Genomic DNA, 258,329 nt, shown 5'->3' with positions numbered 1-258,329 from the left:
GAAAAACTGCCAACGGTAAATGATGTCAACATGTACAAATATGTTAATAGCCAACTTGAGGTTTCTTTAGGCTACCAGCTACAGACCGTTCGCGCCCCCTTGTGGACATCTAAAACATTTTCTTTCAAGGTGCTCGCATACCTAAGTGAGTACTTGTAAGACCTTTTTTGTTTTTTAAGCAGACTTTCTAGGGTATTTACTTATTTATTTTGAAAGGAGAGACGCAGAAATAGACATTTAGAGTTTTCCCAACTCATGAGTCCACTCCCCAAGAGCTAAAGCCATGAACCCCAAATCAGACCTCCAATTTGAATGGTAGGGACCAAGTTCTGAAGCCATCCGCTGCTGCCTCGCAGTGTGCCCATCATCAGGACACTGAGAGTCACAGGGTGCCAGTCCTCAGCCCCACACACTTACACAGGAAGCTGGAACCCCAAGCAGTTTCTTAATCACTGTAGCGGACACCAGCTCTCTGAACATAGTACGGAAAACCAAATTCAACTAACATGCTTAGATTTAAACACAGGTTACAAATAGGCACCAGAGGACATGTGCATATATACAGAAATATACACAAATATTTATTACAATTTAGGTATGTGAGTAGAGCTCAAAAAATCATGCAAATTCTTATGCAAGCTCATACAATTTATGGGAGCCTCGAGCACATCTTTAAAGATACTCCCTTCTCTTCTGTCAGCAGCGCAATCACGGTCAAGAACTGGCACTCCATCCTGACTGTGTGTCAGAATTACCAGAGGTGTTCACCACAGCACCAGAGCACAATTAGCTCACGATTGTGAGTACAGGTCTGAGGACCTGTGGTTGTAAAGCTGACTTGAATACAGCCAGCACTTCCAACTTCTGCTCAACAAAGATGTGTGTGACGATTCTGCAGCTGGAAGAGAAAATACATGATGGAGATAAATGCCCGCAGGTGTGACAATAGTGAGACGTGTCAACTTGTTATTCTGTACTCTTTCTCCCCATGAGACTGCACACTAGCTGACAGATTCACTAGGGTCGCTTATAGAAACATGTTATACCAAATGAGACGTGGACCACGAGAAAATCCGTGTTTACTGTGCACAAGGTTCACCATCCTATCTTAAGAACTCTGTTGGCATTTGGACATTGGGCAGTGGCTTGTGGCTTGCGGCAATTGGAAGCCATCAACATTTGCGCCCTGGATGTTGAAAGGTGTTCTGCGAACGCTTGGGCAGTGGGTGTAGGCCAAGCTTTCTTAACGAACAGGCTAGTTTTACTGCCAGCAGGCACCGAGGAACACTGAGCAGTTCATATTAATAAGACCGAATGTAATTGAATGTCAGCAGATACGGTGATTTATAAAGTACTTCGGACCCTGTGTAGAATGAAAACCCTTGGTGCTGAGTCCTGATGTTTGATGAGACTTGATGGTGCCTTTAGTGCTGATGGTCCATCTGACTGTGAACCTTCCATCATTTTTACAGTGCCCTGCTCCACCCTGCTTCTTTCCGGGCCTTGGGTTTTCATCTTAAATTAAAGGAGGAAAAAAATGAACAATTTAAATTTCAGCTTTTTTCCTCTTCCCAGCTCACTTTCACCTAATAAATATTTTAGCAAATAACTCAAAGATGCCAAAATGAGTATAAATCCCCCGACGGCAGTCACCCGAGGAGGCAAATGCTCGCCCCCGTGCCGCGGACTTTGCACCAAATGTTCTTCAGAGTTCAAAATTGGGAACTGCCTTCCAGGCCAGCAGCATACTGCTTCCATGACAAAAGTTTGCTTTGACAGGTGGATTTGAATTTTTTGTGTGTGTGCAGCATTAAAAGGCATTTGGAACCAAGACTGATGAACATGTGCGGTAAGCTGCATCATGAGCAACATAAGACAGCACGTGTGGGGGCCCCACTCTGCTGGCCAGGATGGACCACAGTGACCGGCACGCATTTCACCGCTGCGGAGACATGTGCAAAATTCCACACAACTCCTCGCCTCTGGGCAGGTGCACACGCTCTGCTGGCACAGGCTTCTTTGGTGATTGCAAATCTTAACTGGGCTTTTATTAAATGTTTGTTGAATTGAATAATCATAATTCAAATGTCTCATAGATGTGTACATAAACAAATACTAATATGTGTGTGTGCCTTTCACAACTTAAAACTGCCCATGTAACTAGCTCCTAGCTCAACAAGCACAACATTACCTGGCCATTCATTTTTTCAAAATCAATTTCAACGCTTTCTGTGCACACCTTCTTAAAAATAATGTTGTAAAAGAAAGCACACATCTGAAAGCAAAACCTGGGAGAGAAGGCAAGGCAATTTAAAAAGCCAGCTCAGCATTCCTTGGAGTCCAGTGGAAACTGAGACAATTCAGCACCGTCACAGGACACTTCGCATGGAGCTTATCCCTGTGTGCACTTCACAAATACCCTGAGAACTAAAGATTTTACAAGAAAAAAAAAAAACAGATTGCAAGTTAAAAAAAAAAAAGAATGTCAATGTTTCTAACAGACTGCCATCATTTTAAATGTTAAAACACAAGCCTCTGGGGAATTCCCTAAGTAACCTTGATGTCTGGATGTATGGCGTGTTCATGGTGATGCCAGGAAACCGTCTCCCCAAGCTTTCACCCCAAGCAGCAGCGTGCACTCTGCTCCCCCGGGGGACAGTGGGACAGGTCTCTGCTTGTCTGTCTAGGCTGCGGTCCCGGAATCATTTACATAAGATCACACTCAGGAGCAACTTCAAATTGGGTTCAGACATCACCACATAAAACTTTATCCTACTCTTTCTTTCAAATACTTTCCCTATCTTGGACGTGCCATTCACCTTTCCCTTGGTGGTGAAAAAAAAAAAAAAACAAATAAAAAATGTCCCATTACCACAGATTACCAGCTTGCCTCCCGCCAATCACAGAAGTTCCGTCTCAGACCCCACCTTCCCTTCCTGGGGCTGTTCTACTCAGGCTTGCAGCCTGCTGGAAGCACAGGGTTCTCACAACTTAGACTCTAGCGCCATCTAACGTCAGGTCTGTGTAACAAAACGAGACAGTTTAATACCAATCTCCTGAGTCCGAGAAGCTCAATAATTGAGCAATTTAAAAATTGCCCCTCCCCCCCAAAAAATTGGGCCCAGCACGGTGGCCTAGCGGCTAAAGTCCTCGCCTTGAACGTGCCAAGATCCCATATGCACGCTGGCGGCCCTGCTTCCCATCCAGCTCCTTGCTTGTGGCCTGAGAAAGCAGTTGAGGACAGCCCAGAGCCTTGGGACTCAGCACCTGCGTGAGAGACCAGGAAGAGCTCCTGACTCCTGGTTTCGGATTGGCTCAGCTTCAGCCCTTGCAGCTACTTGAGGATGGAATCAGTAGACGGAAGATTTTCCTCTCTGTCTCTCCTCCTCTCTCTCTCTCTATATATATATATCTGACTTTGCAATAAAAATAAAATAAATCATAAAAAAATCCTGCAGGAATAATACAGCCAGGGACATAGAATTATACACTTAATCACTGAGGATTATTATTTGATGAATTTTGTGTAACTTTGGAAAATTTCTTGCCTTTTTGTTTTGGTAAGAAATTAGTTCATTTTATATCACCTCGGCAAGATTGAATTGGAACAATTCCAAAGCTGGAAAGAGGGCTCAATGCTAACTTTCAAGGTTATAAGGCAAAATCTAGAACCTATAAATGCCTTTATAACTATGCATTATACTAATAATGCTGGACTCAGGGCTATACTTTCACATAATGAAGAGATTATCTTGTATAAACTTTTAATTGAATACTTCCTAATGAAGGTAAATGAAAGCATAACAAAGCTTAACCTGCTGCAAAAATGAATATTTTATAGTGCCAACTTTGACGAATAAAAAGAAAGAAAAGAAAGACGCCAGGGGGTGCTGTGGCACAGGGAACTTGGCCACCACCTCCCACCCAGGCTCACTTCCTGCGTCCTGGCTCCTCAGCTTCAGATCCAGCCTCCCACAGAGACACCTGTGGAAGGGGCAGGTGAAGGTTCAAGCATGCAGATTACTATGCATACCTGCCATGGAGGTGGGGGCTCACAGGGCTGCTGGGCTGCTGGCTTTGGCTGGGCATTCGGCAGGTATTTGTATAACTATAACTAATTACACAGTAGCTCTCTCTCTCTCTTGCTCTCTCCTTTCCTGTCTTTCAAATAAAATAAACATACAGAGAAACATTATCATTAAGATGGATACATGAGCTTATGTATTATTCAGTAATTTGCTTAGTGTGTAAAAATGTTCTGATCAGAAAACCTTGATATTGTTAATAATCCATAATGAATTCCCCTGTAATGAACTCAGAGATTAAAAATAATAATCAGAAAAAGTCTACCAATTTTCAGTCATGCCAAGATAATTTTTTTTATCTTACATACATTTTTACATGATATACCTGGGAATTGCTTCGGTTTATTTATCCAGGATTCTCTTTCTTGTTATCCATTCTCTTTGGCATTTTGAAGCGAACATGTCAAAAAACAATGAAATGGATCTATTTGCATTTCTGGCTCATCAGACCACAGCACAGAGAACCCTGTCCTCAGAACTGAAATCCTAGGATCTAATTTTGGCCCTAGCACTAATTAGCTTATGATCTTGAACAGGTCAACTAAATTCTGACTTCTGGTATCCAATTCTGGGACAAATCCTTGATGCTAGTCAGGAAAATTTTAGGAATCCCATGAGAAAGCTCAAAATCAAGTCTCACTCTGACCTTACACCTCACTTTTAAAAACTAGGTTCTTGGCTTAACTCTTGAGACAGACACCTGGGCCACTGCTGCTCATCTCTCCCTTGCCTCAACGGCCACTGCTCGAGGACTGAGAGGCAAGATTTTAACCCCCCAAGTATTTCTCAACATCTGAGACTCTCCTATGACCACTGACATGCACGGCTACCTTCTCCTCTTGGCCTCCGAGGCCAGGCTAGGCTGCCTGGATTTCTGGTTCATGCTTCTTGCACAAACTTTCTTGATTCTGTGATCGGTCCTTTCGGGAAGGCACCGCCTGCTGCAGGCTCTGTGTGTTTCTCACGGGACTCCCCTTCGTTTTGCAGGTTTTCCAGGTGCCACTGAGGCCCAGGCTGTGAGAACAGGGAAGGTGTTGAAATCACACTGACCTGCCGGGACAGGGGCTAGGCCCAGTTGGCGGTCTGAGGGTGATAAACTGAAGGCAGCGTTTGCAACAGAGCAAGCAGCTAGAGCGGAAAAAGAAGAGTGAGGGAACAGCAAGTGTCACATCATTTCAGTAGCATGCTTTAATCAAACAACATCGTCAGCAAGGATAACAGATTAAGAGAACAAACGCAGCCTAAGCAACTATGAACACCCATGTTGAAATCGCTACGCAAAGGTCATCTTGCAAAGGTCATTGAACAGGTGCTTCTCGGTAAAGGGGCAGTATTCATCACCAACGCCCCTTCTAAGCAGCTCGCGTTTAAGCCACTCGGGAACACTGTGGAAGGAAGGACTGCAAGCAATCTACACCGATTTTTTAGGATTTACTTGTAATTATACAACCCAGAGACTAATGATTCACCTGCTCAAATTATTTCTTTCTAGATGTCTACTGTAAGCTGTGTCTGTATATTGTATGATCAAAAGCCAAGATGCAACATGCGTTAGATAACAATGGAGACTTGACACAATCTTAGCACTGCTTCACATGCCGTACTTCTCAGTTCAGCAAAAAACATGTTTGTAGCTCCCCGTTGGTTACTTCTTACAGATGACTGTTTAAATCTGTGCCTTATTTTTCTACAATTGCTTCATGTTTTCAACGATAAGATCCTAATAGTTATGAACTTCTCCGTACATAAAGTTAAAATTGTAAAATCCTAGTATAAATAGGAATTTGTTAGTAAATTATTCTGGTGCTGCCTTTGTCAGGGTGACTGAGGAACAATGATCATATTCATTTTATTCTTGTCCCTCTGCCTAAAAGGTGAGCCTGACAAATGGCTTTGTCTGAGCAACATAATTTTTTTTTAAATGAGTACAATTTAAACACATTTAGGTAGAGTGTGCTAACCCTACTTCTCAAATCCCATACCAGCTTAGCAATTCCAGGGGTTACGTCTATGCCTGGCCCCTGTAGCATCTGACAATTTGCTACCCCTGTCCTAAGGAATCAGGAAAATTTCCACTACCAATTGCAGAAAGATTTTAAGCAAATAAGGTAGGTAAGGAAATGTTAGTCTTTTCCAACAGTGTTAGGAAGGCCAATAGCCAACGTTAGCTAAATCTAACGAGAAGGATCGTCTTTTTATTCAGATGGATTCTTTTTAACTATGGCTGGATGGAGCTTCATTGACACAGTGGTTTTAAACTAAAGGTAATGCTGGGAGCAGGTGTGTGGTACAAGATTGAGCTGCTGCTCTGAGCACTCACACTCTGAGATGAGTGCCTGAGATGGAATCACTTATAATCCAGCTTCCTGCTAAGGTGCCTGGGAAGCAGTAGAGGATGGCCCTACTACCTGGGTTCCTGTCACTGATGTGGGAGACCAGATGGAGTTCCCAGCTCCCAGCTTCAGCTCAACCCGGCTCCAGGTTCGATATGCATTTGGGAAGAGAAATGGCAGATGGAAGACCTTCTTCTATCTCTTACTTCCTGTCATTTCTTTCTTTCTTTCTTTCTTCCTTTCTTTCTTTCTTTCTTTCTTTCTTTCTTTCTTTCTTTCTTTCTTTCTTTCTTTCTCTCTTTCTTTCTTTCTTTCTTTCTTTCTTTCTTTTTTTTCTTGAAATTTATTTTAATTGGAAAGGCAGATATACAGAGAAGAAGAGAGACAGAGAGGAAGATGTTCCGTCCGATTGGTTCACTCCCCAAGTGGCCCCAACAGCTGGAACTGAGTCAATCCAAAGTCAGGAGCCAGGAGCTTCTTCCAGGTTTCCCACGTAGGTGCAGGCTGGCAAGGCTTTGGACTGTCCTCGACTGCTTTCTCAGGCCACAAGCAGGGAGTTGGATGGGAAGCTGGGCTGCCGGGATTAGAACCAAGACCATATGGGGTTCTGGCGCATTCAAGGTGAAGACTTCAGCTACTACACTATCGCACAGGGCCCTACTCTCTATCATTTCATCTTCCAAATCAATAAATCTTTTAATAAAATATTCTTATTAATGTTATTTAAAATAGGTGAAGTTACTCTCAAATATTGGGCATTATGTTAAATACATGAAAGTTAAGTACTTTTGAAAATTCAATAAATACTTGCTGTTAATTACTGTATCAATAACCTAATAGAATAGCAACAAATTCAAATGGAAAATGAAGATGATTTCTATTCACACTTGGGTTAATGGGCATGTAATATAACACGTGTGTAGGATTTTATCTATCTGTTTTAGAGATGGATATATAGATACTCCTTTCTTAATATTTATTTTTACTTGGAAGTCAGAGTTACAGAGAGAGAGGAAATGGAGAGAGAGAATGAGAGAGAGAGAGAAAGAGAGAGAAATATAGAGAAAGAGAGAGATCTTCTACCTGTTGGTTCACTCCCCAAATATTCTGGCAATAGCCAGAATAGCAACAATCTGAAGCTGGGAGTGAGGAGTTTCTTGGCAGGTCTGCCACGTGGGTGCAGGCGGCATCATCCGCTGCTTTTCCAGGCCATCAGCAGGAAGCTGGATGGGAAGAAGTGGTGCAGCTGGGACTAGTTACCAACACCCAGAGGGCATGCGCTATTGCAGATGAAGGATTAACCTGAGAGGCCACCATGCCAGCCCCAAGAGAGCTCTCTTTTATGTGACAACTGATTGTCATCTAAGAAAGATTTTTTTCTGAGATAATTACAAATTTATGACAATGTCTTCCTTATAAAAATAACAGTAGAGTAGAAATTTCCAAAGCAATACGGCTACTGCTAGACAGTGCTCTCTCAATACAGAATGAGTTTAACAATGAACACTCATTTTGCAGTATTTTAAAAAATTAAATTATGACACTAAATCCTAGCCAAAACATAGTTTTTTAATTATTCCATTTCAAATATCCAAATATCTTTGAATCCAAAGTCCTACCACTAACATGGATTCTTTCAAAAATCAATCTTCAAACATTTCTGTTTCTGAACATGTAGTGTAAGAAATTCACCTTGTTTCGTTTCTGTACTTTTATGAGGATGTGTGTGCTTAAGCTACTTCTTTCCTTTACCAACCAAATAATGTATTCTAGAAACAAACCACTTTTTCTTAAAAAAAAATTTGTTGTTGTTGTTGTTGTTTTGGCTTATTTCTTTAGGATGACAGAGATGTCCCATCACTCATTAGCTGCCCAAATACCTACCACCCTCATAGCCAGCCCACACTGATGCTGGGCGCTGGGTAACCACCTTCTACAGGGCTGAAATCAGTCTCATGGCCATCACCAGTCGCCTCTAGGGGTGGACAGCAGAAAGAATGCTAGTATCCAGCCCAGAGCCAGGACCTAACAGCAGGTGCTCGGATGACGTGGGAGCAGGCCTCCTAACACTCACCCCTCCTGGGAAATTCATTATTGACGGGACAAAAATGGCTAACATCTTTTTCTCGCTCCCTAGTATGCTGAAATGATTTCCATTTTTATAATGTGAGTTATTTCAGGTTGTTCTCGCATCAATAGGAAAATCTTATTTTGAGAAAACTAGATACTTCCAGTTTAAAATGGATGTATCTCAGGAGAAGGGCCGGTCAGCGGCTCTTTGTGGCTCCTGGGCATTGAATGTGAATGAGTCTGATCTGGGGAGGTTTCACACAGTGACATTCACTCTTCACTGTCAGAACAGCTTTGGCAAGAACCCAGGCTCCAGTGCGAAGGGTGTTGCACGTTGATCTGTTCAGATCCTAGGTTGAGTAACAAAACTTCTTTTGTTCTAAGAATAACTAACAGATGAGTAATGAAGTCGCTTACCCAGAACCAAATTCCATTGTCAATAAGAGGAGATTGGGATCGTGCAGTTTCATCTAACAACTATGTTGGAATTCAGTTTCTCCAGAAGTCAGAAGGCAACCGTGCTTTCAACCAGACTGCTTTTTTTTTTTTTTCCTAAGAACACACCAGTAATTCATGAAGTATTTGCATCAATTAACTTTTTGTTTTTTTGTTTTTTGTTTTTTTTTTTTTTTTTTTAAGAAGGAGCCCTTGAGCTTGCTCTGTTTTGTAAACCCAGCCCCCTGGAACAGATTATTTGTCAACACTGGAAGTTTGTTATTGTTGTTGGTATGGAGGAGGAACTTTGGAAGCTGTGAGGGCTTCTCTGTTTTTCTTTCTCTCCAAATAGCTTTTTAAAAATTGTTTTTATTATTTTCCATGGCACAGTTTTGTGGGTGTGGGGATGTCTCCACTTATTCACTTCCATCTCCATTCCTTCCACCACCACCTCCACACACCCCATTATTACAGCTGTAAAGTTCTTCAGCTACAGTTACAAGTTCCACATCCTGCTACCCACATGCACCATGGCATCGTAAATAGAGACAAAGGCAGAAATTCTAACATCATATTACTGAGGTTTGCGTAACTTGAAGTGCTCATTTGGCAAGAGAGTCACAGTAGAAATGAGAAGGGACTTCTTTAAGAAAACTTGATCAATCACAAACTCCCTGTAATAAATACTCAGATATGCAAATAGCTTGTATCGCATGAACAGAAGCAGGATACATGCTCTGTCAAAATGCAGGAATGAATCCTCAATGAGAGATAAATCTGAGTGGAGGCTTGCTGCTCTTGGGGCACTACGTTTATCTGTTTTCCTAATTTATGTTGCATCTTCGCTCATTAGGAGAATGACTACCACTTAGGTACCAGGACATTGATTTTAATTTCTGTGTAATGCCCTTGGTTGGTTCTTCCCCGTCCACAGAGCTGGTGCTTTCTCTCAGATACAGGAACAAGATTTTAAGTAAATATATAAAACGTGTCACTCTTAGAGGCAGCTGCACCACCACCCTTGGGAAAGCTGGTAACAGACACAAACATTACAGTGAACTAACATAAAATGACTTCATCCTAGCCAGATCTTTTTGCAATTTTATTCATATTTTGTATCATATCCCCTGTTATTTTATTTTTCTTTCTAGCAACCATTGTTTCTAACAGTCTTTGATTCTCACATGATTCTGTTAATTTTTGATGCCACAGATTCACAAGGTCTTCTTCGGTGCAAATGCCGGTAAGCATGATAGCACACCGTCTTCTCTTCAGACCACACAGAATCATCTGCCAGGCTTGGTCTGTGATGTATAAATGGGCTTGAAGCTTAGCCAGTCTTGTATTTGACGTGTGTCCTTTTCGGCTCATTTCTGCATAGCTCATATTCTAATATTATTGTTTCTCAATTTGAGACCTTTTCCCATAACCCAGAGACAGTCAAGGAATTATTTTTAGCTACTAGTGATGAAAGTACCCTAATGTCCTCTGTACACAGCACGCAGTCATCAGCAAGCATTCAAAAGATGGCATTTTAGCACCAATGAGAAAATCATCTGATCTGAAATCTATAGTTTCCCAAGACCATTGCAATAGAATAGTCACTAATAAAATTTATGTTCAAAGTCACAAGTGGTAGATCAATGCATGGGTAAGCACATACGTCTTTCCTTTTCCCTTATAACCACGGCACTGCTAGCCTAATAGTTTTTCACTTTTAGCCCTCAGGTAATGGCTATGGCTAAAGACAGGATATTAGGTCATCTGATTATCTGATTTCTTGTTAGATGTTCTATGTGTTTATTGTTTCAGACTTTTCACTATGATGACAGAAAATCTAAACCTGGAAGAGGCTATCCTACAAAGTTTCTGTAACATTCATTAATTTACCTAAGACCGAGAAAGGATACAGTCTATGTGGTCTCTCCTACGTTCATTGAAACTCAGAACAATTAATTAAAGCCCTGTATGTGTGTGTGGTTTATGGTTAATTATTTGAAGTGAAACACATGTATTGCTAATCTCGCATGCTGTGCTTAAGACAGAAATGAAAACATCCATCAGACTAGATCACTTCATCATCAATGGGACTCAGAAATCTACAGCTGCTGGGCTCATTTTAATGATACCAGCATGTGTTACATCAGGGCTTTAAGCTGGGCACTGTTTCATCCATTTAGAAAGAATACTAATATGAGCATATACTAATCAGCATGCGAAGGAAATAATACACTTAATGATTTATGAGAAATAGTAGATTAGGTAAAGAATCAACAGCATTTGTGTATTTACGGATGTACTTCCACTTTGTGCAAAAACAGAGCTGGGAATATCAACTGAACTTGTATTTCAATTAATAAAGGAAACACATAATTCCCTCTGGTCATTACCTATTCATCTGAAGAAAGAGCAAGGAATGGTTCTTCTGTCTCCCCTAGGTAAAAAAAAAAGAAAAGAAAAGAAAATATAATTGACAACCCACAAAAATGACACTTGCTACATTTTCCTCAAGTTAACATTCCTCTTTCCAATAAGAATACAAGTTTTGTAAGCACCTTATTATTAACAACAACAACAAGAAAGACTCATTCTACCACTGTTTTGGTTAGTAGTAATCGTCCCTAGCATTATATGCTTGGAGTTCGGATCATTCACTAGAACTGGGAAACAGTAGAAACAGAGAGTTGTCTCAGAATAATGAATGAGTTGACACAAAGTAATTTATTAGAAGCCAAAGTTAGCATTTCTGGAAATTCATTCCTTTGTGGTTCAATGAGCCAAGAGGGAGGTGAATGGAACAGAATGGGAATAAGTATAGATTGGACAATGGGCAGATATGGGCTCTCTTGTAGATGCATAGTTCAAAATGCTGCAAGAGAAATGGATCCTTCTATATCTCTCCTCTGACATGGTTCAACACATAAATTCACTTAGTGACAAATGGAGAATTTGCATGACTTGAGGCTAAAATGTATCCATATTTTAATACCTTGAATCAGAAAAAATATCTTCTTAACTGTAATAACCTTAGCAACTGCTACACAAAAGTCAATTTTAGTCGTAGTTAACATTGATTTTTCCTGCTTTGTTTTATATTTAAGAATGTATGTGATTCGTATTCATCTTTCTAGAACTTAAAGTTGACCATAAATCTAAGGTAACTATCAGTGCAGACTTCAAAAGTCTATAGGTTGGCTTGGTATAACTGAATGCAGAGAGAAGCATGCATAGATCAGTGGGAACAGAATATAGATCCTACACTCATATTTATATTGCAAAGATACAAAGAAATAATGTGAAAATGATACGTGTCCATCTAACAGAATTCCAGGATCTATACACTTTAGCTACAATTATTATACCAAATAGCAGTATTAATGATAAATAAACTGAAAAGGATGCTTATAAAGAAAGTCAGAATGTCCTATCAAAACTAAAATAATACTGTTAATTCCATTTTTGACACACAGACATTATTGTACTCAATTTTAAAATTAAAATTTTAATATATTGTAGACTCTAGAATCTGTAAGTTGCAGTACACGCACATATATAGAATTAAAGCAGGTAAAACTATTTGCTACAAATGAAATATTCTAGAACATTCTACAAGATATTCAATAAACCTTAATTATGGCCATATCTTCTTACTATACACCCATATCATTTGTGTCAAGATTTTTTTCCATTCAATTCTAGAGATTTGGGGTTTATTCTGACAGTTGCTAACCATTTGTGACTCAGTCTCCATGACTTTTCTGGTGAAATATTGCCCCTGAGGTATCCATGGAAACACAACAATGTAATTTCTTAACAGAAGAGGAACAAAAAAGAAACCTTGCTAACAAATAACCTAAGCACTCCAAATAATAAAGTTGTTATTTTTTAATTACAATTGCCAAAAGTAAAATTAACCAAATGGTAACATCAATCAACCAATAAATTGAAAAAAAGAAAAATGCATTTTGTGGCCTGTTTATAAACAGCAGATGACAATGGCAAAATTATTTTTTATTACTTTTTCTTAATCATTAGTTTTTCAAGGTTTATAATTTATAATACCATAATTTACAAATAGGACAATTCAATAAACAAGCAAAGCCAATAGCTGGCTAGAAGTACCTTCTTGCCACAATTCTCCATTCTTTTAGTAGGTCCATGGTAGTGGGATTTGATTTGTTTCTATCATTAGTTTTTTTTAACTACTTGAAAAGCACCTGTTAACCACAAGCTTTTTCAACATCAAGTGTTACATACAATGTGAACTTTGAAGTATTAATAGAAAATTAATTATTTCTAGTTGCTCTAAGGGTGACGGCTGCGGGATCCCATTTGTTTATGTGACTTTTGTGTTCTTCCTGAAATCCCTACTATAAATAGTGCTTCTACCTAAACTTTATGTGAAAGAAAAATCAATGCTCCCATCCAACGACAACATCCTTTCAATTCATGCCAGATAGGAATTTGAGTGCTGCTAAATTCATTACCAGCTAAGGACAAGTCTAGATAAGGAAATATTGATGTAAATCACTTACCACTAACTAATGGAAAACATTACTTAAAACAGGATAATAATATTTTACTGATAATACACGAACTCAGCGTGTAATTATGTCATTATGTTCAGCACCCTATATCTTCTACAGATTACTAAATATACCTTCTTTATCTAGTGATCAGTGACCTGTTGAAGAAGATAACACGCTTTTTCCAGAAGAGAGGTAGAAAAGCCAATTAGTGTAGATTCTGTATCAGATCACCTTTGATTTGATGCTTGATATTAATTGTTTTTAACTGTGTGAATGTTATGTTATTTAGTGTGTCTAAACCACAAATGGCTCCTGGCAAGACCTCATACCATTAACAATGAGATTAGCAGAGGAAAATTAAAAAACACTCATGGGGATTGTTTGTACTGTTTTTGGTTGGGTATGTTTTTGCTCTGTGGGATAGAAGACAGTTTAAAACAGCACTGCATGAAAAAAGCAGCAACTGACCGCAGGTTGCAGCCGGCTTGCTTCAGCGAAGCCGAGGTTTCTACAGCTCCATCTCAGCAAAGGGAAGGCTTCTAACGGTCCCCTGCTGACTTCAAATGTGTTCACAGCCTGCACGCAGCAGCCACAGTGGAAACTTACCGGTGTGATAATAATCACTCAGAGGGAGGTTGTGGGGCAGACCCTCTTCCTCCAACCAGAAATCCCCTGAGTAGAGTAGCTTGATCCCCTGGGGAGACACAGAGATGCAAAGACATGAAACAGGTGCACCCTTCCCTGACATTCAGAAACACTGAGTCTGAACAGTCTGCACCTTGGGGCTCTCCGAGTCCAAAAATTAGCACAAGTTCAGTATTGTCTCATTTTAAGCAACTAATTTAGAAGTGCCTGCAAACATTTGCTCAGATCATTTTTAATGTGTAAAAAAAGGGGGGGGAGGGTTGTTAAAAAATTAAACTGTTGAGGAAGAATCAGAAAGGATGACTATTTGCATGTCTGTCTGTGTTAATGTGTCCCAAAGATACGGACTAAGGGACAATATATTCATAATTACAGCCTCTGGAATGTGAGGCTCCGAATAGACTGGAAACCATTCTTGTGATTTATGGTTTTTTTTTTTATTTCTGCATTCCTTGCACTTGTCACATAATAATTGTATAATCATTTTCTTAATTTTTTTTTTTAAGTTTGGAGAGAATCTTCTCTGGTGCTCTCTGTTTTCTATTACAGCTGCCTTAACTTTTTGCAAAAGGCGTGGTATGAATTCATACATGTCACCAAAGGCTCGTTAACCAACAATAACATGCAGATTATTAGGTTTAAGGTGGTTTTTACTTAGACTGAACACTGGCATTCTTTTTGCTAAATTGCAAGCTGCTGTGTCCATTCATAACCACATTTTATGCAGCAATAACACTCTGAGGTAGATGTTGCACTTGTCACAGTGTAACATTTATATGAAGATATTATGATAACATTATAGTTAAGGAACACAATAATAAAAAGAAAACCTGAAAAGTAAACAGAAAAAAAAATTCCATGTAATAAATTATCTGGTAAAACTGAACTGAGATGGTGTGGAAAGCTGCCAAACCATTCTTCAACAGGACCCCAAATCCTAGTATTGAACATTCACTCAGCAGCTGAGAAATTCAGCAAGGAATAAGTCTAAGACAGGAGAACACAAAAGTAGCTCTATGCTTGCCTATAGATCAGCTTGGGGATGGGCCCATGTGAATTTGGATTTATAACTCATTCTTTCACTCATCCTTCTTCTCCACTCCATCCAAACAAAATTGTGTATCAAAGTTTCTGGGAAATCTGCTTGTTGGTTCCACAGCTGCCTTTCCATTGCCAGGGAGATCACTCTTACCTTCAGATTTTGTCTGAAAAGGCAAACTGCTTAATCAGGGACACAGTGTAGAATCAATCACCCAAGGAGCTTTCCAAACTGTGGCTACCAGGGTATGATGCTACACTGAAACCATAACATGCAGAGATGCATGAACACAACTGTAACATCTGGAGGTGACTATGAAATATCTATTGAACAATCCAGAAGAATGAAAAGAAAGTAAGGGAATCTACTGACAAAATCATTTAAAACTTATATCCTGTTTATCCAATTCCAGAATGGAGAGTTTACTTGCATTCCACAAACTTTATGAAGCAATCAATTTAATCTTTCCTCTTACACAGCGTTACTCTAGTTTGCGTCTGCCTTCGTGTTAGGTCAAGTTTGCATCTGCCTTAGTGTTAGGTCAAGTTTGCGTCTGCCTTAGTGTTAGGTCAACAGCGTGAAGAAAAGTGGGTGCTTGCTAAACATTTTCTGTCAGTGTGGCAATAATTTTTAATTTTCTAAAAGTTGATGGTTAGGAAGGAGGATTGATTAACAATGCTAAGGAATAGTTAAAAAGGAGGAAAAATTCTGTGGTTCATTTGCACACAAGGGTCAGTATAGATAATAGAAGTTTGCTATATATATGCATGTAAATACAGATACACATATATGTATATGTATATATAAGTATATAAAGCTGGAATTTAAAGGATTTTGAATATTTTCCCCATAATGAGATGATGTATGCTTGAGGAGACAGATACATTTGCTTTCACTGAAACATTATTCGATGGATAGTGTGTGTAAACATCAAATGGAACCCCCCAAAATGTACAATTTGTATAAATATGTTAAAAATAAGCTTCTCAATGAGCAAAAACTTAAATACCAGTAACTTTTAAAAAGAATTTAAAATTCCTCAAAAGCGTGAATTTCAATTAAATGAAAACTGTTTCCTTTTTCCTAAGATTTGTAAATAAAATTCTATTTTGCCTTTTTGCCTGCTTCTAAAGTGTTTTTAATCAAAACAATTGTGGAGCCTCACTTACTTATTCAAATCAGTTTCCTCAGGAGAACTCAAGTGTATAGACGCCCAATTACTATCCCCAATTCCTCTAAGTGCAAAGGGAAGGAGTTAATTCCATCTATACGTGGTGCAAGGAATTGAGGCTTACACATATTAATAAGCTAACAGGAGTCTGTAGCAGGGCCAGGAATAGAATCCAGGTTACATATTTTTAGACTAGTGCCTCTTTGATTTTCACACACAATCTGATACTTACCCATATGCTTTAAAAGGACACAGTTTTCAGCAAGGAGAGTGGCAGGAAAGAGAGAATTTGAAGACTCCCAGGACTGAACACAAGGCCGCAGAGCATCGGCGTAAGCGGCTGGTACCTTCCCTTTAACCTCATCAAGCTTCCCCTCAAATCTTTCTCTTCTCCCTCAAGCTCCACACTTCATACTCTGAGGAAACCTAACCTTCGAGGACATAACCCCAATGATATTAACAATCACCATTTATACTACACACCACACTCAGTACATGACTACAAATCAAATTATTTTATGTAATGATCACAATAACCCCAAAGGATAGGGTTTAGTTCTGTTCTACAAACAAGGAAGTGGAAGCTCCATGGTTTACCAAATGAATAGCTGTGTTCCTTGGACATATAACAGAGTTGTTGTAAAGAAAATATAATAGTTCTGGAGTTTTTTTGTTTGTTTGAGTTTAAATTTACTTCAAGTTCCTTCAGGTTATCAGCAAAATAATGAAACAGACAACTGAATGATAACTTTTAGTTTCTCTGCTTATACACATGTTAGAGAAGAGTGTGTTAAAGGATTTATTAAAAGGTAATATACTATACAACTAAGCAATCTGGAATTAAACTTTTAGGTTTAAATACTAACTCTGTAATTCACATACTTTTTAAGTTTGAATAAATAACTAGACTATTAGGTTATCATTTCCTTTTCCTCAAAAATGATGTCAACTATGGGTCCTTGGTCTTGTGACAAAGTCCCTCACTTTTGCCACAATAGAATTTCTGGCATCAAGGCCTGGCTCCACTTCCGATTCCAGCTTTCTGCTAACGCTGGCCCCAGGAGGCAGCAGGGAATGACTCAAGTAACTGCCAGCCGTATGGGAGACATGGATTGAGTTTTCAGCTTTGGTCTGGCCCACACCATCTGTTGGAAGCATTTACGGTATAAGGCAGCAGCTGAGGGAATCTCTCTCTGATTGTGTTACATATTACATATATGCACATACATATTTCTAAAACAGTATATAAACAGAAAAGGTTACATGGTGAACATACTTCACATTTCATTTAGGCCTGATTTGGCTGGAGTTATTAAAATGCATAAAATAAATAATGTTTATTGGCATTTATTAATATTCAGAATCTAGTCACAATTTGATTTTCAAAACAGTGTGTAAAGATGCCATCATTAGAGATAGTAAATAGATACACAAAGAAGTTAATAATGTGACTGCTTCATGAAAAATAGGTGGTGTGACCACAAGATCTTGCAACTCCAACCATACAGTGCACATTTTTAAGTGCTTTATTATGGTACTTCCCACTGTGCCATGTATTTGCTTATTTTATTCTCATCACTGGTTCAAAGATGACATCAATAAATGTGCTTCATTATCTCCTGTTCTCAACGTTTTAAAGTCTTGAGTTCTCCTAGAATGGGGCAGGCACTGTCTAGCTGGAGACATGGAAGAGGATAAAGGAAGACCTGGTTTCTTCTTGCCTGCAGGACCTTTGCTTTGGGATTTTCACCGCAGTGCGCCACCTCTGAGCACACCACCTGCTGCTCTATGCCCCTTACATCAAATCGGCATATTACCAATGTCCTTAAGTCTTAGAAATTGAAAAACAGTGGCCATAAAGTCTGATACTGCTCATTAAATTAAATGTAAAATGAAAATCTTACATAAATAAAATTTAATGCTAACTCTTCTTATCATGAAAGGTAATATATTAAAAATAGTGTAATTTAATTCGATGAAAGCATTTCAACATTGGAGGTTGTGTACCAGTATCCTGATGATTTCATGGTTTAGATTCTTCATGAATGAGTTTTGTTTTGTTTTTGTATCTTGGAGTTAATCCTAGAGTTCTAGTCACTCGCATTTTGTGGCAGAACAAGGTTTGCTTCAAGGAGTCCTGTTTCATGTGCAGTTAGTTGATCACAGAGTCAAGCTGTGTGTGTATTAAATGTGCTTTTCTAAAGCACACACATATGTGCTCGTACATGCACAGATAGAAAGAAAATTAAGGAAACTTATTTTCAGTATATTCTCTTTGTGACTAGTTTCTCTGCTTAGACACATGCCTATTTTTTTCTCTCCAGCCTAGATACGTGTCAACTCTGTAACAGCCAAGGGGGGCCTGTCACAACTAAAGTACTCTCCTCCATTTAATCCATAGCACAGCACACGCGTACACACACACGCTCATACAGATGTGAGTGTATGTATGCATCTGTTGTATGATTATGTAAATGCATATGTATGTATGTGTTTAAAATACCAATATACATGTGACTACCCATATGTATGTACATATATATGCCAACATATGTATATTGTGTGTATAGGCATTTTCAACAGATACATACATACCTATGTACACACACAGTAAGGCATTTTCAACATGTACGGACATTTGAGCACATACACTCAATGAATAATAAGAACAGTTTGTAATTAAGCTTTACATGTATTTTATATATATATTTGTTGTAATTATACCTTTCAAGTTCTTCATTCTTGGGGCCGACACCACAGTTCAACTGGCTATTCCCTTTCCTCCAAGGAGCGTCATCCCACAGGGGCACCAGTTCATGTCCCGGCTGCTCCACTTCTCATCCAGCTCCCTGCTTACGAACTGGGACAGCAATGGAGGTTGGCAGAGGCCTTGGTCCCTGAACCCATGTGAAAAACCCAGAAGCTTCTGGCTTCTGGTTTGGACCTGCTCAGTTCTGACTGTTGCAGCCATTTGGGAAGTGAATCAGTGGATGAAAGATTTTTCCTCTTTCTCTCCTCTCTGTAAAATGCATCTTTCCAATAAAAATAAACAAATATAAAAATATAAATACAAATATAAAATACAATATATAAATACAAATATATAAATATATATAAATACAAGTTATATATAAATATCTAAATACAAATATAAAAACGTAATTGATTCTTGTCATCTGTTAGTGATGCAGTGAGAATGAAGTGAGCCTTTTAGAATAGGCCTGGATCAGGTGACAGCTGCCTCGATAAACATGAGGTTGAGTCTCTCCCATCTACGTCAGTCCTGAACGCTCCCTGAGCAGTTTTTTATACTGAGCATCAGACCTGATCTTTTTGTTTTTAAAGATTTATTTATTTTTATTGGAAAGGCAGATATACAGAGAGGAGGAGAGACAGAGAGGAAGATCTTCAGTCCGATGACTCACACCCCAAGTGACCGCAACGGCCAGTGCTACGCCGATCTGAAGCCAGGAGCCAGGAGCTCTTCCAGGTCTTCCAAGCGGGTGCAGGGTCCCAAGGCTTTGGGCCATCCTCAACTGCTTTCCCAGGCCACAAACAGGGAGCTAGATGGGAAGCAGGGTCGCTGGGATTAGAACCGGCACCCATATGAGATTCTGGCGCATGCAAGGCGAGGACTTTAACTACTATGGTATTGTGCTGGGCCCTCAGACTTGATCATACTCTTTCTGTATTGCAGCCAGAGCTCATATCCGTCTGTTTAAGATTTGAGGAAACGGCACAGCGCGGTGGCTTTGTGGCTAAAGTTCTCGCATTGAATGCACTAGAATCCTGTATGGGAGCCAGTTCTAATCCTAGTGACCCTGCTTCCCATCCAGCTCCCTGCATGTGGCCTGGGAAAGCAGTCAAGGACGAGGACGACCCAAAGCCTTGGAACCCTACACCTGTATGGAACACCCAGAAGAGCTCCTGGCTCCTGGCTTCTGATTGGTACAGCTCTAGCCGTTGTGGTCACTTGGGGAGTGAATAATCAGACAGAAGAACTTCCTCCTTGTCTCTCCTCCTCTATATATATCTGACTTTGGGATAAAAATAAAATAAATCTTTATTAAAAAAAAAAAAAGATTGGAGGAAACAGATAGCTTCTTGAAGGCAATCAGACTACGACATGCAGCCGTGATTGCGGCAGGCTCACCAAGGGCAAAGGGCTGGTGCTCTGCATGATGTCTGCCTTATAAAAGACTGGTTCCACCTGCTTCCATATGCCCAATGGTGTGTGTAGAAGTCCTGATCCTCAGAATAAACTGTTTCTCACTGTCCTCTGGATGGCCAGTGTTTAACTGGATTCCACTGCAGAGCCAGATTTACTCACACTTGAATCATCCTTCTGTTCCCTCACCTGTCCCAACAAAGGGGTCTGAACAGCCTAATTTCTTCATACTCTGGCTTTATCTTTATACCTTACAAAACCTTGTCAAGGCCACCCCAGCTCATCCCAGCAAATTTCCACAACTTTGACTCCCATGTACAAGGAGTTTAGGATTTTGACCCCTTTTCTGCTAATAGTAACTGAATTTGTCATCTTGTTCTACCCGCAGTCTTCAAACTTGGCTCATTAGTGGTTTTTTTCAAAGAATGTGCATCACATGTATTAATGCTGCTTCCCTTAGAGCTTCTTTACACATTAAAAAAATTTTTTTTGTTAACCTTAACATTTTTCATGTATCACAGTTCATTTAAAATATCGTACTTTTGACATTATCCTGACAGTCAGATTGGCCGAAATATTTAAGTCTGTGGCCTTCCTTCTTATGTCTCACCAATTTAAAATCTGATCTTGCTAGCAGTGTTCTGGAAATTACATTGGTTTCTCTCAGTACTTTGTTCTGTGTTCTTTTCATCCAGCCAGTGTGCACCTGCACAGGTTGATGGGTCCAATTTCTTTAATAACTTTTACCTTTTGCTAAATCAAAATTTCAGTAAAACAAAAACTTACCAAATACTCTACTTTTAAGAAATGATATTTTTTTCTATTCAATGTGTACTGGAAGCATGGCCTTATCCTTCTCCCCACATAGATACAATCTGTCCAGTCTCTTCGGTCAAGCGATCTCTATAATATTCTCCTACAGTGATAATTATTAGAGTTAATATTTGTTGAACACCTTAAGTTTTTACTGGGAAATTTCTGCTGAATCTTAGTTAAAACTCACAACAACCCTAAGAGGGAGGTACCATCATCTTTCACAATCTACAAACAGTGAATTTGAAGTGAACCGTAGAGGGTCCCAAGATGTAAGTGACAGGGTCAGGATAGGAGCCCAGGAAATCCCACTTTAAACTTCATCCCGGTCACTGCTAGGATATAGTGCATTTTGTTTCTAATCTCCTTTTAGCTTAACACAAATACTTTCCATAATTGTAAAGATTTTCATATTCTTAGCACACAGCTCTACTTCACATTTCTTCATGATGAGTTCACTTTAACGCACCACCAGGTTTTCTCGCAATGTTCCTTTAGTGCATTCCCTCCTTCCTCGCCTCTCTGATTTATTTCCTTGTATCAGAAGTCTAGTTTCACTTCACTTACTTATCGTGATTCTCAACTACTCTGGCCCCCAAGGTAATACAAAGTAAATAGATGATCTGACCAGCTTAACCTAAGCAACATCTCTCAAAAGTATATATGATTTGGGCAAATACAGGAGCACTTTTCTATAATCACATTACTTTCCTTAAATAATTTGTTAAATGAAACCATGAAAAGAAGGATAATTTATAAGGTTAAAGAAATTTTGAAGTCCAAGTATAATCTAACTCCTGTCTTAACTTTGAAAAAGAATTATGCATGAATATGTTAAGTAGCCTGCCTGTAATTACAACAGCTAATTCTTTAAATTATTTTCTTTAGTAATGCTTTTTAAAAATAGGCAATAGTGAAATGATAGTTTTAAATGTATTATATCAGCTTCATCATTACCCAGCACCTTTTGTTCCAACTTAATATATAGTAAATTTAAAATATGTTCTTATGTCACTTTTCATCTTGATATTTTAAGCAATAGATTTTTTTTAAAGATTTATTTATTTTATTTGAGGGGTGGATTGATGGATGGAGAGGAGTGACAGAGAAAGATCTTTCACCAGTGGGTTCATTCCCCAACAGTGGCATTGCCAGGAGCTGAACCATTCCAAAGCTAGAAGCCAGGAGTTTCTTCCAGGTCTCCCAAGTGGGTGCAGGGTCCTAAGGCTTTGATCTATTCTACACTACTTTCCCAGGCCACAAAAAAGGAGCTGGATGGGAAGTGGAGCAGCCTGGACATGAACCGGTGCCAATATGGGGGTCCCAGCACTTGCAGGAGAAGGATTAGCCAATTAAGCCATCGCACCATGCCCAAAGGCTATAGATATTTCAGAGTGATTAAAAAACACTACGCATTTTCACATAAATACTTCTACTTAAACTAGGCAATATTTGTTTTGAAAAATATGTGTGTTAGCACTGTATACCAAAACACTGTAGCTGTCTAATGAAGTTACTAGAAATATAACGCAAAAGCAGCAGGAAAAAAATAAAAAGGGTACATAGTTTCTAAAGCTAGTCTCAACAATAGGAAAACATCTCCTCTCTGGAAAAGCATACAGCCACTTTTATTCTGCATGAATGTTAGTTTTACATATCCCCCGGGCCACCAGAAATATAACTGATCTTTACTCTCATTCTGCCTAATGGGTCAAAGTAAATATTCAGGAAGTCCAAGAAAATGAAAAAACTGGGCAAAACTCAGAAGTTTAAAATATGTAAGGGGATGTAACTACAATTAAATTCATATCCTTTCATATTAAAAATAAAATTTCAAAGGCAATGTGGAAGTAGAATTTCATTGTCTATTATATGCTCCATGAGAACAGACCTTTGCATTCAGTTTGCGGGAGGCTGTGGCAATATCACAGAAAGGTAATGAACAACACAAAGCAATCAATTTCTTTTCAGTTTTCCCAACCCTGTGATCAGTTCATTTTCAGCGTGACTCCATCCCTTTACTAAGTGTTTCCTCCTTGTAAGTCCTTCGTAGGTGGCACTCACCTGTCCCTTGAGGGGTTTATAGTAGGGAACAGACTGGCAGCAAACCAAAGTTACTTCTTTCCTTAAACTTTTATTAATACAAATAGGACAGATTTCATATACTTCGTAAGTAAATTCTAAGCAGATAATGAAATTTTTCTCCCTCTATCCTTATATTCCTCTCTCCTTATGATTGTAAACCTGAACAGGCAAATGTTCCTGAAAGGACATTGTTCACTTTTTCATATAAAAAGTGAAGACAATTAATGCTCTTGTAAGTACACCAAACCTGGTTTAACAGAACTCCTTGGCAAAGTGGGGACGGGGAGAGCGGTTTATAAGAAGCAGAAGTTCTAAGTTCTAAAAAAGTTCTAAGCAGAAAGTTCATAAGTGTTTGTGTTCATGGCCCTAATTTATAACTCCAATGCTGCTAAGCAGAGGAAGGTCACTTTAACCAATCTGGTCTACGGTTATCACCTAAGAAACTGAGACGATGTCAAGAGTTGCAGTCTTTGTTTAGCATTTATTTTACTTTTGGTTATATATGTATTTATTTATCTCAAATGGATGTAAGACAAGTTCCAAAAGCAAGAGCAAACGTTAGATTAAAAATTAAGTAGAGAAATCAAAAGCAGACAATGAGTGCACACTGAAGTCAAAGGAACAGGGGTAAACCATTTGCATGACACATTACTATGGCACTTCCAAAAGTTTGTAGGGGAAAAAAAATGAAATTAAAGGATAAGTTTCCTTGGTGCAAAAGTTGAAAACCATGTATGGCTTTTTCATAATACACATTTTCCACAAACTTTCTGAAAACTCACAGGAGTAGGTGTAAGCTTTGCTGCAGCCAAAGGCTCTCATCTTCATGCGAACTCCAGTCCTTGCTGTCACAGAGCTGCCTTTGATGGGGGCAAAGAGTAGAGAAAGCAGAAAACTCCTACATGCCTCAAGGGCACAGGACAAGTAAGAAACTCTGTAATTATTTCATAGTTTTACCTGCAATGCTACGTACCTGAAGAAGCAAATTTCTAAAACTTGAAGTGGACCGGTATTGTTTGGCATTGGCTGCCTATCTAATCATCACTAATTTTTAAAATAAAAATGTTGTAATTCCAGAAACGAATAGATCTTTTCCCTCATGCTTCCATAGAACACAGCCATTTAAAATATTTACATTTCTTATACTACCATCATTTTTTTTAAAGCCATGGCGAATCTTCATGTGTAACTAAAGCTTATAAATATTTTCTTCAAATTGTTAGCTCCTCTCCAATTTGTCTTTGCTTCTTCAGCTTCCAATTATGAAAGCAGTTTTCAATGCCTTACCGTTGCATTTCCTTCGAATCTAAAACGGGCCTTACTAATGAGAGAGCAAGAAGCTACTTTCACAGCAACTGTTATTGGAGCTTTTACACAGACACCATTTCTAGAGAAATTATGTTTGTTACAATAGTAGAAAGAAATTTAGACTAAAATTATCTTTTGCCTCTGGTAGGAGAAACAAAGCTACTTCAAAGATCTTAAGGATATTTTTTAAGAGCTCTCCCTTGGTCAATTAAGTTGAATTATTTTGCTACCAAGCTCATGTCATTTTAAAGCAAGATTCAGAGCCTAGAAGTGGTACAAGCCTCTTCTAGCAACAGGACTTAAATGATCATGGTTTTCAAAAGAAAAAAAAAAAGAGTTATTTTGCCAGACACTTGTAATTTCCTTTCTTACATATAAAATCATTTTATTCCTCTAACAAAACCTGCTGAGTTAATATGGAAGACATTTCCACTACAGGTGCTAAAAAATCAGTCACCCTTACACTTCATAGAAAGAAAATCAAATTCTATTTTAGTGAAGTTTTCATAACAGCCTTTTGGTAATAATGTTGAAGAATCATGATATATTTAAGAGATATTAATTCTAGTAATAGTCATTTATCTTTGATGTCAGAGAGATACAAAGGCTTGGAATATGGAAGATTTATGATGACATATTATACACTCACTTGGTAGATGTGATTTTTTTTTATTCTTCCTCTGAAACTACAGATAATGAAGCTCTATCAACTTCCTTTTATTAAGGCTAAAAATATATCCTATAATAGGATCATAAACATTTAATGAAACTCACAGCTGTATTGAATTTTAAATTTAGGTGCGGATAGGCAAGTAGTCATAGAAAAGTAAATCAGCATAACTCATACATTATGAGTTTACAACCTAGCTTGTTTTAATTTAACATATTGCTAGGTCTGACCTCTTTCATGAAGTTTGGGCATAAATTATCGACTATGTAAATGACTCTGAATGTCCCAAATGAGTTGATTTTCTTCCCAAGCACATCTGAGACATGTCAGTGGAGGAAGTTTAAATTCAAGAGGGTAGAACAGAATGACTGATCTTCCCTTCATGCAGTGTTTCTTGGAAGAAGATTAAAATCCTTATTCTCTCTAAGTTGGACTCTATAGACACAGCGTTGAAACTGGGGATTCATGTGTACATGATTAGTGGAAAGTTTTCCCAGAAACACTAATACAAAAGTGGGGTGATAGTTCTGCTAAGATAAGGCAGCTAGGCAGGGTATCTTTTAAGCAAAGTCTCATGGAGCGCACTTTTGGTGCTAAAGAGATGTCTCCCGACAGCACAGGTCATATCTCGGAATTATGCTGATCAAATCAAGACAGCTGAAATATTTGAACCACATTTCTGTCAGTCATTGATAAAGAACTACACCTGGGGATATGTAAGCCCCCAAGTACTACCAACAAAGAACAAAGTAGGTTCTAGCAGCTGGAGGTCAACTCTCCAACAAAAAGAGACAGCTCTGGCAATTAAAGCATGAAAACACACAGGAAGCTGGGATGCCTGGGGATGTAGAGCACTCTGGAGCAGGTGTATCATGGCCACTAGCTTGACTGGTGTGCCTCTTTGCCTGATTCATCTTCGTAGAATTACATAACATCTGGCTTTTGTATCTGTCTGCTTTCACCGAGCAGGATACTATTTTTGGTTTGTTTCATCCAACAAGCAGCAAGGTTAATACTGCACTTATTTGTATTGTTGAATAGCTTGCTTAACTTGTTTATCTTCTGTGTAGTTGTTCTAAATAATATTGAGATGAAATATTGAAGCTTTAATGACTATTTTTGTCTAACTCAGTGAATTTCAGAGCTCAGATGGTTGTAATTTATGATACCTTCCAGAAGAACTGATTCTTGAATCCTTATTAAGTGATGTTCTTTGTCCTTTAACGTTTATTTTGTGGATATTTCTACAGCCACCTATGCTCCTTTATGGTTAGACTTCACTTGATTCATCTTTTTTCCATCTTTAACTTTTGAATCAATCTCAATTGTATCACCTATAGGCAGCATATGAATTGATTTAGTTTTTAACCCAATCTTTTTATCTTCAATGGAGTTTTAAATATATTTGCACTTACTGTCACTGTTAACTTGGCTGGATTTTCATCTGTATTTAGCTTATTATTTTCTCTATTTTTTCCTTCTTATACTTCTAGTTTTATTGCCTTATTTTAGATTAAGTGGATATTTGCTAGTGTAACAACTTAATTCTTTAACACTATGTTTGATTTTGTGTGTATTTGTATGTTTACATCATTGTCATAAGATTTAAGAAATAACATGGCTCCTCAATAAGCTCACAGATAGAGCTTCAGAAAATCGACAACATCTGTAAAATCATTTTTTTTTCAAAGTAAAGGTGATTTTCAAACTTTCTTGTTATTATAATGTGATCTCATGTTTAGCCTGCTACAGTTGGTCCTCTGGCCTCTAGAAATTCATGCATATTCCAAATACAAAATGCATATCCTCCAAACAACCCAAAGAACAAAAACCTTATCTAAACACCACTAGCCCAAAAGTATCATATAAATCAATTTGGGAAAGTTTCTCTACATGGCCCATGTTAGGACGAAATTCTTTTTTAATGTGTAAATACAATTCTGTGTGCATTATTTACAAAATACAAAAGTGGGCAAGCAGAGGGTAACATTTATTGTCATTTCCATCTAAAAGCAAAGACAATGCAGAAATGGAAGAAAGGAAGGAGTCATTAATTTCAATGAAGCAAGGGCCCATCATTCCCGAGTCACAGATTGAATTGTCCTGTTATATGCAGTCCAGATAAAGGCACAACTTTCCTGACCACCAGGGTTAACTGTGAGCCACAGTTATTCTTGGCAGCTTCCTTCCCTTTTCTCAATGTTAATCCTCTATCCTGCAGTTTGGCCCGTTTCAGAACTACCAGGCTGCTCAGACATGCTGACGGCCAAAGCCACCACTCTGCATAGGAACACCACTAGGAGTGGAATTCTCCACTCTAAGTCAGAGCAATTGAAGGACAAGTTACACAACGCTTCTTTTTTATGGCATGCCCTACACACTGAGATGGAGCCTTTATATAAGAGATGGGATATGAGGTCTGATTTTCCATGAATGACATTTTCACTCTACAACTGAGTCTGAGAGCAAGAGCTGGCTAACCTTTGTCTTTTGGCTTGATCTGTTGACACAGACCCTCCCCCCACTGAGTGAGCTGCACAGATGATCACTCCACAGTTGGAGCCTCGTGGGGGTCTATCAGGTGAGCCTCAGAGAGCTTCTGTCATACAAATGAGGGCTGGATGGGTAGGAGATATTTAATTTCTCTTGGACATGCCTGTTTCTACAAGATGGAGTGCCGAGGATAAAATCCTGTGGTTGCCTACTCCTCATGGAAAGATATTGCATCCCCATCAGAACGTTAGAGCTTGGTCTCACACACTGCAAGAGTTTCCACATCCCAAGACAGACACGGAGGTAAGGCCAGGTGCAAGTACTATACATACCTCTCTTGTTCTTACTGAGATTTAACACGTTCTCTTGCATGAATACTTTTTCCCTTGTTATGTGCTCTTAGGACATTTTTCAGAGAAATAAGCAAGTGCTTTTTTTTTTTTTTTGGTTATCATTTTCACCAGTTCCATTACTTTTCCCCTAGGGCTAGGGGCCTCCATCATTGTAGGAGTCCTGCTCTCTGACCTTCCGAAGCCTCACTGTCATCATCTGCAATACAGAGACTACTGCTGTGCTAGCTGTATTGGGATTAACTATATCAGTGCTGAAGGGAAGCAGGATATGCCACTCCAAATACACCAGTTTGCATAACAATTATTCTGTGAAGAACACGGCTGAGATATATATATATATCTCACCACTATAAAACCCTCTGGCCTTCCTCTATCTTCCTAAAAGTAGAAACATGCAATTCCCTTCTCATACCCAAAGGCAAAAGCTAATATGGCATTACCATAGATAAAAAAAAGAGAACCGAGAAGACTATATAAGCAATACATTACAAAATAATTTTCTCTTTCATTCATTTCCAACATGTATTTCCCTTCTCATAAATTACTGACCCTAGAATCCCAAAGTCCTGATCCTTGGATTGTCACTTCTCTATAATGCATTATTCTTTTTAAGATGGTATATAAGTGGGCCTGGTGTGGTAGCCTAGTAGTTAAAGTCCTCGCCTTGCATGCCAAGGATCACATATGGGTGCTGGTTTGTATCCCAGCTGCTTCGCTTCCCATCCAGCTCCCTGCTTGTGGCATGGAAGGGCAGTAGAGGATGGCCCAAAGCCTTGGGACACTGCACCCACATGGGAGCCCAGAAGAGGCTCTTGGCTTCAGATTGGCTCAGCTCTGGCCATTGTGGCTACTTGGAGAGTGAGCCAGTGGATGGAAGATCCTTTTCTCTGTTTCTCCTAAACTCTGTAAATCTGAATTTCCAATAAAAATTTTTTAAAATCTTAAAAAAAATAGATGATGTATAAGTTCCTTAGGGCAGGCTTAGTCACTCCTCCGGGATTTCATGTCTTTTCTATTAAGGAATTCATGCACATAAAAATTAAAATATTGGCATTGACTAAAATGTATATACTTTTCTCATGTTAATCTGTGTTTTGTAAATTTAATGCATCAGCTTCAGCTGCTAAGTGTAAGACAGGAGTAAAAAGTCTTCTTTCTCTACCAAAATTGTAAACACTCATAAAATTGTAATTTATTTATAACTAAAAACATCATGCAATTTATTTCTTTCATTTTATTTGTTGTCCACAAATTAGACACAGTTTGATTTTCTTAGAGTAAGTGTTGGGAATCTTATCCTCAAGCTATCGAATATTTTTTGCATGTGTATATGTTTGAGCTCTAAGTTAATTCTGTAATAAACTCTTAATGAAATTTTGTATAATCTACTGAACAAAATTGCTTCATATCTGATCTTGTTCTTCCAAGTTTACAAAATGATAGGAAATGAAACTACCTGTAAGGGAAAAGTAGCTTTCTCAAATGTAAAAGCTCTCTTCTTCATGTGGCATATAAATAGTGCTGAAATACATTCCCATTAGGAAACAGAAGTTGGTTGAGTTTATACATCAATTTTTCTGACATAACTACAAGGAGAGAGTTCCATCTTGCTTCTTGGAATGCTGAAACTCTATTTGACCTTAGAGACAAAAAAAAAAAAAAATCTAACTGGAAAACAATCAGTTATTTCAATAAAAGATTAGCAGTATAGTTTGTGGTGACTCACTTAGTGGTTGAACTTGCCCAAACTGGTTCTGGCTGTTCATTTTTTAGCATTAAGCAGCCAAATTCACAGTAATCTGATCTTATTTTCTAGTAGAAACTCTGCATGTTAAGCTTTTATTTCTATATATAGCTGGCTAGCATTCTACTTATCATCTCTCTCTGTCTCTATTTATCTATCTATCTATGGATTTATATTCATCCATCCAACATTACTCCCAAGAATCAAATCTGTGTGTTTTTAAGTCAAATTGCCTGACAGGAGTTAGAAACAGCGTATTAGAAGATTGTAAAACAAGTCTTGTAGAGAGAGCTTCAAGTTAAGGTAATTTTCATGGTTACCTGAAAATCTTTACTCATCTCACTGTTCATAATGCCACAATACCATTATTTTGATGAAATATAATTTATCTAAATCAAAAATATTTTCAAATAGCCATTAAGGAACTGTACTAAGTTATACTGAACTTTGAACAACTTATTTTATTGTATTCTTTCCAATTACACATTTTTATGAGATGTCTGTGGTCAGTGATGGAAGGGATTGAGAATACAAGTAGTGTGAAAATAATACTCTCTCAATGCAGGTAAAACGCCCCTATGGAAAATTAGATAGACCCCAAAAAAGAGTAGTAGTAGCTTTACAAAGAAGGAAAAGGAAGAGAAAAATGAGGAAGAGAAGAAAGGATTCAGACAAAAGAGGGGCAAGGAGGGAGAATACTAGAGGAAGGAAGGAAGGACAGAAGGAAAGATGGAAGGAAAGACAAAACATGGAAGAAAGGGGAAGGGAAAGAGGAAAATATGTTTCCCTAAAACCTTCCGTAACAGGTTTCATAAGCCACAAATTTCCAATGGAAGGCATTTGCTGCAATGCAATTATAAATGTCATAATTCGCAAGAACCATCCTCCTTCACACATACATTGTTCAGAGTTTAGATAGGCCTGGAGGTTTTCTTTGCTTTCCATTTAATAGATTTATTCAATTTTTATTTTATATGAAATTTGTATGCTATCAATTTCTTATGATGTATATAGATTTCTTCTGAAACTAAAGGGTGAATTTTTTAAAATAACCGTATGCATTTAAAAGAACTTTTAAAATTCTTCTTGCACTTTAATAAGAAAATGCCAGGAATCTTTACACGCGAGTAATGTTACTATTTTGCATATGTTTATATACACATAAAATATATGTAAACATGTAAAAAAAATCTCTGAAAATAAACCTGTCAAACTGTAATGGTTGGCTGCCTCAGGAGCAAGGAAAGCAGTACTTTTTGAATAAGTATAAGAAAGAAAACACTTTTTGTGGACTGGGACTTGGCGAACCGGCCAGGTCAGATTGTAACACCTTCTGGTGTTCCGGAGGACCAGGGTAGATGTGGGGCGGACTAAGCTGGGTTTCAATCCCAACTGAGCCATGTATGTGCTCTATGTGGGTATGGACGAGCCGTGGCTGGGCTGAAACATCCAGCAGCAAGAACCAGAACGGGTTGAAGGCCAGTGGAAAAAAACAAAACAAAACAAAAAACGTTGCTCCTGCTAGGACAGGAGATGAGCTGAGTAGTGCTGGCCCACAGACCCACTGGTACGCGTGAAACCTGGTACCAGGAGGGGTTCTGAGGGAGGAGTCTGAGCAACTGTGACAGGACACGGATCCTTCAAATAAGCGCAAGAAGCACGGAAGGGAACAGCCCGGAAAAAGTGCACCACTGGCATACATTTGGCATGGGTTGAGGATGGACCAGGCTGAGTCAGTTCACGTTGTCCACTGGCAAATCCGAAAGCCAGAACCGAGTGTGGGTCCAGCCATGTTCGGTCGCGACAAAAGCAGGATACAACACAGAATACCAAGGTGAGGCTGCCTGTGATGAGACCGCAGCACCCAATCAACACACATGAGAATCAGGAACGGGGAGCAGAGCCGACAGGGGATTCAGGGGTGATTCCCTTCCTGGATAGCTAGTTCCACTGGAGAGCATGAGTTGGGACCAGACTAGGCAGGGCTGCAGCACCTGTGTGCCTCATATGGACCAGATCAGGGAAGAGCCAGGGCAGGCAGACTATTCCTACTAGTGTCAACAAAACGGGAGGGGGTGAGAGCTGTCAGGGCTTAGCCGTAGCAAAAGCTGGCACTAGGGGCCATTACTGTCAAGAGACCTGGAGAGAGCACAACCGAGAGTGCGAGTGACCTGGGAGGGAAATAGTGGGCTCCCCGCTCCTGGGTCGGTCAACACTCCCATGGGAGGGCACAATAACAACTAGGACAGGGGCTGGGTTGGCTAGACAGAGAGGTACTCAACAACATCCTGTGAGGGCTGGACAGTTGAGATGGTTGGATGGAACTAAGCTCCAATACCCTTTGACACTTACAAGAGTCCAATGGGACATGGAGCAGACTGAACTAGGCTGCTACACATGCTGGCAAATCAGGGCAGGGGCGGGCCAGGTCGGGTTATTGGAGATCGCTCCCACTAGGCTGCAGCTCCCAGTGGTTGGTGTGATGGTGGAGTACGTGACAAGCAGAACCAGGACGGACTACAACACCCATTCATTCCAGTGGAAGTCAAGGCTCAAGACGGAACCAACCCAGCAATTGCAACCACCAGCTGAACAAGGACCAGAGAAGGTCTCCCCAACAAGCTGTTGAATTTATCCGGACAATAAGATGCTTGGTATATGCTTGCAATGAAGGAATCTCAACTGAACTTGAACTGTGGTTACACAACAAGGTGGAGGAATCCACCATGGGGGGAGGGTTAGAAGAAGGGTGGGGGGAATCCCAGTACCTATAAAACTGTGTCACATAATACAATGTAATTAATAATAATAAAAAAGGAAACCACTTTTTACTGGATATCCTGTGTACATTTTGAATTTTGTATAATTTTCAACATATAATATTTTTAAAGGAAGTGATAATTTTAAAATTGAGTGAACACTTCTCCAAAATAATTCAATGATACAGACCATTTTAAACTCAACCACCTTTCCTTTTATATCTTATTAGTCAAATGTTTCAGTTAACCATTTCTCCTTAGCTGACTACCAAGAAAATCCCAGGTATGTTTGACAGTAACTATCATTTAGCTCACATGTTTAAAGCTCAACTGGCTACAACTACCAAGCAAGACTAGATTGAATACTGGATCCAAACTGTGCAATGAGTCCCTCTGCTCCTTCTGTCTCACTTCTTCCCTGACCCAGTAGCTACCCAAAACTGACTCTTCTTGCAAAATACAGAAGAGCAAAAGAAAAATGCTGCACTTATATACACTTCAGCCCTTTCTTTTTCTCATTATATCTATCTGCATTCCCTTGGCCAATACAAATTACATGTCCAGGTCCAATATCAGTAAGTTAGAGAAGTGTGCTTCCACAAATGTAAAGGGTGAAGAATGAGTGAACAGTTAGTGCATAATAACAAAGCTCAGCAGATCATTGTTTTAAAATGTTCTTCAATTTACTCTCTTTGTAATATTCAGTATTCAATTTTATTTGCTACATGTCCACCTTCACTTTGGCCAATATTGCTCCCTGCATTCTCTTTTACCTAGTAAACTGGCTTTTTCCTTTTAGTAAACTCATTCTGTTAGTGCATGATTGTTTCCACAAGAGTCACTGAGTAGTAAACACAGTCATTTAGACATTTGTCTTACACGAGAAGTTGGCTGGCTATACAGCAAGAATGGATGGGACTCAGATATAACAACTGAGTGTTTATTGGTATTAAAATATAACTTGAGTTTATAGCACACCGAGTCTTTTGTACAAAGAAGTAAGGAATGGATGGGCTCTACAGATGAAAAGAGCACATCTGGTGTCCTCTAATAAATCAGAGAACCCAGAGACCTCAAATCTCCCTGAATCTCTCATCACTTCTTCCATATCTAAGAAGCTCATTGTATCTTAGCCGAAGACTCCGTAATAACTTAATCAAGGCCTTTTTTTTAGAACACTTACCCTAAAGTAGGCTTTACTGTCTCTGAATCTGGACCTGGAGTCAAATCCAATAATACTCCACCAAAAAAAAAAAATTACAAATCTGATTACACTTGTGGAATTAGATAATTTTCTGAAAAAATAACAAACATAAATTTTATGTGGACAACTTAGACCGAATATAATATTGAACAAGGCAAAGGTTATCAATATAACACACTTGTCATAAATTCTAAATTACATATACAGGCTTATTACCTGAAACCTGACTAAAACTCAGACTCCATCATACAATATGATTGTGAAAGTAAGATTCAAGAAATTCCTTTGCACAATGAGGAGAAAATAATTTAATAGTTTAGGAAGACAGAAATGCCAAACACACTCAAGACACATCTTGTATTCCTGCCTTTCACAGTGTCTCACAAGAGGATCCGTAATACTCCCACCAGTTAACACATTGAGGCAAGACAGGAGGCTGCTGGGATCCTTAAATTCCTCTCGAAAAATCTAACATTTTAGGCATAAAAAAAGGATGAGAATGCAATAACTTACATACACTTCCTGACTTAAAAAGTTTGGTGGGATTTTACAGTGCCACAATCAGTTAGGTATAATCACCTAACAGGCAGCAGATATAGATTAGCATGCCAAAACCAAGTGGTTGTATTTTATATTCTACTTTAAGACACCTATTTTAAAAAAAATAATAATGTCCCTGCAGTGGCTGCAACACAACCACACACACACACACACACACATCATTCTAGGCCCTCTCACGGATGTGCAAAATGCATGGAAGGATACATGAAGACAATCTGATGACTTACAATAAGATTTTAATCAGGATGTTTCTGGTAACTAAGACCTGAAATTCAGGAAAATGTCATTTAACTAGCCTTACTAAATAGTGTATCAAATATCTGAACATTTATTAATAAATACAGTGGTGATAATGGAGTAAAATGCACAGGCTAGACATCCATTTTGGAGACAGGAGACAGTTGAATCACTAACCCATGCCTTCCAAATGGACATTGCAGAAAACATAAAGGGAGTCAAGTATAGTGCTTTTACATAATCTTCACCCCTTTCCGTAGAAAACGATCCAAAGGGAATATACTTTCTTTCAAACAGATAACTATATCTAAGGAAAAACACTCACAAAGTGTTAAGTGGGTTTTGACACCCACATGGGAGACCTGAAATAAGTTGCTGGCTCCAGATCGGTTGAACTCGTCATTGTAGAAACTTAGGGAGTGAACCAGCAGACGGAAGATCTTTCTGTTATCACCTCTTCTCTCTAAATCTACCTTTCCAATAAAAATAAAAGATTTTTTTTAAAAAATATGTTAAATGCCTTGAAGAAGTAAAGGGTAATCTCACATCCAGTTGAGCCATAGATTTGCTTTTCACCCAGAGACAAGAAAAACAAATACGGAAAATTCAAGTGAGACAGACACAGGGAGACAAAGTACCAGCCAACTCTTCCACTATTTATCCTGTGACATGGCTCTGTGTTTTGAAAATAGAAGGCAGGCATGCTTGAACTCTTTTATCAGTGAAGAAGAAAACATACCCATTGATAGGAACCTGAGCAGAGAGTACCCTGGGGAATAACCATACAAGTTACAAGACTGGGAAAATACCTCACCAAGATCTGTGCAGCAAGTTCTAAAAGAATATAACCTTCTCCAATTAATACTAATAATAAAATGAAGGGTTTAAAAAATTTTTTTAAAGATTTATTTGTTTATTTGAAGGAATGAGAGAGGCAGGGTTCTTCCATCTGCTGGTTCACTCTTCAGATGATGCCAACATCCAGGGCTGAGCCCATCAGAAGCCAGGAGCTTCTTCCAGGTCTCCTACATGGGTACAGGAGACTAAGCACTTGGGCCAAGCTCCACTACTTCCCAGGCCATTAGCAGAGCATCAGCTAGGGAGTGAAGTTGTTGGGAACTGAACTGCTGCCCATATAGGATACTGGCATTGCAGGCAGTGGCTATACTTGCTACACAATGCCACCAATCCCAGGTGGAAAAGTTTGACTATTGGTTGAAAGTGGTGATTTAAGGAAAATAAAGTTTCTTTTCAAATTTTCTACTTGTTGAATTAAAAAAGCTGAGGTGGTAGGTTAGGAATGCCTAGAATGTTAAAAAAAATTTCCTTAGTCAAGAAAGAAATAATTTCATAAGATTTGGAAAATTATGACTTTCAGGCCATGTGTAGAGGAGAAGAGGACTTGTATGAAAGAACTTGAGAAAACAGATTGATTAGATCTTAGACATCAGTAACAGGGGGTTCTGGGATTTCCAAATGTAAACACCCAGAAAGTACCTGGAAATACATTCAGGAAGGCAAAAAGGAATGGAGGAAGGCAGGTACAGTATTGCTTCAGTCTGTACACAAAAGGGAATGAACCCTCCGTGGTTAGGGTGCTCATCAATGACACTGAGACAGCACTCCAAATGAAAGCACAGACTCCTTTGTCCTTTATGATACAAAGGAAAATTAAAATGTTTGAACATCACATTAAAGTAATGAGAGCATGATCAAAACAGGGTGGCCTGAGCTTTTTTTTTTTTTTTTTCACTATTCTTACTATTGCATTCACGAAACAGTAAACTTCTACACTGGATGATAGGTATTTTAAATTTCTTCTACTTTCTATGAAAAGGACATGCCTTTCTTTGTAGGAAAGCCAAACTTTGTTGAAAGGTCCTGTCACTTAATAATTCCAGCTTTGCTATTTAAACAGCCTGGATTTGTCCTTAATGACCAGACAACTGTCTGTCACTGTAAAATTAGGCAAGTCAAACTTTTAACTTTGGCAAAGTGAAAGTTAACTTTCTGAAAAGCACACTTCACAAGTGTGAGGGAACAAAATGTAAAAGGGACTAATCTCCTACACATATAATCTTTCTCCACCAAACATAAATGCTGTATTTATTTTTTAATCTAAATTTGTGTCCTAGCACCTAAACTTCATTCATAAAAACTAAACAAGATTGGGCTGTTCATTTCAAGCAAGACGAATGTGTATATCTGGATGTTCATGGTGCTTAATAAAGCATATCCTAATATGAATAAAGAAAAAAAAAACACCTTTAGTCTGAAAGCAAGGGTGTTTCCCCCCCTATGGCACTTTATGACATTTGGCAGCTCATTATCACACTTCACAGAGTCTTGTGTCAGCATGTCAGATTTCTCTAAATTTTGACAGAATTAAAGTAGTGCCATTTGATATAATTGATATTGTACAGTTAATCAGGCAGTGGCTCCATCACAGAGTAACATTCTCAAAAGGCTTAATTACTGAACTGTGAAGATTTACTGCCATCTGGAAGATCCTTTCCAAAGTTCTGTTCCTGAATTTTATGTAGGGTTCACAAAAATAACTTGGTCCATTTAGAAATCATGCCCTCGATTTGGAAATTAAAATTGTTATTTTTGGAATCTCATTTGGCCTAGAGATCATAGAAGACTTATGAAAAATAAGGGAGCAATGGCAAACGAGAAAAGGGGAAATAAAAGTGGAAGTTCTGGAAATTGTTTTTCTTTATATAATATTTGAAAGTACAGGCTCTGAAGCCAGATGGCTGGGTTTCAAAACCTCAGTTCTGCTACTTACTAATCTTCTGACCTTGAGCAAAACTCTTTGAGCCTTGGTTGCTTCATCTGTAAAAACTAAGGCACTATTAACACTGACATTCTACTGGTAGAATGGAAATTAAATGTGTTAACAACTGGAAAGTGTTAAGAAATGTACCCTTCCCCAAACATGGTACTGCTACTATTATTACCAAGCTTTTAAACTTATTTTGTCCCCAGGATTATCATCATGCTAAAAAGCAAACGTTTCATCTGTAAAGCTACTTCTGGGAAACTGAGCTTTCTGTGTCTAGGATGAAGATAAATATTAAGTAGCACCCTCTGCTCAAGAATCCACTGGCTGACACTCTTTTTGACTTAAAGATTGGATTGAATTTCCTCTATGTTTCTAGAAGTCTGTGATTTTATACACTCTCTACAATCAATTACAATGACAATGTAACTGATAGGAAATTTCTAAAATGAATGGTTTGACCCAGAAGAAGCATTAATTCATCATTTGTTATACTCGTAATGAAATATCTGGGAGAAGAAGCAAAAAGGAGCAAAGGAGTGAATAGAGCAAATAGGAAGAGAAAAAGAATTAGTATGTGAATATGAGTTACGTATTGGTCAGAAGTTAGAGATAATTCCTTGAAACAAAGTAAGATCATCTAGAGTTTGAGTAGCATCTTAGGAAAATATAGCAATGTACATATGGAGAGAAGGAAAACGAAGCACTTAAAATTCGGTTAAGCTCCAAAATGAGAAAAAGTGTTCATTTGGACCAAAGAGAATTGATTTCATAAAAGTCTTACATATTGCCAACATAGCCCAGATTTTCCAATCTAATATTTCATTGTGAATATTTTAATGATTACCTTGTCCTATATTATATTTTTAATTGCATATTCATAATGTTTCATTGGAAACCATATCCCCAGTTTATTTGACAAACCCTAAAAGTGATTAAAATTTATATTGTTGTCACCAATCTGATGACATAATTTGATGGTCTCATACCTATAATATTGGACATCTCTTACGCATTCTTTCACATGTTCTTCTGTGTGTTCGCTTCAGATGTTTCTGTCACAACTAATATTGCACAGACTCTGACCAGCTTCACAGAGATGCAAACAGATAGCAGGTTGACTCAGGCACCTATCATGGGGCTCTCACCTCCCATCCCAGGAATTTTCCATTGACGAAGGCAGTGAATGTCAGGGAACAACTTGTTGCATACAACTCATGAGGCAAATTCTGACGAGCGGACATGAACACTAGTGCACACTGGCTTGTCACCATTCTCTTGTTGGGTGGGAAGATTTCACAAACACTCTTTTTCAAATGACCCACAGGATTGGCAATAAGCCACCTAGAGGGACTTTACTCCTTCTTTGCCTTTCGTTTCTCTTCTACTTTTCCAAATAAAGCACATACATAACAGGTTTTGACTTGGGCTATATCTTCTAGGAGAAATTGATTATAAAAGATGGCATGAGGGTGATCTGTACAAACAGACCTTCAGAGTAGGATTTGGGGGCTAAAATACTTAATGATCAGACAATAATAAGTCATCTTCCAGCCCCTACTGGTGGAAAGAATTGTTATTATGCAAATAGTACCACAGTTAGTAAGGTTTTGTCTTTTGATTAATAGAGATGAAGTATACGAAAAAGGTTAAAGGCCCAGCACAGTGCAATAGCGTAGTGACTAAATCCTCACTTTGCAATCACCAGGATCCCTTATGGGCACCGGTTCATGTCCCAGCTGCTCCTTTTCCATTCAGCTCTCTGTTTTTGTGGCCTAGGAATGAGCAAAGCCTTGGGACCCAGCACCCATGTGGGGGACTCTGAAGAAGCTCATGGCTCCTTGTTTCAGACTGGATAAGCTCTGACCATTGTGGCTACTTGGGGAGTGAACCAGAGAACAGAAAATATTTCTCTCTCTCCCCTGTAAATGTAAATCTTTCCAATAAAGATAAATTGTAAAAAAATAAAAGATACAATGCAAATACAGTCATAATTATAGTTAGAAGAATTTTTTTACGGCCTAGCTTCTGTTACAGTGTTGAAAACTTTTCAAAAAAAAAAAAAATGAAGTCTAGCAAAACTAATTGCCAAGGCCAGCACACTGTACACTGTGAAGCCCAGACAGCCATTATGGCAGCTTTGATGAAGAATCTCATCTGCTTTCACCACCACACAGAGCAGGATAAAAATCAGTTTCTGGTTGCTATTTTAAGGATGACAGGGCTTAAATAAGATTACAAAGCATCACCTGGGCATGATCCAGCTCCCTGCTTATGGCTTGGGAAAGCAGCAGGGGATGGCCTAAGTCCTTGCAAGCCTGCACTCACATGGGAGACCAGGAAAAGGTTCCTGGCTCTTGGTTTCAGATCAGCTCCGGCTATTGGGGCCATTTGGAGAGTAAACTAGCAAGTGGAAGACCTTCAGTCTTTATTTCTCCTTTGCTTTTTCAAATTAAAAAGAAATACTTTTATTTTAAAGGCAGATTTATAGAGTCTGGTGTGAAATGAAGACTAGTGTGTCTTACCCATGGAAATCAACCTGTCTTCTTAAACTATATTAGCACAAGAATGTAGCAACTACAAATGGCAGTATAGCATCATCCCTTTATTTGAAAGTTTGATTAGAACGGAGCCCTTCCTCCTGGAGGTCAAGTTCTTGCCAAGTGTGAGGGAAATGCTGGACTGTTGGTGAAAGCAGATAATGACAAATACTAATTTCAGTTCAGGAAAGATCAACTGTGAAGATCCAAGGGGTTCATTTTGAGAGTATGTGTCTGAGCTTCACTTAGTTTCTTAATATTAAGCCTTTGAAGAAACTGTGGTTGTCCTCCACCCTGAAGGAATGTGACATATCTGATAGAGACCTTTCCTCCTTCGGGGAAGAAGAGACAGCAACTTGTTCTCACAAACATGACATAGAACGGAAGATGCATATCATAGAGGACACAAGCTGATCTAAAGGTTGCAAGTGATGGACTCTGACAGATGCCTGTGTATTACATCACATCCTTTTAACTTCAGATTTCAGGTACTTTCAGAACAATAAACATCTTTAGATAAGTACAAATTGATAAGATGCTCCTCAAGCAGAGACCAGAGGTTAAGGGATGGAAAAGAGCTATCCTTATGTAACCTTTGAATGTGACAGAGTTAACTCTGTGAATCATGACATTTTGCCCCATCAGAGATGTGAGCAAGTATAAAAACATACACATTTGTCTCTCTGACAACAAGCTGAAGATACACTTCATGTGACTTTCCAAATGGTCCTGTAGTACCCAGACTTCCTGCCACCACAGTGGTTTTAGCTGGCTCCTCACTCGGCTTCACTCTGCTCACCATTTCTCTATGACAACCACAAAGGAGCTACCCATAAAATCTTGTTTCAACTGCTGAAGGGTTCAGACTAAGGCTCTACAGTTATTCACAAATTTGCTTCCTTAGGATAAACTTCTAGATCTGAAATTGCTGAATCAAAGAACACTTTTTAAGTCTTAGATTCATGTTGCCAAAATCGTTTTCCCAAAGAGTATGCACTTTCATGAGTTCACTTTAGTAAAGATTATCTAAAATGGCCTTTTCCCTACAAGCTTTCTTGTGTTTGGCATCATTTTTAACTATAATTCAATATGTATGTAACAATTGTTACCCAGCAGCCTGGAACTCTATCCCAATCTCCCACATGGAAGGCAGGGACAGAAGCAGTTAGGCTATCAGCCATTGCTTCCCAGGTTGCATTCATAGGAAACAGTATTGGAAGCAGAGTAGCTGGAACTCCAAAACCATGTTCCAAATAACAGAATAAATTTGGAATTCATTCAGTAACAATATACTTATTGGAGATCCAAATATATATATATAAATATGCACTTAATCATTGCAATATCCGTTTTATGTGATGTCAACATATCTTTATTCACTATGAATGAGCTCATCCTCTTAGAAGTTGAATGCATTCTTCCATGTTTTCCTTACTCTTTTATTTTACTTGTAATGCTTTTAGACACACAAATGTTTATTACTGTGGTTCCAGAGATCTTACTCCTTTATTCTGCCTTCTTCCATGTCAGAATCACATCGCTCTTCCATGTCAGAATCACATCGCTATTAAGACAGTGTTATGCTTTTTAAGTATAATCTTACCTTCCCATATTTTGTCCATTTAAAAAATACTCTTGGCTATTCTTAAACAATTTGTCTTTCCAAAATCCCAATGGTAAATGGCATTTGAACAAATGATGACAGAGCATCAGATCTGGGTATTCCCTTCTCTTTTTCACTTTGAATTATAGACATTGTGGAATACAGCAATATAATCCCAACTTAAATAATTTTTAATGTACTGAATAAACCCAAATGGTCTCTTCATATTTATTCCCACATGTTTTTTCCTAATTTTGACCTTAAACATCTTGCATGTGGTATATTATTACAGCCTCTATAAAAGACTCATCACCTAAATTTTCCCACATTCTCCAATACATTCAAATGAAGTTTACTTGAAATAAAATCTGATGACTTTTCCCGAGTCTCTACATCCTTCAGTGTGAAAGAAGTTTATTTAGCATAGCATATACGGCCTTTACAATCTACCCTTTGGTCATTTCCCCTATTTCATCCATTGCTACTTACCAGACCCTTTCCCATTCCAGGGCCACGTGGACATTGATAGTCTTTTAGATGTTCCTAGGATGTTCTGCAAAAAAAAAAAATTGTCTCATCTTTTTATCACTTGTTTTTGATATTCAGCTCAGCTCTTCCATAAGGTGTTGTTCTTGATCAAAATTTGAATGTGCTATCTTTCCTATGTATTCTCCATATCCTATTATCCATACAGTGCTCACACCCCATGGTCATTGCCGCTTCAAACTCTTCAAAGTTAAGGATGACTTTCAATTATTGTTGTTCTCTCAGAGTGTGGTATAATGTTTGGTATCCAAAAGTCAGTTAATTACATGGTAATAGAAGAAATTAATAACAGTTTTTATATCTTAGAAATGAGGCTAATATTTAAATTAAATAAGTTTATACAATGGCAAAATTATATAAATATATGAGAAAGTTAGAACATTATACATTGGTATGCAAATAATAAGGAGGGGGGAGCCAAAGAGCTAAAGTTATATTCCCAAATGAATGAGTAAAAACGCTGCTGTTTCACTGATTACCCAAGAACATGGAACTATTTATAGATTGAGATTTGTTTAATCCACACATTCTCAGGAATAATTTTAAGTTTTCAAAAAACTTTCTTTGGGATTTTTGTTTTCATCAGCACTTAAAAGTGTGTCTATGCTACATACACTTCATCATTTTTATCTAACCTTTTTGTTGCAAAATTCTCAAGTTTGGAAATTCTCCTTTGTCAAAAGATAATCATTTACAATCTTTTATACAAAACTGCTGTATCAATTATTTCAAAAAGAGAAACAATGACTCTTCTAGAGCCTAAAAACAAGGGATGTTCATTTTCATTTGGGAATCGATTTAAAGGGTGAGGATTTAGAATAAGACGTTCTTCTAAACATGTTACGTATATTAAATGAGCACAGTATAAGTGGAAAAGACTTATTATGGCTAAGGTTACTGACATTTTAACCACAGTGCAGTGCAAAAAAAAAAAGAGAGAGAAAGAGAGCACACAAGAGGAACAGCATGCAGTGGAAAACATTTTTAGGCTACCCATGCAAAAAGCAGTTTTGAAACCGTGATCTCCTAAAACTTTAAGAAAAAATAAGTATGAATTTTGACATCAACAAATGAACAAAACTGATCTATAAAGGCCATTCAATTTTGCCGAAAGATTTCAGATATTTTTCTTTAAAAATATGTTTTGTTTGTTTTGATAGAATATAAATTTGACTGGGTAGCTCTTCACTAGTTAAAGCAACATAGTCGTGACAGATATATTGTGGCAATATATGCTAAAGCATTTATATGTAAAACTGAAGAAACTAGAGGAGTGATTTGAATTCTGTGTTCATTTAGCTCATATTGAATTTACCAACTAAACATACATCCAAAATATGCAGAAACTTTTCATAAAAACTCATCATTTCCAATTTCTCTAAGATGATATTCCAAAAAATGTACATTTTTTCTCATACTAAATTTTATTTTTAGACAGCTCTAATTACTCGTAACAATTTTCTTTACTCTCTAATAGCTGAAAATCTTGACTGGCATTGCTTTGATTTTTCATTTGCTAAGTTTACATCTATAAAAAAAATACATCTGAAAGAATAATTTGTTTTTTTAAAGTCATAAAGACATGTAAATAATGCACTATTTTGCTCAAGGTATCATGCATTATGAGTGTTCCTCCTAAAACAAAGGAAGATGGAGTTAAGAGGAAGACTGATGTCCCTTAGGCTCTCAAATATTAAACTTCCTTGAAATAACCAAATTTTTTTTTTCTCAAAGATTTACTTTTTTAGACAGAATCACAGGAGGTGGAAAGTGGTGAGCAGAGCTGGGCTATGGAGACCGTGGTGGAAGTCTAACATAAGAACCCAGACCCAGAACTCGCTGAAGGTAGTGGCTCAAGTGACTGCAAACAAAGAGCTGTGAACCAACCGCAATAAGTAAAATCGAACTATAGACTGTGGATAACACAGCTTAGAAACCTGCTCCAAGGAGAGGAATCTGCTAACCAATGATCAAGAGCAAAAGAAGAGACAGAGGTACAATGAATATTACTGAAGACTCTTGCAAAGGAGCAAAACCCTATGCCAACTTCAGAGTTAACTAAGGAAGACATCAAGAAAATTGGGGAATACAGAATTCAAAATACTTGTTTTAAAGCTTCTTATCAACAACGACAAACAGGTAATATAGGAGTTTGAGGAATTTAAGAACAGGTCAAACAGGAAATGAATCAAAATAAAGCTGACATATCAAAAATGAAGGGTACAGTGGAGCAACTTACAAGTATAGTGGAGAGTCTCCAAAATAGAATGAAGGAAGCAGAAAAAAAAATTCAGAATTGGAAGATATTTCCTGTCACCAGTGCGAAACAAACAAAAAGCTAGAAGCAAAGCTGGGCCAAACTAAAAAAAAGTATTCAAGAACTGAAAGACATTATTAAAAGGCCAAATACAAGAGTTATGGGAGTCCCAGAAGGAACAGAAAAAATAACTGGGTTTAAAAATGTATTTAATGAAATATTAAAGGAAATTTTCCCTAATCTAGAGAAAGAATTGAGAAACAATATCCAGGAGGGGCCAAAACTCCCAACAGGGTTGACAAAAGCAATCTTCACCAAGACACATGATAATCAAGCTCTCTTCAATTGAACAAAAAGAACAGATCCTTAAATGTGCATGTGCAAAAAAATCAATTGACATATAAACGAATGCCAATTAAATTCACAGGAGACCTCTCACAGGAAACTCTACAGGCCAGAAGAGAATGGAGCGATACAATCCAGATTCTAAAAACAAAAAAATTGTTGGCCTAGGATAATGTACCCAGCAAAGCCTTCCTTTGTCTTTGAAAATGAAATAAAATTCTTCTACAGTAAAGAAAAGTTAAAAGAATATGCCTCTTCCAAACCTGCCCTACAAATGATACTTAAAGATGTTCTCTTGACAGAGAAGAGGAATAGCACCCACCAAAACCAAAGGCAAATGTGAAGAACATCCCAGTAAAAGAACAACAGAAGACTAAATCAATGAACAAACCATTACTAAAAAGACAGGACCAAATTACCACCCATTCATACTATCCCTAAATGTAAATGGCTTAAACTCATCAAGTAAGCGTCAGCAGATGGATTAAAAAAACCAAAACCCATCTATTTGTTGCCTACAGGAGACACATGTCACTAGCAAAGATCAGACTAAACTATTTCTCATTTTTTTTAAGTTTCATCTCTTCAAAACTCATTAAATTCTTCACTGACTCATAGATCATACAGTTGCATCATTTTCTTCAAGAAGGTTCTTGATTTTCTTTTTCATTTCTTCAGTGACACATTAACCATTCAGAAGCATGTTATTTAACTTCATGGTGTTATTAATTTTTTCTTCCTGTTGTTGATTTTGTTTTGTGACTTTTAAGGGGATGTACAGTAACTGTGTAATGGAGACTATCCAGATGTGAGGATACAATGCAGCATGCATCTCTACTTCCAGATCAAAGATGAACTCCCAATGAAACTGTTAACTATATCTTGACAATAGAATCCTGGACTCTGTCATTGTCCATGCCCACAATGATGCCCACATATCACTGTCTATGAAGAACTGTAGTAATAATATAAGGAAACTCAGTGCAGAAGGGGGTGTTTGGGCAGGGAGTAAGGGAAATCCCAGGGCCTATGGAAATGTGTTATAAAATGATAATAATAATTTAAAAAGAAGTAAAACAAACAAACAAAAATGTTGCCAGCCATATCTGTATGTACTGGCTACATGCCGTACCCAAAATGGCGCCGGCCAGAAAAGCCACATCTTGGTGTTTGGTGCAGAGTCACGTAGCATTCACTAGCGCCTGCGCAGTGACTGCGGACGCAGCTCGTAAACACTGGGACTGGATCGAGATCCAACGCCCAAGACCCAGCCGTAAATCAGGACGCCGACCTAATCAATACGCGAAGGCGGGGCCATACAGCCATAAAGTAGAAATGCCTGCCGGATCCGCGGACCCTCCTCTTCATGTTGGTGTGCACACTATATTTTACCACCAGGACGGATTCACGTCGCGTCTTTTTGCTGGCGGTAAGCAGCACTGTCGCGACAACAGTGCGGAATCCGGGACTAGAGGGCCTCCTGATAAAACGGGACGAAGTCAGAACTGCGGCCCAAAAACAGTAAGGAGCTCTGAAGAGAACTTCGGGTGACTAGGAGCATAAATTGAGGTATAATAGCCCCGCTTCTGTTATAGATCTTGGGCGCACAATCTCTCTGGTGAAATTTTTGCAGAAGGTTTATGCCCCCCATAATGAGCGTTCAGAGAGAGTGACGAAGCCCTTTCAGTCTGCCCAGGATAGTTCACTCAGACACAGAGCGGGAAGGAAACCGTTTAAGCAAAAAATAAAGTGAAACTTAAGCATTATCTTTCCTCATCAAGTTCGGAGACATCCGACGCTGAGGAAGGGTATAAGTGGGATAGGCGCTTAGAACGATACCTGCAGGAAATAGACAAGATTAGAAAAGGAGGAAGAGAGATAATGCGGTGCTCTACTGCGCCGCCACTCTGCGCGGGCCCATGCCTCAGGACTCTGGCCCATTTCATCAATGGCTCCTCCTCCAGCTGACGCCATCACTGCCCCGCCTCCCATGATTATGGTGCCGCTCTTCCTTCAATCGATCAGCTGCGCCCGGTGAACGTCAAGATATGGTTCCCCGTCTTAGAAGAAGAAAAGGGAAAGAGTTCACAGACAGGTTAGATCAGCTTATGCGAAATTGGCCATGTCTGTAAAGCAATTGGTCTTCACGCCAATTAACATTGGCCCAGTTAAACGTATTGGGAATGAATAAAACTCCCTCTGATTGGCAATTTGGTGAAGGCTGGTCGCCCTAATAGCGGATCAATATCTTGCCTATGGCAAGAGCTTTTGGCTGAGACCACCCGGCAAAACCAACAGCGCGGGGGCGTCGGTGATGCTTGACCTGGACTTATAATATGCTTTCCGGACCAGGCCAATACTCAGATTGAGCAAAATAGGTAGCCATGCTCAGTGTAATACCCAACTCTGCCTGGCTGTATAGTAAGCTTGGAAGGCGCCCTTTCACTTAAAGAGGCAAGAAAACTGGCATCACACAGGTTAAGCAAGCCGATGAGCCCTTTGGTGATTTTGTGGCATCGTGATACAGAACTGCGCGTTAAAATTGTGACTGTCATCCCTTATAACCACAAGTCAGCGGATAATCGTACTGCTCATCGCTCTATTAAGGAATTGTTGCCAAAAAGCAAAAAGCCCCTGGGAATCAACTTGCCTCGCCAGTCAGAGCCCTCAGCCACTCTACCCTGGCTCTCTTCACATCAATTTTTTACAGAGCTGGATGAGGAAAGGCCTCAGTCTGCAGATCTCACTCACTCAAGGACGTGCAAGAGCAATCTTGACCAAGTGGAAGGATGGTCTGAGTCCAAATGGAAGGGCCCAGACCCAGTTATTATGCAGGCTCTAGGGCCTTTTGTGTGTTTCACAGGACCGCCCCAGTTCCGGTTTGGTTCCAGCTCTCCATGTGACTCGTTCCTGTCCTTCATCCGCCTGCTGACGTTTCTGCAACTGCTGGAGCCTTGCAAACGAGATCTGACATGGGAGTTCATGCAACCCCCAATCCAGAAAACTCCTCCTACAATCCCACAACAATAGTGCCCCGCCCATGCAAACCAACGGCTGATTGGTGCAACTAATGGTCAGTAGGCACTTGTGAGGAAGTGATTGCTGAGCCACGATGAGGAAGTTTTGAGTGTTTTTTCCATACCCTTACCGGTCGCTAGCCCACTCACCGATGTTTTCCTTGATTTTCTTCTTTGATGTGCCTTGTCTCCTGATGATATAGAAGAAATATTATTAATTTATTATTCTCCCCTACAGACACAGCTGTTGTTTTCCAAGCGTCTCCTGAGAATTTTAAGTGTCAAGGTTTATGTTTACCTAAGTTTTCCATTTCAAAAATGTTTTCAATGCTGCAATCTTTCTTGCCCAGCTTTCTTCCTATCTTTTAAGAAATTGGACGAGAGAATTTGATGATTTTACATCGAGTTGGAAATGGCCCATTGTCCAATTAATTCTACACGGTGAAACCTGTTGATGCTGAAACCCTGTCCACTTGGATTTGGAACATCACTCCCATAATAAGGAATGGGTGGAGGGCTGGCGTGAACTGCTCTATGTGCACGGCTGGTGCCTTATGCCTTTTTTGCTGTGTCGCCGTCTGAGCACACCGCGCGCAGCGAGATTGTGTGACAATACATCAAGCCCTACTAGCCATGCAGTAGGGAGACTCCCCCATGGTTAGGGAGAGCATGCTTCATCAGGCTTAGTAAGAGCATGGAACATCATGTCTCCTGCACCTCAGTCATTATCATTGCACGATTCGAGCATGATGCATAATGCAACCTACTACCCTTGACCTCGCAGGACTTATCCATTGCAACGCGAGAGGGTAGTCAATCTTATAATAACTTTCGAGACATAGCTCTTTACAACCACCGCGGTTGTAGCCCAGAGGGTAAGATAGACCCAGACAATTATCGGTCAAGAGACACGGGACTAACGTCAAGCCACGCAGCCTCCTATGACGGATCGGCGCCTTGAGTCTTACATCCAAGACAGGCCCATACCAGCGTGATTTTTCTATTGTATAAGAAAGAGGGAATGTTGCCAGCCAAATCTGTATGTAAACTGGCTCATGCCGTACCCAAAATGGCGCCGGCCAGAAAAGCCCACAACTTAGGAGTTTGGTGCAGAGATCACTAGCATCACGTAGCTCCTGTGCAGTGAGCTGCGGCGCGGCAGGCACTAAACACAGGATCTGACGAATCCATCGCCCAGACCCTCGTAATCATGACGACCCAGACCTATCAACGGCGGAGGCGTGCCAGACTGCACAAAAGTAGAAAGCCTGCCGGGATCCGCGCGTCCCTCCTCTTCATGTTGGTGTGCACAATAAATTTTACCGCAGGAGGCTTCACTCGCGTCTTATTGCTGGGCAGTAAGACACGTGGGCGCGACACAAAAACCTAAGGAAGATTTACTTGTTTTCAATAAAAGGAAGATTTACAGAGAAAAAGGCAGATAGAGACACACACACAGAGAATCTTTCATGCATTGGCTCAGTCCTTAATGTCCACAAAATCTGCAGCCAAGCTGATCCAGAACCAGGAGCCAGCTGCCAGGTGCCAGCTCAGATCTCCCACGTGGATGTAGGAACCCAAGAACTTGGGCCAACCTCCATTGCTTTCTCAGGTCTTGAGCAGGGATCTGAGTTGGAAGCAGAGCAGCTGGAACTCAAACTCACATGGGATGCTGACACCGCAGATGGAGGATCATTGTTTAGACAAACCAAAATGCCAGCCTCATTGCTACCCATTCTCACCTTTAAATATTTTTTTTTGTCTGACTTTCAGGAGGCCTTTTCACAAAGGCCTCTATCTTCATTTGTGCTTCCTTCTCAGCCTTTTCTTGCTGCATCCTTGCTGCCAATTCACTTGATCAAGAGACTTAGAGCAAGCTTGGAGATGTGGCTACACATCTGAATACAGTTCTGTTGTAAAAGGAAATAGAGAAGATGGGCTAGTGGGGAGTATGTTCTGTAATCAGAACCCTATAATCTCTCTTTTCTCCTTGATACCCTTTTGAAATCCTAAATGTAGAAGCCATACATATTGGTGCTTAATGGACTTTTGATAAACAAAAATAAATTTTCTCATCATTTGGCTCTAGGCTTGTTAAAAGTAGCTCAGTATGCTGTTTCATTCGCATTTGAAATGCCAGCAGGGAATTTTTAGTATCATGGATATGTTGTGGGATCAACACAACAGACTGAATACTGAGTCTGTAAAAAAGTGAACTTTGCATATTTAAAAATTTCCTTTTCACGTGTTAAGAAGGAAAAAAAAGAAGAAATAAAAAATAAATTGACAAAACTCACATTAGTTATAACAGAATGACAACAAGGAGCTTCAAATAACATGTGTATGACCCAGTATATGCATATCTGATCTTTTAAAATATGTCCATTAAAAATATTATGATTAAGTGATCATTTCTTAAAATGAAACAGATCAAAAATAATTACCTTATATAGTTAGTACTTAGAATTTTCTTGGATCTTCACAGCCATATTATCATTTTGAAACTCTAACGTGTGTCTGTGTTAGGTTCTGATCCTGACTTTAAGAAATACACTTAAGGGACAAATTCGTGGTGGGTAGTAAGGGACCTTTTCCCCAGAGTCCAGCTGTGTTTCTCAAACTGCTCTATCACATGTGAAGGGGCCCTTCTCAGTTCCAACACTCTATCTTCAAGCAGCATAAAATTTGCAGGAAAGTTCTAAGTTTGTAGTTCCGGTTTTAAACCCACAGACACGATAAGATGTTTTCCTCTTTAGGAGTTTCCTTGTCAAGCTAGAGTATTTTATGTATTCATTTTCTGCTTTTTTCTAAAAATATGCTTTTCTATACATGGAATATGCTTTCCATTTCTGAAAATGATATACTTTTTTACTTTCTTAATGAACAAAATATTGTATACTCAGAAAGTACAGACTCTATATAATAATTTTCATCATATGTACTTCCGTTTACATTTCACACTCAAATGCTACTGAATGCAACCAAATTTTTTTTTTACTAAGCATTACAGCAAGATTCTTTGTCCATATCCAGTAGGTTGATTTGCTATATTCTAAATTTCTAAATTACTAAATACTCCACCATGTAACTGATATCTAAATTGACTCATCTAATCCCATTTTTATTAACATCAAATGTTTCCTATTTTCATTATCTGAAACAATCCTAACACTTCACATTTTTGCTTATCTGTTGCAGTACTGCTGTAGGAAAAATCTAAGATATGGAGACAAATTAACATTAAATTTCCCTGAATAGTACGGATATCCATGTACTCTTCTGCCTACAGAGTGAAAGTATACTTGTACTATACTTGCATCCCCGATTTCCCCTATAAGGCTGGGACTGTTCCATTTTACAGATCAATAAGTGAGGAATATTATTTTTATTTTGCATGAATTCCTCCTATATATGGTGAAATCAATAACTTTTCTATCTTTGGAGTCACACTTGGGAATTGCTTTCACGGGCTAAATTGTATCTCCCCCCGCCCCCCACCAAATTTTGTGTTGAACTCCTAACCCAATACACCTTATCTGGATATGGGACATTCAAATAAGTGATAATTAAAGCTAAATAATGTCATTAGGGTGGGACGCTGATTACCATGACTGATGTCCCACATGCACAAGGGGAAAGGAGGGGAAGACGCAGTGAGCAGGAGAGAACTCCAGGAAGTGTGCACTTGGACCTTGGAGTTGCACTCTCCAGAACACAGAAAATTAATTTCCATTCTTAAGCCACATTTATTTTGTTACAGCAGCTCTCACAAATTAAACTTTGGAAGATTATAACACTATTCATCTACATTTTTCTCATTACTTAATAATCTTAGTTTTTTTTTCCATGTAGGGAATTGATTTTAAATTTTGAAATGTAAGTTAGTGGGAGTCAGGCTTCTAACACTGTATGTTTGTTTACCCTAATTATTTGTTCCAAAACATTGGGGAGGAGTTTGGACTCTATTTAGCACAACAATTTTAAGTGTCACTTTTAGCACTTGCTAGATTCCCGGAGTTACCACAGTTGAGTTTGTTCTTTCACTTTCATCTCCTCCATTGTCCTGCCTGTATATTGCTACGCTGCAATCATATAGTAACATACAATTTCAGTTGTTGCATGTTAGCATTATGTATTTGATTGGTGCATTTCTACTCATGGCTCTTATTTTCAGGATTTCTCTAGACATTCCTATTTATCTACTCACCCAAGTAAATGAGGATTATGCTATCATTTCCCAAATTGGAATTTCTACGTTTTTTGTATAAATTAATTTCTAGAAAATAGGCATGATTCGGATATTTTTTCCTCCCATAGAAGCCAATGGATGTATTCCCATTCATTCTGATGTTTTCATGGTCTTCATTTGGTTGCTTCGTTGGTGATTTCTCTTGCTAGAGTTTCTGTATATTTCCTGCTAAATTTGCTTTCATTATCTTTTGTATTAGTCCTACACTTTGCAGGGAAAGATATGATACCCTGCTGTATTGGGCTGAGTATGAAATTTACCCTTTTTTCCTAAGACTAATTTTAAAAACATCATTTTTGAAGATCTTCCATGGGCCTCCTCCTTTTTTTTTTTTTTTTTTTTTTTTTGAGAATTCTGTGGCTTAAAATACAGAACCAGAAATCTTGACATGAGAGGCTTCTTGCTTCGCTACATCCACCTTGTCACTGCTACTCAATGGCTGCAGACGTGACCTGAGAAAGCTTTGGTCGCTTAGCAACAAATGGGACTAGCTCCTCCCCTCCCCATTCTTCTAGAAATAAAGGCTTAAGCCTTAGGGCTCTGAAGGGAAACATCAGTTTGAACTCACAGTAAATGGCCTTTCTTCCTTAAGCTGCCTTTGCTTATTTCCAAAAGCCTGTGCTGCATTCCAAGCTTTGGTCACAGGATGGATTTATAAGGGGTGTCTCATCATGCATGAGAGAAGGATTGCACTAAAATGTGCCTCTGAGGGGCCAGTGTACCAATATCCCCACTCCCCATTCCTCCAGGATAGATTTATTCCAGGTCGGAATCCTAACCTTACCGAGAGAAATACTGCATGGCAAGGCATGGCAAGAGCCTCCTTTAGCAAGAGCCTCGGTGAGCAGGACTCAGGGTAGAGTTTGCCTGCGGCGGGAATATGCAATTCACTTGCCTCTCCCTGTTTGTTTCCAGCAGACAATCCATGACAGCTAAACTTCTATTCAGCTCCTTTATAATGTCCCCAATATGAATCTGATCCTTTTCACGCCATTCTCTGCTAGGACACACAACGCAAGACACTAGGCAGACCGTGGTTTGTTTACCCTTGGCCAGGAATCTGTCCTTGACCAGTCAGCTGTACCAACAAGAATGGCTCTGACCCCTCCAGCTAGTTCCTGTTACAAGGTGTGAACATGGGTGGGCACCAGCAAGTATTAGCTTTTTTTAGCATAATGTTCTTTGCTTTTAACTTCTGCCTCATTTCTTTTCAGTTGTCTTCTTTTCACATCATCTGCACTACTGTTTTTAACCAAATTTATGAATTTTCTGTTAAAATTTAACTTCCTAATTTAAACTAAGGGCATTAAGTTATTTAACAAAGCATTCAGTGTTTATAGGAAACCCAGTGTGTGCTAGCTAATATCATAATGCCTCTTTACAGGACTATCATTTTATCTCGTGGTCATATAAATGACTTATTAGCCCCATTTTATAGATGAGGAAACTGAGATACATACAGGTTCAGAGGTTCTGCAGTGGCACACAGCTAGTAATTGGTGAATCAGGATTAGAAGCCAGTTTACTGCCTGTAGAGCCAAATATTTCATTTCCTATTGTAGAGTCAGTTTTTGATTCACTACCCTGCCTTCTCAGTTTTCATGACTATTATTTCTTTTCCTACTTGCTCCATATTCTCGTCTCTTGTTCCCCTGAAGTCCCTTTTTCCTTATTTTTCTCTCCTCCACATTAGACTTTCCCAGTTCAAACGATAGGGCCTCATCCTTCATCTGAGAGAACCTGGTAACTATCTGAAGGCTTGATCCAGAGGAACACTGTGAGGCGGGGCTGGGTACTCACTTTACATTCCAGGGAGGCCAGCCAGTCTTGGAATGCTGCTGAGCACCAGTGGGAAACCAGCTCCACGGCTCCATCTTTTCTCAGAGTCTGCCTGCCCCCCTCGCCTTTGTCCCTTCAGTATGAGCAGTAGAAGACATTTCCTGCACTTCGATTGGAGCATTGCGCTCTCCAAAAAATGGCATCTGCCTTTTATTTGCTTCTCATACGACCATATTTGGAAGAATGTCTGGGTCAGTTTCATTCCCAGATTCAGCATCAATGCATATCTACTCAACCTGTGTTTGCTCTCCTTTGATACCTCTGAGGCTAGGCTGCTGATATCATCCTGGAATTATCATTTAAAAAAAAAATCAGCTTCCTTTATGGAATCTTTGAATTGTTCCATCTATATGAGGAAAATTATTTGGCTATCCAATATTGCCACGGAAACTTAACATAAGGATTTTAGAGATGAACAGCCAGGAAAGTTTGATTGCTTCTGTACACAGACTCCACTTAACTAAGATACCAAAGAAGTGCATTTATAGGAAAAATAACAATAAAGATAATAGTAAATGGCAATGTTAATATTTTATACAATACAATCATTACAAATCTGTATTATGTAAGTGAATACTTATCTACCGGGAATATAAATGTCATTGTAAATGCTACATATTTATCAAAAACCCCATTGAGATCAGGAAAAACATTAAAAGAACATTATGCGGCTATGTGGCACAAAGTTCACCAGTTTCTCGTTTGCAGTTTGTATTCTGGGATGCACGAGTGATTTAGCTACTGGATGTCTGACAAAATTTTACCGACTCCAGTAAAAGTCAATGGGAGTTTTGCATGCGCCAGATCATGTTCTTTAAGTTATTTAAACCCTAAGCATGAATTTGGACTAATAGATAGAACAAAGATTGATTAAGTTCAAGCACTTTATAATTAATGTGCCGGCCAATATGAATTGCAGAAAGTAATCCCAAGCATAATGTCTATGAAGAACAAGATAATTTAAAAATTAACTCTAACAGTGCTGATTGCAACCTACACCTTACTGACAAGAGTAAAGAGTAGTTTGACCATTTTGTGTCTTTCTTTAAAAAGTGTTTTCAAGTACTCAAGTGAGAAATACTCTGTCATCATGGGGAATTATCTGCCACTTCATTTCTGGAGATCTGCTAAGAAAAGTAGAAACATATATATGCATTTCAGTAATGCTTCACAAATAACTAAAAGAAAACGATTCTTAAGTGTTCGTCTGCCTCAGAAATACAGTAGTAAAAACTTCTAAACATGATGTCTACTAAACTTTATAAACCATAGAATCCTTTCTCATCACTGGAGTCCTAGAAGGAGGATGCAACATGGTCAGAATCATTTCTGGTTTCACACATGTCAGTTATGAAAAGCGTAGGAATTGTGCTTTTATTGACAGCTGCTTGCCACAGATCTGGGAATTTGGGTATTATTTTCACAAATGAGGCAGCTAATGCAGCTTTGTGTTAATTCTTACAAAATAGCACCATACGTCCCAAGGAACACCCCAGGTCTTGATGATACCAAATGCCACAGAGGAAACTCTGTATCTGTGCTCTGGTTGGGGCGGAGAGGGGGCGGGGAATAAAATCACAAGAAATGAAAAGGAGGGGAGGTACAGCAGAGAGAACAGAGAAAAGGATCAGATTTTTAGAAGAGGAAATTATGACAGTCATGTGGCTATAAAGTAACAATTCATGTTTTAATGGGAAATATTTTTCACCGCTTTTTAGTTATACAGCTTCCAGAGAAGAAAAAAAAAATCACTTAAAATTACTGCATGTGGTAGAAAGCTAACCTTATGCCCTGAATGAGAGGGCAGTTAATTCACTGTTCAGCATCTCTTTGTAACCCAGTGATCCAACTACTGACAAATCTGGCCTGTGGCTATTAGGTGTATAATTTTTCAATACTGAATCATTTTAATAATTAATTATTTTTGTGACTATTATAATTGGAATTATTGCTTTACTTTAAGAAGATAAGGTGGAACTAGTTTTCTTCACATTTTGAGAAGGATTTCTAAAAATAACTCTTTTGACCTCTTTTACCTCTGAGGACTAAGTCAAAATGAAATATAGATATTCATTATATAGCATTCTTGCCTTCTCCAAGAAGACATCTAAAACATAGATGTTATTATCCAAAGGAATCTGGTAGTTTCCCTTTAAAAATACAACTAATGATCTACCCATACGCTAGCAACTACATTTGGGATGTCAGCCTCATAGTTCAACAAGAAGTTAAAAAATTTCAGCTGATGAAAAAAAAAAATCTTTACATGCACTGAGAAACATGTTGAAAAAAATTGCAGTTTTTCCAGCTCACCCTTCACTGCCTCATGTGATTCTGAATTTGTGCCTATGGAAGCTGAGACTGTGGTCAACGGTACCAGGAGTGTGATATCTGTAATAGATCACGGAATGTAAGACTGCATGGTAAGTATCCAAAAGGAAAAGGCTTCTTGATAATAAACTCCAGGGTCAAAAGGATGAGGTTATCTAACACGGATAGGTGAATAGTCCCGATTTAAGAAAGATGCACGTACAGAGGACTATGGCAAATGGGAGAGAGCAATGTTTACCACTGGTTGTGCTCTGATAAACAGAGAAACAGACGGGCTTTGCTTCTGTTGATTCACTGTGTCAAATAGCTGCAACATGTGGGGCTGGGTCCAGTACAAGCCAGGACCCAAGGATTCAATCTTGGTCTCCCACATGGATGACGACCCAAGTCCTTAACCCTGTACTTGCAACCTCCCAGGGTGCACATTAGCAGGAAGCTGGAACAGGGAGTGGAGATGAGATGCAAACTCAAGCATGCTGGTAAGGGATTTCTGCCTCACACTATTTTTAGAGAAACATTACTCAAATATTTCTTGGTATTTATTAAATCTATTAGTATTTATTAGATTCTTGATAGGCATTTATTCTTAAGTATCTTTATTCAGTCCTACAGTCATAAAACTATCATATGTAAATAGGAAATATTGTTGCCCAGTTCAAACCAGTCACCTAAACTTACTGTCATTTCCATTTTTTAAATTTTGACACTTCCAGTTAAGATCTCTGCCAGACATTTGAAAAATACCAAATCCTTAATTCAGATTTCTGAATTCCAGTCCAGCTCTTTCTCATCCCTTCCAATCCCAATGAGTGGCTACATCATTAGCAGTTTCTCAAGTCAAAATCTTGACATCATTTTGGGGTCAGTGTAGAGGCACAGTGGGAAAATCCTCTGCCTGCAGCACTGGTATCCCGTATGGTCACTGGTTCATTGACCGGCTACTCCACTTCTAATCCAGCTCCTTGCTTATGGCCTGGGAAAGTAGTGGAGAATGGCTCAAGCCCTTGAGCACCTGCACCTGCATCTGCATCCCCTGGCTCTCTCTGTTTATCTCTTCCTGCTGCTCAAATTAAACATTTTTCAAAAATTAAACGTAGGCAGGTAGTCCCAAAATCTACATTTTTGTCACTAAAAGATTGAATTCTTGCATGATCCTGGGTCATGAAAGGCCTTAAGAATCACAGCAGAGAGCTCTAATTTTATTCTCTGGGCAAGAAGTTACTGAAAAGCTTTCAAAGGAGGAGCAGTGTAGTCAGATTTGCACTCAAGAAATATCACTTTGAAAACATTCTGAAGAATGTTCTGGGAAGCAAACCACTTCAGAAGATTTGTGATCATCTAAGTATACAATGTTGGTGGCCTGGCATAAGCTCCTGGCAATAGAGATGGAGAGAAAAGAACCAATCTGAAAGTTATTTATAAAATGGATTCATGGGGAACTAATGACAAATTAACTATGCACAGTTAGTGGAATGAAGAATTAAGGATAATTCAGAGGTGTTTTCTGCAATAGACACTAACAGGTTTGGGGCAATGATTAGCTCACTAGTCACGCTAAGTCTTGATGTCAACAGGCCAGCTGTGTGCGGGGGATCCTAGGTAATCAGCAGTATTCAATACAGAGGCTGGTTTTGTGGTGTAGCAAGTAAAGCTGCTGACAATAAGCCAGCACCTCAGATGGTCATGAATTTGAGCCCTGGCAGCTCCACTTCTGATCTAGTTTCCTCCTAATGGCCTGAGAAAAGGAGAAGGAAACAGCCCAACTGCTTGGGCTTCTGCCACTCATGTGGGAAACCTGAAAGAAGTCCATGGCTCCCCCCTGGCCCAACCCAGGTCAATGTGGCCATCTGGGGAATGAACCAGTGGATGGAAAAATCTCTCTATTTCTCCCTCTCCATGACTTTCAAATCAATCAATCTTTTGTTTTAAAAATATGAAATATTCAATACAGAGATCCAGCTTACATTTTGGAGAAACCCAATAGGTAGCACACAATTGCAGCTATTGATCAATTGATTATCCCAGGAATTCATGAAGATTGAGAATTGAATAGAACACAGGATAGAATCATGAAGAGACAATTAGGAGAATGGCAAAGGACCAAAAGCTTACAAAGAGAATAAGAAGGACTGGTTATTGGGTATAATCAGCATTTGCTTTTATTTGTCCAGAAAAAAGTAAAGCAGTTTGATACACGTAAACATTCTTGTACAATTTGTATATGTCAGTTAAAAATTTTAAAAGAAGCTGTATTCACCTGTAGAGTCTGAATCAAATTACAACATCCTTCAAAATAGCTAAAGTACAAACCCATCAAAACACAGTAGACACACCAGCTGAAAAGACATAATGGGTTGATCAATAAAGTATCATGCTTGGTATTAAATATGGTATATAATAAATAAACAGTAACAGATAGCAAGGTGCTGGGAAATGTCAAGTAGAAGAATGATGACAGAAGAAATAAAAAAAAAAGTAAATGAAATGTACAAGGCTAACAGCCTATGCACTCACGCCCACACAAGTCTCCTCCCTACACTCATGATAACTTGTAAAATCAGGCAGCCCTTTGAAATCTCTGGAGATGGCTCTTTCTCATTCTGTGGATGCAGGCTCCTTTGCTTAGCTAATGTTTATATGATTTTCATTGTACTTTTATTGTACATAGCCAATCATTTTGGGCTAACTTTTGTAATACAGAAGTAGTAATTCTAGTAGCAAAATTTGCTAATTTTCAGAGTATTATTGCAGGAACTTTTAGGCTGCTGTTTTAACCATTGTGAATGCCAAGCTTTTCGATATAATTTTATACGATAGCATCCTTGGGATAAATGTTGTAAGCACTTTTGGAAATGCATCTTGCATTGCTGCAATTCACATTTATTGGGCAATTAGTATATACTCAGGAATCTGCTGCTACGAGTGTGGATTTAAACTGTAAAACAACACCAGAAAGTGGATTCTATTATTATTGCTATTTTTTCCAATGAAGAAGCTGAGCCCTAGCAAGTTTGGTCCTTGGCAGAGGTAGGAAATTTTATGATCGGACTTTTAGTATCCATTATCAATTTCCTTTCAGTTATTTTATCTTTTAAGATTTACTTAATTTAATTAGAAGACAAATTTTGTCTACAATATTTTATCATGTTCGCCAGTCACTTACCAATATTTTTTTGCTTAGAGTTAAACCTCATACAGAGAGTCCTCTCCATCATGTTGTACAATGCAGTATTAATTCTTTTTTACATTTTCAGTAGAAGTAAATTCTATTGTGTTGCTTTTTGTACTGAACAACTAACCATACAGTAACTGAACTCAATAATGCAGCACTTACATATAGATTTTAATACAGAATAAATATAAAATCATGATGAATATTTAATCTCTCACCAATAATGGGCTTATTTCCATTTCCTGGTGAGAAAGCCTCCAGTGAGCGGGTCAGCTGACAGCATTGAGGACTGGGAAGGAAACCCAGCGAGGTCAAGCCCCTCCAACGCAGTTCCTCAATGCTCAGACTCCTTGAACAGAGATCATTTCAAGTGTGCACAGAAAGCTTTTTAAGGTCATCATCCTACGTTTTTTCCTTTGCTGCCTTAAACTGGTGGTTTTCTGTAATTCCCATTTGGCTAGTAGGAATTTCTGAATGTAATTTTTATTCTTAGAGAATATTACTTATCCAGTTATAATTTTAATACATCTTGTGGGTTTTTTTCGCATTTTACTTCTAAAATACACTTAGATATCTTTTGTGTCTAAAATATAAGCAAAATACAGTATATATTTATATCTTAATGTTGTCCATAAGTGAATTTTTTAAAAGTCACATACAGCTAATGATTGTGAGTAAAATGCAATATATAAGAAGTTAAATTACAACTGGGAGGTGATTTAGCTGTATTGCAATGTCAATGGTTGATTCTGATAATAATGAGTAAATTCCCGTAATTCTAGTAAATAATCATTGAGTGTGGGGTTGGTAAATTAATGACACCTCATAATCTCAGTTCTATTATTAGCAGAGAGCTAAATATGTGTTAGTGGTGCTAGAGACAGGTGTGCACATTCATGGAAATACTTACTGAGATGAACCTGTTATGGGTACTGCTTAAGGAAATGTATATCAAAAGGGTATGACTTTTTAAAACTAATATGGTCGGGCCCGGCACGGTGGCACAAGTGGTTAAGTCCTCACCTTGCACGCCCGGGATCCCATATGGGCGCCGGTTCTATCCCGGCAGCCCCGCTTCCCTTCCAGCTCCCTGCCTGTGGCCTGGGAAAGCAGTTGAGGACGGCCCAAAGCTTTGGGACCCTGCACCCGCGTGGGAGACCCAGAAGAGGTTCCTGGCTTTGGATCGGCACAGCATCGGCCATTGCGCTCACTTGGGGAGTGAATCATCGGAGGGAAGATCTTCCTCTCGGTCTCTCCTCTCTGTATATCCGCCTTTCCAATAAAAAAATAATAAAAATAAATCTTTAAAAAAAATAAAACTAATATGGTCCTTTGTTAGCTAATGTTAGCTAACAATGGGTTTCTGCATATGGTTTGACTCAGAAAGTGTTCTGGTTTTGCAAGTTCTGTTTTATTTAAAAATTTTTTCAAGCATAGGAAGAGTGAGAAGGGATACTTATTTTATTTGTTCTGTCATCGTTCCTGTACTTAACATTGCTCAGTTAAATATGGAAAGAACTGGAGGCATGTGGATATGGTGTTGGGACTATTGTTTCTTTACTGTGGTGACAGATACAGGAATGAACAGAGGTGATAAAAACTTTGAAGAACTTCACACACACACACACACACACACACACACACACACACACACGTGCACATCCGGTAACAAATAAAAATAGAATTGAGGGCCCAACAGCCTAAAGGCTAAAGTGCTCACCTTGCAAGAACCAGGATCTCATATAGGTGCCAATTTTAGTCCCAACAGCCCCACTCCCCAACCAGCTCCCTGCCTGGGAAATCAGTTGAGGATGGCTCAAAGCTATATGACCCTGCTCCCATGTGGGAGATCCAGAAGAGACTCCGTTCTTCTGGCTTTGGATCAGCACAGCTCTGGTTGTTGTAGCCGCTTGTATAGTGATTCATCCTCTGTATATCTAACTTTTCAATAGTAATAAATCTTTAAAAAATAGAATTGATAAGTCTGAATACTATTGCTGCATTGTATCCAGGATCAAGATCCTGGTTGTGACACTGCAGTATGATTTTCAAAATGTTATCCCTTGGAGGAGGTGAATACACATGAAAGGAATTGTTCCATATTGTATCTTACAGTGGCTTGTGAGTACACAATTATTAAATAGAAATTTCGATAACAAGTAATTCTTTAAATTTAAATTAAGTTTATTACATAAAAGTTTTCACCTAGGAAATTCATTTTAAGATATGCATGTATCTTATATTAAAAGTTTTGTATTTATGCAATTATTTATCTTCAATAATTTTCTAACACACTTTCTGAAAGGTCTCTGATCATTTTATCACCTCTATGTAAGTTTGTCATATGCACATTTTTTTGAAAAAGAAACCAGCTGGGTTTTATATACAGCAAATCAATTGTAACATTTTAAAAATTATAAAGCATTAAATCTGTTTTATTGCATCTAAATGTATAAAAGCTTAATTTTTATGCAAAAACCTATAGTTGCTCCCTTGCATGCATGTTAATAACAATAATATCAGAAAAATAGTGTAGAAAAAAAGGCATATAGTTCTTAATAAAGATTCACTATATCATTTATTCATCTAAGTGCTATGATATTACTGACTTATTGGCATTTTAGTAATCTTATGAGATTAATATAATCTATTATATATACCTAAGAAAACTGAGATCAAGAGACATAATTCTGCCAATATTAAACAAATATGATATATAAACTTAATATTATAAAACATATTTGCAGAATATCAAGATCAAACATAGTCAGGGTCAAGGCTTGAATTAAAAGTAAGGCACATTTCTTTGGCCCTTACTTAGTCCTAATGTACTAAAACCTACTGTGAAGCTCTTCTTTATGTACTATAAAGTTGTCTTAGTCATTAAAAAAAAGTCAAGATATAATCAGCTTTGGCTAGAATTACGTAATGAGAATTCCTAACACTTGATTGCCTGTTTTCAAATTCTTTAGAACCTTAGATAAATCATCATGGTATCTTGCGAACTTCTGTGGTCCTTTGGGAAGAAATGACAAAATAGAAATGACTGTTAGAGCATTGCCTATGGCCAAGAAAGGAAACAAGCAAATCAAGCAACATATCACCAGCAATTTTACATTTAGTTTATTCAATGGTTTTCCAATCATTAATGTGCAGTAAGTACGGCATGGTGCTAATGAGCTCAAATGCACAAGTTCACAAATTAGATTTATTCATCCTACAAATATTGGTGAAGTATTTCTCTGTTGAAATTTACATTCTGAAGCTGGGAGAAACATGGAAATATGTAAATTGCAGTCCTTGCCCTCAAGGAGCTCAAAGTCAGTGAGCAAACACAAGAAATGCAGGCCAACCAATGCAGTGGGAGAGAGCATGTGGCAAGATTGCCATAAACGGTAAAAGCATTAGTAGGTGAGCATCATGTGTGATTCAGAAGGTGTTTGTCAGTTATCATACTTTGTTGACAGAAAAGATATTTTATTGACTTAGAAACTCCCAAATGTCCCTGGTACTTGAGGTTGCAGTTGAGGCTTGATCCAGGAACTCTGTGATAGTCACCATGGAAACATTTTCTTTCTTTTGTGGCACATTTAGTCCAACGCTGATCAGCCATGCAATTACACAGAGGGTGAGCATGAGAGAACAAGTCAGAGAGAGAACGGTTAATTCGTTCAGTGTTCTTACAGCAAGTCACAACTAGAGCTTTGTGCATCCGTCTAACTGGATCACTGAAAGTTGGGTGCTGACCTACAGCTGGTCCTTCTGACCAGGGAAATTTCTTGTTTTTAAGTGGGCATAGGATGTTTCATATGATCTATCCTTGAAAAAAATCTCTATCACAAAGGTCTCCCTGTGGCTGTTAGACATTAGACATGGTGTTGAGTCAATAGCAAGGAGAATCAACTATGCTTGCTATAGTCAGCTCCAAGCATCTGATGAAAAACTTTCTTGAAAGAGGTGGTACTTGAGGTAATCACTGAAGAACAGGAAATAAGTAGATAAGTAATTAATTAATTACTCACTTGAAGATCTCAGTTAAGAGCATTATTGCATTCAATTTGCTGAAGTGAAGAAATGAAATACCAGTCCTTCAAGTTTGTCATCCAGTTTCCAACAGAGAAGGAAGCTCCAACAGGCAGGGTCATTTGACGTCCTACAGGCATCACCTGCTTCTCTTCAGTTCTGCGAGTTACTCCTAAAGGTAGAATTTCCAGCCTGAAACCTGATCCCTTCCACGGGTGGCTGTGTCCTGTTCCAGACACTGTGGCTGTAGGCCCATTGCCTTTCCTGACAACCTCCACCTGGAAATGTCTTTCACAATTTTCAGAGGTCACTGCATCCACTCCCACCTCTCATCATCTCCTTCAGTTGCCTCAGCTCAGATATAAAATCCCCAACAGAACTTCCCAGATTTGATGCTATCCTATTTCATGTCCTGCAGTGAGGGACTCTATTTTTTTTCTACTATGTCCAATAACACTGATAGTTCACCTATCTGAACTCCCCTTTGTACAGCTGCTTATTTATGATTCTTGCAAAATTCCTTATTTACAATCTTGCAAAATGAATCCTGAAATCCAGCATACATTCATGAAAAGTATGGATTTCTTCAGAAAAAAAAATAGCACAGTATGTATACAGTTTCTTTCAGAGACTGTGTCTTTGCTTGCCCTCCTCATATCTGCTTAATAGGAGAAGAAAGGAAAAATGACTCACTCTTGATCTCCAGCTCCTTAGCCCTCCATCAGTATTCCGTTTCCTTCATTTGATGTTTATATACCTATTCTTATCACTTTTTAGCCTTTTTGTATTTTCTTCTTTCTGCTTGCATGTCCCCTCCTTTCAAGAAGTGTTGGCCACATTTTCAGAATTTCTGAACCAGCTTCATATTTTTCCTGGAGTTTAAAGTTGAGAAGCTATCATCAATAATTTCAACTCTATTGATTATTCTCATGTGCTAGAATGAATTTTAAATTCTTTTGTTTTCTTCAACCCCCCTAGGTCATATATTTCTGCATCTTGGCTCTCCTCCAACTTGACCAGGGTTCAGACTCATTAGTATTTTGGTGTCATTCCTTTCCCTCTTTGATCATAAATTTCCCTATCACTCTCACACAGTAGCAACTACTCCTTCCATCCAGAACTTCAATCCTTTGAATGTTTTCACTTCCAACAGTGCAATTGCTGTAACCTAATTCTGAATCCCTCACTATCCAACAGTGCTGAACTGTTTAAGGAACCAGGTTTCCACATTTTCAGCCTCTGTCTCTCTTTTTTTGTTTGTTTTTTAAGATTTACTTTTATTGGAAAAGCAGATTTTACAGAAACAGAGAGATCTTCTGTCCACTGGTTTACTCTCCAAGTGGCCACAATAGCCAGAGCTGAGCAGATTGAGGCCAAGAGCCAGGAGCCTTTTCTGGGTTTTCCGTATGGGTGCAGGGTCCCAAGGCTTTGGGCCATCCTCTGGTGCTTTCCTAGGCCACAAGTAAGGAGCTGGATGGGAAGTGGAGCAACCAGGACATGAACTGGTGCCCATATGAGATTCCAGCACATGGAATGCGAGGATTTAGCCACTGAACCATAGCACTGAGCCACACCCAGGATTTATAACACGTAATTTATTATATATAATATAGTAAGGTCTGCAAAATTCATGCAAATAGAATTAAAGGATAATGTATAGTTTTTATAAACTGCTTGAAGGTTCTTCATAGAGTCACGTTTTTATGCTTAAGAATACCAAATCCTTGAAGGAAAGCAGATAATACCTATGTCTCTGTATCCTCCACACAGTGCTAAGTACTCAGAAGATGTAGTACAGAGCTTTCAAATGAAGCAAATGAAGAACAATTTGTTTCTCATGGCATAGACACAACTCGGATCTCCTATTTTGTTTAAATGGCATTGCTGACTAAAAAAACGGGACAATGCTTAAAATAGCAAGAATACAATTTACTCTTATTTTACTTTTTAAAAGAGTAACATAGTGCTTGAGCTCATAGACTGTGGAATCAACCAAACCTGGGTGGAATCCAGTCACATTAAAAATGAAGAGCAAGTTTCCTAACTTTTCTCTGTCAGTGCCCCATTATCATTAAAATGAAGATTGAACAGCTAAACACTTTGCTAAACACATTGCAAGGGTTCAAGAAATATTAAACACTGATGCAGGTGTTCTGGCAGTTGAAATACCCACATCCCATTTCAAAGGGCCTGGGACAGGGTCTCACCTCCTTCTGTGATCCAACTTCCACTAACGCATTTTGGAGGCATAGGGTACTGACTCAAGCACTTGAACACCTGCCATCCACGTGGAACAAGACTGGCTTCCTGATTCTTGGCTTTTGCCTAGCCTAACTATGCTCCTGTAGGAAGGGAAGTGAGACAGCTACTGAGCATTTCTCTCTCAATCGGTGTAGTGTTCAAATAAATGAAATGACTAAATATACATTTTAAGGTAAATAAGAAATATTCAATAGTATCTAATATATATGATATATAGAGAGTACTCATTTCTGTATGGGATACTAGAAGATTAGGTAACTACTCAAAAACTGAAAAACACTCTTCACAGAGAACAGTGAAGCCATTATTGAATAAAATATCAGCGTACTTGTTTTGCAACAGGGAGTTTGTAAAAAACCTGAGCTTTCATAGGTCAAACAATAAGCATTTTACTGTGCCATGATTCTTTTTGAACCAAAATTACTCCTCACTCAAAATTTCTCTCGGCCATCTTACGTATTTCTTCTGGTGATGATGGTTCACTGCTCTGCCCTTTCTATATTCAATTTTCACTGCCAGTGCTCATTCTGGAGAGCATATCATTTGGATAAATTCCCTTTAGAAATTGTTTTTACATTTTTAAATGCAGGGGGTATTAATTTTTGCTGGCTCTTTGGAATAGGTATATATTTTGCCTGCAGAACCCTCAGGTTTGTTTAAAAAAAAAAAAAACAAACAAAAAAACCAGGATGCTTGTGTTAGTTGTCTTTTGTGTGATGCCTAAGCACAATGTTGTGAATGAGTGTATTTGTGTGGCTATTTCTGAAATAGAGTCACATTTGAATTAGAAGGCTGAGAAGATACTTTCAAAACTTCCTGGGAAACCTTAACTGAACAGAGTCAGGGGAAGGAAACATTTTCTCTCTCTTGGGTTGAGATATCAATCTGTCCTTGCCCTACAAGAGCAGAGCTCTTGCTCCTTGAGTCCCTACCTGGGACTTAACACCACTGCCACACCAGGTCTCAGACCTTCTGACTCAGATCAGATTACAGCAGTGGAAAGTTTCCGACTTCTGCAGCTGTGGATGGCAGATGCGAAAATTTCTCTGTCTCTATAATCAGGGGAGCTAATCTCCAGAATCAATCAGCCATCGATCAATCAGTTTGTCTTTCATATACACACATACAAACACACACACACCACTAGTTCTGTTTCTAGAGAGCCCTGCTAGGCCATGAATTTTTTCCTCCTGAGTTTTCTCTCTTCTGTCTGTGACCTCATTGTCTCAACAAAGTGACCTCTTTTATGCAGGCACTGTATGCAGAAACACTAAGTTCCTTCAGAGTCATCTGACCAACAAGTATTTATTAAGCATCAACTATGTGTCTAGCACAGTTTCAAAACATAGAATTAGGACCTCTATCATCCAGGGACTTAAACATTCAAAAGACACAGGATTTGCGTGGAAATGATTCAGCTATATTCTTTATTTTGTGTTCATTAATTCTCTGCTTAGGTTACTGGGTAACAAGCATCTAATCTACTATAAACTCAAGATGTATCTTCTTTCTTTTCCTAGGTTTGACATGCTACTTCAGTGGACTCCAGGTTCACTCACATTAAACAGCAGTAGAAACTGTCAATCATTTAAGTATGTTAATGGCAAGCTGTATCTTAAATGAATGCTTATCAGCTCCTAAAACACTTACCCAGAGATCAGCTTTAAATTCTCCTATATTTTCTTACGAAGACCAGAGGTCATGCCTCTGAATTCTTATCCTAATTAAGCTGGAGGTTTTTATTAACAAATTCTTTGGATATGGCAGTGCTATCTCCTTGCACAAATCTTGGAATTACTGCCTTGAAGTGTTGGAATAACATTAACGCATATGAGTTTCAAAAACACAAAGCAGACTAATCCAACCAGCCAAACCAAAATTGCTTTAAATAGCTTTGGAACTGAGTTTGAATTACAGTCAAATTTTTTATACAATCTACAACTTTTTCCTATAAATCTAAATCTACCCTAAAATGAAAGGGTAAGAGAGGTTTCTGTGGCATGTATTTGACCTAGTAATTTAGATCAATCTGTGATGCTTGCATCTCAAATATCTGGGTTCAAGTTCCAACTCTATTCCTTACTCCAGCTTCCTTAAATGTGCACCCTAAGAGGCAACAGGTTATGACACAAGTAGTTGGCTCACTGCCATCCATCCGAGAGAGCAAGATCTACTTTCAGGCTCCTGATATTGCCCTGGTCTAATACTAGCTTGTAGAAAGTTGAGGAGTAAACCAGTAAATGATAAATTATCTCTAACTTTCAAGTAATAAAAACTGACAGACACCAGTTAAGATATCTTTTCGTACATGGTACTGCTTGCCTTTGTTTTCAGGCTCTGGCTTCTGACACAGGCTCCCTGCTAATATACACCCTTGGAGGCAACAGTTGATGGCTCAAGTATTTGGTATTCTACCAGGAGTGAGTTCTTGGCCCCTAGCTTCAGTTCAAACTATGATGCTGGCTATTGTGGGTATTCATTCTCTGCGTCTTTGTCTCTCCCTTCTAAGTAAATACTAAGTAAGCAAATGTTTCACAAAATAGTTTCTGATAAAGGATATAAGTATACACCTATTGTATTTGCCTTTCACTTTAGTCTTTTTCTATTGCTTTAGATTTATTTCTTACCATAAAGCTATTGGGTGGGAACATAGAATTTTTTTCATTAGGTGGGCATTTGACATAGCAGTTAAAGGCACTGATTACAGAGTGCCTGCACCCTGTATGGGAGAGCCTGATTCTAAGTCTAACCTTTTCTTCCGATTCCAGCTTCCCAGCAATGCAATATACTCTGGGAGAAGGCAGGTGATGGCTCGTTGGCCATGTCCCTGCCATTCCTGTGGGATCTGGGTTGAGTTCCCAGGTAATACTTTTAGACTGATCTGGCACTGGATGTCCTAGGCAGTTGAGTAGTGAATCAGAAAGATGGGAGCCCTCTCACTTTGTCTTTGTCTTCTCTCTCTCTCTGCCTCTCAAACAAATAAAAACAAATTTTTTTACTAAAGAACTATACTACGATGATAATATGGGCAAAAATGATGGGAGGACAAAAAGAGGATGGAGGAAAGGGAGGGGAGGGAGGAACCCCTACACTTACAAAACTGTATCATGGAAAATAACAATAACAATTTAAATTGAAGTCACTACAATAATTAAATAAGCTCTTATTCATTGTGTAAATTGAATAAAAAGATGCGTCTCACTTTCCTTTTCAAAATTTCTTGCTTGATTTGCTGAGAGTCAATAAAAAAAAAGACATTGTAACCCTCATACCGTGTAATCAAAAGAGTTAAGTGCATTGACATGATGTGTTGTCCTTCATGTATCACCATAATGCTGACATACTGTCAATAGCACTCAGCTTCGAGCTGAGTAGTGATGACAGGTTGATGCTGAGTTATTCACAAAGAACTAGAGAACATATTCAGTGGGACTTGGGCCTTAAACTAGGCAGAAAGTTGGACAAGGGTTAAACTTGCTTGTATTGTATCTGAATAGCAGTCAAAACAATGTCAAAGGTTAATTTTACTGAAGATAAGAAATGCTTACTGCTTTTGGTCAGAAAGATTACTGGGAACTGAGCTAGAACTAAATTTACCATTAGTGGTTCAACAGTATATTTTGCTCAATAGTTTCAAAAGTGTTATATGCATATCCTAAGAGATTTGAAGAAAAATCTCCCAGGGTTAAAAGTATGGAAACCACTAGAATTTACACTGTTGGCTATTATTCCCTAACTAATACAGTACAATAACATTTTTCATTGATATTTTAGGCATTATAGGTATTCCAGAAAAGTTTAAAAACTATAGTGGGGAGTCTGTTACTTATATGCAAATACTACATCATTTTATATAAGAAATTTGATTGAACATCTGTGGATTTTTGGAATCTGCAGCATTCATGAAAATAGTCCATTGAGGATATTTGAGGGATGGTTGAATTGTACTTTCAGCTATAAGAAAATACATTAGGTTTTACTTGTATCAACTATATAAGTTGACCCTGATCCTCTTACTAGACATGCTTGAATATTGTTTGGTAGAGAGAATTGATTTCACATATCTTGTTTCCACCATCGGAATGGCAGATTTAAAGAGAGAATGAAAGATGGGGAAGATCTTCCATCTGCTGGTACCAAATATCCCCAGCGACCAGAGCTGAGATGAGCTAACCTAAAGTCAGGAGCTAGGAGCTTCTTCCCAGTCTCCCACATGGCATAGGGGCCCAAGGCCTTGAGCCATCCTCCACTGCTTTCCCAGGCTAGAAGCAGGGACTGTACTTGAAGTGGATCAGCCGGGATATGAACTGGTGCCCATATGAGATCCTGGTGCTTGGAGGTAGAGCATTAGCTAATTGATTCATCACACTGCTCCCTACCCCCAAAACAAACTTTATAAGGCATAATCTTGGAGCATTTATTCTTCAGTTCAATACCATCAGTTTTATGCCTTGGGAAGGCCAGGCCTCAACTAACAATGCCAGAATGTTGGGATTCCATAGAAGGCCTGTCTGACTCTCTTGTTAAACTGAATTCTTGTGGCTGGTGCTGTGGCATAGCGGGCTAAGCTTGCTTCCACCTGCAGCATCAGCATCCCATACGGGCCCTGCATTAGTGTTCTGGCTGCTCCACTTCTGAACCAGCTCCCTGCTTATGGCCTGGGAAAGAAGCAGAGGATGGTGCTTTGGTCCATACATTTACACAGGAGACTTGGAAGAAGCTCCTAGCTCCTGGCTTCAGCTCCAGCCACTGCAACTATCTGGGGAGTGAACCAGCTGAACCCATTCTCTCTCTCTCTGCCTCTCCATCTCTGGTCTTTCAAATAAGAATAAAATAAATCCTAAAAAATTTAAAAACTAAATTCTTTACACATTTCTTTAAGAAAAAAACATGATGTTTTTAATGTACAATGTTTCATTTGTCATTTTATCCAGTACTCATCATCACACAGGACACAGTGAGAGTTTCTGAGCGAAATGTATTTCCGTAACTGGAGAGCTGGACAATGATACCCAACTCCATTTGTCCACTTTCACTGTCTTACAGTTCACTCAGATGTGATTGAGTGGTTATCAGATATCTTTCAAGGGCCCCTCTACATGTGCTCTTCATCCTGTTTCTCTTCTAGCCCTTACACTAGCAACCACCCTTGACTACCAGCTTGTGCTTGGGGACATTTTCTACAATAATCAGTGATGACACTGGCTAATAAACACATACAAAAATATAATAATCCCCTCATGTGATAGGTAACATTTTAATAATGAATGAAACAGAAATCTCTTTTTTGAAAAGTCTTACACTATAGAAGATATATTTTGAAAAAGGATATCTGAAATTTCTACTGTGGTTTTCTTTTTTTTTTTTTTTGGTGTCTGAGACGATTTCAGTGGATCTGCTACCTTTAGAAATGCTTTTTGTATACTCGTAACTTAGAATATTTTAAAACAGAACTTTCTGACATGCTTAAAAATATTCCATGAATTTGAAGGGCATTTGTTAAAATAGTAATCCCTCTGATTACTTTGCAAAAACTACTAATTGACAGAAGGGAGGATGGGAATTTTAATTTACAAGTAAGATTTCAACAAAATATGTGCATATATTGGTAAACAGCATTCAATGCTGAGTGTCCTGATCTTTTTTTATTCCTGCCAAATATGTATTCACTCCATCTGGTTCTATCTCCGAATGTGAAGGGTCTTCAAGTGTGACAATCATTAAATCCAAACTTTGCAATAAAAAAATATTAAACAAACTTTTAAGTTGCTTTAAAATAGTTTAAATCGAGATTTGTAAAAATGTCAGTGTTGGCAATACACAATAAAATAAAAATAACGAGTCAGCCTAGTACTCTTAATCACTGAATCAATCATATGCCATTCACAACTCACAGTAATATGTTTGCTAAGCAGGAATAAACTTAGTATCTAAAGACACATAGATTTTTGTATTTAGTTAAATTACAACAGTTACCCCATTTTGATAAATGCAGAAGTTATATTTCAATGTTTGCTACTATTGTAATAAAACTCAGAAATAAAAGTGGCAATGAGGGAGTGACTTGTCAGCAGTAATTAAAGATACTATATAGTAGGCTGCGTGTCTGCCATGTGTTATACTTCAGTGATTACAGCACAGTTGTCAGTTGTTGGGGAGAAGACCACATGGTCACGTATTCACTGTATCTGACTCTGTGACCTTGTGTTGGTCTCATAGCAAGACAGAGTTGCACTCAGGTGAATTTGGGCTGATTGCTAAGCAGAGGATGGATAAAAAGAGTTTAGTGAACAAGGGTCTTTCATAGTTGAAAAGTTGATTGATTTTGGATCCAGAACAAAAAGTGGCCTGAATGACAAAGAACAGGCAAGATTTCTCAAATAACTCAGCCCTTTCACAAACATCAGTAAGGGGGCTGCTTTTCCAACACAGCATATTGTTTCAGATGGCCACAGGATATCTGCCAGGAAGTTGAAGAAAGAACATGAAGAGTAGGAAACAAAGAGCAGGCAGATGTCTTAACTACGCCTAGTAAAAATCTTGACAGGCAGAGCTCTTTGGAAGCAAATAGATCAGAGGGTCAGAAAATGACCAGGGCACTTTCAAAGAAATTATAACGCAAAATAAAGTAAGATAAAATTACACTAGCATGAGAAAATGCCTAACTGACAGTCACTGGGAAAGAGGAGAGTCATGAAACGGCACAACCCCTAAGACGTTGCTTAACAACCACCTTGGATATTGTCATGAGGAATAATGGCTAAGGAAGAAACTCAACACAGGCAGGAAGCTCCTTGGACAGTCACAGTGCCTATACAGAAAGATGTCATAATTTCTAAGAGTCCTTGACTGCTATGGTGTCCTATTCTTCCCAAATCCTACTTTAAACTTGCGTTGTAATTACACCGAACAAATGACATTAGATCACTGGACGAAGTGTCAGCCATGTATCTAATTTGTAGGGTCCAAAACAGAAGGAAAAAGGTGGATTCCTTGTTCCAAAAAAGCAGAGAAATTGTGCCATTAGAGGTAGTAAAATGTCAAGCTGGTTCCTATTTTTCACATGTGTTTTGACTTGTCATCATGCACTGTATTTGCAATTTAATGCCATTCAGAATAAAGATTTAATTGTACTGTTTGTCTTAGTATTGTGCAATACTAGTTTTGAATGCACATATGAAATATAATTATAAAAATGATACAGTTCATATCTTGTGGTATATAGATGCATATATATTTTGTTCTGAGAACATGAAAATGTTGCTCACAGCTAATTCAACTGTTTTCCTTTTGCTTCTCCATGTGTGCACATTCTAGCACTAGTCTAACTTTAGCTTACTGGCGAGTAAGAAAGCAATAGAAAGAGAAGAAATTATGCTGGCTCTATTATTCCCTTCCTTTCTGTGACTTAATTTAACTGCCAGTAATGGTCTAATTCAGAGAAAGCACAAGAAAAAAACATAATGAAGTTATTTGGTATTTTGTGTTTCTCAGAACACAATTGTCCTTATTTTGTGCATTCAAAGTATATTTTGCTTCTGGAAAAAAAAGTAGTTTCTCAGTATTATCAATGACTTCTTACTCAGTGGTATACAAGACATGGTTAACGTTACATTTAATGTGTCATAGGTCTATCAGAATTCTGCACTAAAGGAAGTCACAGATTCCCCATGTGCCTGGGGAAGCAAGCACAGAGGACCCACGTATTACATATCTGCACTCGAATCACTTTGCAATACCCCCTCAGACATCACTTTGAAAATATGTTCAAAAATAAAATTAGCAATGGCAAGACAGTGATAATGGAGCATGAAACTGACTGTAGTGGACCATCTGAATGAGAAATCCTGTGCAACTGTACAACTCGCAAGCCAATGATTGGACTTGAGACAGCCACAGCCTGGATGTGAAGCTAGATGGGTGATTAAATGGGGCATCGCTTGGTCTCACTTGGTTTGAGTATGGGTAACTTCTTTATATGTGGGATAGAGAGAAAGAGAAAAACTATTCACTTAACAAAACTCCGGGAAGATGGTCAGACTAGATTCCCCTAGCCTCCTTTATAAGTCATGTAACTTTATCCCATGGTATTTGACAAAACAGATGCACAGGGACTCCATGTCTGCCCACAGAAACTTGTCTCATGATTTATTGCATCGCTTGTTGACTAGGTATGTGTAGATGCACCAGAAGAGAATTAAAATCCCCCAAAGAGAAGACTGAGCAACACTTTAGAATGGTCCTGAAAATACCTAAATGTTCTGAACCATGTATTAAGCCTTGCACGGTTTTGTAAGCCATTTGACATTTGGTTAACACCTCCCCCACCTCTTCATAAAAAGATCACCTGTAGTTTCTTTCTCATTCCTGGCTTATGTTCAGGTTCACATTTCTGAGTATTTATTTCCAGAATAAATGACACTGGCTGCTAATGCCCTCTAAGGACATGTGTCCTATTGCAGCAACTAAGAATCCAAGTACAGGGCCCTCACTGCGCTGTGGCACAGTAGGCCTCCACCTACAGTGCCAGCATCCCGTGTGGATGCTGAGTCCTGACTGCTCCACTTGAGTTCTGGCTCCCTGCTTATGGCATGGAAAGTAGCTGAGAGCTGCCCAAGTTCTTGAGCACTGGACTGATGTGAGAGACTGATGTGGAAGAAGTCAGGGTCCTGGCTTTGGATCAGCTCAACTTCGGCCATTATGGACCTCTCTCTCCCTTTGTCTTTCCTTCTCTGTGACTGTGTCTTTCAAATAATAAAGTGTAACTTATCAAAATGAAATGAAACCACTTAAGTAAAACAATAAGATTTAACAAAATATTGTGGCGATGCTGAAAAAAATTATTAGATATTCATGTAAAAAAAAGAATTTGGGAAGTCAGAGACTGTGCCTGTTTTACCTTCTTTCACACATGATCCCTAGCACAGTGCAAGTACTCAATAAATACTTCTGTGGGTTGCTTGGCTATTGCAGCCAAAATTAATAATTTTGACAAATATTGATGCAGTTGAACACGCCACAAAGCCCATCCCTAGTTCCCATCCTCTTTAGCAGCCTTGGCTCACTCTCAATGATAATGTTCAGAGGTCCCTCACAGTGACATTTTATTACAGTACCAACAGTACTCAAGTGGATGAGTGATTGTGGTGTCTGTTCATAAACTCATTTCAAGTAAAAGGCCTCAAAATCCTTCTAGCTGTTATTCAAATCCACATCATTATTTATTGTAGAACATAAAACACCAAGGTCTCACAAATTTCCCCCTTACTGAACTGCCATCATCTGAACCATGTGACAAGGCACTGAGGTCCAATAAAGCTAGCCACCTCAGAATTTGTTTCCTCAAGTTTTCTACTTTTTCCCCTCTGCTCCATGGTTAACAGAATTGACTGACATTCACGTGGACCTCAAGGGAATCAGAGGCAATAGGTTTGGTGTTTTCAAAGGAGCGGGTCATAGGTAGTGTGTGCAGATCATTCAGATGTCTTTATGAATCTGTTTTGAAATAAACATTTTGTTGCTGCTAACATTTCCTAACTTTTTACATTTTCCAAAAAAGTAAGCCAGGGGTTGCCATGGAGATGATTATGATGTCACAGAGGATGATGATTTCTTACAATCTATTAGCAGCAAGAGCAGATGTGCTTGCAAGAAACAAAGATCTTGTTTCCATACAAATGTTCTCAAACTGAAACACAAAGAAAAAAAGAAAAAAATACCCAGAGCACATAATGCAAAGAAAAAGAATTGCTTCTAAATAGAATGTTTTACAAAGTTTTCCATAAAGCCTCAGCTGCTCCTCGAAGCAAAACCAGCTTGAACATGGGGAACAGACACAAAATTACAGTATTCATAAAATTAGTATTCAACCTGCAGAACCTCTCCTTTCAAAGGCTTCATGCATACTTTATGCATGCACAATTATAGAAGCAGGTAATGAGAGAAATTCTGATTTTCCTTCTCTTGTTATTATTGTACTTGGCTAGATAAGTCCTGATAAAATTTTTCTGTTAAAAATGAATCTAAGCAATAATTAATTCTATTGAAAATGTATTTGGGCTCTTTTTATAAGATATGTATTGATGATTTCTCTAAAATACATGTTACTCTATCCATGGAGATAGCTAGTGATATATCAACTTTCAGTAAAGAATCAAGTTCAGTGATATTAGCTTACAAGATCATTTTTGCAGTTTTACTATTTTACATTACAATTAACATCTCTTCAATTACTAGAAAGTTTTCAAAGGATATTTAAAGTTTATGGCCATGACCTCTGAAATATACAGATATTATAAACTATAAATCAAATAAATTAGCTGTGTCAAAATACATTACAATGTTTTCATTACAACTACTTTGAATTTAATCCTATATACATTGAACATTGATACTTTCCTAAATCTTCAATTCTTAAGTACATCTCATAGCAATCTCAAATATCTCTCAGAACCAATCAGAGTTTAATAAAAATTAATCAATTATAATAAAGTTATCACTTCCTGCAATTTAAAAAACCCTTCATCCAACCTGCAACATGAATTTGCCAATAAAAGTGTAATGTTCTCATATGTCATATAATTAAATGTGATATATGAACTGACTGAATGGAGATAAGTAAATTATTTTGTCAATTCTTAATATCTCTAAAGAAACCTTTGATAGACTAATCTTACATGAAAGCAAAGATTAAGATTAAAACACATTTGATCAGAATTTTCACTACTATGAAGTACAGATACATTTAATGTTACTTTCAATTTAATATTCAACTTACATTTTTTAGGAAATGAAAAACATTGCAAGAATTAATAAGAAGGAAAATTAGTAAAAATTATCAAAGCATAAAAAGTAAAATTCCACTATGTCTTCTGTCTTGAGTCAAAAGAACTTGAGAATAAGTTAACAGGTGTTTCTGAAAGCTAGACTTTAATCCTAGTTTTAATTCTGTGCTCAAACTGAAGTCATATACTATTTTAAGATATAAGCTCATTTTTTTAAAAAGCACATCATATGAATATGGTATGCTAAATGGGCACTGATGTTAGAAGTTTTTGTCAAGATCTGTGACTGTCATAGTGTCACTTCTGATTAAGAGAGCTAAATCTACTTAACAGATGGAAATTTTACAAAGATTTAGGAGAAATCCAAGGGATATTTGTTCAAAAACTGTAGAAGACAACAATGAGTGGCTCAAGTCAACCAAATGCACAGTTTAAACAAAAAAAGCACAGGTATTTAAACATATAAAAGCAGAGAGGAAACTGTTACAAGCGTTTTTCTGAATGAAGTCAAATATGAATTAAACAGGATTGCAGTATCATCTAAGGGTGTGTTTAAGAAGTTTTCCATCTCTAGAATGATGCTTATCAACAAATACAGTACAAAACATGTATAAACAATGTTCTATACTATGAAGAACATCGTTTAAAAATGATGGTTTAGTCTTTCTAAAATGTATTCTTTTTTTATTAATTATGTTGCATTATGTGACACAGTATTCTAATATAGTAGATAGTTGCATCAAAATATACATTCTACTGTGGGATAACTGATAATTTATTGACATGGATAGTAGATGATTCATAAGTTAACTGAAATGGAATTACAAAGTAGGCATTTACAATGAATGGTACAAGGTTTCAAGGGCAGAAACAAATGTGCTACAGTGATTTAACAGAACTGAAGCTTCATTAAACGTTGTGATAGGTTGTTGTCTTTTCGTGTACAAAGTCTATAAACTGAGGTTTTTATGTTTTTGAACTGATTTACGGGAAAATGATTAAGCCATCATTTTCCATTTTAAAGACCCTCAACAAAAACATTTAAACCAAAAGTAGACAGCTTTGGGGACAATAGTTTAGTTGGCAAGTGGTCTAAACTTTGCTCTCTCAACATGGTCACAGTTTTATTGCACTCTTGTTATGTGAGGTTTTTCTAGGCATTAATACAACTGCTTCACTTATAGTTGGCTAAGGAAAATCCTGAATCTGACATATACTGTCTGGAGAATTTGTAAGAACAAGCTTGAGAAACAGGTATTTTCATCCAGGTGCAGGAGAATTTTTGTTGTTTGTTTTTCTTTATAACTGACACCAGATATTGGAGGAAAGGTTTAAAACTTTGGAAAAAAGATCAACAGAAAAATAAGTTTTAATGAAATAGTTACACTTATCATTACAACAATTAGCTCTATCAATCACCCTAATTTAAGAAATCTTTTAAAACTCCTTTCACATTATTTGCTTAAGAAAAGAAATGTGGATATAATCCTGACCACACATCAGGTGTGGTCCTCAAGCTTAGTTTGATCAGTTACAACGGTTAACTGATTAATATCTGTTTTTACAAGATATTATGAAGTAAATGTCATCTGCTTTCAACTGTTATGGAAACTGAGAGGTTAAAAACTTGTCTAACAAACAGATAACTAATAGATAACACAGTAAGTAGAGCCAGGATTTGACCCTAAGCCCCCAGATTTACGAATGAATGTATGTATGTATGGTGCTCTGTGTGCTAAAGTGAGATTCCTCCTTTGTCTGCTTTTACTTATTTCACAAATAAGTCTTGTAATCAATTGTGGCTTCTTCATAACCAAGGAGTTTTTCTTATTTTTTTCCCTTTGCTTCTTGGTTTATTTTGATATATTTGTTTCATCTTATTGTTGAATGTACTAGTAGCTGAAATTCTTTGAGGAAGTTTTCATAGATAAATAAATCAACTTCAAAACAGTAGCCTCAAATCAGTGATCTTAAAAAAGAAAATTCAAGTTCTAAATGTGAAAAAACAAAGTTGTAAAAGAGCCCCTTCAAATCCCTCACTTCATTTCCCCTATTAACTCCCATCTCATATCTTGGTCACAATCAATGAACCACACCTAACTCCTACTTTCTTTTTGGCCAAACACAACTCAGTCTTGAAAAGAACTCCTTCATGTTTTCTAATTTTCAAATTAAATTACTATAAGTCATTTAATATACAGCATTATTTTGAACTGAAATTTCACTTGAAATTGATACTCTCAACTTTTTTTTTCTTTTTTCATGGTATGGTTGCATAGGCACAAGAATCTAACAATAGCAGTAATAATAAAAACTGAAACATATTTGATTAAATTTGGCCTTTTCAAAAGCCATTCCTTTCTTTGATAATGTCAGAACCATTAACCCTTAGATCTACTTCCTCGAGTGAAAATCAGGATGAAGTTGATCTCTTGATCCTACCATCCTAGAATAGTATTGCCATGTGTTTCTACCTCTCACTGAAGGCAGAGTTAAGGATAGAGAATGAAACACCATGGGGATGACTACTCTAGAAGTCTGGCACTACTAGCTGACTAATGTTGAGACATCATTGAAAGTGTCTGGTTTGGATGTTGGACAGTTAAACTACATTTGCATTCTATAATTCTACTTCTCCACATCGCTAGCATTATTCCTAGTGTCACACAGGAGGAAACCAGACAAACCCCATGATGCCATCCAGTCAAAGTAAAATAGCTGGTTAGTGGCTGAGTCAAATTAAAGTTCTTCTGATTTCTAGAATTGGGTTTATGAAGAAATCAACCATGATCAATCTATCCTATCCTTTTCTCACTCACCCTTGAGCTTACTGCCTATCTGAAAGTGATATTTCTTTTCCATTTTATTGTACTTTCACTACACACTTACATATACATGCAAATAAATAGTATTTAGTATTATTTTCTGTTTTAATAATTAACAATTAACCTGAGAATTTCTGTACATTTGATTTCACAAAAATTGGAGAGATCCATGTATTAGGTTACATGTATTATATGTGTGTGTATTGATACATATTGTAGCATATAGCTGATATGTAGAAACAACAAAGTAAGATAACTAAATTGTTCATCCATTATCTTGGCTATACACACAATTTCTTTGATTACACAATCCACATGGATAAAATACATTTTACAGGGTTACCTATCAATAGCTGTGTCTCTGAAATTAAAATTTTCTTTTAATTAATTTTTATTATTTTAATATACTTCATATGTTTGTTTCATTTTTAGATGCTGTTTATAACTCATAAAATACACAGCCTTATAGTGAATTTTAATTAGGCATTTTAGAAACACCATTCTAAGGGAATACTGACTAAACTACAAAACCTTGGCATTCTTGACTAGGTGAATTCAGGTTACAACTTTTTCAGGCAATGCGAAATGTAATAAATAGGACTGTATTCAACATGTGAATTTCTTGAGTACAGAAACAGTTTTGGTTTTAGGCAATGGGGCTTGTTTCTTAAGGTACAATTCTGAAAAATTGAGTATACAGCTTTAAATAAATGATTCTTATTTTGAATTGATTCTATAAGCTTATCACTTAAAGGATTTCTGTGGACAGTACTCTTTTTAAGTCTTTTTAAGCCTTAGAAAAAAAAATTACCCATTTTAACTCACATTTGTTTGTCAGGGAAAACTGAAAAATGTCCACAAACCTAAGAATTGGCTTAACATACATTTTCATATATCACAGCAATAACGTTTGTGCCTCTTTTTTACAGCGTATTAGCTGCAGACTTAAATACAAATGACTTCATTGATTTAAAGATCAATAGAGCATGTTGTTTCAAGAGGCATTTCTGTGTTTAGTGGGAGAGAATCCTTTTTTTTTCCTTTTTCCATTTTTTTTTTAAATTGTGTTCCATGATCTTCAATTCCAAATGATTACATATTGTACTGGTCTTGAGTTGACATTTTAACTTGCAGCCATGACTAGCTGCATTAGATTATTTTGGTTTTTAGCAAGGGTGGTAATTTTTACTTGCATTTTGGCATTGTCATCTGACTTAAGTACTTAATTAGATTATTTTTTCATTATGTCTTAGTGTACAGTATTTGGCAAAAATGAGTTACTTCCATGGATATACCAAAGTCTTTATATAAATTGGAGAGCTTAGACTACCTTTTTTTTTTACCCTGATCGTGAAGGAAGTAATTGAGTTGACTTGATAGAGAAAAAACTAGAATCTGCTCAAGTTCAGGATAAAGAACACTCAAAACATAAACAGAAGGGAAAGCAAATGTATGGGTGCCATCATCCCATATAGGAGACATTGTAAGGCAATGACCTAAAGGGAATTGTATTCTGCTAAGGTTTATAACCATCTCTTATTGGAATATTTCACTTTGTGGTACAATAACTGCTTTAATCACTGCCCATATTGTAAAGAAATAAACAATAATAGGTATATTCAACCTCTAAAGGTGTGGCTGTCCTCTGCTGAATGAGAAAACTGACATATAGATTGGAATGGAAGATGAGGGCATTTCAGCTAAAGGCAACTCCACCCCACTGTACCCTCCATTGTAACACTAACTAGCACCTCCTCTCATCTACTCAGTGTCTTACTTCTCTGTCCTTCCAAATCCTTGTTGCTATGTCCTCGGGGATAATTCTCTCAAATAAAATAAATAAATAAATAAATAGACATAACCACTCCATCTCCTCCTACTTAAAAACAAACAAAACAAAAAACATTTTGCTAAATGAAAGACTTCTGTAAGGACATGACTTTCTTCCAAGCTGAACTGCACATATAATATGACATAGAAACCAGGACATTTTAAAGACTAAAAGGGGGCACTATTAATAATTATGTCAGGATCACAGGTATAAATTAGGACTGTTCTTGGCAGACTAGCCTACAGGAGGTCATCCTACCTACCGTCCTCATAAATGCAGACTATTCATTTTCCTATGATTCGCCTTGCTCAGGGTTAGAATAAGGGGTCAGTCTCTTCTATACAATTTAAAGATACTTCAGAGTATTTACCCATTTCCTCTAATACTCATTTTTTTTTTCCTGCTACCTCCTCAACCTCCCAGGGACCCTTTCTTCATAAACATCATCATCTACTTTGATATTCCCATTTTTGCCTTAAGAAATATATTACCTAATTACCCTATCCGTTTACGGGTAATTCACATAGTACTAGACATGAATCCTTAAATTCCAGCTCTAGATCTTGGCACTTTGTTCTGCATTACAAATACTGAATTCTGCTCATAATCTCTCTCTCTTTCCCTCTGTCTCTCCCTCCACCCTCCCTCACTCACACACATAAGTATACCTCTTAACACAAATTTTTCAATCTCATTAGGATCTAAAATCTATAATCCTTCTACTTGTTCATGCCTGCCAATACTACTACTATCCTTTATGTAGCTTACTCAGTGGTCCAATGCTCATATATATCTGTATACATATTTTTTTTTTTTAACTAAACTTAACTTCTTTGATTACATGCCTTCTACTCCCAATTTGGCACAGTTTTCACACTGGATTAATTCTGTGAATCATTCTTTTTCAAGATCTAGCTTGGCTGTAGACTCAGCTGTAGTTACAGCATTTTGTGGTCACTATTCTCAACTGGGCCTTTCACTCTGTTCGTCAGTGTTTCTATATCTCTCATATTTTTCTTAGCAACTACTTCAAAGTATTTATCCATTCTTAAACCTTTTTCCATTCATGCATAGTAAGCAGCACTGATGCTTGTTTCAAACTTTTCCACAACATTGAATTAAGTCTAAAAACATTTACCTGTATTTGTACCCAGCCTCCAACAGGGCTCTTAAGGACAAAGGGTGTATCTTCAGCTATCTAAAGCCAACATGTCACTTGTACAATGCAAATGTTTTGTTTCTGGTCCCTTTAGGGACGTCACCAACACTCTATCTTTAATCTTCTAGAACTAGCCATTTTACAACAGCATTGAAAGATGTTGCAATCTTTAAAAACAAAGCAAAACAAAAACCAAAACAAAACAAAAAGAGAATTTCGCTCCATGCCACAGCTCTTGAATCTTCTCGTTTCTATTTTTTGTTTTACAGCTAACCTTTCTATTGTCTATATCCCCAGTTTGTACTTATACCCTCACTTCTTATTCTCTCCACAACTCTATCTGCCTTCTGCTGTCAAAATTTTGGGTAGCACTTTATTACCGTTAAATCTCTCCTTTCTCATTTCCTGGTCTTTTCCCTTAGAACCCAAAGGGGATCCTTTTGGCAGCCTAACTCAACAATACAGATGTAGCTCATGAATTTGTGCAAACTAAGGATGGCTTGGTGGATGTTGCATGATCCACTGGATTTCCAAAGCAGGCAAAAGAATGATACGTTTTTCTTGGGGGTCAGGAGAAAAATCTGGCCAGATGACAAAGGACATTGCCAAACAATATTACCTTAGTGAGTTCCATCAAGCAAAGTCTGGCCATTGCCCTTGAAGGTTATAGAACAACTATTATACTGTTCCTAGAAATCACAACTATAAATTCATAAACTTATAGGACATGGATATTCAAAAACCCAGAAACATTATATATTTATATAGAAAAATACTGTAAATTTTATTCTCTCTGCATAGGAAAAGCACATGGAAAGCGAAAATACCAGAGTTACTAATTTTGAGTTTAGAATGATCAAAGAATCTTATGTATGATGGATTACATAATGGCATCAGGCTTTACAACTGAAGTACACCTCCACATGAGGAATGACCTCTGCACACAATATTTCCAAAGACTCGTGAGGGTGTATCTCTTTATCATCCATATTGTTTTGCAAAGATACATGGTTTCCACTTTAAATATTTATCACTTTGATATCAAGGATTCATTCTCCAACAGAAAAAATGTGGAAATTCAACTATTTTTAAAGAAAATGTTATGAACATATTTGATATTACATTGACTTATGTGTTGGCTACCTCTCAGCTTGGGGGGACTCTTCTTGATTAGGATGATGAATCCCAAATAATCTGTGGCCAAATTCTCTGAAAGCCACTGATGAGGTGTCTTCATAAACAATGTTTTTACCAAACTACAGCATTACTTCTTTTTTGTTGTTGTTCCAATTTTTTTAAAAGGAAAGGAAGAAGCCTGATATCTGAGAGCAGCTCTGCTGTGTCCACACCTGTGCACACTGGGATACAAAAATCTAGTCAAAATAGAGCTAGGTTTATTTACGCCAATATTTCTATTTTCATTGGCTTCACCTAGCAGACTCTATAAACTTATTCTAAACTTAGAACTGTCCTTCACTAAAACAAAAACAAAAACAAAAACAAAAAACATGTTTTCGGAGGAATGTACAACATCACTTAACAAGGTCATAGTCATAACTGACAATGTGCGCCACAGTAAGCTTGTCATTCTTTGCTCACTTTGATAGGTCTACAAAAGGGGCAGCATCTTCTGTATGTTTCTGAGATCAGTGAATAAGAAGTTATCCCATTTGAAACAACAAGAAAACACCAATACGGTAAATTAAAATTTATAGTCATATTCCAATCTGTATCTCTTTGTCACCATGAAATGATACTCAATTCTTCACAGGAGAGTTATCTTTTCATTCACTCTTAGTGGTTGACTAAATATTATAAAGGTCATGTTTATCACATGGGTTAACTATTGGGAGAGAGGGATGTCTCTGCTGATATTAACTTAAGAACAACTTAGGTAATAGGTTTTGGGATTTAATACTACACAGTTACCCAAAAGTCTGCATTTGATTACAGCAATAAACCTCTGATACTGGGTGATTAGCAGACAGGTTGGCAAGATGGCTTATAAATACGGGCTTCTAGAACTTAAAATATGTGTTTTACACTGTCCACCTCTGTTACTCTGGGACCTAGTACAAGTTAATAAAGTCTTCAAACCTCAACTTCTTCATGTGGATACTATAACTCCTATTAAAATGAGTCATGGGTGATAAATGAAATAAGGTACATAATATGCCTGCCATGGTGTCTGGCACAAACTAAACGTCTGTAAGGATGACAATATGGGCTTTTCTGGTCCTGGTGACACTTCCTTAAATTACAAAATTCAAACAAATGTTATAGGTTCTGCATGTACATTCGTTTCTAAATAATGTTTCACTTAAAACAGAGTCTTCTAATACAACAGCTTATAGAATATAATTTAAAGGACTTCTAGTTGATGTTCCATTAAGCCAGACTTTCCCAGGTGTCTAGTACCTCACTGTGACGTCAAATTTCAAGTAGCGTTTTAAAGTTTGAACGTATCTACCAGGGGAAAAGATATCTTATACATCATATCTTGAGACAGTTCAGAATGCCACACTAACTTCTATAATAAGGTAACCTTTTTCTAAACCACAGACATGAGAATTGGAGGAGGTGACATTTGACTGCTACCTGTAAATGACCTTTCTTTGATTCAATTCCCTTTTCCATAGCATATAGACCCTTTTTCAGAGTTTCCAAACGAGAAATGGCTACTCAGACATATTCTTGTCTGGGCTCTTAATTATCATTGTCTGAGGATTAAAAGGGGGCTGGAGCAATCTCTGTATTCTTTTCTCCTTCTGTTGGTAATACTTTCATTCCTCTGTTTCTTCAGCCTGTGAAGGATTATTTAAGCAAATGATTATACTTTGCAATGCTGTGAAAGAATTTTGGTTTACAAAGAATTGAAGCTTGTCACAAACACTGGGCATGTACTTCCATGAGCTTTTCACAGGATTAAAAAGACAGGATCATACTGCTGCTGGCACTGGTTTAATTACCAAATGTTTTCCTTGAGATGCAACCTGCCACCACTCTGCTTAAGAGTATGGATCCATCTAACAGAATCCAATCTTCAGTAATATGGATCTTTAAGCTTGTCTGCTTGTTTTTGCCTTCCAAGAAGCCAAATGATCACTTTTGGTTACCCTTTATCCCCAGAAAATAAGTTTGTTATTAGCCTCTTCCATTTCACTACTAAAGAATACTCTAGTTTGTAGAGTATTTTTTTTAATCCAGTACTAAGTCTATTCTCAATAATGTCCTCTGCTTTTTTGCTATCCTCTATCCATAAGTATTTCTTTGCAAAATTGAATTACACCCTCTTATTTTTGGGAATCCTAGTAAGTTCACTGTATTTTTTGTGTGTATTAAAATTTTAGGATTTCGTAGAATGTTCTTTTAGACTTGGTTCATGAGCATTACTACTTTGCCTAGCTTATACTTCATTTCTTTATTCATCAGACTCCTTTTTCAAAATGCATTTTAATATCATCCATGATGGATTTTAATGACATCTTGACAAGAAACGTGTTTTCTTTGGTTCAGAAACTTTTCTGGTCCTTTTTCTCTGGATCTAAATTTAACACTCTCAATTTATAATTCTTATTTGGGATAGGGATAGCTTATCTCCTGCTCTACATCAAAATGTGCTCTCTAAAGGAAATCTGATATTGTTCTATCAAAGTATAAATTCAAATCATGTTGCCTTCATATACACATGGGTATCTGTGTAAGGGACTTATCTCTAATTGCAAAGTGACACTCTCAGGAGTTGTTAAAAAGAAACTATTGTTCAAGGTGGATGGAATAAGAAGACCCTTTGCGTGTAGGCCTCCAATGCCAGCTGGCCAGAACCCAGACTATCAATGTATTTGGAGAGGGAATGCTAGGAGCTATTAATATGCTCTGGTTATGAACTTCATCTGGTATCTTACAAAGTTTTCTTTGAAACTATGGTTCCATTTCTGGCTTCCTTATTTCTTCATAGTGCCAGTCTAGGTTGACAGGTGAAAGTGAGACCATTGTTCCATTTTTGTTTAAAAACAGAACACTACTTCAAAGAAAAGAACAATACCCGACACAAACAAAAGATCAATTTTAAAACATTGCGCCTATGTGTGTGACTATGTTAACCTTTTCAGGCATTCAAGCTATTTGTGGGCACCTACTTTGGGTAAAGACATTCCATATCTGGACTTATTTAATTAAAAAATATAGTTTCCAAACATTTTTTCTCTGATTTTAGGAAAGAGTTGAAATTTTACAAATTGTCCTTACTACTCTGTACTAAAAGCAAAATCAAACTTTAAAACATGAAGTTAATTCCTTGAACAAATAAAAATGAGATTTTATCAGAATTCCTTGAGAGGGTACTTAGGGCTTTTATATCTAAAACAAATCAAACAAGTTGTCCAAAGAAAACAAAACCAATACTCGAACTTTCAGCTCTACTGCCTTGTAACGTTCTTTCATTACGGCACTTGGTAACTCCAAAGTTAAACTTGTTGTGTTTCATGATGATGCACTCTGGTGCATGGACTATCAATAATATGAAACAGTTTGTAAATGAAACACTATCATAAACTGGTTTTTATTCACATTTAAAATTTGCACACAATTTTAACCACTTTCATTGTTTTCAACTGTTCAGCTTCCACAAGCTAGGTTTGTTTGTAATGTCTTCAGTATTCAGTCATTTATTCAAGGACTGTCTTTATGAGTGCAAATTTATCCCAAGCACTATACCGGTTCTGAGCAAACAACGATTAATAACACAGATACAATCCCTGTCCCTAAGATAGTACACTACTTGGAAACAGATTTTACTTTAAAACTCAGTAAGTAAGCAAAGCACTGAACAACTTTATCAAAAAAGAAAAATGCAAGGCAGTGTGATACGAGTTGGTGCTAGAAGGTATTGCCCACAGGACAGGAGAGAAAGCCTGAGTGACACGTAGGTGGGTATTTGAAAAATTGAGAGCGTGGAGAATATTTTCTTCTCATGGTGCCACTCCTACACAAAGTAAATGATTAATTTTCCAATGGGCCCCAGTGCTAAAGGATACAGTACTTCACTTCCCTGGTGGTCTATTTTCACGTATGTAATATATACTCTAAAAAAAAAAATCTATACAGTGTAGTTACGGCAAAGGACAGAAATAGTGTCTCCCCTAACCACTATCAAAATATTATCAAGAAATTCTGAACAAATTAAATTATTACAGTTTATGGAAGGGTTCCTTCCCACATGTATATTTCATTTTGAGTCTTACTGCCAGGATTGTAATACTTAAGAGACATGAAATAGTACCTTTCATCTCAGCATGAAACCCAATCTTGACTTCCCTGTTTGAGTTGGATATGCCAAAAAGAAAGGGCCAAAGGAAGTGAAAAAGAGGGAGCTGTTGACTAAGATGGCCTGGTTCTCACAGGTGGCCATGAAGATCTCAGTTCTTCAACTGAATCCATGCTCCCTGTCCTCACCTCGCAGAGGAGGCAGGGGGACAGTGTGAATTATCTGAGGGTGCAGCCACTAGAGGGAGGAAGTGTCCCTCTAGCGTCTAGTGAGCCAATGGAAGGGTAGCCTCAAAGGGAGCTAAATTAAGCTCAAATCAACCAGGGGCAAAGGCCTGTTATCAACTGTGTGCCCAGGGCAGCTTTGGGGAATTTAAGGCTGAATCCTTAGGACTTCACAAGGGATCCTCTTTCACCGAAGAATTAAGTTGGTTAAGTGACCAAGATAGTTCATCTCTCTTCTTTCATCTTTTTTCTAAGGACCTCCACAACTTTGCAGATAAGCACTTAGCCTTAGTTTTAGGAGGGATTTGCAGCAACTTAGAGCATTTGCATATTATGAATACCGTTCCCACTTGCAGTTATTTGGAGGGGGGGGCAGATAAGCAGAAAGCTGCCTCAACCATCTCCCCAAAAAACTGACCTTAGGAGAACTAGTTGGCATTTCGGTCATTGAGAGCTGGGATTAAAATATCTGATTGACCAACATACCACTCACAGGAACCACCGTTTTTCTTCAAATCATCAGAAAGTTGTTCCAAGTAGGAGCTCCAATGATTGAGCTTCGATGAAAATAGGTTAATCTTGTTTGTTGTGTGGTATGAACCATCACAGTCTGTAATTAAGAAGAGGAATCTACTGGTGAATTTATCCAATACATTACATTGTACAAAATATACATGTAAACGTCATTCATTATGCAAGTGATATGGCATTATTTAGTACGTATCACTGTGAATGAATTCATTTCTCAAATCAAAAATGAAAATGTGCAAAATTTCCCAGCTGTAGGGAGTGGCGCTTAAGATACAATTTATGATTTTATTTTCAATGCTTCATTTGTCTTTCCTCAGAAGGAAAAAAGAAAGAAAAAAAAAAACCCTCAGCAACTATTTCTGGGATTCTTGAAAGGAGTAGGAGGAGTATGCTGCCTGTTTCCACTCTTTAGCATTGATTTTCCTCACAATCTGTGATATGGTTTCTCAGAAATGCTGTTTGGCAATCCTGATAATTTCATGTGTTTTCAAACTTAAGCCACCCAGACTACACAGTTCAGTATTTTCAGCTCCTTTCATTTTCCTGTTCTCTTTAATTATAGAAGTCTCTATTCCCTCTTTTTTTTTTTTTTGCAAATGTGGTCAAGAAAGATACTAAACGCTACTATTTGTAGAAAGAATATGCGTTTGTTTTTCTCACGACCGTGTAAAGTTCTTCCCCAGGAAAGAAGCTGTGAGTGAGATGCTGGCTGGCAGGCAGCACTGGAAAGGGACACGACTTTCTGGACCCTCATCCTTCCCGCTCACTGGGGTGGACGTGGCGTGTGCCTGGCTGGGGGCAGGAGAGGAGGGGTGAAGCAAGTAAACACTCTAATTTTAAACTTGCACTGTAAAGCACTTTCAAAATAGTACTAGTGGAGCTTCATGTCAGACCCGAGTCTCCCTCTCTGCCCATCGCCGAGGGCCGTCGTGCTGGGCTGCGTGTGTCCTGCCCGGCCTAGCGGGTGCCGTTTTCTGAGAGGCAACGGCGGAGTTGCAGGCGAAGCCCCGGTGGGTGGGTGGGTCCGCGCGCTCTGCCACAACACTCGGGCCAGGACGCCGAGCCGCGAGCTCCGCGCCGGGCGTCGGGATCGCCGCCCCGCTGCCTGCGCGCAGCCTCACCACAAACCCCAGTTTGAAAGAAAACTTCAACGCGGCCGAAATGAACCTCCCCTCACCGTTGCAATCCTTCCTCCCCGGGCGGCAGCAAACGTGAGATTTATTAGGACAGCGGTGGGTGGTGGTGGAGGTGGAGGTGGTGGTGGTTGGGGCGGGGGGGAGCGGAGGACCGAGGGGCGTGGGTGTAAGGGGGGAGCCCCTCGCGGCACCCCGACCCTCGGGAGCGGCTGAGGGAGGCCGGGGCCGGCGGGCAGCGGGGCGACGAGGCCGGGCAGCGCGGGTGGGCGCGAGGGAGGGCGCGCGTCTCGGGGCCGCCGGGGCAGCACTTGTCCTGTAATCGATTGCCGAGCGCGCCGAGCGGCGGAGCGCGCCGAGCCGCGCGCGCGCACACGCACACTCAGGCCCACGCACGGGCGCCGGCGCGCCGCTCTGCCTGGTCCGCACGCGCGCGCGCCCCCCGCCCCGCGCCGCCGCCGCCGCCGCCGCCGCCGCCAGCCCGCCCTCCGCCCGCGGGGCGTCTGCGCGAGCTCGGCCGGCGGGGGAGATGTGCTCGGGCTCCGCCGGATCGGTTTCTCGGGGTTTGACCAGCTGTCCCGGGCTAACCCTGCTCCTCGCTGAAGATGGAGGAAGTAAAAACAGGATTACCCTTAGCTACAGAGCCACTGCCTTAGTTTCCACCACCCACTGCAGTGCACAAACACACGTTAGGCACAGGAAAGAAAGAAAGAGAGGACACACTAACAGTAAACACAAACAAAAGGGTGATGGGATTGTTTTACTGCATGCACTGCTGAGGTAAATCTCCGCTTGGCTTTTGCGTGGTGAAGATCAGCTCTTGTTTTATTTGTCTTCGGATTCATAGACGATATCTAAATATGTGTATGGTTTGCAGAAGGGGGGGGAGTGTTTTCAAAGTTAAGTGTGATTTTGTAGCATCGCGTTTTGCACTGTGCTGTGATCAAATGACTTGTTGCTGTTAACCAGTAATAATAGAGGTGCTTTTTTTTTTTTCTCTGGGAGGGGATGGGTTGTGGTTATGATTAGGGTAATGATTTTTATAAAGGACGCTCAGGGAATCGGGTCGAAGACGATGTCCTGTGCCTTAATTTATTGCCCCCTCCTTGGAGTCTGTGTCTGGGATGTTAATGGATTAATCAGTTCTCATCTCTAGCTCTCGTGGATTTGGACTTGTTTTGCTTTGTTTTAACTTGAATTCCGAGAAGAGAGATTGGATAGGCTAGAATAAATTGCAGCTGTCCAGATAGAAGGTTAAAAATCCAGATCCTGTTGGAATTAAGGGGGGGTGGTGGTGAAAAACTGGTATGACACATACAAAAAAGCAAGCAGTTAAATCACTTTGACAGGCTCCAGTATGGGTGAAAGAGAACTAAGATGATTATTAGCCCCCCCCCCTTTTTTTTTTTGCCAAAGGCCAAAAGCAGTCCTGTGAAGTTGGCCTAGGTTCCTTGCCGGTTCTGCCTGGCTGTCCCTCCTCTCTTAGCACCCCCTCCCTCTTCCTTTCAGTTTTCTTGTCTTAGCTTTTGGTCGATTCTTAAGGAACCGGTGGATCAAGTTTTTTCTCTTCTTGTTAATCGTGTTGCTGTAGCAGTGACTGACCTCTCTCTCTTTCTCTCTCTCTCTCTCTCTTTTTTTTTAAATTCCCCTTTCCTGAAAGTACGTGTGCCATTCCTGAGTGACTTTTCCTACTAGACCATCCCAAAGGGACGAGGGGGAGGGGTAGAAGGAGGAGGAGGAGGAGAAGGAGGAGGAGAGGGGGCTGTTCCTTCTCTCTCATTTCTTAGTTTTGTTTATCTGCCGTGCTGCTTGCTGGTTTGGGGCTTGGAATGACCCACCTGTAAAGGTTTTTCCTTCCTTCCTCCTCGCCTTGAACTCTGCAGGGGGCTTGGCTTGGAGAGTGCACGGGAGGGAGAAAAGGGTGAAACAAAAAACTTCTTTCTTTCTCTCGGTTCATCTTCAGCCGGACATTGTCACCTCCTCTCTGAGGGGTTAGAAGAAGCTGAGATCTCCCGACAGAGGCTGGAAATGGTGATGAATCTTTTTTAATCAAAGGACAATTTCTTTTGTATGTACATTTCGTTTCTCTTTCTCCTTTCTCTCTCTTTCCTTGTCTGAGGGTTAATAACCATTTCATTGATGGGACAGACTTCTTTTGCTTCTCCTGGACGTTTCTTTCTTTTTAATATGTGTGTGTTAAATGTGTACATTTTTAAAGAGATAAACTCATTTGTAAAATATCCGAAGAAACTGCTCCCCTTTTAACTTTACGAATCCCTTTTTTTAAAAGCCTTATGTAATCATAATTTGAAAGAATTTGATAACAGTACAGCAGGTTGAAATCTAAGTGCTGTGTAGTGGCTGAGTTGGGAATTTGATCTGATGATTCCATAAAGAAAGAAAAGTTTTTTTGGGGGGGAGGTGGGGGGTAGGGAGGGTGGTGGTGAAGAAGGGGAGGGGAGGGAGAAGGGAAGTGGTTTTGGAGACAAGAAGTGAAGCTGCCTGTTTTCCAGTAAGTAATGGAGAAATTCCAGGAGCCAGGGCTAAATATACTTGGCGATCAATACAGAAATGGCTCATTGTGAATAATTTAGCTGCTGGTGCAGCGAGAGTTTTGAAACTAAAGGCAAAAAGGACCAGGGCCAATGGGAAAAAGGAAAAAAAAAAAAAAGTGAAAATCTCCTCAGCACTTGTCAATTCCTAAACTTTTTGGTTCAAAGAAGAGTTAAGATGATTGATTTTCTCATTATGTGAATCAAAGCTAGGGGGTGTCATCTCACAGAGCTGACGTTTGTTTCTGAGAATTAAGTTCTGTTTTGTGTCACTGGTGCCTGAAAATATTCCCCAAACTTTTAAAAAAGTGATTCCCTTCTGCACAGACAGAAGTTTATGAAATTTTCAAATTCTAAATGCATTGAGTAGGCTCGGCATTTGTCTCCAGCCATGGTCTGGCAGGAAATTAAGGCTACATTGAACAGGTGCTTCACACAGAACTTGGAGTAGGCTAAAATGTCAATACAGGTCAGGGAGTAGTTGGCCAACTGCTGCAGAAATCTTAGAGACACCGTTGGGCACTAAGTTTTTTTGTTTTGTTTTGTTTTCTTATGTTTGTTTGTCCTCCCCTCCCCATTAGAACATGATGAACCAACTTGCAACAATTGTGAATAGAGCTATCTGTATACTGGGGAAGTCCTCAAACTGCAGTGTGATTGTGGGAAGTAGTAAATGGTAAAATACTTAAATCCCAGTCGAAATGGACAACTTGAAGCGCAGCCCTCTCACCTCTGTTTTCCTTTCAACCCAGTCAATTTTGACTAAGAGAGTCCTTTCTTGTTACAGCCCATCTCGCAGCACAGGTATCTGTCCTGTCCTATCTCCAGCAGGAATCAGATCATTTGCAGGAAGAGTTCAGTGACTTGCGAACAAGCACATTCCGTGCACTGTAGAGTGTTTCTTGGGCACAGGCTGTCGGTTGCAGCAGCAACATGGACTAGCTGGAGCTTCAAATAAGTTGGGGATTTAAAGGCAGGTTCTGAAAGGAATCATCGCTCTGAGAGTGTCGTCTCTTACTTTGCAGCACTGCACTTTGACTATGGAAACAGAGGCTATCGATGGCTATATAACATGTGAGTGTTTATTTTCCTCTTTGGTTGTTGGTAGTAAAGATAACTTCATATTACCTGTTTATGAATGGAGGAGTTGCAAGATGTTGAGAATTTTGCACTTTTGCTTCTATCTGTTCATGATTTCACCTTTAAATACATTTCAGAAAGTAAAGGAACAGGAAAAATAAAAAGGAAATCGAGAAATATACTTACTAGGGACAGTGTTTAAGCCAGTGGTAGCTTAGCGTATTAATACTTTCCTACTTAGTTTCTTTTTCATCTGTTGCAAATTTAGAATAAGCCAAATTACATATATATGTCTATATACACATATATATGTCAGTATGACATGTGCTAAATAAACATTACTTAGTAGGCCAGTTTTTCAAAATTCAATGTAAACAAAATTAGCTTCCCTAAACTTAGATTTTTATTATCCAGCTCTGTTCTCAAACTGATAACCAGTGTTTTGATAAATGCTCATTCAAAATATTATATGATTAGTAATTAAATTAGGTGTTTAAAAAATTTTTTTATCCTAACTGTAAGAGACTTTAGAACTCACCTACATCATTTCTCTTTATTTTACACGTAAGAGTAATGTGATAATAAAGTTTTGTTAGTTTTTTTATGGCAGACTGATTATGGTTATCATTTCATTCATTTATTGTATGTTTCTAGATGATATTTCCTTATAGTTTTTTTTTCTAAAAGGAGAAATATTGCTTAAAAGCACAGGTATTAAGCTTGACACTGTAGATATGGCAAAATTAGAAACTCGACTTATGGGACAATGAATAGAGACCAATTATTTTGTTTTTTGGAAACAGGTGACAATGAGCTTTCACCTGAAAGGGAGCACTCCGATATGGCAATTGACCTCACCTCAAGCACACCCAATGGACAACATGCCTCACCGAGTCACATGACAAGCAGTAAGTCTTCATTTTATGATTTTTTTTTTTCTGTTTCTCTGCGGCGGAGTTGAATTTGTTAGGTTTGTGTTCTTTCACATTGTGGTACAGCCACTGCTATAGATTTTGCTAAGGAAAGAGCAACAATACAGATTTATTCCTGCTTGTTCTAGTATCAAAACATGAGCCTGCTTACTAGTCTCAACTATCCCAGGGTAGCATTTGGGAGCTGGTGCTTACCTGTACCAGGTAAGAATTGCTAGGGTTTGCTGGTTATCGTTTTGTCTTGCCAGGTTTATGACTGGGTTTGTTATGGTTGTTGGCAAAAAGTGTGAATAGCTGTCGCTTCCAAAGAACTCTTCCTAGTAAAAAATTAATTTTATATTGCCTTGGTATTGAGCTAAACCATCAGTTGTAGTGTCGTAGCATTACTTACCTTTGAAAAAAGAAAAAAGTGAAAGTTTGTCTTCCAAAGCATTGGAAATGAAATGTAATTGATTTATGAAGCTCATTTACATCTATTTCTCTCACAAAATTGAAAGCATTGTGTTTGCGGTTGTCCAGCGAATAAAGTGAGGAAATTTGGAAGGATGTTTTAAGCTTGCAGTAATGGAAAGTTTGCCTACTTCTTTTGATAAAGTCTTTCAATGATGGAGCATACAGTGTTTGGTACAAAAAGCAGCTTACATGCTGTCATTGACATAAGACAAAATGCTTGTTTTAAAGTGTATTATTATTTTCTCTTAATAACAGGGTTTTAGTTCATTTATGAAATGGAAGTGCTCTGTTACTCTACTCAGTAGTAAATGGAAACCTTATTTCACTTTGTACTTTGAGTGTGTTTTTATATTCTCATATAGAAATGACATCTGATTTATGTGTAACAAATTTAATTTACAAGTTTTGTGTTTGAGAAATATGGGAAGGACACTTTCCCCTTTAAATTCTTTTGAGTATTTAATTACTAAAGAAAATGAAATAACTACTTAATGATGAGCATATCCATAAGCTAATTCTTATTATCTGAAGAGAAAAATTTCCCTTTCCTCATTCCTCTTACAGTCTAGAAAATTTATATTATAAAGCTACAAGTTTTGTCATTAGCAGACCACTGGACATAAGCAATGATATGTAGATTACTATTGAATGTGTCTTGTAATTCATTAACTTTAAGTAATTTTATCTACTGACTTGAAATTAAGATTGAACTACCTTGATTCATTTATTTAGAAGTCTTGTTGTTTTTTGCTAATGAGACACAGTTCCTAGGAAAATTTCATTCTTCAAGTAGTACTTGCAATTCTTTTATCCTTTAGGAGGGAGAAATGAATGAAGGCAGTGATTTTACACTGAATGATAGTGCTAATCTCTTAGATAACTTTAGATGTTTTTCTAAAGGCAAAGATAGATCTATATGCAATTTCTGTTAGTGAATTATCTAGCTGTTAGCTTTAGAAACATTGAGGATGTGTGGTAAGAGGGTAGCTGTTAGCATAGACCTCGCTGTCATCCTTTACCCAACAGAAGATCAGCAGGAAAATGCTATTTAGTTCATTAATTGCCTCCTTTATTTTTGAGCTGCTTTTTTTTTAAACATCTTTTTTCCAAGTACTTGTTTCAAATAAACAGTTCAGTCATTTTTTTTTTTAAACTGAACAATGCAAGATACAAGCACGGTTAATTTGAACAAACAAGAATTGTGTTTTTGAAGTCCAGACTTTTCTCACCCAACAACAGTAAACTTCTGTTTGTTAAAGAGATTTGTTTAGTTTTGTTTTGTTTAACTTACTGGCCTGTGGCAATTCCATGTTAGTACAGCTTTTGGCTAAGCAGCATATGTTTTCAGATTCCTTTCCAAAGAGTTGCAGGTTAAATATTTTGGCTCTGACTTCAGAGTTGTCCGTTGCATCCTTTATGTAGCCTCTATTTACAGTATCTAGGTTACCCACTTAGGTGTTAGATGGAGAAGATACCCATTTTTCCTCTCTGTGAGATCTAGGAGAATATCAGCATTTTAGATTGCCAAAGCAAAGAGAGCTAGAGAGGGATTCTTGTCTGTTAATTAGAGCAGAGACCCAGAATCAGTCATTCAGGTGTTCCTCCTGTTACTTGCAATAATTTTTATGTGCGACCTGTCAAATCACCTGTGTTTGAGATCACTGGTCTTCTCTGTTCCTTTGTATGCACTGCTAACTTTGTAAAGGAAAACAATCCATTTATTTCATGCTTTGAAAACGTTATCTTCAAACGCACCTCTTGGAGGACTGGTGCTTCTAAAAGCAGGTAGCAAAAGCGGGGCGAAAGTACGAAAGGCCAGAGTAAATGTGAAAACATTTATAACCAGACCCTCCAGAAGCAGTAAGGAGAGAACAGGAGAATGTATGTAAGGAGGAAAGTTATTTTTAAGCAGTTTGGAAAAGAAATAAACTTTTAGCTTTTATGAGTATCATCAAGTTACCAATAAGGTATGATAGCCCACTTATTTGGCTTTAGGAAAGTGGGCAGTATTATTGCTTTAAGGTTCTAGTCATTTGCTTAGGTTATTTGGTGACAGTGCTGAGATGCAGGGTATCTGTACAACTTGCTGCCAGCTATTGTATAAAAAACGGTGACAGCAGCTATCATGATGTGACAATTGCTAGAAGAGAGAACAGGCGACTTGGGAGAGAACTCAAAAATGTTATAATGCCTGACAGTCTTAGTTTGTAAAATTCAGTATAGAAAATCACCTTAACAAGAAGAAAGAGATATTACTGATCCTGAACATTGCATAAAGACTCCTTCCTATGTTTTATAATGAATCTTCATTGAGAATGTTAGACTTGTTCTTCTGGAAAAGGAATCTCTTTGATAAGAAGATGGGCATGGTTGCCTGAGATCATTAGTGTACATATTGAGTCTGCTGACAATCTTCGGTGTCAGGGATGACAGTATATGCCTTGATGGCTACTGGAAATACACACTGTTAAGTGACTTTAAAAATAGAATCTGGAAGTTAAGAATCTGAGACAGACGACTCAGACAGAACAATGTGAAAATAATCCATATTGTATTTAGGCTCATCAGTTGAAATTTACTTGTGAGATTCCTTCTGTTTCTGTGTTGCTTTGTTTCCAATGCTTGCACAGTTGTTTCAGTGTCAGTTTCAAATAACCCCGCACCTGCAGCTGACTCTACTGAAAAATTTTGAAGGTTCCTAAACTTGTGGTTAATTTTGTGTTTCTTATCATCTCCTTTATAATGCCAGTAAGTAAGTTTTCTGTGCTGGTAGTTACTTAAATGGTATAAAAATATTCACACATCCCACCACAAAATTTGCTTCTATTACTTTAAAACTTTTAAGTGGAGCAACTGTGCAGTCAGTACTATTTATCAGTCAGTTTGATAGCCAGGTGACTTGTATGGAATTGGAGGAAGGAGTAAGTCTAGTTTTACAAGGCTATGACCAATAATCAGGTCAGGGAATCTAGTTTATTGTCTTCGGAAAGCTCCATTTATTATTATTATTTTTTTCTTAGCAAACTTTTAGTTGTAGAATCTGGTGTGACAAATTTATGTTTTTTTTTTTCCCTGGTTCCTACGTGGGAATTGAGACTTAAGGGAATCTGTTTACTTATCTGCAGAGCTGGTAATGACATTAGCAAGATAGAGGCATAAAAATTTGAGAGTGCATTTGTGGATTGTCAGATAACCCGTGTCTCTGTAGTATCATCTCAGGGTGTCTGCCATTTCTACGACTGACCCATGTTTTACAAACAAAAGCAGTATTACAGATATAAAAGAGTGCTATTATGAGGGTGGAGTGATATCAGATCATCTTGTCAAGCAGGTGCTCTAAAATGCTTTTTCAAATATAGCTTATACTATGGGTCTCACCAGAATTCTGAGTTGTCTTCTATGGCTTAGTTTGGCTGTCACCCTTGGTTGGAGTTCCAGAGGACACGCCCTAATATAACACCAGATGGCCTTAATGCAAAATCCTGTTCCCTTTTGAATCATGATAGCTGTGTTTGAGTACATACTGAAGTACTTTATATTTTGTTCTTACTTGTTAGAAACAACATTTTTTAAAATGTCTGATTTGATTTCCTTACAGCTATCAGAGGTGCTGCCCTGAGTCTGTAGCAAAGCAAAAACAAGAAAACTAAAGGGACTATATACTTACACATGATCAGCAACCGGAGAGCTGCCTTCTCTTCTTTGCACCTCTCCTTCATTCCCACTGCCCCAAGTGTTTAGACCATGTAGAAGGGAGAACTAAGTTTTATCACTGAAAGCAAAATCATAACATAAATCCTTTAGTACCTTTATTTTTGCCTAAACCTGTGTTTCCTGCTTTTCTTTCTTTTTTTTTAATGTAACATGATCGATTGATTGGATGCTATTGGAGCCTTCCGTTTAGCCACAGTGAATTCAGATCCCTAGAGCCCATGCTCTTTCCTCACTTTTCATGTGTTGATATATTTTGAATATTGATATATTTTGCTTGTCAGATGCAAGATCAATAGCAGATACAGATTCCCAAAATGAGTTGGAGTGTGTTGTTCTTCTTTCCTTCTTTCCTTTTATATTTGTTTATATAAAATAAAGATATTGATCTGGTTGTATTTTCCTTTCATGAAGTAATTGAGACTCAGGATATCTGTTTTAGATGAGGTTTTTTTCAGGAACTGTTTTCCATGTTGTGCGTGTTGGAAGAGCGTGTTTTGTTGAGTGTACGTAGGATTTTCAGCACCTAGGCTCTGTTATTACCCCAGTTTCCTTATTCTGTAGAATGCAGTTAAGCAGTAGCCACCCGGGTGCAGAGTTGTTTGAATTTAAATGAGGAAATGTATGTCAAACGTTAGCACAACTTCTGGCACATATTGAGACCCAATAAGTAATCACTGGTGATATTACTCAGAGCCATCAAGTTACTTTTTCATGGACCCGTGACTCATAAGAAAAAGGCTGTTTTTCGAATTGAGATCTGTTTTTGGTTTTTCCTGTTTATTACATTGATCTATGGGACACAGCCAGGGATTTCTGATAATTTAAGGTGAAAAGTATAAGAAAATATGTTCTATTATTTAAAGTATGAAGTTGTTTTTTGTTTGTTTGAGAAAAGCATTGCTTACCATTGGTGTTACAAAAATACTGACCCTTAAGAATGGAAAAAGAAAATATTTTTTCTAATAACGTAACTTACTGGTGTTGAGAATCAGTTTTGTCTTTGAAAGTCCCGCCTAAAATTGAATCTCCTGGTGCTGGCATTGTGTTAAGGTTTGAGATGGCATCGCTTATCACAGTACCAGTTCAATGGTCGGCTGCCCTATTGCCCATCCAGTTTCCTACTGTTGTATCTGGGGAAGTAGTGGAGAGTGGCCCAGGTACCTGGGTCCCTGCTATCATGATAGAGGACTAGACGAAGTTCCTGGCTCCTGGCTATAGCTTAACCGAGACTTGGCTGTTGAACAGCCATTTGGAGAGTCAAATAGCAAGTAGAAGATCTCTTTCTCTGTGTCTCTCCTTCTCAATGTCACTCTTTCAAATAAGTAAATAAATCTTTTTTTAAGAATGAGAAAATGCAATCTCCTTGGATGGCTTGGATAAATTCTCTGAAGACACCTAATAAAGATGTAGACCTGATTCTTGCTAATTGTGCATGTGCAAGTAACAGTTTAGGTGTTTTAAACTCGATGTAGCTTGAAATATAATTACTTATATTCATTTGACCCTTAGCTGTCTCATTCTACTTGATTACTTCAACAAATATTTGTGGTCTGCTTGCTATGTGCCAGGTGTTGTAAAGTGGATCTGAAGGTGAATACTATAGCATCCTTCTGCTCCAATAGTGTGAGAATAGACATTGAAACATTGTATTGTAGTGAGTTCAGTGCCTTGATTATTGTGGGGGATTTCCTGAAGGGAAAGACTGCCTTACCTGGGGCTTATTAAATGAATAGGATTTAGGGGAAAGGTAGAAGAAAAAAAAATTTTTTTAAGTTAATGATATACCCACAATGAGAGGTGAGAAACGATGTGCAATATTCTTGGAAATACAAGCCGATTTGTGTTTCTAGGGTGTGAAGTTGAAGTCTAGGAATCTGATGCTGGAGATGACTCCTGGCAGTTAATCAGGCAAGATGGGAAATCTGGATGAGACGAAAGTTGGCTTTCATTTTGAAGGAGCCAAGGGTTTAATCAAAGCAGGTGAATTCAAGCCTTTTTAAATTTAGTTTTTATTTGTTTACTTGAGAAGCAAAAAGGCACAGAGAGCTTCCGTTTGCCAATTCACTCCCTAAATGTCCTCAAAAGCACTTCAGGGTCATATGCGTGGCAGGAAGCTCATCACTAGAGCCATCACCACTGCTGGCCAGGGTCTACACTAACAGGAAACTGGAGTCAGAGCTGGAACCAAGTGTTGAGTGTATGTACTCCATTGGAGGATGCCGGCATCTGCACCCAGCATCCTAACAACTACTAAATGTATACCCCATGCTTTATGTCTTGATTTACTAATCGTAATGTGGGAAAGGACGTTTGTGGATTGCAACAGTCTATAAGGATGGTGCATGCTTGGGTACTATTTAACATCTTAAAGTGGCAGAGCTTGGATGTTGGAGTTATGCAGGATGTTCCCCAAATTAATGGGCTGATGTTATGGACTCCAGTAACAAAGATAGGAAATACTTGGACAGATTTCCAGGAAAAGAGTTTAGTATCATTTTGGATTCAAGATGTAAAGCTCCCAGTGGCGTAGAATTTGGAAGAAAATAGCAATCGGGTATAGGTTCATGTGGATACATTAGATTGAAGTGTGCATTTTCCTAAGGGGTGATAGCTAAATGTAGTCAGTAATTTGGATTATTTTGCTCCTATATTGATCAATGGTCTCATATTTCTTTAAAAACCCAACCTTAATTTTTAGCATTTGATCAGTGGTGTTACATCCCTTGTTGCTCCATTAGATCAAAAGTCTGTACAGAAGAAGTATGTGGGCGCAAGATTAATATTGTTTTTTTCATTGGCAGTCTCAGGAGTTTATTAATTAGTGTGATTGACTCAATAGTATTTAAACACATTTTATTCCTCTCTAAAATTCAGTGGTATATTTATTGCTAACAGTGGGGATTTTTACCACACTAATAGTCAAATAAATTAACACTGTAATCTGGAGCCTTTCTGAAAACTTTGAGATCTTGAGACATGGCTTATATAATTTTGGTATTTACTTAAATGCCAAATGATTTGGTATATACTTCAATAAATAAGTGTATTTATACATGTATTTGTGTGTAAATATATATATGCGCGCACACACACACACACACACATATATATATATATCCTGTGGGTAAAATTATATAGAGGAGAAAGTGTGCTAGAGAAAACATCTTAATTAATGTTCTTACTGTTTTGAAGCATTTATTATAAAATTCCATCTTAAAAATATGAACTCTGATTACCCAAGACACCATGGAATTTCAAATGAATGTTAATGATGAAAATACTTCTTCTGAGATTTCCTGTGTGTGGAGATTCAGGATTCAGGAATCTCCCTAGAGAGATATCTTTCATCCTTTAATCACTGATTCAATGAACATTTACTTTGATACACTGTGGGTTTTGGGGTTCCAAAATATGTTTGGGTGTTTTGATGAGAAGGATATTAACTGTGGTGATCCAAATGAATTGACTTTTTATTTGACATGACAATGCAGCCTATCCCAAGTAAACAGGAATGATGTGCTCACCATAATTGATATCTACTTTAAATGAATTTATTGCTTTTTACATTTTGCCTCTCAAGTTTGTCAAAAGTGTGTAAGTTGCAAAGATACATAGTGAGACCAAGACGGGATGGCAAACAGATACTCATTTTTCATCAGAAAAAATACAGAATTTGGTCCTCATCCTTGCGAGTATTGGATCCCTGTCCCATTGGTGACTCCTATTTACATGAGCTTACAAAATTGATATTTAAAGGCAAAGTGCTGATATATGTCTATACCTTGATTAAAAATTGAGTAAACACACACACACACACACAAAGTTAAGAAAAGAAAGAACAGAGAAAACTCCAGCCAGCATTAGATATGGATCACTCTAGTTGGCTTGATTAGAGCTCTTTGTTCTTGTGTACTGACCTATGTGGGTAATCAGCGAACGCCATTTAGTGGGCAAGGAATCTGAAAAAAAGGAGTGAGTTATATAACCCAAATGTTTAATAGCATCACTCTAAGAGAGCCTAATACATTCAATATCATATTAGAGATAGATAGCATTGCCATTCCTGGGCTGAACTTTTTTTGTGCAAGTCCTTCTCTTGAGTGGACATGGATTTAGATTCCTTAGATCCAGGAACAACTAAAATACTTGTAGGGATTCCTTATCGCTTTCTTCCCTCTGCTTATTTACCTTTTTTTTTTTTTTAAGATTTTGAAAGTCATTTTTTTTATACAGAGAGGCAGTGTCTGACAGAGAATTACAGAGATCTTCTATTTGCTGCTTCACTCTCCAAATGGCTGCAAAGACTGGTTGAACCAGGTTAAAGTCAGGAATCAGTAACACTGTCTGGGTCTTCTACACGGGTGGCAGGGGCTTAAACTCTTTGCCCATCTTCCACTGGGGGATTTGCATGGAGCTGGATAGGTAGTGGAGCAGCGGGGACACAAACGGCACCCATATGGGATTCCAATGTCAGGGATTGTGACTTTATCTCCTGTGCCGCCAATGCTCGCTCATTGCAACCAGTTCTTCCTGACTTGAGAGCCATTCATTTTCTTTAGTGTGATGTATACTTCGGCATTAGTTTTGCTAAGTGTTGATTTTATAGTTTGATTCTATCAACATAATTTTGCAATGGCTATAAATGATACCTTGACTACTAAAATCATAAATTCAAACTTAAGTTCACAGAAATGTTGACGTGTTCTAAGATCGTAAGTTTAAGATGCCTGAAAATGTATTTTAGATAGAGATGGAAAATAGTGTTGCTGCCTGAGAAGAAAGGTAGCAGGAAATCTAGAGGAGCTTATAGTTACCAGGTCAGAGGTAAAAATACCACATGAGCTTGATGAAATCAGTGTAGTCATCTGACAATAGTAAATGAGATTTCATAGCAAAATTATATTATCTCAGGAAAGATAACTTAATTGCTGGATATTAATAACAATATTTATCCAACCCATATTAGCCTATTTGGGGGCATAAATTGATAGGAAAGAGTTAATCAGAGATTTCCCAAATGTGAATCTTTGAAGATAATAGGCGTATCTTATTTGTATTTTCATCCCCAGCATGCAACATGCATTGTAGGAACCTGGTACACTTTAGTTGAGTGAATGAACTACTTACGATAAGTATGTTATGTATGACTACTTAAATAATATGCTCTGTTCTATTTAAAGCAATTTGGAAACTTACTTTTTTAGTTACAAAAACAATCCCTATAGCCCTACTTGTGCTTTTCTGCGTATGGATGTATGTTCATTTTTATAATGTCTTTTATAACATCTTACTCTTGAAAAAAAAAATTGTAATTCAGTCTCAAAAATATGATCTCTAAGTTTCTAAGCAGTTCTTTAAATTTTATGTTCAGTGGAAGCCATCACCATCATCTTTGCTACAATTACTATTACTACGAATTTCATTATTTGGCACCATTTAGAAGTAACAAATTGTATCCCATGTACTTGTCATTTTAGAGCTGGTTCTATTTAAAAATGTTTTAGTAGATTGCACAAGATGGAACACTTCAATTTGCTTTTCCCATGCATTCTAGGTATTTTGAGGAGCATATAATTAATCAGTGCAGAGTCACATCCTAATAAATGAACATTCTGCATGTCTACACCTTTGACATTTTTGTCATTGCTCCCTTATTAACATCAAAGCCGTGATTCTCTTTACACTTGACTGTATCACTTCTTCCTTACCAAGCCATCGACAGACAGGGCTTGGTCATATTTTGAAGTGTTGGGGTTTTAAATGAAGCATTGCTTTGTTTTATTTAAATTAACAAAGAAAATTTCTAGTTGAGTTAAAGCGATAATTTTTCTTTTGAAACTGCATAAAACATTCTGTTTAAAACATTTTCTTTTAATGGTCTTTTTTCATAAATATCTTTTAAATGTTTTTAAAGTACTTACTTATTTTTATTTGAGAGGCATTTTAGAGAGAGAGGAGGAATGAGGAGAGAAGGGCTTCCGTTCATTCGTTCACACACTAAGTGGCTGGCTGCAACAGCCAGAGCTAAGCTAATCTGAAGCTGGGATCCTGTAGCTTCTTCTAGGTCTTCCACACAGGTGCAGGGTCCAAAGGATTTTGGCCATCCCCTACTGCTTTCCCAAGCTAGAAGCAGAGAGCTGGATCAGAAGTGGAGCAGCTGGGGCATGAACTGGTGCGTATATGGCATGCACAGGACTGAAGGTCAGCCTACCGCACTACTTCCAATTCCCTATAAATATCCTTTTCTGTTCCTATATTTAAAAGCATGCATATTGTAAGAAGTTACATTTATATGTGGAAATAATTTTTTATAAAACGTGCTTTTCAGATTTTTAAATCAGATGTCTATCTTAATTATCCATATAGTGAGATTTAGATTGGTTAATTTTCAATATGTTTGTTACCTTCTAGACTAGAAGTATTATTTCTGTATTTTTTAGGACTGAAGGTTTATATTTGATTCTTGATTGTAAACATTTAATATATTTTTATTATAAATGGTTGCTCAGATCATTTGTATGTTATCTAAAACTTATAATTTTGTCATTTAAGAGTTTTTGGATACTGCAAATAAGTATATAGTACCAAATCATTTTTTTGGTGCTGCTTTAAAATTACAAGCACAGGTTCTTTGGATATCAAGTAAATTTTGTTAGATTTTTGTATTTCCTCCAAGTATTTGAAACAAGTAATGTTGGTTTTGACATACAGAGAACTAGAAAAGGAAACGATATATTTTCTGTGAGTTTTCTTTTTCTCTCTCCTTCCTTCCTTCCTTCCTTTCAGATTTATTTGTTTATTTGAAAGTGGAACTTAAAGGTAGAGACAGAAAGGGAAGAAGGGAGAGAGATCTTCCATCCACTAGTTCACTCCTCTGGTGGTTAAAATGGCCAGGGATGAGTCAGACCAAAGCTTCGTCCACATCTCTCACTGGGGTGTGGGGATCTCAGCCCTTGGATCATCCAACACTGCTTTCCTAGGCCTTTTGACAGAGAGCTAGATTGCAAGTGTAGCAACTGGACTTTGAATGATGCGCATGTGGGAGTCCAGAGTCTTTTGTTTTTAAACTTTCAAAGTATGAATCGGATAGTGTAATCTATGCAAACTATGACAAATTAATGGCCTGATGAGGGTTTTTGAAATCCGGAGTTTAGAAATAAAGATAATAAAAAGGAAATTACCTCTTCCTCTAGTAACATTTAAAATGAATGAGGTTTACATAAATTACCACAGTAAAGCTATTTGATGTATTTGAGTAGTTTTATTTGTCCCTATAGTTTGCAGTTTGAGTACAATAGGCAATAACTTTTTTTTGATAGAAAATTGGAGATGCTGCAGTTAACCTGACAATTGATTTCATATACCTGTATGTACAAGTGAATGCTGCTTTTATTTTTAAGTGTATGTGTACATTTATTTATGTGTTTTGTGAGTACGAAGAGTAAGGATAAGAAAGAAACATCCAACTGTTGGTATTAGTTTGAGATAGATGAAAGCAAGCAAGACTTTTACTCCTAAATTGCTCTACATTTTTTGGATTTTTTCCAAACACTGAATTCATAATTAAGAAGAAATGAATTCAGTTGGCCATTTTCTCAAAGATGTATGGATCTGTTTTATGTGAGAGATGATAATATTATCTCTGATCTGATAGGTTTTTACCTTGAAATATCAGTGATGTTGTATGCTTCTGAAAATGCATCATTGCAATTGATAATAAATATGAAGTCAAGAGGTATTTTTCATAGATGAAAACTCTCTTCAGACTTACTGAATATTAATTTAGATTTAGTCAGAAGATAATGTATTTATTTAATGCCTGAATACGGTACAATTTCCAGGTAACACTGTATCCTCTGAATTGTTTTATGAGAGACAGTCATTCCTAGCCCAAGATTTGGTAAGTAATGTACGTGTTAATGCACAGTTGACTTTTGGCAGTGGTGAGGAGACTTTGTAGCGTGGGATGTGGAAATCTGAGTTGAATGAGTTAAAACTTCTACTTAGTTTTCTGTTCAATCCTACGTGTACCAAGCAGGTTTATTGTTCATCAAATTTAAAAGTTGATTAAAACTGACTTGTTAAACTTTATGTTGAAATTTTGTTTTAGGAGAAACCATTTCTGGTAAGAAAATTGTTTTATGCTATTAATGGAGTAAACCTGTGACAGAGACTTTAGGTATGTGAGAAGAAAGAGTGTGACGTATGGTGCCAGCATTCTGGCTGCTCTGCCTTTGATCCAGCACCTTGATAAAGGCCTGGGGAAAGCGGCAGATGGTGGCCCAGGCGTTGGGCCCTTAGAATCTACAAAAGATAGCTATAAGAATGATCTGGCTTTTGATTTCAGCTTGGCTCCAGCTGGCCGTAGCCCTCATCTGGAGAGTGACCTGGAAGGTGAAAAACCTTGGTCTCTCCATCTCTCTGAATGGCTGTTGACTTCCAAATCAATCAATGAAACTAACTTAAAAAAAGAGATCAGAGGGGTGGTGAAGTATGGGGAATATAAAAGAGGACTAGCTCAAGGAGAAAGGAATACAAAGAGAAACCAGTATTTACAAGTCAGTGCTTGGTAACGAACAGTGGTTTTTGGTAGAAGGTAGATGAAGAAACAGTGAGATTCCATAGGAAAAAAGCATACTTTATCAGATATGTGAGAACCAAGGGGTGGAAATTGAACTAGATTGCCTAGCATACCTGGGTCCTAAGGTTTTGAAAATAAAGGATTAACTGATTAAAGCAGAATTAAGGACTGGCACTGTGTACATTTTAAGCAGCTCCCTGTCATGCAGCTATCGTACAGGTGCTGATTTCTGATTTAGCTCCCTGCTAATATGCCTGGGAAAACACAGGAAAATGGCCTAAGGCCCAGGGTTCCTGAACATATATGGGAGACCCAGAGGAAACTTCTAGTTCCTAGCTTGAGCCTGGCCCAAACTCAGCCCATGACAATCATTTGAGGAGTGAACCAGAAGATGTAGATCTCTCTGTGTCTCTAACTTTACCTTCCAAATCTTTCAAAAAAAATAAAAATAGAAATAAAATGGAATAACAGTAGTCCCTAGAATAGGTGGTTGTTATAAACTATACTGTTTCCAGTGGCCATCTGGGCCTCATCTAGCGCTTTTATCTTTTATACAAGCGATTGTGTAGTTGAGATATCCTCACCAGTTATCTTTCTAAATTGCCAATGATGACAACAACTTTGGTTTTGTCCATCAGCAGCAACTTTCTTTTTCATTCCGTTTTAGTGGATAATAGGCTTGCAGAGGTAAGGAGACTCTAAACATGCTAAAAGGAGGAAGAACTGTGTGTGTGTGTGTGTGTGTGTGTGTGTGTGTGTGTGTGTGTTTTCGTCTTAGTCTTGGGAAGTAACAATGAAGAAGGAACTTCTATTGAGCAGAAGATATAGGGTTTTGCTTCCAGTTTTGTTGTTGTTGTTATTGTTCTCTTAATTTGTGATTTTTCCATCTAACTCTTGAAATTTCTAAGGTTCTGTGTTTGAGTGTTTCATAACAGTTTCTTGAGATCATATTCCGACAGAGCTTTAAAATCCCCTTGTTGAGTTGTTTTTGTTGAAACATTTTCTGAAGTTAAACTGGTGACAAAGCTTCAGTAAAATTTTATCAGATACAAATATTATTGAAGGAAAGGTTTTCTAAATCTATACATTGTAAAAAGATCATGGTCTCAATTGGACTTGTATAGAACAATTTTTAAGCCATTTCAGAGTAGTGAAGAACATTTTTTAAAAGATTTATTTTATTTTTATTGCAAAGTCAAATATACAGAGAGGAGGAGACACAGAGAGGAAGATATCTGATAATTCATTCCCCAAGCAGCCACAATGGTAGGAGCTAAGCTGATCCAAAGCCAAGAACCAGGAGCTTCCTCTAGGTCTCCCATGCGGGTACAGGGTCCCAAGGCTTTGGGCCGTCCTATACTGCTGTCCCAGGCCACAATCAGGGAGCTGGATGAAAAGTGGGGCTGTTGGGATTAGAATCAATGCCCATATGAGATCCGGCATGTTCAAAGTAAGGACTGTAGCCACTAGACCACCGAACTGGGCCCATGAAGAACATCTTAGACAGTTTATAGTATCCAGAATGCTTCTGTATCTAACATCAAATGTACTGAGATGGGAGCCTTATGTCTATTTAAGTAGTCTCAGAATCTGTTGTATCTGGTGGTACTTTGCTAGCATTTTATGTGCTTTTGAAAATCCTTAATTGATTTTTTAAAAAGAATTATTTACTTTTAATGGAAAGGCAGATTTACAGAGAGGATAGACAAAAAGATTTTTCCTGCACTGATTCACTCTCCAACTGACCGCCACAAGCAGAGCTGAGACAATCTGAAGCCAAGAGGTGTTAGCCTCTTTCTGGTCTCTTACGTTGATGCAGCATCTCAGGCTTTGGGCCTCCACTGCTTCCCTAGGCCACAAACAGGGGTGCAGCTGGGACAGAAATCAGTGCCCATTAGGGATTACAGCTCTTTTAAGCAGAGGACTAGCCAATTGAGCCATCATGCTAGCTCCAGATATTTTAAAAATTCGATTACTGAATGCATTTTCTTTCTCTCCATTGTGTTGTGTCAATAGTGAGTTCTGATACTTTTCAAATCTGTAGGTCCTAGGTTACTACATCAACTTTGGAATCTCAATTGTATTGCTAAAACAGGGCCATACGTATCTGTCTTGTCAAAAGGGTCATGAGCTTTAGAGACCATAGCTATAGAGCTTCCAGAATGGTGACTTACCAGTTAGGCAGAAAGGAGAGTTAGGCAGAATAAAAACTCTTCTTTTGTTGGTAGACACAAAGATATGACAAGGAAAGCTGGTTAATATCTAAGAAACATATACCAATACGTATATTTTATCAGTCTTCTAGGAAGAACTTTCAGTTCGCTTCTGGTCATCATCAATAGCACGTGGTCGGAAGCATTGCCTGAAAACCAGAAGCTGCCTACAACCCTCACTGAGTAGTTTTGCTTTTTGTGTGTCTCAGGACTCTTAGGTAGATAACTCAAATACCCTTGTTTGAAAAGAAATGTGTGTGTATCTATAAGATAGTTATCAATTCTGTTGTATTCAAATCAATTACTGAAGAAATGAAAGTAAAATTACCCAATTAAACCAAATCACAAATAAACCTGCTCTGTTTGTGAAGGAATATAATTGCAATGGTAATTGTGCAGTAGTAATGCATTTCCTTCGAGGATGACATCTCAGATGTGCTTTGGTTGGTGACCTGCCTTGGCAGTATGGCATATGTACCTTCCTGCCTGGCTCTGCCTAGAGAACTTTTTTTTTAAGATTTATTCTTATTACTTTTTTTTAATTGGAAAGGCGGATATACAGAGAGGAAGATCTTCCGTCTGATGATTCGCTCCCCAAATGAGCGCAACGGCCGGTGCTATGCTGGTCCGAAGCCAGGAGCCTCTTCTGGGTCTCCCACGTGGGTGCAGGGTCCCAAAGCTTTGGGCCGTCCTCAACTGCTTTCCCGGGCCACAGGCAGGGAGCTGGAAGGGAAGCTGGGCTGCCGGGATAGAACCGGCGCCCATATGGGATCCCGGGCATGCAAGGTAAGGACCTTAACCACTTGCGCCACCGTGCTGGGCCCTAGAGAACTTTTTAATGCATGGATTTGTTAGTGTTGGTGTGTGGATTTCCAGGATGGCTCTGAAATTTCACAAATTTCCATACTAATGGTGCTGTGTATCATCTCTTTGTTGCATATCTGGAATTCATAAAATTTTATATCAGACATCCATAGTATTTTCCCACCCCATTCTCACCATGTAAAAACTTAAGGAAAAAATTGAATGGCTTCATAAAAACATTTCAAGGCAGAGTGCATATACACAGATACTTTTGTGTCTAAAGTTAACCTTCCCAGGGGGTCACAGTTCCTACTGCCATAGTCACAGTGTCATCAATCTCTAAAGCCAAATGATTCTTTCTATTTGGAAGTAATCTCTCTAATCTTGGAAGCCTTTATCATTTGCTGTCTTTTACAAATTCTGGACTATCAGGATATGGTTTATCTTCATGATTGGAATCTCCTTGAGGGCAGGGAAAAATGACCTTATAATCTCTGCATCCTGAGCGTGATGGACAGAACAGAATTTTTGTAGCAGAGTAGGAAGGGATTTAGGCTTTGGCTGCACTTTATGTTAGTCTTCATTTCTTTATCTGTATAATCAGAAAAGTTAGTGTATGTCTTTTGATTCACTGTCATGATTACTAAAAACAATCTCAGTAAACCTTTTGTCACAGTGCATAACTGTTTTCTTTAAAACAGTTTATTTCATTTCATTTTATTTAAAAGGCACACACACACACGCGCGCGCGCACACACACACACACACACACACACACACATACAGAAGAAGAAAGAGAGAAAGAGAAATCTGTGATTTCTCTCCCCCAAATACTAACAGAGCCAAGGCTGGGCTGGTTAAAGTCAGGAACTAGAAACTCAAGCCTGGTCTCTTACATAGGTGGTAGGGACCGCCGTACATTAAGCTTGATTGCAACTGGAAGAGCCGACTGAAACAAGTACTCCTGAGGATGGCACTGTACATGATAGCGAGAGCTGCTTATATTCAGGATGTAATTAGAAATGGAGCTATCAGTTTCTGGATGTGGGACATTAAGTAAGGAACAGTTGTACTAGATATAGACTTGAACGCCACCAAATCATCAGAGGTACCTAAAGGAAAAATGCTGAGGAAGAAGGAAGATGATCTTTGTAGATGAAAACATTGGGTTACTAAGAAAGGAAGGTGAGCATGAGATGTTGTCCATTCATGGATTAATTGGCAGCAACTGATTCAAACATCGCGAGTGCAGCTGCTCCTCTATTTCTGTCTCTAAAGTAGGGACTATCAAAAGCTTGTATTGGCTTTCTGGTGTCAACTTCTGGGTCATTTCCTTTCCCTTACTGTCAATGATCAGAAGAAAATAAAAACATACGGCAGGAATAGACATCCCAAAACTCATCACATCACCAAGGTTAGCATCACCCATAGACAATTAAGTGATGACTTAAGAAATAATTAAAATATACTAGTGTCTCCTTTACATAAAAGGTAGCTAGCTCAATAACCCTTACACACAGTGTCTTACTTAATGATGTTGCCTATACATAACAAGTTAAAATCACACAGGATGCATTAGAGACAGGTATGTTGTATGTATTGAGAATAGCAGAGATTGAACTGCTCAAATATTATTACCTGGTAGTATTATTTTTTTGGAAAAAATAATTTAGCCTTATTTATTTGTAAGGCAGAGAAAGAGAATGAGAGTAAGAGAAAGAGAGAGAGGGATGGGGATGGGGGAGAGAGAAAGCAAGCACCCATTTGAGAATTAATCCCTCAAATGCCCACAGCACTTAGTTCTGGTCCAGGCTGAAGCCAAATGGAGCCATGAACTCCATTTGCGTTTTCCAAACGGGTTGTCAGAAATGCCATATTTGCATTGGTATCTGCTACCCCCCAGACCCATTACCAGGGACCTAGATTGGAAATTGCAGTGGGACTGAACACCAGAAACTGTGATATGAAATGTAGTCCTAAGTGGCGTCCCAGCCTGCTGTTCTGCAATGCCCACTTAAGCCAATTTTAAAAGGAATGTTCTGGGTCTAGCATAGCTGGTAAAGCTGATGACTATACCAAGATAAATCATGTGAATGACATTTTGTGTCCCACCTGTCGCACTTCCGATCCAGCTCCCACTATGGCCAAGGAAAGCAACAGAAAATGGCCCAGGCATTTGGGTCCCTCCTGCCTACATGGAAGACCCAAATGAAATTCATGACTTAAATCTGGCCTAGCAGTGGCCATTGCAGCCATTTGGGGAATGAACCAGAAGACAAAACATTTCTCTCTGCCCTCTTCTCACTCTTTCAAAATCTGCTTTAATTAGATAAATATGTATTTCTAAAAATAAATGTTTCAGCACTCGTTCAAAGAGTATAAGATGGGAAGGCTTTGAAAAGTTCATGGAAAAATTGAAGTGAAGTACAAGTTTATTTTGCTACAAAAATAATTGAAATTCTTACATAGTTCTCTTGTATTATTCATTTTCCACAGTATTCTTTTTAAAAAAGTTGTTTGCACTTATGGGAAAGGCCTGGTTAGAGAGAGAGGGAGAGACAGGAAAAGACAGACAGAGATCTTCCATCTGTTCATTTACTCCTGAAGTGTTTTTTGTGGCCAGATCCAGACCAGGGCGAAGACAGGAGCCTGAGTCCCCATCCAGATGTCCCATGTAGGTGGAAGAGGCCCAATCCCTCAGACCTGTTGCGTGTATTTCTGGGCATATTAGTAGGGAACTGGATCAGAAGTGGTGTAGCTAGAGCTTCTGACATTGCTGGCAGGTGGTTAATTCACTATACCACAATGTGGGACCCTTCCCTGTACTCCTGAAGGAGATTTGTAAGTTGGACTGAAAATTTCTCATGCTAGCAATTTCCCATAGCTTCAAATAATGCAACTTTTTGCAAGTGTCACATACCAAAGAATTTCAAGGACGTATCAGGAATTTTGTTACATAAGATATACACATACCAAGGGGAAAGGTTGAAGTTCATGAGGCACTTTTCATTATTTGCTAGTAGGAAGTCAAAGGTAAGAAGTAGAAAAGTTGAACATTAGTTACATATGTTACTTGAATTATGATCTGGCTAATGAATATTTCTGATCTCTGTGATCCTAGATTTCTCAAATTATAAACCAGGCATTTGGCAGAAACATTTTTAAAAAGCATATATGAAATAACTATTGTTTATAGCTAACTGGTTTTTCAGTAATTAAATGAAAACATCATTTAGAAACTATTTATCATGTTTGGCTCCCCCTGAAATCCATTAGAAAGTATTGTTTATGCCAGATTATAAGACCAGGCCTAAGTTTTCTCAGAGCAGTTGTGGTAATTACGATATTTATCTATGATATGTCATTATTATTACAGTACCTAGGGTCAGATACACAAGCTTCACGAAAGATTTTGCTCCGGATCGCATCATTTATTGCCATATCTTTTAAATGAATCCGAGGGTTGTCTTAGCAGTTTATTAGATAAGAAATTGTTAGCTGGTTTTTGTAAGTATTTATTTGTAATTATTCATTTAGCTGCCAACATAAGGCAGTATATACAATAGCTCCCAGAATACCAATTCTTCTCATTGTTTATGTTGCAGCAGATCATCTTCTTAGGAAATAATCTTTTTATTGTTTCTCTACCCCTGGTTGTGCTTTCTAAAAAATGTTAACAGCAAAATTGTATGTTATTTGGAAAGTCAGGAATTGTAATTTGCTTGACATAAGTTTCTATAAACCATGCTCATGATATTTAACGGCAAATAAGTAGGGCAAGAATATACTGAGTCCTAACTGAACTGAAAGTACAATGTTGTATCCATATAACTTTCATGGCAGTCTAATGATAGCAAGTCATACATGTTTCTGTGTTGAAAAGACTCTTCAGCATAAAGCGATCATATTTTGTGTTTAATCTTTTTTCTATATTTTATATATTGTATGACTTACAAAAGGAAAATACTTTCAACTGTTTACAAGTTTTGCTTTAAATCACAATTAAATGTAGTTTTGCCTAATTGGTTGTACTTCAAAAATCTCTCCATATGCGTCCTTTAAAAAACATTTATTTGTTTGAAAGACGGAAGACAGAGAGAGAGAGCGAGAAGGAGAGCAGGAGAGAGATCCTTCATGTTGTAGTTCAGTACCCAGAAGCTTGTAACAGCCACTGCTGGACTAGGCTGAAGCCAGGAGTTAAGAAAACTGTCTGGGTCTACCATGCGGGTGGCAAGCTCTCAAGCCCTTGGGCCGTCGGCTGCTAACTCCCAAATACGTTAACAGGGAGTTGAATGGCTCCGACTGTATCTCAGTCACTCTGATAATGAATATGGCCATCCCAAGTAGTAGCTTAGCATGCTATCATCTTCCTTCTTCCTCAGCATTTTTCCTTTAGATACCTCTGATTTGGCGGCGTTCAAGCCTATATCTGGTACAACTGTTCCTTACTTAAAGTCCCACATCCAGAAACTGATGGCTCCATTTCTAATTACATCCTGAATATAAGCAGTGTTTACTATGTCTAATCCTGTAACTCTAATGTACCATTGGGTTTTTAGTACTTGAAGCATAGACTCCAGTTTGTAACCAGCCTTCATTCTTACTCCTCTCTGCATAACCTGCACTGCACACAGAGCTAGACTTCCTAAAATTGAAATGAGATTAGAATGCGCAATTGCTTTCAATACAAACATTTTTTTCCTGTGATTAGACTAAAATTAAAATTCCTTTTAAAGTCTGTAAGATACTTAGGCTGTGATTTCTGCCTCCATCTCCTCCTTTCTCTTACCTGACTAGCAAGTTCTTTACTTCCGAGGGACTTTGCGATTGCGTTGTACCTTTGGGAAAACCACCTTTTATAGCTTTGTGTGAAAACCACCTTTTCTTATTTTAGGTCACCTGTTGCCTCCATGAGGAGGCTTTACAAAGTTTGTGCAAATGAAGGAACAGCAGACCAAGATCCAGAAGATCGCGATTTTTAATCATGTTCTGTTACTCTTTCCCCCGTGGGACCCTGGGCCTCAGTATATGTACTGTTAAAATAGGGATTTTGGAGAAAGTACTATGATATGAAAGATTTTGCTACACAAAGACACACAGAGAAGTCAGTTTACAAAAATCAAAGGACAGGGAGTCCATCCTGGACGTCCTGGCCCTATTCCCTCCCTTTTTTGTTCTTTGATATTACCATGTATTTTAAAATAATACTTAGTAATATATTATATTATCTGATTATTAACATTGGCTTTCATAACACACTTGAAAAATATTCATCTTTTTAAAATATATAGATGTGTTTGTTTTATTTGAAAGGCAGAATTATAGAGAGGGTGAGACAGAGAGAGAGAGAGAGAGAGCGGCAGACAGGTCTTCTAGCCAGTCATTCCCTAAATGGCTGCAATGACTATGGTTGGACCAGGCCAAAGCCTGGAGCCAGGAACTTCATCCTAATCTCCAGGGCCTTGGGTACTTGTGCCATCTCCTGCTGCTTTACCAGGGAGCTGGATCAGGAGTGGAGCAGCTGGGACTCTAATTGGCACTCAGAATGCCAGCACTGCAGGTGGCTGGTTACTTTGTCACATTGCTGGCCTGGAAGAATATTTATCTTATTCACTGACAGAGCTCCAGGAAATGGGATAGGGCCAGAATCTCTAGGATAGACTCCCTGTACTTTGGTTTCTGTGAATTGACTTTTCTTAGTGTCTGTGTAGCAAATCCTTCAGTATTATAGTACCCTTTTCCGAAATCTGTATTTTAAAAGTGTGTACATTGAGGCCCAAGGTCACATGGGGAGAAAGAGCAAAGAAACGTCATTAAAAATCGCGATCTTCTGTATCTTGGTCTGCTCTTCCTTCCTTGCACAACATGCATGTTCCTTTTCTTTATTTGTTTACTCCATTTATAACAAATTTGGTTACCTGTGTGCTTAGGATCAGTAACAGACTCTATGGATGTAGCTGTTCTGTTTGGGGGTAAGGTCTTGTAGAAGTTGTTCAGAGAACTGACTTTCAAGTTAGAATTGAGGAGTGTTCAAGTCTTTTTGGTCAGAAACCGCTGATATTTCACTAGTTTTCCAATTCATTAGGTTTTATAAATTCAGTTCCCTCAGGGAATAATAATAATGGGTATAATAATAACAGTCATAAGATTTTAAGAAATATAACAACTAGCATGAAACATAGCTCATTTCCTGGCACAAATTTCTGTTATTTATAGACCACAAAACACTTACTTAAAAATATTTATTTATTTTTATTGGAAAGGCAGATTTAAAGATAGAGCAAGAAAAAAAGACAAAGATCTTTCTTTCACTAGTTCACACCCCTAGTGGCTACACCTGCTGGAACTGAGCCCATCTGAAGCCAGGAACCAGGAGCTTCCTTCCTATGTCCCTCATGGATACAGGGTCCCAAGGGTTTGAGCCATGTTTCACTGCTTTCTCATGCCACTAGCTGGGAACTGGATGGGAAGTACAGCATCCTGGACACGAACTGGTGTCTATATGGGATGCTGGGAGGCCAATACTTTCAAGTGAAGGATTAACAAGTTGGGTCATTGTGCCTGCCTCAGTATTTATATTTTGAAATACTTATTTGTTGGATTACCAAGGTTTGAAAGTAATATCAACTCAGTCTTAACAAATTATGTTCTAGGGAACATTTCTTTTTCTTACTTGGTTTAAGACTTAGATTATTGTTTTCCATTAAACTATGAAAAAGCAAGTCTGCCATAATCAAATATTGGTGCTTTACAAATCAATTGTGTTATTTCACACATCTGTTTTATTTTATAGTGGCAAGCTTTTTTTTTAGTCTTTCTATTTTATTTTATATTATGCTTACTATTGCTTTAATTATGTTTGATTATCATGGTAATTTAATAGTCTCCTAATACAAATGAAGAGCTTTATAAAATAATCAAATCTCATTTCTTTAGCTCCTAGGATGTTTTGGAAATATGTATTTTTTTGAATTAGTTAATTGGGTGGAAAAATTACATGAATTGCCTGTTATAATTCTTTAGGAAAGAAAATTGGTGTATTAACTAAAAGAATTAATGATAGATTAAAACCCAACAAGAAAATGAAAATAGATATATTATTGATTCCAAATCATCATTATTTACATTGGATTAACTGTCTTCCCTTTATGATGTTTTGTGCATAATACAGATCAAATAAAGTGTTCAGAATGGGATTAACTATCTGGAAGGAAGTGGAATTTTCTAAATTCTACAGCTGAAAAGGATGAGATTTAAACACTTAATTGATTGATCCTGTTTCCCATCATTATCCAATGATTAAGGATTGCTAGATGAAACTGGCATAACGGGATTTTCTTTTGGAAAAAAGTATCTTAATTATAATGGTGTTCCACTGGATATTTAGTAAAAATGATATTTACTGAGAATACCAGTAAAAGAGAAAGAGAACTAACTCTGTCGCTTGGTCATTGCAAAGCTTGTGGGACAGATTTGAAATTTTGAAGTTAGCATGAAAAGGTAGAACAGCATGACTTCAGCTAATGTACCATTTGTCTTTGACCCCTTCTCCGCCATCTGCCAGTGATGAAAGGTCTTTGATAGGTGTAACTGCCTTACACCCATTTTATTTACAGTTTTCATAGCTAATGAATAATAAGAGCAAGTCCACCAGGACCTGATTGTTTACCTCTCTAACAGCAATTTAGACATGGTGCATGCTGTGGCTGTTACAAACATGTCCTGTAATAGCATTTGATGTAAGTAGCTGCTCACCATTCTGTATTGTGGTTTGAGCTGGAGAAACAGAAAATTGGTCATTTCCCGGCAGATAGTAGTAAGTTTTCAATTCAGTCAGAATGCTATATGTACTGTGATAGGTTTATAATTATTACCCAAAGATTGATGGGTTTTTGGTGAGTGTAAATTTGTGCAGCAGTAATCCATTAAGAAATCAATAATCATTCCATTTTGATGTGGTTCTTATTCACTGTTACAAATGTATAGCAAGAGCTAAAACCAGTGTGTGTGTGTGTGTGTGTGTGTGTGTGTGTGTCTGTGTGTGTGTGTCTGTGTGTGTTTGGGGATTGTAATGGGCAGTATTGAAAATTACTACATTTTTTTTCTTCAATCAGATTCCTTTTTTCTTTGGCTGGATTGTCTTGTCTCATGTAGCATATTTACTGAGTTTGCATATTGTCCTAACATTTTAGAATTTCTACATAGATTTTTTTTTAATGTCTCTGTCTCTTTTTCTCCACTTTTTACTTAGTTGTTTAATATTGATAAATATTTATAGGTTTTAAATTACCTCTGTCTTTCTTAAATATGGATGTGACGTATTACCAAATCTACATGATTGGTAAAGTTGTGGCTTCTTACTTTTGTAGCACAATTTTAATGTAGCTAGAACCTCATGAAAATAAATCTAACATTTATTAGCAACTTTGCAAGCTGTGTGCTTGATGCCATTGGCAGAAGCCAAAGGTTATGACATCATCAAGCCGATTCCTAGCAGAGTTTGTAATTTAGAAGCAAAGGTAGAAATCAGCATCAACGACATAAGAATGACAGAAAAAGGGAGAAACTGCTGAAGGAACTGTCAGCTCTGAAACTATCCGTTACGCAAATTGAACTGGAACCTTTGTGTTGAGGCCTGATAGTGTTGGGGATGCTGGGCCCTGGGTGGTAGACTTTTTCCCTCAGGGGAAGTGGCAGAAATTCCACGGAATCTGATGCTGAAGAGCAGTCTAGTTTGTTAAATCCAATTTAGGAACATAGTATAAAGTCTAAACAGTGCAGAAAGATACAAAATGAATGGGAAAATCCTAAAGAATTGCATCCTCAGTTTCCTCATTTACCACTGGCCTCATTATCCTGTCATAATAATATTTTAGCCCATGCTTACATGTTTGTTCTTTCCTATTCTTAATATGAGGATACTTCAAAAAGTTTGTATAAAAGTGGACTTAAAATACAAGTTTACTTTTTCAAATGAAATACAAATTTTTATAATATGTACTTTCCTTGAATAGGTTTAAGACCCCCTCAATATGCATTTTTTTTTGCACCAAAGTAAACATAGTTTAATTATGGTTTCCAGTACGTATATTGATGTATGGCTTAATATTTTATTTATGAGGCTTCTTGTCCTCACTCTAAACTTGGTTTTGAAATTTCCGGTATAGACTAAGTATATATAAAGATTTTTTTTTAAAGGTTTGCCTATTTATTTGACAAGCAAATACATATTGACAAATAAACAAATGTGACAGAAAGGGAGAGAGTGAGAGCAAGAGAGAGTGAAACCAAATCAACTAGTTGGGGTTGGATGGACCAGGCAAGAGTAGAAACTCTATCAAGCTCTTTTGCATGGATGTCAGATGGATGTCAGGAACTTAAGTACTTAAGCCTTGTTTTTTTGTTTTTTTTTTTTTTTTACTACTTATACAAGCATACTAGGCATACTGTTGGGACACTGAATCAGGAGTGAAGGAGCTGGGACATCTGCTGGCACTCCAGTTATGGGTGTGTTCGTCCCAAGTGGTGGCTTGATCTAGTGTGCCACACCTGCTCTGCGTGGTGATTTATTTGCAGAATAAATTTACTAGTTATAAACTACTCCTTGACTGATGAACATTTAGTTTGTTTCTAGATTTTGACTGTTTCGTAAGTAAAGGTTAGGGTGAATGTCCTTGTTTATCCATTTGCTGTAACGTACATTCTCAGACTGAATTAGCTGTAGATTTCCTATGTCAAGAAGTCTATGCAGTGACCATTTAGATAGATAAAAGTTGGTCAGATTGTCTTTTGAAAAAGTTAGCAGTTTATACTGCAGCCAATAGTATGTGTCCCTGCTTTGTCACCTTGAAAACAGTGTATTTTCTTTAATCAATTTTAGTGGATCTGATGAAGTGTTGTAGGGAAATAGTTTCTATGTATACTTCATGTTTTATTAATTATAGATGTTTATCAGTTCATATGTTTGTTGGGTAGAAAGCTGATGTTTCAATTTCTGATCATGAAGGACATTTCTGCTTATTGTCTAGGAGAAATTATAATTGAAAATATATTAAACTAGAGGAAGGAAAATGTTTTATTTGATTCAAGTTTGTGAATCAAATGCATTAAAGGATTATAGAAAGGTGAAGCTCATTCAAAGTAAATACTTACAAATGTTACACACATTGGAATGGAAAGATAGCTTTTCTTCCTCTAACTACTTTTACTGTGTTGATTGCTTTTGATAAGAAGGCCTTCCAAGTTAGTATTTCACGAAATTTCAAAGGTTACGAAATACTACATTATTATACTAATAAGCTGGGCATCCACATGACACATTTATTTTATTTTAAATAGGAGAGGCTAAGAGGCAGAGACCATTCACTCCTATTTAGTTGAATTTGTAGATATCCGTAATAGCAGGGCCAGGGGCAGGGCCAGTGCCAACAGAGAGAGCTGGGAACACAGGTGACAGAAACCCAATGACTTGAGCCATCACCGCTGCCTCGGAGAGTCTGCATTGTTAGGAACCCAGAGTCAGGAGCTGCAGACAGGAATTAAACCCGGCATGTGACCTGTATTTACATGAGCAATTCTGTATCCAACTGTGTTGTATAATTTTGCAGCTTCAAGTCTGCCCCAAGAGCTAGGTTGCTAGCAAAGTGTTAGAGAATATGCTAAAGGTCAATAAGGACCTAAATGAGTTCTTTGACCTAAAGAGAATCTCGAGGGAGATTGAATCAGATAGCTCCTTCTTTCTGTCCCTTCCCCAGCATGGCAGTCTAAGGATGTAGCTATGAATTTCCCTGGCTTTGTGATGTGAAATCACTTTTGGAATGTTGGACTTTCAAGTTCTCCTCAATTCCTAGAACTCTGTGAATGTGTCCTTGGATGTGACCACGTGCCCGTTACATTCATTTCACTGAACATAATACTTGAAGCAAACACTTTTTTTTTTTAAAAGATTCGTTTACCTTTATTGGAAAGTCAGATATACAGAGAGGAGGAGAGATAGAGAGGAAGATCATCCATCCGATGATTCACTCCCCAAACGGCCGCAACGGCTGGAGCTGAGCCAGTCCGAAGCCAGGAGCCAGGAACTTCTTCCAGGTCTCCCACGCGGGTGCAGGGTCCCAAGGCTTTGGGTCGTCCTCGACTGCTTTCCCAGGCCACAAGCAGGGAGCTGGATGGGAAGCGGGGCTGCTGGGATTCAAACCAGCGCCCACATGGGATCCTGGCGCGTTCAAGGAGAGGACTTTAACCACTAGGCTATCGCACCAGGTCCAAAGCAAACACTTTGTTACACATGACCCCAAAGGTCTTTTTAAACGATTTCCTAAAGAAGTAGAAATAGCTTTGACAGTGTGCATGACAGGGAGTCTGTGGGATTTTTGCCTGATGGCACCCAGGGCTGGAGAATGGAAGCTCATGGTTGTTGCTACTCAGCTCTGATTCATACCAAGTTCTCAACCGACCATCTGCAATGTCACTGCATTTTCTGTAAAACACAGGCTACATAACTAATGGGAGTTGTAGGCACTTTGTTCCTTATTAGCAAATTTTACCTTCATCCTTTTGTGTAAAACACTGTCATCATTTCTTCTGAGAAATAACTGCACAGTGTGAAGCTTGGCATATATGTTTTGTCTTCCTCCACTTTTGCCCTGACAGTGGCAAATAAACTATGATGATTCATTTTTTAAAAATTTGCATCTTATTAAAGGTTACTGCTAAGTATTTTACTTTTAAAAACAGTTTTCAAGTTTGTATATTTGGCATTTATATTAAATTCTATGTAAAATAATATTGTCCGAAGATTTCATGCTATAAAGTCAGAAATCTATTGATTGTGTTGCCATTTGAAATGTAACACAAGATTTTAGCTTTGTGCCTAGAAGCTTGAGGTTAGTTTCTAAAACTTGATGCTTTGAGACTGAGATGTGAATCTCAAAGGTGGTCTCCTATCAGGACAAGTGGGACCATCTTTCAGGGTTTTGTTTAGTTTACGATGTAAGCATTTACTCCAGTTTTCAGCTAGTAGTTCTCCTGAAAGATTCCTATGCGTGATGTGAAAGGTAACGTGGAATCTGCTGATAGTTTTGGGTGTACGCATTTGTTCCTCTGAGAATATTACAGTATCTGATTGGCTTATGACTTCATATTTCTCTACTTCCTGAGTGGCAGTTTTATTGTGCTTTTATTGGATTCACTATTGTAATTGGATATGGAATTGTGCCGGGAAGCATATATTTCAATATGTGCACCCTAGAAGTCTAAATTGTTAGGATTGTGACTCATATATTTAACAGGGAAATTAGCTAGCTCTGTCTTTGTATGAACATTTGGGGAGGAGCTGACCCTCACTGCAGATAGCACCAGGATTTCAGGTCACCTGTGGCAAGCCTAGCTGTGTAGAGGGTAAGAATCTCTTGAATAGCCAGGCTGGAGTTTGCCACACTTGTCTTTGACTCTGTTTGGAGAATTATCTAATTAGAAGATTGGCTGGCTGAGAAATGACTGGATGTAAGTTTAAAAGATTTGTTAACCCATTTACTGATGTCACTACAGATTTGGTAAGGGTGCTTTAACAAGGTCATATAGTACCCTCCAGGCCTCCCGTTATGACAAGGGGTGTTATGAAATTCTTGGGAAAGAATAATCATTACAACCAAGTTATTTAAAAAATAATTATGTCATAAAGCTTTGTTTTCAAACATGCTTGATCATAGAACTCATCTGGGATGCTTGAAAAAATAAAGAGGCCCAGAGCTCACTGCAGGTGCACTGATTCATAATCTTCAAGGGAGGAACCCAGGACTCTGTGATTCTGATGATCTGGCAAGTTTAGGGAACACTTTCAGAGAAAATACGTGCAGGGCATTGGAAACAACCTTACTCGGGAAGAAGTCTAGAAAATGAGAGAGGAAGACCTAGGAGGTTATAGTATGTTGCCATCAGGCACACTTGTTCTGTTTTTTAGTGGATGATACAATGACTTTAGCCATCATATGCTGGGTCGCAGAATGCCTTAACAGGAAGCTGGGTTAGATGCAGCCCTGTGGAGCTTCAGCTGGGACTTGGCCGCTGCTTCCAGCGGCACTCTGAAAGTAGATGCTGGTGTCCCAAGCGTTGCTTTTTGGTTTTGTTCTGTTTTGTTTTGTTTGCCTTGACACTTAAGTCTTTCTATTTGGGATCTTTTGTAACATTTTGTAAAGTATTTTCACTTCGTCTTAGGCTATTGAGTGTTTTCTCTTCACCTTTCTTTCAGTTGTATTCCTTCAGCTTGTTTATGTAATTTAGACACATGTTCCTGTTTTAGCCAGGGAGTTTGTGCATCTGTTGGCACTTCAGAAATAATCAGTTTCGATTTCAACAGCTGATTAGTGCTCTGTTCTAACCAAACTGAGAAAGAACTCTAAAGAGTGGTGACATTTTATTATACTTAGTTTTCTGTGCTAAAATGTAATGATTGCTATTTCGATCCAATTTTGTGGTTATGAAAGTTCTTAGCTATAATTAGTTTTTCTTTATTGTGGCCTTAGAGAGACTGTCAACATATTTATTGACCAGTATTCCAAAAATAATATTTCACAAGTAATCACAAGCATTTCCTTTGGCTTTCATTTACAACAACCAGAATATTGCTTGAATTCCAGCAATATTCTAAGTGATTTGCCAAACAGTGTCCTGCACACTGGGTTCTACATTGTGTTACTACTGAATGTCAGAATTATAGCTAATGGTTTCGGCATGGCACCCAAGTACTGATTCGCCTACGATAGGAAGCTAGATCCCCGTGACCTGCAGCCAAAAGGGAAGCAGAGCTGCACATTTTAAATGCCCTGTGCAAACAACTACCTGCTTGACCTTAGAGTTACCCCACAGAAATAGGTTAGCAAAAGCATCAGAGAATTTTATAAAAATGAGCAAAAGAGCAAATAGAAACTGAATCAGAAAGTGTAAATCTGATTTCTAAAAATATTATAAAATCTATATGATAATTATTAAGCATCCTAATAAGTTAGCAAGTTATCAACTGGAAAAAAATGCCTAAAAATGAGAATAATGTATTCTTCCTTTGGAGGGAATGAAATTTATATATATATATATATATATATATATATATATAATGATATATATAACATTTTAACAGTGAAATTTGAATTCAGTGTTTTAATTTGACACAGACGTAAGAGTCTTCATGTAATTAAAATAGAGGATATGATGATTCTTTAGGGAGAGGGAAAGTCATCTGTTTTTTTAGGTAGACTCATAGAGTTAAACATTTCCTTTCTGCAATTTAAAAAAATATTTATTTATTTTACATGGGCATCAGAGTTACAGAGAGAGAGAGAGGGACAGATATTTTTCATCTGTGGATTCACGCCCCAAATGGTCACCATGGACAGAGTTGAGCCTATATGAAGCTGAAAGCCAGGAACTTCTTCCAGATTTGCTATGTGGGTGCCAGAGCCCAAGGCCACAGAACATCCTAGACTGCCTTCACAGGCCATTAGCAGGGAGCTGGGTTGAAAGAGGAGCAGCTGCGATTTGAATTGGTGCCTCATATGTGATGCCAGTGCCTTAAGCAAAGGATTAGCTTACTGTGCCACTGCTTGCTGTAATGCAAATCTGTTTGCTATGGTCTTTCTGAAAACATTGAAAACTCCCCTTTCATAAGGAATACATATAATAAGCTCCTTGGTATTTTATGCCATACCTTCTATTAAACAACACAGTCTGTCTTTTTATCTTATCAACAGAAATTTCCTTTCACATACACTGTTTCAGCTATAAATACTTGCCATGTCTTTGATGTTACATGTTCTCTTATATTGCCCCATCTTTGCATAAGCCCATCCTTTTCCTTGAATTTCTGCCCTTCTCTAACTCAACCAGGAAAAAATCCCAACCCTCCTTAAAGAACAAACATTACTTCTTTGAAGCTTTAATTATTCCTCATATTCCTATTGCACTGAGTATGTGCGCATTTTATTCTGCTGATTATCACGTTGCATTATAATTTTATGTCCCTGGCTTTTGTATTAGACTTTGAGATCCTTCAGGGTAGAGACTGTTTTATTTTTCCTTGTACCTGGAACAGAGTTGGAGTGTTACTTCGCAGTGTTTTATGAGCAAGTGGCAGAGGGAGACAAAATGGACTTAACACAATGCGTGGGTATGGGAACTGCTCTTGAAGGCAGCTATAGCATGATAGCACCATCCATTGGGAGGTGGGCTATTTGGAGGGGAGAACCAGGCTCATAATAACATGTAGCTTACCTTCAACACAAATTTCTTCCTCTACAAATGGATACCATCTCCTCTAATGTCAAGCAAGTGAGACTGTACCTTCCTTTGCCATATACGTTGCTGTAAATCCATATGGTACTAATGCATTAATTAGTTAATTTTTCTGCAGGATTATCGTGACGGCCACTTTGACCTGATTTTGCCTGCCCCTATGTGAACAGGACACAGTAGGCATCCTTGTACCGTGGCGACCTCTGGACCCTATCTGTAATAGAAAGTGTTGTACTTGCATGCAGGTTCATTCGGGCCTTGCTTCGTGCTTGCTTGTATAATTTGGAGCTGAGCAAGATGGGTATGTCTATACTGTGCCTCATAGTAGAGTTGAGTATTAGTAAGCAAAATTCTCGTGGACTTCCTTATATGTGTCATCTGTAACACAATAAAAACAGTGGTACACCCTTTTCTCTTTGTCCTTCTCATATTTCTTCCCTCCTGCACTTTCATCTCTCCTGTTTGTGCTGGCTCATGGCTTTAGACTTCTAATGAAACTTCCTCTGGCTAAACTTAGGGAAGTTTGTCTCAGCTCAGTCATTTGCCCCTTGTCAAGCTGACCTATTTCATTAAGCAAAAATGAGGTTGTGGTGTGAAGAATACTTAGAAAGCAGGAAGGGGCACACCACCAATGTCCTAGCAAAGGTTATGTAGCTGGTGCTGGCTTTAGAGAACTGTGTAAATAGTAAAATCGTTCTCTTTTAGCGCTCCTCCTTACAAACCCACTTCCCGTGTGTTACTTCGTTGGTATTTTACTGTCCCTTCCTTTAAGCGTGGCAAGATTCTTATATTGTCATCACCGTCTTCCTTCATCCAATGAAATGAAGCCTGTGTGTGGGCATGGAGAGCCTTCTTGTCAGCTTTCTATCTTTCAAGTAAACAAATTCAAGCTGAGGTTACAGAGAATGACATGAAGTAATAGATTACTATTGTTTTATCATAAATACTTTAATAGAGGTTTCTCTAGAAACTTGGTCTCAAGTCATAAATGGTAAATCCTAGTTATGGGAGTTTCAGGTCCCAGATCATACTGGAGGGTATTGGGCTATGGTTATTGTTCCTTTGTTCTCTAAAGAATTAAGGTTGGAGTAATTGTCTTTCCGGCCCACAGGTGTTAGCAGACTTGATACTTTTTTTTGCTCATGAGTACAGAATATCAGCTTTAATGACTAGGCTTGTAATGAAAGTATTAGAGAATTTTAGGGTCTTTGATGTTTTGTCAAATAATGTTTTAGGGAAAAAAAAAATCTCAGGTGCATTTTAAAGGCAGATGAGAACAATGGGTTAATTTTGTAACTGCCTTTTATAGTTCAATGGACTTGGTGTTTTTACTTCTGATTTGTTTGAATAGACAACTTTTAGTTATAGTTTCATAAATAAAGAACTTTTTTCCCCAAGTTCTATGTAAAGATGTCTTAGTATATTGCATAAATGCATGCTTGGTGACCACATCCCAGCTCGTCTGGATAAGCAGTGCTTGGTTGTAAGTTGTGTTGAAAGGTGTGCTCATTTAATAATTTCCACAGTTGAAACTTTGCCATGGAAAAGAATTTCAGCTATTTTGATAAGGACTCCACACAAACCACAGCCTCTAAATATTATTGATGAGAATGCCACAGGTATATAAAAATACATTTTCCAAAAATTTAGAAAATCTTTGATATGACACACTTATCCTAGGAAGGAAAGAGAAATTGGAAGAAGTAGAAAAGCCGTGAATGAACAGATTCTCTTTAAGCTCATTTGTGAGGCAGTTTCTGTTTTGTTCTGTTTTGTTTTGTTTTAAGATTTACCTGTTTGAAAGGTAGAGTTACAGCGAGAATGAGAGAGACCATTGAACTCACACACACACACACACACACACACACACACACACACACACACACACAGTGAGTGAGAGAGAGAGATTTGATGATTTACTCTGCAAATGACTGTAATGACCAGGACTGGGCCAGACAGAAGCCAGGAGCCAGGAGCCAAGAGTTTCATGCAGATCTCCCTTGGGTGCAAGGGCCCAAGTGTTTAGGCCATCTTCCACTGCTTTTGCAGGCACATTTGCAGGGGAACGGATCAGTGGAGTAATCTGGACACAAAGTGGTGTTCATATAGGATACTTGTGCTATAGACTATGATTTTACCCACTATGCTGCAACATTCCTTCAAGCTGTGTCCCAGTTACGGTGTTGGGTCTGTATTACAGAGCTGTGCTGTGGTTTCAATGGGTCTCCCTAAAATTACTGTGTTGGAAGTTAATTTCCACATTCATATTATAATGGAGTTTGCTCGTGGGAATTTTGAGGAGAAAATTGGTGTTTGATGAGGTCATGATAATGCCACTCCCATGATAGTATTAGTGACTTTATAAAGAGAGAGAGACCTGGGTGTGCATTCATTCAGACTCCCGACGTTATGCCATGCACATGAGATGGTACAGCCAGAAGATCCTCACTACAGGCCAATATCTTAATAATAACCCTCCTACCCTGTAGGAATGCGAAAAATAAGCCTCTTTTCCTTATAAGCCACTGAAACTTGAGTATTTTTGTTGCAGTATCATAATACAGATTGTGTATTTTCAACAAAATAATAATGCTTCTTTTTTTCTGTGAAAATTTTTAAAGTGAAGTTACGGAAGTTTCGATTTTTCATTAGAAACAGTAGTGGTTCTCTTTCTTCTTCTTTTTTTTTTTCTATCATCCAAAAGTGAAAAATAATAAATAAATAAAGAATGCTTGTGAGGCTGGGGAGAAAAGGATATTCTAATGCACTGTTTGAATGCAAACTAGTACCACCACTGTAGAAGGCAGAATGAAGATTTCTCTGAATGCTGGAAATTAGCTCAAAGGAAATAAAATTAACATATGAAAAAGTTGTTATCTGTATTCCTTCGAAAAAAGCAACTCAGTTCACAGTAGTTGAGGTATGAAATCAACCCAGATGATGAGTGGATAAAGTAAAAATATATATGATGGAATATTTCTCTGCCATAATGAAGAATAAAATCCTGTCTTTTGCAACAAAGCGGATGTAACTAGAGACCATTATGCTTAGTAAAGTAAACCAAAAGCAAAAAACAAATAGCATGTCTTCTCTAATTTGTAGTAGCTAATATTTATAGTACAAAAAATGTTGATGTAAATGAGTGAAGCTGACATGTGTGATTTGATTGTTGATCGCCCTTGTCTGTAATCCTGCAGATCACTGGTCTCCTTGTTGAACTCTTGGTATAGTGAACCATTCAGCCTGTGATTATAACGTAAATTGGAAGTGTATTATCACAACACTTAAAAGAATAAAAGGAAGAAGGAAAGAGGAAGGAGATAAAGTGTCATCTTGTTCTTATTGTAGCATGAAATATATAAAATCTGTTCTATTTATAGTATTAATAAAATCTTTATAAAAGCCGATAAAAAATTATGGTTAGATTCCCAGCAAAACCAACAAAAATGCTTCATTGATGTGACATTTGTCTGATGTCAGGAAGGGTATATTGACATTATTATGCAAACTAACACCATTCATGAGGAAATGCATTACAAGGCGAAATGATACCTGAAGGAATACATCTTTTTCATTCATAGTGAAGAATGAGAAATCAGAGCTGTAGTAATTAGAGTTCCAGTGGTAGTGGTGATAAGTGCATTTACAGGAACTGCCATGATAGATGTAGTGGTTCAGCGGCAGAATTGGAAGGGAATAAAAAGAGAGTAATTATTAGAGGCCCTGGCCTTAGCAGGGCAGCAGTCTGGAATGGTGTGCATTGAATGGTCCTTGATGTGCCTATCATTTTACTTAGAGTGGTAGCTCTGTGCTTCATTTTCTTCAGGCCTAAACAATGTGAGGGCCTTTCCTGAATTTATCAGGAGGATTACATGAGATTAAGTATTTCAAGCCATTAGTGGAGTATAGGCATACAGTAATGTCACATAGTGAATATTCCAGTAAATATGAAATATTGTTGTTAAGTAACTGTATTGAATGAAGATATCTCTTGAGGCTTGCTACATTTTGCGGGGGGTGGGGGAGTGTGGAGGCAGGAGTGTTGATTGACAGTAACTCATTTACATGTTGGTTTATTTAATCAAATCAGGAGCTTTTCCTAAAATTAATTTTTCCTGCTACAGCACAACACTGCAATGCTTTAGCTTCTAATGTTTATTTCTTCTCTACTTCACATACCTTCAGTTCTGGAAATTTTCTGTGTATTTTTACCTTACATGCTAAAAGGTGAAGCTTATCATATATACAATTGCCTGAAAAAATTTATTATATGGGTACATTTTCCTGGGTTGTAATTATTGGTTGTGAAAATTATGATTTGGTAAGTTATGTTTTCATTTGTGCTTTATCACATACATTTTAATACAATAAATGCCATTTAATTTAGAGGAAAAGAAAATCTACATAAGCAAAAAGGACACTGTAGAACATCCATAATCTGTTTAAGCTAATTACTGGGCAAATCATAGTTGCAGGCATTGTTATGTATCGCTTTGTACCAGATACTCATGTAAATGCTCTGCATATAATTCACTAGAAGTACCTCACTTATGTTTTTTTGGTCAATATAAAATAAAATGGGTGGGATTCGAGAATGGAAATTGTTTAGGATGTGATTGATGTCACCTGTATCTAAACATGTTCTCGTCATTATCACATACGTTGCAGCTTTTAACAGCTGCAGACAACTTCGTTCTGTGGTTATCCACTCACTGTGTATGTAGCTTTTGTATTCTTGTGACTATGGGAGAGCTGAACATTTATGCTGATGATAATGTCATTCTGATTTTGTTTTTCTGCAAATTGTGCTATTAAATACAAAACTATTGAAATAATAGCTATCATTCCTTTATTTTAAAGGAAATTTTCTGTGTACAAAGTAAATTTCTGACATTTTATAAAATAAGATCGGGGTATTTATTGCATTGTACATATATTTTGATTTTCATGGTTTACATCGCATTTTTGTTGTCTTTGGTTTTGATGGGAGCAGTTCAGTCTTAGGAATGTTCCGTCTTGTTAAGTGGGACGTATTTGTTGAGATCCACAAGGCTTGAGTCATGCAGTGCTTCCACCTATCCCTTTCACTTATTTTTGAAGCAGAAGATCAGAGTGATGGATCAGTTTCAGGGTGTGAACACCGGTCTCTGATTATAATTCTGGAGATAGGTGGATCTGAACTTGATGGGCATGCTGCCTGGTTAATCAGGCAAGTTTCCATTATCTTGAGAACCGGTACAATTAGTCTGCTATCATTTTGAGAAACCTAAATATGAAAGGAGACATTTTCTCTGGGTTGTAGGGAAATAAAAACGAATATTCCATGTGAGGAATTTTTTTTTCTATTGTGTCAGACCTATAGATTTTAATCTAATAGTATAGCATATTTATTTGGTGGGGGGGCAGTTTTATATTCTCTTTGATCATTATTTATTTTCCTACTCAAATTGGGATGATTTCATATTTAAGTCATTCAAACACGTAAATTTATTTTCTTTGGCCTGTATCCAGCATTGGCTAAAATTGTAAAGTTAGTGAGACTTGAGGAATTAATGAATGATATTATGGTATGCCCTATGTACCAACACGGTTTGTAATTTCTTAGAGCATATTATTTTCTATATTTATTATCCGTTGTTTTCATGGCAACACTATTCTAGTATTAGCTAATTTAGCTGTGATTTTACCATCTTTGAACTGCTTCTGTACAACTTGTAATTATTATGCTTTAAGAAAGTTTTTTTAAAAAATATTTTAGTTATTTTAAAGACAGTATGCATGAGAGAGAGAGATAAGAGAGAGAGAGAGAGAGAGAGAAGTCTAACTGCTGTTTCACTTCCCAGATGGTTACAAAAGCTAGAGCAGAACTAGGCCAAAGCTTGCAACCAAGAACTTCATCCCAATCTCTACATGGGTACAAAGACTCAAGGCTTTGGGCCATTCACTGATGTTTCAGGCACATTGACAGGGAGCTGGCTCAGAAGTGGAGCAACTGGGATTAGAACCTTTGCAACCACCTGTTTAACCTGTTATGCCACAATGCCAACCAGTATAAAGAGAACTTTATAAAAACATTTTTTTTTAAGATTTATTTTTATTATTTTTTTTTTATTGGAAAAGCGGATATACAGAGAGGAGAGACAGAGAGGAAGATCTTCCGTCCCATGATTCACTCCCCAAGTGAGCGCAACGGGTCGATACTATGCCGATCCGAAGCCAGGAGCCTCTTCCGGGTCTCCCACGTGGGTGCAGGTTCCCAAAGCTTTGGGCTGTCCTCGACTGCTTTCCCAGGCCACAGGCAGGGAGCTGGAAGGGAAGCGGGGCTTCTGGGATTAGAACCGGCGCCCATATGGGATCCCGGGCGTGCAAGGCGAGGACCTTTAACCACTTGCGCCACCGCGCCGGGCCCTATAAAAACATTTGCTTATTTAAATGCATACACTAAAGGGAGAGGGAGAGAGACAGAAAAAGAGACAAAGAAAGCGAGAGTTCCCATCTGCTGGTTCACTCCCTTAAGTCAATGTCCAGTGGCCAGAACTGGACCAAGCTAAAGCTAGGCAATAAGAACTCAGAAAATCTTAATCTTCTGTGTGGATGGCAGGGACTCAAGTACTTTGGATATCGCCTGATGACTACCAGGGTGTGAGTAACAGGAAGCTGCAGTTGGGAAGGAGTTGAATACAAGTGCTCTGATACGGAAAAAGAATGTTTTTAATGATATCTTTAAACTGTTGGGCCATGTGCATGCCTCCTTTTTGTTTCTTTTTTTTAAAAGATTTATTTATTTTTATTGCAAAGTCAGATACATACAGAGAGGAGGAGAAACAGAAACAAAGATCTTCTTTCTGCAGCTTCACTCCCCAAGCAGTCGCAATGGTCACAGCTGAGCTGATTTGAAGCCAAGAGCCAGGAGCCTCTTCCGGGTCTCCCATGCAGGCGCAGGGTCCCAAGGCTTTGGGCCGTCTTCATCTGCTTTCCGTGGACACAAGAGGGAGCTGGATGGGAAGTGGGGTTGCCGGAATTAGAACTGGCGCCCATATGGGATCCCAGTGCATTCAAGGTGAGGATTTCAGCTGCTAGGCCACCAAGCCAGGTCCCTCAGTTTTGTTTCTTAAACAGCTTATGCTTTGATATGCTCTTTTGGGGTACTATCCAATAGTAAATAAGTGAATGTAAGATGAGTAAAAAATAACTGGTTCCTATGTTGTATTTCACTCAAAATACCTTTTGAGATTTATTTTATTTAAGATTTGTTTTCCATTTTATTTGAAAAGCAAATAGACATATGGCTTACTCCCTACATATTTACAGCATTGGAGTGCATCCAGGCCCAAACGTGGAGCTGAGAACTCAATATGGGTCTCCCGCATGGGTTGTAGGGGCCCAAGTCCTTTAGCCATCATCTGCTATTTTCCAGGATGCACATTAGTGGGGACCTGTATTAGAACTAGAGGAACAAGGATAGGAAATAGGCTATGTGACTTGAGATACTGGCATCCCAAGTAGCATCCTAAGCACTGTACTCTTAAGGTAAAATTGTCTATCACAGTGCTTGTCAGACAAAACCAAACCATACGAACCCTTTACTCCTACAGTGCATGAGAAAGAAAACATTTTTAAGAAACTATTCTTATTATCTGCAGATATGAACACAGAAAATATATAGAACACTTCCAGTCAACTCTTGCTTTAACCTAAAATTTGCAGTAGGGTATGGTTGATACAGAAAGTTCAGAACATTTAAGGGCCGAGATCAAGGCTCAAGCAGATGGGCAGGAACTAGGCAGACTAACTATTCTGGGTATATTTGGGGAGAGGGTTGGTACTGTGGGAATATAGGTGTTAAGTCTGCTTGCTAGTATTTGCATTCTGTGATAAATGAAAAATACCTTTATCTTTATTCTGTCAAGCTGTGTACTTTCCCCCTCTTCCTAACTGTACTGTCAGTCAAGTTCAGAAATAAGGTAAAAGAAAACAGGCCTCTGCTTCTACTCCATCCCCACCATAATTAGGGAACAGTTTGCCAAATATAAATAGGTACAATCAAAAAACAAGAGAGAAGAAACAACAAAACCTCTTATTTCCAAAGTAAATTCACTTTCAATCATGACTCTTTACATTTTGGAGAAACCAAGTTAACATTTTTTTTGAGTTTGTGTTTTAAAGATTTAGTTGCTTTTATTGGAAAAGAAGGTTTATAGAGAAAAGGAGAAATAGAAAGATTTTTCATACACTGGTTCACTCTCCAAATGGCCGCAGTGCGTGGAGCTGAGCCAGTCTGAAGAGCTTCTTCCCGGTCTCCCGTGCTGGGCTGCAGGGTACCAAGGCTTTGGGCGGTTCTCCATTGGTTATCTCTGTAGTCAGAAAGAGAGGATAAAAATGAGTAAATATTCACTATGCTTAGGAAATAGGAGTGATGGTAACTTTATCTGTGTAACGAAATGCATTTGTATCAATCTAGAGGCCAAAGTGATTTATGGGAAAGCACCATAGAGGCATGATCATTAGTATCAAAAACAAAACAAATTTTGTTCATTGTATTTACTGCTTTTTTTCTTAATATTGAGATGAACAAATTGCCGATGTACTTTGGTAGATAATAGGAGTACAAATATTTGAATGACTGGGTTAAAACTGTCATTATTTACAATTGATAGGTTTTATACCTGTAAACTCCATAGAATCTGTTGAAAATGATACAATTTAATAACAGTAAAACAGTTCAATAATAAAGAGGTTGAAAATTAGTATTTATATTTCATTCATGTTGTGTAAAGTTTGTAGTAAGAAATCTGCAGAAACAGTAAAGTGGGAAGACATAGTGTGTTTTTTTTTTTTTAAGATTTGATTTTTATTGGAAAATTAGATGTACAGAGAGGAGGAAAGACGGAAAGGAAGATCATCTTTCTGCTGATTCACTCCCCAAGTGGCCACAGCAACCAAAGCTAAGCCAATCCGAAGCCAGGAGCCAGGAGCTTCTTCCAGGTCTCCCACGCGGGTGCAGGGTCCCAAGGCTTTGGGCCATCCTCGACTGCTTTCCCAGGCCACAAGCAAGGAGCTGAATGGGAAGCGGAGCCTTCCCATTGGAATGTGCACCCATATGAGACCCTGGCACATGCAAGGTGAAGACTTTAGCCACTAGGCTACCATGCCAGGCCCATAATGTATTCTTTGATGGACAGAATCTCTGTCAGCCATATCTCATACATACTGAATTTCAGAATTAATTGTGAGTTGGAGCAAATATATGTATGTGAAAAATGAGGGCCCTAAATTAAGTGAAAGAAAATATGAATGTTTTATTATGGTTTTAACATGGAAAGGCCTTTAAAAAAATTCAGGGCCCAACATGGTAGCCTGGTAGATACATCTTCGCTTTACATTTACTGGGATCCCATATGGGTGTTGGGTAGTGTTCCAGCTGCTCCACTTCCCATGCAGCTCTCTGCTTGTGGCCTGGGACAGCAATATAGGACAGCCCAAAGCTTGGGGACTCTGCAGCCACATGGGAGACTGTGAAGAAGCTCCTGGTTTTGGATCAGCTCACCTCTGGTTGTTGCAGCTACTTGGGGAGTGAAGCAGCTGGAGGAAGATATTTTTCTCTATCTCTCCTCCTCTCTGTAAAACTCTTTTCAATAGAAATGAATACATCTTAATAAAATAAAATAAATTCAGTATCCCAAAGTCAATTTTAAAAGATTTATGCACTTGAAATGATAAAAGTTGACCATTTCTACATGTCTAAAAATTGTGAGTTCAAAATATACATGAGAAATTGGAAGTAAAAATTGCAACTCATTATGAGTAAAGAGCTGATTTTGCTGGCATCTATGTGTAACCAATCCAGATTAATCATCTGATAGAAATTTTGTCTAATTACCCTAAAACTCACAGTTAATTGAAAATACCATTGGTTCTGACACATGCAGAGTTTCTCAACTTTGCCTATAGAAGTGAAATATAAAATTGCACTAAAGCAGCAGCTTTGATTCAGTATATTAACACAAAGCCAACAGTTAACTGTATACTTTTGAGTTAAGAATGCAAACAAATAGGGACTTCCATGCACTGTTGATGGTGGTGTTACCTAATATACTGTAAGCAAGCATGTTTGTTTTGACCTGCTATCCCCTGTTTTCAGAAAAGAATGAAGGAGTATGTTTGTAAAATAGTGAATGCGCACATTAATTCATTGAAGAATACCATCATAATATAGGAAACATTTTATAAACTATCTCCATTAGTAAGTGACTCTTAATAAAGTGCATCAAAAAATGTAGTATTATGCAAGTGTAGAAAAAATGAGTTATGTATATGAAGAGATTCCCAAAGTAAGTCGAAAGAAAACATTTGTGGATAATTACATTGAGAGTTTGGAATATGCAAGTAAATAGTGAAACGATTGCTGTTTTGGAAGAGGGGAAGAGTTTAGGAGACAGCCGCAGTGGAAGTAACGCTGCACTAAGCAATTTTGTAAACACTCTGATTTCTTGAAATCTGTGTGTATACGCCACCCCTGGACAAATAGCAACAAAAGGACAACAAATTCCAAATGTAAAAACTGAGCCACATTAATTGTTAGATGTAGGTAATATAACATTTTTGTGAAATCAGAATGAAAGTGTCAGCCCCTTGGTTCTTTGCCACTGATACCATAAGATACCAATTTAATTCATTATTTGCTTCCCCCAAACACACAAAAATTAAATCCTAGTTTTCTTACACACAAATGATTTATTGGTCATTTTTGTCTCTTTGAAACAGAACATCAACAAATTGTTCATGATGTAACGTAAAGGTAATAGTGCAACATAATGGCAATTAGCTTAGTTAGTTTTAAATAAAAATTAATTTTTATTAAGTTGATTTTTATTAACTTCTAAAAAATGTAACTAAATATTACTTAGCTGATCGTCTCTGATATGGGATTCAGTAACCACATCTAAGATTTGGCATGGTTTATTTACTAGCTACGTAAATCATTTAACATTTCAGAAACTTGCTTTCTTAAACTGTAAAAAAAAAAAATTCATGACTACTTACCTTGCACAACTGTGGTTAAGAATAGAGTGAATTTCTTTAAAATTTTTAGCACAGTTCCTTCGGCATAATAGATAACTGAATATAAACATTTACTATTGCAGCAGCTGTGTTAATCATGATATGTAGACATTCAATATGGGCCTTAGCAATATAGACAGTATACCACTGCCTACAAAGTCAAAGCGCAGTGATGGTAAAATTTTCAATTATAGTTTTGGCAGTTATTGATTGCTAACACCTTGTTAGGTTCATCTGTTAAGATGAATTAAAATAATTTTCCCAAAGTAGTTTTTTTTGAAATAAAGAATTAACTGTTACCTTGAAATATTATAAATAATACTCCATTATGTGAAAAATAGCATATCCAAATGATATAACAAGAATTAGCTGTTACAAACCATATGATATAAAAATAATCATGGCACACAAACTCTCAAAATATGTAAATTAAAAATTAAAAATTAAAAATATTGTGCAGTTAATACAGTAGCTCCTCAAAGGTGTAAAGGTGTAAATAAAATGCCTGTTTAGTTATGTATAGGTCTGTATTTTATAGAAAAAATATGGGAAGAATGCACACCACATGTTGATGGTGATTATGTTTTTAAATATAAAGATTCTTTACAATTTTCATTTTGTGTGTCTATGTTGTATTCTAGATCTCTCCTTTTTTACAATGAACATGTATTTTATATTGTGAATTTTGGAGGTTCCATTCCAGATAAATAAAATCTAAATATGTGTAAACAAAAGCAGTTTCAATCTATTTTAACTTTGTGAGTGGAATCTTATTCCAGAAGAGCAGAGTCTGGCACCGGGACGCACTCTTGGAACCTTTTCCTATTGAGGAGGGGTTTATTTTGGTAAAGTAACACTACCACTGAAGGCTGATGGCTACTGCAGTGGAATCAGATCTCAGGTCATATCAGTTCAGTAGCTCAGCATACAGCTCAGCTCTGTGAATTTGTGGGCCACACAGAGAAGGGTATTTTGTAGAGGATGGTCCTTGTGTGTCTTTTTATGCACATTAATCTTATGCCTTTAGGGCAATACTAATGGCAAAAGTAATATTTAAGCTAATGCCAGTAATGAAGTTTATGCTGTGCAAATGTAGATTTTTTTTAATTTTTAAATTTCTTCTATACTTTTCTCTAAGAGTTTATTTGAAAGGCAAGGTGCTATGGGGGCAGGAGGAGGAAGGTGGGCGGGAGAGGGAGAGAGAAAAAAAGAGAGGAGAGAGATCTTCTATCCTGTGATTCACTCCCCGAAGGCCACATCAGTCAGACTGGTTCCGGTCTGAAGCCAGGAGCCAGGAACTCCATTCTGATCTACCATATATGTGACAGCAGCCCAAATATTGGGGCCATATCCCAATCTCTTTTCAGACACGTTACCATGAGCCTGGATCACAAGTGGTGCAGTCAGGACTAGGTAGATACTGGTGTTACTAACAGTGGCTCACTATGATGGCTTAATGGGCTCCAGCATAATACTCGCCCTCTGCCTTAGCTGTGTTAAATAGTACTCACTTGCTTTCCTTTGAACAATTTCACATCTTCAGTAGTCATCTTATTCCATTTCATGGCATTTGGCTTTATTCCAGTTGACATCAGATGTTTCGGATACTATGGAGAATTTCACTAAACACTGAAAAAATAATGTCTTATGCTTTGCTGTATAATAATTCATTCTTTCCATTGCTGACAATACAGTATCCTGTTGCTGCTGTTTATGCAGGGTTTTTTTTTTTTTGTCTAATTTAACAGCATGCCTTGCTCCTTCTTTTTTTTTAATTTTTACTTTGGGATGCATCAAAACTCCCTTTGTGTTACAGAAATGAAGAGTGAAAACCCTCAGAAAGTTAATGAATCATCCAAGGTTACTCACCATACATGATTGTAGATAAATGTGATTAAAAGTTAAGTCTCCTGATACCAAAAAAAAAAAAAATTGACATATTGCATATAGAAGTTTTCAAAAAGTTCACGGAAAAGGCATATAATTTAAAAAAAAAACTGCTTGAATTTTAATTTTTCCCACCAGTATACACTCAACGTTTATTTTTATCTTCCATGAATGATTTGGAATCTGTAGCTAAACATCATGACTTCCAATTCAGTGTGCGTTAAGTGCTACCACATTCCCTAAAATATTACCACGAAGAGTCTAGGATATCTGAGTGCAAAAGTGTGAATATGTGTTTGTTTTTCCTTCTAGGCATATCTGTGATTATATGCATATGTATCACATATATATTCATATATGCATGAATTTAAAATAAGGGAGAATGAAATGTTACTAAAAACTATATATGAAACCAGGTATACTGTGTCGTAGTAAGGACTAAACTGAACTCCAGTTTGTATTCCTTGCCTTTGATGTCATTCAGATTTTTACTGCATGTTTACTGACGTGCTCTTTCTATAGTGACAAAAACACATCTAGAGACAATTCTACGATTAGGATTTTGAGAGTCTAATGGTCAGTGGGAAGATGCATCCATGTACAATACCTTAAATGAGCCATACATTTGTTTGGAAGTTGAAAGGCACTTGCTTTATAACTATACCCCATGGATCCATGAGACCTTATGGTTATTAGGTCTTACTTAATACAAAGATTACAAATCTTGCTCAAGTATGATGTTAGTTGTTACTAGCCTCAATATTTCTCATGGGTAAATGATTAGAAAGCATACTCTGAAGACCATTGTGGTTTCTTTTATTAACAGTCCAAGCACAAGGCTGTCTTTCAATGTCTGTGGGAAGCAAAGTGAGGCAGGCCTACTTTGTCCCTAATGGAACATATGTCCCTGTCAACATATGGATATGCTCTCCTCACTCCAGCCTCCTATAGGTGATGTAGGTAACTTCTAAATTGATGATTTTTCCTCTTGGTAACTCATCAGCAACATGATGTATCTGTTCTTTAAGATACGATGGACTGCTTAATAAAACAGTGAGATATTGTAGATACGTTTACATTAAAAACTAATGGTCTTTTAGTTTGAAATCTGTGAGATACTTCTTAGTACCTTCTTCCAAGTATATTTATTCATATTAATAAAACCCTATGTGTATGCATTGCTCCATATATTCACCATAGTACTATGAACAAGAGATACTAAAGTGAAGTTTGAGATACTTCACTTTTCCATGTGACAGTGTGTTTTTACATATTTTTATTTTATCTATCAGAAATGGAAACTATGAAAATAGATGTGTTTTCTGAAAAAGTAGTTAGGCTATCTTTTCATTCAGGATAAGTAATGATCTACCTTAACAGAGCAATGGTTTATTCCTCTGTATAAATATTTTTTAGCTGCTGAAACAATAATTTTTTTAAATTGCATGATTTGTTTTTAAAATATTTAAATATTCATTGTTTAATTTATTATTTTCAATTGTTACACTGTTGCCTTTAATATTAACATAGTATCCAAATATGAAGTTACCTATTTAAATATATTTTGTATAAATTTATCTTTTTTTTAAAGATTTATTTTATTTTTATTGGAAAGGCAGATATATAGAGAGGAGAGACAGAAAGAAAGATCTTCCGTCCGATGATTCACTCCCCAAATGAGCGCAACGGCTAGAGCTGAGCCAATCCGAATTCAGGAGCCTCTTCTGGGTCTCCCATGCGGGTGCAGGGTCCTAAAGCTTTGGGCCGTCCTTGACTGCTTTCCCAGGCCACAGGCAGGGAGCTGGATGGGAAACGGGGCTGCTGGGATTTGAACCGGCGGCCACATGGGATCCCGGGCGTGCAAGGTGAGGACCTTAACCACTGCGCCACCGTGCCGGGCCCCTAAATTTATATCTTAAAAGCAAGACTAGTCACTTAATTCTCATCATTGTATTTCTGATTACAAGAGCATATGGATAGGAAACAAGTTTTTTTAAAAAATATATTTACTTGAAAGGAAAAGAGACAGCAAGTTCTGTATATAGGTCTGCCTCTGAAATGCCTACAGTAGATGAGCTTTGGCAGGGGTGGAGTCAAGCGAGGACCTCCGTTCAAGTCTCAAGTGGGAGTGACAGGAACACAGCATCTTGGCCGATCCCTGCTGCCTCTGCGGATCTGCATTGACAGGAAACTGGAGCCTGGAGGCAGCCCCAGGAGTGAAACACAGGAGAACCTAACCACTAGGCTGAAAAAAAAGTCTTTAAATGGATTGTTCATTAGTCTTTTGCCCTAGAAACATTGTTATCTGAAATAGGCAGAAATGAAGATAGTGTAAAAGGAATGTTTTGGAACTTCTTAAATCTTAGTGCATACATCCCAAAGTAGACTTTTCAGGAAAAAAAAAAAAAGTTAAAGCATAGCATTATCTCAAGAGAGATGGTAGATTTTGGGAAAGCTACCAACCCATCAATAATTTTAAATGAAAAAAAATTTTTTCTTTAAGATTCTGTATTGTTGCACAATTCTGGTTTTTCAGTGTTTAACAGGCAGTAAATAGGATGTTCATGTATGTCTCCTAATATTGGCTGTGGTTTTATAATATGTACACACACACACACACAACTCTTTACATTTCCTGGAAGAGTCATTTAATTCAAGGTAGTTGGGAATATTGGAACCTAGCAGAAGTGATATAGGGTGTTATGCATAGACAAAGGTAAGAAGTAAGTAGCTCAGGAATGAGAGTATCATTCCTTCATCGTGGTTTTTTTTTTTTTTTTTTTTGTGGCAAGGGTTGGGTGTTTTTCCTTTCCTCTAATAGTATTTCTCCCTCCCCTCCTCCAAAACCTCCAGTGTATTTTCACTAATGATGATGTCAGGTTATGTTCTTTTGGGAGCAGTTGGAAAGGAAAACAGTGAGGAGGAAGATTGGATCTTCAGGGAATGATCGGGAGGGAAGGCAGACAAGGGAATTGGTTTCTACGAGTAGCTCAAAGGAGAGAACAGTGCAGTAGGAGAGGCTCAGTTCAAGACAAGGTGAGGAATTAGGCATTTTAAGGGAGTCACCTGAATTGAAAGAAACAGTCCAGTCAATGGGGGAAGTCCTTAGGATAAGCCTTAAAGGAAGCCAGTGAGGAAAAGCAATGAGCTCCCTAGAGAAATTGTGAGTCAGGAGAAGGGGCTGTATCTTGGCTGCTTTTTTGTTACCTTCACTTGGTCCCCTATTCAGTGGTAGGTTGTGGATTGGTATAGTTACAAATAGGCTGTGTAAATCTCTCTCTCTCTCTCTCTTTTTCTCCCTCTCCCTCTCTGTGATTCTGATTTCCTCTAATTTTTGCAGTCTTATCTGAGTATGGGAATGGCTAAAGGCTTTATTACTATCTGTGTGTTGCATGCTATGTGGATCTTTTAGGGTGTGACCTTATCAAGCTTGGCATCTAAATGCAAAGGAAAATGCAGGGCAAGCTTGTTCTAGTTGGGGTGCCTGTCACCAGACCAATGCAGTGTGGAACAATGGATGCATTACCTAAATTCACTGGGTGCAAGAAGAGTCCCTGCTTTCATGCATGCCCTTATCAGTGTTTAGCGTGCAGTACTGTGAGTACTCTTTAGACAGAGAACACCTCCTTCCCAATCTCTTGCTTTCTCTATCCTTTATACGTGTTTTTCTTTGGTGGTGGTGGGAATAGGGTGGGGGTGAGTCTTCCATTTAAATAGTTATGAAATGTGGAAAAACAAGATTACAAGGTCAGGGTGAAAGTAGTACAAGATTGGAAGAATGAAACTCTTTTTTTTCTTCACTCAGAGTAAAATGATACTTTTGGATCAAGGCCAAGGAAACATAGACGCGCTAGGATGGTGCAGACAAAACTAGCAACAAGTTTGTTAAGGAACCGGCTGGAAACTGTCTTCTCTCTACCCTGTGGCTTACTGTTGTATTTGAATTTTAACTCTTTGTGGTTTTTTTGTGTTTGTTTTGTTTTGTTTTGTCCATTGGCAGCAGTGGTAGAAAGATTACACTAAAAGTTAAAACCAGAGCGAAACCATCAAGACAGGTTAACAGGTTCTTTTTTAACTGTACCACTAATATTCTGGGATGGTTTACAATACCTCCAGGCGTCGAATAATAGTTAACACTTTACCCCCTTCCGCTTTATCTACATTTAAAATTCAATCCGAAGTATGTGAGCATTAAAATAAAGGAACACAATTTTATCCCCAAAATAATTACCTTTATATACTAAAAATGTCCTGGATATGCTGGTCATGTAATATAAGTAGCATGCTTCTTAGTATGTTATAAAATATAAATGATTTTAGAAAATTCAAAATAATTTAAGAATTATTCTGTTTGATTAAAAGAGAGAGACAGAGATTCTCCCATGTGTTGGTTCATGCCTCAAATGATTTCCAGAGCCAGGGCTATGCAAGGCTGAACTGATGATCCCAACATTGCATCCTGGTCTTCCCTATGGGAGCAGAGACAGAACGATTTGCACTATTACCTGCTTCCTCCCAAGGCACACGTCAGCAGGAAGCAGGAATTGGAACAGCATGGCTCTGACACGGGATGCCCGTTGCCCCAGGCCGTGTCTTAACCACTACTCCAAAAGCCCACCCCTTGAAATGTTTTTAACTTTATTGTAAATGCAATCACTGAATTTGTCATTAAGAATCTAATGTTTTTATTTCTGTAGCAATTGTTCTAAATTGTAACTTTTAACCTCTCTAGCACAGATTAAATTAATCCATTCTTAGCTTTTAACAAATATTTGCTGTTTTTTGAAAGGCAGAGTTACAGAGAGAGAATATATTCCATCAACTGGTTCACTCCACAAATGGCTGGCTGCAAAGGCTGGCTGGAGCTGTTTCAGTTTAAAGCCAAGAGCAGGAGCTTGTTCCACATCTCTCACAGGGGTGCAGGGGTGCAATACTTGAGCCATGCTCTTGCTGTTTTCTCAGGGACATTAGCAGGAAGCTGGATGGGAAGTGGAGCATCCAAGCACTAGGGAGGGAGTAGGGGCATGGGGATCTTTACCCACTGTGCCACAGCAGCCGCAGCTTGCTTTTTAATTTGATCTTCAAGTGTTATACTTATTTCCCTTCATTATCCAAAGTTTATTTCAGTAAAAAATATTTACTGAAGGTGAAGTACATGGTTTTAGTAATAAGACATTTTCTTTCAGGGAACGGAAGTAGTCATGGAGAGGTTAATGATATTTTCCTTTTCTTAAGAAAGATGTTAATTTGTCTCTGAAACTAGCAATTACTCTTTTAGTCTGTGGAAATTGATTAAATGTTTTTATTAGCTTTTTGTAGTTATTTGGTAAACTTTGAAGATGGTCGGCCTTTGAGTTCAGACTGAAGTGTCAAGTGGTTTTCACATGTGCTTATGGATTATCATTTGCATAGTTTATATTTGCTTGCCCGAAGGAACAACTATCTGCTGACTCTGTGTTAATATGTCAGAGCCTCAGGTGACTTACCATTTGTTATGATATTGCTGCTAGCTTAGTTATGTGTTGGAATCCCCTATATAACAGCTGGGACTTGTTGGAGCTCAGTTTCCTTTGTGGCTATTCAGACTCCCAATTGTAATGGAGCCTGAAGTTCCTTATTGGTCCCGTGCTTATTTTTGTTATATTTCTGTTACTGCTTGCCTTAACGATGTTCTAGAGTAAAAAAAAATATGTATATGTATATGTATATATATATATATATATATATATATGAGTTTGGAAAGAATAAATGCTTAAGAAGATTGATTCTCTTGTCCTAATTTGAACATTAATACTCTCAAGCATTCTGTTCTGCTTGCTGTTGTCGAAAAGCAGAGTATTGCCTCAAAAGCACTCCATTTTTTACTCCTTTCCCTGATACGATTGATAATGACAGAAACAGTGGAATATTTATTAGTTAAAGCAACATTGTGTTTTTCTATATATTCAATACAGTGGAGACCCCTTTCCTTTAATCTAGTTTGTCTTTTGGCCTGTGTATAGACTCTTGTGTAACCGTATTCCTTTTACTTTTTGCTAGTTGAATATTATGATTAGAGGTAAATTAAGCCTGGGAATGTAGAGTGGATTAAAATTAAGTCTTAGCATTAGCTGATGAAGAGGCAGGGGCAGGGAGGAAAAGAAGGAAGGAAGAGGAAGGCAGAGGAGTGGGAGCAGTGTGGTTGTCCTCTTGGAGCTGTGCCTGTGGGATGCATCAAATCTGTTCTCTTAGATTTAGAAAGAATTTTGAAACTAAAGTTCGTGTTCAAGTGTGATGTGCATTTTTACTGATTCCTTTTTGTCAAAACTTAACTTTTTGTTAATTTCTAGTGATGAGTTAGCAAAAACCTTTAAAAATCACATCTTTTGGAAGGTAATATACTTTGGGAACTAATAAAGAGATGCAAATACAACCTCCCAACTTGTCTTGGTGAATTGTGAAATGCTCCAATTTATTTTTGTTTGTGTTGCTTTTAATGGTTAGATACTGCACCGTAGCATGCATTTTTAATCAGCATTGAAAATCCAATCTCAAATTTTGTCTTTTCTTCCTTACTCTTTGTGCCACATACCTTATTACCTTTGTTCCAGCTGGATAAAAGTTGGGCAAACAGATACCTTGACAACTGCCAACAGTACCACGCCTTGGCTTTCCTGGGAACAGATAGTAGTCAATATTTCTGGATTTAAATATTCTCCCTTCTAAAAAGTGTCACTTAGAAATTCTAATTAAGAAACAGTATGACTGAAAGAATGGAAATCATTACTTTAAAACTATTGTATGTCTCTCTTTCTTGATTAACTGTAAAAAAGTGAAGTTACAACAACAACAAACCCAAGTAGCAGATTCAGGTCTGTGGCCTGCCGGTTGCTTCCTGTTGGCTTGCGTGTGACACTGTGCTCAGTGCCAAGTTTGAATGCTAGTAACCTGTCATGGATCAGTAGTCTGAAATAGCAGGTTTATTTGTTAAGGGAGGAATGGCATTATTTCCTATCCTTTACACAGGGCTAAAGTGAGAATAAAGTGGTAAGAAAGATTATGTCTTTGCATTTTAGGTGTGAATGTACTATCATTTGCGATAGCGATTTGATTGCCACAGCTACTATCATTAGCATCTTGAACCAAACATGGAACAAGCTGTACTGTACTTCATGTATGGTGGAATACAGACACTGATTAAAAATACTCCAAAAGCTTTTAGTTAACTCATTTGATACCTGGGGGGGGGGGGTGGATATTAGATGCTGGTGATTGTCTTTTAAAATTAATTTTTCTGATATTTTACTATTTCATGCTAATATAATGTTAATACAGACAGAACTGACTCAGTGTAGTTCATAGAAACAATTCTAAGAATATAATGATATTCCCTTTCCTTCTTCCCATCTTTTCTTCCTTTCCTCACCCTCCATCCCTCTATTCCTTTCCTCCTTCCCTGCCTCTGTCCTTCTCTCTCTCCCTTCCTGCCTTCCTTCCTGTTTTTTTTTTAGATAAAATAATTTTATTTAACATTGCAGCCAAGCGCTTAATGCGCCACCAAATAAATAGCGATGATTGTTTTTTAAAAAAAAACAAATTTAATGTGGGGTCTAATATGGTATTTTCTTTATTTTTGTGAATTTGCTGTTGAATTTCAGAGTCATCTTCATAGCAGGTAGTATCAGCTTCCTGAAAGGCCTCAACGTGTGACCATTTATGTAGTGTAATTCGGTTTCCTACGGCAATCTCTAGGTAGATTGGAGTGACGATATCTACTCCATTTTAATTCTACTATCTTTTCTGGGCTACTTTTGGTCAACGTATTTTCAGTTTGGCATCTGAAAGTAGGAGTTTTCTTTCAGGTTAGAGAATCAATCATGGTGGCTTACAGGTTGCTTATTACCATCTTTTCTAGATCCCAAGGTCCTAGAGTGTTCTAAAGTAACCATGATATTTACATGGTTTCTAAATTTTAAGAAAAGGCTTAAAAAGAATGAAGCAATTCATAGATTAGCTAAACTTCATCACTACTGATACAAATTTATTTTTCATTCATCTTTCTTGGTTTCTTTGTATTATTTTTCACTTGGGGTTAGGAGATATCAGGGATTTTGTTTCATCAATAAAGTGGTTTTTGTATGCATTTTCATATATATGTGGGTATACATTTGAGATAGTTCCAAAAGTCCATGGAAAATGGAATTGAAGAATAAACTTTGTGCTGAAATTTTGAAATCCCTATTACTTGTTAGGAGTCTTCCAAAAGCTCGTATAAAATGTATCATGAAAAAACCCTGCATGAATATATGTCAGCCCTAATATGATTTAACTGTGAAGGAAGGATTTGTGTTATTAATTTGTGTTAATGTGAAAATTGTTGAGATTGTGTTAAAAATCACTAATCAGAAAGCAAAGACTAAAAACCATTCAATTTAATATATTAATATTTTCATGTATTACCGACTTGGATGGCTTTCCACTATCTCTAATACACCTGTTCATTTGCCTCATCCCTTGCCTCATCCCTTTCCTGCAGCCTGGAGCAGCAACAGGTTCTGTTTAACTTGCCATGTGTTCCTTTGTAGTCAGATTAATGTGAAGAGTTTTATGTAATAATTCTAACGTAAACCTGTGAGGTTACTCCCTGTGCATTTTGTAGCATAGTTAGTGCCTGTTCTCCAGTGCGACGGTGTCTGCGCTGCTCTGTATTGTCAGCTTGGTGCTAAGTTAAAATAGAGGTGCCTTGTAAAAGCTTTTTAAGAGAGCTCATTAAAGTTTTAACTAAGAGGCAAGTGTAATGTTGATTATTTTACTTTATTTATTGAAATCTAGTTTGAATTGAGATTCTTCTTCTAAGTGAGACATTATCAGGAAGGATTTTTAGTGTGTTTTTTATATAAAACAGTTGGTATGCAGTACTTTTAATTTCAAGCATTTAGAACAGTATCTCTTAATCTGTGGTAAGTAGACTGGAATAGGTATTAACAGCTGCCGTTGGGAGAATATAGAAATTGAGTAGCTGTTTAAAGCTTTTATAAACATTTGCTTGAACACTAGAAACTGAAAGATTGTGTTTTGTATTTGCCAACTTTTTGTTGTTTTATGCAGAAGTATTTATCTGTGATGAATTAGAAATAAAATTAAAATGTTCCCCATAGATCATTTGAGGAGCACTGCATTAGAAGCATCAGCAATATGCATAGTTAGCTTTAATAGTATCCACTAAAATGTAAACAAATCCAAATTGAACTGTGGTAATGTAACAAGGTGGAGAAATCCACTATGGGGAGAGGGTTTGGGGAGGGGTGGGGGGAATCCCAGTGCCTATAACACTGTGTCACATAATGCAATTAATAAAAAAAAATCCAAATCCTATTTACAAGGCATAATCTATTGTATAACTGTAATTTTTTAAAGAAAACTGAAGTGCAAATGAAAACTGAATTTTACTGAGTCTAAAGCAGTAGAACTTTTATGCATATGCCTAATAATAAACACCATTTATGGAGTGCTTACAGAATGTTGCAGGGCTTTTACAAATTTATTTTATTTAATTCTATGAAGCATGATTGAGTAGTCTCCATAGTATTACCCTCATTTGAAAGATGTGTAACTAAAGGCCAGAAGGGTTCCAGAAAGCAAGCTGATGGCCACTCAGCTAGCTAGCAAGCTTGACATTATCGCATGCTTTAATCATGATATGATTATGCCCTCTGGTACTTAGCATTATTTTCATTTTAAAGAGGAAGTAATTACATGTATTAAACCAGAAAATGTTGCTTTTTCCCCCGAAGTTAAAAATTTCCTTGTTTTAATTGTAAGAAAAATATTGGCTTTGCATTTAAAGTTTATTGCTGTAATTTAACTATCCTACATATGTTCTGGTACTATATTTTTTTAAACTAATTGAATTATTTTAGAAAGAGGGCACTTCTAAGTTATTTTACACAGCTTGGTCAAATTCCATTATGATTAGTTATTTTTAATTGATTGCATAATTGGTAGTGTTGAATCCTAGTGGACATTTTTAGATTTACCTCAAACATTCCAGGTAATCATTTAATTTCCTCAGAAGCTAAGATGGAGTTTCTGTATCAGAGTACAAACAGTATCATAGTCCCTTTTCATTTGAGAAAAAAAGTTTTGTTCTTGCTGTTTATAAAGAAATGCCTACCTTGATTGGAAAGATAAGAAAATGAGAGTGAAAAACATCTAGTTCCATTTCTCAGAGGAAGGCCTTTTAGCCAGACTTAGCAGCATGTAAATGTAGATGCATAAGTATGATGAAGCATACCTTCTGCTTTACAGTGTTTTATGTTTCTAGTTCATATCCTTGTAGTTAAATAGCCATCCCTGGCCTTTATCTAATTGCTACACAGCAGTCATCCTAACTAATGCTGTGTGCTTACTGTGCATCCATCTCTAAGTAGCTTCTCTGCATTTGTTATCTGCTTGTTCTCATTACAATCTGAAGGATGGTGACCATCATCCTCCCATGTTTTTAGATGAAACACAGGTTCAACCAGATTAATACCCGCAGTTACTTAGTTACTAAGTGACAGAATCAAAATATAAACCCATGCAGTGTGCATTAGAGGCGAAACTCTCAACTACAGTTCTGTGTAAAACACCCAATACAAGTCTTTTCTGTACTTTTCGCCGGTCTTATGATGCGTATAGGATAGTGATATCTGGCTTATTATCATTACCAATATACTTTGCTTATATGTGTCAATGTTTTAGTCTTGTTACTACCTCATGATAAATTCAGCATAGCACAAAGACTTGATTAAAGCATATTGAAAATTTTGGTGTGACAAAATTGCCCTCCAGAAGGATGTTTTTATTAGCAAGTGTGTTTCTCCTTGAGATTGTAAAATGATACCAAATAGGTGACTTTATGTAAATCCTGTTCATGACTGACCCGTTTAATACTTGACAACCATCTTGTGACAGAGTTCCCATTTTCTAGATGGGAAAACTTAGGGGTTCAGAGATGGGAAAATCTGTCCTAGCAAGATGGTTAGGCATGAACTAAACATATCACTTAATTCTGTAATTGTGTACTTTTTTGTACGTGTCTTTAGTTTAGGAGGTTGTAGGTGTTGTCAATTTTGTATAGTAGGACAGAAGATACTTATTTGTTTCTAACACGTGTCCTAGATTTTTAACACTTTGCTTTTTAGAAGTGGAAGGAGCTGTGTTATCACACTTGTAGAAATCACAATACACTGCACAGCTGTACCCTTTGAGGCATAGAGGTGTGAGGGTAGGGGCCAGGAACTCTGCCTTTCTAGATGGGATAGGTTTTGGTGTCTGTGTCGATTTTAACCTATTTCTTATTTTTACAAAATGTTGATATTTATTTGAGTGGTGATCAGAGAGAATATACATGCAAGCAAGTGTCTTCTCATATGCATGTTCCTCCCACCCCAAGTACCCCCAGTGACTTTGGAACACAGTCCGTATCTCCCAGGAGTGTGGGTGGCAGTAACGCAATTACCTGAGCCATCACTGCTGTGCGCTAGAGTGTGCATTGACCAGAAACCAGCCAGGGATCCAACCCCACATTCCCTTATATGAGATATAGGCGTTTTTACTTCCAGTAAATGACCACCTTTAATGTTTTTGTGTTTCATGCTGTGTAACATCAACACCTAATTGGGGATGAAGGGAAAAAAACTCAGATAATGTGGAGTATTGATAAAAAAAAATTTTAGGAATGAAGCATTCAGATTATAGTTGATTTAATGTCTGGTTGATACTGTTTTGAATCCCCTTTCCCAACAAGTAAATTATATGTAATTTTTGAATGAATCTGCTCTTCCTTGGATGTGGGTAATTAACACTCAGGAAGAAAGAGGATATGTATGTTTGCATCTGTTAGTAATAGGTAAACTATTTTTATTCCTCCTGTAAACTCTTCAGTTATCTTTGAGAATGAGATGAAGAAAGGGAAAAAGAAGGAAAGGAGATAGGAAAAGAAGCAGAGAAGAGGGAGAGAAAGAAAGAAAGAGGGGCTGCAGACTGACTTTCCTCATGTGGGGGCCTCTACTGAGTAATCCTTCAGGTTACTGAAACAAAGTAAGTGTAAGGAAACTCATTTGGTTTAGCTGTTTTTCTTTTGCAAAATTCTGTAATAACCAGCTAATGTTTAGTTGGATTTAATCTTTATTTATCGTTTATCTTCATTTTGCTAATGTGGTTGCTGATCACTGCTGTCTGTCAGCTTGATAAACTTGGCATCGTGTTCGATTACTGAGGATAAAATTATCAAGAGCAAGACCAGAAAGGGTAACTGACTCCCCAGTTCTCTGCTGCCCTTGAAGGCATTGGATAATGGAGAAACAAGTGCCTGCATGTGTTGGATTTTGTTAGTTGGATCCAGCTCCAGCAAAGCGACGACCCAGGTCACGTCAGCACCTTGGAAGGCTGGGAAGCTGGAACTAGAGCAGCTAAGCCAATCCCCAGACAAACAGGTTTTAACCAGGACAGAGCAAGAGTGCTTTGCTTTGGAAACCCTTTGCCCATCACCTAAGGCAGGAATTCTGTTCACCTTTGTTTCCTGCTGTCCATTTTTGTGTAATAGGTCTGTTGTGAAGATTCATTTCTCTTTACATATGGCAAAATGAAATTCCTAAACTTTATGTTGTAAATTGAAGTTTTGTTTTCCCCCCAGAATAGAAAACATTGGACCTGTTAGTTCTCAAATCAAGGGAGCAAATAGGAAAGCCCTTCAGAGTAGTGATAAGGGTGACTGTCTGGTGGCTATCAGAGCTTTTTGTGAAGTTGAATCCAATTGTATGTAGTAGGTGTCTCAACAATGTGTCTAAATGTTCCCTGGTTATGTAATATCAGATATTGGGATTTATTTCCTTTGGTGCTAAATTGAAATTTCTTTTAATTTGTTAAAGAGAACAACTTGGGTTAAGATCTCAACTTCTTCAGCTGTTGTCTTTTGTAAATTTTTCCAGTCACTCTGCTTTTTAATGTATAGATCAGTGCTTTTTTTAACCATGACTTCACAAGAAAGTTATCTAGGGGATGTTTAGGAAATGATGATTGTTCAATTTCACTGCATAGCAGCTTAACAAAATATTTGAGGATGGGTTCACAAATATATAATCAGTTTTAATAACATCAAATTTCAGGACATCATGGTTTAGAACCACAAATATAGAATGATATATAGCTACCTAACTTCTGTGATGTGATTTTTTGAAGCTTATTAGTGCGTATTAATTCTTTTGAGCTGTCTTAGAAAACACTTCTGTATTTCATATACTTCTTTTTTTAATATTGCATTGGAAATGAATCAGTATTTCTAATATCCCAAAGCTCGTTGATATGATCCTTTTTGGAAGATTATATTAGGCCACCAGTGAAGAATAAAGGTAGCATATTATACACATTACACAGTATACCTTTTTTTGTTTAATAGTATACCTTTTTATTTTGCTTATTGGGTTGTTAGAAATGAATTTTTACTTTGTTGCATAAAACTATTCAATAATAAGGTATTTTGAAATATTGCACAGTGTTCCTCCCTTATCCAAGGGAGTGAATCCCAAAACTCTTCAGTGGATGCGTGAAAGTGCAAGCAATACTGAGCCCCATGCATCCTAGATTTTTTTTCTTGTATGTACAGACCTACGTTGAAGTTTAATTTGTGAAGTAGGCACAGGGAGTTATTAACACCAATAATGTAACAAAACAGTATAATAAGATTATATAAATTTTTTTCTTGCTCTGTCTCCAAAGAGCTTATTGCATTTCTACTATTTTTCTTAAGGAAAGTGTGTTATAGTTTTTCTTTGACATATATAAATTGCCAACATCGCTACCATTTCACTTGAGGATATTATTAAATAAAATAAGGGAACTTGGACATAAGCATTGTGATTCCATGGTATTTGCTTCAATAGCTGAGACTGCTACTAAGTGACTAGTGGGCGGGTGGCATATACCATATGGACATGCTGGAAAGGGATCATTTCTGTCCTCAGTGAGACTGGCTGGGACACTGTGAGACTCACCACGCTACTCAGAAACACATGCAACTTTAAACTTCTAATTGTTTACTTCTGGAGACTACATAGAGTATTGTGGTGTTTTTGGTGTGGGGATTGCTGATCTCTGTTTGCATTATAAATGTGATTACTCCAAATACTACACATGTTTTGGTCCATTGTAGTTATCTTAAAATTTAAAATTATTTTCCACTTGTATTAACTGCACAATAAACTATTTACTAAGCAGAATACCTTTGATTTTAGTGCATATTTAGTGTGCTGGCTCATCCTGTAAGTATAAAGACAATAACGATTTGGTCTTTTAAAGACCAGTTGTAAGTCACTGTTTGTCAAATGTAGTTTTTTAATCCCCAAAGTTAGTAGCTTTCACAATAAACTCCCTTGTATAATACTTTAAAAATAAAAAAAAGAAAAAACAAATAAGAAAAAAGAAGTATTTATTCCTATTGGAATCAAGGAAACACATTTTTTAAAATGATTATTTTATTAGAAAGGCAGATTTACTTATAATAGAAGGAGAGACAGAAAGATCTTCCATCCGCTGCTTCACTGCCCAGAGAGCCACAGTGTTCAGAGCTAAGCCAATGTGATGCAGGTAGCCAGGGGCTACTTCTAGATCTCCTATGAGGATGCAGGGACCCAAGGCTTTGGGCTATCCTCCAGTGTTTCCCTCGGCCACAAACAAGGAGTTGGATGGGAACTGGAGTCGCTATGGGATCCTGGTGTCTGAGCCACTGAGCCATAGCAGTGGACCTAGGAAACACATATTAAGACTATAAAATACCATGTTTATCATCCTATGATATTACAAAATTAAAACTGTAAATGGGATTTTACATTAATTGGTTTTATTGACAATACTCCCTTTGTTGTATTGAATGCTCTTCCATAGTGTTTGGTGAAATATAAATTGATATCTCATTTTAGAAGCAAATTTTATATATCAATACTTTTATATAATACGTATATAATTTTTAACCTAGTGATACTTCTTTCAAGATCCTCTTTTTAAGGAACTAATCAGCAATGTATATGAAGGTTTAATTCTGTTTTCTCTTTTTCAAACTGGTCCTTGTCTCATCTAACCTTTCTTTGTCTGAGTGTGCTATTTAGTCAGACTTATGATACAATTAAATTGATTACTAAAATATTAAAATACTTTTTTACTGGTTTGTGAAAAATCTCTTTCTGCACAAGTGCATTGAGTGCCCAACTCAGCCCATCCCAACAACTTCATGTGTACCCTATTGCCTAATATGTTATCAACTGCTAACCTGCCTGTCTCCTTTATTTCAGCCCTCCATTTTCTCACAGAACTTTCCTCATAGGCCAATGGGGCTCTCATCTCCCTTAGGAAATATAGTCCCCTATTGGCAGTGCTCACACTCAGCAAGTGCCAAATACCCATCTGGGCAGCTACAGAAACTAAGAAACCCTTGCCAGCTGTCTCCTGCTATTGCTTGTGAGACATCCAACCCCTGTAGTGTGCCAATTTATGTAACTGCTAAATATGTAGAATAGCTCTCTTGTCTTTACTTCAAGCATCATAATTGTTATGGTAAACCAGCAGCATCACCTCCTAATTATTGGCCCTTTCATTTCTCCCCTGTAATATATTTCTAGGGTGGAAATGATCCGTTTACCATATCTGCTTAACCTGATATTGTATTCCTCTCATATGATTTATCCTCTGTCACAAGATGTTATACTTTATCTTTTTATACTTTGCTCTTTTTTAAAATAACAACTCTGAGGTAATGTGCTGTTTCGAGCCAAATATTTCCTTTAAATTCTATCTCAGTTCTGTTTCAGGTAATCTCTCCTTGACACTTTTGCTAACATCCCAGATTATGACCTGTTTTCTTAGAATATGTAAAGCTTGTGTCCTACAAAGTGTCTTCCAGGACTGAGTGCATAAGAGTCACGCAAGGACTCTTCTTGACTTAGCAATCATTTCTTCAAAATATTTGATACAATATGAAGGCTTCTTTGAAGGCTGTGAAGGTTATGATTCTTTTGTTTGACTCTTCTAATTATTTAATTATCTCATGAAATAATTCTTGAGAGTTTTTCTGCGTCAGGTACCAAGCTACCTGTAAAACAACGAGCAAACAGATTTTATTGTGTCCACGTAGAGCTTGCAGATTGATGTGGGAGGCAACATTAAATATGTAAGTGCACATAAGTATTTGTAATAATTTGTGATAGATATTATACAAAAGAGGAACACCATGGCATTGAGTTTATTGCATATTTAAAGGAAGTGAAATCTAAGATGAAGAGTGAGGAAGGAAATACCAACTCAGCAGCAGAATATGAGACTACCATCTATATGCAGAGGCCCAAGGTAGGAAGACATTGAAGTGAAAGAACACAGACGAACTTGGTAGGAGAGGGAGTTGAAAGGTGGATGGGATGTGTCTGGAGAAGTAGGTAGAAGATCTGTAAGATACATATTCTTGTAGTTCTTGGGAATTTTAGTTTTATCCTAAAGCAATGCATATGGAAAGATTTTTGAAGACTGATGTGGTTGAATTTTATTTATGAATTTTTTCTTGGGGGGTGGTTAAAGGGCAGGTTTTAATATCTGGAAAGACTGATTCTCAGTTTTACTTCATAAGCTTTTAAATAAATGTGGAACAGACACATTTTTTTGTCTTCAAGCAGAAAGTTTTCTGATTTCATGAGTAGAAGTGCTTCTGCCTAAGAATGCAGTTGTATCCGGGTTCCTGGGGAAGAGATCTTTTTATATAAGATGTGCTTGTTAGGCCTTCTGAGAGAGAAAGAATTATTGCCTTGGCCTAATAGAAGACAGGGATGAAGAAGTCAGACCAGAAACTGGCACTTAAGAGTTTTTGAGCCCTTGGGGCTGATGCTAGAAAGTTGTGTAGATGTTACCATCAGTTTGGTTCTATCATGGAGAAGACCAGTTAATTATGGTAGTGTAAACTACAGAGGTGGAGCACCAATGTCTAAATTGGGATCCAGAGGAAATAAGATCAACAAATTACTGTGGATTGGACAGAGGATGTTACTATCACATAGGGGACAAATAGAGTGAAGGGATAAAAGTTCAGCAGCCTTGGAAATAGCCATACTGCTCTGGTTGACCACCCTCTTGCATTGTAGGATGAAGGTTGCATTTTGGAACAATTGAGAGCTCTACTCAGCTGTATTTGATTTATAAAGGACCACAATTTGACATTGAAATCATAGAGAAAGGTTCCAATAATTTCAGTTGATGAAAGATAGCTGATGCTGTGTTTTTAGAAAATCAAGTAAAGAAGCAAGAGAAGAAGTGGGGAAGCTAATGGAAATGACAAGACAAAGAATAGCTGGGAAGTTTGTTAACACTAGAGTGAAGAAAGAGAGAAATGAAGTTGTCTTTTATTAAGGCCTCAACTTTTTTATGCACATGCTACTTTGATTCTCTCTTTTCCATATATCAAATCTTGGGTGCTCATATCTACCTTCCCTTGTTCTTTTCCTGCTGGTAAATATCTCTTCCAAGTGCTTCAGTGATTCCTCAGAGGTGATTTCTGGAATCCTAATACAGCTGTTCAGAAAGTTGGGTGTCACCCACATGTTTGATAAATCTGTCTTGCCTGTTTCCCCTAGTCTTGTTAGTATGTGGAGTACAAAAAACTGCGATGCATTTGAACAAATGAACACTTTCAGATTTGCTTATTATTTACAGTCCTTGTCTTTAATCTTGAGAAACAGTGGTTTTTCTACCTACTGGCTGTTGAATTCCTTAAGTAGTGGAACATTGAGCTTATGATTATAAAATAAACTGAAAGTATGTCATGTAAAAATTAAAAGAAAAACTAAGAAAGGAAGCAGGCAAAGTAGGGTGGGCAGTTTCATTATGTTCTTAAATCAATATAAATGCAATTTATTCATCATGTAAATAAAACATTGTTTGCCATATAATTTTTTAAAAAATTTTAGTTATAGTTGTTCAACTGTTGTGACTGTGTCTTTCATATTCTTTCTTGTGTATTTCTCCACTCTAACCTCAAGAACATTTGATAGATTTCTTCAGATATGTAAACAAATTAGGATGAGTAAAATGTGCCTTTTTAAATCTATGAGTAAAATAATTCCATCAAAAATAGCAGTATTAGTGAATTCATATTGGCCCACATCTTTTTGTAATTATGATACAAACACATGCCTACAAGTTTCAATGGATCCTTTGTAAGCTTTACAGGATTTACATGCTTTGCCTTTTAATTATAAAATGAGCCTATCTCTAGTATTTTATACCTTTCCTCTTTGAAACATCACATCTCAGAAGACTCATAGCATACTTGATTGCACATTTCTGCATTTCCTTTGAGGTTGTTGAAATTTATTCAATCTGATCCTGTATTAACTTTCTGGGGCTCTTGTGACAAAGCACCACAAATTAAGTGGCATAAATCACAAAAAAATCACTGTCTCACAGTACTGGAGCCTAAAAATCCTACATTCAGTTGTCAGTAGTGTTGGTTTCTTCTGAGTGCTGTGAGGTAGCATCTGTTGTGGGTCTTTCCCCTAACTCTCATCCATTGCTAGCAGTCTGACTTTTTGTACCTTGTGGATCCATGATTCTGATCTCTGCTTTTATGTTCCCTTTGCCTTATGTGTGTATGTGTTCAATTTTCTTGTGTTTAAAGATATCAGTCATAGATTAAGTCTCCAAGCATACTCTAGAATGACCTCATCTTACATTAATTACATCTGTGATATTTTTGAAAACTTTAATTTTTAAAAATGACTGATTTCTTGGTGAAAATGAAGTGGAATAGTAAACCATTTCATTTTAAATGCTCTTCTGTCCTTCTGTGATGAGAATATCATCTATAGCTAATGACAATTAAAGACCATATTTGCTTAGTCTCCATGGAAAACCTAGAAGAAAAAAAAAATGAATTTCACCTCTAGACAGACTTTACCTGCTTTGATGTCCACATTAAGTCATATGTATGATGGTGAACAGATTGTGGTAGCGCTGGTTCCCTGAGTGCCATCCTCACTGATTCATGGAAATTAGTCTTCCTGTTTGTGTTCCTGGTTAGCTCTGGGAATCCACCATCACCTCACGTATGTCCAGGAATCTCTCTCCTAGTGCCGCTACTGCACATGGCCTGAGTACCTTCTTGCTTCTGGTGTCTATTGCTGCATCTTAGGAAGTCTTTTAAAGAGAACCACTAATATCACTATCCAGAGAAAGTCAAGGCTGCCATGTGTGATTTCTGATTTGTTTTTTTCTCTTTCTTCCTCTTTTAAGGAACTGCTACCCAACTCTGTCATATCCTGTCATCTAAACCTTAAAGAAATACTAATGCCATGAATGTCAGAAAGTACCTCTTGAACAATTTATCACCACAATCTCTTTCCAGAATTTAGTTTCTTATGAAATGCTGTTCCATTATTTTTTGGCCCCCATTCCTGTACTATAAGCACTTCATCTAAGGCAAGGAGTACAACTGAGAATGGATTCTAGCTAGGCTGTGCTTTATTCTCTGTGGTTATCTGTTACTAATATTGTCCTTATCTTTACAGAATAAGGTTTGCATGCACATAAATGGTTACATACAGAATTGATGCTACAGAATGGCGATTAATTATGAGGTATCAGAACTCTGAACTCAGAGTGTTCTGTTAGTTAAAATCACTAGATTTACTCAATTTGAATCAGTCTTGGGGATTGTAAAATGTTCATTGTTTACTATGTCTGAGAAGCATCAAGGCCACATTTGTGGTTATAGCAATGTGAGTGGAAGTAGGGGAGGGTAATATATATTCCAGAATGGTCCTCCGTGTACATTGGAGAGTGGCCTGAGGAAGCCAGTGTGCGGATGATCTGTGTAATCCACCTAGATGAGGAACAGGGGAGTATTGAGTTTTGTTTGAGTGTATTTTATGAGAACAGCCTATGAGACATGTGGAAAGATTAAAAGTGGCATGTGACAGCCTAAAGAAGTGTAATGACTGACTGCACTTTGGGGGAGGGGAAGAGTGGAGGCCAGAAGCAACTCAACTGCGTAATTTTGCCATTTAATTGATACAGGGAAGGGAATACGCTTGGGAATAGAAGTGAAGAAGTGTTTTTTGAATAGTTGAAATTTGAGATTCATTTCTAGAGGTCTTACAGATGAATGAGTCTTAATTATTTTTTCAAATATTTACAAAAGGAAGAATGCCTTGGCTGGGTAGTATCCTGGAAACTGCTTACAATGCAGTGGAGAACCAAAGCTGCCAGATATGTTAAAGACTTGGTGTCTTCATCTCTATCATTTTAAGTGAGGGTATATTGTTAATTTTACTGGGTTGTTTTGATTATTAAATTATATAACATTTAAGCTACTATATAATAGATAATGTTTATTGTTAGATAATGATTATTGTGTTAGATAATGTTATGAAGCTCTTACTGGAGTGTATTAATTAGCATCCAGGAAATGTAATTAGCACCCAGTAAATATCTTCAATTACTGTTACTATTTTTTGTAAGAGAAATAATACTTTTAAAATATTATTTATTTTACTTGAAAGAGTTATGGATAAAGAGCTATATAGATAGAGAAATCTTCCATCTTTTAGCACACTCCCCAAATGACTGCAATAGCCAGAGCAGCACCTGTCCAAAGCTGGGAGCCAGCAGCTATTCTGGAGATCCCACACAGGTACAAGGGTCCAAGGACTTGGCCATTTTCCATTTCTTTTCCATGCCATAACCAGGGAACTGTACCAGAAAGCAGAGCATCTGGGACATGAACCAGTGCCCATATGGGATGCTGCACCTCAGGTGAAATACCAGTCCCTAGAAATATCAATTTTAAAACTTTTTTTTAGATAGGACATAAATTAATAGATAATAAAGGATAATTATTATATATGTGTGTACATATACATAATATATGATTTTATTATTTCAGTGAGTAATATTTTGTATCTTATAAAAGAACTACAAATACTAATGAATTAGATGCTTATAAGCACATGTGGTCGACTTTTTGAATTGTAAAAGAAATGATTAGTAATATGGTTATTTTTTGCTATCACATAAGCTCTGATGTATCTTATGCAAATCAGAGCTCCCACAGAAATACTGACTCAAGCTACAATGCTGTACATTGTTTAGACCACAATTTTTTCCTATTCTTTGCTTGGGTTATATGTTATACACATATCTTTGATTTGTTCATGTTTTCCATCGATTTGGCCTTCCTTACCCCTTGTTTAGTATTATCTATACCATATACCCTATATTGGTATTACGGATTTTTTTTTCTGAGAACAGAATATTATGTGGCTGCTCTCCCTATTATACTAACAGATTCTTAAAGAGTTAAGACTATCATTTCATAAGACCACAATCTCTTCTTTGGCAATATTGTTGGACCTGGAGGAAAGCCAGATGTAGGCAGTATGAAGTTAGATTCCATTCCATCAGCATAATACTTAATAGTAGTTGATTGACATAGATGTGAAAGGTGTCTTTTTTTTTTTTCTTCCTCCACTCCCATTCCACACTAACCTCTCTAGGGAATATGCCATTCCTTTCCCCATTCCTAAAATTCTTTGCTTGAGCACAGCCAAGGGCCTCTGGACTGGTGCCTGATTGTATAGCCACAGTGTTAGGGGTGCTCTCTGAAAGGGTTAGTCCCCATAGTTACTGCTGAGGAAGCTTAGCAGTCTCCAGACAATTCTAGGGATGTAGAAGAAGGGTGAACCTTCCCTTCTAGTGTTTATACGTGAAAAATAATTGTACTCCTGTCACTCACGTGACTTATATCACATTATCAAATCATTTCTGCTTCCCTTCAGTCACAATGTGACTTTCTTGTCAACGGAAATTTAGAGTTAATTTTCTGTTTTTCATGAGCCATATAGCATTTTGCATTTTAAAATTATACTTTGGGTAATTTTAGTATTGGTAAAGTAATAGCATTTATGGCCTTGTTCTAGCCTCTTTCTTTCCCCCTCTTTGGATGCAGGTATTTGTAGGATATGAACTATTCAAACAGTATCAACATTCCAAAGATTCTTTCCTTGGATTCTTCATGCTTACATTTGAAGTTATATTTAAGTACTCAGAAGTATTGCTGTTGTCGAATTTAAGATCCACTAGTGTTTACATGAAAATCCAAAAGTATTTTTTAAAATCAAGCGGTGTTGTACACTCATCAGCTTTGTGTCCTGTAATTGCTGAAATACACACTTAGTGTGGTCCACAGTTTTTGGGTTAGCAATTAGTCTTCACACTGTGTTTCACCACTGCAGAGCCACTTGCTAACTTTTAATCACCACCTTCTCAAGTTTAAGAACTTGGCCAGAGTGATCCTGGAAAGTCTCAACATTTTCCAGTGAGTGAAGTGCATCTCTCCTGGAGATCTTAACACCTATCGTTAACAAGAGTGCAGCCACCTCAAGGATAATGGAGAATGAAGAGTGGTTCTTCCACGATACAACAAAACCTAAAGAGGTTATATACCTGGATCAGATCATTCTTAAATAGAGTGCACTCTAGTGTCTGGCTGGCTGACCCTGCATGATGGTGCTTCCTCCATTCTGCACGATGTGTTGTAGGTTTCAGGTGTTTTTCTCAGGTCAGTTTTCCTGTCATTAATGCTGCAACACCTTTGCTGAGTAGATATCACTCTCTCATTCTTTTATTTCACCCCAGTGAAACCAGCACTGCTCTCATGAGCTGATGAATAAAGTCCAACAATCCTGCTTTTGTAAATAAAACTTTTTAAAAAATAGTGGCTGGAATAATCTCCACTTCAGTGTAATTATATTGGTACATGTTAATATTTGATATTAATGTGTATACACACACCCTCCCCCACACACACACGCAACCATTGTACAATGGTGTTAACTTGCCAGAATGACAAATCTGATTGTCAACAAGAGCATGTATCTAAAATCTTTTCTTTAAAAGCATTGTTAATCTGCAAAATATTTTAGTTACTTTTTAGCACCTTTTACAAAAAGAGCTCGCTTTTTAATTTTAACAGTGTACTTCATATTTTCTCGTAACATCATCTGCTTCTATAAGGACCAGATCCTTTTCATACATATATTATTATTATTTCCAAAATGTTTGTGTAGACCTTGTAGTTTTACAAGATCCTGTTTATGTTTGCTATTCTGAGCTGTCATAAAATAAATATAAACACTTTCTAACACTGTAAGAATTCAGTTAGCGTTGCTTTGAGCCCAACTGTGTTTTAGGACAGTCTTTTGTAGGAAAGTTGGGCAATTTAACTGATGTTTATCGAATACCACTCTATTTAATATACTTTCTACCATATTTCTTAAAGTATTTCTGGAATGTAGCTCTTATTATCTCAATTTTTAGGACCAGAGAAACATTCTAGAAGAGGGGTGGGACTGGGCCCTGTGATACATAGCTGGTAAGTGGCAGCTTTAGGATTTGAAATCAAGATGATTGGATTGCACTGAGGGAGCACGCTTAATTACAGCATAGGGAAGCTGGAATAATTGGTGTCTGTTGGTTAGTGGTGGTTGAATAATTTGGCAACTGTGGAGTATATAAACCAACTCTCTTACTCCAAAATGTGTGTTCTTTCCATTCAATCTTATACGGGTTATTTAAACTCTACACTTTGTAAAAGCCAACTGTTTTGTATATATATATTTTTTAAATCATGTATCACCTGTTCTGCATTTGCTTTAAGAATATTATGGAGACTGGAGCTGAGTTGAATCTACCACTGACATACTCACAGACTATTGTGGCAAATACCCCGATGTCAGTGTACATTTAGTCCGTGTTGCAGCTTACTGACTCCTGGGATAACCATTGGCTAGCTCTGTATTCTGTAAGTCTCCCTAATTATCTTTTGTGCTTTTTTATGCTCTTTTTGTGCTTATTTATCAGTTTCATTAATTTATGCTAAAAGGAAAACTGAATCTTACACTAAAAAACACTGTTTTCTAAGATTTACTTTTTCCTTCTATTTTAATTAATGTTGCTGTTTGGACATTCATGTTCCTCCAAAAACCTTCAGTGAATATGTGAAAGCTTAGTAAACATAATAAATTATTTGAAGCACTTTCTAAATAAAAGTTTCTTCTTCTTTATTTTTTAGCAGCTTTTTCCATTTGCATTTACCCGTATCTTTTGTTGCCATATATTAATTTTTTAAATCATATATTTTCCATTCCAATCATTTTCAAACCTCTTTCTGAATTGTAGTCCTACCATTTGCTATTTGTTGCTCGAAGTCATAGTTAGTTGATCTACTCTTTTCCTTTCGCTTTCAGTGTAAAAATACTGACTATATAGAGAATTAGATATTTAACAAGCATTTATTTAAAAAATTAGCATTTATTTGCCTAGGATGTAGCATCAGTGGCTATTGGTTCACAGTCCATACTTTCAAGCCAGTGTTCCTCACACATTATTTTAAAGCAAATTGCCAACATCTTTGGATGCTTATAAATTACTGAGTGAACGAAAGACTCTTCCATTCCTGTTATCTCGTAAGAACTTAGCATAACAAGGTAACTTTACCTGCCTTCTTCTGGTTAGTTCTTCTAAACTAAAATATTTAGTTTCATTTTTTTTTTATTACAGTTACTTCAGGGTACAGAAGAAGCTCAAGTCTCTGTGATTATTTTTTCTTTTTTATTTTTATTTCTTTGCCCTATTGAATTGTTTAGTTATAAGTAATAGGAAATGACTTTGAGTTATACTATATCCACATCTCTTTTCCTGCATGATTTTAAAGTATTAATCATGTTCTGTCCTTAAGATTTTTTACCAGTTTGTCAGATTAGGGAATTGGCTTTTTAAAAAGCTTTTGGCTGACTTCCAAATAAGACAAGAAATGATGGGTGAAGTTTGATTGGGACAGGGTAAAGGGAAGTTTTGTCCATTCAAGTTATGCCTTAAATTGAGCTGGATTGTCAGGACAGGGAGCAGAAAAATTTGGCAGCATTAATAAAGCCTTTTGGATGCTTTATATAATCTGGATATTTATCCTTTGTCACATGGATAGTTTGCAAATATTTTATACCTCCTGTTTTTTTCTGTCTCTTCACTCTGTTGATTGTTTCCTTCGCTGTGCAACAGAATCTTAGCTTTATATTAATTCCATTTGCCTGTATTATTATGATTTTTCTGTAATCTTTGCTAGTGTCTTAATGTGTTTCTTCTCTTTTAAAAACTATAGTTTCAGAGGTTTAGGTCTTACACTTGAATCATTGGACTGTTTTGTTTTGTTTTGAATGTAAGTGTGAACTGTAAGGGCCTAGTTTCAATCTTTTTGAATGTGGATATCCAGTTTTCCCAGCACCAGTTATTGAACAGACTGTCTCTTCTGTAGCATATATGTTACTTCCTTTGTGAAAGATAAGTTTCCTATAGATATGTAGATTTATTTCTGGGATTTCTATTCTGTTCCATTGGTGCTAGTGTCTATTTTTATTCCTGTACCATGCTGTTTTGGTTACAATAGCTCTATAGCATGCCTTAGAATCTGATATTGTTATGCTTCCAGCTTTTTTTTTATTCAAGATTGTTTTGACTATTCCTCTCTTTTGTATTTCCATATGAATTTTAGCCCCTTTTTTTCTAGTTCTGTGGGAACTATCCTTGATACTTTGATGTAGGTTGCAAAATCTATAAGTTACATTGGATAATATGAGCTTCTGACAATAATAAAGCTCAACAAAGCATGAACCAATCCAATTAATAAATGAATAAAGCCTATGAATAAATATTTCTTAGAAGAGAGAATCCAAGTGAGCAACAAATACATTAAGTGTATTCATTAACTCTAGCCATTTAGGAAAATGCAAATCAAAGCAACAAGTGAGCTATCACTTTGTTCCAATTAAAATGACAAAAAACAATAGAAATACAAAAAATAATAAATGCTGGTGAGGATGTGGGGTCAAAGGGACCCTCACATACTGTTCATAGACACAGAAATTATTATGACCATTGTGGAGAACGTAAGTTCCTAACAAGTAAAAAATAAATCTGTATGATCCAACTGTCCCACTTCTGAATATATAAATGAAGAAAATTAATTCAGCATATGAAAGAGGTGGATGTGCTTCCTAGCTCTCTGTAGCACTTCGCAAGAGTCAAGGTGTGCGTCTACCTACGGTAGGGTGTTGCTCTGCCACAGAAAGGAGTGATTTAATTGCAAGTGAAGTAAGCCAGACACAGAAAGCCAAATACCTCATGTTCTATCGCATATGTGGAAATTACAATTTATGTGACAGGTTCTAGTGTTTTACAGAGAGTGCAATGGAGTGACTGACTCATGATGAAGTATAATATTCTGTGTAGATAAAAATGGAGGAGTTGATAGGCTCAAAACACAAAGATATATGAATAAATGTTTCTCAGTTTTTTTAAAAAAATATGCAAGTATTACATGTTAATCTCAAATGTAATAAATTATAAATGCTTTAAAGGGACTTGTACTTTGTGAAGAATTGAAGTATTAGGGAAAAAAAGCAGAAAGAATAAAGCAAAGAAAAAAAAGAGATGATAAAGGATGTATACTTTATATTTTCACCTGAACTAACACATTTTATCCAGTTGTGACAGGACAGTAACACTCTATTATCTTAAGTGTAGGCAAGGAGTTTTGAATGGAGGTCTGCAATTTAGAGACGGTTTCTGATAGATCCTTGGTCCTTTCATTACTAACTTCCCTTAAAAAGTCAAGTTCAATGAAGCAACAAATATAGTACTCTATTTTCCTTTTCTGTGAGGTTTTACTTTCTGTGGTTTCAGATATCTATTGTCAACTGCATTCTAAAATAAGGAATGAAAAATTCCAAAAATAAATAATTCTCAAGTTTTACATTGCACACTCTTCTGAATACTGTGCTAAATTCTGACGCTGTCCAACTTGTCTCACACAGGATGTGAATCATCTCTTTGTTAAGTGTTATCTACATGAGTATTAAATGTAATGGAAGGTTTGAGAAAGTGCAAATATGAACATTTATTAATGAGTAGTGGGATCAGAAAGCTCTAAAGCTGGAAATGGAGTATCGAATCCAACCTCCTTTGTACAGATATAACAGAGTAAGTTTCCAAAGAGTTGTATTTTGGTAAAACCACACATTAATTGCATGCATCTTTTTTTATTATTAAAGCTTTAATTATTTTTGCTAAAAAGACAGGTGTCCAAAAAGAAGGAGAAGTAGAGAGAAAGATCTTCCATCTGTTGATTCATATCCCAAGTGGCCTCAAGGCCAGAGCTGAGATATTCTGAAGCCAGGAGCCAGGAGCTTCTTCTGGATCTTCGATGTGGGTGCAGGGTTCCAAGGCTTTGGTCCATCCCTTACTGCTTTCCAAGGCCACAGGCAGGGAGCTGGATGGGAAATGGAGCTTCTGGGACACAAACTGGTGCCCCTATGGGATCTGAGCAAATGCAAGGCAAAGAATTAAGGCACTAAAGCATTGTACCAGGCTCTGTTATATGCAACTTGATATTGTAAGTTAATATACTTAGATTTATTAATTGTGAATTTTACCATTTGGATATAGAAGTGGGATATCAGAAAATTTTCCTAAGCAATTGGAAATATTCATTCCATTAAGTTGAGTATAAGGAAATGACAGTACATCCCTTAGTCTCATTTATATGTCAAATAGAATAATCATAATTATGAATGTATTTTGAGTTTATATAATAGTTTATATACATTATCATTTAATTTAAAGAAAAGATAAAAAGGAAATAGTAAAGATAGGTGCAGTGTCAGTATAGCAAAATTGCAGACTGGCATACTTATTTTGGTATCAAGATTGTGTGCTTAATGTTCATTATTTTCTCAAAGTAGTTTATATGTTGCTAATTTTTAGTTAGGAATTTTTAAATTATTATTTTATAAAAACAGATCAAATAATAGTCACAGTACTCCAGTACTATTATTTTCTATTAAATGGAATATATATATTAACATTTCCATGCAAATGACAACCTATATGATAATCCATGTGACAAGTTCATTGTGGAAAAGTTGTAGATTTTGCAATGGGAATTTATGAGTCTGAATTATTTTCCTTTGTGTTTTTAAAAATCTATCTTTCATTTAAATTATTACTTGTGCAAACTTTGAAAAATAATTTATATAAATATTAACTGTTTATATGTTTATGTTTATAGCTATATATATCTTTATATTTATATAGCCATTCATGTGTATTTTAAAATATGTGTAGCAGGGGACAGTAGTTTGGCATAGAAATCAATATGAGACATGAAATGCCTCTCTTCACTTGAGAGTGCCTAGGTTTGATCCTGGCTGCACTTGCAGTTCCAGCTTCTTGCTTATGCCCATCAGGGAAGCAGCAAGTGATATCTCAAGTACTTGGAACCCTGCCACTAACTTGCAAAACCCAGAGTGAGTTCCAAGCTTCAGCCTGACCCAGTTCCACATATTGGAGGCACTTGAAGACTGACCTATCAGGATTTTGTGTCAACATTTCCAATAAAGTGAATGAATAGGAAATACATATACCAATCTCTGTCATGCCATATCCATGCTAGTCTTTGCTATGTTCCATTAGCCTAAATCTGATCATGTCTGCAGACCCTGCAGCTGACTGTTTTCATTACCAGTGTGTAGTTGTAGGCTTGTGGAGCCTTTGAGAATATTCTTGAATTCAAACAAACCTAAGAGAGGGGTATTTTTTAATGAGCATATCCAAATTAGTTGCCATTTTTGACAATTTCCTATTATTTATTTATATTTATTAGAGACAAAAACAGAAAACGGGATCATCCATTTAGTGGTTCACCTGGCCAAATATCCACACTTGAAAGAAAGGGGCCAGGTTGAAGCTGGAAGTGAGGAACTCAGTGCAAATCTCCTATGTGGATAGCAGAGATCCAACTATTTTATGCGTTGTCATTGCCTCCCATGCTCTACGTAATCAGAAAGCTGGAACTGGGAACATAGCTGGAACTCAGTTCTAGGGATCCTGAAAATGTGATGCGAGCATTTCAAGCAGCTTGTTAACCCCTAGATCAATTACCTACCCTTGCTAATTTTAAATATTTCTTCTGATATTGTACTTTCAAGTATTCCTTTTTTTCCCTTTTTAAAAATTAACATTTTATTTGCTTTTTTCTTGAACATTCTTTTTATTGTATAAATTATATTTTTGATAATTTTTACATGTTTGATTAGGGTGAGAAGGATCAAGGGCTAGAGGAAAGTGGGTGAGACCATTGTTTTCACATTCTCTTTTTTCCTTCCTGTATCTGGGAGGAGGAGAGAGATAAGGGGAGAAACCTTCCAACCATCCCAGGGTCCTGATGTGGGGTGTGCTCTGAGGGTCCTTCTAAAGTGGTTTTGATAGTTTAAAAGTTCTGTATTGCTTCAGATCTTGCCACTCCAATCACAATGAAATCTCTCCAGACTCCACTGGCTGACATAGTCTACCTTAGAATCTCCATTTGCCCAGATATTGACTACCAACTCTTGGCTGGGGTAGTTGATCTATTTGTTCTGTCCTCCATCATCTGTTACAGAATCAGGTGTCCTCTTCAGGCTCCAGTGTACTGGCCATACCACCTTGAACGCGCCCCATCTCATCTTTCACGTATTTCAACCAATGGTTTACTAATGAACATAAACACATTCAACAGGCATCAAGACATTGTTTCAGTAATACGTGGAATGGCTTTTAGAAACCATTCCCAGTGGGATTTATGATTTTATTTTTAATGATAACAAGAATGGGACATATGTTAAAATACAGCTAAGGTTGTACTATACCAGTGGAAAAGAAATTAAAAAAATAAGTGCACAAAATAAATCAGTGTAGACTTTAACACTGCTGTTTGGATAAGATATCTAACTGATGTTAATAACAAAATATCAGCTTAGCAAATAGTTATGTAGCAATTCATTTGTATGCCAGTTAGATTTCTTTTCTAGAAAAGTACTCAGATAGTACAAATCTAAAATCACTGAAAAGTAACTTTAAGGGAGTAAATTATTTCAATGATTAGGATCTGTGCCAACATCTTTGAATAAATTAGACTTAATTTAATAAGGCTTTATATAAGATATTAATAAATTTCTGCATCCCTGTATTCAGATTCCAAAAGGCTTGATGAGTCAAATTTTTGTAAAATGCTTTGGGGAGGAAGGTGGTGTGTCAAAATGAAGTAGTTTCAGAAAATGTTTATTTTGTTATTCTTGCAAAAGTTGACAAATACTGGGCTAGTGAACAGAATCCATACTCTGAAAATATTTCAATCACAGCTTCAGTGCAGTAACTAATGCTGTGTGCATCAAACAAGTACCCTACAAGGTGCTTTAAAAGATTCTTGGGAGGCGTGATAGCCTAGCAGCCAAACCTTACTCATGCCAGGATCCCATATGGGCACTGGTTCTTGTCCTATAGCCCCACTTCTCATCCAGCTCCCTGCATGTGGCCTGGGAAGACAGTCAAGGACGGCCCAAAGCCTTGGGACTCTGCACCCACGTGGGAGACCGGGAAGAAGCTCCTGGCTCCTGGCTTTGGGATGGCTGAACTCTGGCCATTGGGTCCACTTAGGGAGTGAATCAGCAGACAGATCTTCCTCTCAGTCTCTCCTCTGTTTGTATCTGCCTTTATAATAAAAATAAATAAATCTTTTTTAAAAAGATTCTTGGAAAAGTTACCTAAAAGGTGTAAGTTTGGGGGAAACAAAGGTTTTGAAATCTCTGCCTTATTTTTTCATATAAACATTTTCCATATATCTTTTACAGAACCCTCATGTGAACATAGTTGGTTGATTGGAATTAAAAGTTTTGTTATATGTTTTTAAATTCTAATATTCAATCTGAATTTTGAGCTTTGACATAACTATTTGTCCATAAGCTACACACCTGTCAGAGTCATTTTTCTTTCTTTGACTTAGCTTTGTAGTGTGTTACTAGTGAAGGGCAAACATTATGAACAAATATTAGTGTTGTGTTCATGGTTTTAACTAGATATGGATGTGTCTGTTCAACGACCTTTTTTCATACATCTTCCTGTTTTCCTCTGCTATTTATTAATCTGATATTTAGATTAATGCTCTTGACATTTTCAACAGTATAAGGAAGAATACTGTAACTTTTGTAAGTTTGAGAAGACATGAAAATACATTTAAGGCAGCTGAAAGCCTTATCTAGTGCATCACCAATGCCAGCCCCTGGCTATACATCTGGTTCTGTGGAAGTTAATGTCTTTTCTGTCGCTGATTTGTATCTTTTGTATTTCACAAAAGCTTATTTTTTAAAGATTTATGTATTCTTATTGGAAAGGCAGATTTATGGAGAGAAGGGGAGACAGAGAGAAAGATCTTCTGTCTGCTGGTTCACTGCTGAAGTGACCTCAATGGCCAGAGCTGTGCCGATCCAAAGCCATGCGCTTCTTGTGGGTCTCCTACGTGGGCATAGATTTCCAAGGCTTTGAGCCAACCTATACTGCTTTTCCCAGGCCACAAGCAGGGAGCTGGATGGCGAATAAAGTAGCCTGGGACATGAACCGGTGCCCTTATGGGATCCCAGCATGGGTAAGGCAATGATTTAGCCACTGAGCCATCGTGATTATCCCCTCACAAAAACAATTTAAAAAGATTAAAAAAGTATGTTGCTTTTCTGCTGCTTTTCTTCAAGTATAAGAGGTCCACTGCCTGTCAAGCATTTGAATAGTTCTCTCACATACTGATTATGAATAGATAATACCAACTATGCCATTTGTATAATTCCCTGAAAGTGTTTTCTGATTTATTTTTGTTACACTTTACGTCATAAATGCAGTTAATTTCCATTTAGTCATTAAGAAAATGAAATACTAATATTTAGCATCCATTTTTACTCACCAATTCCATCATGAAACAGCAGTAAAACCTGGGAATCTTATTCTTGTAATATGTCAATTTCTGGTACCACTCCAACTACATTAATTGTTCTCATTGACTTTTATGTGTGATGTTTCCATTTTCCTCATCTTCCAAATAATAATGCGTTTAGGTGTAGGATATATTACAGTTTAAGTGGCTTTTTCAGGCTTTTAATTATTTACATATATGTCTTTAAACTTTTTGCCTTCTTCTACCTAGGACAATACTGTGCTTATACTGCATAAGTGTTAAATGAATAAAAATTGAAAATATTGATTAGACACATTTCAAAGTACAAAATAAATTTATGTAAAAGAAAATGTATAAAACAGAGCATAAATTGAACTTGCCAGTGATGGGCTTTAAGTGCTGTAGATTTCATGTGCATGTGTCACTTTAATTGAATTTTCATATTGTTTTCTGAGCTGTACTTAATTTTTATTGAGTTTCCATTCTTCATGGTTCTCAGAAAAAGCTTAAAATAAAAACACTGTAAAGTAGACCTATTGTACCTATTCTGGTATGTCCAAAAGGTGGCTTAATAATGGGAAAACACAGATAAATAAATTCCACACTTTATTTCATCAAGCATATTTTCAGGAGAGTTGAAATCCATGAACACTAATAGAGGCTTATAGTTAAACTCAAGATAATGTAGACAGTTCTTGCCTTTTCTGTTTTCGAGTACTTGCTTGTATGACATACACCTCTACAGGTCCAGTTCAATGCCCAGTGAATAATGATCACAGTAAAATTTGTGCTAGTAATTTGGGGAAATTACCAGTGAAAAGAGAAAAAAAAAGGAATCTGAGGACTAAAATTTCCTTACCAATTAATGATAGATATTTCTGAGTTTTCCCTTTCGTATTTTTCATCATTAGCTAACTTGATTGGGTAAATAAAGAGGTTTTTAAATCTTCCCCTTTGATGAAGCATGAGAATTTATTGTTTCAAATTGGAAATGACAAGTGAATTTCATTAAGACTGATGATAATGGTATCACAATAAAAGCTTGCAAGTGTTATCAGCTTGTAAAATATTTTTTTTTGTTAAAAGATGTATTTTTATTGGGAAGGCAGATTTATAGAGAGGAAAAGATACAGAGGAAGAAAGAACTTATGTCCACTAGTTCACTCTCCAAGTTACTGTAAGAGAGCTGAGCAGATCTAAAGCCAGGAGCCAGGAGCTTCTTCCAGGTCTCCCATGCTGGTGCAGGGTCCCAAGGCTTTGGGCCATCCTCTACTCTTTCCCAGACCACAAGCACGGAGCTGGATAAGAAGCAAAGCAGCTGGAGACAAACCAGTGCCCATATGGGATCCTGGTGCGTGCAAGGTGAGGACTTAGCCATTGAACCATAGCGCCAGACCCAGAATGTAAAAATTTTAAATCAGCTATTATTTTGCACCAGTGTTCTATTGGTTATCAAATTGAACTTGTATCTCATGCTGATGAATGAAATGCATTGAAGGGTTTTCATTTAAAGTTTTCATTCCATCTTTATGCATAAACTTTCATTTAGTTTTTAAAAGACTTTAGGTAATTTTCTTATATTTGGAGACAATCTAACAACTATTTGTAAGAACTTCAGTTGATGCTGCCATGTGTTTTCTCAGGTAAATATTCAGCTTTGTTGTTCACATAATTTAAAACTTTTACCAGAAAGCAGTCAAAATGGAATTATTTCTGATGTAGGATGGGATTTCAAGTCCTCATTTTGGAATAAGTGAATTGCTTTTATCCTTTCTTGTTGTTAGTTCTGTCCCTTTCTACTCCCCCTTCCACACCAGGAGACTCACAGGATTGTGGTTTCCCTTGTGTCTGACAAAGCAGGACCATGTCTGGCTTCATTATCAGTTGTATCTTTAGTACAGCCATCTTCTGTTACAAAAGCCCTGCCCTTTAAATATTTGGGGAATCACTGAACATTCATACAATGCCACCTTGAAACCTGGCATAAAAGTCCTTTTTAGACCCTCTATTCTGGTACTTTTCTCTGAATTCTTTTCACTTTTGTATTTGTTGTGTTGCAGTTCATTCATCTGCATGTTAGTTACTAGAGGAGCATGTTTCTTTTGTTCAGTAATATTCTGGTATGCTGTTAAGAAATGTTTGTGTAAAAACTAGTACAATATGAATGGCATCATCAAGGAATCCTACACTTGTTATACCTGGATTCATAGAAGCCCCCTATTCCCTATGTATGATTTGGCCCACGTAATGAATACTGTGGCCACAATGGCCCTAAATTTGTCCTCTTAGAACCTTAAATCTTTACTAGCAATGCTGTTTTGAGAGATTTGAACACCATTTTCAAATCCTTCTGTCTTTTCTCTGCCTCCTGTCCAACTGTGCATTTTATCTCAGGCTTGAAGCTTCGCTGGCAACCTGTTCCCTCTGTATCAGGGAAGAACCTGTGATACTGAGATTGTCTCTGACCCACCCAGGCTATAGGTCAAGCTCTGTATCTTGTTCATCCTCAGTGTTCCAATTTAGGGTTCCAATTGTATGCTTTATATATGTGTTGAATGAAAGAATAAACATACTTATTTTTGTGATTTACCAAAAAGGGTTAATACGACTGGGGCATTGTGAAAGCCAGCAAATTCCCTCATCCCAGACTATGGCCAAGTACCTGCTCTGCCCCCATGTACAGCATGCGTAGATTAGATGAGGGCAATAATAAGAACTTTAGTATATGAAGAAAAAAACTTTTTTGTCTGTAAAAGTTGTTTTTCAGAACCTGTACCTGAATCAGTTTTCCTGTGTATGATTAAAAATACAAGGTTTTATTGATTTTTTTCTTAATAATGTACCGCTCTTTCTTTTTTTCTTGAACAATGCTAACGTGTAAATCCTGTGCTTTCTCTATCATTTGAAAAACTTTATCAAGATTTTATTATATCCCTATTGTAAAGCCTCGCAAAGCTATAATTTTGGTGTCAGAAACTGCAAACCTGCTGCATTTTAAGGAAGTAAGTTCACATTTTGGAGAGTTATTTTTTATTATCTGAGTATAAAAGGTGAAACAGATACTTGAAGATACATTATTCCTGAAATACAAGAAAACAGCAGCATTTACTCAGTGTAATTACTATTAGACAAGTGTAAGACTAGTTTGCCACTAGGTAAATTAGCCTTGCAATATGTTAAAACTGCTTAGAAATAGCACGATGGGGAAAAAAATAAAAATAATCCAGATGGTAGTGTGAGACGAAGGAAAGGGGGGAAAAAGTGCATACTCCTGCCAGCACATATTATTCAGCTTTTGTGGTTTGTTTAGATTTCATCTTGTCCCAGAAGGTGTTGCTATAGTATGAAGGTGTTAGGCAGTGTAGTAATGGGGCATGAGATAAAATGGAAGGCTTATAAAATGTCTTATCTTTTGAGCTATTCTGAAGAAACCTCAACTTGAATTTCTGAGTGGTCAGCTTGACATTTTAAAGCAGTGAGAAGTTGTGTCATTATTTCTAGACTACCACAGCAGTTAGAGGGAAAAGATGTAAAGTTCATTGCAGTAATTGCTGACAGCTTCCATGGAATGAAAGGTACTTTTAGTAAGCATGTGATGCAGTGAGAAAAGGCAACCTACCAGGAACATGAAAGTGAACAGTAAGATGAGAGTGACAAAAATGTGAATTTGGCCATTCTTGTCGCCCTGAAATAATTATATTCATTTTGAAGGTAGAAAAGAAGTAAAATGACTTTTCGAGATTGTTCTTCTGTTTGTGGTGTCCAAAGAAAGACTCTTGGCTTCTGAAACTAACACTGAATACTGTCAGTAACTGAAAATACAAAGCTTCGTGGCCAGGTTGTCACAGTGCACGAGAGAGCTGGTGTCACTGGCTTGGCACAGACCATTGCAGGTGCTCAGGCAGTGATCCCTACTGTAACACCATTCCCCTCCCTGGAAACCTGCAATTTGCCTGAGTCCCAGAAGAGGAGGAAACTCGCAAACAGCCGCAAGCCGTGTATAATAGTAGGGTTCACGTCCTGGCAGCAACAAAATAGAGGAAAAGAAGAAATTCAAATGAACAACATTTGACTCATAACATTTCACTTGAGATTTCTATACTTTTTATGGAGGTTGCATCATACATTTCCTTCGTAAAGATTCAAGTATGTCCTGTTTTGTCTTTTTTTGACATTTGGATGCAAGCCAATACTGAGCTGAAGCAAACACAGGGGAATGGCACCGAAATCGTATTGCACTAACTTCTGCTTTAATAACTATCACTGATTAGTTAATAAAGGATACCCCAGACTCCTATCACCTACATCTCCAAGTATACAGCATACTTATATACAAATGCTCACTCACATTAAAATATGTTCTTATCCAGTACCTTCAGAAACATTAAATCATTGAATTAGAAATGCTCTTAATAAACCAAAGACTGTGACTTAAAAGTTAGATTTTTACACAGTCCAAGGTGTCAACTTTATGTCAATTATTTATGAAACCAAGTAAACAATAGCAATTACCAATTACACAAAATGTTATTTATGAAAATATTTAATCACAACCTAGTGTAACTCAGAATAATAAATATCACAACCAAGAGGAATCTAAAGAGCCTTGGCCTCTGGCAAGTGAGCATTTAATAAACTCACCTTCACGAACACGTGGCGATCCCTTCACTTCACTGGAAGAGAAGCTGGCATCTGTAAGAAAGTAACAAGTACAATTATAGCTGTAATGTTGATGGGCCCAGCGTGATGGCTTAATGGCTAAATCCTCACCTTGTAAGCAGCAGGATCCCAGCTGCTCCACTTCCTGTCTCACTCCCAGCTTTGTGGCCTGGGAAAGCAGTAGAGGATGACGTAAAAGCCTTGGGACCCTACACCCATGTGGGAGACCCAGAAGTTGTTCCTGGCTCCTGACTTTGAATCAGCTCAGCTCTGGCCATTGCAGCTGCTTGGCGAGCGAACCAGCAGAGGGAAGATGTTTCTCTTTGTCTCTCCTTCTCCTTGTAAATCCGCTTTCCAATAAAAACAAATAAATCTTTAAAAAAAAAATACCATAATGTACATAAGATCCTTTTTACTACATCACAAGCTAATACAAGAAACAATAAAACCAAGTTAATACGAATTTTAGTCTAGATGCCACCCTATAAAACATACCAAGTATTTTCAATGAGTGCTCTGGCATGGATTGTATCTTACCTTATTTTTAAAGCCATAAAATAACTATTTTGGACGTGTCAGTCTGTACTTTTTATGGTGCATAGAACTGTCATGATTTTACTGTTTCATGTTCCTTTTTAAGACTTATTTGAAAAGCAAAGGAAGAGTGGGAGGAAGGTTGAAGATAGGGAGAGGAGAGAGTGAGATAGAGAGAGATGCAGAAAGGGAGGGAGGGTGGGAAGAAGAGAGAATATCCGAAATTTCCAAAGTGTCCATAGCTGGACCAGGCCAAAGCCAGGAGGCAGGACGCCCATCTGGATTCAGGATTCAAGTGTTTGTGTGCATGACAAGAACCCAGCCATTTACCAATAGTCTGCTACCTCCCAAGCATATTAACAGGAAGCTGTATCAGAAGCATGAAATAGCTACAACCTGAACTAGGCATTCCAGCATGGCATGTGGGTTTGCCAAGTGGCAACTTAGCTAGCTGTGCCACAACAGCTGTTCCTGTGTGCTATAATACTGACTTTTGCAGATCTGGTTAAAGGGTGCCTTAGAAATGGAAAAAATAACTCATTGAACAATTTGAACTTTACAGATAGAAGGCTAACATGCTTAAGGTAACTAGAATTCAGAAGAATATGTTATCTTTTTAATTAATAAGCTTTTGAGACTTTTTCTTGATTATGCTTTACATTTAGCACTCAGAGTTTATAGCAGTTATATCTTCAGAGGGGAGAATGTTTCTGACTCAAGGTATTTGTCATCATAACATTTTATACTGCCTAGAAGCCCACATATTAAAGAAAACTATACATGTTCATAATTTCAATGCAGACATTTCACCCATGTGAAGGACCACATCTATCGCTTTAATGGCTGCATTGCTGTGCCTGGTGCAGAGCAGTTTTGAATGAATAATTTCCGAGGCATTTCCTCCCTCATACTTCAGATGTAGAAATACAAGTCTGCTGGTAAGTTCACAGCACTTGTCTTTTCAAATTGCCACCGGTCAAGTATTATGTCTCTTATTTTGTGTCACTCTATTGTAATCCTTCCTTGGTTTTAAAGTACATTCAGTTTACACGTCATCCCTTGAACATATGCATTCCAGAAAAGTGATGTCACCAAAAGCCAACATGTACCCATACCTTTATTTTCTCCTTATGGTTGGTCTCTGTTTTTCTTCCCCTGTTACACAAACCATATCCAAACTGCCACAATGGATCTTTTTATGCCTGTGAAAGACAGAGCGACTGAGAGAGGGGAGAGAAACACGAAGAGATCTTTCTGTAGGGCTCAGCCACACTGAAGCAGCAGCCAGGAACTCCATCTGGGTCTCCCACCTGAATGGTAGGAACCCAAGTGGGTGGGACATCATCTGCTGCCTCTCAGGAGGCTGGATCGGAAATGCAGAGAACTCAAACCAGGAGCTCCAATATGGTGTTCTAGAATCCCAAGCGGCAGCTTAACCTATTGTTCCACAACACCTATCCCTGTAATACCGTTTAAAGAACTAAATGATTACTTAAAGTACTGTACTATTAGATGAAGCCTTTTCTATCTCCCTTGTATTTCTCTGTAGTACGCAGACCCTTCAAGGTATATTCACATATAGTTTTTATTGTGCATCTGTGAAATGCTTTCATATAATCTAATAAACAAAATAAGTTCTGATATTGAGATACATGATCAGTAAACTTATGCAAAATGCATTTAAAAGAAACAATTATTTGGTGGACTTTTTAAAATTTCATGCATAGATTTTGATAACATGCATAAACCACTATTTCAAGATTCTGTGTATTTAGTACTCAGAACAATCCTAGGAGGCAGGCATCATCATTATCTTGATTTTATGGATGAGAAAATTGAGGCTAGATTTCCTAAGGTCATGTGGCTAATGAATGAAAGAACTTGGCCTTAAACTGAAGGGCACTGGATCAAGAGCCCAAGCTTCTTGCCTCCTAACCCTGGGGCTATCTGACTTGCTCTAACTGATGACATCCTTTCCCAGTCTTGTGAAGGACATTATCCCTATTTTATACAGAGGGAACGGTGAGCATTTTCATATTCACTTACGGAAATAATTTGAACACAGGCATTTTACTCCATTGTTCTTATTTTTTATGTAATATGTTACTTGATAATTATTGTTTATATTTTATATTTTAATGTAGACATTATGTCGCTACAGAAAGTGCCCATTCTTTTTAGGGGTAGGCAGCTGGAATTAAGTTCTCTTTTTGTATTGCTACCTCTACATTGTGGGAAAAAAAACAATAAGCTGGCTCTGGTGTGTTAAAAATTTACGTGGTGGTGTTCTAAGTAATTTCCCTTAGTCACCACAAGTTTTCTCTTTCTCACTGCTGGATACATTTCATCAGATACATAAATATAAATGAATTTAAGTGACCAACCCTGAATTGCAGAGCCAGTTGTGGACTTTATTAGAGTCAGAGAGTGAAGAGTTGATGGAGAAACACAAGGAAGGAGCTTTTGTTGCCTTGATCTCTGTCTGTATGACCCAAGGATATTTGAACCCAGGGGATGGAGAGCTGTGATGTCCTCTGTCACAGCACTTCAGAGACTCAGAGACTCAGTAAAGCTGCCCAAGTGAGTCGCAGGGCTTTGGTTCCTCCTCTGTTGCTATTGCCCTGTAACAGACACCCCGCTCCGTTCCTTATCTCGTTCTCTTTAGCGAGCCGGCAGCACTGCCTTCTGACCTGGTTTAAGCGTCCTTAGTGACCTCTGGCAGCCCTGTGCCATGGGTCCCCTATGAGAGTGTGCTCGCTTGGCTTTCTTCTATAGTAACGATTTACTTATACAAGTTGGGCTAAGGATTTTGTGTTCCCTTTATTAAAGAGATACTTTCACAATGTAATTTGCTTCATAAACCTCCCACAGTTCTATTAAACAGGTGGTTGCCAAACACCGGTTCAACGTAGATTGCTCTTATATGAGATAAAATATGTACTCAAAACATTTGGCAACATAAATTAGGGCTTTGTCCAAAACAAACTCTGGTGATTTTCTCTCTCCCAAAACTGGCTAACTACCATACCTGTATTACACATGGAGTTAGAAATATATATATCAGATGGTCATAATTGATTATTTCATAGATTTACATCAAATTTTTCTTTGCGTATAACTAATAATTGTTTTATCTTTAAGTGAAATAAGTGAGTTCTATGTTGCAAAGCTTCAGTTCAGATTCTGAATGACTATGTGACTAGGACACACAGATTCACCCATTTTGAGCCTCAGTTTCCTCCTCTGTAACATGGGAAAATTGGCATAATTAAGTCAGTTGTCCTATAATGCACCTGAGAATTTTCCCAGCATATAGTATTCCTTAAGTTAACACTGTGTGATTATTTTTGCTTTCTGTTAGCCTGTTGAAGTATTTCCTTTGTAGTAGAGCATCTCAGTAACTTAGAAAGAGAAATACGATGTGGAAATTGATGTCAGCAGTTCAACAAATGTACTCTGAGTGAGGACAGGATGGTTTTACAACTATGAGTAAAAACATGATCCTTTCAAAGACCTAGTACCAGAAACAGCATGGAAACAAGGCAGGTAGACAGGGAGGCATAATGAAACCTCTGTAATGTAACATGAGAAACATTCATAGAAAAAAAAGTGGGGCATAAATGAGAATTGAATGATATATGCTAATTTTGATAAAAATAGAATAATTACAAAAAATAATAACAGGAGATTGGGGGGACAGCAAATGGAGATATATAGGGTGTATTCCAGGCAGTGCACAGATGTGTTTGCCTGGAGAATGCCTGAAAAGAGGACATGTGATTCAGGGTTACAATGAGACTTTGCTGTGAATATCCCAGAATTCCACAACACCACCTTTGTGTTTAGTTTCTAGGCAGTCGGCTGTCATTGAATTCCATTTCTTGGCCTTTTGGCTAAGATCAAGGTGTAGAAAACCAATATGAGCTGTGCCTTAGGAAACTGATGTAACATCTACACAGTATAAATTGGGGAATTAGGGTGTGGCAAAAGGCTGAAGAAAAGAGATCAGTTAAAAAGCTGTTGAAATTGTTCCAGGTGAGAGGACATGGGGATCTTAAAGTAGTTGTATTGCCCAAGAAGGTGTAGCAAAAACAGTTGGATATGCAAGACATGGCAGATGCTAAGTCTTTTGAACTTGGCAAATGAAATCATACATTTAAAGGATGGATAAAGGGATAGACTGTTGTTTGCCTATGGCATTTCTATTTAAACTAGGCTTATTTTGTCCACATCACACACTTCACATGAACTATTGTGTGCCAAAAAAGTAGAAGCTTCATCCTTAGTCTACAATGGTGCCACTGTCCTGGGTAATAAAGGTGTGTGTTTTGATGATGGGCATTTTCTGTTAGGTTTCCTGTATTTCTAAGTTCATCAAGGAGTTGGGCAAATTGCTCTACATTGTTTTAATTTTCTTTTTTGCAAGACAATAGCGAGGATACTTGGTACCCTTTGTTGTTAAAATAGTTTTAAGTGTAAAAGAAGTTCCACCTTTGTTGCTCATAGATAGAATTTATTTTACATTAATCATTTACACAGCAGTATGAAAACTGGTCATAAAATAAAAGATATTCTTCATAAACAGTTGTTTAAATTTGATAATATTGACTTATTTTTCTAACTGTTGTCTTTACATACCACTGGTAAATCATACTAGCATAAGGAAACTAGTGAAGAAAAGTGAATAATTCACAGATTCTTAACAACTAAATCAACAGACTCAGGGATCTTAAAACCAAAGCAGATGCTGAAAAGATGAGGTTATACTTTTGAGTGAGACATGCATTCAGTTTCAATACAGAGTATTAACTAGCTACTGTGATTTATGAAAACACACAGTATGCTTAAGTTACAGGGCCATTCTGATCTTGAAATCCTTTTTTCTTCTTTAATAGAAGGTCATAACTTTAGAGCACTTTATATTAACTTAAAGATCTATTTGCCCACAATGGATTTTTGTTCTAAGTGTAGTACTCATGTTAGTTATTTGTTTAATCGGGGCCCCAGAATCACATCATGCATACATGAGCAGATTAAGAGGCTAATTTTGAGGTGATACCAAGTCCATATTTACTAATGTTATATTCTTAAGAATCTTGCTTAAAAACTGTAGTTCATTGTTGACCCATGGCTCTACCCTAAGTCGGTCATTGAATAGTAAATGAAACAGCCAGTTTTATAAATCACAATTTTATACATGATTGTTATAATTATTATTGAAATGACCCCAAATCCTTAGTCTCCAAGAAATCATCATACCCAACTATCTATTTTCAGCATCATCAAGTGTTGTTTCTCCAGATGTTAGATTCAAGTAATTGGCTAAGCTAGAGCACACAGATTTCCCAAGGACCTCCACCAGTTAAGTGATGTGGGGTGGGGGGTGGAAATCCTGATTTCTCACTACCAAGTTCAGAGTAATCTTACTACATAGTTGTTGGAAGAACGGTATGGTAGAAATCAAGACTGTTCATGTAGAATTGCTCTTCTGCTCCTCTGTATTATTCTAACTATCCTAGACAGAAAAGGGAGGCAAAAAAATGAGACAATGTGAAATGTGATGATATATAGACTCACAATGCTACCAGCAAATGACTCAGCTGCAGTTCTGTGATACAAGTGTCTGAACTTACCTAACCATTTATAAAACAAATACTTTAACGATATCATGAGGAAGCTGATATGGAAGACATATCAATTTATTTATCCACAATTTAAAAGAACACAATGCTTTGTTAAGGCTGTAGAAATGGTTGAATAGAACCTGAAAATAGATTTTGATATAATTGCTGTGTTACACGGTTGGTGAATTTTTAGCAAATGATTTGGCTTTGTAGTTTTGAATGTAGTTTGCATTCTGACACACATTTTAAACAGTTACTGGTCTATTAGCACAGATTTAATCACATTTGATGTTTTCCATTTGAAAAGTTTAAATGAAAGGGTTATGCCAGTGCAGAAACAACTTCACTAGACTATTAGAGAGATATATTGGTGCAGTTAGTGCAAGTAACACCATTTCAAGTATCTCTTTGGCATGGACTGGGAGAAATTGATATTTGTAAGATATAAAATCCCTTAAGTGTTCCGTTGAATTTTGACACAACTGAAAACAAGTTTATGATAAACTATATACACAGCACATATGAAAGATATTTTTCTCAATTTGGCAAGAATATTATCTTCGCTGTTGTTCAGCATTATGAATCAAATATTTCTTTAGAATAGTGTTCACTTCCTGTAAAAATTAAAATTTTAACATCTACTTGGAAACTAGACAAGTAAATCAAAAGTTTATAAAGAAAAATATAGAAATCTCTATTCTCTAAAAGGGTAGTATTACATTCCTTTAAATAGAGGAAAAATGTAATAATCCCTCCTTTTTCTGGCTGGAAAACTTGATTTATAACTTTTAAAATAGATAATTTTTTATTATTTGAACAAACTCATTGCCAGGCATTGTTAATTTTTATACTGTCTTTAGAGTGGTGACAAGGTAAAATGATAGCCTAATGTAGTCAAGTAACTTTCCAGTTTCTAAGGGAAATCCTTTTTAACTTTACAACCATTTAGCTCAATATATTGTACAACTGAATTGTATATGTTATTAAAATTATTTTCATTGCTTCTCAGCCTTTTGGCTAACATCAAGTGTAGTAAAATTATTTTCCATACCCTAAATCATGAACTCTTTCATTGCCTATTTCTTGATTATGTGTAACCATGCTAGCACAGGGATCTTGTTTAGTTGTTATTTATTTATTTTATTTTTTAGTCTCAAAGTATACCTTAACAGTGTACTTAATATGCTGATTTGATAACTTACAAAAGTATTCAGTGTTGTCTTTGTTTCTTGTTGACTGATGTGGGTAAATTCTTTGGGTGTGGAATCTATGACTACATGTAACAACATTTTACATTTTAGTTCCTACTCATCCTTATTTGTTAGTAACGTTTGGATTGTTTGAAGTTCAGCAGTGTTGACAAAGAAAATTTCCATTGGACATATGTTCATTTTTCTCAACATCTTCACAGAGTAAAATACTTTCACCCGATTTTGTTTTAGAAAACAGCAATTCATTCATTTATTTATTTATACTGAATGAAGGCGAGAATAGACTAACTAGACATTTGCTATCATGTTCTGAAAAGTGATGACTATGAAATCATTAAGTATAGAACTCCAAGTTTATTTACTAAACACACTTTTAAAGTTGGAAATTGTTTGGCCTAAAAGTCACTTTTGGAAAGAGCAACTGGTGCTATCATTTATAAATGGAGTTAACTAAACTGTTTTTTACAGCATTTGCAGATTGCAGTTTTAAACACTCATTAGTAGTATTTACCACATCACAAAGGAGGAGATGACACTTGTATTTATAAGCACCTTAACATAATAAATTGTTTCCCTGAAATACATTCTACATAAACTTAATCACTGAACATTTTTTCTTCTATTATCCTTTCTTTGTGTTGACAAACTCCAGACTACTAAAAATTGATACAACAGAAATACCTCTACAACAAAAGTATTAAACAGCCTTACTGTAAATTACTGACAATGCATAAAAGTCCATTTTTCTTGGTTATTATGCCTTAAAATTTGACTTCACCTTTGCTGTAAATATAAACCATGTCATCTCCTTTTATATTAAGAAAATAGAGGATACCTCTATTAGCTTCTTTATTCTATTTGGCGAACTTATTTGGCTGTGTTTACAGTAATTATTAGTGATTTCAACACTGAATGAGAAAAAAAAACTTGATGACTTATATTTTGTATACTCTTTTCATTGCTAATTTATTCTTAAGAGTACTGTTTTTATTAAACTATTATTTATTGCCACTATTTAAATTCCCAAGGTTTTGTCTGTGTGTGTGTGTGTGTGTGTAATTTCATATCAGAGATACAAGTGGAAGCAGTTGTTGGTATTGAGATTTCAGTAGTAAACTTAAAAATTGAATGAAATAATTTATGAGAATGTCTTCTTATTACCAAATTATAAAAAAGTTATATGTAATGAAGATTAAAGCTCCAATTTCAGAGTTTCAAAAATTACAATACTAGAAATGTTATTCATTAGTTATTGGTGGGAATAGTTCATTCACCTCTTACAGCTACACTTAGTCATAATACAACTTTTCTATTTTAAAGATTTTTAAAATTTTACTTTAAACTTATTGATTACAGAGATAGACATCTTCCTTTCACTGGTTTACTCCCCAAACAACCACAATGGTCAGAGCTGGGCCAGTCCAAAGCTAAAGGCCATTAAGTTCTGACAGGTCTCACACATGGGTGCAAGGGTCCAAGGCCTGTCCATCCCCCCATTGCTTCCCTAGGCCAACAGCAGAGAATTGAATCCAAAGTGGAGCAGCCAGGATAAGAACTCTTGCCCATACTGGATACCATCTCCCCAGCAGAGTATTAACCTGATACACCAATATTCCAGCCCCCATTGTACAACTTTTAATACATGAATAATAATTTAGAATACACCAAAGTTTACCCAACATGTACATTTCATCATTCGGTGCTCTCAATTAATTAAAAACATTGTAAGTAGTGAAAATAGATCATAAAACAGTTCGAGTAAATTTTTCCATTTTGTAGTTGAGAATCAAAGACATGTTGAATTGTATTTAAGCTGAAAATTTCTAACAAATTTTCATGAAATTATGCCACCATAAATATGCATGTTAATAATATGCAGGGGGCTGGCCACTGGCTTAATTTACTAGTTGTCCACCTGCAAGTTTTGGCATCTGATATAGGCACTGGTTCATGTTCTGAAAGTTTCGTTTTCCATTCTGTTCTTGATTATGGCCTGGGAAAGCAGTAGAGGACGGGCCAAAAGCCTTGGGACCCTGAACCATCTCTGAGTCCTGGAGGAGGCTTTGGTCTCCTGGCTTTCGATTGGCTCAACTCTGGCTGTTGCAGCCTCTTGTGGAGTGAACCAGTGGGTGGAACATCTTTCTGTCTCCTTTCTGTAAATCTGCCTTACCAATAAAAATAAATACATCTTTAAAAAGTTAATTAAAATGTGTGTTTGTTAAAATGTCTGATGCAACTTCAAAAGCTTTATCAAACTGTAACTTATTGCAAAAGTGGAATGAATGCATAGTGTTTATAATGCATACGTTCCATTATCTTTTGAAGACATTTTTATCACACCTCATTCATTTACTATTTGAGAATAGCAATAGAGTACCTACACTCACACATTCTAAATGTTTTTCATGGAATATATGCTTGTGAGGGAAAAGATTTATTATTCTTTATTTCACTTCCAGCAAAAATATACTTTCGTATATTAATTTCAGATATATTTTATAGATAGAAAGTCCTAATGTATTTCTAATAGCTAATGATTTTAAGTGGTGTTTTTAATTCATATGAAATATTGTTTTGCTGTTCATATTCTAGTATTCTTACTATAGAAAAATTGAAATATAATAGTATAACATTAAATCTTATTCCTCAGTTCTTTGATGATTTGAACTTTAAGAAGCCTATAGTTTCAGATTCAAATAATATATAATAGTTAGGGCATAAAATACATTCAACTTTCACTAAAACGTTAAAATGCATATTAGAAACTATAGCAAAATACCATTTTTATCAGATTGGCAGATCTCTGTGGGTGTTATAACTTGATTAAAGCAAAAAGTTTTTTACACAAATTAGCAGAATATCATAGTGAATAGTGATTGGTCATTTCCTATATATCTCACATTTCTTAAGTATGCTTGGGATATAAAGATGGTTAAAGCATTGTTTTCATTCTTTAAAAAAGTACACTAATAGTTATATATAAATAGGATAAAACTCACAGTCTCTATTGTGTTCCTCAAAATAATGTTTGTACTATAATTATCCTCAAATTTTAAAAATAAAAATAGTACTGTATGTTTGAAGAAAAATGAATGATAAGCTCATCACCTGTGTTTTTTCACTGCTCAGAAGAACCCTTCGAAGTAGGAACCTACTTTATAGAAAATAGGAAGAGCTTAACATTTCTTAAGATTTTTTAAGAATTAGGGATCCTCAGTCTGAACAAACTATATTACAAATTTTCTTCAGTCATCCTAATTCTTCTCAAGCTTGCACATAAGCTTCAGATGTTAATTACTTCAATGTACGTTTGCTGATCTCCTGCTGCGCTTCTAGATAATAGGGATGCTCCAGAGAGAGGAGCAGGGGAGAATCACGACATTGCCTGTCGTGATTAAGCAGCAGTGACAAATTACAGAAAATGTGGTTTCTCTAGGAAAACAAACAAAATGACAAGAGCTTACTTTGTTTTTATGAGAATATTTCCTCTAATCAAGTAGTGCCAAATACTTCGTTTTGTTCAGTAACTTTGATGTTTCTTAAATCTCTACATCCCTGTATAAAAAAATCTAATATTGATTTTTTAAGAGGTTTATTATTTATTTATTCAAAAGGCAGAGTAGTAGAGAGATAGAGATGGAGAGAAATAAACATCTTCTATCCCTCAGTACACCCCCAAATGCCTGCAACAGCTAGGGCTGGGATGGGCAGATACCAGGAACTCCATCCGGGTCTCTTGTGTGGTTGGCAGGGACCCAAGTTCTTGGGCTGCTGTCTGTCGAAAAAGTTGATATTCATTTAAAGCTTGCTTACACTTTGTGAGAAGACTGTCAGCAGTCCAGAATGAACACTGTGCTAAAAAGATTCCAACTTTTCTGTGAATGATCCAAAAACAGCAAACAGAAGGCGTTAAATTTCTTAAGAGTCTCAAGTGTGTACATGTGTGTTATGCCATTCCTGTCATTAGCTTTTTTTTTCTTTGGGGGGGTATGAGAATAGACGTAAAATCTTGGTTTGCAGATGTGTAAGTTCCATAGAGAACTTTTGTATGGCTATATTGGGGTTCAGGAGACGACAAAGCCCAAGTATATTAAAAGTAGGTGAAATTGTGCACTTTGCCTTATGTTTATACAGCTCTTAACCAAGTATAATGTGTTTACTCTGATTTTAGGACATTTGTCTTAGCAGTAAGCCTTTCATATGTCAAAGACATTTGCTGGATTAACATCCTGAGTTGTTTCTCTTGTCCTGTTCAGAAGCAGGTTCATACAAGTACTCTGATGTGAAGCAGAGAATATGAAGTCTATGTAATGATTGTTAAATTAAAAAGAGGCATAGCTCAGTTGATTAAACAGTATATTTAAAGGGTACTTAATGTCTCAGTCTTAATAGCCTTGGTTACCAAAGCCAATCTCAGAACTATTTAAAGAATTCTTTTACTATTTAAATGGCATAACTGAGTTAAAGAAATATACATAGGAATAAAGGTCCATGCTGTTTACCTACACCTGGCCTGAGTCATTTTCACTTTTATAGCCAATCTTTACTAAAAGATACTGCAGTGGGAACTAGCACAGCACTTGTTGATTGACTATATTCTACTGTATCATTTTCACCCATGTCTTAGAATGTCAGTGAGTGGAAAAGTGCAGGGGAGAGCACATAACATGTACTCAAAATGTCTTCTTTCTCAATTGCAGCAAACTCAGTAAAGCTAGAAATGCAGAGCGATGAAGAATGTGACAGGAAACCCCTGAGCCGCGAAGATGAGATCAGGGGCCATGATGAGGGTAGCAGCCTAGAAGAACCCCTAATTGAGAACAGCGAGGTGGCTGACAACAGGAAAGTCCAGGAGCTTCAAGGCGAGGGAGGAATCCGGCTTCCGAATGGTAAACTGAAATGTGACGTCTGTGGCATGGTTTGCATTGGGCCCAATGTGCTTATGGTACATAAAAGGAGTCACACTGGTAAGCAGCTGAAAGAATAACCTGATGACTGCCTGTGACATCTGATGTTGATATTACCTGACATCTATTCTCTTTCCTTTTTATTCAGGGGTGGCAGTAGTGAAACTACCTTTTTTAGAATGCTAATATTGGATTGCTGAAATGCAGAAAGTAACCTGAGTCTTGACTTCCAACCTTCAAATCTAAATACCCTATCAGAAAAAGAAGTTTAGGATTCAGTTTCCACACTTCTTAACATAGCAATAACATGACAAGGGTTCAAAAGGTATAGGAGAATTTCATTATGTAACTTATCTTTTTATATGCCCATACATAGTTTTCCATACCCATGGGCAGGTAATATAAGTTTGCTAGCTATGAGCTTATACTGCAGAATGGCACTCATGCATTTGTATAGGAGCGAATCATTTTCATTTTATTAAGTTAACTTGTTGAAATACAATTTCCAATCAATCTTTGCTTACCACAGGATCACTGTAATAATGGACAGATAGCTTTCCCTACTTCAGGCAAATGACTGCCTTCCTGTAGTCTTTGGTTATAACTCCTGCCAGGAAATATGTCAGATCAGATATGACAAAGGATGTTAGATGTGCAGGTGGAAGTATGTAATCATTGAATAAAGAAAAACCCTCAGCTCAATACATACTTTGGATATAAGATAGATGGAAAATCCTTCATGAAAACCCACCGAATGAGGAGATGGATGTCTCCATAACCTCAGCTGCTATAACCTCAGCTGCTATTATTATTATTATTATTATTATTATTATTATTATTATTATTAAAGCAACAGAAATGAGATTATGGTAACACGTGAGGACCAATGATTTAGAGTTGGTGGTCCCTTTCTCTCTAATACAAAGTAATGTTGTACAGCAAAATTATCAATAACTGATACAGTTCTAAAACATGCTACTTTTGGAAAAGAGATGATTCACAATAAAGAAATTTTGCTTAGGCGCTTGTAACAAGAATTTGTTATGAATTCTCACCGTAAAGACAATAACTTAGGTTACTGTGGGACATCATGCATTAAAATCAGTATTATCACAAATCAGAATATCAGCTTTAGAACTTACACACTTTTTCCAACCGTGTAGTCAGATTTTTGCTTTTATATCTTGTTCAAAATTTCCTTTTTAAACAGCAGTATGTTTTAAAAGACTTATGTAAGCAGTGCTAATTATTTTTCTCTATAGTTTTTTTTAAAGGTCCTAGAGTAAGCTGAAAAAATCAAGATTGTGCGCTTTCAATAAGAACAAAAACAGGGGCTTGGAGGAAAGACTATAAAGCCAATCTTTCGTTGCTGTTGTGGAGTAATCCTAAGTGTGGTTTGCAAGATGAGTTTCATAGCATTCTATAGAAAGTGATACTGCTAAGGAAGGTGAAACTCATACAAATATGTAATTCCTCTTAGTAAAATACAAGCCAAAAAAATCACTCTAATAACTGCAGTTATTAGAGCACTATACTAAACAATTTTGGAAATATTTTAATAAATATTTTGTGAGGTTAATTTTGTGAAAATTTGAAGATCCAGATTGCCCATTTCTTCGAATTTTCGTTAATCACTGCATCCTGGCGTCTATGGTGAAATTTATGAAGATTGTTAGTGCTTAAATACAGTTAATACTTCAATATCTATTCTGCTCTGCAATTGATACTACTGAGGTAAAGTTGAGTTATTTTAATCCTGAAATGATCTTACAAACATGGAAAATGTTTATAGTTAGTTATATAGATTTTCAAATGGCCTAGGAATATGAGACTAAACAGCTACTCTTTTAAAAATATTTATTGAAGTATTGTGAAAATTATTACTCTTCAAATCTGAAAGTTTCTTTTCATGGAGAATCTTGGCATATCGATCATGCATTTTAGATTCTGAAATTTTGGGTATGATACCTTTAAGTATCTATTTAAATATTATTTTATTAACCCAGCTTATATTCGGAGTGAATCCTGACATTTTCGTGCTGTTTGAGAATAGAGGGGTCTAATTTTGTAGCTTCAAAGTTGATTGAGAAAAATAAATCAGAACCTGGCTGCTAACCAATTTTGTTTTTCTTCGTAATACCGTGAACTATTGCCTGCATTCTGAACTTTCCACTCCTATCAATTATTTATAGCTAATATGAAAGAAACTATGTTCAATCTCTTCATCAAGGTTTTAGGAAATATTTTCACATAAATTTAGCTTATAAACTATCTAATACAAAATTGATGGTGAAGAAACATATACAACCAGCCAATTTATAAGCACATGGGATGTCAGATCTAATTTTCCTCTTCTTTCATACTTTACTGTAGTGCCAATCTTGTGTCTGATCAATGGCTTATTGTTACTTCTTTGGCATTGCTACTTTTAAGTAGTCAGGTAATATTGTCATCGGATACACCAGGCATTCTTCACTGGGAATATAAGAACAACAAACTATATAGGGATAATAAATAAATTCATGTGTGAGCATAAGTGGATGGGAATACTTTAAGTAGGAGATTCCCATAATTTTTCACCTCTCTGGGGTTGCATACTCTCACACATCTTTGTAATTAAGCTTCCATCACCCTATCTTGTAGATTACACTTTGGGAAGCCATTCTTTTGCTCCCAGGCCTCTCTCAAGCAAGTGCTTAAGATTTTGTATATTTATGGGAGGCTGTCCCATTCAACACAGGAACACCTTTTGTGTGATATTAGCTAAAAGCAAATACACTTATATATATTTGCATTTCTGTTGAATATTTACACATAGGTCTAGAACTATTGTTAATGAATTTATATAAAATATTGAAATTCCATTTATTGCATAACAAAATTTATATATGAATTTATTCATGAGATACTAAAACAGACCAATAGATTGGTAGAATGACCTTTTTGAAAAAAGTAGTGCAGGTAAAGACTGGACATGGATATCATGGCCATATCTTCATTGTTCTCCTGGATCTAGTGTTTTTAGTACAGACTCTTCTGCCCACCATTGGAAGCCATAGCTAGCTATCACATGCGCAACAACCTGGTTTTACACAATTAGGTCACTTTGTGCTATCATTGATGCACTTGGTATACTTGTGGAATATGTTTTAAATTTGTTTGTTTTACATATGAAGTGCACAATCATTTTTTTTTAGTCCCCTGACTCTAAAAGGGCCTGTTGATCCAAAGAAATAGCTCAAATAATTAAGATGTGTGGTTACAGTTCCTTAAACATTGAATATTTTTTGCATATGTAACTTTTGCAAAAAGAAAAATGCAGCTAATTGGATCTTTTACTTAATCATTAGATAATTTTATACCTATTAATAATGTGTAGGCAAGGAAATGGGTGACAACAACATTGAATAAAACACTTATTGATGTTTTATAGAAATAGTCTATTAAAAATTTAGCTAATTCATTTAGTTTTATTTATTACTAAACAGTGATGATTCCTATAGTGGGGTTATTCCTAAAATATCACTTTATATGCTAAAAATAAGAATTTCTGAATTACTACCTAATTTCATCTTTGTCTTCTATTACTGTTACTGAAAATGTCAGTAAAAGTAGAACTAACTAAAGTAAGTGGATTACTAAAATGAGGATGATGATGATGATAATGGAAATTATTAGGATTATTAAGGCAGATGATATGGTAATGATTATGGTGATGAAGAAGTTTTAAGTATATTTCAAAAAATGAGTAAAGCTATAGAATTAGTGAGTATCGGCTCTAAAAAGCATAGATGAAGGCAGTCATAATTCAGATTGATATTTTTCAAAAAATGAGTTGTGATCACACCTTTTATATTGAAAAAAAAAAAAAAGGTCCATGGCTACTGATCTTTATCATGCCTTGTTCTTTACATCCTATGGCTGAGGAAACTCCAAAGCCCCCACCCTGCAGCTTGTATGCTTAGCAACATTACTTCCCATTATATCAAGGCCATCTTTCTTCTGTTTTAACATGTATTCATTGGAAAGGGAGAGAGAGAGTTATTGTCGCTATACTAACATTCGCTCAAATGCCTACAGTAGCCAGGGGTGAGCCACGCAAAGTCAGGGGCCAAGGTCTCCTTGCCAAGGTCTCCGTTATGGAACACACATGGCCAGTTGCTTAGACTGTCTTCCCCCTCTCCTGTTCGGAGAAATCTTTTTTAAAAAGCTGTAAACTGAAATTTGTAAACTACTGTTCCGTTAGAGTAAAAAGAATTAAAATATATTGTATATCTGTATATAAAAATAAAAGATCTGACAGACTTTACAGCCTATTTTCTAAGAGAGCTTATGAAAGATTTTAGGTTAACCAGATGAATTATTAGACAAACTACAATTTAAAAAAATTGCAACATGCTCTTTTTTAACATAATACATGAAAATGGGACCTTCCATAAACTTTGCTCCTAGGAATTTTGTATTTGTTAAGAAAAAAAAACCTTGTTTCCCACCACATATGTAGATTACTTTTAAGATATTGTTACCTGTAAAATTTTGGTTTTCTTTAGGTTGTAAAAGAAATTAAAAAAAAAAACTATATGATAATTTGCAGTGACTGCTACCAAAAAAGTAGCCAGTTTATCTTTTTTTTGCCTCTTTTATCAAATAAAGAAGTAATGAGTTACATCAAAGAACCAAAAAGTGATTCACTAGTATTATGAATGCTTCAATTAAAGATATTGAAATATGAAAATTCAAAATAATTTCCAGAAAACTATTAACATTATAGTCATTATCTAATCTGAAATACAGAAATGATTTAGTTCAGCTAAAAGTGATTTTTTAGTTTTCTTTTTATTCTAAATTTTAAGATTTTTGATGATATACTTTTGTTATTTGCAAAACTTGTAATATGTCTGTTTTGTAGATAAGCAAGCTCAATATACTATTCATTATTTAATAACACTAGCTGTTTGAGCTATTTGCCCATTTTACCATTTTATTATGCACATATTTTATGTTTGATGACATTGACGATGGCTGGTTAATGGCAACAGATTAAGTTGATGTTTTAGTTTTGATAGCAATATTCATAATAGGAAAAGAAAGAGAAAATATTTCTACCAAACAAATGATTTCACAAAATAAATGAATATACAGGAAATGCCTACATAATAATAACATCCTTCAGATTTTTCAAAATATCAGAACACTTGGCCAAAGCTGTCGTTGTCAATGGAGAGGAGAGTTTTATTGTTTTATAAGCCAGGTCATTCACTGAGCCTCTCTGGCCCCTTGCCTTTATCGTCTAAATGAAGTTGACTTTATCAACTAAACGACCCTTCTGACAGAATTTCTGTGAATCTTAACAAGATAACATAAAGAATTCTGGAAGGCATACTGACCAGATATGCAAGCCTCACTCCAGAGTCCTCTATCCCTTGATTGTATTTGGATACTTTGATACATAAGCTTTGATTTCTTAATTTGAAAATTGATATTAAAAATAATGAACCATTAATGACATTGTGAAACTGAAATATTACATGAAAATCAACTAGGTACACACTTTAAATAATGGAGCCTGGTTATTCAAACAATAGCGAATAATATCTTTATTCTGAGTCAACAATGGAAATCTTATCAAATTTATATGAAGAGGGAAAACAGCTACTTAAAGCTTGGCTTTGGTATTATGATCAATTATAGGAAGAGCAGTGCTTAGCAGACTATGCTAGAGGTCAACATTTTTAGTATAGAGATCTGGCTGTGGTTTACAACAGATGGTGAATTGGACCCTTGCGCATAACATACTTGATCTTTTCTACTTCTTGTTCTCTCGACAGGTGAACGCCCCTTCCACTGTAACCAGTGTGGAGCTTCTTTTACTCAGAAGGGTAACCTTCTGAGACACATAAAGTTACACTCTGGGGAGAAGCCGTTCAAATGTCCTTTCTGTAGTTATGCCTGTAGAAGAAGGGACGCCCTCACAGGACACCTCAGGACCCACTCTGGTGAGTGTCACCAACTCATTGAAGAAAAAGATAGCCTAGGGAAATTCAAGTGCTGTAAAACAGTCTCAAGCAACTTACAGTTTTGGTTTGTAGCTAGGAACCACTTAAGCAATAATTTATGTGTATTCATTAAGCAGCTGATAGATTGTTCAGTATACGTATGACGTTTTTGGCTTAATCTTGGTCAAAAGGAACACTGTCAACTGCAGTGTGACTTGTTGAAGTATAATGGAATAAGAAAACAGGCGTTACATAAATTTTTGTGTTGTTTGAAGTTTTGTAGTTATTATGATAGTAATTACTGTTAATCCAGGATAATTGAGATATGGTAAAATGTCAGTTACATTTTCAAATTACTATATAAGTGATGAAAGCTGTGGTATATTTTGACTGATATGCTCACACCAAAATTTGTATGGGAAATCAAATATTGTTACTCTTAATTTGAAATTATAGTTTTCATTAAAATGGATTGCTATATTATATACCAACTTAACTCTTCTTGTTGCTTTAGCTTTCAAACTATAGTCATTGCGCACAACCTGAAATTTTTCTCTGCTTTATAAATCATTAAACAGTAGAGAACAGGTTTAATATATTTTTTTTTGGTACCAGGATATAATGCATAAAAGAAACAGAAAGATCAGAAATCTGAATGAATCTCATTTAACTTTTAGCATGCATTGATATAGCCAAGAAGTTAAAGGTGGAAAATTAATATAGCATGCTTTCAGGCCAGTTGTATGTGCTCCTTCTATCCATAATGATATATTAAATTTTAATTTTAATTTTAATATGAAGATATGATGGAAATGACATTTTCATCTACATTGACAAATTATGTTACAAAGTGCTAAGGATTGTGAGGTAATGCCTGTATTATCTTTCTTTACATTTGCCCGTTATGCTTAAGTCTGATCTTAATTTTTTTAACATGAATGTGAATTACGTAAAACTATTTCAAGCATTAACTCTTAAACGTGGGCAGTACAGAAATGAAATTAATGCAAACATTAAAACAAAATCGCTTAAGTATATATTTTACTTTCTTCCCTGACATAAAGCAATTCACTTATTCCTGTGACATATTTTGTTTTAAAAGTATGCTCCAAATATTGTATCTTAAAGTGGTATCTTTTTCTTATGTAAATGTATTACTTATTAAAAGATTTTTTTTTTAGGACAAGATACCTCTTTCCTTGAGCTTGCCATGTGTTGCAACTTTTTTCTTTTTGTTTTTCTTCCTTCCTTCCTTCCTTTCTTCCTTCCTTCCTTCCTTTCCTTCTTTCCTTCTTTCTTTCCTTCTTTCTTTCATGTTTCTCCCATAGTTGACAAGAATGCAGGCCCACGCAACAAAGTGGGGAAGGTCGAGGAATAGGGGAAAGTAGGTGGGACAGATGCTCCCAGTTTTCCTTTTCTTCCCTTTTCTTTTGGGGGGAGAGATGTGGAGGGGGCTGCCCCCTGCTGCCAAACTACACCAGTACCTGGGGATGGGGCTGTCCAGTTGATGTCATAAACTCCAATGTGGAGAAGAGTGTTATGAGGCTATTGCTAGATAGTTCTCAGGCCGTGTTGGTTTCATTGCTCCAAGGTTGAAAAAAATCTTACCAAGGTCCATTGGCTGAGAGTCCACCTTAGTGCTCCACTCATGTACCTGGGCATTCCATCCACTGCACAGGCATCAGCACTGGAGGAGGCCCAGTTTTGAAACATGCATTCCAAGGGCAGACCACAAATTCTGATTGCCCCTATGGCTGGAGTTTTGAGACCAGTGATCCAGCTGGGAATTCTTCCAAGAAACCTCACCTGGGGTGACCCCAGACCTGACTCTTACATGTGCCAGCCAGTACAGGGTCTGGTTTAGTCCATCACTCATATCAGCCCACAAACACACTAGTATTTATAGTTGCATGCTCAGTTCCATCCCAGTCCCACGTCCCATGCAAACCGACAAGTGTTGTAGCTCAGTCCTGCCTAGCATGCCACAGATCTGGCCCTTGCACACACAAGCAAGAACTGCAGCCTAGATGGGGTGACCCTCAATATCCACCACCAAACTCAACTCCAGCCCCAGTTCCTACTCATGCCAGTATGACTGTTCTGGTCATTGCCACATCCCTCGGCTCTTGTATACACCCATGGGTGTTGGAACTTGACTCAGCTCACAGTTCCCCTTTCCTATCCCATGAATCAGTCCAGTGTATGCTAATGAGTGCTATACTTTGTCCAGCCTCAGCCACCCCCAGCCCTGGCTCCCATGCATGCCAGTAAGAGTTGCAACCCAGTAAAGGAGTGTCTCTATTAGGTCCACTCCCAGCCCCATTCTTGAGCTTGCCAGAGGGTGCTGCAGTCCAGTCTGAAATGACTTGTACCCAGCTTCAGCACTTGCCAGCAAATACAACAGCAAAGCCCAGCTGGCCCACACTTATTTTGACTCTTGCGTATGCATTGGCCTAGTGTAGCCTGGCCTTCCTCCAAATCCAGCTCAAATGCAGGCCAAAGATTGGTCTGCCCCTAGTCCTAGCTGTCATGTTCACCAATGGGAGCAGTGGCCTAGCAGGGGAGTCCCTGAAGTTCCCCTACCAAGCTTTGCTCCAACCCCAGGACTTGGTTGTGCCATTGGATGCTGTGGCCCAGTCTGGCATGACCTGTCTCATCTCAGCATTCACTGGCAGGTGCTGCAGCCTAGCTCTGCCTGGTCTGCCCCCAGTCACAGCTCATGCTGGGGAAGGGGTTGCTTTAGCCTAGCCCAGCCCGACCAGCCTTCAGGCTTGGCCTTAATGTGAACTGGTGGGTATTGTGTCCCAACCTGACCTGGGCTGCACCCCAGCCATGACTATCACACCTGCCAGTGGATGTTGCAGACTAGCCAGCCCACAGACCTGACTCACATGTATACTGACAGTTACTGTAGCCCAGCCTGAACTAGATTGCCCCCAGGTTCGATTCTTGTGCTCTCCAGCCAGGGCTGTGTCTTAACAACTCCCCAAGCTCCCCTATCAGAGTTGCTTCCAGTTGCAGATCTCACTATACTGATGGACATTTGGTTTGGCTCACCCTGACTTGACCCACCTCTATCTCAACCTTCACCAGTGTGCACTGCAGCCTTGCCAGTCCAGCCCACACCTATTCCAGCTCTAACTAGTGGGTACTACAACCCAACCCTACTTGGCCCATGCCCAGACTCATTTCTCATGTGCATCAGCAGGTTCTGACACCTAGCCCAGCCCTCTCCACAACCACTCTGACTCTCACAAGTACCAGCAGGTACTAGAGCTTAGCCTAGTCTGACACATCCCCAGACCCAGCACATGCATATGCCGAGGGATGTTGTAAGCCATGTTTAGCCAGGTCTACTCCCATTCTTGGCCCTTGCACTCATCAGTGGGAACTGCAGTACAGCAGGGGCATCCCCTTGGCTCCCCTGCCATACACACTCCAAACCACAGATATTGGAAATGCCAGGTGGTGCTCCAACACAGCATTGTATGACCTAACGCCCATTTTGGCCCTTGTGAATGTTGCAGCCTGGCACAGCCTGGCTGGCCCCCAGTTCCAACTCTTCCAACCTGCGCAGCCTGCCCCCATCCCCAGCACTCATGCAAACCAGTGGGGTGAAGTAGCCTAGCCCAGCAAGACCCATACCCCATTCTACATGTGCCAATGTGCTAGAGTTTGGCCAGCATTGCCTGGTCTGGCCTACACCCAGCCATGACTCTAGAGATCACCAGCAGGAGCTACAGATCCCAAAGTTCCTCCACCATGCCCACTCCCAGACCTAGATCTCATAATGTCAGAGGGTGCTAGGTCCCTACCTGGGAGAGTCTGCCTCCCTGTCTTGGCCTTTGTGTATGCTGGTGGATGTTGTGGTCTGGTCTGCCCCACACCCAATTCATGGGTGTGCCTGCCGGCACTGCAGCTTGGACCAGCCTCGCCTTATCCCAATCCCAGTACCCATAGGTGTCCGTGAGTTCCATGGTCGTGCCTAGCTTGGCCCATCATCACCCCCAGCTCACCAGCAAACCAGTGCTTAATGCAGTGAGCCCCCAAATTTCCCACAGAATCTGTCCTCAGACTCGGTTCTCTCGCATCCTTGAAAGTGCCATGGCCTAACATAACATGGCCTATGCCCTGCCCTGACACGCCTTGGTGGGTATTGTGGTCCAGCCCTGCAGCAGGCCCTCAGTCCTAGCTTTCATGTGCACTGGTGGGCTTTGGTTAATACCAACCATCCCAGCTCAGGTCTCCCCTGTGGGCAGGTGCATTGGTCTGACCCAGAAAGGTACTCTGCTTTTCCTCCTCCAAACCACCCTGTCTCAGTTCCCTTTGTATATTTGTAAGCACAATAGCCTGGTCTGTGGAAGTCCCGCAGAAGTCATTCTTCACCTGTAACTCCCTCAGGAGTCCTCCTTCCCAAATATCCCCATACCCTCTTCCATGAGCAGTTTGAAAACCCCCATTCCTACTAATGCACGGGTCCCCAAACCTCATCCTCCAGCCATATATCATGCCAGGCTGGAGCCTTGCCTGCTTGCCCAACATGCATGCTCACGGAAGGGTCCCCAGACCCCATATGCCATTGTGCCAGTATCTGTCCCAACTCCCTCGCCTCCACATTTCTTTTTAAAATCTATCTTAAAAAAAAATACATAACAATGTTGGTATACTAGTTAACACATACTTGGCATTAACCAGCCCCAGAATGTCTACTTTTTTTTCCAGTAGTATAACACTTGCCTAGATACAAGGCAACTTAGGCATTTGCTTAGAGCTGGGGGTATTGTAGTTTTTAAAACTATTATTGAGTTTTCTAAGGTTTATTTAATGCATAGATTTTAATGAATAGATATCTGTTCTATACAGTCAATAGCTTTAAATATCTATATTTCATTCTTTACAAAATTGTGTTGGTTTTAGCATCATGGCTTAGTGTATTTTTTATCTTTGTAAAGGTATGGCCTATCAGCTTTTGTGCTGATTTTGCAACTTAATATACCAGGTAATAATTTTTACTGATATGCATACATACAATAATCTGTCTAATCTCATCATCGAAGGGTGATGATATTGACTTAGTCATACTTCCTGCTTGAATGTAAAACATCAATCACCACCAGTGCCTTCATGATAGACACTAAAAGAAGCTTCAATCCCATCTTTTGCAAATTGTTCAGAAAGCTCAAAATTAATAATTTCACCAAGTCTTTTAGAAACGATTTATTTATTTTATTTGAGAGTCTGTTACAAGTGGTGGCAAAAGCCACAGTTAGGCCAGTCTGAAGCTTTTTCAGATCTTCCATGTGGTGCAAGAACCTCTCTGAGTCATCGTCCACTGCCAGGTCATTAACAGGGAGCTGGATCAGAAGCAGAGCAGCTGGAGCATGAAACCCCACCCATATGGAGGATTAGCTTGCTATGCCACCACACCAGCACTTGCCACTCAATCTCATCTTTCCCCCACAAGTCCTTGGAGCACCTGGGATTGACAAGGTTTTTTGATTTGATAGGTACCCCAAATCCTATATTCCACAAATTGAGTCTTTTGTGGCCTTGAGTTTCCTAGATTATTGCATTTTTCCATACAAAATTTGCTGGACACATTTTTTGTGCTTTTTTTTTTTAAAGAAATTCCTCAGATAACCCCTGACTTCCATAGTTTCCCATGTCCCCTATGAAACAAACCCAAATCATCTTTATAATTGGGGGAAAAGTTGTTAGCCAGTAACTCACTTCTCTGCTAGTTCAGAGGTTTGAGATGCCCAAACATGAGATGTTCTCAGCTTTCATTGCAACAGTATTAGGAATATGAGCTTTAGTGGAAGTATTCCCTTAGGAACTGAGAGCTGTGAAACCAACAATCCCAATGTTTCTGCACAAAGAAATAAAAACTTCAAATGATTGTTTTATCTTTTAGAGTAGCCATATAAGCTCTGTGTTCTCAGGCTTGTTTGGTGACATCGCAGCTGTCATATCCTGTAGAGCACACCTAAGCATCTCCCAACATTCTAACATACATGAGCCATGCCAATCGAAGGCTATTTGGTCACAGCATATAGCCAGCTGTTATTAGTAAATAGGTCACAAGTTACATTCAGTGGGATCTTTTCTTTGCTGTTAAAGTGAGTTTTCTAGTGGAAAGCAATGAGGCAAGGAATGCCATGGTAACTGGCAAGACCGTCTAATAAATCCATGTGTGAAGGAGCTTGTGAAAATATTGACATGGAAGGAAAGGCAAATCCAAACTCAGAATACCTATAGTTGCCTCTCAGGAGGAGTTTGTTTCCTCTGTGTTGGGAGAGTTTATGTATAATCCACTTGCCTCCTGTTGGCTGATCTAACTGGGAAATGTTTTTGAATTGAGGTCTTGACATGATACAGCTGTGAACTCAACAGTGGTTGTAGTCAAATCAGTTATACATAGAGAAAGAAAAAAAATCCCTGTAGATTAATTCCATCCCTGGGGCAGAGAAACCAGGTTAATGACTGGTATATGTAAGATAGCTTGTCATGTGCCTTTTCCTCAGTGGAATCCTCCAGAGGGAATTCACATAAGATGCTACTTCATCACATTTTATATGAACTCTGAGAAGTACATCCACATAACTTTCCCATTGGGCTTCTTTCACCAATCTTATAGTTTTGGTTTTCAAAGACCTTGAGCATGTGCAATTATTCCTTCCATTCCAACCACACAGTTTGATATACGAGCTAAAATTCTAGCTGCGGGGGCATATGTGTTTCCCACTGTGTCTCAGGGAAATCTGTAAACAATGACAGTGGCATGAAGTGATATGTAAACCACTTACAATCTAGTTCTACGCTGTGTCCATTCATTGGTCATTGAAGACACACAATGGATGCGATGCAGTAGGAGAGGTAGAAAAGGCACTTGAGCTGCTTGTTCAGAGAGTATACTTGGGCTTCCCAGACCTGCCTTGTTAGTCCCAGTTCCACTTGACAGTGAAATAATATTTCACCTCTTATTTTACCATGTATTGAATCAGATGACATCTTGTTTTTAATGCCACAGTCATTTGGAGTCACCCAGCACAGCACTCAGCCTTAACCAGAGTAAAGTTAGAAGCTCAGTTTCAAGAAGGAAATAGCTATTGGTAGAATATCATAAGCCCTTTAAAAAAAATCTGTTGATTTATTTGACAGGCAGAGTTACAGAGAAAGTCAGTGTGGGTGGGGAAGGAGGAAGAGAAAGAGAGATCAATATTCCACTCTCTGGTTCACTCCCCGAAGAGGCTGCAACGCCAGGGCTGGGCCAGGCCAAACCAGGAGCCTCAAACCTTTCCAAATCTTCCACGTAGGCTGCAGGGGCTCTCCTAGTTGGGATATATCATGCTGCTTTCTCAGACACTTTAGCAGGAAGCTGGATCAGACGTGGAACAGCCAGGACTTGAACAAGTGCTTATCTGAGGTGCCAGCATTACAGGTGGCAGTTCAGTGTGCTACCCCTCATTGCCAACCCCAGAACACCATGTGTATTTACTACAAAACCATTCACTCAGCGGTCTCCATTGGAAGGCATAGCGTGTCTGTTTCTATGCTTTCCAGAAATCACAGGATCTGCTTGGGTGTTAGAGCAAGACTTACAGGCAAGCTTCCGTGTGAAATGTTGCAGATCCTTCTCTTGCCTCAAGCACCTCTCAAAACCATCAGTCTGGTGGACTCACCTAGTACTTGCACAAGAGCAACATAACCAGATATGGCCCATGTTGCTTCCAGAATCCAAACAGGCCACCACATTTTCTTTTTTGTAACGATGGAAGGTAGAAGGTGAGGCAATATATCACTTACTACAGTTCTGTTCACCATGCTTGGAATACTCGGCTCATAGAATTTCAGCAATGCTGAAAGCCCCTAAACTAAACTTTGATGGAATTTATCTACTATCCTGTAAGCATGTATATTTCTGAGATGTCCTGGTTGTTTATACTTCCTGCTTGCCAAATCCAACCAATGTAATGTCGTGAATATAATGTTCCAACTTGATGTTTTGGGAGATGTCAAGATGAACAAGATTTTTCTTTTTCTTTTATATATATATATATAAAAATAGGAGCAGTTTTTGCCTTAAGGTTGGATAGTGAAAGTATGATGTCGCTGCAATTTAAAGATAAATTGCTTCAGATTATCTATATTGGTAGGAATTTTTTCATATAGAAAATAGTCAGTAGTTCCATAGCAAGTGTCAGGCTCTATGTTAATATGTTCCAATAAACATTTTACAACTAGTAATGCATCTACAGTTGGCATCAGAAGTCTTTATGCAACTATTGAACTATCTGGATTGTGCATTAGCGGAAAGTTTAAATGGGCAGACTGTATGAGTCACAACCAGAGCATCTTTCACTTTCTCCTGATGGACTCATTAATATCCGTAGGTCACCTAGAGATGCATTATGTCACCCTTATCATTGCACTGTTACCAGTAACCAGTTGTTTTTGGATTGCCTATTTTATGTGGCATTGATAATGAGGCTATCCCTGCAGTCTTCAAACATGAGCAGTCCAATTCCAGACATCCATTATGACTAAAGCCTTAGGCCATTCCTGCTACCAATAACTGTTAGCAGTCAGATTCCTGATGGTAAAGCACTGAGACATTCAAATAGGGAAATTGTGAGGACATCATGAATGGATAAATGATCGCAAGAGATTGCTGAAGCTTAAGGGGAAGCAGTGAAGGATGGCTTCTTGAGTTCTCCCCAGACACTAGGTACTAAGCTAAGCACTTTCCAAGGATTATTTAATTAAAATTCTTTTATGTAACATTAACAAAAGGAATAGTTTATAGATTAATAGCAAGTCTACTCACATGGAAAATGCTTTTATATTTAAAGCCCTAACCTAGCATAATATGTACAAATAATTATCTTTGAATAAATGCCCAGGCCCTTTCTTTCCAGTGTTAGATTTGGGTTTTGTACACTATAGAATTTTCTGGCCTAAACGCTACCCATAACATATCATCATCTTTGATTTCATCTTCAGTTTTTTTTTCTTTTTTTTTAAGAGCTTGAAAACCTTTGTGAACCCATCAGATATGTATTAAATTTTAATGGGTGTGACTTCTTTTTCTAATTGTTATTGGAAATTGGACATTTAAATAATTTACTTATTATAATAAGTCCACTTGGCATAAATAGGCTTGACTATAATCATAAGTGGATGTTGGTAACTATAGAGTTCAGCCGCTAGGAAGTACTTGTGCATATCAAAGAGGTCGCAGGGCATTCCAGAAGTGTGGTGTTTCAGGTTACCCATTAGTGTGTTTTACAGAGGAAATGGAGAGCAGCCAAATCAGAGAAGGTCAGCTGAGAGCCGTTCTCACCTTTCTAGTATTCCTCCTGGACACTTGAGGATACTGAGCCGGAGAGAGGGTGCCTGTCAGAGTCTGGATTCAAATTGAGGAATCAACTATGCAATCAACACTTTACATCTGTGTTACAGAATAAATAATAAGAGCTCCCCGTATGTTTATGCTATAAAACCTTAATCCTCATAGAGTTAACTCCTAACGGTAAAAAAAGGAAGAATACTATCTGCAAGGCATCTGGGCGGTAGAATGGGCATACTGCAAATCACCAGTGGGACTGTAAACGCACTTAATTTGCTCTTTAAATCTCCTGTGCTAACACGATTTGATTCTAGCTGCAGTGTGGAATCTATTCTTCTTGGACTTTTGATGCTAATCATCAAGCATTATCAGATCTTAAATAACAGTCCCCCATTTCCTTCAAAGTTAGTTTTTTAAAGACAACCTGAAATTTTATAATACACTTGTGTAAAAGATAGTTCATGCTTTAAACTGTTCATCGTGCATTCACAGCACCAGAATTCTTGCTCACCTGCTGTCTGCTGGTCTGTGTGTACGAGACGACTAATACGTTGCTCACATGTGAAATATAAATGAGATTCTAAGAGGGAACGGTAGACAGTAGAAGGGACAGAAGTACTGAAATGTATCATCAACAATAGACCTGCTGAAGATCGTGGTCAAATTTACGAGGAGTGAGAAAATAAGCTAGGATTTCAAAAATGTAAAGCATGCAATTGTAGGGGAATAAAGGTTATTGATCTGTAATTTAAACTCTTGCTGTTCATTAGCCTTGGTGTTTACCACATTTTCAAATTTGCCTTATATAAATTTGTAACAGTATTTATGTGACTATTTCATGATGCATTAGTGCTCCTACCACAAAAGTGATTTTTATTGCTTTTATTTTTTAGAATTTCAGCTTAGAAAGCAATTGTAGTCCTTTCATTTGTAGAAATTTGATTAATGTGCTTGTCCAATATTTAAGGAAGTAGTATATAATTAAGTTCTAGACCTCTACTAATTAAAACGATTCTTAGTTTGTGTGTCATTTTAAAAAAACTAGGAGGGAATTTAATTGTGTGTTTTTTCTAAATCCACCTACATTTCCAAAAATGACACGCACACTAAAAACCATTTTGATGGACAAAGCTCCAGGATAATTCCATGTCATATCAAAACCTCACTGTTGGTTAGGAATTATACTAGATTCAGATTATGGAAAATATCATTACTCATTTCATTTGAAATGAAAAATCTTAATGCCCCAAGGCAATTTGTTGTCTCTTGTATTTAAAGAAAAAAAAAATAAATTTTCTTTAAAATGAAGTGCTGTATTTTAAGGAGCTTGTTAACTCTGATAGTAACCTGTTTTTCAAACATGTAATAAAACATCAGTAAGCAATCAGTGAAGGAATTTTATTATTTTTCTTGATCATCTTCACTATAAGAATTGCTTCATGTTTTTAATATTATGGGAGCTAGTCTAAGTAAAAATCTTAGCTTCAATGAAGGGATTATTTGGCATATGCTATTGATTTGTGTTTTTTACTGAAAGTCAGACACAGACATTAATTGATGTGATGTGTCTTCGTCATGTATCCCTGAAGTAAAAGGTGACAGGAGTCTTCTATGCCAACATTATTTTACTTAGGGTTAATAAGTTTAAATTATTCTAAACAGGTATCTAATTTATTTCCACACACTTCAGGAATGCTGATTTTTTACAGCAGTACCTTACAGCAGTACAGTAAGTACAGCAGTACAGCAGTAACCTATTCAATGTTTCACAGTTTTTGGCTTAAGGAAATTATTGATTATGTTTAATCCTCCATTTTCAGCTATTTTGTCCTATAAAAAAAATGACTGGACCAGATGTAGCTTATAAATGCCCATTTGTTAAAACAAGAACAACTCCTTCCTTTTTCTCTATTTTTAGGTAATTGATATAAAGACTATTTTCAATTCCCAGTAGCTCCAAGAACTGTATTTCATCTGCAAAAGTAACTCAGGTAGATTGGATTCTTATATTAGTTCCTAACAATTTTGTGAACCAGAGCAATTAAAAAGTGAAACTCAAAAGTTTACCTTTTAAAAACTTGTTTGTTCAATTGTGCCCTTACCTAATGTTTAAAAATCCCTGCACACTAATATTATGACCCACCTTGCATTTGAATTTGAATTTGCCTTATCTGCATCTTCAGATTTTTTAAAAACAAAGTTCAAGGGCCCTGGAGCAGTGGCTTAGTGGCTAAATCTTCAACTTGCAAGCACTGGGATCCCATATAGGTGCGGGTTTGTGTCCTGGCTGCTTCACTTCCTTTCCAGCTCCCTGCTTGTGGCCTGGGAAAGCAGTCAAGAATGCCAAAAGTCTTGGGACCCTGCACCCACATGAGAGACCGGGAGGCCCCTGGCTTTGGATCAGCTCAGTTCCAGCTATTGTGACATTTTGGAAAGTGAACCAACAGATGAAAAACCTTTTTCTCTGTCCTCTATGTACATCTGATCTGCCTTTCCAATAAGAATAGATAACTCTTTCTAAAAATTTAAAAATTTAGAAAAATAAAGTTCAAAGTTTGTCTGATTTGAATTGAGATACAGCTATGCTTGTTCTTATTGTGAAAGAAGCAATGTCAGTTGCTCAAATTTTACAAGGTGTATGGGATAGTCAAGTTTTAAATGGTGTATGTAATTTGTCATGAAAGTTGTTTGCCTTCAAAAGCACTGCCATTTTTAAAATTTTTAATATGTTTGATTAACTCCAATATATTTAAAATGTCATTATTTCAATATAAAATACCAAGAACATCTGCCTTCATTTTTTAAAAAAATAATATCTTAAGAAAATCCAGATTTATTTTATACTAGGAGGACTTTCTCAATGTGAATGAAGTTCAATTTATTTTTGCTTTCATGCTTTAATGTCTTTTTTTTTTTTTGAGAAACAGAGAGAGGTAGAGAGAGCTGTCATTGTGGGACAGCTTCAAAATGCATGCAATGACTGAGGCTGCACGAAGGTGAAGGCAGGAGCTGGGAACACAGTGTGTCCTGCCATGGTACACTGCCGTTTCTTACAAAGAAATGAACACTACGACCACATAATTTATTTACACTGATTCATCAGTGGTTCTGTAAAACTAAAATTTATTCTGCATGCGTTTGTCCAACTAAGTCATTTTCTTTTGTAATGTACTTGGATTCCTTCTTATTTTACTTTACAGTCTTGTAATCTTCTCTTTTTGCCTTCCTAATAAGCCCTTTCCCGAATTCTTCAACCATTTAGTTCAACATTTTCTGTAATGAGCCCAAAAAAGTACACAAATAATGTACTCCAGTTTTTATATTATGTAAAATATTTTCTATACCATGGAATTGGTGCAAGATGGGCCTTTGTGTATTAATAGTACTGATTATCCTGTGAAATAAGGAATACAAAATTTCTGAAAAGTAATTACTTAGCCAAAGCTTGTTCTAATCAGGTTTACGCTATCATTACCTCAAAGCCAGACCACCGTCATTTTTTGTTCCAGAATTACCAAGGATATTCCTTTTTTTAGGTTTGTTTATATTTATTTATTTATACTTTATATTTCCTTTTGTTTTTTAGGTTTATTTTTATTTATAAGGCAGAGTTACAGAGAGGAGAAAAGAGAAATCTTCCATCCATTGATTCACTCCCCAAATGGCCACAATTGCTGGAGTTGAGCCAATCCAAAGCCAGGAATAATGATAGACACATTGGATTACATTATGCTAGTTCAGAAACTAGATCTAGTACAGCTCATTCATAATAATGACAGTAGAATAAATGTAGTATAATTTGTCCTACAGGCTTCCCATGAGAAGAAACTATTTTAAACTGATTGTAGACTGGCGCTGGGCCCACTTTCTGGTTGATCTTCCAAGAGTGAACTTTCCCCACCCTCACCTCCTCCCTTCCTTGAGGTGGTGGATGGAGGTGGAACACACTGATGATTACACAAGCAGTGTCACTTGTACACATGATTTACCTAACTGTGCCGGGCTGATTTCACCTATGAAGTCCTGAGACTGATGCTATTGGTGCATCTCTGTGCTTTCCAATAAACACCTGAGAGGAGATGGAATTGGTGGCTTCATTCCTGAAGACCACAGTCGTTAAAATCTGATCCAAAGCAGAAATCTACTTTGAGTCAGTTCAGCTAGTAATTCAGTCCCTGTGATTTCCGGCTGTCCCCCAAATAATTGTTACACATCTACACATATAAACACATGTCTACATATTCCTTATAAATGATACCAAAAGACTAGTTGCACATAAGCTTTCACCAAAGTAACTGTTAGGTACATTTCCAACACATTTCTCGGAGGGATTATTAAGGAGAAGTCTTTCTGATATAACACATACACATTTTATGTAACTCATCTCATTTTGACACAGAAACATTAGAGCAATATAGAAATATCTTTTCCTGTCCATCTTTCTCTCTTTACAGGCGTTGTAAAGAAAAAGGGCAAGAGTCATGGGCTTTTTTCTCAGTACTCTGAAAGTTTTCCAGCCATTATTCTCATTCCAAAGCTTACGCACAGTTTTTATACTGTGTGTGGATGTTTTTGTGGACAGTCTTAACATGTGGCCATTTTGCATACTGTTTTCAACACTGTGAGTCTGCCGGCGTGGTATGTTTGGCACTCCATGGCAGAAGTGGAGAGACTGCATGCCAACTTCATTACTCACCCAGTGTCCAAAAGGACATGTCATACTATGGAGTGTTTTTCGTATTTGCTTAGTTGTTTTTTGTTGTTGTTGTTGTAATAAATTAACCTCCACCCTGCTATTTTCCTCTTCGATCCATGTGTGTGAATCAAACTTGTTCATCCACCGGCTGTACTCTCATGTCATGTCTTGTAAGAAAATTTTCACATTGTATAGAATGAAACAAATGAGTCAATAAAAACCAAATGTCATACATTATCTGTAAATATACTTAAAATTTGAAGATGTCATCAACCAGTGTATTAACAGTAAACCTGTAGTTAACAATGAAAGCACCAAAGTTGAACATCTCAAAAGGAGAAATCTCTTTATGTTCTGTTTTGCATATTCATCATTAAAATACCATATTGCTTGAATAGATGGATAGCTGTTGATACTTTCAATTGAATATTTGCATAGTACCCAAAAAGATAAAGATTGCTGGAGGCTTATGGTGGTTGGTTGTGTTTCTTTGTAGAATTTTTATTATAATGAAATATCATAGCTAACTTGTGGGATTTCATTCTGTGACAAGCATCATTTTTAGGATCTGATTGCATAGGTGAGGAAAGCCACCTTTGAAGACAGGCCATCACTAAGCACCTGGCCCCCAGTCTGGAATTTCATATTCTATGTCTGATTCCTTATCTCACAAAGATCATGCTTTTACCCTCTTTCTAAATATATATTGTTGATTAGATTTTCAACACACATCCAGCCTAAAAATTTAGAGAATTGTTTCATGAACTCATAAATGAAAGTACTCCAGAGTACCTGAAGTCATTCAGAAGTTTAGAAATCCAGTAAACCTTTTATTAGTAAAACTTTTATTAGGTTTATTGATTGTTGCTAGTCTCTTATCATTGAAGAATAACTTCCATGAGGACAAAATTTTTTTTTCTTTGCTGTTCTATCTCAAGAAAGACAAAAGAAGCCTGGGTAGTCAAGAAGTACATGAATAAATGTGATTGCATTGTGATGCTTTATGGGTAATCACCACTTCAGTAGGAGAAGCCACCACCCATGTGGGCTGGGCCTGCTATCCTTGAGTGAGTGAAACAAGTAATCTTGAGATCGAATTTCACAAGAAAAAATGCAAATTTGTACTTGTGATTCAAAAATTTGAAAACTACAAGATGACTCTATAAATCAGGAAAGTGTTTCCCTATTACTTACTTTTATAGAAATTTTTAAGAACACAAATATTATTCCTTAATGGCCTCTCTATTCAAGTCGTAACAAATACATCTGAATTACCTGTTATGTGCCAAACATCATTCCCAGAGCAGAGGACACATTTTTTAGATAAGACTGTGGAGGTCCACAATTTTACAAAGCCTACATTTGAGTTGGCAGAGATAGTCACCATGAAAGTAAAATATCAAGATAACCACAAATTCTAACTTCAGGTTTTAACATGTTAGGAGAGATGCCACAAAATCAAGAGTAATTAGGAGGTGGAGTGCTTGAGGAAGACACTATTTCCCAGGGGAAGATATTTAAGATATCTGAAGGTTTACAAGGGAGCGCTATCAAGAACTAAGCAAAGAGCTGAAGGTAGCAATTTCCTGGCTCACTTATCGGTAAAAAATCCAGAGAAGTAAACATGAATTCAAGGTCATATTTGGAAAGCTTCATGGAAAATGAAATCAAATTATAAGATTATTTTGGTGCAAATTTTTTTGAAATCCTTGCATACAAGGACTTTTCAAAAAGTTGAGAAAATACATATTTTGAAAAAAAATTAGGCGTTTCAAAAATTTTGGTCTCCAATATAAACTTTTTTCATTATATTTTTCTATGAATATTTTGAAATTTCCAAAATTCTGATGATGAGGCCATAGTAGAGGCGGGCAGAACTAACAGTGGCCATGAAAATGTGCTTGATTTTGTTAAATTTGTAAGAGCAACTGAAAACCGTTAAAAGACTTTAAGAGGAAAAGTGATATGATCTAAATTGGATTTAAAAATGATATTCTGGCTGTTGTACTGAAAAGATGTGAGAAACCAGGGGCTTAGTAGCTGAACTACGCGCTCTGAAGTTAGGCTGATTAGAGCTTACTTACATCTAGCTTCTCATGAATATAATGCAATACACACACACACACACACACACACACACACACACGGAGAGGAAACAAAATAGAAAGAGATGTTCCCAGGTGACATAGGCTACAGGGAAAAAACCAAAATGGTTACTATTTATTGAATAATGACTATGGTGTTAGTTTTGAAAAATTTGTCACAAGAAATACTTCATGTTACATACACCTGTGTCCTTGTCTAGCATAATCAAGGAGTCACACACAGCTAGCATTACTGCCACAATATGAACCCCAGGTATGAAAGCATTTTGTGCATAGACAAAAGCAGTCGCCCAAAAATTCATGGGAATAGGTATTAAGAAAAGCATATGCACAGATTTCTCTTCTGCGTCACCAGAATAAAGCTTATTTTAAATCCAATTTCCCCCAAACTCTTTGTTCTATACTGTAATATTTAATAATATGTACACATTATATATATACATATATATTAATATTTTCATAAGTTAGAGCAGATTAACTGCTTCTAAATCAATTGTTTTTGTTTGACTTCTGTTCTAAATTTCGTTCTTGAGTTATTGTATATGTTGAGAAGGCCGATTAAGAAAAAAATCTTGCAGACTAGAAATCTAGTTTTTTATGCATTCATCATGTAGTTAAATAATTTATATTATAATTACCATGAATATCCCGAAAACAGTGTTTTTAAAATATTATTATTTATTATGAGTATACATATTAAGTTTTGGGAGATTGGTAAATATCTGCCATATAAAGAATTTACTTATATTTATTTGTAATAGAGCTGCAAACATTTCGACAGACTTAAGCATCCATTTGTGTTTTTGTTTATTTTATTAGAAATATAAAATAAGCAGAAAATAAGACATTTTCTATCATAAAGAAGTGCTTAGGAAGCACAGCAGTTACACTGTCAAAATATTTTCAATATGTATTTTGTTTAATTCCATTCCACTTCTTTATTTCAAGGGTTCGGTTAAAACAGTCTGGGAATCCTACTACTTAAACAAAATAGAAGCCAAAATTTGTTCTTAAATGTCTTTTTTATGATCTTTTTTCATAGTGAGCTAAAAATCAAAACTAGAGGCTTTTGTTTGTTGTTTGTGTGTATGCTAACCTCCTTTTTAATGCAATGTTTTTTAAGACTACCCTAACTCTCACGTATAATTTCCCTTAGAGTTTATGTTTGTAAGGTTTTTAATTTAAGTTCAAAGTAAATGTTATTGCATTATGAAACAAATGAAAATGTTTGAATTGTTGGATGGTTAGTGCTGTGAACAAGTGTAACGTGTTCTGTTTACCATTGTGTGCAGAGCACCTAAAACATATTATTGAGCAATAGAGGCACTCAGATACATTCAGTGTTGTTAAAGGAGCTGTATGTCCCTTCGGAACATTTTGCAAACCCTAAGACAAAACAGAAAAACGCATCCCTGCCAAGGGCATGTGCCTCTGCTGTCATCACAGGGCCCTGTTTCTCCAAGTGTGTTCATCCTTCGCGAGGTCACAGCTAAGACATGGATAGAAAAGTTTTGGGGAAAAGTTGATTCATCAAGTATTGTTGGATTTTTTTCTAAGTGAACTAAAACATCCAAAAGAATTTTGGTATCCTTACATATATGTTCTGAATTGCTAGCACATCTACATTAAATATATTATTTCAGACTCAAACATTTAATATTCTGCCCTCAGCTACACTAACTCTTCTTAAAAAGAGAAAAATCATGTCGCTGTGACAGTTATTGTCTAAACTGAAGGGTTGGGCTCTATTTGTTTTTGTTTGTTTGTTTTTCATTACAACAGTGATTCTCTGAGAAATAGCTCACTTTTCAGGTAGGGCTTTGTTTCTCTTTTACAATTTTCTCTTCCCACTTAATCATTTTATGTTTCTTTACCATTTTGAAGGTTTAAGAAAATAGATGTAGACATTTCCATAAAGATATCTATCAGGAAGAGTTTTAACACTTTAGATCAGTAAAAGTTAGCAACAGAGGAAAATGCCAACAGTTTTGATCCATAAAAAATAAAAACCTCTCAAGATGAAAAATGAGTCAATGAAATATGTCCAAGACCTAAGTCAGTAGGTTAGAAGATATTTGGCATAGCAGTGAAGACATCACGCACAACAACCACCTATCAGAGAATCCTAGCTCTGCTTCCACCTCCAGCTTCCTGCTCGTGCACACGCTGAGAGGCAGCAGCAGTAGCCCAGGCACTTGGGTCACTTGAGCTCCTGGCTTTGGCCTGGCCCAGCCTCAGCACTGAGGGCACTTAGAGATGGAAATGACATATGGCAAGTCTCTTCTATGTCTCTCTGTCCCCCTCTCTCCATCTGCCTTTCAAATAAATAATTTGTAAAGACAGAGTTGTTTTCAGTAATACACAGAGTTTGATCAAACTGATGAGAAATATTGTACACATAAGAACATGCGGTTTTAACAGATAATTTGAAAGGGTGGCATATAAAAAGTTCATAATAGTTTTTACTAATGCAGATGTAAAAGTAATTCAGACAATATTTCATTACCTTTACAGAGCTTCCCAATTTTCTTTGTCTGCAGTCCTTAGTGTCACATTTTTTTTCCCACAGTGCCTTTAGACCTAAAATACCTAATGGTTTCATTTATTAGATAGTTAGATCTAAACACCAAGTATTTACATCCCAGCACTTTATTATAGCTATAATACAAACTGAACATCCCTTAAATATACACATATTTTTTTTTTCACTTCTGACTCCAAGGTTTGTTACCAGTGGGATTTATTGCACACCTTATCAGGAAGTAGTGTACATACCATACTTTCGAGTAAGATTGGACTCTAGTTTTCATAGAATGCTTGCTCTGTACTGCAGCAACTGCTTTAAATGAAGAGCATAAATATTGAGCAGCTTTTTGTAAGGGGTAATATAGCAAAGAAAAGACTGAGTATTTATTTTTTAGCTATTTGGGAGCACTGATGCTGCCATCTCCTGAAACTTAGAATCCTGGGAGTAAAAGCATAGCTTCCTGAAGGTATATACATCAGGAACTTTTGGTTACCTGAATTACATTAGTACTAAAACTTAAGAAAGTTTGCAGAATTTCCTGGTATACAATACAAATAATATAGAATTTTTCCTTCTAACCATGATGGCATACAGGTACAAGAATGACCCTCATACCTTAAAAGCTAGAATACTGGACAGAATATATTAAAGGAAATTCATAAAGCAATAGGCAATAATGAGACTATGACCCCTGGGAAAAGAAAACAAAGGTGGTACATCCTATGATTGGCCTAGCTTACTTCCTGCAGGTAGTTTCCAGGCTGTACCTCAGGGACAGCAAACCCAAACAGAACCAATAATCCGGCTGAGTTGAAGAATCAAAGCTCCAAAGTCCAGGGGAATCAAAGTGGTTAGAGTAATCAGAGTATCACATAGGAGGAAACCACACAGAAAAAGCAGGAATGTTGTGGCGGTCCCTGACTGGTTCAACAGTGATCAGCTTATCTGTATGAGACAACTCCCTGATGCTAAGAAAATAGACGGTGGAATACTGAGCAATTCCTGAAGCCACTGCAAGGCTGGGACTAGGTGATTCTCACCAAAGTGGAAAGATATTGTAATATGCAGGCCACTGTGTGAAGTCCTCAAAACAGTCTTTGTGCTGAAACTAAACTAGCGCCTAAAACATGCACTGATCCTCATTTTCTTTCTTTCTCTTTTCTTTCTTTCTTTCCTCCCTTCCTCCCATTCCTCCTTCCTCCCTCCCTCCCTTCTTTCCTTCCTTCCCTCTTTTTTCCTTCCTTCCTTTTTATTCTTTCTTTTTTAAATCTATATACTTATTTATTTGAAAAAGTTAGAGAGAAGAAGAGACAGATGCACTGTCCAAATGCAACAACCAGGGCCAGACCAGTCAAAAGCCAGGAACTTCTTCTGGGTCTCCCACCTGGGTGGCAGGGGTCTAAGGACTTGAAACATCCTCTGTTGCCTTTCCTCATGCATTAGCAGGGAACTGTATCAGCAGTGGACTAGCCAAGGACGGTAATTGGCACCTATATTGGATGCCAGCATTGCAGGAGAGATTTAACACACTGCACCACAAACTGACCCAGAAGTGACTGAAATTAAATTAGTAAGGTTGATAAAATAGCTGTTTTAAATACATTCCATTTGTTCATGACCGTAAGGCAAAGCATGAATATAATAGACTAGATGTGACACTTCATTGTGTAACATTAAGAGCTTATATTACAAATTTTTTTTAAAAAAAATCTCAAACTCAGGATCCAGACTTCCTTCTTAAATTATAGATGTTATATCTGAGGAATTTAAAGAAAGGAAATAATGATAAGAACCTGCCAATGAAGGAAGAAAACAAAATTAATGGGGAAAAGTCAATGTGAGGAAAGGTTGATTCTATAAGAAGAACAAAGAAATAGATGAACTTCTAGTCAAGACCAATCAATACAAAGAAGAAAACACACAGTTTAACACTAGGAATGCAAGGGGACATCACTAAAATGTCTACTGGCCTCGGAAACAGTGCAGGAATATTATAAGCAAACTTATGTCACTAAATTCAAGTAAATGACATAAATCCCTTGAAATAAGAAATTACCACAGGTCACCCATGAAGAAATGGGTATTCCAGGTAACCCTGCATTGATTCCAGGAATTGAAATTCAAGTGTAAAAACTTTCCCACAAAAAAAACTCCAGATGACTTCACTGGCAAATTCTGCTAGACATTTGAGGAAAACATTTAGGGAAAACACTTGAGAAAAAAAATTCTTGCAGAGTACAGAAGTAGTATGAATACCACCTGCGGAACGATACGGGTGTTCAGCATTATCCTGATGCCAAAATGAATGCTGTTATGATAAAACCATATAGCAATAATAGCAATATCCCTAATGAAAACAGATGGAAAATCCTGAATGAAATTTCAATAAAGTGGAACCGATGTACATTAAAAAAGAATAAGATTTTATGGATAAGCAGGATTTGTCCCAGGAATTTAAAAGTAGCTTGACAGGGGCTGGAAAATGTGATCTCCATATGACAGACTTGGTAAACACTTTTTAATCCTTTTCATAGTTTCAGAAAAGGCATTTGACATAATGCAGGATTCATGGACAATAAAAATTTCTCAGCACTAGAAGAGAAACGAACTTCCGCCAAGTGGCAAAGGTCATGTATGAAAACCTATGGCTAACATACTAATAAAAGGATGAAAGTTTGCCCTTCGGATCGGAGACACTCCACTTGAAATCATACTAAAATCAAATTGTAGTACAAGAAAATAAAAAGATACAGAGGTTCAACTAAGGAGTAAGTAAAGCTGTGTTTAGTCTTGGGTGATATGAACACCTATGTACTAAGTATCAAGGTACCAAAAAAAACCCCTAAAATTAGCAATTTCATTAAGTTTTTAGGAAGACCAACAAAAAAGAAATCAAGTGTTTTTAAATTGACAAATAAAAATTATACAGGTTTAGCATGTACAGCTTGGTGTTCCTATGTACGTAAACATATTAGAATGGCCAAGTCGAACTAGTTATATGTATTTGTTGCTCATATGTTTACCATTTTTTTGTGATGAAACCATGTAAAATCTATTCTTCATGATTTTTAAGAATATATTAAGGGAGGCTGGTTCTATAGGCAGCAGCTTTGTCCACCAAACCACAGTGCTTGTTCCTAGCTCAACCCAAGCCAACCCCTAGATACACTACTCCTAAGATATTAATTCTGCTTAAATGGTGAATGTCATTTCAATGCAAAACCAGTCAATATTCCAGTGACTTTTTACTAGAAATTGGCAAACTGATTCTAAAATCTGCTTGAAAAATACAAAATGCCTAAGTACCCACTTAATTCTAGGCAGAGACTGAGTGAGTTCCAGTGCACTGGTACACTCCCCAGATGCCTGCATAGACCCTGGGTGGCAGGAACTGAATCACTATCACCTGCCATGGCCTGAACTGGCAGGAGCTGGAAGGAAGAGCTGGAACCAGAAATTGAACCCTGCTATTTTGACAAGAAGCATAACTGTCAAGCATAACTCAGCATATTTGCTGAGACAAGTGCCCCCACCTCACACCTGCAAAAGCAAAGTGGAGAATATCATTACTTGATGTAAGGACTAATTTGGTAAACATATGTACATTAATGGAATGAAAGAGAAAAAAATACATGATCATTTGATTTTTTTTAACAAATGTACTTTCAGATATTTTAGAACATCAGGAACAGAGTTCCTAGCAACTTTCAGATTAATAGGCCACACATTAAGCTATTTGCACTATACTTTTTAAAATAACTTGAGGTTATTAGTTCAGTGGATTGTAGATTTCAAAATGATATAATAAAATAATTTCCAACCCCAAAATGCTGTATCCAAGAAACAGAGAAGAAAACATGGGATTCAGGCATCAGTGAAACAAAGGAGAATCCAAGACAACAATGGAATAATAAGCCCAGAGCACTGTCCATTGTCCTGGGAGCACGAAGTGCCAGTGGCTGTGGGAGTGCAGGAGAGAAGTGGGAGCAGCACTGACCTGAGACGTTGTTTTCATTTCTAAATGGTCAGAACAGTCATTATTAACTAGGAGACTATTTCAAGCAAAAAGTACATACATTGGCTACAGCAACACCAGAAAAACGTACAAATGCAAGTTATTAACTCAAGGAAAAATTACAAGTTATACAACATAGGGAAATTAATCATGGTTGAGCCAAATTGTACATTGCAATACATATTTCTGCTAATATTGGAAATATTCATTTCCATACTTTCAATCCAAAAAGATTATGTGACAATTAAAAGGCAGCAGTAATGCCAACAGAAGGAATGGTTGTTAAGGAAATTCAGTCCTGAACTACTAAGAGGACAGAAGGGTAGTAGGTTATTGCCAAACTTAATGAATAAAGAAAAACCTGTGTATTATTTTAAAATGTCAGGAGTGTAACACCCAAAGTAGGAATTGAAAATAATTGCTTTGGAAAATTATGATTAAATTGTCAGGGAGTTGTAGACAATGAGTAGGACAGAGGCTGTAAATCATTGAATGTCTAGGACTAGAATGATTGCTTTCATGAGCATATATAACTGTGATATAAAGGAAATAATAAAAAAATGAAAGGAATAAAGTACAAAGAGCAAACTAAATCAGAATTTCTATAATTCTAGAATGTGAGGGATAAGATGTTACATATCAGCCAGTAAAAAGTACTGGTTTCATGCCATGGAAATAAATTGTTGAGAAAATAGGTAGGTAATACAATGTCTAAAATTCCCCATTTTCATAGCAAAATATGTTGTACACATAGAAAAAAAGTAAAAATTTAGTAAGCTCAGATAATTTCTCCCTAATGTTAATTACATTTTTTTTTCCTTTTGGTGAATTTTTAAAAGTTTTTTAATGAATATATTGCTCTTGGAATTAGAAGATCATTTAGGAAAAATTTGAGAAGGCCATTCTAAGAGTTAGGAAAGCAGAAATTTTTTTTCTATGAACAAGGCACTATACTAACCTCTTTGGAATATTCTTCTGATTTCATAAACAGATCACGATCTAACATAAAAATTAATGTTTAAATGCCATGTAAAAATCACAGTTAATACTGGTAGAATGTTAAAAGTGCCTAGCTTTGGGTATAGTCAAAGAGGAAGATCAGTTTTAGGTGAAACTGAGTTAAGGACATTGGGAATGTAAGGCAATGAAACATTTCAAGTAGTAGAAATTGTGTGAAGCCATTCCAGAAACCAACAAGACTCAGAAGTATAAGTGCCAGGTAATTTTGGCTCCAGACTCAAGTAGAAAATGGAATATATGCCCTGGGGCCAGGTTGTATATGGTACTAAATGTCAGGGATAGAGATTTGAACTTTGTGCAATAGAATTTAACAGCCATTGAAGCATGTTAAAGAGGGCAGTAAAATAATTATATATGGGAAAAGAAAAATCTATTTGACAACTGTGATGCTAGCTCAGGTTAGTGATAATGAAGCCTTGAACTAAGATGGATATAGGTTGTAGAGATGAAAACAGGGGCAAATACTTGAAAAAGTTGAGTATATGAAATTTAGCAAGTGTCTGAAAGTGATGTCGGAGGTAGGAGGTGACAAAAGTAGCTTTGTTGTGGATTTGGATTGTTAAAACAACGATCACTCTCCTAGCACAAATCGATGGTCAAAGTGGAAGTTTTGTGAAGGATGATGGTTCTGAGTGGCTTGAATGTCAGGTTGGATTTCATGGGAATATCCGTGAGGGGGTACTCAGAAGGCAGATGTAGGTACAGATTTGAAGTATAATCCTTCTGTAAATATACGTTGAGTGTCTCCTGTATTTAGTAACTACCACAATACATATCATCAACTCAAAATTGAGTAAAGCAGGACCTCTGTGCTTATGAAGCTTATCATTTGGATTTGGGAAAGAAATATGTATAAAATGGATAACTACAAGACCTTTGTCCTAAGGAATGAAACAGCAGATGCTGTGAAAACACAGACTGTGCGCACATCTGAGATATAGTTATATGGAAGTGATTCACCAAGATCATAAAAGGAAGGTCTGAATGCCCAGAAGTTCACAAACCTGTGACATTATTCCTGGAATGATGTGAATTTTTCATAAAAATGAGAACTTGAGAGAACAAAGGGGAGAATACCGTTGTGTAAACAAATTCTAGAGGAACACATGTATTGACAAGGTAGGAAAAGGTTCAGAAAGCAGTGAAGGACAACGCAGTTTCTGATCCCAGAAGATAAAGCAGTAAATTCAAAACACAGAACAGTTTGATAGTAACCAAGAGGTTAGGAAAGATTCAGAGTTGCTGAAGAGTCCACTCAGCTTAGTGACTCAGCCCATTGGCATTTCAAACATAATAACTCAGTATTAGAATGAAAGAATTTTAGTTAATGAATCAAACAATAACAATTGTAAAAATAAATGGCATATGTATTATGTGTTGTTAACTTATAATTTATATGCATTTCTAAAAACACATCATGAATAGTGAATCAGTTACATATTTCTGTAAGATTGACTTTTAAAAAAATTTGAGAGACAAAGACAGGAAGAGAGCTCCTTTTACTGAGCCACTCCCTAATGCCTAGATGCAGCAGCAGAGTGCCAGGCTGAAGCTGAAAGTCAGGAACTCAACCTGAGCCTCACACTTGAGTGGCAGGGACTCAACTCTTTCGGTCAGCACTTGCTGCCTGCCGAGTTAGGCATGTGTAGGAAGCCAAAATCAGAGCAAAGTTCAAACTAACACAGGCATCCAGACCAACAACTTACTACAAAGCCACATACCCACCCCACTGCTCCCCCAGTATGTTTTTAAGAAATAATATTAGGAATTGAGGGGAGACAGTCCATCAGCTGTTATACAGCTACTGGATTTGACCAGAATTGATGCAATCCTTGCAAATCATTTTGATAAGAGATGTAAGGGCAAAATGTTGCTCCGAAGAATCTAAGCACGGGAGACAAAGTAGGCAAAGGTAACAGCAGGTCTCAGAACTTGCCTCTCCTTCAAAAGCTGCCCCGTTATCTGATGTCTCTTCCTTCAGTTGTAAACCTAAAGCTTCCCACCTTAGACTTTTCTGTCCAAACTTTTCAAACTAGAGTAAGTTCCTCGTGTTCTGTTAGCACACCACAGTCCTACACACAATCCTCTGTGTTGCTTGTGTATTTATGTTTGTCTTCCTTACCAGGCTGGCAGGTGCAAATGAATAGGCACCATAGGACTTTTTTTTTTCATTTTACATTACAGTTTTATAGCTGCTAGCAATCTTCTAATAAGCTTTTACTGAAGGAATTCTAAAGGAGGGTAAGGTGGGATGGTCTGTAGCCAATGTCAGGATCCAACATGACACTTAGGATGTGGGTCCCTGGAGTGGATATTTGATGAAGAGACCAAAACAAAACAAAAAAACCTGTAGTTATGCTTTTAAAACAAGCACTCAAATCCCTGATGGACTGTTTGGGAACCAGGATGGGATGAATGAAAAGGAAGGACTGATATTTTAAAATACACAGATGACACACTGGGAAGAAGCTGAATGAAAGTAGTAGAATAACAAGTTAGAGTAGTTTTTAAAGAATGAGTTACAGCAGTATACTACCTATTGTTCCTTATCAGGTAAAAGAGAGTTTGTGGAGAATCGTGAACCAAGGCCAGTAGAATGGAACCACATATGAGTTCATTGAAGAGATACGCGTTGTGTGTAGAAGAAGTAAGGGAAGGAAAATACTAGAAGGTGTGTGTTCAGTAAGAGAGGCATCATAAAATACCATGTGATAGAACTAATACTAGGGAAGACTGACAGATGAATAAAATATTTTACAGTGGGCAGTTAACTGAGATTTAATTGTTACATCAGTATTCATTGGTTAAAATTTGTTCAAGGTAAACTCATCATCATTTCTACAGAAATGGTATAAAGGAACTCCAAAGTAAGTAATGCTAATAGCAAACCAGAACTCCTTATTATGCAATCCACATGTTGTAAAATACAATTACGTGTGTGTATTTGTGTTTGTGTGATTTATAGTAAATTCTTATAAAATATTTTCTACTTTTTAAATATTATCACATAGTATTATAAATTGTGTACAGTATTCACAGCTACTTCCTAGAAATTCTGAGTCCTGAAAAGAGATTACTTTGTTGGTATTCTTAAAAATGACTAGCATATTTTGGATAATGTTTAAGAATATTTATAAAAATTACTTATGGAATAAGTAATTTTAATTTACATGTACCTTAAGTACAATCTAAAGTTTCTTTTGATTTTTATATTTAATCAATGAAATTTGGGCAACTATAAATATCTTGCCACTTACAGTTCCTCCTGTGCCCAGTGTTGAACATGAGTCTGTTGTATAAGGTGATTGGAGTTAAAAGTGCCAGCTCTGGTTATGACAAAAGCTGTTTATATTCTGGGTAAAAGGCAAAAGTCAGTGACTCCAATGGGAACTATATACGACACTGGCCTGAATCACACTCTGCTTTACTACTGATGGCTTTGATACACACTGCCTGGTGATTCTTGTTCTGTGTCCACTTCAGACCAAAGGTTGGGACAGGCATACCTCACTTTGGGTAAAACCACTGCTTGCAAGGCCACATGCCACGTCATTGTCTCTTGAGTCCCAGCTCTGCCTGTTTGCCTCCATCTCCTTGCTGAGACTGTCCTGGGTGGTGGAGAGTGATGGCCCAAGTGCTTAGACCCCTGGCACCCAAATGGGAAAACCAGATGAATTTCTGGGCCTCTGGCTTTGGCCTGGTCCAATGCTGGCATGCGGGAAGTGGCCAACAGATGGGCTGTCTCTGTTTCTCTTGCTCTTTCTTTAAAGTAGATGAAAACGAATCAACCTTTGTTTAAGGAAAAAATTAAAGATGTCTGTGATTCTTATGAATATTCATACATTAAAACATACCTCTCCCCGACTTTTCTTTTTAATCCATTTTTAAAGGTTTGTTATGTGGGCATTGTAGTGTAATAATAGATGGACTGAAGTAATGGCTCATTGGTTATTGGGAATAATTCATTTCCTGAATGGGAGATGTTTGGGGATTATTGTCATTGTATAACTATATATGGGTATGTTATAGCTTTAATAGTTATGATTAATAATCCTGACTAGAAGCACCTGGTTTGTCAGTTCTTGGTATTGTAACAGCAGCGCTCCTAAGAGGGCATGTGGGTATCAGCCGCAAAGTTTTGCATGTGTGAATAGTTATTACCAAGGCGGAAAGTAAAGAGAAACTTATGGCTTTTATCTGTACTTTTTCTCACCACTTGAATTTTTTTAATCTTCTTGGTACATGTGAATAATCTTGTTTTTATTTAAAATGACATGTGAATAATCTTGTTTTTATTTAAAGTGACATTTAGAGTTGTTGAATTTTTTGTCTTCTAAACTAAAATTCCCTGATCTCATTTTTTTTAAAAAAAGTAAAAAAAACAAAGTCTGGGATATTTGTGATTCATTTTTCAAATCAGTCAAAAACAGAGTTAACCAGGTTAGAGTAAACATGTTAGGAGTCAGGGCATGAGTCTGAATCAGGATTTCTCACATTTACAGAGGTACAGTCTGCCTTGCTTCTTGCTGTCTCAGAAAAGTCTTTTCTTTCTTTGCTTGATTTGGAACATGGTAGAGGAAGAGATTTGAATTGTAAAAGCCTGTAACTGCGTCTCTCCACATTGTCGAAAGTTCTCTCTTGGCGTGGATGTAGCCGGCGACACACTAACCAGGAGTTCTCTTTGCAGTGGGCAAACCTCACAAGTGCAACTACTGCGGCCGGAGCTACAAGCAGCGCAGTTCCCTGGAGGAGCACAAGGAGCGCTGCCACAACTATCTCCAGAACGTCAGCATGGAGGCTGCCGGGCAGGTCATGAGTCACCATGGTGGGTAGAAAGGACATCCAGGACTTTTACTCCTTCCTATACTGCCTTTGTAGCTTTTTATGGGTTATCTAATTTCCCTTCCATTTGTGGATTTCAGAGCGCATTTTTTTTTTGCATGGCTTTTGCTCCTTAGGCATTTGAAATGAGTTTAAATTCAGGTAGTACCAGCAGCCAACTTTAAGACACCAAAAGAAAACTATTCTTCTCTTTGATTTCTTTACTAGTTGGACTTGATTCTGTAGCAAATTCTGTAGAACAAGCTGTTGGAAAAGTTCTCTGCCTGTCACAGTGTCCCTCCAATAGATAAATTTATATAAAATAAATGATACAATTTTCACTTTTTAAGTATTCATTGTTGGAACCTGGTTCGATTTCATGGCTCTCTGTTTTGGTCTGACCCAGCCCAGGTTATTGGAATCAATTGGGAAGGGAGCTGGCCAAAGTGAGCTTGCCTATTTTTCTGTTGCTCTCTCACTGTCTCTGCTTCTCAACTTAAAACAGAAGGAAAAAAAAAAAAACTGCATGGATAGGACAGAACACAGAGAACATAAATGCCGGTTAGAAAACACGAATAGGTTTAGAGGTGAAGAACATCAGGATTTCTTGATGAGACTGAAATAAGTTATGATCCATAGATGGAACATTTGGCGCTCGTTTGGAGTTAATAACGTAGCTGATGGGAAAACACGAAAGCAAACAAAGTTGTGTCTTCTAAAGAAAAATGTCGCCAGGATGGCATGTGGGATTGGCTTCTGCCTGGAGCAAGGAGTGGAAGGTGAGGAGACCCTAGCAGTGATAATTCCAGGGAAACAGTGAAAAGAAGGTAGAATAAAGCACAACTCTCGATCGGGTCTGAGAAATTGCATGACTTAAAGTTTTAGAAATGAAGATCCCAAGAAACTGGGCTTTGTGGCAGATTCTTATTTGAATGTAATCTTTATGCTCATTTTCCAAGTCTGTTCAGCTTAAAGAAAACATTTTAAAACCTAATTATGCAATTATATTTTTCCTCCTTGCCTAGAGATTAAAATGAAAGTGTGAATCAGAATCAGCCAACTTTAAAGCAACACATTCTTATGGTTTAAATTATTCAGAAAAGGGTTACTCTTTATCAAACAAATGGAGGCATGATTGGGACCTTGCCAACCTTCCAGTAAGCTTTTGATTCATTTTCATTGGATGAACACACTGACTTCATTGTGTCATTCATTAAATCTCCATGGAATATAGCATCTGTCTGGGATCACAAAAGGCATTAATGCAAAGTAGCCCAGATCACTAAGGTTATTTACCAACTGCTGGAAGAAATGACTAAGAAGTCCAAATATTGAACTCTGCATAATCACCATCAGAACAGACTGGTTGTCCACGAGGAGTTTCCAGCAAAAGTTAACTGGAGCGAAGTTTTTGACAGGCAAAAACAGCAAGCTATTATGGCGAGTCTTCAAAAAGTTTACCAAAATGCATATTATGAAAAAATTATGCATAGATTTTAGAAACTTGTACACCAAAATAAACTTAGATTTTAATTCTGTTTTTTTTTTCATGAACTTTTGAAGAAATTGCTAGCTAAAAACATGGACAGTTAAGGATAATGAAATAACCATATATACTTAGGGCCCAATTGTAAAGATAAAAGAAATAAAATGGTGCTAATGCTGGAGAATTATACTCTGGTTAGAACATCAAGAGCCTGTTCTGTTAAGCAAAGTTTTTTTTTTTAAGATTTATTTATTTTTATTGGAAAGTCAGATATACAGAGAGGAGGAAAGACAGAGAGGAAGATCTTCCATTCATTGATTTACTCCCCAAGTGGCCGCTGGGGTTGAGCCAATCCAAAGCCAAGAATCAGGAGCTTCTTCCAGGTCTCCCATGCGGGTGCAGGAACCAAAGGCTTTGGACCGTCCTCGACTACTTTTCCAGGCCACATGTAGGGAGCTGGATGGGAAGCAGAGCGACCTGAATTACAACTGGTCCCCATATGGGATCCTGGCATGTTGTCTAGGCGAGGACTTTAACCACTAGGTTACCATGCCGGGCCCTAAGCAAATAATTTTGTACTCTGCCCCCAAAAGACAGGATTACATTTACATTTTATTACAGGAAATGTGAGAAATAGATCAGAGAAGTCAAGAGACGGATCAGGAGATCGTTACAATGGTCTTGGTAAACTTAGTAGCCTGGAATATTCAGAAATTTGAGCAGCTACTAATGTAAAATCTAAATCTCCGTAATATTTCTATGTTTGCCTGTATGGAGATGTGTAAGGGGAGGAGGAGATAAAATAACTGGATCCAGGGAAGAAGTCTAGGGTTTGCTGCAGTTCTCTGGCATGGATGATGAAGTGAATTGTAGTGCCATTCACTGAAAAGGAATTAACAAAATAGGCAAAAATTTGTAGAGGAAAATGACTTTCAGTTTGGAACGCATTATCTAATTGTGGCTATACATCAGCCAAGCAAAACTGTCTAGGAGGAAGTTGAATATACAAATCCCTAGTTCTTTTGAGAGTTCTGGGATGCACTGTTACATACATGATAGACTGAAGTCATGGATTTTAGCACATTGTAATGATCTATTTTGTACTGTTCTAACAAAATCCCCGAGTCTGTTCACTTTGTAAGGAGATGAGGCTTATTTTGGTTTGTGATTTTGGAGGTCAAGGAGCACAGCCTCCGGTGAAATCTTTGTGGCAGAAGCACAGGTGAGTTAAGGAAGAAAGGAAATGTTACTTGGCAAAAAAGGAAATAAGAGTGTAGGGAAAGGCCGAGTTTAATCTATTCTGGTACGAATGGATCTGATCCTGCAAGATTCACTAGAATGGCATTAAGTCTTCCATGAGGGCTGTGACCCCAGTAACCAAATCCCACTAGGCCACACTTTTTCAAAATCGCATTATCTTTCAATTCCCTTAAACTGGGAACCAAGCCTGTAGCACATGAAACTTTGAAGGACAAACGAAATCTGACCAAGTATATAGTAAAACATCTGGAGGAGCAAAATATAAGGGCAGAAATTGTAAGTACCAGTTAAAAGCATATAGAAATCTGAGCAAGTTTCAGCGCACAGATTGAATGCTATCAAGAAAATAAAGTGTAAAGGTTTAGTGTGTGTGTGTGTGTGTAATTAAGATTTGGTAACTTGTGGAGAATTTATGATTTCATATAAGATGTATTCTTTTTGCTCTCTAACATGCCTTCTTCATTCCTCCATTTTCATTTTGAGGACTTTTTCCCGTTGCACACACGTATGGAAGTTCCCTGACCTCGCCTGTCTAGAGGGCAATCTTGAGACCTACTCTAGTCCCTTCATTGTTTCTTCTTGATATTTGAATTTTACATGGATTTTTTTTTCATTTAACAAATATTATTGTTACAAATACTCTTAATGGTTCTGCCTTTATGATTTCCTAATATGATAATAATATAAAGCATGTATACATATATTTTTTGTCCTGGTTACAACTTCAAAAGTAAGATCAAGGAAAATATTTGCTTATGAAATTTGCCCAAAGAAGTGAAGCTATCATGTTGTTATGTTTTTAGCATAGAAAAATGTGTCTTTAGATGATTAAAGCAGTATTGAAACATCTATTTGTGTTTTCAACACTAGTTATTTAGAAACAGTTTGGTAAGTTATGCTCAAATCCATCAAAGGTTAAATAAATAAGTTACATAGTTGGAGAAAAAGAAAATCAGATCTTTTCCCAATAATAGAACCTACAAATAGAACAAACTAGTTATTAAAAGATAGTGCTAAAATGCATTTGCAAAATGTTGGATGGCATAGTGGGTAAGAGCCCAGGGCTTGGAGGCAGTCTTCCTATTAATGACATTTTCTCTTGGCTTCACGTAAACCCTGGGATAGTCAATTAAAATTTCTGGGTCTTTGGTTCTCCATTTGTATTATAAAAACAGTATAACACCTTATTTTATGGGATAGTTCAAAAAATTGAATAAAAATAGGCAAATGCATCACAACAGCACTTAGAGTGTAGTGTGTGTCAGTAATTATTACCAGTATCGTGGAAACAAGATTTTTGACATATAAAGGGTTATTGTAAAATACAAGTTAGGCAAAACCTCTGCCAACCCTATTGTTTTCAGTTCACATGAGCTTCATTGAACTTGGGACAGATCATCTGAATTGAGGTGGATGTGGCGTGAGACAGTTCCCACACCCAGGTTTCGTTTTGAGTTTCAAATGTGTGCAAATATGAAAATTCAGAGTGGTACTTAGAGTACAACTGCCAAGTTTTAGACTACTCATTTCAGAACTAATTAGCATATTCAATGTGGGGGTAAATCCTGTTAGTTTTTTTTTTTAAACAAAATTTAGAACTACTTTTTCTTTCCAAATTCTCATTTCAGTCTTCAACTTTTGCTAATGCATGGCTTCTTTTTGTAATTGTTTTTAATAATGTAGTAAGTTTCAGTGAGTCTATCACACAAAACAAGTATTTTTATAATAATTTACATCCCAGTATCCAGTTAGCTGTCACATCATTACTACCATTCTATTTTTCCTGATTCCTCTTGAGTTCTATGGTCATCCTTCATTTGTTTTTAAGTTACCTACTTTCCTTTTTGAATCACTTGCGGTAGTATTTCTAGTTAAAAGAAGATGTAATGTTTTATGTGTCTTCAGACATTCATTCCACACATAAATGTATCTTGAATTATATCAGTGTAGACAATGAGCTAACTTTTCCTAAATTTCACCTTAGAATTTGTTTGTCTGTATTACTATCCAGAATATGCAGAATCCATTGTCGTTCATAGGCAATGGGTCTCTTATTAAATGCACATTATATGTTAAACTGTTAACACTGATTCATTCCTTTAGTCAGAACTTTAGATTTAATGTTGATTCCTTTAAATGTGTCCAAATTGGGAAATAATTTCCTGCTGTTTTTCATTTCTTCAGTATTAACAATTTATAGTCATTATTAAGTAGGTCACCTGAATTGTGTCCTTGATTTTCTTCACTTTCATCTCTTGCTTTACATTTTATCGTAACGTCTGCCAGCAAGTTCCCCCTCAATGAGAATGCATTATATTTCACACAGGACTATTTTATACAAATCAGTGGATTAGAATCAATCATTTTATGTTGCATGCTGAACAAGTAAAGATATCCAACATCAAGTCTTTTGGTTTCCAAACAGTACTGGCACAAGTGCAGCTGAAGGAAACAGCAGCAATCAAGACTATTAAGCTAGGGCATTTCTTGGGAACAGACATGATTTCAGTTGACTGGTATCATCTGAGATGTTACCCTATCCTTAATTAAACATCCTTAGACAATATTTTTACACACGCACACACACACACACACACACACACACAATTTTCATAAGTTCTTTGTCTACACTATGAATATCCGATACTAGTATCTAAAGGCTAACATATCACCCCGTAACTTAAACAAGATTAGAAGAGCAGCACTGCAGAGTTTATGTCAGATGAATTAAGGCGATTGTTTAGTCTCACAGTGTCTCAATTTTGAAATAGATTCTTGTATTCCCCTCTGTTTTAAAAATAAATTGCAATCACAAAGCTGCCACAGTTTACTAAGCACAGACATGTTCAGAATTGGATCTTCTCATGAAGGCTGTTTTGCGCAGGTATCTAAGCGACTGCCAATAGAACTAACAGCTCATCAAATAGAAAAATCTGCTGCCGAAAAATGTATGAGCGGAAAACAAAGTGCTTAAATATCGTGCTGATATTCTGTGTGTTTAAGCTTTACTCCAAAACAAGTTTACTTATTTTAGAAAAACTGAACTCCGAAAGTCTTGAAAATAAGAAAGTCTTGGTTTTATTGATTTTAGCCAATGTTAAAAACACTTTCGGAGGAGTAAGAGGAGAATGTAGTTGAACGTGTTGCCACCAAAATTGGCAACAGTTGATGTCATTGATGTGAGGGAGATTCTGACAAAAGCAAAGCTTGTATGTGTGTGTAGAACTAGATGATACTTTCACACTGGAAGCTACTCCTTCTCCTTGGTTTTATACAAGCATTAAGGCTTCTTAACCTGTAGTTAGATGGCAAATCCAGCTTTGTATCTTTCCAAATGTTGAAGACATTAACAGAATGCATTTTTTATGTGATTTTATATAGTACCTCCTATGGAAGATTGTAAGGAACAGGAGCCTATTATGGACAACAATATTTCTCTGGTGCCTTTTGAGAGACCTGCTGTCATTGAGAAGCTCACAGGGAATATGGGAAAACGTAAAAGTTCCACTCCACAAAAGTTTGTGGGTAAGCGTGAGAGTTGGCTTTGTTTCTTTACAAGGTGGTTTTCTCGGATAGTTAAGTTCCCATGTGTAGAAATAATGATGATGTATTTTAGTTCAGGGGATAAATATTCATCTTGTGTACACACACACACACATAGGCATAAAGCATGTCTTTAGAAATAAAGGCTGATACCAGTTAAGTCACCATCTTAAAATGTGATACTATACAAAATGAAATAGCATGGAAAAGCTAAAATGCAGTTTATGTTTAAAATAATAATACATAGAGGAAAGGGCCAATTATGCTGGTCAATTTTGTGTCTGTTTTAAAATTTGCATTAGCACTAAGTTTTTAGCTGTTCTCTATGCATGATGCTCTTTTAGTATTTAATCTAAACTGAAAAGAGTTTTAATTCTCCATTTAAAAACTAAAATCTTACATTCTAGATATTTCATAGTTGAGATTTTACATTTTGATCTTTGTTTTCTCATCCATTCTATGATTTTTAACTTAAAAGATTAAATATCATATATTTAACTTTTCCCTTTTCATTTCCAAATCCTAAAAGACCCTTTGTTAGCCATTGTCGGAACATTGTCGGAACATATGCTTTAAGTCATGGAGCATTATTAAAAATATAAACAGCATTTTAAAATATATATATATGAATAATAAATATTCAGCAGAAAAATGGGAATAGAATTGTCATACATTATATATGTAACATACTTAATGTATGATAAAATATTTCAGGTAAAAATCATATAAACATTGCCACATTTTAGTGTTAGACAATGTTATGGGATATGTTGATTAGGAGAAAATATTTGCTATTTCAGCGCTAAAGAAGTAATAAAGCTACTAACTGCCCCCCCCAAAAAAAAAACAGAGAAGTTGTACTTTCAATCTAAATCCAAAGACTAACATCATGAAAATATCATTGGAGGAATTATTGAGAAGTCAATGGAAGAAGACTAAAGGGTACGCTAATGTTCATAGTCTGTACAAAGGCCATCCAAGGACCCAATGTGAGGCCCAAAAACCTGCCTTCAACACTAGGAAATTCTCCTTACTGTCCCTCTTTCTTCCTTTCTATAACCACGAGGAAAAGAAAAAGAATAATTTTTAAAGTTGACTAAATTAAAAGATTAATTGTATAAATCTATATAAATTTATATAATCTGCTCTTTTTTTTCACATTGCCTGTGATTTATAGAAGCTAATTTCCATTCAGTTTCCTTGCTTTCCCTAGAAAACAGGGACAAAGTGTTAGAAAGTTACACTACAGTTCTAAAATAATGACTTTTTATAAGAATTTGAGAGAATTTTCTCATTTATTTGGAGTGTATTCTAGTAATCTATAGCCATGACTACTGTAACTGTTTCCATAATTGTTTTCGAAGCCAAATTCGTCACTCCTCACTCACTGTACATTTCTTCTCACATGTCCCTCGGTTAAATACTACCGTCCTTTGACATTATCAATCCCCAGACTCATGAGCCCTGAAATTCCTGCAGATAAATCTCTCTCTTTCTCCAGCATAATTCCATGGCTCATCCCTTCTCTCTCATAAGAAAAATTGAGAGGTTTCCCCTCCTCCATATTTTTATCTCAGTTCTAGTACTTTGGGAGAAAATCCATAACCCTGTGAGTTGCTCTAACTACAAACAATTACTGGACTCAAATATTATGTGATCCATCCATATTAGACAGTAGCAACCTTTTAATCCATCTCTAAAGAATCATCTCTACCATTGCCATTTCAGCCTTTCTCCACTTTGTGCAAACATGGTATTTCATTCTTTGATGATCTCTTATTTAGTCACAGAAGACAAAGTGAAATCATTTAAATGGAGTGTGTTGAATAGAGTGTGTTCATCCACACTAGTAACTTTCTTCTGGTTTCTTATTTCTACAAAAGAGTATCAATTTATTGATTAAGGTTTAATTCTTCTTTTTTTTTTTTTTGCCTGAAAGTCCCCTATCCTAGTCTGTTTTTCCCCTTCTTTACTTATATTTTTAGCTTCATCCTTTCATTTCCTTTCATTTTCATTTTCTTATTGGCACTGAATGTGATAAACCCACAGAATTTAAAAAATAATAAATTCCCTAAAGCCCTACATTCTTTCTAGCTACTAGTACACCTTCCATCATTCTCAACATTAAGATTGTTGGAAGAATTATCTGGGCTTGCCTTCCATGATTGGTTTGAATTCATTTCCCAGTCTGTGCAACCTAACCCCATGCACCGTGGAAACAGTGCTTCTGGGATCACTACTAGCTTCTGTAGTGTCAAAGCCAGAAGCCAGTGGGTTTCTTTTTCCTTATATGCAACTCCTAAATTGCATCTGTCTGTACCAAATGGTCACCTTCCTTTTGAGCACACTCCTCTTTCCCTGGTTTCTGTCATTTGGCGCTTCTTGCATTTCTTCCATCTTATCTGACTACTCCTCAGTCTTCCTACTGTCCTTACTCCTAACAATCATGCAGATGAAGAACAGTATTAATGGAAGCCCCAATACATAGGTTAAATATTTTATTGCTATGAATCAAGATGGAAGATGTATGTCCTGCCTTCCTTTGTTGAGGACTATTCAAATAAATATAGAATTCTCAAATTTCTTGTAGTTCTTATAGCAGACCTTGACTTACAGACAGGCTTTTCTTAGGCCCACTTCCCATCTGCTTTCATTACAGGAGGGGCTTCTTGCTTACACAGAACTGCAGTTCGAGTTCATGTTAGGTTGTGTCAAAAAAGTACTATGCTGCCTGCACTCGAGGCCTAGCATGTGTTTCTCAGTGGAACAGACTGCCAACCCTGCTGTGAGGCTTAGAGCCATCTGGAGAAGGGATTCTAGGCAACTCAGAACCCAGAGTGTAGTCAGGGAATGAGCTCTAGATCATGACTCTAAATCCCTTGGCCCTACCAACTGCTGATTTCATGAAGAACAAGGCCCAGGGCTTTCAAAACATGGTGCTTAGTACAAGCATCCTATTTGCTCTGGTCTGTGGGCAAGCAAGAAGAAATGTTTTCCATATTCTATTTTTGACCCTCTCTTCTTCATATTTAACCATGCCTGGGTTATATCGAAGTCTTTACTGGGGATGACAATTACTCATTGAGTCCTCAAGCAGAATTTATCAGGTTTGCTATCTCATTGTCATCCATTAAGTTTCCTAGAGCAGAAACCTGGTCTTTTTGATTCTTTCTCTTTCTCATCTCTATATCTAGATAACCAGCAAGCTCAAGCATCTACATGTTCTAAGTTTCTTTGCATTCGTCAGCTTTTCTTCATTTCCACTCCATTATAGTAGTTTAGGCCTCCATGACCTCTGCAGTAGTGACTTTCTAAATCCTATTGCAAACAAGTATCAGGGCCCTTCCATATCCAATCCTTCCAACCTTGTTACTCTCAGGATAAAACTTCTTAGCTGCAAAATGGAAATTTGGGGAGCGAGGATTGACACTATGGTATAGCACCTTAACCCACCACTTGTTTCGTTTGCATCCCATATTGACACTAATTAGATTCACAATTGTTCCACTTCTGATCAAACTCTTTGTTAATGTGCCTGTTGAAGCACTGGATGATGGTCCAAATGTCCACACCAACATCTTAGACCTGGATGAAGCTCCTGGCTTCAGTAGTAGCTCAGCACTGGCCAGGGTGACCATTTGAGAAATGAACTGGTCAATGAAAGTGCTTGCACACATCCCTGCCTCCCCCGCTCTTTCTCTCGCTTTCTCGCTATTCCTTCCTCCATCCCTCCCTTCTTCCCTCTTCTTCCCTCTTTCCTTCCCTCCCTCCCTCTCTAGTCTTTCTCTGTCTCTGTAACTCTACTTTTCAAATCAAATAAACCCTTTTTGTTGTTGTTGGTTTTAAAGAAACTATTGCCCAAAGTCTTTCTCCATGTTATTGGACTCCTCCTTTTTGCATTTATTCTAACCTGCATGCGGATATAACTAGTCCTTCATTCATATACTATTTTGTCTCCATATCTTCCTCCCTGCTGCTCCAACTGCATATTTCCTTACTTGGCTAATCTTTACCTAAAGAATCTTTATTTACTCTCCTAATATAAGGTAATATTCCTTGTATAAAAACCCACAGCATATTTAGCCCTGCATTATAAATAAAAATTCTTAAATTGCTGTCATTTTCACTAAACTATTGTAAGCTTTTGGAGTGTGTATATATAGGCATATATATATATACACATATATTTATTTAGTTTAACTTTGGAACTCTTCACTTTGCAGTAGTTCAGACTTTATGCCATGAGATAATTTCTTGCTGTTAACTTTCCTCAGTTCTCATTACCCCGATCTCTCACATTAAGACCAAACCACGGCAGTGTGCTTTTCACCAACAACATACTGAACACGTAAAACAAGTCCACATGTTTCAACAAGTTTATGGAAAATAGAATTTTAAGTAATTTAGCTGCCAAAAAATTGACATCCATTCATTTTTTTTTATTCTTTGTACACACTTTCCATGAACTTTTTGAAGATTTTTCACAGTTTTAGGAAGCATTTATCTAAAAGATTCTAACAAGGCAAATAATTGGAGAACACACCGGTTTGGTGGCAGAATTTTTTAAAGAGGAAGTATTTTGTCCACATTTGACTGTTTTTGAAGAAACACTAAAATAGCTTCCTATTTTAAGCACTAAAACTGTTGTAGTTAATATCCTTGAATTATGTTAAAAAATTACATTTTAAAGAAAATATTAAAGGACAAACTATAAACATAATCCACTTAAGAAAAAACATAGAAAATTAACCCTGCCGGTGTAATTATACATGTCTGAAAAAGAAAGAGATGATAAAAATGAATAAGAAGCAAAAAACTGAAGTATAAGACAAAGTTTCTGGAAAGTACTTTTGGAAATGGCTACTAATCTTATTTTTAAATAGTGTTTTTTGTTTCATTAATTTTATCAAGTGATAAAAGTTTTTAAATTGCTTTAATACTTTTAAAATTTACCCAGAAGAATACACACACACACATAAATAAATAAATAAATAAATAAATAAATATTCCATGATTTTCTTCTAAAATAGAAGCTAAATTTATCAAATTAACCCTACATGTGAAGGGAGAAAAGTTATAACCAGACCAGGTGTAGTTTTGTTTTTGTAATTTGGTCACTGTGACAGGTGAATGACAAAAGCATAATTTGACCTATTTTCACCAATAACAAGTGGCTTATGAATGGTTCTTTCCTGCTCCTTTCATGTACAATACTAATATAGGGGAAATCTTGGTGGGGGGAGGTAGGCAGGGGGAAGGGAAATCTCAGTAGCTATGAAACTATAAATGAAGATAAAGAGTGTCTGAGTTGCAGCTGAAATAATCTGAATATTTGATCTGAAGAATAGATATGTTGTATTATAGAAAATCAAGTTGATTACCTTTGCAAAGTCATTCTGAGCTAATCACCAGTTTTGTTGTTTTCCCCCCTTTCCTCCTCCTGTTTTCTCCCTCTCTGTTTAGGGGAAAAGCTCATGCGATTCGGCTACCCAGATATTCACTTTGATATGAACTTAGCGTATGAGAAGGAGGCTGAGCTGATGCCGTCTCATATGATGGACCAAGCCATCAACAATGCAATCACCTACCTTGGAGCTGAGGCCCTTCACCCTCTGATGCAGCACCCGCCAAGCACAATCGCTGAGGTGGCCCCAGTTATAAGCTCAGCTTATCCTCAGGTCTATCATCCAAATAGGATAGAAAGACCCATTAGCAGGGAAACCTCTGATAGTCATGAAAACAACATGGATGGCCCGATCTCGCTCATCAGACCAAAGAGTCGACCCCAGGAAAGAGAGGCCTCTCCCAGCAATAGCTGCTTGGATTCTACTGACTCCGAAAGCAGCCACGATGACCACCAGTCCTACCAAGGAAACCCTGCCTTAAATCCCAAGCGGAAACAAAGCCCAGCTTACATGAAGGAGGATGTCAAGGCTTTGGATACTGCCAAGGTTCCTAAGGGCTCTCTGAAGGACATCTACAAGGTCTTCAATGGAGAAGGAGAACAGATTAGGGCCTTCAAGTGTGAGCACTGCCGAGTCCTTTTCCTAGACCACGTCATGTACACCATTCATATGGGTTGCCATGGCTACCGGGACCCACTGGAATGTAACATCTGTGGCTATAGAAGCCAGGACCGTTATGAGTTTTCATCACACATTGTTCGAGGGGAGCACACATTCCACTAGGCCTTTTCATTCCAAAGGGACCCCCATGAAGTAAACTGCTCATGAAGAAATACTGCACTTACAATCTCACCTCCCCTCAGATGTTGACAAACCCCCTTTTTTAAAAAAAAAAATTACTGTCAATAATTATTTTGTGGACGCAGTGTCATTTGCTCTGCCTGATTAAAGTAAGGAAGAAACAGAAGAGAGAAAGGATGGGGATATTTTTTCTTGATAATTTGGCTTGTTTATTTTGTGGGAGTTTAAAGCAGTTCTCTTCTGCCACACTTAGATATAATGCATACCGTGCTTTGAAACAAATCACTTGATTTATGTAGATTTCCCTATGGGATTCTTGTTCACCACTGGTTTCGAGGATTGTGATTAGAGGCAAAAAAAAGTTTAGAATTTTCTGAATAGAACTTCGGCAGTTTAAAATGCTATAAGTAATTGTACTACTTGAAGAAGAATCTGTTGCAAAATGTAAGCCGATATTTTTGTTCTTTAAAAATCGTGGAACAAGACACATTTACTGTTATTTTTCAGTAATATCTCCTAGGATGGATTGAGTTGTTGTGGGTTCTGTGTTTACTTACCTTATGGAACTTGTAATTCAGTATGTTTTACACTGTACCATGCAGCAAAACTTTGCAACTACAGGTAGTTAAGGACCACTTACAACATATCTGAGGTCCTGTGATCTTATTTTTCTAAACTTAAGCACTGTTTTTTCCATAGTTTTGATGACTGGCATTTTATAGACACCCTGGCAGCCTTACTTTTAACACCTTTAACAAATAGTATTTTTATGTAGTTTTCAGAATAACACATGGTCTAAGAGTGAATAAGAGACAGTAATTTCCAGAAGGGACTCTACCTTTCATAAATTATTTAGAAACTTAAAAGCTTGCAATGTGATGGCAGCACAGTGTATGTGCGTTCTTAAAGTGTGCTTACAGTTGTCACTTTATCAACATTTAATCAGTGTTAACCAGTCAGCAGAAAAATGTAATTAGGTTAACAGTAGGGGTTGTGGAGGAGAAACCCACTGAGAAATTCTTTTTCTGATATTTTTCTTTTCACTGTTTTTTTTTTTCCCAAGCTGTGACCACCCAGTGTTCTCTCCATAGTTCATTCATCTTTTATTCTTGGAGTACAAGATCTTAAAAATCTTGCTGTAGGCTCTTTCTTTCCAAATCTCCTCGGAGCAATTGCTAATTTGACCTGAATGTGGTGACTTGAACCCTGTAAGGTCATTGAGCTAGAGCTATTTATTCTAGTATTTTTTCAATAATAATATTTGCTACTTTTCCTGCAAAAGAAAGGGAACTTTCTTTGTAACCTGTACAGTGGAACAGAGATCAGACACACAACAGGGACCTTTCGTCTTTCATCAAGTCTAGAATGTGGCAGAACTCCCAAGCAAAGGTCTTGTTTTTCTGTTTCAGAAATACTCAGCTGTAGAAGTCCTTGTCAGAAACGAATCTCAGCACCTGATACCAAACTTTCCTTTGTTTAATCCATGAATAATATATGTTGCCATATTTCATGTGTAGATTATAATTTCATTTACATGGGTGCTCTATTTTTTTCTTTCTAGTCCGACAGCATTAGAGGGCAGAACTGAATGATACAGATTAAGTGATTTGGGGAAACACACTTGGAAGGCAGAACTTGTGTTTGAGAGAACAGCTCCTGGCCATCCATGAATTACAATTTGTGATTCTGGAATTCTGTGAAAGAGTAAATCATTGCTCCAACAGATCATTTAATGGAATGCTGAAACTGTTTTTTAACAGGCATGAGGTTACTAACAAATTTGAAGCAGGCCCCCAAATGGCTCTTAACTCATTTTCTAATTTACCACTTGCTTGTTTATGCAACTTTTAAGCAATAGCACAGCTAGAACTAGGTAAGAATGGTTACACTGCAGCTCCCTTTTTACTAGTCCCTGTCATAATTATTTTTGGAGGAATTTCCAGACTTCTCCTTAAGTGTATAAGAGTGAACCAAAACAGACATATATAAAATGTCAACAGCTACCTTTTTATTCCCCTGCATGCCTTGGTACGTTGTGAGTTGGTACACGATTCATTCAGAGGTAAAACATGTTTTTGAGACTTTCTCACCTACTCCTACCCCAATTTCTTTCCATCATTATTACAGTGCTATTTCTTTTATTCCTTTTGCATAAAGTAACTAATTTTTGCATTTATGATTTTGTGTTTAATGGCAGTTTAAGGAAACATGTGCGTGCCAGTCCATATGTTCATAATGTTGGCTGTGTGGGGATTTTAGCTGGCAGCATCTTTGAATTTCCTTCCCAATATGGTTTTCACTGGATGGAACAATTATGTGCCTACCTGCCCTGGGATGACACTGAATCCAGGTGGACCTAAGAGTTGTGTAGCTCCAAGTGAGGACAGTGCTAACATCCTCTCCTTTTCTCTGATTTCATCCTTTTGAGTAACTTACTTTATTCAAAGTAGTTAATAGTTATAAAACTGTATTTGCTACAATTGTTTAGTTGCATTTTCTTAGATCATGATTTGAGGAACAGAAAGAAGTGTGGTAAGAATAAATGAGGACAAGGTTGATTCATATTTATAAGTTAGAAAGTTCTATGGACATTGTGCTTTCTTGGAAACTCTGGGGGGCCGTTTTTCTTGCTTTTCTTCACAAAAGGAAATAATGCAACATGGTAAACTTAAAAATAAGTATAAGGGTCAGACACCAAATAAATCAAGTTTCACCTAACAGTTGTATGCACAGTGTAAAAGGCAAGACTTCACATTACAGAAAGTATTTGAGAGGCATGACAGTGGGTTACTCAGTGTGTTTTCTAGTTTGGCAAAAATACAGAAACTTATCACATTGTTTTGCCCAAATTTTGTGCAGATATTGTTGGAGAAATGTGTTGCCTTTAATTAGTAATGAATCAGTTATAAAAAGCCATTTCAACTGGGCTTTTTAAAACAGTGGAATTTGTGAGCAGAGATTGAAAGAGATTCCAAGTTTATGAAACATTCCGTTAGCAATTTTCTAGGGGGACAAAATCAGAGAATGACAGACTAGTATTCAATTTGGCTGCAAAGCAGGAAGTCATTTTCCTACAGACCTACAGGCAATTGTATGTATGAATCACCCTATATTTCTGGGTGTCACACATACTCATTTAAAGCAGATGTGTTACATGAACAGAAGAGAGTTAAAATTATAGTTAATACCTGACCAATTAGGAGGGTTTACTTTACCAGACTGTATTAAGAACTACTAAAGAAGTTACTGATATGTCTTTAGTATTAGTGATAGGTATTAAAGCTTGGTTATTATTCACTTCCAGAACAAATAAAACAGTGGAAAAATTTAATGCTGATTGAAAGAAATGTAAAGAAATATAAATTTCTTTTGGACCAGGAAGAAAATATAGAATTGCTATCAACTTTCACTTGTTGGCACAAAGAGAAATCCAAGACTATTTTAGTGATCTTTAGAATTTTTTTGTTGTTGTTGTTGTTTTTGTGTCTCAGCTGTACATCTCACAAAACTGTCAAGTCTTCATGGTATTTTATCAATGTTTAACCAGACTTCCATTAGAGACAATTTAAATGAAAATTAATTTTTAATAGTTTTCTCTTATTTGGATCCTGTTTCCAAAATGATTTCTTAACACTAAAAAGAGCAAAAGAGGCAGCAAAAATACAAACAAAAATATGTACTACTAATTTTAGGTTAGCATTGACACTGGAAGATGTACTGGCTGTAGCTTCTTTTAAAAAAAAAGCCCTTGGATTAATCATTGTACATAAATAACCAAAATTTGTTATCATGTTCACTTTTATTTTATATATCATTTGATAAGTGCTATCTGTATGAAGATTACTCTTGAACAGAAAATTTCCCAAATCCCAAAGAAGAAAAAAAAAAAAAAAGAGTATGGAGAACAAGAGTAAAATGAAGCTTATATATACAGTTTTTTTTAGTTCTCCAGTTTCTTCAACGTGATTAAATATAATTATTGATCCCTTAAAATCTTGAATTTAATGCATTGGTGTCTTTTTAAAATACATTCATGGTGTTGGTTAGCTTTCATAGCTCAACACCACTTTATTATGTATTTTTAAAAATCACTTAGAATTGAATACTATAATTCACCTTTATGTCCCCTACAGCAAAACTGTTAGAGCAATTTCTAATGCAGAAACTTTCAGCTTGTGTGTTCAAAGGAAATCCTGAAACCAGATTCTAATACCTTTTCAGTTTGATAGTACTTCTGAATACCATTGTAAAGTCATGCAGGTAGAATACAGTTAAATCCTAGCTGGGAATTGAATGATGGCATCTATCTTCATATTATTTTAAGGAAAGATAAGTTCTGATTCACCCAAAGGTTTGCTAGTGGAATTTTTGGTTGATAAAATACAGTATTGTTTGGGATTTTTATCTCCAGATTCATGTTTTTCTAGTCTTGGAATCTCTATCTTATAATCTCAATGTTTCATAGAATGTCCTAAAAAAAACAAAAACAGGTAATTAATGATTCTTGAACAAAACAAAATGAACGGTCATATCACATTGCTATTCTCCAAAGCAGAAGCCCACTTGGTGACATACCGTGCTTGTGTATTACTTGCAGTGGCTGTGTTAGGCTGTGACAGCTTTTTTTTTTTTTTTAAGTAAGCTGCTTGTTCTACAAAGCAAATGTCCTATGACCAAGAAGCTGTGATATGCTAGTATTTCTTTTTATCATAGTGTTTGACTAGGCCAAAAATGATATCTTGACTATTTTTACATTTACTGCAAAACTAAAATTTTGGAATCTCCACAAGGTTTTTATGTAACATTCTCTTTCTAGCTTTTTAGTTTTATCTTGCTGTACTGTAATTTTGTGAATATTTTTCACCTGCACTCTTAGAAATAAGTTCTTAATTCTGTTGATGGGTTCTCTCTCCCACAACTTTGCATTTGTATATTTTCTGTATAAATTTGTTGTGAACTAATCTTTGTCCAATGTGGTACATAAATGCCTAGTTTTTTAAGATATCCTTTTTATTGTGAATAAAAATATGAAACGTAGAGGCCCTGTGCTAAGCCACGCAGAGAACAGCATAGAACTTCCTACAGGTACAAAGAAGCCAGTTTGCCGTGAGCAGGGCCTTCCGATTACCTCAAGTGACACAGTAAGAAAAGCTTGAATGGGTGGAGGTCACTGAATCCCCTACTATGCACTTACCAGGACTTTACTTAATTTACGAGACATGGATTTTTTTGGTTTTTTTTTACAAAATGGAAACACTAACAAGGGAAGGAATCTGGATTTTGGCTTTTATTATATTCTTGGCCTTTTTTTTTTTTAAGTAGTTCAAATTCTGAAACAGTGATTAGGGAAGAAAATTGTCAGACACTCTCAGATTTTGAACATAAATCAACTTTCCCTTGTTTGGAACAATTTCTTGTCACTTTGTAAATTTTGTGAACTCTGTCCCTACCTCCTTATCCTCTCTCAGTCTCCTGTAATTGTCTCTGGCTATCTCTGTCTCACCTCCTGCCTGTGTTTGAAAATTAGGTCAACTTTTATTTCCAGTTCATTGATCTCTTAAGTCTTACCTTTTTTTTTTTTTGTGATTGTTGTTGGCTTTGTAATCTGCTGACATATTTTTATACTTGTGTGATTTTATATTAAAAAGAGAAATGGTTGGATTAAAATAATAAGCTATGTGATCTTCATATGATTTTCACTTTCCAACACTGGGTACTAAAACATGACGCAGAGATTATATGAACCTGCTGTGATATGCTTGCCTTCCTTTGGTGGGATTTGCCTTCTCATTTTTTTTTTTCTGAAAAGATTTATCATAGGCAATTAGACTTTTTTCTTCGCAAATATTTAGAAGGACATTAAAAATGTAAAGAGTCTTAATTTTCTCCCTCCTGGAGAAAACATGCTTTAACCTTCTTATAAATTATTCCAGGTTTGGAGGGTCATCTCCTGGCCACCTATTTGCTCTTATTAGTTGGACCTTTTAGACCATTTGTTATTTGCAATCCCAGAATGATTGTTTTTGCTGTTTAAAAGATACTATTTTCTTTCTGTATAAGTGCAATACCACCCCCCACCCAGGTCTTAACTACTATGATGATTTTTCTTTTCTTTTCTGACTTATGTTCCCTTAGCAAATGATAAGAAATCCTTTCAAATCATAGGATGCGTGTTCAAGGACACAAGAGGCAAAGTGAAAACCACTCCCACGTCAAAAGATTTGAGATACAAAAACCACTTGTCCAATCTCATGGCATCAATTAAGGCTATGTTTCCACTGAAATTAGTACATTTTTGCCTGAGAAATGTGTCCTAAAGTGGAAATCCTTACAGACTGAATGTTCTTGGACCCTTGACCAGTGCTCTAAATTAAGAAACTAATATCTAATACTTTTATTTCATTTCTCTTTTTGAAAGTGAATTGTAATAACAAAGCACTTAACTCAATTTTAACCATGTCACTAATTGAAGAAAAAAATTTTAAATATTTAGAGCTATCCTGTTTTCATACAAATTTAAGTAAGAAGTATTTTTCGTATCATGCATATTTATATGTAGTGTGCTGGATTTCTTTTTTATACCTGTGCTCCTGTAATAAATCTGCTGTAATGTAAATAAGTTTTATTAAAAGAGAACATTTCTTTGGCAGTTATTTTAAAGACATTTACTGCATTTATATAGTATGTGTCTTTGCCATTTTAGAATATTTTTCTTTAACAATACCAAAGGTGATTAGACTATTTTAAAGACTAATTGCTTAACAGTTTCTAGGATGTTTTAAGTTTTAGAAGCAAAAAAAAAAAATAAAAATAAAATAGGTCAAACCAGTAAACCTCATTTTTTTTTCAAACTAACAATTTGGGAAAATAACTATTGTTTAAACAGAAATATATATATATATATATAAATGTATATGTAAAATTAAAATTCCAGACCTTGTATGTCAGGTTCGCTCAGTGTAATGTAGTTTTTTTAAGGCTCAAATATCGTACCTCAAAGAATGAGGTTTACTATGGAGATATGGAAACAGTCTTTGCAGCTGTGTGACAAGTCACTCTGCTATATACTGATTTGGAGACCTCCGCTGAACAGTTTCATCACTGCAGACTGAAATGTGGGACTTGTTTTTCATTGTTTTTAATATACGCACATACATGTTTTGTGCATGTATGTGGGTACCGTGTATGTGTATGAATGTTGTATATGCATGTGTGAATGTGCGTCTGTATGTGTGTATAAAGAAGCTGCAGAAACTTTGTAATACTTTGTGAAAAGGATTATATTATAAAGGTTTGTACTGTCTGAGTGCACAGCTACTGGAATAAATTTAGGGAATCTCAGGAACAAACATAATTTGTCCAAGATTTATTTCTTCTCAGAAGTGTAAGTGCAGTTTTTAATTCTGTATATTATTTAATATTTTACCAATAAAATAAACTTCTGACATAAAGTATTTGCTATAAAAAATTTCTGGTGAAAATTTTGTATGCAAACACGTCTTCCAAACACAGCACATTAAACCACGGAACAGAAGCAGGTTCAGTTCGGCTCCCATAGCCTTGTGGGGGGATGTATCATACTTTCTGCCAGAGATGTATATGCATGTGACCTAATCATTCTCCATTAAATTGAGTAGTCCACTAGAGCAGGAAAAAGAAAAATATTCCATGTTTTATTAAGGATGACCTCTCTGCCATTCAGACAGTACCGATACGTGAGAGTACATGAAGTCAGAACCCAAGCCCTTTTTCATAACAGAAAAGTGTGAAACCTGAAGGGAGAACATTGTGCAATGCCCTGAAGTGCACTACAAAAGTGGTCCAAGTATTGGTTGATAGCACCATTTGATGGCAAACTAACAGGCCATAAACTCATAGATTGTTCAGTCCCAATAGAGAAGGTGATTTGGCTTCATCTTGTGCTGTTTCTACAGGAGTCACAGAATTCACATTCTTCAGATTTTACAGGTGGATTCTTACCTTTTGCCATGACAAGATTTGTTTTGTTGTAAGCGTCTTGATAACCAGTAAAAGGTCTCATAGAATTGAAAACTCGAATGTCTGCTTAACTCCTGTGTTAGAACAAAGTCCACCGTCACATGTTGAGACGGCTATTTGAGTTGGGCTGCATCAGTATGTATTTGGAGAATTCAGTGGGTATTTATCACATTTCCCAATATTTTCACTTCCAACTGCCACACAAAATTAAAAACACAAATGCAAATGAACAATTGTCTCACTGACTGTTTCGGAACTCAAAATACTAAGCTAACTCTGGGAGACAGAATGAAAATGAGGAAAATGGCAAAGTGAAAAGAGGAAGAATCAACCAAATTATCTGGTAGCTGTTAACTTAATGAAGGATCCCTCCGAGATTTTGGAGAAATGGCTTGTGAGATCAATAGAAACCAGCATTTCTTGAAAAGCATGCCATTAGGTCGACTATTTCTTTACCAATGGGGTCAAACAAATACAAACAATTGTAATCATGATAATTTAGCACTTTTTATCCAGATTCCCAAAGCAAAGGAATCTTTGGGGTACAAACTACAGAGTGAAGGAATTTGTTTTAGCATTTTTGCAACCACCTCCTGCTGCTATAAGGTTTCTAAGATGAACCCATAAAGCTTTCAGTAAAACCTCACATGTAGTCAATAACTACTGAAGGTTACCAGTGTGACTTTATTTCTCTCTAGAGTTTCCAACAAGATAAATAACTTATGAAAGTGAATTGTGCTACTTTTCTGTGTCTAGCACAGTATCTAAGGAAGGTGCTGCCACATGTACATAGTAGGTACAAAGAAGATAAGGTGATATAAAAATGGTAAAAGTACAAAGAGATCTTGTAAAGACAGGCTCTGCAAAAAAAATCTTAGCCTTTTTCTCCTTGTTTATACTGCTGCTTTATAGCCCTAGACTATGGCTTGACTCAAACCAACTGCCTCTTAACATAAAATTTGTCAAGCAATAAACCAGTTCCCCAAAACAGTAAAAAGAGATAGTATCCACATTAGTGAAGTGTTGCTTGTTCTAAAAACTAAAACTGTACGGACCTGGTTTTCACACCAACTGAAATGCCTGAAGGAGCAAGATTTGTCAATGCTCCCAGAAGAACCAATGATTCCAATAAGGTAAGAGTGCTCAGCTTCACTGGGTAGAAGTTGGGGTTGTCCTTTTACCACCAGCAGATAGAATTGCATCAAAACCTTTGGTGATGGTGGTGCTTCTTAGTGACATCCTATGACCGGAAACTAAGAGCATGTAAGGAAATGTGACAGAGTCAAAATTATATCAATACATTCAGACCTAAATTTGGTTGTGATTTGGTGGACATTAAAATTTCAAAGATGGTGACCCATAACTTTGTAAAGGGTGAAGGAATTCATTCTATCACTCTCAATTCAAAAGCAGAGATGGCAAGACCTGGAACACTGGGCTATTAAACAGATAAATTAACACTGCAAATGTCCACTGTGGGAGGAAAGGGTTGTCTAGCCTCGCTCTTTTTGTTTCCTACGTCCTTCTTCTTCCTGTTTTTTCTTTACTCATGACATCATATAATTAATCCACCTTTGTTTCCAGGTGCTTTGGGTTCCCTCCTTATACATGTTTTTCCACATCAGCCTTCCCTGTGTAACCTGTTATACCATTTACTATATTTTCTCATCTTTGTGTCACAATTTTCTTCAAAATAAAACCCTTTAGGATGAGTAAATTGATGCAATCAGAGTGTTCTTGAGTTTTAAGCATGCCTGCCTTTTTAGAAGTGCATTACAAATGAGTGCAATCGCTGCTGGGTTTATTTCATTTCCTCTCAAAAACTGCTCTTGGGAACTATAAGATCTCCAAAACTTTCCATTGAATTCATTGGTAAGAACATAGGCTCAGCTCCATTGTGTCATTCATAAACCTCCCAAATCAGAGAAAAAGTTATAGCTGGACTCTGACTCCAGGTGTACACAGATAAGTGTTTTATTTTCTCAACCAGTTTTTATCAGTGTGTGTTCATAAATGTAGCTAACAAAGAAAAAACAAATGTTGCAATGTAGTATATAAAATGTTTAAGCAGACCTAATTTGAAAGCAATATTTGAAAGCAAAGCTTACTGGGTTAAATGGAATGATCCCATGTGTGAGTTCATTGGCACAGTCAAGATACAGAGTATTAAGTAATACACCGAAAGTAGTTCAAAATTCAAATTTTATGACAAATTTTGAAAAATGGAGAGTTGCCCTAACTGGGTATTTCATAGAGTCCTTCACTTTTATATTTCAATGAGACAGGGCCTGGTGCCTGTTATTCTTAGATGCTAAAACCTATCTACTAATTTATCTCTTTACTCTTAATCTTACATTAAATCAATTCTAAGATTTACTCCAATCCTAATTATCCACTGTGATTGTGTATTTACCATACAATCCAACGTCATTTTGTTTGCCCTTAGGTACAAAACATGTATTACCATTTGGAATTTCTTGGCTTTGATCTGACAAGTTTCCCCAGTCTTCAGGGATGGTTGCTGCAGTTAGACCTATCATCATGTTCTCCTTGTCTCACTTCTACAAGGTAAGTAACCTAATTTTGTGGACATTAAATAGTCTGTGCTTCCACATACCACCCAGACTCCCTTTGCTATTTGTTTATTTGCATTAGACTGTAATATGCATATATACATGATATATATTACATATACAAGAATAATATGTTTGTATATATATATATATATATATATGAAACTATCTTTCAATAACACTTAATGTAGAAGAAAGGAGGACTAGGATAGCAAGTGACTCATACTTTTCCAAACTCTTAGCCAGGTTATTTTTTAGTCATTCTGACAAGTGGTAGCTTGGTTATAGTGTAACATTGATTTCCAAGCTTCAAGTGTAAGACTAGAATCTCCTACTGACAATTAGTTCTCTCTCACTCTATTTCTTTCTCTCTCTCTCTCTCTCTCTCTCTCTCACACACACACACACACACACACACACACACCCCACTCCAGTCTGCTGGTTCACTCTGTAAACACCCACAATAGCAAAGCTGCACTGGACCAGGCTGATAGCAAGGAGAAGTTAATCCAGATCTCCCAATGGAGCAGCAAAAACGTAATATCTTGAGCCAGAACCAATGTCTTCCAGGGTCTGCATTAGGGTCTTGGAGTCAGAAACCAGAGCTAAGTATTGAATCCAGATTCTCTGATACAGATATCATGGTGCTTCACTGGATATATGTATTGTGTAATGGCCAATCATATAATATCTAATTGTGGCTTTAAAATGTATTTCTCTGATGATTTGTGACATTAGGCATGTTTTGCACATATCTGTTGGCCATCTTTTGTCTTCATTAATAAACGTTTGTCCATGTGTGTAGCCTATGGTTTAACTTGATCATTTTTGGGGTGCTTTTCTATTTACAATGGCTAGAGCTAAGCCAATCCAAAGCCAGGAATCAGGAGTTTCCCCTAGGTATCCCACAAATGCTGGCATTCCTTATGGGTGCTGTGCATGTCCACTGCTCCACTTCTGATCCAGTTCTCTGTTTGTGGCCTGAGAAAGCAGGAGGGACCCAAATGGGCACCCGATTAGGAACATAGGACCGCAGGCCACTGCTTAACCTACTGCACCACAGCGTCAACCCCAGTGTAATTCATTTTTAGTTCTAACAGCTTTTTTTTTCCTGAAGTCTTCAGAGTTTTCTCACACAAGATCAAGCAAAGGACAAACACTAACAATTTGACTTCCTTGTTTCCAATTTGGATGTCTTTTTTTTTTTCTGCCTCATTGGTCAAGCTGCACCTCTAGCTGAAAAGCTTTGGGAGTGATCTTTTAAAATGCTGTGATTCAATTTGCTAGTAATTTGTTAAAGATATAAGTTAATCAAGGATACTGGCCTGTAGCTTTAGTTTGTTGTCATGCCCTTGTCTGGTTTTTGTGCCTAGGTAAGTGGGCTCAGGATTGGTGCTGATGCCACCATTGTGGGTTAAGTCTCTGCCTGTCACACATAGCTGCCAGTTTAGATACAAAATGTTCCACCTTTTATGCAGCCCCCTACTAATAAACCTGGGAATGCAGAAACTGGCCCACCAACTTTGGAGACACTGAAGAAGCACCTGGCTCCTTGTTTCACCCTGATCCACTGCTGGCTATCAAGGTCGTGGAAGAGGTGAACCAGCTTATGGGAGATCGTCTGTTGCTCTCTCTTCCTCTTTGTCTTTGACTCAGCCTTTCAAATAAATAAATACATCTGGCGGATGCTGGGGCGTGAGGAGGAAGAAATCTTGATATTGATTCTTTATAAATTGGGAAGAATGCAATGGTGAGGCCATGTGGCCCTGGGCTCTTCTTGGATGGGCAAGTTTTGCATTATTGATGGACTCTTGCTGCTTTGTGCTAATCTGTCTAGGAATTTTACTTCCTTATTCAGTCTAAGGAAGATGTGCATGACTGAGAATTTTTCAGTTTCTTCTAGCCTACGAAACTTATTGCCATCAACTTGAGAGATCAACAACCCTACTCACAATATCTCTTTTCTTTAAAGAATTGCTCTCTTTCTTGCTAATAACCTTTTGAATCTTTCATTTATTGTGATGATTCTTTGTTTAGTATGGACGAATTTACAGTGATTCAATATGGTATGATGATTTGGGGTATATAAAGATTGAATAACAAATCATGCCATCTGCATGGATTATCTTAATGGTGTGGTTTACTTATACACCTCACTTAGTTGTGTTTTAATCCTCTATATGTCTCCTAAAAAGACATGGCCTGATTTTCTCAGTATTTTTTAAAGCATTAACAACCCGCAGATATCAAATGAAGCATGTTTTCCATGCCATGATCATATGACTTAGGTTAATATTAACAGTAGCCCTTCTCAGCCATATTTTCAACGTGTGTGTGTAACACAGGTACAATTTTTGGTCATGACTTGTAGTTGTATTAGTAGCTTTAGACAATAGTAGAGTCCATTCATACCTCAGCACATCCCAGCCCTCATGTGTCAGTAATAGACACATCAGCCAATATTCAACATCCAAAGTCTCATATAATAATATACCACAGGCAATGTACACTGGTATAATTATTTTCACTTGTTACATTTTAAATCTGTAGACTTTATGCTTTCTACTTGTCTTGTTTCTATTCTTCAATTCTGTGGAAATCGAGTTACAAAGAGCACTTTCTCAAAACTAAAACCTTTTCCCCTTAATTTCCGTCAGATCCGAGGGTCACCCAGACCTGCCCCGGGTGGAACCCGTAGAATGCCACATCGTTGCAGTTCACCCAGTCAGAAATGAGCCACTCCCAGCTCAGCACATGCTCAGTCCTTTCCCTTGCCCTTTCCTCCTTACGCAAAATGGCCCCCAATTCAGCTCTAGGGGGCTGACTGGGCTATGAAATCCACCCTGTTCTCACACTGCCCGTCTGAGATTTGCTGCTGTTTCTCTGCTCCTGGTCAAATGAAACAGACCAGCAGGACGGACAGTTCTTTGTCTGGGTTCACCTCCCAAGCTCCCAGTGAAAGTCCCTGGAGGGAAAGCTGGCATTGAATATACAGATGCATAATTTACTCATCCGTATGCATACATACTCACAAATGTGTACTTATAGGTACACATGTACATATTCATTTTGAGACCAAATATTTGGTGGGTTGATCCATGAGACATGTAGAGAACTCAAAAATCAAAAAATTTTGAACCCATGGCTACACAGTAGAGTAGAAGGAACAGGACTAGTGTTTAAAAAGAAAAAGAAAAGACTATAAGGAAAAATCATTATTGAATTAAAATACATATACAATTTGCTGGAAGGCTCCTGGTTAAAAACAGGTTGAATTCCAGGAATACCCTTTGGAAAGCATAGTATTTAAGAAAGACTTTGGAATTTTACTGGGGAGTTTTCAGAAATACAGTAGAATGCTTAAGAGAAATGTGCTTGATTTTCACTTCCTTTGAATTTCAATATGTTTAAGAAAGAGAAACAAAGAGTGGAACCGGAGAGTCCAAACCTTGGCCAGGATAGAGCAATGCGGATTCCTGAGAATACTCTGGAACCTTTGGGGGCTGGGAAGTCTCATCTGTGGTCTCCTCTGTTGTGAATGTTTGAGCTTTTTCTTGTTTTCTTTGCAATGTGTAACCTAGTATTTAAAGATGTTCTTTTTACCAACTTGGCGTATTGTAAAAAGGACTTGTTTCTGTATAATAATTTGAATGCTTTATGTAGTACCATCTTTTTTGACTCCTTGGTGATGGGCTCTTATAATTTACAGAGAAGGCTTTTGGTAAATTGATTTAGTTTTTTATCTTCACATAGAGCAAATCACATCATTGAAAAAGTGGGGTTCATCATCGTCGAGACGTGCTCAAGGTCACATAAAGAAACAGGATGCACAGGTATGGGACTGTATCCCACACAGCTTATGGACAGTCCCTTTAGTTACACAAGCTTCTCCAAAATCTCTTATTAACTGCTGCCTAATACCTGTGTCCTGTTAATCTTCCCGCTTTGTGCTAAAATTTACCAAGTTTTCAGATACCTAGTCACTAAAACAAAACAAAACAAAGCAAAACTGGATAAATAGATATATGATGTCTAAGGAAACTTTATTGTTATTTTCACAGACTACATAAGGAGGACACCTTGCAAACATGTTATAAAGAATATTTTCTGTCAAATTAAAATATATTACTCCTTCTTACAAATTCTATAATAAAAGATTTTTAAGTATTTTAAATGCCCATGTAAGAAGTAGTTGAAGTTCATTGCAGGTGACAATACTTCACATAGAAAAAGTGTACGAGACTTCTTAAAACTAAGCGTACTTTGTGATTTTTATTATTATGTGTTGCAGTGCTGCAGATTCAAAATGTAATGCACACAACAAATAGAAGCTACATTTGTAACTAAGACATCTGCTGTAGTATTAAATGGTATCAATTGTGAACAAAATTAACTTTATTATCTGTCTAATCCTCTATGTCTAAACTACTATCAGAGTAGTCATTTTGCTCAGCAATTAGGAATCCCACATTCCCCATCAGAATGCATGGGTTTGAGTACCAGCTATTCCACATCCAATCCAGCTTATGGCTAAATAATACCTGGGAAGCAACACTGATGGTCCAAGTTCTTGGATCCTTGCCACCTATATGGTAGACCCAGATGGAATGTCAGGTTCCTGGCAGAGGCCTGACCCAGTCCTGGCTATTGTGTCTTCTGGGGGGAATGAGCCAGCATAGGGAAGATCATATGTCTATGCCACCCTCTCCATCACAGTGCCTTCCAAAAAATGGAAATACATTTTAAAATCATATCTAATTTTAACATATAAGCCTGTAAAAACTTAATGATACCACACTTTCTTCCATTTTCACTCTGGATCTTTGAAGTCTAGTGTAGAGTTTACATGTCTCAGTCTGGTTGGTCTACAATTCATAGCTTCAGTAACAGCTCTATGTTCAGTCCTGTAATGAAACTCAACTCCATAATTATTCCTGTGTTATGAATGACCACAGCTACTTTTTGCATCCTTGCTATGTGGCAGGCAATGTGGTAATCTCAATGTTTTTCTTATTTTATCTTCAGAACAATGTTATAATGAAGATGTCACTGACACTCATTTGCCAGATAAAATAATAAGAGATTTAAGTAAAAGGATTTAGTAATTAACTGAAAACCATGGAGTTCACAAAAAAAGGCCCAAAATTTAAGCATGAATCTACACAATATATTAAAATGAGATGTATCATTTTTCTATATTTCATGTAATTTCTGTTTATAATTTTCAGTCGAGATAGTTCATTTGACTTTAGGAGAAGTTGCTGAGAATGATAGCTTATACTTGAAAGAGAAAGCTCACTGCCCCTTTCCATCTTTAGGATAAGAGAATTTATGAATGATAAAAATAATATTTGAATATGTTGATATGGAAATAGTAACATTAAAGGAAGTGGCTACATGACTTTAGAGGCCAGCATTGTGGTATTGCAGTCTAAGCCGCCACCTGCCACATTGGTGCCTGCCACACTGCAATATCCCGTAGGAAAGTAGTCCACCTCCACTTTGCTCCACTTCTTTTCCAGCTCCATACTAACGCTCTGGGGAAAAGCAACGGAAGATAGTCCAAGTGCTTAGGCCCCTGCTCCTAATGTGGAAGAGTCAGAAAAAGCTCCTGACTCCTGGTTCCACAGCCTGGTCAGTCTTAACCACTGCAGCCATTTGGGGAGTAAACCAGCAGACAGAAGATCTTCGTATCTGTCTGTCTGACTCTCTGTGTCCCTCCCTGTCTCCTTTCCTGTAACTTTGCTTCTCAAAGAAATAAATCTTTTTTGAAGAGCCACCAATAAAAATAACAGACCTGTGTAACTGGAAGGGAATTAATGATAAATACAGAGCTGTGGCTTGTAGTTTGCAGTCCAGCAAAGTTATTATTAAAATGTTCTGCCATCCTTCTCACAATTTTATGGAAAGCATATACTCCTCACTGTAACAATAAAATGTTCCTTTTTTCTCTAACCATCATATGGATTTCCTCCCCCCATTTTTTCAGCCCCTTCAATTTCACTGACTTTTCAGCCTATAAATTAGATTTATTTTTTTTATACTAAATACTAAGTTATGTTTTCCCCACCACTTGGAATTAATCTGCTCCAGGAAGTCTTCCCAAGCCACATACGAAAATGCAACATCCTCTATGGAAGGGAACAGTAGCATGGATAATTTATATAAGAGTTTCCATGCTATCGGTTAAGTAATCCCGTAGGTAGATCTATAGCCTTGGGTTTGATTTGTTTGATAATCTCTTTCCCACCTCATTCTTCATAAGCCTCTGGTTTTAACCACATAATCATCCTTATTGTTTAGCTTTGTATCCTTTTCCCTAAGCATTCTTCATTTGCTCCTCTTGGTATTTATTTGTTTGTCTGTTTTTTAGGAAGATAAACAAAGAGAATTAATATTTACAAATAGTTGGCAAATCTAAGAATTACTTGAGGCCAGGAAGCATTTTCTTTCTGTTTCTAGAAGAGGTCTTACATTACCAGCTGATAGAAGGAGATAAAAAAACTGTTGAAAGAGGGCATGGGCTTACAAGTACACAGACCAAGGGGACACCAAAGGTTATTTACCTTTTTAAGGTTATGTAAATGATTTAATCTTCTAGTCTAAATTACTAAATCTAAAGATGATAAGAATAGCCATGTGAAAGTGCTATTTTTTCATTTTTCAATAATTAGTTTTATGTCCAAATTATTTGTGGCAGTTGACTTATTGATCATATAATATAATTCAATAGCACTAACATAATTCACAAGGACAAGGCAAAACGGAAAAGTTTTAAAAATTAAGTTGAATATTTTAGAAAGACTAAATAAGAATTGCTGCAAACATTTCCATTAAATTAGGTAGAAAGGTATAGCATGGAAAGAATTTTAAAAATCCTTAATCCGGAAGGGTTGCAAATGTCTTTAAACCGTTTTGAAGAAGATTGGATGGACCCTACAGTAAAACTAAAGAAAGAAAGAAACAGAAGTGAATGCTTTTGCATTGAAATACACTAAGGAAAAATAAATATAAGTGTTTTGTGGTGCTTTGATTTGACCTACTTTAATTATTAGCAGTCATGTGGAGAAAGAGGACTTCTAGTCATGTAATCTGATGCATGTTATGACCTGGAAAGTACAAACACTTTAACATCTTTTTGTGAAAAATCTATTAATCCTAGAGAACAGGAACTCTGAAGTGGAGCAAAGGGAGTAGGGAGAGGAGAGCATTCTGTGCAAGGCAAGAGAGACCAAAAGGAGAGCTGAGAAACTGACAAAGCTCATTGCAGATAGGCCGGAGAATATGAAAACGCACATCATGAATTACCTGGGCTGGTAGATGTACTGAGGGAAGGGAAGGACCCAGAGCTCAGAACGCCTAATAAATCATGGCAAATCCTTGAACTTATCTTTTGAAGGGTTTAAAATTTAGGGATTATGTTATCAGATTTGAGGTAAACTAGTTGGGTGTGGTGGAGGCTGGATTGTTAAAGTGCAAAGCAGTAGATAAGAGATTAATTAACTTAGATAAGGGAGGGCAATCTGGACTAAGGTGATTGTATTGGAATTTGAGATATATAATAGATTTTGGAGATGTTCTGAGGTATGGCCATGATATAAACTAGATAACATGTGAAGGCCAAAAAATAGGGAGAGATGCCAGTTATATCTCCTATATTCTGGGATAAGAAATTTGGCAACTGGTGCATTGTATAGAACTATGTAATCTTTATGAAGAAGAGTTTGGGAAACATGGGGGAGGGTGACAAATTGCTTTCTGGAAATTTTGTAGTTATGTCAAAAGACCATCAAGGGGGAAAAAATCTCATGAGCCATTGTATACCTAAGACTCAGGAAAGAAACACAATTTAGCAATAGAGAATTGCTTGCATCTGTGCACAGATAATAACTGAAACCACAAAGAGAACTCATCTCCCAAAGAGAATTGTTAGAGCATAAAGAAAATTGCTTAGGAAAGAGTCCTGAGGGCAGAGTGTTGAGTATGGGTAGAGGTTGAGAGGAGCAAAAACATGAGATTAATAAAGAAGCAGCCAATGAATTCAGATGTTCATTCCTTCCTAGCAATCCCAACTGGGTTTAGTAGTAGCTAGGTCATGATTCCTCAGGATCAGCAGCACTTTCAGAAGAGTAAATGGAACCTCAGATAGACTGCAGTAGGATGAGGAGTAGAGAGAGGAAAGGAGTTAATATGGAAAATGCCAGTATTTCCTGTTCTGAGAGTCGTGTGAAAGATGGCATTAAAAGGAGAAGTGCCTGAAAATGCTGGAAAAAGATGTTGAATGCCAGGAGAAAGGAGTTTGAATTTTGTTCCACAAAAAATTCTAGGAATATAAAGATATCTTATAGTAGAAATTAGTTCTCCTTGCTTGTAGTATGGAATCTGGAAGTAAAGTAGGGTTAGGGAATAGCAAAGAAAGCCAGCTAACATTAAGCTTCGTGATCATATAACAAAGCACATAACAATATTTAAGCAGTTATTACAACTACAGAACCCAGATATACTTAAACTTGAGTCTGTTCCCATCTTTTATCGCTTTACTAATGTTACATTCATTCTAGTATAGTTCATAATGACCTGGGAGAGAAGGAGATGTTTTATAGAATTATACTTAATGTCCTGCCATGAAAGCCTAGTGGGTTAAACCCTTGTCTTGCATCTGCCAGGATGACATATGGGCGGCAGTTCATACCCTGGCTGCTTCACTTCTCATCCAGCTCACTGCCTGTGGCCTGGGAAAGCAGTTGAGAACAGCCCAAAGCCTTGGGACTCTGCACCCACATGAAAGACCTTGAAGAAGCTCCTGGCTTCGGGTCAGCTCAGCTCCAGCCATTGCAACCACTTGGGAAGTGGAACAGCACATGAAGATCTTTCTTTCTGTCCATCCTTCTCTCTGTAACTCTAAAACATAAATACATCTAAAAAGAAACATAATTACACTTAGCATGACGTGTACCTGAAGGAATGAGTCACACATGTGAATGTCATAATTCCAGGGCAATGCTAACAGGACAAAAATGTTGAGGACTACTGAGTTACCGAAAACTACAACCAGTCACAATTAGACACTAATACCTAGGTGGACAAGTGTGAAAGGACTGTTGGAATAAATTCCAGAATTTAAAATGAAATTCCAGAATTAGAAACAACTGGAATGGGTCCAATGTGATGGCTCACGGACTAAATCCTTGCCTTGCACTCGCCAGGATCCTATTTGGACACCTGTTCATGTACTGAATGCTCCACTTCTCATCCAACTCCCTGCTTGTTGCCTGGGAAAGCAGTTGAAGACAGCCCAAAGCCTTGGGACCCTGCACCCATGTGGAAGACCCAGAAAAAGTTCTTGGCTCTTGACTTCAGATTGGCTCAACTCCAGTCATTGCGGCCACTTGAAAAGTGACAGAAGATCACCAGCAGACCGAAGATCTTTCTGTATGTTCTCTCTAAATCTGACTCTCCAGTAAAAATAAATAAATCTTAAAAGAAAGAACTGGATTGAAAAACTTATTGTACATACAAGATGAAATAGAGTGATTCTACAAGTGAATATTGGAGATACATCGCAATTTTCAGGAAAATATATACCAAAATGATTATGTCTAGAAAGTTAGGTTATGCGTTTTAATTTATTCATTTTTATTTGAAAGATGGGCTGACACGGGGGGGAGAACAGGAAGTAAGATTTCCCATCCTTTAGCTCATATCCCAAATGCCTGTAAAACCCAGAAGCCGAGAGCTCCATCCATTCATTTGTCCTGCTTGCTTGGCAGGAGGCTCAGCACTTGGGCCATCTTGCTTCTGCGCAGGTCCATTACCATGAAGCAGGAGAGCAAGCCAGGACTCCAACACACTCTAATATAAGATGCTGATGCCACAAGCAGCAGCTTCATCTGCTTGCTGGCTCTTTTGATTTTAATTTTTAGATTTTCCATATTTCTCAGCTCAATGCACTAAAGACATTTTTTTCTGAGAAAAAATTAAATCTTACTGTTGGGATATGAAATAGTAAATGATAATTATTCTTTGGTAAAACTTGTGCTAAAAGGAAGCAGAATAAGGAATAAAAGCAAAAGGGTATTACGAACAATGGAGACGCATTATATAGAGAATGCTTTACAGAACATTTGCTACCTAGAAGCTTCCCCAATAAATGGTGGCTGCTGTTATTATCATTCCAACTTCTAGAACAGTTTTTCTGAGCAGCCCAGAGAGGGACATAAGAAAAAATAAAAGTGAGGACTGGGGAAGGCATTTGACATAGCAGATAAGACACCACTGGAAAAACGGCTCCAGTCCCAGTTACCACTAAGGCCCACGTTGGGTAGCAGCAGGTGGTGACTCAAATAGCTGAATGCCTGTCACCCATGTAAAACACCTAGATAGAGTTCCCAGCTCCTGTTACAGGCATTTCGGGGGTAAACTTGTAGATGGAACATCTTTCTTCCTTCACTTTATCTGACTTTCAAATAAGTAGATAGATAAATAGATGATAGATAGATAGATAGATAGATAATAGATTTTTTAAAATGAGGATTCCAGAAAGCAGACTCTCCCAGCAGAGCAGTTGTGGATACTTGGATGTAGCAGTTTCCAGAGCTAATTATCCACAGGGATTGCTCAGGATCACTGAGAGTATAAGACTCAAGGCACCAAAAAGTCTGCAAAGTAACTAAGATAAGTAAGTATATGTTACTTTCTTCGCTTTGCACCTGCCAGTAATACAAATTTGTTTTAGCATCTAATCATTTGGAGTAAAAACACTCTTTTATATCTCCCCTATGGTATAATCAACCCCAACGGGTTTACGGATTACATCCATCCTGCAATACTTCCTCCTGTGCTAACAATATTCAGTAAATTCTATTTGAGGAAGCAATGGCCTGAGCAGGATAATCACTATTTTCTTGCTAAATGAAATCTTTTTAAGTCTTATTTGTTATTATTTTTTGTAAGGAACAGGTGACCTCTTTCTTTTTGGATTGCTGGGTTTGGGTGCTATTGTATCATTCTAAAAATGATACCAAATGAAGTCTCAGGAAAGCACAAAAGCCTGATATTTTTGCAACCATAACTCCTATGTCATAAAATTTGGTGACCTTAAAGTTTGTCAATTTTATATATTGTCAGTGTAACTTCTGAACCAGTTATATCATCAAGCTCAAGTAGTATAAGAGTTGAGGTTCCCAGGTGATAATTATCAACTGTTTACAATGGGGATAGGTTAAAGAGAAAAACAGATTGTGCCTATGCTTCAGAATAAGGAGAAACTCACTATTTCAAGAGGAACTTAACGTTACACATCATTTCCTTTGAGTTCTGAGTCAAAGGCCCAAGCAGTTAGCTATCGCCTTCAAATTTAGACTGAGATAGTAAGTCTGCTCAAATCATCTGAACTTGCTAGATGTTTGGGAAACGAAATGCAGCCATATTCTCTAAATAGACAAGTCTAGCAATTTCAAGTTCAGGGAGACACGGAACAGAGAAGAGGGAATTAGCACCACATGAGTGGTCTGCCGCAGCAACTTCACTCATCTCAACTTCCCTGTCCCCTTTCTTCCACCCTGCCCCCCAACCTCCTCATCCTAGTCTATAGACAAACAAGCTCTCCAATCTAATCCTTATCAAGATGGAAACAAGGCCAGACCTGCTCTTCTAGATAAAATGCTTTGGCTTCTAACTGCCTGGCTGCTTATCTTTCATCTTGCAGTGTTAACCATAACCCCTTTCCTGACCTGCTCTACTTCTTGTTTTCAGATGAGCAGTAAGGACTGGGTTGGAAAAACACTCTAAAATGGCAAGTCTGCTCTCTCCCGTCCCTCTCCATTCTCTTAAAAGTCAGTTCAAATCTCTTGAAGTACAGAAACTTTTTTTCTAAATTTATCAAAACGCGCATTGCATGTGCTACATGTGATTTGAGATAGTTTGATGATCACCTTTCCAATGTTTATTTTTATACATTTCTAATTAAGTAAATTACCATTTTCTGTTGATTTTTTTCTGTGTGTGAGGTTTTCTGAAGTATAGAATTTGTCAGTTTTCTCTTTTGCCTTTCATTTCCGTTTGTCTGTCCAGCTCCTAATAAACTGAGTCATTTTGTCATCTAGACTGTTTGGTTTGGCTTACATGAATTCTTGTGTTTCCATACAAACAAACCATTGCACTTTCTGGTTATGTGTTGAGCAGGTGAAAGTTAATGCAATATAGGTCTTGAGCAGTCAGGCAAGGTAACTCCTAGGTTTGGCCTGGCTTGCCGTGTGAGGTTAACTGTGGCACTACTTTTTTTTTTCTCTTGCTTCTTACACATGAAATCTGAACACAACAACAAAATAAATAAATAAGCTAATCTCATTGCATTTTGTGAGAATCCTAGGAAATGCAATTCTCCTATATTTTGAAATAACTATTAAGGTGGACTGTGTGCGACTGCACCAGAAACACCATGGCAAACACCATGTTGTGGTTGATGACACCTTTACCCCACACAGGCTCAGCTACTTGAGCCTGCATGGCCTTGAAAGCACGGTGTCTTTCCAAAAGAACTTGAAATCCTTGGAAGAAAGTTATTCTGTTAATTCCAAGGCGGTGTATTCTATTTTTTAAATTTCATTTTGTTTTGAGTTTTACCTGTGTTCAAAGCTAAGTATATATTAAACACAAGAAAATTACCTCATAGTTACCTGACTATGATTCAGGTCTGTTTTGTTATTTTCTTAACTGCGAAAATATTAAATCCTGGAGACAATGTCCCTGTTTTCATTTTTTTTTTTCAAATTTTCTTCTTCCAAATGAGGAATCTGATTCTTGAGAGCAGTTGTTTAATGTGTCAGTATTATCAATGTAGTGGAAAGAATCTTACTAAACTCGGTTTATAAATACATATTATATGATTAAGATGTGTAAGATACTTCCTTACGTGCTAATTGCAGAAGATAAACGGCTGCCTTTAAAGAAATAATTGTATGCCCCGATGATGACCTCTGATTTTTCCCCTCACGATGGCATTCTATAGTAATTCCAAGTTCAGGAAACTATTGCTATCTTGAAATCCAGAAAAAGATCCCATTTCGCAGTTCATGTCCTCCTGTCTCCAGAAACAGGACCCTTAAGACTCCCTGAGTGCCTGTAACCTTAGAAGCCTCTTTTATTGTCGGAATACTTGATGTTCAAATACAACTTTCTTTATTGGAAAATTGTACTTACTAGCAAATATGATGTTGTAGTTCTTCTCTTTCCCACAAACTAGCATCAGTAAACTTTGCAAGTTTGCTTCCGTTTGAGTCTCAGAGCTGGGAACTGTAAGGGTAAACGAGTTCATTGTTCTTCCAACTGAAGAAGAGGAGCTTCAGTGACCTGTCAGTTCTGAAAGTTCTTTTCATTTCTTATCACATCGTAGTACTCATAGTACTTTGTCCCTATTTCAATTTATTTTTGGCCTTTGGGACACTAGTACAAAATGTTATGCTTATCATACAAACATGCAGAGAAGTAATTTTCACTAGGCCTTTTTCTTTATTTTTACCCTATATAAGCCCTTAAATGACTATAGGTAAAGAGATATGTTTAATTAAAAAAACTCAATATCAAAGGATTGAGTATCTTGCAAGTCCCCTAAAAAACTCACCAAGAGCAGTTTACACAGGATAGTAGGACTGGATATCATGCTACATGACGGCTCACGTGTTTCACAGCCTTTCTGTGACATCTCCAAATAATTAATCTAAAGTATCTCTATATAGAATAAGACTAGTCAAATTTGTGTACATATAAAAGTCAGAAAAGACCCAGTTAGACTGAAACAAATACTCAGACAGGATGGGATGGGATGGAGGGGGCGGGGTTTTTGAGCTGAAGTTTGACCTGAGCAGAGGTTGGCAGAGTCTCATAAATGGCATAAGTCACAAAAACTCTACAAGTAGAATACAGCTGGCTTTTAGGCAGGACAAAATAAC

At 37.3% G+C, this 258,329-nt stretch overlaps 1 protein-coding gene and 1 long non-coding RNA gene across 6 annotated transcripts; both read left to right on the top strand.

Moving 5' to 3' along the window:
* The first annotated feature begins 89,160 nt into the window (after window positions 1–89,160).
* On the top strand, window positions 89,161–241,456 carry IKZF2 (IKAROS family zinc finger 2). Of its 5 annotated transcripts, none has more exons than XM_040986446.1 (8): window positions 89,161–89,502; window positions 93,002–93,050; window positions 93,860–93,964; window positions 186,579–186,767; window positions 192,614–192,781; window positions 221,181–221,318; window positions 227,442–227,585; window positions 233,067–241,456. In XM_040986446.1, exons 1-8 carry the CDS (start codon window positions 89,176–89,178, stop codon window positions 233,789–233,791), a joined length of 1,845 nt encoding a protein of 614 aa, XP_040842380.1. In that variant the 5' UTR covers window positions 89,161–89,175; the 3' UTR covers window positions 233,792–241,456. The 5 variants fall into 5 exon arrangements, with proteins under 5 accessions (XP_040842380.1, XP_040842379.1, XP_040842384.1 ...); XM_040986445.1 differs by having other exon boundaries at window positions 186,579–186,845; XM_040986450.1 differs by lacking the exon at window positions 89,161–89,502 and adding an exon at window positions 90,021–90,204 and having other exon boundaries at window positions 186,579–186,845.
* On the top strand, window positions 104,260–106,505 carry LOC121160564. Its single transcript, XR_005884556.1, has 2 exons — window positions 104,260–104,356; window positions 105,997–106,505. It is a non-coding gene; the product is annotated as an uncharacterized LOC121160564 (long non-coding RNA).
* Window positions 241,457–258,329: the final 16,873 nt, after the last annotated feature.

The sequence above is a fragment of the Ochotona curzoniae genome, unplaced genomic scaffold (genome assembly GCF_017591425.1).
Source record: "Ochotona curzoniae isolate NIBS_2020 unplaced genomic scaffold, NIBS_Ocur_1.0 contig_4514, whole genome shotgun sequence".
Classification (NCBI taxonomy): Eukaryota; Metazoa; Chordata; class Mammalia; order Lagomorpha; family Ochotonidae; genus Ochotona; species Ochotona curzoniae.
The sequence above is the reverse complement of the archived record's forward strand: the minus strand, read 5'-3'. Positions and strand labels throughout refer to the sequence as shown.

Coding starts and splice junctions, on each gene's coding strand:
- IKZF2 (XM_040986445.1), top strand. CDS start 89,176: ATGTCAGACCCGAGTCTCCCTCTCTGCCCATCGCCGAGGGCCGTCGTG. Junction 89,503..93,001: donor CTCCCCGGGCGGCAGCAAAC/GTGAGATTTATT, acceptor CTTACTTTGCAG/CACTGCACTTTGACTATGGA. Junction 221,319..227,441: donor GCAGGTCATGAGTCACCATG/GTGGGTAGAAAG, acceptor GATTTTATATAG/TACCTCCTATGGAAGATTGT.